Source organism: Somniosus microcephalus, chromosome 6, assembly GCF_052327205.1.
Source record: "Somniosus microcephalus isolate GS21.2 chromosome 6, FLI_Smic_1.0, whole genome shotgun sequence".
NCBI lineage: Eukaryota > Metazoa > Chordata > Chondrichthyes > Squaliformes > Somniosidae > Somniosus > Somniosus microcephalus.
In genome coordinates this window covers 191,863,137-192,147,635 of record NC_140992.1, presented here as the reverse complement: position 1 = coordinate 192,147,635, position 284,499 = coordinate 191,863,137, and the positions used below count along the sequence as shown (strand labels likewise).

At 46.8% G+C, this 284,499-nt stretch overlaps 2 protein-coding genes and 1 long non-coding RNA gene across 8 annotated transcripts; 1 reads left to right on the top strand and 2 right to left on the bottom strand.

Annotated features, from left to right (window-relative positions):
• Window positions 1–47,808: 47,808 nt before the first annotated feature.
• On the bottom strand, window positions 47,809–129,090 carry LOC147116288 (receptor-interacting serine/threonine-protein kinase 2). Of its 6 annotated transcripts, XM_085991117.1 has the most exons (12): window positions 128,955–129,090; window positions 120,428–120,595; window positions 115,811–115,964; window positions 109,497–109,652; window positions 109,202–109,350; window positions 107,441–107,490; window positions 95,334–95,495; window positions 91,372–91,457; window positions 77,662–77,733; window positions 75,509–75,677; window positions 53,070–53,234; window positions 47,809–48,450 (listed from the first exon to the last, which is right to left on the bottom strand). In XM_085991117.1, the coding sequence occupies exons 2-12, from the start codon at window positions 120,583–120,585 to the stop codon at window positions 48,137–48,139; spliced, it is 1,635 nt and encodes a 544-aa protein (XP_085847243.1). In that variant the 5' UTR covers window positions 120,586–120,595; window positions 128,955–129,090; the 3' UTR covers window positions 47,809–48,136. The 6 variants fall into 6 exon arrangements, 3 of the variants coding, with proteins under 3 accessions (XP_085847243.1, XP_085847244.1, XP_085847245.1); XM_085991118.1 differs by lacking the exon at window positions 53,070–53,234; XM_085991119.1 differs by lacking the exons at window positions 47,809–48,450; window positions 75,509–75,677 and having other exon boundaries at window positions 53,147–53,234.
• A 14,330-nt stretch (window positions 129,091–143,420) lies between these two features.
• On the top strand, window positions 143,421–243,605 carry LOC147116286 (matrix metalloproteinase-15-like). Its single transcript, XM_085991116.1, has 10 exons — window positions 143,421–143,620; window positions 212,113–212,261; window positions 215,727–215,849; window positions 216,111–216,418; window positions 220,434–220,595; window positions 221,550–221,785; window positions 222,500–222,638; window positions 236,736–236,886; window positions 238,039–238,154; window positions 238,666–243,605. Exons 1-10 carry the CDS (start codon window positions 143,516–143,518, stop codon window positions 239,094–239,096), a joined length of 1,920 nt encoding a protein of 639 aa, XP_085847242.1. The 5' UTR covers window positions 143,421–143,515; the 3' UTR covers window positions 239,097–243,605.
• On the bottom strand, window positions 219,637–233,147 carry LOC147116287 (uncharacterized). Its single transcript, XR_015078768.1, has 3 exons — window positions 232,561–233,147; window positions 231,912–232,039; window positions 219,637–221,354 (listed from the first exon to the last, which is right to left on the bottom strand). It is a non-coding gene; the product is annotated as an uncharacterized LOC147116287 (long non-coding RNA).
• Window positions 243,606–284,499: the final 40,894 nt, after the last annotated feature.

Below are 284,499 nucleotides of genomic sequence, written 5' to 3'. Positions count from 1 at the left end.
TGGCCTGCCCATCAGGGATGGATAGTCACCCTTGACCACGTAAACTGGCAGCATCACGGTTTGCCCATTAAGCTCCACCTTGACCTCCGTCTTACCCAGCATTGGGACTGTTTCCCCAGTCAATGTCTTTAAGATGAGCTTGGCCGGCGTCAGTGATAGGTGGTTCAGTTTTTCTTTGAATAGCTTCTCTGAAATCAAGGAGACAGCGGCCCCCGTATCCAGCTCCATTTTGACCAGTATTCCCTCTGGTAGTGGAGTGACTCCATAGCCTGATGAGCCTCCATTCACTGTTAACACATGGAGATTCAGCTCCCCATCAGAGTCTGTGTCACTGTCTTCCTGTTCTTGTTTCACCATGTGTAGGTTTTTCTTTTTAGAACGCCAGTTGGATGTGTTTCCTTGTTTGTTTTTGTGTGTCTCTGTGTAGGATTGTTTGCTTTGCCCTTTACACACACGTTCAATGTGCCCTTTCTTTTCACATTTCCGACAGGTCAGGTCTTTACACCAGCAGTCAGATGGCTGATGACCTGACCTTCCACATCTGTAACACTCTCTGGCGCCCTTGCATGCTTATCCGGTGTAGTTGCTACCCTGTGCACTCTTGTTGCAGCCCCCAACAGCTGTGCATCTTTAGCTGCTAACTCCATAGACACAGCGAGCTCCACTGCTGATTTAAGTGTCAGTTTGTCAGTCGTGAGCAAGCGCTTCTGTGTTGCTTCACAGCTTAATCCACACACAAACCTATCACAGACGTGTCATTTAGAGTTTCACCAAACTCACAATGCTCAGTTAGCTTCTTTAGCACTGCAACATATTCAGCTATGGACTCACCCTCCCCTTGGTTTCGTTTGTGAAACCTGAACCTCTCAGCAATCAGCAGCGGCTTGGGTGCAAAATGTGTTTCCAAAACTTCCACAATCTGATCATATGTCTTAGCGCCGGGCTTATCCAGGTACATCAAACTCCGTAACAAGCCAAATGTTTTTGCTCCGATCACACTGAGGAACGTCGCCACTTTCACATCATCTTTAATGCCATTTGCAGTCACGAAAAATCCGAAACGCTCTGTATAAGCACTCCATTACTCCGACGTTTCATCAAATGGTCCAAACGCTCCGGTTAGCGTAGCCATTTTGTTCTCTTTTTTCTTTACAGTCCTTTTCCTCCACTTTAAAAAAATTTTTTTACAGTCCTTTTCCTCCACTTCGTTTCACTGTATCGTTACTCTCCCCCTTCTTATTTGTGTAACACACGAACCGCCACCTTTACGAGGCGATTGCATCAGCACTAAACTGCGGGCGCGCCATTAAGAAAAACAGGAACTTCTTACTTTAAACATCGCCGATTCCAGTGCAAAGTGATGCGCAAGTCCGTCGTCCTCGTCGCCAGTTTTGTTGTGTCTCAAGGGGTTTTATACCCTTACCTATATAACAATTAAGGAGGACTCCGGGGTGGAGAGTTTAGTTAACGGCCATTTTATTTACAATGTGCTTCTTCACTCAATGCACTACATTTCCCATAGTGCATTGCAAATCACCACTACGGTATCCCATGTGGGACAATTCTAATACACATTCAAAATACACAACAAGCTTCAATCTCCCACATCGATTTATATTCGTGTGGATAACACGAAATGCGAATTTCACGACACCAACCCGCCCCTGAATTAAAATCCAGCCCAAAGTATTTGTTTAATTTCGCTGCCATTTCCTTATTCCCCATTATAATTTCTCCTATCTCAGCCTGTAAGGGACGCACATTTACTTTTGCTAATCTTTTCCTTTTTACATACCTATAGAAGCTTTTACAGTCTGTTTTTATGACTCTCGCTAGTTTACTCCCATATTTTATTTTCCCTTTGTTTATCAATTTCTTGGTCCTCCTTTGCTGAATTCTAAAATCCTTCCAATCTTACTTACTACTCGTTTTGGCAGCATTATAAGCTTCTTCCTTTGATCTAATGCTATCTTTAACTTCTCTTGTTAGCCACGGTTGGGCCACTTTTTCTGTGGGGTTTTTGTGCCTTAAAGGAATGTATATTTGTTGTAAATTATGTATTAATTCTTTAAATGCTAGCCATTGCTCGTCCACTGTCATACCTTTAAATGTAGTTTCCCAATATACCTTAGCCAACTCGCCCCTCATACCTACGTAGTTTGCTTTGTTTAAATTTAAGACCCTAGTTTCGGATTTAACTAAGTCACTTTCAAACTCAATATAAAATTCTATCATATTATGGTCACTCTTCCCTAAAGGCCCCTTTACTACAAGGTTACTAATTAACCCTTTCTCGTTGCATAATACTAGATCTAAAATAGCCTGTTCTCTAGTTCGTTCCTCAACATACTGATCTAGAAAACTATCTTGCATAAATTCCATGAATTCGTCCTCCACACTATTGCTAAAAATTTGGTTCCCCCGGTCTATATGTAGATTAAAGTCCCCCATGATTATTGTTTTACCCTTGTTACATGCGCATCTAATTTCCCAATTGATACTCTGCCCTACATTACAATTACTGTTTGGGGGCCTAGAAACAACTCTCACCAATGTTTTCTGCCCCTTGCTGTTTCTTAGCTCCACCTAAACTGATTCTACTTCTTGATTTTCGGAGCTACCAGATCCTTTCTCTCTACTGTCTTTATCTCATCCTTTATTATCAGGGCTATTATCAGACATCCCAGCTTTCTCCCCATAACTCTGCAAATTAGTCCTTTTCAAGTACATGTTCAATTGGCTTTTGAAATTTTCTATGGAATCTGATCCACCACCCTTTCAGGTAGTGCATTCTAGATCTTAACAACTCTGTGTGTGAAAAATTTCTCCTCATTTTACCTCGAGTTCTTTTGCCAATTATTTTAAATGTATGACTTTTTAAAAATTCGTTCCTGGGATGTAGATGTCGTTGGCAAGGCCAGTATTTATTGCCCATTCCTAATTACCCTTGAGAAGGTGGTGGTGAGCCGATTTCTTGAACCACTGCAGTCCGTGTGGTGAAGGTACTCCCACAGTGCTGGTAGGGAGGGAGTTCCAGGATTTTGACCCAGCGACTATGAAGGAACAGAGATATATTTCAAAGTCAGGATGGTGTGTGACTTGGAAGGGAACTTGGAGGTGATGGTGTTTCCTTGCTCCTGCTGTCCTTGTCCTAGGTGGTAGAGGTTGCGGGTTTAGGAGGTGCTGTCGAAGAAGCCTTGGCAAGTTGCAGCAGCGCATCTTGTAGATGGTACACATTGCAGCCACGGTGCGCCGGTGGTGGAGAGAGTGAATGCGTAAGGTGGTTGATGGGGTGCCAATCAGGCAGGCTGCTTTATCCTGGATGGTGTCGAGCTTCTTGAGTATTGTTGGAGCTGCACTCATCCAGGCAAGTGTGTCAGCTGTTGCTCACTGGGTAGCACACTTGTTTTTGAGTCAGAAGGTTGTGGGTTCAAGTCCCACTCCAGGGATTTGTGTGCATAAATCTAAGCTGACACTCCAATGCAGTGCTGAGGGAGTTCTGCAGTGTCAGAAGTGCAGTCTTTTGGATAAGACGTTAAACCGAGGCCCCGTCTGTTTTCTTAGGTGGGCGCAAAAGATCCCATGGCACTATTTAGAAGAAGAGCGGGGGAGTTATCCCCGGTGCCCTGGCCAATTTTCCCTCAATCAACATAACAAAAACTGGTTATCTGGTAATTATCACATTGCTGTTTGTGGTAGCTTGCTGTGCTCAAATTGGCAGCTGCGTTTCCCACATTATAACAGTCCAAAAGTACTTAATTGCTGTAAAGTGCTTTGAGACATCCGATGGTCGTGAAAGGCGCTATATAAAGGTAAGTCTTTTTCTTTGAAGTGGAGAGTATTCCATCACACTCCTGACTTGTGCCTTGTAGATGGTAGATAGGCTTTGGGGAGTCAGGAGGTTAGACACTCGCTGCAGAATACCCAGCCTCTGACCTGCTCTTGTAGCCACAGTATTTATGTGGCTGGTCCAGTTAATTTTCTGGTCAATGGTGACCCCCCAGGTTGTTAATGGTGGGAGATTCGGCGATGGTAATGCCGTTGAATGTCAAGGGGCAGTGGTTAGACTCTCTCTTGTTGGAGATAGTCATTGCCTGCCACTTGTGTGGTGCAAATGACTTGCCAGTTATCAGCCCAAGCCTCAATGCCATCCAGGTCTTACTGCATGCAAGCACAGACTGCTTTATTATCGAGGAGCTGTGAATGGAACTGAACACTGTGCAATCATCAGCGAACATCCCGACTTCCGACCTTTTATGATGGAGGGAAGGTCATTGATGAAACAGCTGAAGATGGTTGGGCCTAGGACACTGCCCCGAGGAACTTCTGTAGCGATGTCCTGGGGCTGAGATAATTGGCTTCCAGCAACCACAACCATTTTCCTTTGTGCTAGGTATGACTCCAGCCAGTGGAGAGTTTTCCCCCAATTCCCAATGAATTCAATTTTACTAAGGCTCCTTGATGCCACACTTGGTCAAATGCTACCTTAAGTCAAGGGCAGTCACTCTCACCACACCTCTGGAATTCAGCTTTTTTGTCCATGCCAATAAGTTGAGGGCACAGATAGACAGCTATTACTGAAACATAGCTGAAAGAAGGGCAGGAATGGCAGCTCAACATTTCTGGTTACAGGGTTTTCAGATGAGATAGGGGGATAAAAAGGGAAGGGTGGTCGCAATATTTGTTAAGGAAACAATTACAGCTGTGAGGAGGGACAATATGTTAGAAAGATCATCAAATGAGGCCATATGGGTTGAACGGAAGAACAAAAAGGGGCAATCACAATGCTGGGAGTGTACTATAGACCCCCAAACAGTCAGAGGGAGATAGAAGAACAAGTATGTAGGCAAATTTCTGAGAAGTGCAAAAACAATAGGGCAGTAATAGTAGGGGATTTCAACTACCCTAATATTAACTGGGATAGAATTAGAGTGCTAGGGCTGGATTTTGTCAGTGTGGGCGGGCTGGGGCGTGTCAGGTGGAAATCGTGTCAGGACCCCGACTCCTAAATGATGTGTTGAAAAAGAGTGATTTTCCCCTAATTGGGCAATTGATTTCCTGCGTTTGGGAACCACTGGCCCAATGAGTCTTTTCATACAGAAAGTCACCTCCGATGACGTCATCAATGCTGTTGGATTTAAGGCTTGCAAGCAGCCTTGATTCTTCTGGAGACTGCAAAGGCTCTACAATTTATATGAAGGAGTTGAATTGTGGAAAATGTCAACGATCAAGCAAAAGTGTGCTCCTCGGTTTGATGAGCCCTCTCTCCAGTGTCGGGAGGAGCAGAGAGCGGCGGTACAGTGAGTACTTAAACTCATTTTCGCAGGCTTTATTTTACAGAGGCCAGTGTCGGGAGGAGCAGAGAGCGGTGGTACAGTGAGTACTTAAACTCACTTTCGCGGGCTTTTTTTACATAGGCCAGTGTCGGGAGGAGCAGAGAGCGGCGGTACAGTGAGTACTGAAACTCACTTTCGCGGGCTTTTTTACAGAGGCCAGTGTCGGGAGGAGCAGAGAGCGGCGGTACAGTGAGTACTGAAACTCACTTTCGCGGGCTTTTTTACAGAGGCTTACCAATCTCACAGACTGGCGGCGGCGATCCGGAGCCACCTCACGATTGAAGAAGTGACGCGGACAAGAGGAAGCAGCTGATTGGGTGAGTACAGCCAGGTGAGTATTTATACTACTCTATAGTTTGACAGTTAAGATTAATAGTTTATAAAATTTAGAAGGTTTTAATTTTTGTGGTTATAGTTTCTAAGGTCTCTGTTGTGTATCGGGGAGTGCTAGTAACCAAGGGCCCTTGAGTATATCATTTAATTGTAGTGTAATTAGTGGTATTGATGTGATTTAATTTAATTTAAATTAATTAAAGGGTAAATCATGGCAGGACAGCTCGGCCCCGTGGCATGCTCCTCCTGCGCTATGTGGGAAATCAGGGACATTTCCTGTGTCCCTGACGACCTTGTGTGTGGGAAGTGTATCCAGCTGCAGCTACTGACAGACCACATTGCGGCGCTGGAGCTGCGAATGGATACATACTGGAGCATTCGCGATGCTGAGGACATCGTGGATAGCACGTTTAGGGAGTTGGTCACACCACAGGTAAAGGCTGCACAGGCAGGAAGGGAATAGGTGACCACCAGGCAGAGTAGTAGGCGCAGGCAAGAAGTGCAGGGGTCCCCTGTGGCCATCCCCCTCTCAAACAGATATACCACTTTGGATATTGTTGAGGGAGATGCCTTATCGGGGGAAGGCAGCAGCAGCCAACTTCCTGGCACCATGGGTGGATCTGCTGCATAGGACGGGAGGAAAAAGAGCGGGAGAGCTATAGTGATAGAGGATTCTATTGTAAGGGGAATAGATAGGCGTTTCTGCGGCCGTAAATGAGACTCCATGATGGTATGGTGCAAGGGTGAAGGATGTCTTGGGGCGGCTGCAGGGCATTCTGGAGGGGGAGGGTGAACAACCAGTTGTTGTGGTGCATATAGGTACCAACGATATAGGTAAAAAATGGGATGAGGTCCTAAAAGCTGAATATAGGGAGTTAGGAGGTAAATTAAAAATTAGGACCTCAAAGGTAGTAATCTCAGGATTGCTACCAGTGCCACGTGCTAGTCAGAGTAGAAAAAGAAGGATATTTCAGATGAATACGTGGCTAGAGGAATGGTGCAAGGGCGAGGGATTCAAATTCCTGGGACATTGGAACCGGTTCTGGGGGAGGTGGGACCAGTACAAACTGGACGGTTTGCACCTGGGCGAGACCGGGACCGATGTCCTAGGGGGAGTGTTTGCTAGTGCTGTTGGGGAGGGTTTAAACTAAAATGACAGGGGGTTGGGAACCTGTGTAGGGAGACAGAAGAAATGGAAGCAAGGATAGAAACAAAAGACAGGAAGGAGAAAAGCAAAAGGGGAATGCAGAGAAATCAAGAGTGTAAATCAAACAGGGCTACAGTAAATAATAATTCTAAAAGGACTAAGAGTGTTAAAAAATCAAGCCTGAAGGCTTTGTGTCTTAATGCGAGGAGCATTCATAATAAGGTGGATGAATTAGCTGCGCAAATAGATGTAAATGGATATGATGTAATTGGAATTACGGAGACATGGCTCCAGGGTGACCAAGGCTGGGAATTCAACATGCAGGGGTATTCAATATTCAAGAAGGACAGGTAAAAAGGAAAAGGAGGTGGGGTAGCATTGCTGGTTAAAGAGGAGATTAACACAATAGTAAGGAAGGATATTAGCTCTGATGATGTGGAATCTGTATGGGTAGAGCTGAGAAATACCAAGGGGCAGAAAACGTTAGTGGGAGTTGTATACAGATCCCCAAACAGTAATGCTGAGGTTGGGGATGGCATTAAACGGCAAATTAGAGACGCGTGCAATAAGGGCACAGCAGTTATCATGGGTATTTTTAATCTACATATAGATTGGGCTAACCAAATTAGTAACAATACTGTGGAGGAGGAATTCCTAGAGTGTATACGGGATGGTTTCCTGGACCAATATGTCGAGGAACCAACTAGAGATCAGGCCATCTTAGACTGGGTATTATGTAATGAGAAAGGATTAATTAGCAATGTTGTTGTGCGAGGCCCCTTGGGGAGGAGCGAGCATAATATGAAGGAATTCTTCATTAGGATGGAGAGTGAATTAGTTGACTCCGAGACTAGGGTCCTGAATTTAAATAAAGGAAACTATGATGGTATGAGGCGCGAGTTGGCTAGGATGGATTGGGGAACGTAACTTAAAGGGTTGGCAGTGGATAGGCAATGGCAAACATTTAAAGATCGCATGGATGAACTACAGAATTTGGTCATCCCTGTTTGGCATAAAAATAAAACAAAAAAGGTGACTCAACCGCGGCTAACAAGGGAAATTGGGATAGCATAAGATCCAAGGAGAGGACATATAAATTGGCCAGAAAAAGCAACAAACCTGAGGATTGGGAGCAGTTTAGGATTCAGCAAAGGAGGACAAAGGGATTAATTAAGAGGGGGAAAATAGAATATGAGAGTAAGCTTGCAGAGAACATAAAAACTGACTGTAAAAGCTTCGATAGATATGTGAAGAGAAAAAGATTGGTGAAGTAAAGCGTAGGTCCCTTGCAGTCAGAATTAGGGGAATTTATAATGGAGAACAAAGAAATGGCAGACCAATTAAATACATACTTTGGTTCTGTCTTCACAAAGGAGGACACAAATAACCTTCCAGAGATGTCGGGGAACATAGGGTCTAATGAGAGGGAGGAATTGAATGAAATCAGTATTTGTAGGGAAATGATGTTAGGGAAATTGATGGCATTGAAGGCCGATATATCCCCAGGGCCTGATAATCTACATCCTAGGGTACTTAAGGAAGTGGCCCTAGAAATAGTAGATGCATTGCTGGTCATCTTTCAAAATTCTATAGACTCTGGAATAGTTCCCATGGATTGGAGGGTAGCTAATGTAACCCCACTATTTAAAAAAGGTGGTAGGGAGAAAACAGGGAATTATAGACCGGTAAGCCTGACATTGGTAGTGGGGAAAATGCTAGAGTCCATTATAAAAGATGTAATAGCAGAGCACTTGAAAAACAGTGACAGGATCGGACAAAGTCAGCATGGATTTACAAAAGGTAAATCATGCTTGACTAATCTACTGGAATTTTTTGAGAATGTAACTGGTAGAATAGATAAGGGAGAACCACTGGATGTGGTGTATTTGGACTTTCAGAAGGCTTTCGATAAGGTCCCGCATAAGAGATTGGCGTGTAAAGTTAAAGCACATGGGATTGGGGGTAAGGTACTGACTTGGATAGAGAACTGGTTGACAGACAGGAAGCAATGAGTTGGAATAAACGGGTCTTTTTCCGAGTGGAAGGCAGTGACTAGTGGGGTACCGCAGGGATTGGTGCTAGGACCCCAGCTATTCACAATATATATTAAAGATCCAGACGAGGGAACTAGATGTAATATATCCAAGTTTGCAGATGACACAAAGCTGGGTGGGCGTGTGTGCTGTGAGGAGGATGCAGAGAAATTCCAGTATGATTTGGACAGGTTGGGTGATTGGGCAGATGCAGTATAATGTGGATAAATGCAAGGTTATCCACTTTGGTGGCAAAAACAGGAAGACAGATTATTATCTGAACGGCAATAGATTGGGAAAAGGGGAAGTGCAACGAGACCTGGGTGTCATTGTGCACCTGTCGCTGAAGTTAAGCATGCAGGTGCAGCAGGCGGTTAAGAAGGCAAATGGGATGTTGGCCTTCATAGCGAGAACATTCGAGTACAGGAGCAAGGATGTCTTGCTGCAGTTGTACAGGGCCTTGGAGAGACCACACCTTGAGTATTGTGTGCAGTTTTGGTCGCCTTATCTGAGGAAGGATGTACTTGCCATGGAGGGAGTGCAGTGAAGATTTACCAGACTGATACCTGGGATGGCAGGAATGACGTATGAAGAGAAATTGGGTCGATTAGGCTTATATTCGCTAGAGTTTAGAAGAATGAGAGGGGATCTCATTGAAACTTATAAAATTCTAACAGGACTAGACAGACTAGGTGCAGGAAGGATGTTCCTGATGGCAGGAGAGTCCAGAACCAGGGGTCACAGTCTAAGGATAAGGGGTAAGCCATTTAGGACTGAGATGAGGAGGAATTTCTTCACCCAGAGAGTGGTGAACCTGTGGAATTCTCTACCACAGAAGGCAGTTGAGGCCAACTTATTAAATATATTCAAGAAGGAGTTAGATATATTTCTTAAGGCTAAAGGGATCAAGGGATATGGGGAGAAAGCAGGGACAGGGTACTGAATTTGGATGATCACCCATGATCTCATTAAATGGCGGAACAGGCTCGAGGGGCCGAATGGCCTACTCCTGCTCCTATCTTCTATGTTTCTATGTTTCCAAGCTCTGCTGCACGGAGCCAGCTGTAATAAGGAGGTGCTGTTCCCTTCCTCGGAGAAAAAAACCACCCCAGGAGACAAAAGCAGTGTGGCTACAAGTGGCCGAGGAGGTCAACTCCATTTCGCTGAGCCGCAGAACCTGGCTGCAATGCAGGAAGAGGTTTCATGACCTTCTCCGCACAGGAAAAGTGAGTATGACTTTCCCATCACCCTCAATCTGATCCCCATTGCCTCTCCTCACCAGCACTCTGCTTTGCCAACCTCTTGCTCCACATGCCACTTGTCACTTACATCCCTGCACCCTGACCCATTCCCGGTCTCTCTATGGTCACATTCACTTAACTATTCTACCATGCAGCCCTCACACTCCCTATCACTGTGATGCCATGACAACAACAACTTTCAACACACAGGGAGGGTCGTTTGTATCTTTCTAAGCATCTATGCTATAGATTCTCTACACTCACTCCTTCATTCTCACTCAAACTCCACTTGTGTCACTCATTGCAGGAAAAGAGAGCCCACAATAAGAGGCAAAGAGCCATGACAGGAGGAGGGCCACTCTCAGTAGCCCAGCTCACCCCTTGGGATGAGGCAGCCTTGGAAATTGCTGGGATCGAGGAGGATATCCAAGTGGGGGCCGGACAGACAGCCGCATCACAGCAAGCTGGTGACAGAATAGTTTGGAATCTCTCTCATTGACATAGCATGAATCACTGATAATGATTCTGATGCTCTAATAGATTGACTTATGATCATCTGCAGTACTCAATGTGCATGTAACCTTGGCCTCACATCTGTAACTCTTTCCTTTACTCCCCCACAGGAGCATCAAACACCCCCATCCCCACTATCCAGGAGGAACAGACTGAGCCTCCAGACTCCTCAGAGGAAGCTGCAGCCTCTGAGGTGCAGCGTCAGCAGAATTCAGCGCACCCAGCACCAGCGCAGACATTCACACCTCGGTGGAACCTTCGCGAGATAGAGTAGTGTTATCACCTGGTGTATCACAGCTCACAAATGAGCATCAGCAGATGGTGGAGACAGGGACAGCAGTGGAGAGTCCTTGTCGGAGGGCGCAGGACTCTGCCAGCTCGGCTCCACTGCATGTCGACCCTGTGCCTCCGGGTCCATCCAGGAGAGCGGTGCTGGAACTCCAGGAACAGGTGCAGGAGTCTCTGGCAGGTTTTGTCTCCAGGGTTGCTGTGAGTGTGGAGCGAATGGAGGAGTCCATCGCGAACATGAACAGAGCCTTTGTGGAGGCATTGGCGCATGAACGCATCACCACAGAAAAGATGGCAACCTACATGGAAAGGATGGGTACCTCCATGGTAAGGCTGGCTACATCCATGGAGGAGCTTTGTCGCCAGGGTATTGAAAACATGGTCATTGTTCAGAATAGAATGACATCTCTTGAGGAGCAATGGTCAGCTATTGAGCAAACAAACCAGACCTTCATGCAAGTCCTCTGGAGTAGGACTTCCAGTGCAGAAACGGGCGCTCATGGCCCCCCTTCAGTGCAGCAAGGTGCTGTCAAGCCACTTGCTAGCACTGAAGTGGGGCTGACCCATGAGTGGGATGTTGGTGGCAGACAACAAGGAAGTGGGGGCTCCTCTCCAAGCGCTCACACGACCATGCCACAGCAAATCCCTCGGTCAGAGCCCCACCAGAGTCCTCACCCAACTGAGATGGGCGTCTCAGCCCCTGCACAGCCGCAGGAGCAGCAGACTGTTGATGAGCCCGCACAGGTTCGCCACCCCAGAGGACGCCCGCCAAAGGCGTCGAGACAGGAGCAGCAAGAGAGTGAGCAAGGGGCCTCCACATTTGCTGAAGCCACAGGGGAGGCACCACGTAGGAGCACGCGTAGGAGGAAGATAAAGCACAAATAGTCACTTGGGTGCTGTGCTGTTTTGTTTTTGGACCAGCCATCATTATGATTTATATTATAAAGTGTTTTGATGGCAAACTGCTGAAGTTGTGGCCTGTGTCATTTCGCAAATGGGACTTTCACATTGAGGGCTTAGGGCACCTTGTGATTGTCAGAATGATGGTCAGAGTGATAGGATTCCGCAGGTTCTTGTCCATTGTCGATGCTGTGGTAAGAAGGAGCGAGACTAAAGTGTTTGATTGTGCAGGCTAAGCAAATCTGGCCAGGGTGAGGGCGTCCCTTGCATCCCGGGCAGCAGTGTTGTCGTGCGCTGGCGCCTTCTGGCCTGTGCATCTTCAGGTGGGTGACTAGCAACTTGGCGCTCCTGTTGATGCTCCTGCTGTTGGTGCTGCTATTGCTCATGGTTCTGCTGCTGCCGTGGCTGGTCTGTGTCCGAGTCTGATGCTCAGGAGAAAAGGAATTAAATGGTTACCATGCTTCTGGTATATGCCTTAGTTGAGGAAGCGCTTAGTCAAGGTGGGGAGAGGGGTTTCCCAGGAGGTCACACTGGAGATGGGTGTCAGGCTCCTAGTATGCCTGCTAAAAGTTCCCCCAGACCTGAAACAACAAAGTTCTGCCACCTGCAAATAATCATTGGTGAAAACTCCTTTGTAATGGTGGAGCTGCAGCTGTGAGTAAGCAATCCACTTGCGAGGCTGTCAGTATTACCTGGCGTGTTCCAGAGGAGGCGTGCAGGAGGGTGGGGGGGATGTCTAAAAATCGGAAAGGCCTCTCAAAATGGTATTATAGAGGCAATTAAGTGGTTGTTAAGGGCCTTAAGGGCCTATACCGCCTCTTGGAGGCAGGTTGAAAAGGGGGCCAGAAAACAATCATTTGGGAAAATTGCTCGGAGGCGGGATGGGGGTGGGATCGGGCCCTCCTGCCATTTTTGGCGATTTTAACAACTCACACGCCTCCAATCCCGCCTCCTCGGGTCTGGCAAAATCGAGCCCAGAGTCATAACGGCACAGAAGGAGGCCATTCAACCCATTGAGTCCGTGTCGTCTCTCTGTAGAGCATTCCATTCAGTCCCATTCCCTGCTCTATCCCCGTAGCCCTGCAAGTTTATTTCCCTCAAGTGCCTATCCAGTCTATCCTTGAAAACATTGAGTGTCTCCGCTTCCACCACTTCCGTCGGCAGCGACTTCCAGGTTATCACCACTCGCTGCGTAAAAAAGTTTTCCCTCACTTCCCCCCTGTACCTCTTGCCCAAAACCTTCAATCTGTGTCCCTTAGTCCTTGTACCATCAACTAGTGGGAACAGCCTTTCCCCGTCCAGCCTATCCAAACCCATCATAATCTTGTACACCTCTATCAACCTCCTTTGCTCTAATGAAAACAAATCCAGCTTCTCCAACCTGTCCTTGTAGCTAAAATCCCCCATCCCCGGAACTATTCTGGTAAATCTCCTCTGCACTCTTTCAAGGGTCTTCACATCCTTCCTAAAGTGTGGTGACCAGAACTGGAGTAATACTCCAGTTGTGGCCTAACCAGCGCTTTATAACGGTTCAGCATAACTTCTCTACTTTTGTACTCAATTCCTCTATTTATGAAGCCCAAGATCCCATATGCTTTGCTAATCACTCTCTCAATATGTCCTGCCACCTTCAGGGACCTATGCACATTAACTCCCAGGTCCCTCTGTCCCTGCACACTCTTTAAAACTGTGCCATTAAGTGTATATTGCCTCTTCCTGTTCCTTCTGCCAAAATGCATCACCTCACACTTCTCTGTATTAAATTCCATCTGCCCGTGTCTGCCCATTCTGCTAGCCTTTCTATGTCCTGTTGCAGTCGATTGGTATCATCATCACTGTTTGCCACACCCCTAAGTTTGGTGTCATTGGCAAATTTAGAAATTCTACTCTGTATTCCAATATTCAGGTCATTTATATATATCAAAAAAGCAGTGGCACAGCACTGACTCTTGGGGAACGCCACTGTCTACCATCCTCCAGTCTGAATAACCACAACTCACTGTTTTCTGTTCTTAAGCCAATTCCTTATCGAAGCTGGCACTGACCCACCTATTCCATGAGCCTCAATTTTGTTAACCAGCCTTCTATGTCGTACTTTGTCAAACGCCTTCTGAAAATCCATGTAGACAACATCCATTGCATTCCCTTCTTCAATCCTCTCTGTTACTTCATCAAAAAATTCAGTTAGATTAGTCAAACATGATATGCCTTTTACATATCCGTGTTGGCTCTCCTTAATTAACTCTCCAAGTGCCCATTAATTTTTTCATTGATTATTGTTTCTAAAACTCTACCCATCATTGATGTTAAACTGACCGGTCTGTAGTTACTAAGATAGTCCTTACACCCTTACTTGAACAATGGTGTCACATTTGTCACTTTCCAATCCTCAGGCATCTCCCCCGCATCTAGGGAGGATTGGAAAATTATGGCAAGTCCTTCCGCTATCTCCTCCTCCAATTCCCTTAGCAACCTGGGATGCAAGCCATCTGGACCAGGCGACTTGTCCACTCTAAGCATACCCAGCCTTTCTAATACATTTTGTCTATCAATTTTCACCCCTTCCATTGCTTCTACCTTTTCCACTTCTACCGATATTTTGTCAGCATCCACCTCCTTAGTAAACACTGATATAAAGTACTCATTAAGTATTCTATCCTTGCCCTGCACCTCTAAGCAATTATCACCTTCTTTATCACCAATAGGCCCCACCCCACCTCTTACTACCTGCTTTACTGTTTACATGCCGGTAGAAGATTTTTGGGTTCCCTTTTATGTTAACTGCCATTCTACTCTCATATTCTCTCTTTACCAATCTTAATTTCAACTTCACATCCCCTCTCAACTTACTGTATTTGGTCTGGTTCTCCTGACATGCATCATACACCCTCTTCTTTTGTTTCATCATCTCTCTCTCCCTCGTCATCCAAGGAGCCCTTGCTTTGGTTCCCTTACCCTTCCCTCTTGTTGGAACGTACCTAGCCTGTACTTGGGACATCTCCTCCTTAAAGACCACCCATTGTTCAATTACAGTTTTTCCTCTCAGTCTTTGGTTCCATTTTACTCTGGCTAAATCCTTTTGTATCCCATTGAAGTTAGCCCTATTCCAGTTTAGAAGTTCCACTCTAGATTGTTCCTTGCTCCTCTCCATTGCTCATCTAAATCTTATGATGCGATGATCACTCATACCCAAGTGTTCTCCCACAGACACTTGGTCGACCTGGCCCACCTCATTCCCCAGCACCCGATCCAACAATGCCTCCTTCCTAGTTGGGCCAAGAACATATTAGTCAAGGAAATTCTCCTGAACACATTTCAGAAATTCCTCCCCCTCCTTTCCCTTTACCCAATCGATATTTGGGTAATTAAAGTCCCCCAATATCACCACTCTATAGCTCTTGCATATCTCTACGATTTGCCTGCAGATTTGCTCCTCTACCTCCCTCTCACTATTTGGAGGCCTATAGAATGCATATGTGATATCCGAGTGGTAAGGTCAGAAACTGAGAGAAGCGAGATATTAGGAACAAACCCAACTGTTTATTTACACGGTGTAGCAGAGAAACATATCTCTTGCAAGCTGGAGGCGAGGCACAATTCTTATTGCACGAGCACAAAATGGAGGATCAACCTCTGAGTCATACCCATAATGCAATGCCACATTACCATGTTAACTGGTGTACCAGGACATTGAATACATGACCCATTACCTTAAATACTGGTGAATGTGAACCCTTAATATTTGGCTCCATCTGGTGGATAACTTAAACATTACATCCCAGATTACTATATCCCTCCCCTCTTAAGTTGAACATTAATTTCTTAACAACATTCTTAAAAAGTCCCATAAGGAAACTCCTTTAACGATAGTCCATACTAAACGAATCTGGCAGGTCATTATCAATCTCTCTGGTGGCTTGTGAGCCCTTGGTGAATGTCTTACAGTCAAGTCCCTGCTTGGTTGTGGTAGAGCCACCTGCTGCTCCTGAGCAGTACTCAGAATATCTGACTCTGCTACGATGGTTTCCTCTTGACGAAGGGGTCCAGGTGGAACTGGCTCTGTTCGTGGTGGTGGTACCACCGATGCATTTGGATAACTGGGGGCCAACTTGTCCTCCGACATCTCCTCTGGAACCTCCATTTCGATTTCCCCTGGTCTGGTCAGTATCTGATCTACATGTCTGCGTACTACCTGACCAGTTCTCACCATGACCGTATATGATACTGGACCGGCCATTGAGTCTATGACGCCAGGAATCCATTTTGGACCATAACTGAAATTCCTGGTAAGGACCGCATCTCCTTCTCCAAAACTGCAGCTCTTTGTCCTTCTGTCATGGTTCTCCTTTTGTTTGATTTGTCGGTTTTCCACCTTCCTTTTTAGATCTGGGTGAACCAGGTCAAGAGTGGAGTGTAGTCGACGTCCTAACAACAGCTCAGCAGGAGAGAGTCCTGTGGTAGATTGAGGTGTTATTCTGTAGCTGAACAGAACTCGTGACACCTTGGCTGCCAAACTCCCTTCCGCACTTTTTTTCATCATCTCCTTAAATGTTTGTATGGCCCTCTCTGCAAGTCCATTTGAAGACGGATGATATGGAGCTGAGGTCACGTGCACTATGCCATTGTTTCTCATGAACTCTTTTGTTTCTGTACTCGCAAAACACGTGGCATTGTCACTTACTACGATCTCCGGTAGCCCTTGATTACTAAAACTCCTACGCAGGCAGTCTATAGTAACAGTAGCTGAAGCAGAATTTACAGGATAAACATCCATCCATTTGGAATGGGCATCCATGATTATGAGGAACATCTTTCCCATGAATGGACCTCTGGAAAATAGCTGAACTAGATGAGACACCGAATGGTAAGCGGTTATAGGTAAACAAACCCTTGTGTGTATTTATGGTTACATACTTCTTAGATTCCTCATCTAGTGTAATCTGCAAGTATGCATGACTCATATCCAGCTTCGTGAATTTCTTCCCTCCAGCCAGGTTTGCAAAGAGATCCTCTGCTTTGGGAATAGGATACTGTTCTAGTTTAGACACCCTATTTACTGTCAATTTATAATCTCCACAGAGTCTTACCGAATTGTCCGGTTTTAAAACAGGTACAATGGGAGCTGCCCATTCTGAACATTTCACGGGTTCCAGTATGTTCTCTCTCAAAAGACGATCAAGCTCAACCTCTACCTTTGGTTTCATGGCATACGGCACAGGTCGTTGTTTAAAAAACCTTGGCAGTGCCTCCTTGCCTACATAAATCTTAGCTGGGGGGCCATTAAATGTGCCAAGTTCTTCCTTGAACGCGTTCTCATGTTCAATCAACACTTCTTGCAAAGACAACTGTTTGCCTCCCTCTATTTGATTTATTGCTCCCCAATCTAATTTAAGTTCTTGTATCCAGCCCCGACCTAACAGGTTTGGTCCGGAACCCGATACTACAACTATAGGTAGCTGTTCCACTGTGTCCCTGTGTTGCACAGTTACAGTAGCTGTACCCAATGTCGCCACTCGTTCACCGGTATATGTTTTAAGCTGCATAGAGCAAGACTTTAACTCTGGAACTTTTGCACGGTTCCACAATTTTGAGTACTCCTCCCTGTTCATTATGGTTACACCGCATCCTGTATCCACTTCAAAGTTGACCTTAGAGTCATTTACTGTCAGTTGCAAAGTGATAGGATCCACTTTTGGAATGTTCTCTACCATACTATGCATTACGAACATATCGTCTTCTTTCTCAGCTTCCCCGCTGATGTGATGTGCTCCCTGTTTTTTCACTTCTCTTCCTAGGTTTTGCTTTCCTCCCCCTTTTGGTTTATATTCCTCCACGGATGCTTTTGCCCTGCATGCAGGTTTTATGTGTCCTTTTTTCCCACACTTGTGGCACCTTTCCTCCAGAAACCTGCATTTCCTCGCCAGGTGATCGCCATTGCATCTATAACATGCCTTTATATGCTCACGTTGTGGTTTCTGACGCATGTTTAACCTGTGCACAATAACCTGACCTGCAACTTGCTTTGTAGTAGCCCAGTCTGAACCTTGTATTTCTTTTACATCTCGGTTCGCTGTCTCTATGGCTTGAGCAAGATCCAACGCTTTTTCATACGTAAGCCCAGTCTCAGACAATAATCTCCGCTGCATTCGATCATCCATTATCCCGCAAACTAGCCTATCTCTCAGCATGTCTTTCAGGTTGTTGCCGTAATTGCAATCGTGTGCCAATTTCCGCAACACCGCTGCATAATCCAATACAGTCTCTCCCGGTTTTCTGTTCCATGAATTAAATTTGAAACGCTGTACAATCTCACTCGGTCTGGGATTGAAATGGTCCTTTAGCAAGGCCACTAAGTCAGCAAATGACCTGTCTCCAGGCTTTGCAGGACTGCATAAGTTTCTCATTAAACTATACGTCTGACTTCCCACGGAAGTGAGCAAAATAGCTCTCCTTTTTCCGACATCATTTATATCATTTGCTTCAAAGAAATGCATCAACACCTCACAGTATTCATCCCAGGTCTGCATCTGAACATCAAAAGCAGAGATCTTTCCTACCGTAGCGGCCATGATCCGTTATTCAGTGTTCCTTTTCTTTTTTTTTCTTCATCAAGATGTGATCTGTTTATACTCGTCGCCAATATGTGATATCCGAGTGGTAAGGTCAGAAACTGAGAGAAGCGAGATATTAGGAACAAACCCAACTGTTTATTTACACGGTGTAGCAGAGGAACATATCTCTTACAAGCTGGAGGCCAGGCACAATTCTTATTGCACGAGCACAAAATGGAGGATCAACCTCTGAGTCATACCCATAATGCAATGTCACATTACCGTGTTAACTGGTGTACCAGGACATTGAATACATGACCCATTACCTTAAATACTGGTGAATGTGAACCCTTAATATTTGGCTCCATCTGGTGGATAACTTAAACATTACATCCCAGATTACTATAACCCCCAATAGCGGGATCATACCCTATTTGCTCCTCAACTCTAACTAAATGGATTCTGTCCTTGTCCCCTCAAGAACACCTTCCCTTTCCAACAGTACAATGTCTTCCTTAATCAGCACAGCCACCCCACCTCCCTTTTTTGCTTCCCTATCTTTTCTGAACACCTTGTACCCTTGAATATTAAGTGCCCAGTTCTTATCGTTTTTAAGCCACATTTCCGTTATTGTCACAACATCATATTGCCACATGGCTAATTGTGCTTGTAGCTCAACACCCTTTTTCACCACACTTTGTGCGTTTATGTACATGCATTCTAAACCCATTTTTGAATTTTCCGTAGTCTTTCTTGGTCTGCTCCTATCTAATATGGTACTACTACTGCCTCTAGTACTATCTTCTCTAGTACTATCCAACACACTCACTCTTTTATGGACCTTATTCCTCTTTTCTTCTCCTATATGCTGGTGCCCACCCAACTGCCAAGCTAATTTAAACCCTCCCCAACAGCACTAACAAGCCTCCCTGCGAGAACATTGGTCCTGGCTCTGTTGAGGTGTAACCCGTCCGGCTTGTACAGGTCCCACCTTCCCCAGAAACAGTCCCAATGCCTCAGGAATCTAAAGTCCTCCCTCCTGCACCATCTCTCCAGCCACGCATTCATCTGTTCTATCTTCCTATTCCTGTACTCACTAGCAGGTGGCACTGGGAGTAATCCAGAGATTACTACCGTGATCTTCACCGCACGTTAATTACAAGAGAAATGCACGGAACAGCACCAACCGCTGGAAATGGCCTTCTTTGATCTGTCAACCATGAGGGATTATGGAGTGTCATCCTCAAATTCGACTGCCCTCAAAAATTTGTCACCATCCTCCGCCTGCTTCACGATGACATGCAAGCCGTGATCTTGACCAATGGTTCCACCAGAGACCCAATTTACGTACGGACCGAGGTCAAGCAAGACTGTTTCATTGCACCAACGCTCTTCTCATCTTCCTTGCTGCAATGCTCCATCTCACCCTCAGTTAGCTCCCAGCTGGAGTGGAGCTAATTTACAGAACAAATAGGAAACTGTTCAACCTCCGTCACCTCCAGTCCAAATCCAAGGTTGTCCCATCCTCTGTCGAATTACGGTATGCCGACGACGCTTGCGTCTGTGCTCACTCGGAGGTCGAACTCCAAACCATTGTCAACTCCTTCACCGAAGCATACGAGAGCATAGGCCTTACACTAAACATCCGTAAGACAAAGGTCCTTTACCAACCTGCCCCCACCACACAGTACTGCTCCCCGATTATCAACATCCATGACAAGGCCTTGGACAACGTGGACCACTTTCCATACCTCGGGAGCCTACTGTCAACAAGGGCAGATGTCGATGACGAAGTCCAACACCGCCTTCAGTGTGCCAGTGCAGCCTTCGGTCACCTGAGGAAGAGAGTGTTTGACGACCAGAACCTCAAACCCGGCATTAAGCTCATTGTGGTGTATGTGCCTTTAAGAGCAATTGTGGTGTATGTGCCTTTAAGAGCCCCAGGTGTGCGTAATGCCGGTAATTGCCACTTGGGCTATATAAGCCTATGTATTGTGTATATCCTTTAGAACCCCCCCCCAGACTTGCTTAGTAAATACCTATGAACCAACTCCTGTCTTCAGTGTCTTTATCTACACACGGACACTACAGTGGCGACGAAGTGGAAACGGACTTACCTGCAATTCGGCAGCACTTCAAGGACATCGATTCCTCCAGCGTCCAGAAGACTCAAGGAAGTAATAGAAACTGTGGTTTCACCAGCTGGCCAAGCTGGTGGCAGGTACTGCGCTAATCCTTCCTGGGCGTCAGGCTGGGGCTCCAGCGGCGGGCTCTACAGCTGAGACAGGCAGCGAAATCGGAGGCAAGCAATAACGGACTGGGAGGGTGCACTCGGGAGACGGCCGGCGCGGCAAGCAGGTCAGCGTTTAGACCTCCGTCGGGAACGAGTCTCCAACAGTGAATAAACGGAAACCACAGTAAAACAGCCTTGTTATCGGTAGCAGTGGCGGGAAAGCGCAGGAAGTGCCATATCGTTGCTACAGAGGAAAAGAAAAAAAAAAAGCGCGGGAAGCACCATATCTTTTTTTTGAAATGCCTAAGTCTGGCAATATTGATGCTTTTGATAACGAAACAGAACCTAACTTTGGCAATATTGATGTTTTTGATAACAAGATAGAGGATTGGACCACATATGTAGAAAGAGTGGAGGTGTTTTGCACCGCAAATGGAATAGAAGATGAAAAAAAAGCTTCAGTGCTTCTGGATCTAATGGGCGCAGAAACATACAAGCTGTTACGCAACTTAATCACTCCAGCCGAACCGATGGACAAGAATTTTGAGGAGATTGTTGATACCCTACACTGCCAATTCGAGGCAGGACTGGCAGATTCTCTGCAAGACAAATTCATCTGCGATCCCCTAAGTGTAGAAACACAGAAAAAGATATCTTCTGGAAAAGATTTAACACTGGACAAGGCTTTCAGTGCAATAGGAGCGGCAAAGATACAGCAAAGGCAACAGGACTTCGGCACCCATGAAATGACACGGGGTTTCGAGAGATGTTATCGCTGCGGCAGATCCAACCATGACCAGAGGGATTGCTGGTTCAAAGAAAAAGCATGCAGGCGATGCGGAAAGATGGGACACATTCCACGTGTATGCCGATCTGAAAATAAAAAATCCACTAACGGGAAAAGAATCAATAAGGAAAAGCACAGAAAGGTACAAATGATGACGGACAGTAGCTCCGAAGACCAGAAGAGCGATAGTGACTCCGGGAACAAGAGACTAAGCTCTCTCAAATTACATAATGTAATTGCCAATGAAGATTACCAGACCATTTGGGTTACCCTCATAATAGCAGGGTCCCCAGTTAAAATGGAGCTAGATACAGGATCAGCTCTAACCGTAATAAATCGACGAGATTACGAGAGGCTATTTTCGCATATACCTCTAAAAGACACATCCATTATCTTAAAAACATATACGGGGCAGAAAGTATACCCCAAAGGAAAAATAAAGGTGCCTGTGGTATACAACGGCAAAGAAATACAGAAGTTGTATTTATACATTCTACAAGATGGTGGTCCACCGTTGTTGGGACGTGAATGGATAAGGAAGATACGTTTAAACTGGCACTCCATTCAGGCACTGACGGTGACCAGTAAGGAAAAAAACAATGATGACATCATACCTGAACGATTAAAAGACATCTTGGCCAACGCCAAAGAAGTGTTTCAAGAGAAACTAGGAACCTTGAAAGGCATCACCGCCTCAATAAAAGTGGAAGAGGCAGCAATTCCAAAATTTTTTAAGGCAAGACCGGTGCCATACGCAATACGTCCGGCAGTCGAGGCAGAGCTGGAGAATTTGGAAAAGGCAGGCGTATTATCCAAAATAGATTGGAGTGAATGGGCAACACCCATCGTTCCAGTCATGAAAAAAGCATTGAAAAATAACTCTGAGGAACAGAGAAAAATTCGCATCTGTGGGGACTTTAAGGTGACTGTAAACCCGGTCCTTCACACGGTACAGTATCCTCTTCCGAGGACAGAAGATATTTTCGCCTCACTATCCGGAGGAAAACGTTTCACAAAAATTGACTTGGCACAGGCATATCTACAGATGGAGGTTGAGGAGACCTCTAAAAAGTATCTCACAATAAACACACACAAAGGCCTGTACCAGTACAATCGACTGGTTTTTGGAGTAGCATCAGCTCCAGCTATCTGGCAAAGAGCTATGGAGCAAGTCCTGCAAGGGATTCCGGGGACTCAGTGCTACCTAGACAACATCCTTATAACAGGAGAAAAAGACAACGAGCACCTTGCCAATTTGGAGCAGGTGCTCACTAGGCTGAAAGAACGGGGCCTACGAGCAAATCGCCCCAAGTGCGAATTTTTCCAAAATCAGGTATCATATTGTGGCCACATAATTAATAAGGAAGGGTTGCATAAGTCACCTGAAAAAATTGAAGCAGTTATAAAAGCCCCAGCACCTGAAAATGTTTCACAATTGAGGTCATTCCTGGGATTAATAAATTACTATCATAAATTTTTACCGAACTTATCAACTATTCTACACCCTCTTAATGATCTTCTACACACAGGAGTGATTTGGAAATGGAACGAAGACTGTAAACGTGCCTTCCATAAATGTAAAGACTTAATCACATCCGAGAAAGTTTGGCTCATTACAACCCATCACTACCAATCAGACTGGCGTGCGATGCATCCCCTTACGGCATAGGAGCGGTATTGTCGCATAGATTCCCTGATGGCTCGGAACGGCCGATAGCTTTTGCGTCACGCTCGTTGAACTCAGCTGAGCGTAACTATTCCCAGATAGACAGGGAAGCACTCAGCCTGGTATGGGGAGTGAAGAAATTCAACCATTACCTACACGGACAAAAATTTACCTTGCTGACTGACCATCAACCCCTCATCTCCATATTCAACCCTAAGAAAGGTGTCCCCATTATGATGGCACAAAACTACAGAGGTGGTCCCTTTTTCTAGGGGCGCACCAATACAACATTGAATACAAAGGGTCAAAACAGCATGGGAATGCTGATGGTTTATCGCGCCTGCCGTTGCCAATGATAGAAGAGGCACCTACAGTAGACCCAGTAGAGATATTCCACTCTACCATAGTGGAATGTCTACCGGTGACAAATTCTGCCATTGAAAGGGAGACAAGAAATGACCCTACTCTCTCACGGGTCTACGATTTAACAATGAAGGGATGGCCAGCACATGGCGAACCACTGTTGCCAGCATTCTCGCAAAGAAGAGAACAGCTGTCAGTGTGCCGAGGAACCTTGATGTGTGGATCCAGAGTGGTGATTCCACCCAAACTCCAGGATAAAGTGCTAAAGGAGCTTCACGAGGGGCATCTGGGTGGAGTGAAAATGAAGAACCTAGCTAGGGCGTTTGTATGGTGGCCAGGTATCGATGGAGACATCGAAGACATGACCAAGAGCTGCCTAGGATGCCAGAAGGTCCAAAATGCTCCGCCACAGGCCCCTCTACATCCATGGGAGTGGCCCTCATCTCCCTGGCAAAGGGTGCACATCGACTTTGCTGGTCCATTTATGGACTCAATGTTCTTAATCGCAGTTGATGCACACACCAAGTGGCCGGAGGTAATAAAGATGTCCTCCACCACCATGGAAAAAACCATCACAGTATTAAGGACCATATTTGCCAGGAATGGGCTGCCGGAACAGATATGTTCTGATAATGGACTGCAATTTGTGTCCGAAGAATTCAGAAAGTTCTTAAAGAACAATGGGGTAAAGCACTACACGTCCGCCCCATACCATCCCGCCACCAATGGATTGGCTGAAAGGTTTGTCCAGACCTTTAAGAAGGCCATAAAGGCCATGGGTAATGAAGACATAAAACTTCAGCACAAGGTGGATAACTTCTTATTTGCATATAGGAATGCAACACATATGGTTACAAACCAAACTCCCGCCATGATGTTCTACAATAGAAACCTAAGATGCCGGCTGGATTTGGTCAAGCCCAACATCCGAAGGGACGTGGAGAACCGGCAGTTTCAGGGCATGAATGAAAGGCCAACTAGGGCCTTCCAGATAGGCCAACCGGTTTTGGCCCGGGACTACCGTACCGAGAAATGGCAGCCTGGAACTATCTGCACACGACTAGGACCACTGATGTATACCGTGGACATCGGAGAAAGCATAATAAGGCGCCATGCTGACCAAATCATCAAGTCATCCGAAAAGGGACAACCTACACCACCACGCTATACATCTAACGATGAGGTAGAGATACCCATATCTACCTCCGATCCAGTGATACTGGAACTCGATGAACCCGACACTGGCCTTCAAGCCGAATCAGCCTTGCCAGAAGAACCTACTACACCACCAGAAACTACTACACCCCCGAGGCGTTATCCGGACCGAGTCAGGAAGCCTCCTGAGAGACTAACTTATAATTAATTAATACAGCAATGTATATTATTTTGCATATAACATGTAATTAATAATTACTTAAAATATGATGTACTAGTTAGCTAGAAGGGGAGGAATTGTGGTGTATGTGCCTCTAAGAGCAATTGTGGTGTATGTGCCTTTAAGAGCCCCAGGTGTGCGTAATGCCGGTAATTGCCACTTGGGCTATATAAGCCTGTGTATTGTGTATATCCTTTAGAACCCCCCCCAGACTTGCTTAGTAAATACCTATGAACCAACTCCTGTCTTCAGTGTCTTTATCTACACACGGACACTACACTCATGGTCTACAGAGCAGCAGTGATACCTGCCCTACTGTATGCCTCAGAGACATGGACCATGTACAGCATGCACCTCAAAGCACTGGAGAGGTACCACCAGCGCTGCCTCCCCAAGATCCTGCTAATCCATTGACAGGATAGGCGCACCAACGCCAGTGTTCTCGCTCAGGCCAACATCCCCAGCATCGAAGCCTTGACCATGTTCAATCAGCTCCGATGGATGGGTCACATCGTCTGCATGCCCGATACGAGACTCACAAAACAAGTGCTCTACTTGGAGCTCCGACACGGCAAGAGAGCCCCAGGTGGGCAGAGGAAACGCTTCAAGGACACCCTCAAAGCCTCCTTGAAAAAGTGCAGCATCCCCACCGACACCTGGGAATCCTTGGCCCAAGACCACACAAAGTGGAGGGGAAGCATCCGGGAAGGCGCTGAACACCTTGAGTCTCTTCGCCGGGAGCAAGCGCAAGGAGCGCATGTCAACCCAAGCACCCCACCCACCCGCTCCTTCAACCACCATCTGCCCCACCTGTGACAGAGACTGAAGGTCCCGCATTGGACTCATCAGTCACCTGAGAACTCATTTTTAATGTGGAAGCAAGTCATCCTCGGTTCCGAGGAACTGCCTAAGAAGACGGACTACCTTTGAGGTCCTGCTTTTTAATCTCTCTCCTAGCTCCCTAAACTTTGCCTGCAGGACCTCATCCCTCTTTCTGCCTATGTCGTTGTCCTACAGCCACTTGGTGACATCCCTGACTCTGGCACCAGGGACGCAACATACCATCCTGGAGTCACGTCTACATCCGCAGAAACGCCTGTCTGCCCCCCTAACTATCGAATCCCCTACCACTATTGCTCTTTCACTCTTCTTCCTCCCCCCCCTGTGCAAATGAGCTACCAGTGGTGCCATGGACTTGACCCTGGCTGCACTCACCAGAGGAACCATCGCTCTCACCAATACTCAGAACAGATGCACTCCGGGGACTCCTGCATTACCTGCCTAGTCCTCCTCTTCTGTCTGGCGGTCACCCATTCCCTCTCTGGCTGCATACTCTTAAGCTGTGGGGTGACCACGTAACTCTTATAAATATAAAAAAATACACTCACCAGCTACCCACCAATCAGCTTCCCTTGTGCTGACGTCACTTTTTTTACTCTGGTGTCACTTTTTCAAAAACTGCCTCTGTTGAGTTGCTGCCACTCCTTTTATCTGCTCCGCTCTCGCTTTGCTCCCTCCAGGTCCACTCCTGGTCTCAGACTCCTACTGCTCCTTTTATCTGCTCCGCTCTCGCTGTGCTCCCTCCAGGTCTGCTCCTTCCGGTACACATTAGTGTAAAATGAATAGGGGGTGCAGAATTCTTAAAATGCATTCAGGAGAACTTTTTTAGCCAGTACATAACATGTCCAATAAGAGAGGGGGCAGTTCTGGACTTAGTTTTAGGGAATGAAGCTGGGCAGGTGGAAGGGGTATCAGTGGTAGAGCATTTTGGTGGTAGTGATCATAATTCAGTTAGGTTTAGCATAGTTATGTAAAAGGACAAAGATAGCCCAGGTGTCAAAGTTCTAGCTTGGGGATAGGCCAATTTTATGAAGCTGAGATGTGATTTAGCAAAAGTGGACTGGAAACTGCTATTTGAAGGTAAATCAGTGTCGGAGCAGTGGGAGGCATTCAAGAAGGTGATAGTGAGGGTCCAGAGCAAATACGTTCCTACAAAAAAAAAGGGTGGGACTCCCACATCTCGATCCCCCTGGATATCAAGGAGCATACAGGGTAGAATAAGGAAAAAAAGGGAAGCTTTTGTCAGATACCGAGAGCTCAATACTACAGAAAGTCTAGAGGAGTATAGAAAGTGCAGGGGTGAAATTAAAAAGGAAATTAGGAAATCAAAGAGGGGGCATGAAAAAATATTGGCAAGTAAAATCAAGGAAAGCCCAAAGATATTTATAAATACATAAAGAGTAAGAGGATAACTAAGGAAAGAGTAGGACCTATTAGAGACCAGAAAGGTAACCTATGTGTTGAGGTGGAAGACGTGGGTATGGTTCTTAATGAATACTTGTCTGTCTTCACAGAAGAGAGGGACGATGCAGACATTGTAGTTGAGGAGGAGTGTGAACTATTAGATGGGATAAACATAGAGAGAGAGGAAGTATTAAGAATTTAGCACCTTTGAAAGTAGATAAATTGCCAGGCCTGGATGAAATGTATCCCAGGCTGTTAAGAGAGGAAATAGCGGAGGCTCTGACCATCATTTTTCAATCCTCTCTGGCTACAGGCGTAGTGCCAGAGGACTGGAGGACTGCTAACATTGTGCCATTGTTTAAAAAGGCAGAAAGGGATAGACTGAGTAATTACAGGCCAGTCAGCCTAACCTCGGTGGTGGGAGAATTATTGGAAAAGATTCTGAGGGACAGTATAAATCATCATTTAGAAAGTTACATATTAATCAAGGACAGTCAGCATGGATTTGTTAAGGGAAGGTCGTGTCTGACTATCTTGATTGAATTTTTTGAGGAGGTAACAAGGAAGGTCAATGAGGGTAGTGCATTTGATGTAGTCTACACAGATTTTAGCAAGGCCTTTGACAAGGTCCCACGTGGCAGGTTGGTCAAAAAGTGTAAATCCCATGGGATCCAAGGAAAAGTGGCAAGTTGGATCCAAAAATGGCTCAGTGGCAGGAAGCAAAGTGTAATAGTCGACAGTTTTTGTGATTGGAAGGCTATTTCCAGTGGGATTCCACAGGGCTCAGTACTAGGTCCCCTGCTTTTTGTGGGATATATCAGTGATTTAGACTTCAATTTAGGGGGCATGATTAAAAAGTTTGCAGATGATACAAAAATTGGCCATGTGGTTGCTAATGAGGAAGATAGCTGCAGACTGCAGGAAGATATCAATGGACTGGTCAGGTGGGCAGAATTGTGGTAAATGGAATACAATTTGGAGAAGTGTGAGGTAATGCATTTGGGGAGGGCTAACAAGGCGAGGGAATGGACAATAAATGGTAGGGTACTAAGAAATGTAGAGGAACAGAGGGACCTTGGAGTGCATGTCCACAGATCCCTGAAGGTAGCAGGACAGGTAGACAAGGTGGTTAAGAAGGCACACAGAATACTTTCCTTTATTAGCTGAGGAACAGAACATAAGAGCAGAGGTTATGCTAGAACTGTATAAAACACTAGTTAGGCCACAGCTAGAATACTGTTTACAGTTCTGGTCACCACATTACAGGAAAGATGTGATTGCACTAGAGAGGGTACAGAGGAGATTTACAAGGATGTTGCCAGTACTGGAGAATTTTAGCTATGAGGAATGATTGGATAGGCTGGGGTTGTTTTCTTTGGTACAGAGGAGGCTGAGGGGAGACTTAATTGAGGTGTATAAAATTATGAAGTGCCTAGATAGAGTGGATCGGAAGCACATTTTTCCCTTGGCAGTTGGGACTAACCAGGGGGCATAGATTTAAAGTAATTGGTAGAAGGATTAGCGGGGAGTTGGGGAGAAATCTTTTCATTCAGAGGGTGGTGGGGGTCTGGAACTCACTGCCTGAAAGGTTGGTAGAGGCAGAAACTCTCATCAAATTTTAAAAGTGTTTGGATATGCACTTGAAGTGCCGTAACCTGCAAGGCTACGGACCAAGAGCTGGAAAGTGGGATTAGGCTGCATAGCTTTTTTTCGACCGGCACGAACATGATGGGTTGAATGGCCTCCTTCTGTGCTGTAAATTTCTATGATTCTATCTTGGTAAACCTCCTCTGTATCATCTCCAAAGCCTTAACACCCTTCATAAAATGTGGTGCCCAGAATTGTACACAATACTCCAGCTGAAGCCTAACAAATGATTTGTAACAGTTTAGCATGACTTCCATGTTTTTGTATTCAATGCCTCTATTTACAAAGCCAAGTATCCCATACGCTTTCTTACCCGCCTTATCAACTTGCCCTGCCACCTTCAAAGATTTGTGAATATGCACCCCCAGGTCCCTTTGCTTTTGCAACCCCTCAACATAGTTCAATTTACATTATGCTGCCTCTCCATGTTGCATCACTTCACACTTATCCATATTAACTCGCATCTGCCATGTGTCTGCTCATTTCACCAGTCTCTCTGTCCTCCTGAAGTCTGCTATGATCCTCCTCACTATTTACTACATTGCCAAGTTTTGTATCATCCGCAAAATTGTACTCCCTATACCGAAGTCCAGGTCATTTATATATAACAAGAAAAGCAATGGTCCTAATACCGATCCCTGGGGGACCCCACTGCATTCTTGTCTCCAATCAGAAAAGCATCTGTTCACCACTGCCTCCTATCCCTTAGCCAAATACGTACCCAAGTTACCGTCATCCCTTTAATTCCATGTGCTTCTATTTTCTAAATAAAAAGAAAGTCTATATGTACAACATCTACTGCACTACCTTCATCAACCCTCTCTGTTACTTCATCAAAGAACTCAATCAGTTAGACACAATCACTTATTAACCCTTGCTTCTCCAAGTGAGAATTCATTTTATCCTTGATAATGGTGTCTAGTCGTTTTCCCACCACTGACATTAGACTGATTGGCCTGTAGTTACCAGGTTTATCTCTCTCCCCTTTTTTGAATAGGGGTGTAACATTTGTAATCCTCCAGTCCTCTGGCACCACTCCCATATCCAAGGAGGATTGAAAGATTATGGTTAGAGCTTCTGCTATCTCCATCCTTGGTTCGCGCAACAACCTAGGATGCATCCCATACAGACTGGGTGACTTGTTAACTTTGAGTGATGCCAACCTATTTAGTACCTCCTTTCCATCTATTTTTATCCTATCCAATATTTCTACTCCCTCCTCTTCTACTGCGACATTAATTTCACAAGAAGATTTCCTTCTTTATCCCTAATCGGCCCCACCATTCCTTTAACTATCCTCTTACATTTTTATGTTTATAAAAGAATTTTGGGTTCCCTTTTATGTTACCTTACCCGCTAATCTTTTCTCATATTCTCTATTTGCCTATCTTATATCCTTTTTCAATTTCTCCCTGCACTTTCTGTATTCTGCTTGGTTTCCTACTGTATTCTGTACCTGACATTTGTCATAAACCCTTTTCTGCTTTATTTTAATCTCTATTTCCTTTGTCATCCAGGGAGCTCTCGCGTTGGATGCCCTATCCCTTACAGTGTGAAGCCCTGATCTTGGCTGCACTGCCTCCCATGGTGGAATAGCCCTTACAGTGTGAAGCCCTGATCTTGGCTGCACTGCCTCCCATGGTCGAATAGCCCTTACAGTGTGTAAAGTGGTGAATGTGCATGTGAGTTTCATGAAAGGCCCATAGGTGTTGGATGAGGGCTGGGCATTGGGGCTTTCAGGACCTTTGGGCCATAAAGTGAGGAGCACATGCAGGGATGAAGAGGATACTGGAAAGGGTACTCACCCTGACAACCCGAGTGAGGTCGTTGAACTTCTTCCTGCATTGCACAGGGGTCCTAGGTATCATGCTGCTGGAGGTCACTCTGTGTGCCACCTCCCTACAAGCTTTTCGATATTCGTTGGGCAGCGGCCTCCTGCCACTGTTCGGAAACAGGATAGATCGCCTGCACTCCACTGCGCCAACCAGAACCTTCAGGGCCCCCTCACTGAACCGCTGCGCTCGCTCCCTGGCCCTCTCCATGGTTCTAGGCGTTACAATGTCACAGCAGGTCTGTCCAGGCCGAGAATCAGGGCTCCAATGTGCAGGGCATGGCTGCAAGCCAAATCGACCCTCCCCCTTTAAGAGGTGACCGGCGCCAGCGTGTCTGCCTGCAATCGCTAACTGGCCGCACCTGCGCTGTGCCCGCCCTCGGTGGTAGCACCTCGCCTCTCCGGCTTAGCGCCTTAGGATAGTCGTGCAGCGCCTGCTTTAGTGCACCAAGAACCTCTTGGGGCGAAGCAAGTCAATTTCGCTGAAGGTGGCGATAATTTGCACCGGGCGCTAAATTTAGCGCACGCTCGACTATAGCGCCCCAAACGTGGCGATACTGAATTTCTAGGCCTTAATGTTTAAGTATGCATTATATTTGTTCATATTGAAATCTATCTGCTATTGCTTAGCCTATCTCTTTGAATTTAATTATGTTTTGCTCATATTCATCACTTGGCCACATAGCATAGTGTTAACAACAAATTTTATGATTGTACAAGAAGTGATTCATGTGATTAATGAATAATATGTAAAACAAAGGGCCCAGAACAGACTTTTGCAGAACTCTACTAGTCAGTCCTAATATTGGCATCTAATTTCTATTGCCAAGCCTATTTTCAATACACCAATTAAGTCACCATTAATTTCGCAAGCCTTATCCTTATTTAAGCACCTCATATGTGGAACTATATGAACTGTTTCTGAAAATCGAAGTGGATTAAATTATTTCCATTGGCTACCCTTCATCCATTACTTCATTTATATCCTTCAAGTAATTAGGCATGATGTATTGCTTATAAATCCTTGCTAATACACTTTATGGCCTTTGTGCGCTTAGATAAACATTGATAGCATCTTGTGCATTTTCCCCACCATCAATGATAACCTGTTCTAAAATTCCCAGGTTCATGCCTTGAGTTTTTGTATAGGGATAAGATTACTATACTCCAGTCTTCCTGTGCATTTATGGACGGACCCTAGCATATTTACTGACTCATTTCCTTGAGGATTCTTAAATGTATTCCGTCAAGTTCATGTGCTTTGTAGATATTATGGAGAGAATATTACTGGCTTTAAGCACTTTAGACAGTTATTTTGTGGTAAGATTGAAAGATGATAAAAAAGACTAAAATTGTATTGACATTTGTCTGCTGTTATAGATAAAACATGACTTGTAACTTCAATAAAGTGTGTCATGTAACTATTTGGAATTTACAATTTTACTAACATTAATTTAATCTACCTTCATCTCCCCATAATAGTGTGTAATTATCAAAGATTTGCTGCCTGTTAAACTTATTTTAGAATTTACAAACTAATGTTAATACTGCCTAAATATAATTTAATGCTTCAAATACATTTTCTTCATGTGTGAGTTGGAATAAAAAGGACCAGCAGTTGAGAAATTACTCCTCCCCCTTAATTCTTCACAGCATATTCTTTTTCTGAACTTTACACATGTTATACATTGCTAAACCAAAATGATTGATTAGGAATTTGCCATAGTTTTCATTTTGAATATGAAGAATTCATTTAACCACACCTATCATTTCATAATCCTTCATAATATTTCTACTGCGCTTATTCATTGGATGACCTATTGGGTCTTTAACATGGCATCTACTATGCTATTTAGACTGACAGTTCAGTGCAGCACTGAGGGTGTGCTGAATTGTCAAAGCTGCTGCCTTTGGATGATATGTTAAACTGAGGCCTACACCCAGGACTCTGCCCCCCAACTCCCCAGTGCTTGTACGCAGCAACACATTCCTCCCCTCCTAACAGACCCTGGGGTTTTCAGTGATCTCAAACACTGTGTTTACTAAGGAGGTGAATGCTGACAAAATATCGGTAAAAGTGGAAAAGGTAGAAGCAATGGAAGGGGTGAAAATCGATAGACAGGATGTACTAGAAAGGCTGGGTATGCTTAGAGTGGACAAGTCGCCTGGTCCAGATGGCTTGTATCCTAGGTTGCTAATGGAATTGGGGGAGGAGATAGTGGAAGGGCTTGCCATAATTTTCCAATCTTCCCTAGCTGCGGGGGAGGTGCCTGACAATTGGAAAGTGGCAAATGTGAGGGTGTAAGGACAATCCTAGTAACTACAGGCCGGTCAGTTTAACATCAGTGGTGGGTAAAGCTTCAGAAACAATAATCAAGGAAAAAATTAACAGTCACTTGGAGAGGTTTAAGCTAATTAAGGCACAGATTTGTAAAAGGCAGATCATGTTTGACTAATCTAATTGAATTTTTTGATGAAGTAACAGGATTGAAGAAGGGAATGCAATGAATGTTGTCTACATGGATTTTTGGAAGGCGTTTGACAAAGTACCACATAGAAACATAGAAACATAGAAGATAGGAGCAGGAATAGGCCATTCGGCCCCTCGAGCCTGCTCCGCCATTCAATGCGATCATGGCTGATCATCCAAATTCAGTACCCGGTCCCTGCTTTCTCCCCATACCCCTTGATCCCTTTAGCTTTAAGAAATATATCCAACTCCTTCTTGAATATATTTAATGTATTGGCCTCTACTGCCTTCTGTGGTAGAGAATTCCACAGGTTCACCACTCTCTGGGTGAAGAAATTCCTCCTCATTTCTGTCCTAAATGGCCTACCCCTTATCTTTAGACTGTGACCCCTGGTTCTGGACTCCCCGACCATCGGGAACATCCTTCCAGCATCTAGTCTGTCCAGTCCTGTCAGAATTTTATAAGTTTCAATGAGATCCCTCTCATTCTTCTAAACTCCAGCGAGTACAAGCCCAATCGTCCCAATCTCTCCTCATACGTCATTCCTGCCATCCCAGGTATCAGCCTGGTGAATCTTCGCTGAACTCCTTCCATGGCAAGAACTGGTTAACAAAATTGAGGCTCATGGAATAGGTGGGTCAGTGGCAGCTTGGATAAGGAATTGGCTTAAGGACAGAAAACAGCGAGTTATGGTAAATGGCTGTTATTCAGACTGGAGGATGGTAGACAGTGGTGTTCCCCAAGGGTCAGTGCTGGGCCACTGCTTTTTTTGATAAAAATAAATGACCTGGATATTGGAATACAGAGTAGAATTTCTAAATTTGCCAATGACACCAAACTTGGGGGTGTGGCAAACAGTGAGGATGATACCAATTGACTGCAACAGGATGTACAATGGCTAGCAGAATGGGCAGACAAGTGGCAGATGGAATTTAATACAGAGAAGTGTGAGGTGATGCATTTTGGCAGAAGGAACAGGGAGAGGCAAAAAACGCTTAATGGTACAGTTTTAAAGTGTGCAGGGACAGAGGGACCTGGGAGTTATAGAGTCATAGAGTCATAGAGTAATACAGCACGGATAGAGGCCCTTCGGCCCATCGTGTCCACGCCGGCCATCAAGCCCTGTCTAATCTAATCCCATATTCCAACATTTGGCCCGTAGCCTTGTATGCTATGGCATTTCAAGTGCACATCCAAATGCTTCTTAAATGTTGTGAGGGTTTCTGCCTCCACAACCCTTTCAGGCAGTGAGTTCCAGACTCCAACCACCCTCTGGGTGAAAAAGTTCTTTCTCAAATCCCCTCTAAACCTCCCGCCCTTTACCTTGAATCTATGCCCCCTAGTTATTGACCCCTCTACTAAGGGAAAAAGCTCCTCAGCATCCATCCTATCTATGCCCCTCATAATTTTGTACACCTCAATCATGTCCCCCCTCAGCCTCCTCAGCTCCAAGGAAAACAAACCCAACCTGCCCAGTCTCTCTTCATAGCTGACGCGCTCCAGCCCTGGTAACATCCTGGTGAACCTCCTCTGCACCCTCTCTAACGCGATCACATCCTTCCTGTAGTGTGGCGACCAGAACTGCACACAATATTCCAGCTGTGGCCTAACCAGTGTTTTATACATATGTCCTTGAAGGTGGCAGGACATATTGAGAGAGTGGTTAGCAAAGCATATGGGATCTTGGGCTTCATAAATAGAGGCATTGAGTACAAAAGTAGAGAAGTTATGCTGAACCTTTATAAAGCGCTGGTTAGGCCACAACTGTAGTATTGCGTCCAGTTCTGGTCACCACACTTTAGGAAGGATGTGAAGGTCCTTGAGAGGGTGCAGAGGAGATTTACCAGAATGGTTCCGGGGATGGGAGATCTTAGCTACAAGGACAGGTTAGAGAAGCTGGATTTGTTTTCATTAGAGCAAAGGAGGTTGAGGGGTGATTTGATAGAGGTGTACAAGATTATGGTATGGATAGGCTAGACGGGAAAGGCTGTTCCCACTAGTTGATGTTACAAGGACTAGGGGACACCGATTTAAGGTATTGGGTGTAGGATTTTGCAATAATTTCGAAATTTCCTACAGTTCTGAAGATTAATTTTGATTAAAAAATACCTGGGTAATATACCTTTAAAAATCCAGGGGATCAAAATGGCCGCCAGACCGCATGGCAAAAGACAAAGGACTTGAAAAGGCAGCTTGTGTGTGTGTCTGTGAAAAAGGTGAAGATCAAAGATGGCTGACCAGACTGCCAATCAAAGGCAGTTCAGGGAGTTTCCCCTCCCTGCAGAGACAATCGATGTGTTTACAGAAACTGCTACACAAAGGATTAACCACTTGAGACTGGTTTCAGTCTGACCACAAGGACAATGACTTTCTGTTTACAATACCTTCAAGGCTATTTACTCAAGCAATCAAGGAAATGGACACATTTCAAACCACTGCAGCTTTATTCGAAAGCCCATCACAGACAATTGAAGACACATTTAAAACTGAAAAGGAACAGTTTAAACGAATGGGTAATTCATCCAAACCCATCCTAGACAATGGGGCAGCTTGGATCCCTTTTGTTTTAGCCCAGATACATCCGGATCTGGGCGGGAACATTTCGGCCCCAAATTGGGGTATAAAAGATAGCTTCTCAGAAGCCATCTCTCTCTCTGTGGCCTCGCCTCCGTGCTCTTTTGTTAGAACTGTGATTTTAGTCGATCTTCCCTCGTTGTGTCCATTCTCTCCCCTATTAAAGTAACTATTTAAGTACTATTTAAGTACACTGGCCAACGTCAGGTCACTAGAAAACAAAATGGATGAGATCAAACTTGATCTCTCCTCACAGAAAAGGACAAAGGAATGCTGCGCCATGATCTTCACAGAGACCTGGTTGAACAACGGCATCCCTGACACCACCATCCAACTAGAAGGATGCACGATCTTCCACGCCGACAGAACTGCAGACTCCGGTAAGAGCAAGGGAGGCAGTTTGTGCATTTACACTAACAATGCCTGGTGCACTAACACGGACATAATCGATAGATCCTGCTCGGCTGATTTGGAATTCCTCATGGTAAGGTGCAGACCCTTCTACCTGCCTCAGGAATTCACGGCTGTTATCATCACTGCGGTCTACATCCCACCACACGCTAATGCCAAACTAGCACTGAAGGACCTCTACAGGGCCATCAGCGAACAACAAACTGCGTACCCAGACGGAGCTTTTATCATCGCGGGGGACTTCAATCACATAAACCTAAAAACTGTACTACCGAAATTCCACCAGAATGTTTCCTGCCCCACAAGAGGGGAGAACACATTGGATCAAGTCTACACGAGCATTGTAGACGCTTATAAGGCCATTCCTTGCCCCCACCTTGGGAAGTCTGACCACCTCTCCCTGTTTCTAGCCCCGGCATACAAACCGCTCATCAAAAGAGGGAGAACATCAGTGAGAGCAGTGAAAGTATGGCCAGAGGGGGCAGTATCGGAGCTTCAGGATTGCTTCGAACGTACTGATTGGGGCATGTTTGCCCATAATGACATTGAGGAATACGCATCCACAGTGCTATTCTACATTAACAGCTGCGTCGAGGTCGTCACGACCCATAAAAATATCAGGACATACCCCAACCAGAAACCCTGGATGAACAGAGAGGTCCGCTCACTGTTGAAAGCACGCGACGCAGCATTTAAATCTGGCGACGCGGCGGCTTACAGTGCAGCTAGGACCAACCTAAAAAAGGGTATCAGGACTGCCAAAAGGAAACAGACACTGCAGATAGAGGATCATTTCCACAACAACTCGGACCCCTGGCGCATGTGGCAAGGCATCCAGTCCATCACTGACTACAAGGGCAAAAACACCAGCCCCTCGGTTAGCGTTGCCTCCCTTCCGGAGGAGCTTAACAACTCCTACACTCGCTTCGACAGGGACAACAGGGAGCCGGCTACCAAAGCCTTGCCACCCCCGGAAGACCAGGTGCTCACTCTGTCGACCTCCGACGTAAGGGGTGTTCTACGCGGAGTGAACACACGAAAGGCTGCTGGACCGGATAGCATCCCTGGACGGGTACTCAAGGAATGTGCTGATCAGCTGGCTGATGTCTTCACCGCCATCTTCAATCTGTCATTGGCCCAGGCAGTAGTCCCTACATGCTTCAAGACCGCTACCATTATTCCTGTGCCAAAACAAACGGCTGTGACGTGCCTGAACGACTATCGACCTGTCGCACTCACACCCATCATAATGAAGTGTTTCGAGAGACTGGTCCTGGCTCACATCAAAGCCAGTGTTCCCGCCTCTCTTGACCAACACCAGTTTGCCTATCGTGCAAACAGATCAACGGAGGATGCAATCACAACTGCTCTACACTCGGCACGGAATCACTTAGATGGTAAGGAGACCTACATCAGAATGCTGTTCATAGACTACAGCTCAGCATTCAACACTATCGTCCCCAACAAGCTGGCCACCAAACTCCAAACTCTTGGCCTGAACACTTCCCTCTGCAACTGGACCCTGGACTTCCTAACAAACAGACCCCAGTCTGTCAAATTAGGTAACCACACCTCCCCCCCCCGACCCTGAACACGGGGGCCCCACAAGGATGTGTGCTGAGCCCCCTCCTCTACTCCCTCTTCACCCACGACTGCGTGGCTGTTCATGGTTCCAACACCATCATCAAGTTTGCGGATGATACCACGGTAGTAGGCCAGATCACCAACAACGATGAGTCAGCCTACAGGGAGGAGGTCCAGCATCTCGTGAAGTGGTGCGCTGATAACAACCTGGCCCTTAACATCAAGAAAACCAAAGAAATCATTGTGGACTTCAGGAAGTCTAAAGGCGGAAGTCACCCCCCCCATCCACATCAATGGGGCTGTGGTGGAAAGGGTGGACAGCTTTAAGTTCCTCGGAGTCCACATCACGGAAGACCTCTCCTGGTCCCGCAATACCTCCTCTCTGGTGAAGAAGGCCCAGCAGCGCCTATATTTCCTAAGGAGGCTGAAGGGATGTAACCTGTCACCCCTGATCCTCTCTAACTTTTACCGCTGCACAATAGAGAGCATCCTGACAAACTGTATCACAGTATGGTATGGCAGCTGTAGCTACTATGACCGGAAAGCCCTGCAGCGGGTAGTCAAAACTGCCCAACGCATTACCGGCACCCGGCTACCGACCATAGAGCACATATACCAGAAACGCTGTTTACGGAGGTCACGGTCCATCATCAAAGACCCTACCCACCCCAGCCACAGTCTGTTCGCCCTCCTGCCATCTGGGAGACGCTACAGATGCATTTGCACCCGTACGACCAGATTTAGGAACAGCTTCTTTCCCAGGGCTGTCATCCTACTGAACTCCACAAATAAACTCTAAAGCCTGCACATCTGCCAATGCACTTTATTATGGTTATGTTTATGTTAATGTATTACAAGCCAAATGTATGTTGAATGTTTAAATGTCTTAATCTAAATGTACACTCTCGGGAGCCGCAAGCCTACATTTCGTTGTACTGCACTTGTGCACTAACAATGACAATAAAAGTTGATTTGATTTGATTTTAACTGTTGCACTAGCAGATAAGGCTGTAGTGAACACTGAGAGTAGCTGTACTAAAGTGCTGTTTTAAGTAAAAGCCACTAAGCAAAGGTGCTGTGGTGAGCAAGGTGCTTCAGTATTTAAAGGTGCTGTATATTTTAATAAAGGAGTGTTGCACTGAGCAGAGAAGTGCTTCAGTGGACACTGAGTGGCTGTATTTAAAAGTGCTGTATTTTAATAAAGGAGTGTCGCACTGAGTAGAGAAGTGCTCCAGTGGACACCGAGTGGCTGTATTTAAAAGTGCTGTATTTAAAAGGGAGTGTTGCACTGAGCAAAGAGCGCTCTAGTGGACACTAAGTGTACTGCGTTAAGCAAAAGTGCTGTACCAGGCATAGCTGTGCTGTATCGATTTTTAAGTTGTTTCTTTTTGTTTCAATAAATACTGATCTGTTTTGCACCCAAACCACGAGTCACATTTTTCCGTCCACATCGCTACCGAATAAGTCCGGCGGTCAGAACCAGGAATAGGGGAGCGCTTCGAAACCGCACGGGGGTCCCTGGAGCAGCTCAGAGGCTTCTGACTGGCCAGAGACAATAACCCCAACCCCGCTGTTAATTCCTACATGGGCAAGTGATACAGGGGGGATGTGAGGAAAAACTTTTTTACGCAGCGAGTGGTGATGACCTGGAATTCGCTGCCGACGGAAGTGGTGGAAGCGGACACACTCCATGTTTTCAAGGGGAGACTGGATAGGCACTTGAGGGAAATAAACTTGCCGGGCTACGGGGATAAAGTGGGGAAATGGGACTGATTGGATTGTTCTACAGAGAGCTGGCACGGACTCAATGGGCCAAATGGCCCCCTTCTGTGCCATATGACTCTGGGGGTGATTTTGCCAGTAGGAACGTGATGGAGGTAGTCCCACCTCCATCGATGTCCGGCCAACCCACACTATTTTTCCTTGACCTTGTTAAGCCCGCCCAGCGGGCTTAGCAGGCAAATTATGGGAAAGCCGGTTACATAGAAACATAGAAGATAGGAGCAGGAGTAGGCCATTCGGCCCCTCGAGCCTGCTCCGCCATTCAATGCGATCATGGCTAATCATCCAAATTCAGTACCCTGTCCCTGCTTTCTCCCCATATCCCTTGATCCCCTTAGCCTTAAGAAATATATCTAACTCCTTCTTAAATATATTTAATGAATTGGCCTCAACTGTCTTCTGTGGTAGAGAATTCCATAGGTTTACCACTGTCTGGGTGAAGAAATTCCTCCTCATCTCAGTCCTAAATGGCTTACCCCTTATCCTTAGACTGTGACCCCTGGTTCTGGACTCCCCCGCCATCAGGAACAGCCTTCCTGCATCTAGTCTGTCTAGTCCTGTTAGAATTTTATGGGGTCGATTTTAACTGAGCTGTGAGGCGGGCTTTGAGACGTGCGGGGGGTTAAAATCGCTAAAACTGATGGGCGGGACACCCCCGCCTGGTTCCCGACACCGAGCCATTTTAACCCAGGCGTGTCTGATGGTCCCGAATCAGTCCCGCCTCCAACAGGCGGGACTGGTCTTTAAGGCCCTCAATCAGCAATAATTGGCCTTTATAATGCCATTTTAACAGGCCCTTGCATTTTTAACCCTTTTCCCACATAAAACATGCCTGGTGGGGATCAGCTGCAGGTCAACCATTAAAGAGGAGATTTGATCAGTCATCATTTGCAGGTGGCAGGACTTTGTTGTTTCAGGCCTGGGGCAACTTTTACCAGGCTTAACCACACCTGTGGAAGGTTGGAGCCTCACACACATCTCCAGTGTGAACTCCTGGGAAACCCCTCTCGCCACCCTCACTCAGCGCTTCCTCAGCGGAGGCATATGCCAAAAGCATGGGAGCCATTTTTCTCCTTCCGTTCTTGGCATTAGAGGAGCTCGAGCACCAGGCGCGGCAGCAGCAGAACCAGGAACAACAGCAGCAGCAGCAGGAGCGACAGGCTGCTGCTCACCTACCTGAGGCAGCACAGGCCAGAAGGGGCCAGCGCATGGAAGCCCGTCGGCGCAGGAGATACCCCCCAAACAGGGTCTACAGACACAGGGTCAGCTACCTCAACATGACTGAGCAGCAGTGCCAAAGGCGGCTCCAACTTTCGCGACAGGTAGTGACTGACATCTGCGCAATGATACAGCAAGACCTGCTGCCCAGAGGACCAGGTGGACACTCCTTACCAGAGGCCATCAAAGTCACCACCGCACTCAACTTTTTTGCCTCATGCTCATTCCTGGGATCATCAGCAGACATCAGCGGCATCTCCCAGTCGGCCGCACACACTTGCATCATGCAGGTAACCGATGCCCTCTTTGCCCTCGCACACAATCACATCCATTTCACCAGGGATCGCTCAAATGTGACGGCGCGAACGGTTGGATTAGCTCATCTGGCAGACTTTCCAAGGGTGCAGGGCGTCATTGACTGCACACATGTGACCCTTAGGGCACCCCATCGCATTCCAGGTATTTTTGTCAACCGCAAGGGCTTCCACTCCCTTAAAGTTCAGCTGGTGTGTGGCCACAAGAAGGAGATTTTGCATGTTTGTGCCAAATACCCTGGCAGTTGCCCTGACTCCTTCATACTGTGCCAGTCTAGTTTGCCTCCGCTATTCAGGCCGCCAGACTAACTTACGGATGGCTACTTGGAGACAAGGGCTATCCCCCGAGGACGTGGCTAATGACGCCGTTGAGGAGGCCAGCCAACGAAGCTGAGGAGCGCTACAACTCCAGCCACATTTCCACCAGATCCATAATTGAGCAAACCATCGGCTTGCTGAAGATACACTTCAGATGCCTGGATAGATCAGGTGGAGCCCTGCAGTACTCAGCAGCCAGGGTCTCCAGAATCATCGTAGTTTGCTATGCACTCCACATGGCACAGCGTCATGGCTTGCAGATTCCTGAGGACCAAGTGGCTCCTCACATACCCTCCTCAGATGAGAAGGAGGGCAAAAACGAGCATCCTGCAGAGGCCCATCAACCAGCGGCAGCATTACGCGAGAACATTGCTGCCCGGGATGCAAGGAACGCACTCATCCTGGCCAGATTTGCTTAGCCTAGTAAATCAAACTCTTTTGCCTTGCAGCTTCTTACCTGAGCATCGACAATGGCCAAACCCTGTGGATTCCTAGCTATTTGACCAGCATCCTGACAACTGCAAGTAATCGTAAGCGCTCAATGTGAAATCCCCATTCGTGAAATGACACATGCCAGAACTGCAACAGTTGCCATCAGAATTTTTATGCACAAGAACCAACTGATGGCATTTTTACAATATACACAACATTTCACCCAAGTGACTACCCTTGTGACTACTTGTGCTTTATTTTCCTCTTACGCGTGCTCCTACGTAGTGGTTCCCCTGTGGCTTCAGCAGATGTGGAGGCCCCTTGCTCACTTTCCTGCTGCTCCTGTCTCGACACCTTTGGCGGGCATCCTCTGGGGTGGCGAGCCTGTGAGGGCTCGTCAGCAGTCTTCTGCTCCTGCGGCTGTGCAGGGGTTGAGACGTCTATCTCACTTGGGTGTGTACTCCGGCGGGGCTCTGACCGAGGGCTCTGCACTGGCATGGAAGTGTGAGCACTTGGAGAGGAACCCCCACTTCCTTAAGGCCTGCCACCAACCTCCCGCTCATGGGTCAGCTCCCCCTCCGCGCCTGCAAGTGGCTTGAGAGCACCTTGCTGCACATCAGGGGGGCCATAGGGACCCGTATCTGCAATGGCAGTCCTACTCAGAAGGACTTCCATGAAGGTCTGGTTTCTCTCTTTAATAGATGCCCATCGCTCCTCAAGAGATGTCATTCTATTCTGAATACTCACCATGTTTTCCATACCCTGGCGACTAACCTCCTCCATGGCCGTAGACCTCCTCTCCTCTACCGTAGCCAGCCTTACCACGGAGGCAGCAATCATTTCCACGTAGGTAGCCATCCTTTCCGTGTTGATGCGTTCATGCTCCACTGACTCCACAAAGGCTCTGCTCATATTTGCTATGGACTGCTCCATTCGCTCCACACTCACAGCGACCCTGGAGACAAAACCTGCCAGACACTCCTGCATCTGTGCATGGAGTTCCATCACCTCTGATCTTATGGATGGACCTAGAGGCAGAGGGTCGACATGCAGCTGAGCCGAGCTGCCAGAGTCCTGCGCCCTCCGACGAGGACTCTCCACTGCTGTCCGTCTCCACAATCTGCTGATGCTCACTTGTGAGCTGTGATACACCAGGTGACAACACTACTTTATGTCCCGAAGGTCCCCCCGAAGTGTGATTGTCTGCGCTGGTGCTGGGTGCGCTTTTTTCTGCTGACGCTGCGCCCTCAGAGGTTGCAGATTCCTCTGAGGAGTCTGGAATCTCAGGCTCTTCCTCCTGCACAGTGGGGACGGGGGCTCTCGATGTTCCTGTGGGGGAGTCAAGGAAAAAGTTAGAGATGTGATGCCAAGGTTACATGCACATTGCATTTTGCAGATGATCATAAGTCCATATGATGTAGCTTCAGAATCATTATCAGCGACTCATGCAATGTCAATGAGCGAGATGGGAAACGATTGTGTCACCAGCTTGCGGGGATGCACCTGTCTGTCCTTCCCCAACTTCCGCATCTGTATCAGCCCCGACAATCTCCAGGACGGCTTCCACCCAGGGGGTGAGCTGGGCTAATGAGGGTGGCCCTCCTCCTGTCCTGGCTCGCTCTCTCCCGTTGTGAGCTCTCTTCTCCTGCAATGAGGGAGACAAGTGGAGGTTGAGTGAGAATGAAGGAGTGAGTGTAGAGATTGCATAGCATAGATACTTAAAAGGAGACAAAGATGGAGTGAGGTTGCAAGACCAAGGGCCCTCCCTGTGTGTTGTCAGTTGTGTTCAAAGCATCAGAGTGAGAGGGAATGTGAGGGCTGCATGGTCGAATAGTTAGGTGAATGTGAGCATAGAGAGGGAATGGCTAAGGGTGCATGGATGTGAGTGTCAAGTGGGATGTGGAGGAAGAGATTGCTAAAGCTGAGTGCTGGTGAGGAAAGGCAATGGGGATCAGATTGAGGGTGATGGAAACTTCATACTTTTCCAGTGCGATGAAGGTCATGGAATCTTTTCCTGCACTGCATCCAGGTGCACCGTGTGAGCTCCAAGGAGTTGACTTCCCCAGCCACCTTTAGCCACACAGCCTTGGTCTGACTGGGAGGCCTCTTCCTCCCTGAACAAGGGAACAGGACCTCCCTGTGGGCCCTAGCCCCATCCAACAATGCCTGCAGTGATGCCTCATCAAATTTAGGCGCAGCTCTTGCCCTCCCACTGGCCTTTGTTCCTGCAGGCTCTTGTGCCATCATAAGGGGAAAGCTTGGAAGCCTGCAGAGGAAGCAAGGCTTGCTGTGGACCTTAAATGCAGCAGCAATGATGACATCATCGGAGGGGACTTGCAGTTATGAAAAACCCATTTGCAAAGGCTTCCCACATATTGGAAATCAATTGGCCAATTGAGTTAAAATTGCATCAATCTCATACATCCATTTAGATTCGTGTGGGAATCACGAAATTCAGGGAACCTGACAATTGCCCGCACCTGAGTTAAAATCGACCCCTATAAGTTTCAATGAGATCCCCTCTCATTCTTCTAAACTCTAGCGAATATAAGCCTAATCGACCCAATCTCTCTTCATACGTCATTCCTGCCATCCCAGGTATCAGTCTGGTGAATCTTCGCTGCACTCCCTCCATGGCAAAAACATCCTTCCTCAGATAAGGCGACCAAAGCTGCACACAATACTCAAGGTGTGGTCTCACCAAGGCCCTGTACAGGTGCAGCAAAACATCCTTGCTCCTGTACTCGAATCCTCTCGCTATGAAGGCCAACATACCATTTGCCTTCTTAACCGCCTGCTGCACCTGCATGCTTACCTTCAGCGACTGGTGCACAAGGACACCCAGGTCTCGTTGCACTTCCCCTTTTCCCAATCTATTGCCATTCAGATAATAATCTGCCTTCCTGTTTTTGCCACCAAAGTGGATAACCTCGCATTTATCCACATTATTGTTACTGGTGACATCAGCGAGTAACGTTTCATCTGTCAAGAGCTTTTGACATGAATTGTCATCGTTTGACAGCTCTGTGAAGCTGTCAAACACTGATAATCTGACTTCTAAGTTGATTCCTGGGACACAGGCTCCGTTAGAGATGTGTCATCAGCAGAAAGCAGAAGGCTGATGCATTTGAGAATGCAGCAGCCATTCTGCTTCCTCTGCCGGTGAGATGAGGGACTCCCGAGACCTTAAGGGATGAAGCCTGGAGGAAGAAGCAAAGGTAAGTAAAGCTTTTAAAACACTTTAGACTCACCTCACACACTCACCTCTGCACGCATGCACCCATCACTCACCTGCACACTGGACATCTTGGCCCCTCCGACCCCCACAGACCCATGGCTCACTTCGCTGACGGGAAGCCCACATTTTGGGCGGCAAAATAGGGATTACCGAAAAAAGTGCCTGTTAACTACCTGTTAACAGGCAGTTAATTAGGCACTAATCCCCTGCCGCCTCAAGGAGGTGGCTCCCTACGCGGGTCGGGTACCCGCCTCCTGGGAAGATGGCACGGAGGCAGGTTGGGGGTGGGATGGGCACCCGCCCCCAGATTCTGTCATTTTCCCGGCAGTCCCGCCTCCATACCCACCTCCCCAGGGCTGGGAAAATCACCCCCTGTGACTCTATGACTAAGACCGCTAGTACTCCCATATCCCACAACCCACTCCTGGTTCTCCTAGACCCTGGCAACCTATCCCTCAACGCTCCCTTATCCCAGGACCACCCTCACAGTGGTGCCAATAAACAGCTCTCCCCCCAACTCCCCAATACTCTTCCTGCAAGCTACCTTTTATCTACCCAAACATATTTGCTACAATCTTCGTCTGTATCCTGAGTCTGTAAAAGGTAAGAGGTAAAATTAAATAAAATACAGAGTTAAAAGAACATATAATGGTCATCAAAGCTACCGATTTACAGTTTCCAGGCAAATATACACATAATTATGGAATGCGAATCCAAAAATATCATTACCACTGCTATAATTCACTAATAAAATGCAATTTGATTTATTTAAATACCGTAACTCTAAGGCCCTGATTGTTATATGGGATAAAATAGCATATCATAACTCACCATGAGTGATACCATAGGGGACCTGCTAGTAATGTATTATCAGAATCAATTAGCCCAATAATAACCAGCTTTAAAACAAACAGTAATACAAAAGCAAAATACTGCTGATGCTGGAAATCTGAAATAAAAACAGAAAATGCTGGAAATACTCAGCAGGCCAGGCAGCATCTGTGGAGAGAGAAACAGAGTTAACGTTTCAGGTTGATGACCCTTCGTCAGAACTGGAAAAAACTGGAGATGGAACAGGTTTTTAAGCAAGTGCAGGGGCAGGGAAAGGGGGGAGGGGAGGAAAGAACAAAAGGGAAGGTCTGTGATAGGATGGAAGGCAGGAGAGATTAAGAGACATTAAGATATGGTACAAGGCAAAAGGAGAAGGTAATGGGACAAGTTAAGAAACAAAAGATGGCTCTAGATGAAGTGTAAATGGCACTGGCAGAATGAAAGACAGCTGCCATGTGGGAGAGAGAAAAAAAATAAATGGAAAAAAAGGATAGGGGCAGAGGTTATGGTCTGAATTTATGAACTCTATGTTGAGTCCAGAAGGCTGTAAAGTGTCTAATCGAAAGATGAGGTGCTGTTCCTCGAGCTTACGTTGAGCTTCATTGGAACAGTGTAAAAGGCTGAGGACGGTGAGGTCTGAGTGGGAGCGGAGCGGAGAAATAAAGTGACAGGCGACCTGAAGATCGGGGTCACCCTTGCGGACTGAACGGAGTGTTCCGCAAAGCGGTCACCCAATCTGCGTTTGGTCTCCCCAATATAGAGGAGACCACATCGTGAGCAGCGAATACAGTATACTAGATTGCAAGAAGTACAAGTAAATCGCTGTTTCACCTGGAAGGAGTGTTTGGGGCCCTGGACAGTGGGAAGGGTGGAGGTAAAAGGGTATGTATCCTCTACATTGGGGAGACCAAATGCAGATTGGGTGACCGCTTTGCGGAACGCCTCCGTTCAGTCCGTAAGGGTGACCCTGAGCTTCCGGTCGCCTGTCACTTTAATTCTCCGCTCCACTCCCACTCAGACCTCACCGTCCTCGGCCTGTTACACTGTTCCAATGAAGCTCAACGTAAGCTCAAGGAACAGCACCTCATCTTTCAATTAGGCACTTTACAGCCTTCTAGACTCAACATAGAGTTCAACAATTTCAAACCATAACCTCTGCCCCTGTCCTTTTTTTCCCATTTTTTTTCTCTCTCCCACATGGCAGCTGTCTTTCATTCTGCCAGTGCCATTTACACTTCATCTAGAGCCATCTTTTGTTTCTTAACTTGTCCCATTACCATCTACTTTTGCCTTGCACCATCTCTTAATGTCTCTTAATCTCTCCTGCCTTCCATCCTATCACAGACCTTCCCTTTTGTTCTTTCCTCCCCTCCCCCTGCCCCTACACTTGCTTAAAAACCTGTTCCATCTCCAGTTTTTTCCAGTTCTAACGAAGGGTCATCGACCTGAAACATTAACTCTGTTTCTCTCTCCACAGATGCTGCCTGACCTGAGTATTTCCAGCATTTTCTGTTTTTATTATAAAACAAACAGTATTTGTTTCTTATTAAGAAAAATATTGCAACAGTTAAGTTCACATGCTGTTTTTAATTTGCTTCTATTTTTTTAACAGTACACAGGGAAAATGTACAAAATCACGCTGAAGTGAAGAAAGCGAGAGAAGTGATTAGTTAAAAAAAGAACTTTAACATTTTACCCCATATATTGCCAAAAGTGACAGGAGACAGAGGAGTGCTAATAACTGCTTCTTTGTCTCCCTTCACTTCAGTAAACTCTAGCATTTATCCAAGAACCAATGGCCAGTGACAGTCAACAGCTGTTTGTGCCTGTGTTGATGTTGAGTTGCCGATATCAATGATACCTGAACTACAGGCAAATAGTTTACAGGCGCGTGGGAACATTTTGTAGAGATAGGAGCCCTAAGACATTGAGCCTTCCTGGTAAGAAGTGATAAAATTAACAAATGTGCAATTGTTTTGATGCAAAAACTTTGGAAATAAGAGTTTCCTAATGTTCCGTAGACATTGGGCAATGCTTCTACTTTTGAAAAATTCCGCAGTATTTAACCATTGTGTTACTGGCTAAATTTCAGCAGTAGCCACTTTTCTACTGATGGAGTCAAAATATGAAAGACAGACAACTATCAATACAAAGAAAAATATTTAATAATAGAAGAGTGTCCAGATGCGCCCACATTTAAGCACATGAACAGGAGTGTAGATATATGAATTATGGCATTTATTTGCCATATATTATATTCAAATAAATAACAATTAATCTAGATGGTAGTTTACAATGTTATTTACAGTCTGGATAGTTCAGACAAGATAGATTCATAATCATACTTTCACTGATCTCAAAGATACTGTCCAGTTCAACTGGCCTCATCCATTTACACAAGACCAGTTCATACCAGATCTACAGTTCCAGGATTTCTTCAGACTGGTACCAGTCTCTGACCGCAGTAGGGTTATTCTAGCTTTGAGTCACGTAGCATTGTGGAGTGCTTCTACTTCTTGTTAATTTAACCTTTTTGCCTCCTGCTAACAGGCTCACCACAATCTTGGCTGCTCCTTCCCCAAGGCAGAGGCAAGTGTCCAAAAGAGTCCTTGTCCGGCCACTCCTTGTGATTGATGCAGTGATGGTTTCATAATCGGATTTTGTCAACAGCTGTTGGGATCGGAGCACATCAAGGATGTGGTTCAGGCGTCCCTCTGTCATACATTTAATAAGGCACTCCTGACACTCTTTCAAAATTTGAGTGCACGAAGTTTCCGCCAATTGGAGATCTACAATAGGACAAAATCAGATGCCAATCAATGTTGGGAAATAATAACACGATGTACAATGCAGTCAGTGCACTCATTGCAATCTGTGGATGTTGTTTTTTTTATATTATGAAAGAGAAATCAAAGGCTGTATTTCTAAACAAGAACACTTTATTTACTATGGTTTTACCTCAGTTCTCACAGCGAGCAATGTAAAGGTTCAAGTAATTGCTGCGCATATACAGCAGATACGGTTGTCTTAGAAATTGTATCTAAGCTAGCTGTTAGTTGCTTCAACTTACATTATGCCCCAGTATTAATATTATACAAGATTCCCTTACTGTATCACTAAGATTTCTAATTTCCACATTTTCATATTATTTGATATTTCTGAATAACATTCCTATCAATTACTGTGGCATTTTTGTGCTGTGAACTCTCAGCTACAAGGAACTGGATTCTGAATGTTTATGCTTATCTCACTATTTGCTTTTGGATAGATATAATCTTCATTTCTGGTGTCTGGCTGGATTGAAGTCTGCAGAGATGCAAAGTTCGACCATATAGTGACACTCAAGTGAGCGAATGGACATCAAAAAGTAATTATATTTCAAAAACATATTTCTTTAAATTTTAAATGCTTTTTTATAAATAATTATTTCTCCATTTCCCTTCACTTTGGCAAACAATGGTAAATGGTCCCAAACCTGTAGTATATTAATGACAATCAGTGTAAGCATCTGAACATAAGAACATAAGAAATAGGAGCAGGAGTAAGCCATTCGGGCCATTCAGTAAGATCATGGCAGATCTTCTACCTCAACTCCACTTTCCCGCCCTATCCCCATATCCCTTGATTCCCATAGTAATCCAAAAATCTATCGATCTGTCTTGAATATACTCAACGACTGAGCATCCACAGCCCTCTGGGGTAGAGAATTCCAAAGATTCACCACCCTTTGAGTGAAGAAATTTTAGCTCATCTCAGTTCTAAATGGCCTACCCCTTATTCTGAGACTGACTCCTAGTTCTAGACTCCCTAGACAAGGGAAACATCCATCTAGCATCTACCCTGTCATGCCCCTTAAAAATTTTATATGTATCAATGAGATCACCTCTCATTCTTCTCAACTCTAGGACAATCCCCTCATCCCAGGAATCAGTCTAGTGAACCATTGTTGCACTCCCTCTAAAGCAAGTATATCCTTCCTTAAGTAAGGAGACCAAACTGTACACAGTACTCCAGGTGTGGTCTCACCAAGACCCTATATAATTACAGTACGACTTCTTGACTCTTATACTCCAATACCTTTTTAATAAAGGCTAACATACCATTTGCTTTCCTAATTGCTTGCTGTACCTGCATGTTAACTTTCTGTGATTCATGTACAAGGACACCCAGGTCCCTCTGAATACCAGTATTTCCCAGTCTCTCACCATTTAAAAATATTCTGCTTTTCTATTTTTCCTACTGAAGTGATAACTCCACATTTCTCCACGTTGTATTCCATCTGCCATGATCTTGGCCACTCACTTAACCTGTCTATATCCCTTTGCAGCCTCTTTGCGTCCTCACAGCTTACGTTCCCACCTAGCTTTGTATCGTCAGCAAATTTGGGTACATTACACTCGGTCCCCTCATCTAAGTCATTGATACAGATTGGAAATAGCTACCGTTGTTATTAATGAGAATGATTTGGCCTTGAGACAGTGGTGGTGAGCTGCCTTCTTGAACCGCTACAGTCCATGTGGTGAAGGTACACCCACAGTGCTATTAGGTAGGGAGTTCTAGGATTTTGACCCAGCGACAATGAAGGAACGGCAATGTATGTTCCAGTCAGGATGATGTGCAACTTGGAGGGGAACTTGCAGGTGATGGTGTTCCCATGCGCTAGCTGCCCTTGTCCTTCTAGGGGTAGAGGTCGCGGGTTTGGGAGATGCTGCCGAAGAAGCCTTGCCAAGTTGCTGCATTCCATCTTGTAAATGGTACACACTGCAGCCACGCTGCTCTGATGGTGGAGGGAGTGAATGTTTAAGGTGGGGGATGGGGTACCGATCAAATGGACTGCTTTGTCCTGGATGGTGTTGAGCTTCTTGAGTGTTGTTGGAGCTGCCCTCATCCAGAAAAGTGGAGAGTATTCCATCACACTCCTGATTTGTGCCTTGTAGATGGTGGAAAGGCTTTGGGGAGTCAGGAGATGAGACACTCGCCACAGAATACCTAGCCTCTGACCTGCTGTTGTAGCCACAATATTTATGTGGCTGGTCGAGATAGGTTTCTGATCAATGTTGACCCCCAGGATGTTGATGGTGGTGGATTCGACGATGGTAATGCCATTGAATGTCAAGGGGAGGTGGTTAGACTCCCCCTTGTTGGAAATAGATATTGCCTGGCACTTGCATGGCGCAAATGTTACTTGCCACTTATCAGCCCAAGCCTGGATCTGAGGAATTGTGAATGGAACTGAACACTGTGCAATCATCAGCGAGCATCCCCACTTCTGACCTTATGATGGAGGGAAGGTAATTGATAAAGCAGCTGAAGATGGTTGGGCCTAGGACACTACCTTGAGGAACTCCTGCAGCGATGTCCTGGGGCTGAGATGATTGGCCTCCAACAATCACAACCATCTTCCTTTGTGCTAGGTATGACTCTAGCCAGTGAAGTGCTTTCCCCCTGATCCCCTTTAACTTCAGTTTTACTAGTGGTCCTTGATGTCACATTGGACAAATGCTGCCTTGGTGTCAAGGGCAGTCACTCTCACCTCACCTCTGGAATTCAGCTCTTTTGTCCATGTTTGGATCAAGGCTGTAATGAGGTCTGGAGCCGAGTGGTCCTGGCGGAACCCAAAGTGAACATTGGTGAGCAGGTTATTAGTGAGTAAGTGCCGCTTGATAGCAGTATTAACAGCACCTTCCATCACTTTGCTGATGATTGAGAGTAGGCTGATGGATTGGCTGGATTGGATTTGCCCTGCTTTTTGTGGACAGGACATACCTGGGCAATTTTTAACTTTGTCGTGTAGGTGCCAGCTTTGTAGCTGTACTAACAGGTTGGCTAGAGGCGCGGCTAGTTCTGGAGCACAGATCTTCAGCACTATAACCAGGATGTTGTCGGGGCCCATAGCCTTTGCTGTATCCAGTGTGCTCAGCCGTTTCTTGATATTGTGTGGGGTGAATCGAATCTGCTTGAAGACTGACATCTGTGAGGAGGAGGCCGAGATGGATCATCCACTCAGCACTTCTGGCTAAAGATGGTCATCTACTGGCAACAGTTTTATTGTCAATATGTATGTACCACTAATACTGGAATGGCACACAACGGCCGATCCAAACGGTATAAACCAATAAGTAGTTGGGCTAAACCAACATAGGAAGTGCAGGTCTGTCTTAGAGTAGGATTTTGTAATCACCCCCTAGCCCCAGCCACCCTAGAAGAGCCGAACACCAACACAACTGCTAGGCATTAAGAATCTACCTTTTCCCCAACACTCTTTATTTGTGCTCACAGCAACAAGGTAGATTCTGTAGGCAGACACAAAATTTAGTGCTAATCTTGCATCCTGTTTTATCCTGACTTGAAAAATGGTGTTCCAAAGTCTTTTTAGAATCTTTCAACTGAGTCTTTAAATAGTTACGTGGAGCAGGCTTCTGTCTCGAAAGAGTTTAGTCTCACAGCTGTAATGTGAAAACAGATGGTTGAAATAAGTGAACTCAAGATTAGTAGCTATTGCAGGACCTATGTGGCTAAAAGAGGCCTTTCAACAACAACAACTTGCATTTATATATTACCTTTAATGTAGAAAACTTTCATGTCGCATGCGTTAATTTTGACACTATAACTATCTTCCTCTCAGGATATTTCCCTGATGAATCTGCTATTACAGATAACAACTGTCTCTCTTCTTGCAGCGGCAAATTTGCATATGTACATCTTGCAGCCAGAAGATGCCCTAATGCAAATTATATGTTAATGACCCATATCTGGAAGCTGGGCAATCAGGCCCGATATCACTAACTGTTCCTTTTCAGTACTGTATATTCACTCTTTAGACCCCAAGAGAAAGAAGATCCTTTCAGAGTGCAGCTAATAGACATACATTAAAACACACAGAACATTTGCCTAGCTTTAGAATTTCATATGAATAAGACATATGACAGAAATATTTTATGATACTCTGCAAGGCAGAGTTTCATGTGCATTACACACGGGTAACCACATGCCACCATTGTTGTATGTAGCTTATCGGATTCATATAAAAACAAAGTTGCTAAAAGTGCCACTGTGTGCAGAAACTATCTCCTGTACCAAGACATACTGGGGTAAATTTTCAACTTCCATTGAATTCAATGGAAATGAAAATTGGGCAGTTTCTATAACGTCAGCCGTTTCACAATGCCAGTTTTACGCCGGGGCGGCAAGTTGAAAATCTACCCCATTGTGTATGTAAAATTGTTGCCAAATAACAAATGAAAAGATGGAACCAGTTAGTAATAGAGTCGGGGGGTTGCTAACATTATTGAAAACCTGCACTCAGTGCTACCAAGGTAGCAGTGGCACAGCTTCAGGTAAACTGATGTCCATAGTTTGTATCTGCTTTTATAATTTTAATGTTCCCTCATTAGACAAATTTTCTTACTTGATATAGTGTGTTCTGATTGGCCCGTGTTGATGCTGACATTTCGTTGAATGAGTGGTCCAACCTCTTTTTTAACCCCATTAGGTCGCACAGATGGAGCTGCAGAAGGATGGATTGAAGTATGGGTGAGATGAGCTGGGAAGAGCTGAACAGCAGATGCTATGCCTAGGAAACAGACAAGAGGTAAAATCTTAATAGTGATTATCGTTTTAAATAATGATTATACAATGTATAAAATAGAGAAAGAATAAAAAGAGTAAAGTGAACTATCAAGCTTGGGGGAGGTAAAGGAGGGGTAAGGATAAGCAGGGGAAAAGGAGGGGAGGATGAGGGGTAAAGGAGTATGTGAGGCCTTGCATGATCTAGTTTCTTTGTGTATCGAAGGTCTTTTTGCATGCGGGGAATCTAGCTTTTTGCATATCAAGAGGGGTCTCACTTTTTTAATGTATGGACCTTTCATTTGTATGTAGGTGGGTCGCATTTTTACATAAACATATGTAACCAATTCACAGGCTTTGATATGTGTAAACAATCCCCAGCTCCAAAAGGCTGGAGATGCCTGGAATAATGGATACCTGAGAGTGAGCTATAGGATTCAGAAGGTTTAGTTACAGAATTACATGGTTAGGACTGCATTTTGACCTAGATATTTAAGGAGCACATGAGGGAGAATGTGTAACAAATTAGAGATAATTGAGCAAGTTAAGGTTAGGAAACATCTTGGAAGTAGTGATCATAACATAATTGAGTTTGGCATTAGACTCACCATGGATTAGAAAAATACAACAAAGATTCTTCATTTTAGGAAGGTGGAATTTGAGGAAATGACAAAGCAGTACATGGAGCTGGACTGAAATAAATTGTTAGAGGGACAAAACTTCACGGAGAGGTAGTATACCTTTAAATGCACAATTACAAAGTCAGCCTTGGCACAGTGGTAGCACTCTCAGATGTGCGTCAGAAGGTTATGGATTCAAGCCCCATTCTAGAGATATTTGATCACATAATGTAGGCTGACACTTCAGTGCAGTTCTGAGGGAGTACTGCATCGTCAAAGGTGCTGTCTTTTGGATGAGATGTTAAACCAGATGGACGTAGAAAGTGTTATGGCACTATTTCGAAGAAGAGCAAGGGAGTTCTTCCTGTGTCCTGATCAACATTTACCCCTCAACAAACACCAATAAAAACAGATTATCTGGTCATTTATTTTATTGCTGTTTGTGGGACCTTGCTGTGATCAAATTGGTTGCTGTGTTTGTCTACAAACCAACAAAATGGTCATGTTACTGGACTAGTAATCCAGAGGTCTGGGCTAATAATCCCGACAATCTGAGTTCAATTCCTGCCATGGCAGTTTGAGAATTTGATTTCAGTTGTTATCAGTTTAAATGACCATGAAGCTGTCAGATTGTTACAAAAACCCAACTTGTTCGCTAATGTCCTTTAGGGAAGGAAACCTGCCTCCCTTACCCGGTCTGACCTAAATGTAACTCCAGTTCTATACCAAAGACTCTTAATTGTTCTCTGAGTCTGTATAAGACCAACTAGGGATGGGCAATAAATGCCTGCGATGCCCATATCCTGAGAATGAAAACTGTAATGATCAGTAACATGTCATTCTAGAATGGTACACTAGGTGGAGCTGTATGTTTAAGTAAGGGACTACCCACGATGCACTAGGCTACCCACAAGGCAGTAGTCAAGGTGGATGCTGTACAAGTCCACATGGCTGAATAAAGTGACTAGCTCAAGCTAGCTGTTCATAATGAAAATGTCTAGTTATTTATGAACATAACATGGTACCAGGAGTGGTAAAATCTGCTGAATATTGTGAAATGCGACATGGAGAATTTTAAGCCACCAGAGGGTTTGAAACTCACGGGGAATGTCGACTGCAATTGGCGGACTTTCAAACAACAATTCGAACTCTACATTGCCGCCATCGGGTTCGGTACGAAGCCAGACGCAAGGAAAGTAGCGTTGCTGCTTACGGTTGCAGGCCCACAGGCGATAGAGGTATTTAATATGTTTGTCTTTGATCAAGAGGAGGACAGAGAAAAAATGGACGATGTGCTAAAGAAGTTTGATACACATTGTTCTCCCAAAATGAACGAGACCTATGAGAGGTACGTGTTCCGTTCACGGACACAGCAGCAAAATGAGATTTTTGATAACTTTGTGACCGATCTGAAACTGAAAGCACAGACATGATTCGTGACCAGATTGTGTTTGGTATTCATGCTAAAAAGGTCAGGGAACATTTGTTGAGAGAAACCGAACTAACATTGGAGAATGCTGTGAAAATATGCCACGCCAGTGAGCTAGCTCAAAAGCACGCGAAGACTTTCAGTGAAATTAATAATAATGCGATTGTAGTAAGTGATAGTGCTGCTATCGGTGCTGTGTCCTACAAAGGGAAGAAACATGGGCAGAACAGAAATGAAAAGCAATCGGAGGATGGAATTTTTAATTGTAAACGCTGTGGTTACAAACACCAGTCACGACAATGCCCAGCGTTTGGGAAAATGTGCACAAAATGTAATGGAAAGAATCACTTTGCCAAACAATGCTTTTCAAAAGTAAAAACAAAGAAAGGGCAACAAGTCAATGTGATTCAGGACACTGATTTAAGTGAGACATTTTTTGTAGGAATGGTGTCATGTGACAATATAGAAAAGGATACAGAAAATGTGCAGCCCTCAGGAATGGACAATGCTGAACATAAAGTTAATGCAGTAAAAGAGGACAAATGGATAATGTCACTGCAGGTAAATGGAGCATTAGTTGCTAGACACTGGGGCAAAAGCAAACTTAATCAGTATGAGTGACATTAAAAATATGAAAGAAAAGCCCAAAATACAGAAAAAGTCAGTACTACTGAAGAACTATAATGGACAGAAAATAGATAGCTTAGGTGTATGCAGACTTAAAGTGAGTCAAAGACAAAGTGCATCATCTCATGTTTTCTGTTGTGGCTGAAGGACTTGATTCACTACTAGGTGACAAAGCTTGTGAGGACTTAGAACTGGTCAAGAGAGTCTACCGTATAAACTGTGCCATAAGCAGACCAGATGACTCGGTGGATTCTGTAGTGAGTAATTTCCAGGATGTGTTCAAAGGATTTGGAGTTCTACCATTCACTTACAAGATCCAGCTAAAGGAGGATGCTCAGCCAGTGGTACATGCTCCACGGAGAGTTCCAGTACCCCTGCGTGACCGGCTCAAGAAAAAACTGGACAGAATGACCACACTAGGAGTCATCAGGAAAGTCGAAGACCAACAGACTGGGTTAACTCCATGGTATGTGTAAAGAAAAAGAACAATGATCTAAGAATATGCATGGATCCTGTTGTATCCGTGTGTTAATGGAGACACGGCATGCAGGAGTTGGTTTCACAGGTGTTTACTGAACAAAGTCTGGAGGTGAACTAACAGATACAAGACACTATACAGGCTTATATAGCCCGAGTGGCCATTACCGGCATTACAGTACACAGGGGGCTCTTAAAGGCACATACACCACAATTCCTCCCCTTTTAGACAACCAGCACATAACATTTTAAGTAATCATTAATTAACATGTTACAAGAACAATAATCTACACATTTGCTGCAGTTAATCAATTATAAGTCAGTCTCTCTGGAGGCTGCCTGACTCGGTCCGGATAACGCCTCGGTGGTGTAGTAGTTTTTGGTGGTGTAGTAGGTTCTTTTGGCAAGGTCGATTCGGCTTGAATGCCAGTGTCGGGTTCATCTGGTTCCAGTATCACCGGATCGGAGGTAGATACTATGGGTATCTCTGCTTCATTAGGCGTATAGAGTTGTGGTGTAGGTTGTCCTTTTTCGGATGACTCTATGATCTGGTCAGCATGGCGCCTTATTATGCTTTCTCCAATGTCCACGGTATACATCAGCGGTCCTAGTCGTGTGCAAATAGTTCCAGGCTGCCATTTCTCGGTACGGTAGTCCCGGGCCAAAACTTGTTGACCTATCTGGAAGGTTCTAGTTGGCCTTTCATTCATGCCTTGAAATTGCCGGTTCTCCACGTCCCTTCTGATGTTTGGCTTGATCAAATCCAGCCGGCATCTTAGGCTTCTATTGAAGAACATCATGGCGGGAGTTTGGTTTGTAACCACGTGTTGCATTCCTGTATGCAAACAAGAAGTTATCTACCTTATGCTGTAGATTTATGTCTTCATTACCCATGGCCTTTATGGCCTTCTTGAAGGTCTGGACAAACCTTTCAGCCAATCCATTGGTGGCGGGATGGTATGGGGCGGATGTGTAGTGCTTAACCCCATTGTTTTTTAAGAACTTCCTGAATTCTTCGGACACAAATTGCGGTCCATTATCAGAACAGATCTGTTCAGGCAGCCCACTCCTGGCAAATATGGTCCTTAATACTGTGATGGTTCTTTCCGTGGTGGTGGAGGACATCTTTATTACCTCCGGCCACTTGGAGTGTGCATCAACCGCGATTAAGAACATTGAGTCCATAAATGGACCAGCAAAGTCGATGTGTACCCTTTGCCATGGAGATGAGGGCCACTCCCATGGATGTAGAGGGGCTTGTGGTGGGGCGTTTTGGACCTTCTGGCATCCTAGGCAGCTCTTGGTCATTTCTTCGATGTCTCCATCGATACCTGGCCACCACACAAACGCTCTGGCTAGGTTCTTCATTTTCACTCCACCCAGATGCCCCTCGTGAAGCTCCTTTAGCACTTTATCCTGGAGTTTGGGTGGAATCACCACTCTGGATCCACACATCAAGGTTCCTCGGCACACTGACAGCTGTTCTCTTCTTTGCGAGAATGCCGGCAACAGTGGTTCGCCATGTGCTGGCCATCCCTTCACCGTTAAATCGTAGACTCGTGAGAGAGTCGGGTCATTTCTCGTTTCCTTTTCAATGGCAGAATTTGTTACTGGTAGACATTCCACTATGGTTGAGTGGAACATCTCCACTGGGTCCACTGTAGGTGCCTCTTCTACCGTTGGCAACGGTAGGCGCGATAAACCGTCAGCATTCCCATGCTGTTTTGATCCTTTGTATTCGTATTCTATGTCATATTGGTGTGCCCCTAAAAAGGGACCACCTCTGTAGCCTTTGCGCTGTCATAATGGGAACACCCTTTTTCGGGTTGAATATGGAGACGAGGGGTTGATGGTCAGTCAACAAGGTAAATTTTTGTCCGTGTAGGTAATGGTTGAATTTCTTCACTCCCCATACCAGGCTGAGTGCTTCCCTGTCGATCTGGGCATAGTTACGCTCAGCTGAGTTCAATGAGCGTGACGCAAAAGCTATCGGCCGCTCCGAGCCATCAGGGAATCTATGCGATAATACCACTCCTACGCCGTAAGGGGATGCATCGCACGCCAGTCTGATTGGCAGTGATGGGCTGTAATGAGCCAAAACTTCCTTGGACGTGATCAAGACTTTGCATTTATGGAAGGCACGTTTACAGTCTTCGCTCCATTTCCAAATTACTCCCGTTTGTAGCAGTTCGTTAAGAGGGTGCAGAAGAGTTGACAAGTTCGGTAAAAATTTATGATAGTCATTTATCAATCCCAGGAACGACCTTAATTGTGAGACATTTTCAGGTGCTGGGGCTTTTATGACCGCTTCAATTTTTTCAGGTGACTTATGCAACCCTTCCTCGTTAATTATGTGGCCACAATATGATATTTGTTTCTGGAAAAATTCGCACTTGGGGCGATTTGCTCGTAGGCCCCGTTCTCTCAGCCTAGTGAGCACCTGCTCCAAATTGGCAAAGTGCTCGTTGTCGTTTTCTCCTGTTACAAGGATGTCGTCTAGGTAGCATTGAGTCCCCGGGATCCCTTGGAGGACTTGCTCCATAGCTCTTTGCCAGATAGCTGGAGCTGATGCTACTCCGAAAACCAGTTGATTGTACTGGTACAGGCCTTTGTGTGTATTTATCGTGAGATACTTTTTAGAGGCCTCTTCAACCTCCATCTGTAGATATGCCTGTGCCAAGTCAATTTTGGTGAAACGTTTCCCTCCGGATAGTGAGGCGAAAATATCTTCTATCCTCGTGAAGGACCGGGTTTACAGTCACCTTGAAGTCCCCACAGATGCGAATTTTTCTCTGTTCTTCAGATTTATCATTATTCAACGTTTTCTTCATGACTGGGACGATGGGTGTTGCCCACTCGCTCCAATCTATCTTGGATAATACGCCTGCCTTTTCCAAATTCTCCAGCTCTGCCTCGACTGCTGGACGAATTGCGTATGGCACCGGCCTTGCCTTAAAAAACTTGGGAATTGCCGCATCTTCCACTTTTATTGAGGCGGTAACGCCTTTCAAGGTTCCTAGTTCCTGTTGAAACACTTCCTTGGCGTTGGCCAAGATGTCTTTTAATCGTTCAGGTATGACATCATCATCATTCTTTTTCTTACTGGTCACCATCAGTGCCTGAATGGAGTGCCAGTCTAAACGTATCTTCCTGATCCATTCACGTCCCAACAGTGGTGGACCACCATCTTGCAGAACGTATAAATACAACTTCTGTATTTCCTTGCCGTTGTATACAACAGGCACCCTTATTTTCCCTTTGGGGTATGCTTTCTGCCCCGTATATGTTTTCAAGATAATGGATGTGTCTTTCAAAGGTATATGCGGAAATAGCCGCTCGTAATCCCGTCGACTTATGACGGTCAGAGCTGATCCTGTATCTAACTCCATTTTAACTGGGGACCCCGCTATCATGAGGGTAACCCAAATGGTCTGGTAATCTTCTTTGGCAATTACATTATGTAATTTGAGACAGCTTAGTCTCTTGTTTCCGGAGTCGCTATCGCTCTTCTGGTCTTTGGAGCTACTGTCCGTCATCATTTGTACCTTTCTGTACTTTTCCTTATTGATTTTTTTCCTGTCCGTGGATTTTTTGTTTCCAGATCGGCATACACGTGCAATGTGTCCAATCTTTCCGCATTGCCTGCATGCTTTGTCCTTGAACCAGCAGTCCCTCTGGTCATGGGTGGATCATTCCCGCAGCGATAACATCTCTCGAAACCCTGTGTCATTTCATGGGTGCCGAAGTCCTGTGGCTTTTGCTGTATCTCTGCAGCTCCTCTTGCGGCTGCTTCGTATGATACAGCCACACTGAAAGCCTTGTCCAGTGTCAAATCTTTCTCAGAAAGTAGCCTTTTCTGTGTTCCTTCACTTAGGAGACTGCAGACGAATTTGTCTCGAAGAGAATCTGCCAGTCCTGCCCCGAATTGGCAGTGCTTTGACAGCTTCCTTAATTCGGTGAGGTAATCAGCATTACTTTCATTCTTGTGCTGATTCCTCCTGAAGAATTTGAATCGTTCCGCTATCAGCAGCGGTGTTGGGTTTAAGTGCTCCTGTAGGGTATCAACAATCTCCTTAAAATTCTTGTCCTTCGGTTTGGCTGGAGTGATTAAGTTTCGTAACAGCCCGTATGTCCTTGCGCCCATTAGATTTAGAAGTACTGATGCCTTTTTATCATCCTCTATTTCATTTGCTGTGCAATATACCTCCACTCTTTCCACATATGTGGTCCAATCCTCTATATCGCTATCGAAAGCAGTAATATTGCCAGTCTTAGGCATCCCATCCTTGTCGCCACTGTTGTATCCGTGTGTTAATGGAGACACGGAATGCAGGAGTTCGTTTCACAGGTGTTTACTGAACAAAGTCTGGAGGTGAACTAACAGATACAAGACACTATACAGGCTTATATAGCCCGAGTGGCCATTACCAGCATTACAGTACACAGGGGGCTCTTAAAGGCACATACACCACAATTCCAAAGGACTTAAATGCAAACATAAAACGTGAACACTACCAGATTCCCAAGCGAGAAGAAATCACCAGTGAAATGTCAGGTGCCAGATACTTCACAAAGCTCGATGCCTCACAAGGATTTTGGCAACTAAAACTGGATGAAGAGAGCACCAAATATTGTACCTTCAACACACCATTTGGCAGGTATTGTTTCCTCAGAATGCCTTTCGGGATAATATCTGCATCTGAAATCTTTCATAGAGTGATGGAACTCATAATTGAAGGTCTGGAAGGAGTTCGGGTCTATGTTGATGACATCATCATCTGGGGCTCCACACTGAAAGAACACAATGAGAGACTGACTAAAGTGCTACAGAGCATACGCCGGAATGGACTGAAGCTCAACAAAGCCAAGTGTCAGTTTGGCGTCCAGGAAGTCACTTTCCTAGGAGATAATCTATCTGGTAAAGGAATAGAGTCAGATATGGAAAAAGTAAACGCCATACTCAACATGCCCCGACCCATTGACAAAAAAGGAGTGCTACGCATCATGGGGATGATAAACTTCATTGGAAAGTTCATTCCTAACTTGTCAGCAAAGACAGCCTGTCTGCGAGACCTGCTACATAAAACAAATGAGTTTGCATGGACAGAAAGACATGAACAAGAGTGGATGAACCTTAAAACAGTGCTGACAACCACACCTGTACTCACCTTCTTTGACCCAACAAAGAGAATCAAAGTGTCAACGGATGCATCAAAAGATGGCCTAGGCGCGGTCTTGCTACAAGCAGAGGGTGAAGATTGGAAGCCTGTTGCCTATGCCTCCAGGTCTATGACTGATTCTGAGTGTCGATACGCCCAGATTGAAAAGGAATGTCTAGGCTTGGTAGTTGGACTAGAAAAGTTCCATGGCTACATATATGGACTTCCCACCTTCACAGTTGAGACAGACCACAGCCCACTGGTTGCCATCATAAAAAAGAACCTGAATGAGATGTCTCCAAGGATTCAACGACTCATGATGAAGCTGCAAAGATATGACTTTGAACTGATCTACACACCAGGCAAACACATAGTGTTAGCAGATGCACTATCCCGAGCACCCACAATGAGTCATGTGAGCTCTACTGAGGAAGACGTGGATGTTCATGTGAGTATGGTCACTGCTGCGCTGCCCGTGTCAGACACAAAATCAAAGCAAATAGCAGAAGAAACAGTAAAAGATAAAGGCCTAGAAATTGGGTTTTGGCGCAGCGACGGCTTTAGCGCCGGAAGTTAGTGCCGGAGCTAAGTCGCGCTGGGCGGGCCAAAAATTCACTACTTCTGCGCCCAAACGGCTGCCGGCGCTGCTGAAAGCTGTTAGCGCCTGAAAACTGGCGCTATGCGCTGAATTTCGGCGCTATTCCGGCGCTGCGGCGCCCGCTGCGGTGCGGCAGGTTCGGGAAGTGCAGGCCTCCTCCTTCCCTTAAGGAGGAGCTGCCTGCACCCGGCCGCGGCCCGCGATAATCTTTTTAAAAATGAGCCCGGCACCTCGGACAAGTGCCGGGCTTGCTTCTGTTCCGGGGGGGGGGGGAAGTCCGGGGAGGGAGCTGCGGCCAGGCGGGCGGCGGGAAAGCGGCCGGCCGCCGCGGGGCCTTTAATGCGCCGGCGCAACGTTCTGTAAGGCACCTCTGCCAGAACGTTGCTTGCGGCTGCCACGGGCGAGGCGGCCGCAACTCAATTTCCGAGTTCGGGCGGGTTACCATGGCAACCGGGACGCTGCGCACACCGATGACGTCATCGGTGCCGGCGCAGCGCTACCGGCCTAACGCCGATTTAGGGCCCCTGTCAATTTCAAAACTGGCCATAACTTCGCCGCTAGGCCCTCTAGCGCCTCAAAAGTGGCGCTAAGGCCAGTGAATTTCTAGGCCAAAGTGTTACAAACAGTAATAGAGAACATTCATCATGGTTGGCCAAAAGGTTCCTGTCCAAAGTACTATCACATAAGGTCAGAGTTGAGTGTCGCAAGTGGACTATTACTAAAACAGAACAGAATAGTCATTCCACAGGCTCTACGTCAAGACATGCTCAAAAGGATTCATGAGGGACACCTCGGAATTGAAAAATGCAAAAGGAGAGCAAGAGACACTGTTTATTGGCCTGGCATAAATAAGGACATTGAGAACATGATAGGCATATGTGAGACATGTCAGAAACACCAAAACAAACAAGCAAAGGAACCAATGATAGTAACTGACATACCAACAGCACCATGGCAAAAGGTTGGTATGGACCTCTTTCATTTGAATGGTAAAGGCTATCTAATAGTGATTGACTACTATTCTAACTATCCTGAGATGGCGCTGCTCTCAAGCGCATCAGCAAGCAGTGTCATAATGCATGTTAAATCCATCTTCGCCAGACATGGAATTCCCAGGATTGCCGTTAGCGACAATGGTCTGTGCTTCAACTGTAAGGAGTGGCAACAGTTTGCAGCACATTATGACTTTCAGCACATCACATCCAGTCCTCTGTATGCTCAGTCGAATGGTAAGGCAGAGAAAGGTGTTCAAGTTCTCAAACAGCTACTGAGGAAAGCAACAGAAAGCAAGTCTGATCCTTATCTCGCCCTGCTGAGCTACCGAGCCTCCCCTTTAGACTCTGGTTCCTCACCTGCTGAACTCCTAATGGGTCGCAAGTTGCGCACCACGCTACCCTGCTGTGCAAAAGAAAAGCAGAGTAAAGAACTGAGACAGAGACTTCAACTGGTGAAGCTGAAACAGAAATCATACTATGACAAGTCATCCAAAACTCTGAAACCATTGACAAGGGATGATGTTGTCAGGATTGAGGATCCAGATGCATGGAACAGGAAAGCTACAGTTCTTGAGGAAGTAGGACCAAGGTCATACACTTTTAGAACTGAGGAAGGACAGATTCTCAGGAGGAACCGCTGTTCCCTCCTGAAAACACAAGAAACTATCCAAGAGCAAATCGATGACAATGCCGCAACTGAATCTTGTCACTCACCACCAGAACAATCTAACACAAACACACATACAGGCTCTCATGAAAACACATCAGACTTACCTGTGCTGAGAAGATCCACACGTGAAGTAAAAAAGCCTGACAGACTTAATCTTTGAGTACAAAAAAACTATATTGAAAATGTGTTGACTGTTGTGAAGATGTTTATGTCGTTATGATTGTTTGATATTGATTGATATTGATTTTGTTTAACCTCAAAGGGGGATGTAATGATCAGTAACATGGCATTCTAGAATGGTACACAAGGTGGAGCTGTATGTTTAAGTAAGGGACTACCCACGATGCACTAGGCTACCCACAAGGCAGTAGTCAAGATGGATACTGTACAAGTCCACATGGCTGAATAAAGTGACTAGCTCAAGCTAGCTGTTCATAATGAAAATGTCTAGTTATTTATGAACATAACAAAAACTACATTGGTTATGAAGCACTTTGGGATTTCCTGTGGATGTGAAAGGTGATATATGAAACAAGTCATTTCTTTCTATTTTGCAAAGTCAATTTATATCACTAGCTAAGAAACACAGTAGGAATAAAAGGAAACCTAAGTGGGCAACAAAGGAGATGATGTAAGGAATACGGGCAAAAATGTATATATCAAAAATATATATCTTCAGTGGTAGACGGACAGGAGTATAAGATAGGGTTAAAATCTTGGTAGGCAGGCAAAAACAGACAACGAGACTAGGATTACAGGCAACATAAAGAACAATATAAAGGCTGCTGTAAGTACTCCCAGAGTAAATCTAAAGTTAAGGAAGTAGTAGGGCCTTTGAAAGGCGCAGATGGGGATGTGGTATCAGCAAGCAGGAAAAGGCAGATATCCCAAACAATTTCTTTGCAACTGTGTACACAGAAGAAACTGCTGACTTCTAGAAGTGAGGGTTGACTATCTGGGAAATGAGGACTAAATTTTAAAGATAATTGTAATGACAGATAAAGAAGTGATGGAAACTTTGAAACAACTGACAGGATAAAACGCCAGCGCTGGATGGCCTGTGTAAAAGGGTACTTGGGGATTTTCAGGGAACCATTAGAAATGGGAGTTGTATCAAAGGACTGGGGAGAAGGGAACATAAGAGTTATCTTTTTTGAAAAAAAGGACTGTCCTGGAAGTTACAAGCCTGGCATCTGTGATGAATAAAGCTATCCTTGGAGGGTATCATGAAACACCTAAGCAACATGACTTTTGGGAGAGGGAGGAGAGTTCATGCTTGACAAACCTGTTAGAATTTTCTGGGGAGGTAATAGAGCTTGTGGATAAAGGGAACTTTATGGACATTGTTTACCTGGACTGCAGCAAAGCCTTTGATACAATACTACTTAAGAAGTTAAACAATCAAAATTATAGCTCAGTGCTATATCGATCCTGTATTGCGGGGACAGTGTGAACAACAACAATAACAACAACTTGCATTTATATAGCACCTTAACGCAGTAAAACGTCCCTAGGCACTTCACAGGAGCGTTATCAAACAAAATTTGACACCGAGCCACATAAGTACAGATCAAAGATGTATGTTTTAAAGAGCGTCTTAAAGGAGTAGCGAGAGACAGAGAGGTGGAGAGGTTAAGGGAGGGAATTCCAGAGCTTAGGGCCTAGGCAGCTGAAAGCACGGCCGCCAATGATGGAATGATTAAAATAGGGGATGGGCAAGAGGCCAGAATTGGAGGAGCACAGAGATCTTCGGAGGGTTGTAGGGCTGAAGGAGGTTACATAGATAGGGAGGGGGCGAGGCCATGGATGGATTTGAAAACAAGGATGAGAATTTTAAAATTGAGGTGTTGTTGGACTGGGAGCCAATATAGGTCAGTGAGCACAGGGATGATGGGTGAACGGGACTTGGTGCGAGTTAGGAGAAGGGCAGCAGAGTTTTGGATGAGCTCAAGTTTTTGGAGGGTGGAAGATGGGAGGCCGGCCAGGAAAGCTTTGGAATAGTCAACTCTAGAAGTAACAAGGGCATGGATGAGGGTTTCAGCAGCAGATGAGCTGAGGCAGGGTCAGTGTTGCGCGATTTTACGGTGGTGGAAGTAGGCGGTCTTGGTGATGGCACGGATATGTGGTTGGAAGCTCATCTCGGGGTCAAATACGACACCAAGGTTGCGAGCGGTCTGGTTCCGCCTCAAACAGTGGCCAGGGAGAGGGATGGAGTCAGTGGCTAGGGAACTGAGTTTGTGGCGGGGACCGAAGACAATGGCTTCGTTCTTCCCAATATTTATTTGGAGGAAATTTCTGCTTATCCAGTACTGGATGTCGGAAAAGCAGTCTGACAATTTAGAGACAGTGAAGGGATCAAGAGAGGTGGTGGTGAGGTAGAGCTGGGTGTCGTCAGCGTACATGTGGAACCTGATGTGTTTTTGGATGATGTGGAGCGAGAGTCCGCGGGAATCGTCGAGCACAGCGGCGGCGGCTGTGTAAAAGGCTCCAAGAGACCAGGTAGGCCTCAGTGCGGAGCGAGAGTCGGCGGGAATCGCGGAGCAGAGCGGCGGCGGCTGTATAAAAGGCTCCAAGAGACCAGGTAGGCCTCAGTGCTGAGCGAGAGTCGGCGGGAATCGCGGAGCAGAGCGGCGGCGGCTGTATAAAAGGCTCCAAGAGACCAGGTAGGCCTCAGTGCAGAGCGAGAGTTGGCAGGAATCGCGGAGCAGAGCGGCGACGGCTGTATAAAAGGCTCCAAGAGACCAGGTAGGCTTCAGTGCGGAGCGAGAGTCGGCAGGAATCGCGGAGCAGAGCGGTGGCGGCTGTATAAAAGGCTCCAAGAGACCAGGTAGGCCTCAGTGCGGAGCGAGAGTCGGCGGGAATCGCGGAGCAGAGCGGCAGCGGCTGTATAAAAGGCTCCAAGAGACTATGTAGGCCTCTGTGCGGAGCGAGAGTCGGTGGGAATCGCGGAGCAGAGCGGCGGCGGCTGTATAAAAGGCTCCAAGAGACTAGGTAGGCCTCAGTGCGGAGCGAGAGTCGGCGGGAATCGTGGAGCAGAGCGGCGGCGGCTGTATAAAAGGCTCCAAGACACCAGGCGGTTTAAAAAAGGGTGCCAGAGTTCAGGTGAGGCGTTCCAGTCTCCAGTCTCCGAGCTCAGAGGGAGGGAGAGAAGTAAAAAGTAACTGAAATGTGACATCACCAGAAAGCAGGTAAGTGATTGGTTGGTGAGTATTTCTCTCTTTTAAACTAAACTCTGTGGTTTATAGTTACTAAGGTCTCTCTGGTGTAGTGGGGACTGTTGGTAAACCATTTAACTGTAGTGTAATTAGTGGGATTGATTGATTTAATTTAATTTCAATTAATTAAAGGGTAACTCATGGCAGGACAGCCCGGCCATGTGGTATGCTCCTCCTGCGATTATGTGGGAACTCAGGGACACTTCCTGTGTCCCTGACAACTACGTGTGCAGCAAGTGCATCCAGCTGCAGCTACTGACAGACCGCATTGCGGCACTGGAGCTGTGATTGGATGCATACTGGAGCACTCACGATGCTCGGGACGTCGTGAATAGCACGTTTATGGAGTTGGACACACCGCAGGTAGAGGTTGGACAGACAGAAAGGGAATGGGTGACCAACAGGCAGAGTACTAGGCGCAGGCAGGTAGTGCAGGGGTTCCCTGTGGACATCCCCCTCTCAAACAGATACACCACTTTGAGTGCTGTTGGGGGGGATGGCTTATCAGAGGAAAGCAGCAGCAGCCAACTTCCTGGCACCAGGGGTGGCTCTGCTGCACAGGACGGGAGGAAAAAGAGGGGTAGAGCTATAGTAATAGGGGATTCTATTGTAAGGGGATTAGATAGGCGTTTCTGCGGCCGCAAACGAGACTCCAGGATGGTGTGTTGCCTCCCTGGTGCAAGGGTCAAGGATGTCTCAGAGCGGGTGCAGAACATCTTGGAAGGGGAGGGTGAACAGCCAGTTGTCGTGGTGCATATAGGTACCAACGATATAGGTAAAAAATGGGATGAGGTCCTAACAGCTGAATATAGGGAGTTAGGAGGTAAATTAAAAAATAGGACCTCAAAGGTAGTAATCTCAGGATTGCTACCAGTGCCAAGTGCTAGTTAGAGTAGAAATAGAAGGATATTTCAGATGAATACGTGGCTAGAGGAATGGTGCAACGGGGAGGGATTCAAGTTCCTGGGACATTGGAACTGGTTCTGGGGGAGGTGGGACCAGTTCAAACTGGACGGTTTGCACCTGGGCAGGGCTGGAACCGATGTCCTAGGGGGAGTGTTTGCTAGTGCTCTGGGGGAGGGTTTAAACTGAAATGGAAGGGGGTTGGGAACCTGAGCGGGGAGACAGAGGAAAGGGAAACAAGGATAAAAGCAAAAGATAGGAAGGAGAAAAACAAAAGTGGCAGTCAGAGAAATCAACAGTTTAAATCAAACGTGGCCACAGTAAATAATAATTCTAATAGGTCTAAGAGTGTTAAAAAAACAAGCCTGAAGGCTTTGAGTCTTAATGCGAGGAGCATTCGTAATAAGGTGGATGAATTGGCTGTGCAAATAGAGGTAAACGAACATGATTTGGTTGGGATTACGGAAACGTGGCTCAAGGATGGCCAAGGCTGGGAACTCAACATCCAGGGGTATTCGATATTCAGGAAAGATAGGCAAAAAGGAAAGGGAGGTGGGGTAGCATTACTGGTTAAAGAAGGGATTAACACAATTGTAAGGAAGGATATTAGCTCTGATGATGTGGAATCTGTATGGTAGAATTGAGAAATACCAAGGGGCAAAAAACGTTAGTGGGAGTGGTATATAGACGTCCAAACAGAAAGGCGGAGGTTGGGGATGGCATTAAAAGGGAAATTAAAGAAGCGTGCAATAAGGGCACAGCAGTCATCATGGGTGACTTTAATCTACATATAGATTGGGCTAACCAAATTATTAACAATACTGTGGAGGAGGAATTCCTGGAGTGTTTACGGGATGGTTTCCTGGACCAATATGTCGAGGAACCAACCAGAGATCAGGCCATCTTAGGCTGGGTATTATGTAACGAGAAAGGATTAATTAGCAATCTTGTTGTACGAGGCCCCTTGGGTCGGAGCGATCATAATATGATCGAATTCTTCATTAAGATGGAGAATGAAGTAGTTGACTCAGAGACTAGGGTCCTAAATTTAAATAAAGGAAACTACGATGGTCTGAGGCGCGAGTTGGGTAGGATTGATTGGGGAATGTCACTCAAAGGGTTGACGGTAGATAGGCAATGGCAAACATTCAAAGACTGCAATGGATGAACTACAGAATTTGTTCATCCCAGTTTGGCATAAAAATAAAACAAAAAAGGTGACTCAACCGTGGCTAACAAGGGAAATTAGGGATAGCATAAGATCCAAGGAGAGAACATATAAATTGGCCAGAAAAAGCAATAATCCTGAGGATTGGGAGCAGTTTAGGATTCAACAAAGGAGGACAAAGGGATTAATTAAGAGGGGGAAAATAGAATATGAGAGTAAGCTTGCAGGGAACATAAAAACTGACTGTAAAAGGTTTTATAGATATGTGAAGAGAAAAAGATTGGTGAAGTCAAGCGTAGGTCCCTTGCAGTCAGAATCAGGGGAATTTATAATGGGGAACAAAGAAATGGCAGACCAACTAAATACATATTTTGGTTCTGTCTTCACAAAGGAGGACACAAATAACCTCCCAGAGATGCTGGGGAACATAGGGTCTGATGAAAGGGTGGAACTGAAAGAAATCAGTATTTGTAGGGAAATGGTGTTAGGGAAATTGATGGGACTGAAGGCCGATAAATCCCCAGGGCCTGATAATCTACATCCTAGGGTACTTAAGGAAGTGGCCCTAGAAATAGTAGATGCATTGATCATCTTCCAACATTCGATGGAATCTGGAACAGTACCCATGGATTGGAGGGTAGCTAATGTTACCCCACTATTCAAAAAAGGTGGTAGAGAGAAAATGGGGAATTACAGACCGGTAAGCCTGACATCAGTAGTGGGGAAAATGCTAGAGTCCATTATAAAAGATGTAATAGCAGAGCACTTGGAAAACAGTGACAGGATCGGACAAAGTCAACATGGATTCACAAACGGTAAATCGTGCTTGACTAATCTACTGGAATTTTTTGAGGATATAACTGGTAAAATAGATAAGGGAGAACCAGTGGATGTGGTGTATCTGGACTTTTAGAAGGCCTTCGATAAGGTCCCGCATAAGAGATTAGCGTGTAAAGTTAAGGCACACAGGATAGGGGGCAAGGCATTGACTTGGATAGAGAACTGGTTGGCAGACAGAAAGCAAAGAGTTGGAATAAACGGGCCTTTTTCCGAGTGGCAGGCAGTGACTAGTAGGGTACCGCAGGGATCGGTCCTTGGACCCCAGCTATTCACAATATATATAAATGATCTGGACAAGGGAACTAGATGTAATAGCTCCAAATTTGCAGACGACACAAAGCTGGGTGGACGTGTGTGCTGTGAGGCGGATGTCGAGAAACTCCAGGATGATTTGGACATGTTGGGTGATTGGGCAGAAACATGGCAGATGCAATATAACGTGGATAAATGTGAGGTTATCCACTTTGGTGGCAAAAACAGGAAGGCAGATTATTATCTAAATGGCAATAGATTGGGAGAAGGTGAAGTGCAATGAGACCTGGGTGTCCTTGTGCAGCAGTCGCTGAAGGTAAGCATGCAGGTGCAGCAGGTGGTTAAGAAGGCAAATGGTATGTTGGCCTTCGTAGCGAGAGGGTTTGAGTACAGGAACAAGGATGTCTTGCTGCAGTTGTACAGGGCCTTGGTGAGACCACATCTGGAGTATTGTCGGCAGTTTTGGTCGCCTTATCTGAGGAAGGATGTTCTTGCCATGGAAGGAGTTCAACAAAGATTCACGAGGCTGATACCTGGGATGGCAGGAATGACGTATGAGGAGAGATTGGGTCGATTGGACTTGTACTCGCTGGAGTTTAGAAGAATGAGAGGTGATCTCATTGAAACTTATAAAATTCTGACAGGACTGGACAGACTAGATGCAGGAAGGATGTTCCCGATGGTCAGGGAGTCCAGAACCAGGGGACACAGTCTAAGGATAAAGGGTAGGCCATTTAGGACAGAAATGAGGAGGAATTTCTTCACCCAGAGAGTGGTGAACCTGTGGAACTCTCTACCACAGAAGGCGGTGGAGGCCAGTTCATTAAATATATTCAAGAAGGAGTTGGATATATTTCTTAAGGCTAAAGGGATCAAGGGGTATGGAGAGAAAGCAGGGACCGGGTACTGAATTTGAATGATCAGCCATGATCGCATTGAATGGCGGAGCAGGCTCGAGGGGCCGAATGGCCTACTCCTGTTCCTATCTTCTATGTTTCTATGTCGCTGAGGGGCAGCATGTAGATGAGAAAGAGGAGGGGGCCAAGTATAGATCCTTGGGAGACTCCAGAGGTAACCGTGTGGGAGCTGGAAGAGAAGCCGTTGCAGGTGATTCTCTGGCTACGACTGGATAGATAAGAGTGGAACCAGGTGAGTGCAGTCTCACCCAGCTAGATGATGGAAGAGAGGCTTTGGAGGAGGATGGTGTGGTCAACTTGTGTCTGAGGCTTTAGACAGGTTGAGAAGGATGAGGAGGGATAGTTTACCATGGTCACAGTCACATAGGATGTCATTTTTGTCTTTGATAAGGGCCGTTTCAGTACTGTGGCAGGGGCAGAAACCTGATTGGAGAGATTCAAATACGGAGTTCCGGAAAGATGGGCACGAATTTGGGAGGTGACAATTTAGAGACAGTGGAGGCTGCTGAAACCCTCATCCATGCCTTTGTTACTTCTAGAGTTGACTATTCCAGGGACTTGAGAGGAAAGGGAGGTTGGAAATGGGGCAGTAGTTTGCAAGGACAGAGGGGTCAAGAGTGGGTTTTTTGAGGAGAGCGGTGAAGACGGCAGACTTGAAGGGAAGGGGTCTGTACCTGAGAAGAGAGAACCATTAACAATATCAGCTATCATGGGGGCCAGTAAGAGAAGTTGGGTGGTCGGTAGTTTGGTGGGAATAGGTTTACGGGAGTAGGAGGTGGGTCTCATGGACAAGATGAAGTCGGACAGGGCATGAGGGGAGATAGGAGAGAGAAAGGTGCGAGTTCAGGGCTAGGGCAGGGGGGAACCTTAGAGGAAGTTTGACCCGGTGGGCTAGAGGAAGGGAGGGACGCGGCAGAGGCAGCTGAACGAATGGTCTCAATCTCAGTGACAAAGAAGTCCATGAGCTCCTTGCACTTGTTGCTGGAGTTGGGGGTGAAGGAGGCAGGGGAGAGGGGTTTAAGAAGACATTTTGTAGTGGAGAGGAGAAGAGGCTGGGGGTTATCTTTGCATCCCAGGATGTTCCTGTAATAATGAACAGTTTTGGCAGAGGAGTGCAAGACCCGATAGTGCTGTGTGTGATGAATTGCTAAACCAGTTATTCGCCATAAACAACAACAACAGCTTGTATTTATATAGCGCTTTTAACATAGTAAAACGTCCCAAGGCACCGCACAGGAGTATTTTAAGACAAAAAATTTGACACCGATCCACATAAGGATAAATTAGGGCAGGTGACCAAAAGCTTGGTCAAAGAGGTAGGTTTTAAGGAGCATCTTAAAGGAGAAAGGAGAGGTAGCGAGGCGGAGAGGTTGAGGCAGGGAATTCCAGAACTTAGAGCCTAGGCAACAGAAGGCACGGCCACCAAAGGTTGAGCGATTATAATCAGGGATGCTCAAGAGGGCAGAATTAGAGGAGCGCAGATATCTCGGTGGGGTTGTGGGGCTGAAGGAGATAACAGAGATAGGAAGGGGCGAGGCCATGGAGGGATGTGAAAACAAGGATGAGAATTTTGAAATCGAGGTGCTGCTTAACTGGGAACCAATGTCAGTCAGCGAGCACAGAGTGATGGGCGAATGGGACTTGGTGCGAGTTAGGGCATGGGCAGCTGAATTTTGGATGACCTCAAGTTTACATAAGGTGGAATGTGGGAGGCCAGCCAGGAGTGCGTTGGAATAGTCAAGTCTAGAGGTAACAAAGGCATGGATGAGGGTTTCAGCAGCGGACGAGCTAAGGCAAGGGTGGAGACAGGCGATGTTACAGAAGTGGAAGTAGGCAGTCTTTGTTATGCTGCAGATATGTGGTCGGAAGCTCATTTCAGGGTCAAATATGACATCAAGGTTGCGAATAGTGTGGTTCAGCCTCAGACAGATGTTAGAGAGAGGGATGGAGTCTGTGGCTAAGGAACGGAGTTTGTGGCGGGGACCAAAAACAATTCACAGAATCACAGAAACCCCACAGTGCAGATAGAGGCCATTTCGGCCCATCGAGCCTGCACCGACACATATCCCACCCGATCCCCGTAACCCCTACACCAACACATATCCCACCCTATCCTCGTAACCCCACGTATTTAATCCCCCTAACACTAAGGGTCAATTTATCATAGCCAATCAACCTAACCCGCACATCTTTGGACTGTGGGAAGAAACCGGAGCACCCGGAGGAAACCCACGCAAACACGGGGAGAATGTGCAAACTCCACACAGACAGTCGCCCGAGGCCGGATTCGAACCCGGGTCCCTGGCGCTGTGAGGCAACAGTGCTAACCACTATGCCACCGTGCTGCTTTGGTCTTCCCAATATTTAATTGGAGAAAATTTTTGCTCATCTAGAACTGTATGTCGGACAAGCAGTCTGACAATTTAGACACTGTGGAGGGGTCGAGAGAAGAGGTAGTGAGGTAGAGCTGGGTGTCGTCAGCGTATATGTGGAAACTGACGCTGTGTTTTTGGATGATGTCACCAAAGGGCAATATGTAGATGAGAAATAGGAGGGGGCCAAGGATAGATCCTTGGGGAACACCAGAGGTAACGATGCGGGAGCAGGAAGAGAAACTGTTGCAGGTGATTCTCTGGTTACGATTAGGTAGATATGAATGGAACCAGGCGAGTGCAGTCCCACCCAGCTGGACTATGGTGCAGAGACATTGACGAAGGATGGAGTGGTCAACCGTGTCAAATTCTGCAAACAAGTCAAGAAGGACGAGGAGGGATAGTTAACCTTTGTCAGTCACAAAGGATGTCATTTGTGACTTTGATGAGAGCCGTTTCAGTACTGTGGCAAGGGCGGAAACCTGATTGGAAGGATTCAAACATGGAATTGCGGGAAAGATGGGCACGGATTTGGGAGGCAACAACACATTCAAGGACTTTGGAGAGGAAAGGGAGGCTGGAGATGGGGTGGTAGTTTGCAAGGACAGAGGGATCCAGGTTTGGTTTTTTGAGGCGAGGGGTGATGACGGCAGATTTTAGGGAGAGGGGGACAGTACCTGAGGAGAGAGAACCTTAACATTATCAGCTAACATGGGAGCCAGAAAAGGAAGTTGGGTGGTCAGCAGTTTGGTGGGAATAGGGTCAAGGGAGCAGGAGCTGCGTCTCACAGACAAGATGAGCGCAGAGAAGTCATGAGGGGAGATCGGAGAGAAACTGGAGAAAGAAGTGAGTTCAGGGCTAAGGCAGGGGAGAACCTTAGAGGAAGTTTGGCCCAGTGGGGAAGGAAGGGAAGTGGCAGAGGCAGCTGAGCGGATGGTTTCAATATTAGAGACAAAGAAGTCCATGAGCTCCTCACACTTGTTATCGGAGGAGACAGGAGAGAGGGGTTTAAGAAGACGGTTGGCAGTAGAGAATAGGAGCTGGGGTTTATCTTTGCATTTCAGAATGATTCTGGAATAGTGAGCAATTTTGGCAGACGAGAGCAGGACCCGATAGTGCTTTATGTGGTCCAGCCAGATCTGGCAGTGAATGGCTAAACCAGTTGTCCACCATATCCGTTCGAGTCTGTGTCCCTTGGATTTAAGGAAGCAAAGATGAGAGCCATACCAGGGTGAACGGCCAGGGTGAGAGAGGGTAATTGTTTTAGTAGGGACTAGGGCATCAAAGATAGTGGTGAGGGTGTGGTTGAGCAGATCGGTAACTGCAGAAATGTCATGGTGAATGGAGGGCCAGAGGCTGGACAGTTCAAACGTTCAAGTCAGCGTCCCTTGGACTTAAGGGAGTGATGAGGGCCGTACAGGGGGAATGATCAGGGTGAGAGAGAGTAATGGTTTTACTGGGAACAAGGGCATCAAAGGTGGTGGTGAGGGTGCGATTGTGCAGATCGGTAGCTGCAGAAATGTCGTGGTGAATGGAGGGCCAAAGGCTAGACAGTTGGGAATTTGAAAGTGCAGTTGTAAGTGAATTGGGTGAGAGTTTTTTTCCAGGGGCTGACATAGAAGGAAGTGGGGTTGGGAAGGGGAAGGGGGATGTGGGTAGAGAGCAATACAAGGAAGTGATTAGAGATGGCCTTATCTGTGATTGACACAATGGGAGTAGCGAGGTCACGTGATGGTAAGGTGAAGGGGTGGCCGTCAATATGGGTAGGGGAGTTTTTATGGAGGGAGAAATTAGGGGAAGATAGGAGGGCAGTGAACTCAGGAGAGAAAGCATGATGAGTTGAGATGGAAGTTGAAATCACCGAGGATGAGAAGTCGCTTGGTGCAGAGGCTGAGGGAGGAAAGCCACGAAGATAACTCGGTGAGAAATTTGGCATGGTACTTGGGTGAACTCTGCTATACTGTATCTTCTGTCACACTCTGTGTTACCTGGTACATAAACTCAGTAATACACCAGTCCCTTCTAATGTATTGTTTTACCTTTCTGTTGTGTTGTGTGTGATGGGAACCTTTGGTGGTCTGAGATATTTAAAAGTATTGGGGAACATTTGCTCTCCAAGTTCCCATGGATTGGATTTCCATCAGACTTGAGAGTCTCTGTCCCCAGATAAATCTTCTTATTGAGAGGTAGTTTGTGATCACAGCGCACCTGAGAACAATCCAGAGTGACATCAGTCTAAGACAATGAAACCTCTTGAAGATTTTATTCATATTAAACAATTACAAACTCTATTCACAGTACTCTACATGAATGCTAACCCGGTGCACTGCATCAAATGTTAATCTGTACCAGGACTATACAATGGCCCAGAAATTCGGGTCCCAACGCGTGAGTACGGATGGAGTACCCACGCGTGGACCCGATGGAAGTGCCGGTTTCTTGCATGCACTACGCATGCGCGGGAAACCGGCATTTCCGATCCTCTGAACGAAGGGGTTCAGGAGTCTGCGCGTGCGCGTTGAACTTCCTCTTTTTTTACAGGTTTGCCCGTGCATGAAGGCCTCTACTTTTTGCACATTTAAAAACCAGATGTAAGGACTTCATTTTAAAAGGTAAGTGGTCAATTAATTAAAATTAGAACTTTTTTCCACAGGTTTATTATTTTTAAATACTTTACAGTAAGGTAAGTGTATTTTTAGCCCCGATTTTTTATAAAATTATTTTTTTCAAAAATTTAAATTATTGTTTAAAATAGTTATTTAATGTTATTTATAGTTGATTTAAATAGTGTGATTTTTTTTCAAATTTATTTTAAGGTTAAGTACTGTTTTGGGCGCCCGGAGTTTTCATGAGTTCTTTCTGTCAAACTCATGAATGGACTTTCCCCTCCCCCGATTGGTTGCCCAGTGCTCACGTGATCCCAGCCGACGCATCGCACTAACTACGCCGCTGGATCACGCAAGCACAGCGCGCCGGGAGCTGGACCGGGCCACAGACAGGAAATGCACGCAGGCCCAGGCCTCAACGGCCGGCGCGCTAGGTAAGTGCAGGTCGGGGGCTTGCACCGCGGGAAGCCCCCGACACGAATTTCTGGGCCATAGATAACTTTATGCAATAAATATTATTGAACAACTATATATAGTACTACACATTTAGCTTAACAAGTTAAAACAGTTTAGTGGTATAGACATATTGGGGGTAATTTTAACCCCCAAAAATGGGTGGGTTTGGATCAGGTGGAAGGTTAAAATGTTAAAAATCTGAAACAGGAACCCAACATGCCTCGAATCTGCCCACTTCCAGTTTTATCGGAAACGGGATGAGTGGCGGACGACCAGTCTGCTCTCAGGAGGTGGGTCGGTCATTGAAACCTTTTATGGAGGCTGAGTAATTCCATTTTTACAGGGTTTCTATTTTTAACCCATGTCAGAAACCTGGTGAGAAGGGCTGGATCCATCAGGTAAGTGCCTTTACAGCACTGCTTGTTTCCTCCTGGCCCAACAAGCTAACCTGCAGACAACCCTCCCACCTCCACGATCTCTCCCCAAGACCCCCCTATCACCGGCACCACCGATCTCTCCTGCGATTTCCCCAGACTGCCCCATCTCTCTCCCCGATCTCTGACCCCGCTCCGATCTCGCGCGACCCCCCGATCTCCAACTCTACCCCCGACTGCCCCCCATCTCTCCCCCGATTTCTGATCCCTCTCCCATCTCTCTCCAACCCCCCGAGCTCTGCTCCCATCCGATCTCCCCGCACCGCACCCCCCCCGCGACCTCTGCCCCCAACAACCATTAAATTTACCTGATCCTGGGCTGCGGCCTTTTCTGGAGCATTCCCCACCCAACACAAAGCCAAGCCTGTCAATCAGGCTGGCTTTCAATCGGGGAATCTGTTAAAAAAAACACGCATGCCACGGCGTTCGGGGAAATCCGCACTTCCGTATTTCCCGACCATAACACCCCTCACCCCACCCCCGTCACGGAAACCCTGCCACAGTAAATATCCGGGCCATTAGTTCAACTAGCTATGTAGGACTAATTCAGAGATTTCCATTTTATTTTCTATTTGAGCGTATACCTGTCCCCTTGCTTACACCGCGCAAAGTGTATGCATTTATCCTTTTTACACACTTGCTCACCATGTGAGTATAAAGTTTGTAAATATAAATGAGTCTTTTGCATTTTCTTACCTCAAGGTTCTTAACATCAATACAAGATAGTTGTGTGGGACAAACATCCTTATTGCTCTCCAATATTCTCTGCTAAAATAAAGTAATTTGAAAGATTGGCAGTTTTAAACTTATTGTAAGGATATATTTATAGTACAACATTTGCAGAGGATTTGTACAGCATTTGTTTTATAAAACATTTACATTCTTGTGGACCGACAGTTGCCTATCAATCCTACAAAACATTTTCAGCATTGATTGTCAAGTGGAACCAAAGGCTGATCATTGTAAATTCTGAGACCTGAAACTAGGCTGTAGGATATTAGCATATGGATGCTTAAAGTGTTTGCTTGAAATTGTTCTCTTTGCTATTTTATTTTAAAATAGATTAACTCTGCTAAAACAGTGGAGAGGGGAATTTCAGGTGCATGAAGGGCACCATGGCCAGCGCAGCGCTCTGTATTTGCCAATGTAATAGTCAATTATAGGGAGGATGGAATTGATTGTAGTTTGGGTCTGAGTCAACCAATCCAAACCTACCTATGAGAAAGCTAAGCCGAGAACTATGAAAACTTTCCTGTTGCTATTTAGTAAAAATATATGTAATGTTGTGGCAGAACCACTGAATGACTCTGGCTAACTGTATATAATTCTCTTTAACGAAGTTCTAACACCAGCCTAAACCTGTACCATTGTGTTAGGCATTACTGTGTTTTGTATATAGAGTTTGCATGTACGGGGCGTGGCCCCTTTAAGAGCGTGGGAAAACGCGGGCAAACGCGATGACGTCACGTCGCAAACCACGGGGCAGTCCTCGTGGCATCTCCGTTGATTGTTCTCTTGTGTCGATCTCCGTTATTCGTTGGAATTCGTTAATTCCAACATTGGTGACCCCATTTTTGTGAACGTTTTCACAAAAGAAGAGCACAGCATGGAAGCAAACGCCGTTTCGCTAAAGCTACCGCAGTTCTGGGAGCAGCAAGCGCCCTCGTGGTTTATTCAGGTCGAGGCCCAGTTCGCCCTGAGGAACATCGATGCGGATCAGACCAAGTATCTTTACGTGGTCTCCGCACTCAACAGCTCTACCGCCTCTCGGATCGTCAGCCTCCTCGAAAACCCCCCAACGGAGCGCAAGTATGAAACCCTCAAAGTGCGGTTACTGCAGGTTTTCGGGCTCACAAAATCAGAGCGCGCCCGTCGATTACTCGCTATGCCCAGGCTCGGGGACTCCAAGCCTTCAGAGTTGATGAGCCAAATGCTCACACTCCTGGGCTCAGAACGGGAATGTTTCCTATTCCGCGAGATTTTCCTCAGCCAACTGCCTGAACAGGTACAAGCTGCCTTGGCCAGATCTGAAACTGAAGACTGCGAAACACTCGCTGCGGAGGCTGACAAAATTTTCGCTGTAACCCGGCAGGACGCCGCCCCAGCTCGTCGGCCTGCTGGGCTGTGTTTCTACCACGTGCAGTTCGGCGTGAAGGCAAAGCGTTGCCGCCCTCCCTGCAATTTTCCCCCCAAAAAACAACAACTAACACTGCGACCACCGAGGAACGGGTCTAACGGGCACCCCGCGGCCATGATGGCGATCGGCAACGCGGGAAAATTGCTGTTCATCACTGATGCTCTCTCCAGTCGTCATTTTCTGTGCGACACCGGAGCGCAGTGCAGCATTTTACCCGCGTCCGCCCTCGATGTGCAGACAGGGAATCACGGCCCCGCCCTTGAAGCGGCCAATGGCGGAACAATTCGGACCTTCGGCAGACGGCGAGTGGAGTTGTGCCTCGGGGGGCAACGTTTTCACTGGGAGTTTGTTATGGCCAAAGATTCCCAGCCCCTCCTCGACGCGGATTTCCTGTGCGCCAACAGCCTCCTGGTCGACGTTAGGAACCGGCGGCTGATCAACGCAGCAACTTTTAATTCTCTTCCGTGTTACCGCAGTAACACTACATCACGCACCGTCTCCTGTGTGTTCCCGACTCCTGAAGAGTTCGCTCGCCTGCTCGGCGAATTCCCCGACCTAACAAGACCCACGTTCTCCTCCACAGCCACGAAACATGGTGTGGAACACCACATCACCACCAACGGCCCCCCGGTCTATGCGCGGGCCCGGCGCCTGGAACCTGGCAAGCTGGCGGTCACAAAGGCGGAGTTCGCAACCATGGAACGGTTAGGGATTATTCGCCGGTCGAATAGTCCCTGGTCTTCACCCCTCCATATCATCCCGAAACCCGGCGGCCATGCGGCGACTATCGACGCCACCACTCCTGATCGGTACCCGATACCCCATATCCAGGATTTCTTTGCCCATTTGGCAGGGAACACTGTGTTTTCAAAAGTCGACCTCGTCCGGGGCTACCACCAGGTCCCAGTTCATCCACAAGACGTCCAGAAGACCACAGTCATCACCCCGTTCGGCCTCTTCAAGTTTTTACGAATGCCGTTTGGGTTAAAGAACGCCGCCCAGGCTTTCCAACGCCTGATGGACTCTGTGCTGCGAGACCTCAAGTTCCTCTTCGTCTATCTGGATGACATTCTATTTGCCAGTCCTACTAAGGAAGAACATACCTGTCACCTATGTACCCTTTTTCGACGCCTCAGCCAACACGACTTGATTATCAACCCGGCTAAGTGTCAGTTTGGCCTGCACCAAATTGACTTCCTGGGGCATCGCATCACCTCAGAGGGAGCGGTTCCTTTACCTTCGAAGGTAGAGGCGGTAACATCCTTTCCACGTCTGCAGAACATAAAGGCCCTGCAGGAATTCCTAGGCATGGTAAACGTTTACCACCATTTCGTGCCTAAGGCGCACTACTCATGCAGCCCCTGTACGAGGCCCTCAAGGGCAAGACTGGCAAGAACCCGGTAGACTGGACGGATGACATGGCCCGAGCGTTCACCGACACCAAAAGCGACTTAGCCAACGCGACTATGCTGATGCACCCGCTGCCAGGAGCCACCATCGCCCTCACCACCGACGCGTCGGACTACGCAGTCGGTGCCGTGCAACAGCAGTGGGTGAACGGGACGTGGCAGCCATTGGCATTCTTCAGCCGTCAACTACGGCAGAACGAGAGAGCATACAGCACGTTCGACCGGGAGTTGCTCGCCCTTTTTCTGGCCATCCGCCATTTTCGGTTTCTTCTGGAAGGACGTCCTTTCACCGCCTTTGTGGACCATAAGCCGCTAACCTTTGCAATGGCCAAGACCGCCGAACCGTGGTCAGCCCGACAGCAGCGTCAACTGACCTACATATCCGAATTCACCACGGATATACAGCACGTGGCCGGTAAGGACAACCTGGTGGCAGACTGCCTCTCCCGCACAATCGTCAATACGGTTGATTTGGGCATCGACTACGCCCTCATGGCAGCGGACCAAGCCTCAGACCCGGACGTCCAAACTTACAGAACGGTCATCACTGGCCTCCAGTTGGCCGACGTCAACTTCCATTCGGCAGGTACCACGCTGTTGTGTGACGTCTCCGTACAGGATCCTCGCCCTGTCGTGCCGGTCGTCTGGCGCCGCAAAGTGTTCGACGCCATACATGGGTTGTCACACCCCGGAATGAAGGCCTCTCAGAAACTGATGTCAGCGAAGTTTGTATGGCATGGCATGCTAAAAGATGTCCGCGACTGGGCCAACACCTGCGTGGTCTGCCAAATGGCCAAGGTACAGCGCCACATCAAAGCTCCGTTGGCCACCTTCACAGTTCCGGAGCGCCGTTTTGACCATGTCAACGTGGACCTGGTAGGACCACTCCCACCCTCCCATGGTTTTTCACACATCCTGACCATGGTTGACTGCACCACCAGATGGCCGGAGGCGGTTCCCCTGTCATCCACTACTTCGGCGGACGTGGCCAGGGCGTTCATTTCCTCCTGGATCGCCCGTTTCGGAGTGCCCGCAGATATTTCGTCAGACAGGGGACCGCAGTTTTCCTCCGAACTCTGCAGTGCAGTGGCCCAAGGGCTCGGTGTCAAATTACACCGCACCACAGCCTACCACCCACAGGCGAATGGCCTCTGCGAACGCTTCCACCGGTCAATGAAAGCTGCCCTAAGGGCCAGCCTCCAGGACGCTGGATGGGCAGACAAGCTACCGTGGGTCCTGTTGGGCCTTCGCACAGCCCCCAAAGAAGACCTTCACTCTTCATCAGCGGAGCTTGTGTATGGTCAGCCGCTGCGAGTCCCAGGGGACTTCCTACCTGTTAAGTCTGTGTGTTATAATGAGAATTACTACACAGACCACAAGAGTAAATTTTAACAGGTCTTTACTAGTCGAAGGTCAGGGCGGAACTGCCCAATAAATCGTTACACAGCACTTATATACCGGTGTGGTCACCACCGGTATTACAGTATACAGCAGCCAAGATAAAGTAGTGCAACCCTTAAAACAGTTCTCTTAAAGGTGGAACGGTTACATACTCTACAATCCTCCCTTTTTAGCTTAACCGTATATATTCCCCATTAAACATAACATATATACAACTTCATGTAAAAACAGTTCACAGATTCAGTCTCTCTGGAGGCTTCCTGACTCGGTCTGGATAACGCCTCGGTGGTGTAGTAGTTTTCGGTGGTGTAGTAGGTTCTCGTTGCTGGGGTGACTCATCTAATAGTCCTTCACTGGACTTAACAGCTTGAACTTTCGTAACTTCAGAACCAGCATTGCTGACTTCTAAAGGCTCGAGTACCTTGGGAAGTTTTTCTACTTCCAGACTGATTTGGCTCAGTTCGGAGGGACCACGTGCGTGACCTGGTAGGGGTGATAATGGTTCAGATGAGTCATCATCTTCTGCTTCTTCTCTATTGTCTTCTATTTCCTCCATCACTTCAGCTTTTGCCTCTGCCACCAATTCCCTGAGTGGCTTATTACTGCTGACACTGCTCACAAAAGGGTGCTCTTTCTTCTTAGCTTTCAACTGATCGATGAATTTGACATATTCCCTTTCTTGCTCAGCTTTGATTCGTTTGGCCTCATCGTGCAGACGGTTTGTGTGTTCCTGTTCCATTTTCTCAATCAGCTGCTTCTGCTGTCTTTCCAGATTCTCCCACTCTGTGTCAAAGAACTTTTTCTTTGCATTCATCTCTTGCTCAAAACGGCGAATCATTTGTTCTAATTGCTGTTGTAGTTTGAGATTGAGTTGAGTTCGAGCCCGGTGTTCCTCAGAAATGCGCATGTCTGTAGACTGGACAGACTCAGAATTCTCTGTCAAACTATGTTGTTGTTCAGTGGAATTCTGTTCTGATACTTTGTTCTCTTCTGAAGCATTTATGCACTCCTTCGTTTTTCCATCATTAGTCTGCAAGTCCATTTTAGACTTGTCTTTTGCACATGGGCTGGTCTTACCATCATCAGTTCCAGAGTCTGAGCTGATTGTCTTCACCGAGTTCTCACTCTCTGCTTTGTCACTGTCACTGCTGCATATGCCCTCATCCAATATTCTGGACAATCGTGCAGGTTTGACATCTTTGTTTTTCCCGGAATCTACCGTTATTGCTTTTAGGGAGTGCCAGTCCATATTTATTTTCCTGATCCACTCCCGTCCCAGAAGTGGTGGACCTCCCTCAGGTAATACATATATGTCCATTCCTTGGTGTTCTTTGCCCTTGTGTACCACCTTGACTTTTATCTTTCCGATGGGGTATACTCTTTGCCCCGTGTATGTCTTTAATACTATCTCCGTATCCCGTAGGGGAATATGTGTGAATAACCTTTTGTAATCTTGCTTATTCATGACCGTCAACGCCGATCCGGTGTCCAATTCCATCTTCACTTGGACTCCTGCTATCTGCAGTGTGGCCCAGATAGTTTGTCGGTCAGCTTCCTTACTCACATTGTGAATTCTCAGACTACCCAGTTCCTTGCTGTTGGAGTCTGAATCCGAATTCTGTTCATCCGAACTCTTCTCAGCCACCTTATGTACCTTTCTGCACCTTTCCTGCGGTGACTTTTTGTTGCTGGTCTTCTTTCCTGACCGGCATACTTTAGCTATGTGACCAAGCTTGCCACATTTTCTACATTCCTGGTCTTTAAACCAGCATTGGTTCTGATCGTGTGTTGTCTTTCCACAACGATAACATTTCGTTGTACCCAAAGCCATTTGATCTACGCTGAGTACCGCTGCCTTCAGCTGCATTTCCGCAGTGCCTCTCGCTGCGGCTTCGTGCGATGCTGCAATAGTGACAGCCTTATCAAGTGTAAGATCATTCTCTTCAAGCAACCGCTTTTGTGTTCCTTCTTTCGACAAACCACACACGAATTTGTCTCTCAGTGCCTCTGTCAGTCTTTCCCCAAACTGACAGTATTTCGCTAGCTTACGCAGTTCAATTAAATACTCCGCGTTGCTTTCCTCTTTCAGTTGCGTTCTCGCATAAAATTTAAATCGTTCCGCTAACATCAGCGGTGTGGGGTTCAAATGATTTCTCAGGACAGCAACAATATTAGCGAAAGTGTGATCCGCCGGTTTAGCTGGTGATAGAAGATGCTTCAATAGCCCGTATGTCTTCGCACCCGTTGAGTTTAGTAAGGTTAGTGCTTTATCGTTATTTGATATTTTATTTGCCTTACGATAAATCTCTATGCGTTCTACATACGTGGCCCAATCTTCAACATCGGGATCGAAATCGTTGATGTTACCACGCTTAGGCATCCTCGCAATCTTCTTGAGAAACAAAAAGAATTTTTTTTTTCCTTTTACAAAATGGCAGTTTCCCGCGCTCGTCTTCTTCCCCCGCCTACGAAAATGGCGGCTTCCCGCGTTTGCCTTTCTCCCCCGCTGGCTGTAATGGCGATTGCCGTATTGCTGCGTTCGCCCTCCCCAGCGGTTCTCAAATCGTGCCTCCCAGCCCCTCTTGCAGTCCGGTCCTTTCCCCCGGCTGCGGCTGAGTTCTCCGCGTTTTTTTAAATTTTCTCCCGCGCCTTACGCTGTCCCGGTCGCTGCGCCTCGCGGCCTCGGTAGCTGCCCGGCCTTTTTCACCGGTCGCGGTCGAGCTCTCTCTCGACGCTGTTGCGTCTCCCAGCCCACTTGCAGCCCGGTCTTTCGCACCGGCTGCGTTTGCATTCACCGCGGCTCCCGTGCCTTACGCTGCCCCAGTCTCAGCGCCTCTGGCCCCGACTTCTGTCCGGCTCTTTTCCCCGGCCGTGGTCGAGTTCTCCGCCCTTATATCCTCCGTTTTTCCCTCCCCTACTTCACAGCCAACGTGGCCGACTTGCTGCTCGTCGCTGATCGGCTTACCCACCACCGTGATAGAAGGGATGATCACTGCCTGTTGCTGATGGAAGGCTTCGTGTCAGAATTCTTCCTTTGCTCTGCAGACCCGAGTCTTTTCTCAGCAGAATGATGAGGGCGGATGCTTCTTCTCGACGCCCGTTAAACTGCCTTGGATGTATCTCTGCCGCAGGGTAAGATCGTACTCATCGCCACTGTTAAGTCTGTGTGTTATAATGAGAATTACTACACAGACCACAAGAGTAAATTTTAACAGGTCTTTACTAGTCGAAGGTCAGGGCGGAACTGCCCAATAAATCGTTACACAGCACTTATATACCGGTGTGGTCACCACCGGTATTACAGTATACAGCAGCCAAGATAAAGTAGTGCAACCCTTAAAATAGTTCTCTTAAAGGTGGAACGGTTACATACACTACACTACCAACATCGACGGAGCCATGGTCCGCGTCTGCCCAGCTTGCTAGTCACCAAGAGGCGGCCAGATGTTTCGCACCGGTGCCCACTTCGCACCACGGGCTGCAGAGGACACACGTTCCCACGGAGCTTCACAGGGCTGAATACGTTTTTATTCGCCCTGACGCACATAGGGATCCGCTCAAGGCCCCATATACCGGCCCCTTCCGCGTGTTGGAAGCAGGGGACAAAACCTCCACGGTCGATGTCGGTGGTAAACCGGACCACATTTCGGTCGACCGCTTAAAGCCAGCACATTTGGACCTCGACCGCCCCGTCGAGACAGCACAACCACCGAGACGGGGTCGGCCACCCATCGTCGTTACGGCAGACCAAGTTCGACCACCCACCAGACCGCCAGCCGCCAAGCAGCCTCCGCTCGAGAGTACAGGAGTCGTTCTGACAGGCTCGTCAGACCCCCTCACCGTTTGACTTTGTCCGTTAAAGCGAATTCTGGGGGGGGCGCATGTGGCAGAACCACTGAATGACTCTGGCTAACTGTATATAATTCTCTTTAATGATGTTCTAACACCAGCCTAAACCTGTACCATTGTGTTAGGCATTACTGTGTTTTGTATATAGAGTTTGCATGTACGGGGCGTGGCCCCTTTAAGAGCGCGGGCAAACGCGATGACGTCACGTCGCAAACCATGGGGCTGCTCAGGCAGTCCTCGTGGCATCTCCGTTGAGTAAAGACCTGTTTAATTGTTCTCTTGTGTCGATCTCCGTTATTCGTTGGAATTCGTTAATTCTAACAATGTGACATTTAACATTCTAGCAGGAAATCAAGTAATAACTTGACAAACCTTTTTCTCTCTCTCACTTGATATTCCTGCATCTGTTTTCAGGTTGTCCACCTTATAACTGCTAAAAGGAATAGGCTGGACTATTGGTTTCTCTTTTATAGAGTATCTCTTCACCAGGTCTATCCTGTTTCTCTCCCTTGACACTGAAATTTCAGCCATAGAGTTGGAAGAACATAAAATGGAGGATTGTAACACCCCTCAGGTCTTTCAATGAAGTCTTAAATTCTTCTCCCCATATTTTTTGTTACACAAGAAATAAAGGCCCTGAAACTTCAGAGTTGTCCTGGCTTCCTTCCATAACTTTGCCATTCTTTAGAGATCCTGCCATCTCCTGCTGAAGTTGTGGGGGACCAGTGATAACTCCATAGAATTTCAGGGTCAGAGACTCTGGTAACTGAGATACTGGCCGGAATTTTGTTTACCCTGGCGGGGCGGGTCAGGTGTGGGCGATCGGCGTGGCGGATTGGGACCCAGTTCCCCATTTCATGCCGCTCCTCAGAGCGACTTTCCCATAATGACGCCTATTAAGGCAGCCCTGCGCGTTACCTGGCCTTATTAAATGGTGCGGGTCTGATGATGTCATCGATGACTCATTTTCAGCTGGGATATTTAAAGGGGCCACATTGCATTTGAAGGTTCATCTAGGATTGTGCAGGCACTGTATTGGAGCATTTGTGTGTTGCTAAGCCTTGGAAACATGACTGCATAGAGGCAGAGAGCTGTACCCAGGTTCTCAGATGACTCCCTCCATATGCTTGTGAAGGAGTGAGAGCACGCAGGGAGGTCCTCTTCCCTTCTGGTGGGTGGAAGAGACTTCCCCAGGAGACAAAATGAGCCTGGCTGGAGATAGCAGAGGAGGTGAACAGCAGGGATGTTGTCAGGAGGATCTGGGTGCAGTGCCGGAAACGCTTCAATTATTTCATTAGATCAGGAAAGGTGAGTGCAAAGCCACACTCAACTTCATACTGCTGTGCCTCTCATCACATCCCCATCACTCTGCCTTCCCAAGCCTACTCCTGCACATCATTCCTCACACCAACATACCTTGCATGTCCACCCATCCCTCTCTATGTACATACTCACATCCCCATCTGACTAACCACCCCTCACACTCACCCTCATCCTAATGCAGTCATAGCAAGTAACACCACAAAAGGAGGCCAGTTGGCATTGGCACCCCACTCCTTCATAGTCACCTTCTAAAGATGTAACCCATCCATTCCTTACACTCATTCCATCACTCTCACTTGAATGTCTCTTCTTTCCCTCCTTGCAGGAGAAGAGAGCCCATAATAAGAGTGAGGGGGAGAGAACCGGAGGCCCTCTATCATTGGCGACATTAACTGCAGCAGAGGAGGTCACCCTGGAAGTACCAGGAGTCGCAGAGCAGCTGGAGGTGGGAGATGGAGAGAGGGGGACATCTCAGCAACCTGGTGACAGAATTACATCTCATACAGCCACAAGGCATACAGCAGTCACTCATATGGTGACTGATGTCAGCAGCCAGTGAATGTTCATCATGTGTATAATGGTCTTGTTACCCATTCTTGATATGACATTTCTAAATCATCTCTTTACTCTCCCACAGGTCCATCAAGAGCCCCACCACTGTCCAGGAGGAAGAGGAAGACGATTCCTCAGAGGAGCCTCCAGCCTCTGAGGGTGCACCCAACACCAGCGCAGATACGCACACCTCGGTGGGTCCCATGCGAGATAGAGTAGTGTTGTCACCTGGTGTGTCATAAGTCACAAGTGAGCAAGAGGAGATGGTGGAGATAGAGACAGCAGTGGAGACTCCTCGCCAGAGGGTACAGGACGCTCCTAGCTCTGCTCAGCTGCATGCAGACGCTGAGCCTTGGGGGCCATCCAGAAAGAAGGCGTTCCTGGAGGTGCAGGAAGAAGTGCAGGAGGCTTTGACAGGATTTGCAATGCGATGTCAGCAAATGTGCAGAGAATGGAGGAGTTCATCTCCAACATGAGCAGCACAATGTTGCAGGCGATGGCGACTGTAGACTCTTCCATGGAAAGGATGGCCACCTGCATGGAGCAGCTAATGCGCCACTCACATGAGCACGTGCTATCTATGGAGAATTCATGACAGACGTTGATAGACCTCCTCTCTAGGAGGGATATAAATGTAGACTTGGGTCCTCATGGTCCCACTGCTGTGCAGCAAGGTGCTCTCCAGGGAAGTGCAGGTGGCCCATCAGAGGGATGATGGTGAGAGGGGACCTGGAAGTGGGGGCTCCTCTCAAAGCACTTACACTTCTCCACCGGTTGCATCCCTCTCAGTCAGAGCCCCACATGCCTCCTGGGATCGCAATGGCTGAGTCTGCCCCTCCACAGTTGCAGGAGGAGCAGACTTTGGTGGGGCCATCACAGGCTTCAAGACCCAGAGGACGTCTGTCAAAAGTGTCTATGCAGTCACAGCAGGGAAGTGAGCAGGCTGCCTCTACCTCTGCTGAAGCCACAGGGGTTGCACCTCATAGAAGCACGCATAAGAGAAAGATGACACACAAGTAGATGCATATGGGTAACTGTTTGTGTTAAGCTTCCGTTACTCTGATGTCACAGATAAAAAGATTTATTTTCACCACTTTCCGGTCATGGCCAATTTTGTCTGCAACTTTGGAAGTGGTTTAGTGAGTTGGAGTGAATGGTGAGACATAACGTTACCTCCAGCAATGGTGGTCAGTGTGAAAGGAATAACTTGGTCATTGTAGGGATGCTTTATGGTGTTGCTGTGGGGTGGTGAGAACCTGGCGCAGCAAGTGGCAGCCATATGGGTGTAATGCCTGATGTTAAGTAAATCTGGCCATGATGAGCCCATCCCTGGCCTCCCGGGCAGCAATGTGCTTGGGTGCTGGTGGGATCTGGACCGCAGGTTCCTCCTGCTCCTCCTCCTCATCTTCCAACTGATGCTCCTCCTCTGAAGAGACTGTGCGCTCAGTGCCTTGCTCCTCATGCAGCGCTAATCCTCGCTGCTGCGCTGTGTTGTACAGGGCGCAGCAGGCCACGATGATTCTGTAGACCCTGGCTGGTGCGTACTGAAGGGCTCCAGATCTGTCAAGGCATCTGAAGTGCATTTTCTGCATACCTATTGTCTGCTGTATGTGGCTTTCATTATGGCCCAGTAATTCCGGGCACAACGCGTGAATACGGACGGGGTACTCACGCGTGTGCCCGGAGGAATTGCCGGTTTTCAGCATGCACAGCGCATGCGCTGAAAACCGGCATTTCCTGTCCTCTGACCCAAGGGGTTAAGAGGCAGAATGCGCGCGACTGCACAGGCAGCGCGTGCGCAGTGAAATTCCTTTCTTTTTTCAGAGTAGCGCGTGTGTAAAGGCCTCCGGTCTTTACGCATTGAAAAACCACACGTAAGTACTTCGTTTTTCAGGTAAGTGGGCTTTTAGTACAATTGAGAATTTTTTTTCCACAGGTTTGTTATTTTTAAAGAATTTACAGTAAGGTAAGTTTAGTTTTAGCCCCGATTTTTTATATAATTTTTTTTTTCAAATTTTAAAATTATTGTTTAAAATAGTTTTTCAGAATTCTTTATTGTTCAATTAAGTAGTGCAATGTTTTTTTTAATTTTCTTTCAGGTTTAAGTAGTGTTTTGGGGCCAGGAGTTTTCATGAGTTTGACAGCTCTTACTGTCAAACTCATGAATGAGTTTCCCCTCCCCTGATTGGCTGCACAGTGCTCACCTGATCCCAGCCGGCACATCGCACTAACTACGCCGCTGGATCAGGTAAGCACATCGCGCCGACATCTGAACCGGGCCAGTGACAGGAAATGCAAGCAGGCCCGGGCTTCAGATGTCGGCGCGCAGGGTGAGTGCACATCGGGGGCTTGCACGCGCGGCAAGCTCCCGATCCTAATTTCAGGGCCATTATCTTTCCTGGGCCTCAGTACTTGGCCTCCTCAGGGGTGTCACGAGCCACGCCTTCAGTGACTAGCCCTTGACTCCAAGCAGCCAGCCGGAAAGTATGTTTGGAGTTGGGAAGAGCTGAGGGAGGGTGGACTGGCGCAGGACAAAAGAATCATGGCAGCTGCCTGGGAATTTGGCACATGATGATCTTCCTATGGTTGCAGACCAGCTGCACATTGAGGGAGTGGAAGCCTTTGTGGTTGACAAACACTCCTGGGTGATGATGGGGTGCCCTGATGGCCACATGTGTGCAGTTGATGACGCCCAGCACCCATGGGAAGCCAGCCAGATCGGCAAAGCCCAGCGTGCAGTTGGGAATCGGCAATGGAGAATCAGGGATCGCGGGAGGGGTGTCGGAAATTGGCCATGGAGGATCGGGGATTGCTGGGGGGGTGGAGGCTGGAAATTGGTGGGGGAGGGTCGGGAATCGGCAATGGAGGATTGGAGATTGTGGGGGTCGGGGGGGTTGACGGGGGGGGGGGTTGGAGTTGGAGGATGGGCGGGGGGGTATCGGCCGAGGATCGGGGAGGTCGGGGATCGGCGGGGGTGGGGGGGAGAGAGGAATGGGGCTGGCTACCAGAGGATGGTGGCCAGCCTTAGCATCATCTGTGGGGGTGCCAGAGGGGGAGGCCTCATGCTTGGGATCGGAGGCCTGGGATGGTGATCAGAGGCCTCGTGAGTTGGGTCTCCGACCGCGGGCGGTGGGTTAGGTAGGGATCCAGGAGGTAGATGTAAAGCCACTTACCACCTGGATGCAACAGTCCCCGCCTCGGCTTAACTGCCTGGTTTCACGAATTGTGTGAAACCCATCCACATCGAATTAAATTCGAAATGGAGGTGAAAAAAATAGGCTTCCAGCCTCATTACAATATTTAAATTGACATACCGCCCCCTGGGAGCGGGCTGGTCACCCGCCTCCTGTCCCGCCTTCGTTAAACCCAGAAGTGGGTGGGTTGGAGGCGGGATCAGGTCGGGATCCCATTTTTAACAATTTAACTGTCCCATGCTCCAAACCCACCCGTTTTTTTAGGGGAAAATTTTGCCTCTTGTCTCTAATTGAATTATTTTACATTTAACCACATTAAATTGCATCTGCCAATTGTCTATCCATTTCCCTAAATAAGCTCTAGCTACTCATAACCTCCTCCATATCATCATTTATAAAAATGTTGAAGGATACCAGCACCAAGTCCTGTGGTACTCCACTCACCTCTCCATCCAGAATATTTTGAATTCATGCAGACCCTATCACCCAGCCAGTTTTCAATCCAGTTTAGTACACTCCCACCAATACCATGTCATTTTACCTGTGTTACTGTCACACTGTTAACTGCTTTCAACATTACTTTGGAGTCGAAAGTATCAAATACGTTTCTCAGGATAGTTACGCAATCTGGAAAAAATAAATATGTGTTTATACTGTAGTGAAATTAGGAGCCAACTTTCGAGGCAACTGTGATTTAATTTAACATTTCTGATTTCTGATTTATTCATCAGTTTCTAAAGATAAAACTCCTCACAGCAGAGCCCATGCAATGCAGAGACCTTCTGGCTGGTATGCACACCGCCCCTAGATGCCTATTCATGGGATTCCTCATGTCAATTTAGAAATCTGCAGTTTAGTCCAAAGGGAGCTATGAAGTGGATTGGAGTACAGGTGGAACATGACACTATAATTTGAAATATCTCCTACAAGATAAAACTAAAATTAATTTCATAATATTATATGGATGGGGAGGGAGTTCTTGACACTGTGGAAAGAATGGACTAAATGGCCTTTTCCATTTCATGCTGACAGTTGCTGGAAGATGTTACCTGGAGGCAAGGTAGAAAACATGTATTCATACTTCCAGCATTGTAAAGAACAAGCAATTACTGCTGAAACTCTGCACCTCCAACTGCTGGAACTGTTGATGGGATGTTATGTTTCCATGCTGTGGTCAGGACGATGGTGGCAATGCATTTGCACGAATAATGGAAAGTTGTGCTGCTCACCATGCCGCTCTTGAAGAGTTCATGATACCTGCTGCTTGCCCAGCAAGGGCTTAAACATGTACGTGTCAGGGACTGTCTCCATTTGGCAAATAAATGGAGTCCATTTTTGATCAAGGTGGGTCCAAGATGATAAACCTGGTGATGGAAGATTGGAACCAAGTCAACCGTCCGCAGCAGGCTTGGTAATTTAAAAACTGAGCCAGGCAGACCTGTAGCAATCAGGGGTGAATGAACAGCCAGCTTGGCTCATTAATGGGACCTAGAGGGATTAGCCATGTCACTGGGGCCTGGGATTCTTCCCATTTTACAAAGCCAATGTGGTAAAGGGTAGGCTGGTTGGACAAGCAGTGGGAAGTTAAGCAGTGCTCTGTGTTGGCAAGCTACACAGTTTAATTCCAGCAGTACCTCTCCACATACTGAAGGTTCCTAAATCATGGCTGTTACTAATGTGTGCCTAAACTCGGGACTTAGATAAGTGGGGTGTGTCCCTGTGGGGAAGAGTGTGCACTCCATGCAAAGAGAAGCTCTACTTTTGTGGATTTCTCAGTTGCTTGGTTGGAGAGTCTTGAGTCTGGTAATGTGTTTTCATACATATCAGACCCCCAGCTTAGCAGAAATAAAGTTCCATGCTGTTACAATTTTTGGTTTTAATAAAACCTTTGACATTACTATTCACTGTGCCCTTCAGCATGAGAATGCTATATTCAATACTCTCAACATCGCAGCCAGCTATTTTGTCGCAAGTTCTATTTAGCCATACCAAAGTTCTGAACATACTTTGAAACCTGTACCATGCAAATACTGTTAGGATCTTTGTAATTGCTACACAACAGTGCCACATCCTTTCTCACTTGATGAGTGTACTATTTATTTTTGCAATAGCTTGCAGTGCAGATAAATGTCAGTTGTTTTTCATTTTGGTCATTTGCCTGACTTAGCATAGATCTGTGTGGCTGACAGGATCTGTGCACAGAGTCACCTTCAGCCATTTCAAAGCACTAAAAATGGTTTGCAACCAGACCCACCTGATTTCAAGTTGTTTTGGGTGAAGCCCATAAATTGTGTGGTTGATTGGCTATGATTGGGAATTAAGTTCCAATTGATAACCGGGTGATATAAGAAAAGATCATGTTTCAGGGTGGGGCCTTTCTAAGGCGGCATTCAAATTTATCTGATCAGGTTTCCATTTCCTCTTCTTGAACATGGTGACCCAGGTACAGCACCTCTGCAATATGATATCTTTTGGCTTTAACTGTCAACTCTGCCCTTTCTAACCTGATCATTACCTCTGTGATGTAGATGGGGTAGTTGTCCCATGTCTGATTAAGAATGACAATGTCATCTGTTTTCGCCACTGCACGATCCCCAGCCCTCATCAGGACAGAATCCACCCACTGCTGGAGTGTGCCAAGTGAACTTTACATCCCAAAGGTCAAGATGACAAACTCAAATATCCCTGTCGGTTTAGTAAATGTGCAAAGCCTTTGGACATTGCACTTAACAGGATCTGCCGGTATTCTTCAATCTGGCCAAAGGTGAATAGCGGCCTCTAGCACCATGAGAAGCAAAACATTTATTGCACATCAAAGGAAACGGGCTGCTAATTATTCAAGGAAACTAACCAACTTGGGAGCATATTTTTCACCATTATCTAATTTTAGTGAAAATGTTGACATTAATATAAAGCAAATTTCCACACTTTATGTTGCATCTATCTTTTCACTAAAGTTAGCAAATGTTGGAAAATATGTACCTTGATCTTTTGGACAGAAGACACATTAAGTGAAACAAGCAAATGAAATTTTGATAATACATATACTTTCCTATGCTCTTATATACTGATATTTCTCTCCCCAAAATGCAATCATTCACCTTCAAAGGAAGGTAATAAAAGCAGGCATTTGGAATAAATTACTTGTTGCCGTGCAGACTGGTCTAAGGGATATTATATGTGATCCCTGCACAAAAGGGAAGGCCATGCTTGACCAACCTTACTGAATTCTATGAAGAAGTAATAGAAAGAGTAGATAAGGTTAATGTAGTAGATGTAATATATTTGGATTTTCAAAAGGTCTTTGATAAGGTACTGCATAGCAGACTCATGACTAAGGTCAGAGCATGTGGAGTCAGGAGACAGGTAGCAGAATGGATAGCAAGCTGGCTACAAAACAGAAAACAGAGAGTAGGGGGTTAATGGTAGCTACCCAAACTGACAAAAGGTGGGAAGTGGTGTTCCACAGGGATCGGTGCTGGGACCACTGTTGTTCACCATTTACATAAATGATTTGGACTCAGGAATTGGAAGTACAACTTCAAAATTTGCAGACTACACCAAATTGGGAGGTGTAGTTAATACAAAGGAAGAATGTGACAAATAAGGAAGACAGTAATAAGCTTACCAAATGGGTGTGTAATTGGCAAATTAATTTTAATATAAATAAGTGTGACGTGGTGCATTTTGATAGGAAGAATATGTAGACCACATACTGCTTGCATAATAGGAGTCTTAATTGCATAGAGGAGCAAAGGGATTGAGGGGTACAGATACACAAATTGCTAAAAGTAGCGACACAGGTTAATAAGGCCATAAAAAGAGCAAACCAAGCACTGGGGTTCATTTCTAGAGGGATAGAACTGAAAAGCAGAGAAGTTATGATAAGCTTGTATAGAACTTTGGTTAGACCACACTTGGAGTACTGTGCATAGTTCTGGTCTCCATTTTATAAAGATGATATAGAGGCATTGGAGAATGTGAATCTTTTTTGCACCATGATGATACCAGAACTGAGAGGATGTGCTTATTAGGAAAGACTGTACAGGCTGGAACTCTTTTCTCTAGAAAAGAGAAGTCTGAGGGCTGACCTGATAGAGTTCTTTAAGATAATGAAAGGGTTTGATAGGGTAGACTAAAGAAAATGTTTCCACTTGTGGGTGTATCCAAAACTAGAGGTCATAAATGTAAGATAGTCACTAATAAATCCAATGGGGAACTCAGGAGAAATTTCTTTACCCAGAGTGGTAAAAATGTGAAACGCACTGCCACAAGGAGTAGTTGAGGCAAATAGCATAGATGCATTTAAGGGAAAGCTAGATAAGCACTTGAGGGAGAAAGGAATAGAATGATGTGCTGTTAGGGTTAGATGAAGAGGGGGTGGGAGGAGGATTGTGTGGAGCATAGACCTGTTGGGCCGAATGGTTTGTTTCTGTGCTGTACACTCAATGTAACTTGTGTATATCTGTGTGCTATTTTCTTGGAACAGAATGAAAGGTGTACCTTTGAACTGTGGTCTATCCTGTGGCTCCTGAGCCCAGCAGTTGGTGATGAGCTGTATTAGAGTGTCTCGATGAGGAAGGCTGGCTGGAAGAACCTCAGCTGTTATGTTAGGTCTTGCTCCATCACTGATTGCTGGGACTAAATCCTGCAGGTTACATTTATCTGGGGAAACGAGGGGAGTATATTGACATTAGTGTGATTTATTCTGATAAAGAAAAACATACTGAGTATAATGTGCTTATTTTACATAATTACACAATACTGGCACGGAAAAGGTGTTTTTATTGAAACTCTTGTGAACTTTCAAATGCCTAAGCTGCTGCCAGTTAAATATAAATTCAGGTAAGAGTCACAAAGAAGTTTATGAATGGCATGGACAGCAGCAAGACATTGATTAAGCTCTATCTACAAGAAGAACCCAACGCAGAGCAGCAATTAACAAAACGAATAGGACATTGAACTACTTAGCCAAAATAGTAGAATGTAAATCAGTGGAGGTAATGATAACAACAACAACTTGCATTTATATAGCGACTTTAACATAGTAAAATGTCCCAAGGCACTTCACAGTGCCAATGGTGGAGCGATTAAAATAGGGAATGGGCAAGATGCCAGAATTGGAGGAGCGCAAAGATCTTGGAGGGTGTAAGGCTGGAGGAGGTTGCAGAGATAAGGTGGCGTGAGGCCATGGAGAGATTTGAAAACAAGGATGCGAATTATAAAATTGACGCGTTGCCGGACCAGGAGCTAATGTATGTCAGCGAGCACAGGGGTGATGGGTGAACGGGCTTGGTGTGAATTAGGATACGGGCATCAAAGCTTTGGATTAGCTCAAGCTTATGGAGGGTGGAAGCTGGGATGGCGCCCAGGAGAGCATTGGAATAGTCAAGAGGTAACAAAGACATGGATGAGGGTTTTAGCAGCAGATGAGCTGAGGCAGGGGCGGAGTCGCGCAATGTTACGGAGATGAAGTAGGTGGTCTTGGTGATGGCGCGGATATGTCAAACTTTATAGTGCTCTAGTCAGACTTCACCTTGAATGCTGCATCCAATTCTGGTCGCCAAGAAATAAGAAAGACATTCAACTGCAGAGAAAGGCATGAGGGTCGTTCCGTGTGTCAGAGTTATGAGTTCTGAGAAAAGACTGGAGAAACTTGGGCTTTTCAGTTTGAAAATCTCAGAGCGGTGAAATTAAAGAGGTAAGTAAGATTATTAAAGGTATAGGAAAAGTTAACCCAGAATATTACTTTAAATTAAACCACAGGAGTAGAACTAGGGGACACAGGTTCAAACTAGAGAAGGGTACTTTTAGGACAGATATCATGGAATTCTTCTTCACATAGATTGTTCAACATTTTTAATAAACTTCCATATAGAGCAGTGGAGACAAAAGCCCTGGAATTTTACAAGAAATGATTTGATGCTACAATGGGTGTGGTGTGGGGGGGAGGGGGAGTGGAGGTTGTCATTAGGATATCTCCAGTACCCATGGATTGGAGGGTAGCTAATGTTACCCCACTATTCAAAAAAGGTAGTAGAGAGAAAACGGGGAATTACAGACCAGTAAGCCTGACATCGGTAGTAGGGAAAATGCTAGAGTCCATTATAAAAGATGTAATAGCAGAACACTTGGAAAACAGTGACAGGATCGGACAAAGTCAACATGGATTTACAAAAGGTAAATTGTGCTTGACTAATCTACTGGAATTTTTTGAGGATGTAACTGGTAAAATAGATAAGGGAGAACCAGTGGATGTGGTGTATTTGGACTTTCAATAGGCTTTCGATAAGGTCCCGCGTAAGAGATTAGCGTATAAAGTTAAGGCACATGGGATTGGGGGCAAGGTATTGACTTGGATAGAGAACTGGTTGGCAGACAGAAAGCAAAGAGTTGGAATAAACGGCTCTTTTTCCGAGTGGCAGGCAGTGACTAGTGGGGTACCGCAGGGATCAGTCCTTGGACCCCAACTATTCACAATATATATTAATGATCTAGACAAGGGAACTAGATGTAATATCTCCAAGTTTGCAGACGACACAAAGCTGGGTGGGCATGTGTGCTGTGAGGAGGATGCCGAGAAACTCCAGGATGATTTGGACAGGTTGGGTGATTGAGCAGAAGCATGGCAGATGCAATATAACGTGGATAAATGCGAGGTTATCACTTTGGTGTCAAAAACAGGAAGGCAGATTATTATTTGAATGGCAATAGATTGGGAGAAGGGGAAGTGCAATGAGACCTGGGTGTCCTTGTGCACCAGTCGCTAAGGTAAGCATGCAGGTGCAGCAGGCGGTTAAGAAGGCAAATGGTATGTTGGCCTTCGTAGCGAGAAGGTTTGAGTACAGGAACAAGGATGTCTTGCTGCAGTTGTACAGGGCCTTGGTGAGACCACATCTTGAGTATTGTCTGCAGTTTTGGTCACCTTATCTGTGGAAGGATGTTCTTGCCATGGAGGGAGTTCAGCGAAGATTCACCAGGCTGATACCTAGGATGGCAGGAATGATGTATGAGGAGCAATTGGGTTGATTGGGCTTATACTCGCTGGAGTTTAGAAGAATGAGAGGGGATCTCATTGAAACTTATAAAATTCTGAGAGGACTGGACAGACTAGATGCAGGAAGGATGTTTTTTTTAAATTCATTGATGGGATGTGGGCGTCGCTGGCTAGGCCTGCATTTAGTGCCCATCCCTAATTGCCCTTGAGAAGTTGGTGGTGAGCCGCCTTCTTGAACCTCTGCAGTCCATATGGTGTAGGTACACCCACAATGCTGTTAGGAAGGGAGTTCCAGGATTTTGGCCCAGCGACAGTGAAGGAACGGCGATACAGGTCCAAGTCAGGATGGTGTGTGTCTTGGAGGGGAACTTGTAGGTGGTGATGTTCCCATGCGTCTGCTGCCCTTGTCCTTCTAAGTGGTAGAGGTCGCGGGTTTGGAAGGTGCTGTTGAAGGAGCTTTGGTGAGTTGCTGCAGTGCATCTTGTAGATGGTACACACTGCAGCCACAGTGCGCCGGTGGTGGAGGGAGTGAATGTTGAAGGTGGTGGATGGAGTGCCAATCAAGCGGGCTGCTTTATCCTGTATGGTGTCGAGCTTCTTGAGTGTTGTTGGAGCTGCACTCATCCAGGCAAGTGGAGAGTATTCCATCACACTCCTGACTTGTGCCTTGTAGATGGTGGAAAGGCTTTGGGGAGTCAGGAGGTGAGACACTCGCCGCAGAATTCCCAGCCTCTGGCCTGCTCTTGTAGCCACAGTATTTATATGGCTGGTCCAGTTCAGTTTCTGATCAATGGTAACCCCCAGGATGTTGATAGTGGGGGATTCAGCGATGGTAATGCCATTGAATGTCAAGGGGAGATGGTTAGAGTCTCGCTTGTTGGAGATGGTCATTGCCTGGCACTTGTGTAGTGCGAATGTTACTTGCCACTTGTCAGCCCTAGTCTGAATGTTGTCCAGGTCTTGCTGCATATGGACACGGACTGCGTCAGTATCTGACGAGTCTCGAATAGTGCTGAACAGTGTGCAATCATCAGCGAACATCCCCACTTCTGACCTTATGATGGAGGGAAGGTCATTGATGAAACAGCCGAAGATGGTTGGGCCTAGGACACTGCCCTGAGGAACTCCTGCAGTGATGTCATGTGATTGAGATGAATGACCTCCAACAACCACAGCCAACTTCCTTTGTGCTAGGTATGATTCCAACCAATGGAGAGTTTTCCCCTTGATTCCCATTGACTTCAGTTTTGCTAGGGCTCCTTGATGCCACACTCGATCAAATGCTGCCTTGATGTCAAGGGCAGTCTCTCTCACCTCATCTCTTGAGTTCAGCCCTTTTGTCCATGTTTGGACCAAGGCTGTAATGAGGTCAGGAGCTGAGTGGCCCTGGCGGAACCCAAACTGGGCGTCAGTTAGCAGGTTATTGCTGAGTAAGTGCCACTTGATAGCACTGTCGACGACACCTTCCATCACTTTGCTGATGATTGAGAGTAGACTGATGGGACGGTAATTGGCTGGGTCGGATTTGTCCTGCTTTTTGTAGACAGGACATACTTGGGCAATTTTCCACATTGCCGGGTAGATGCCAGTGTTGTAGCTGTACTGGAACAGCTTGGCTAGGGGCACAGCTAGTTCTGGAGCACAAGTCTTCAGTACTATTGCCGGAATGTTGTCAGGGCCCATAGCCTTAGCAGTATCCAGTGTCTTCAGCTGTTTCTTGATATCATGTGGAGTGAATTGAATGGGCTGAAGACTGGCATCTGTGATGCTGGGGACCTCAGGAGGAGGCCGAGATGGATCATCCACTCGGCACTTCTGGCTGAAGATAGTTGCAAATGCTTCAGCCTTGTCTTTTGCACTCACGTGCTGGGCTCCACCATCATTGAGGATGGGGATATTTTTGGAGCCTCCTCCTCCTGTTAACTGTTTAATTGTCCACCACCACTCACCATGTTCCCAATGGTTGGGGAGTCCAGAACCAGGGGTCACAGTCTAAGGATAAGGGGTAAGCCATTTAGGACAGAGATGAGGAGGAATTTCTTCACCCAGAGAGTGGTGAACCTGTGGAATTCTCTACCAAAGAAGGCAGTAGAGGCCAATTCATTAAATATATTCAAGAAGGAGTTGGATATATTTCTTAAGGCTAAAGGGATCAAGAGATATGGGGAGAAAGCAGGGACAGGGTACTGAATTTGGATGATCAGCCATGATCGCATTGAATGGCGGAGCAGGCTCGAGGGGCCGAATGGCCTACTCCTGCTCCTATCTTCTATGTTTCTAGATGGAAGAATCAAATGGGCCGAATGTCCTTCCTCATCCATAATTATCCTGGAGTGTATATGGGATGGTTTCCTGGACCAATATGTCGAGGAACCAACTAGAGATCAGGCCATCTTAGACTGGGTATTATGTAATGAGAAAGGATTAATTAGCAATCTTGTTGTGCGAGGCCCCTTGGGTCAGAGCGATCATAAGATGATAGAATTCTTCATTAAGATGGAGAGTGAAGTAGTTGACTCAGAGACTAGGGTCCTGAATTTAAATAAAGGAAACTATAATGGTATGAGGCGCGAGTTGGGTAGGATTGATTGGGGAATGTCACTCAAAGGGTTGACGGTGGATAGGCAATGGTAAACATTCAAAGATCGCACGGATGAACTACAGAATTTGTTCATCCCAGTTTGGCATAAAAATAAAACAAAAAGGGTGACTCAACCGTGGTTAACAAGGGAAATTAGGGATAGCATAAGATCCAAGGAGTGGACATATAAATTGGCCAGAAAAAGCAGTAAACCTGAGGATTGGGAGCAGTTTTGGATTCAACAAAGGAGGACAAAGGGATTAATTAAGAGGGGGAAAATAGAGTATGAGAGTAAGCTTGCATGGAACATAAAAACTGATTGGAAAAGCTTCTATAGATATGTGAAGACAAAAAGATTGGTGAAGTCAAGCGTAGGTCCCTTGCAGTCAGAATCAGGGGAATTTATAATGGGGAACAAAGAAATGGCAGACCAATTAAATACATATTTTGGTTCTGTCTTCACAAAGGAGGACACAAATAACCTCCCAGAGATGTTGGGGAACATAGGATCTAATGAAAGGGAGGAACTGATAGAAATTAGTATTTGTAGGGAAATGGTGTTAGGGAAATTGACGGGATTGAAGGCCGATAAATCCCCAGGGCCTGATAATCTACATCCTAGGGTACTTAAGGAAGTGGCCCTAGAAATAGTAGATGCATTGCTGGTCATCTTCCAAAATTCGATAGACTCTGGAACAGTACCCATGGATTGGCGGGTAGCTAATGTTACCCCAGTGTTCAAAAAAGATGGTAGAGAGAAAACAGGTAATTACAGACCGGTAAGCCTGACATCGGTAGTGGGAAAAATGCTAGAGTCCATTATAAAAGATGTAATAGCAGAGCACTTGGAAAACAGTGACCGGATTGGACCAAGTCAACATGGATATACAAAAGGTAAATCGTGCTTGACTAATCTACTGGAATTTTTTGAGGATGTAACTGGTAAAATAGATAAGGGAGAAACAGTGGATGTGGTGTATTTGGACTTTCAAAAGGCTTTTGATCAGGTCCCGCATAAGAGATTAGCGTGTAAAGTTAAGACACATGGGATTGGGGGCGAGGTATTGACTTGGATAGAGAACTGGTTGGCAGACAGAAAGCAAAGAGTTGGAATAAACAGCTCTTTTTCCGAGTGTCAGGCAGTGACTAGTGGGGTACCGCAGGGATCGGTCCTTGGACCCCAACTATTCACAATATATATTAATGATCTGGACGAGGGAACTAGATGTAACATCTCCAAGTTTGCAGACGACACAAAGCTGGGTGGGCGTGTGTGCTGTGACGAGGATGCCGAGAAACTCCAGTATGATTTGGACAGGTTGGGTGATTGGGCAGAAGCATGGCAGATGCAATATAACGTGGATAAATGCGAGGTTATCCACTTTGGTGTCAAAAACAGGAAGGCAGATTATTATCTGAATGGCAATAGATTGGGAGAAGGGGAAGTGCAACGAGACCTGGGTGTCCTTGTGCACCAGTCGCTGAAGGTAAGCAGGCGGTTAAGAAGGCAAATGGTATGTTGGCCTTCGTAGCGAGAGGGTTTGAGTACAGGAACAAGGATGTCTTGCTGCAGTTGTACAGGGCCTTGGTGAGACCACATCTGGAGTATTGTGTGCAGTTTTGGTCGCCTTATCTGAGGAAGGATGTTCTTGCCATGGAAGGAGTTCAGCGGAGATTCACCAGGCTGATACCTGGGATGGCAAGAATGACGTATGAGGAGAGATTGGGTCGATTGGGCTTGTACTCGCTGGAGTTTAGAAGAATGAGAGGGGATCTCATTGAAACGTATAAAATTCTAACAGGACTAGATGCTGGAAGGATGTTCCCGATGGTCGGGGAGTCCAGAACCAGGGGTCACAGTCTAAGGATAAGGGGTAAGCCATTTAGGACAGAGATGAGGAGGAATTTCTTCACCAAGAGAGTGGTGAACCTGTGGAATTCTCTACCAAAGAAGGGAGTAGAGGCCAATTCATTAAATATATTCAAGACGGAGTTAGATTAATTTCTTAAGGCTAAAGGGATCAAGGGATATGGAGAGAAGGCAGGAACTGGGTACTGAATTTGGATGATCAGCCATGATCTCATTGAATGGCGGAGCAGGCTCGAGGGGCTGAATGGCCTACTCCTTCTCCTATCTTCTATGTTTCTATGTTTATCATGATCTTTTGAATATGTGAAGCAAGGAGCAGGAGCTGTACAATGGGGAGGGGAGGGGAGGGGAGGGGAATAAGGAGGATACTGTAGTAGACGTTGTATTGATTTCTTTGTGGGTTCAATGACGAGACATTTATGAAAGAGAATGTCTTAATCTAAAGTCTGTTCAACTCTTAACAGCATTTACAGGAGACATCATGCTAGTGATGCATCTAGAACGAAACTGAAACTAAACCAAACTGCTTGTCTCTGTCACATGACCTCTGCTGGTCAGGCATAAGTAATCAATCAGGCAACTATGCTGGTAAGACATGATAATCAAACAGGCAAATAACATCACTATTTGCTGATATTACATCTCCTTTTCTTAAAACAAAAGTATTTTACTTTTAACTAACAACATGTTTTCTTTGTATTAATCTGCATTTTAACTGTAACACTTAATGAACTTACATTATCATTATCATGATCAAGGTTTTTTAACCTTGCTTTGTGTGTTCACATGAAATATGTAAATACACTAGAACTTGAAGAAAGAATAAGATAACATTACTTCCTTCTATAACAATAGTCCTTAAATTTGCTCAATGAGTCTCTCAGGAGGCTTCACGTGTCTTGAGGATTTTCTGATTGATTGTCCTTGAATCTGAGTTGTTGCCTCCGATGATGTGTTCTCAGCTGTGTTATCCGGTTGTCCAACAGTATCAGTCTTTTGACTTGCTGTGGCTGGTCCCATGAGAAGATCTCGATGATTTCTTCTCAGAACAGCACCCTCATCTGTCTGAATGGTGTATGATCTTGGTTGAACTTCACTCAGGACAGTTCCTTTCTGAGTCCATGTGTTTGTTTTGTCTTTCAACCTTACTTGGTCACCAGTGTGGAGTTCAGGTAGGTTTTGTGTTCCTCTGTCATAGTAGTACTTTTGCTTTTCTTTCTGTTGTTCTTTGAACTTCCTCACTTTCTCCCCCTCTTTTGTTTTCAGGAGGTTCTCCGGGACGGGTAGGTTTGACCTTAGCCGATGTCCCATCAGGAGTTGGGCTGGTGACTTACCACACTCGAGCGGCGTTGTGCGGTATACAAGCATGCTTTGGTAGAAGTCAGTTCCACTGTCTTTTGCCTTGTACATCAGTCTTTTCACTGTCTGGACCGATTTTTCCACTAGTCCATTGGACTGTGGATAGTGAGGACTTGACGTTGTGTGGACAAAGTCCCACTCTTTGGCAAAGTGTCGGAAACTTGCATTGTAAAACTGGGGTCCGTTGTCTGTGAAGACCTCGCTTGCCACGCCATGTCTGGAGAATATGGCTTTCATACATGTTATCATAGCATCTGCAGTGGTGGTGTACAGTCTACAAACCTCTGGATACAGGGAGTAATAGTCTGTGACTACAAGATAGTCCTTCCCTTGACATACGAATAGGTCAGCGCCTACCTTCTGCTAAGGTCTGTCTGGCGCTGGGTGTGGCTTTAGTGGTTCTACCGGATTGCTTGCTCGATATTTCAGGCATATTGTGCAGTTTGACACCTCATTTGTCACATCTTGGTTGATTCGTGGCCAGTACATCACCTCTCGTGCTCTTTTCTTACACTTTTCGATTCCCAGATGTCCTCCATGGATCTTTTTTAACATCTCTTTTCTCAGACTCTTTGGGATAACTATTTTACTTCCTTTGTAGATGATGTCTTCGACCACTGATAGCAGAGTACTGGAACTGCAGGGCGGAACTATGTCAGGTGAGCAGTCTTGCTTCATGTTGGGCCATCCATCCAAGATGCTTTTCCTCAGTCGTCTCATTGTTTCATCTTTGTTTGTCTCAGTCTTTATGAGCTCCATTTTTGCATCTGCTATGGGCAGTGCACTTGTGATCATGTCCACGTAGGCGTTCACTTTTTCATCCATTGTGGTGTTTGCGGGCTCACTTGGGTCAACAGCTCTGGACAACGTGTCTGCTGTATACATCAGTACCCGGTGTGTACGCAACATTCAGTGTATAGCGTTGCAGCCTGATCATCATTCTTTGTATTCTAAGCGGACAGCTATTTAGTGGCTTTTGGAACAATGCAATCAAGGGCTTATGGTCAGTCTCTACACTGATTGCTTGTCCTGCCACAAACTGGTGAAATCTTTCACAGGCGTATGTGATGCTGAGCAGCTCCTTTTCTATTTGAGCATATCGCGTCTCCGCGTCTGTCATTGAGCGCGATGCATATGCAATAGGTTGCCAGTAGTCATATTTTTGCAGAAGAACGGCACCGAGCCCACTCTGTGATGCATCTGATGATATCTTGATGGGTCTCGCTGGGTCATAAGACCTCAGAACTGGTTCCTTTGTGAACAGTTTCTTTAGATCGCTCCATGACTTCTCATGCTCATGATTCCATTCCCATTCTATGTTCTTTTCAGTTAGTCTTCTCAGTGGCGCCATCTTTTCTGAGAGGTTGGATATGAATTTACCCATGTAGTTGATCATTCCATTAAACCTCTGCACGTCCTTTTTGCATTGTGGCTTTGGCATATTCTCAATGGCGGACACCTTTCTGGGATCTGGTCTGATGCCCTCACTGCTGAGGATATCTCCCACGAATGTCAGTTCTGTCACCCCGAGCTGGCATTTCTCTCTATTCAGCTTCAGGTTTGTTTTCCTTGTTGCTTCCAGCACTTTTTTCAGTCTCTCGTCATGCTCAGTTCTCGTGGTTCCCCATACGATGATGTCATCCATTGATGTATCAACTCCCTCCAGGTGCTCATAGATCATATGGATAGTTTTGTGATACACTTCAGGAGCTGAGGCAATGCCAAATGGTAACCTTAGGAATCTGTATCTGCCAAATGGACTGTTGAACGTGCACAGTCTTGAACTTGCTTCGTCCAATTTCATCTGCCAAAATCCTGATGATGCATCTAACTTGCTGAAATACTTTGCATTTGCAAACTGTGCCATGATTTCCTCACGTGTAGGAAGCTTGAAGTGCTCTCTCTTTATTGCTCTGTTTAGATCTCTTGGATCCAGGCAAATTCTGAGCTTTCCATTCTTTTTGTCCACAGCGATGAGGGAACTCACCCACTCAGTTGGCTCATCTATCTTCTGATTCACGTTCAGGCTTTCCATCCTGTCCAACTCTGCCTTCAGTTGCTTTTGAAGAGCAAACGGAACTTTTCTGCATGGATGTATGACCGGTGTCATACTTTTATCTACTCTGATCGTGTGTTCTCCTGGAATGCAGCCTAGACCCTTAAATAGGTCTTTGTACTCTTTCATGAGTTCATCATAGACTGTCTCTCCTTCGCTTTCCACAACGAGGACTCTCTTTACCAGGTTCAGTCTCTCACAGGCTTTTAAACCTAGTATGGCTTGCACATCCTTTGGCACCACGATTAATGCTAGCGTGTGCTCTCTGTCCTTGTGTGTTACTTTGACAATGCATCTTCCTTTCACTGGTATATCAGTACCTGAGTATCCTGTCACTTTCACTTTGATTCCATGTATCTTTGGTCTGGGTCTAATTTTCTTAAAATCAGTCTCTGATATCACATTAACTTGTGCTCCAGTATCCAATTTAAATGGAATGTGTATGTCATTCACTTTTAGTGTCAACATCCAGTCTCTTTCTTCTTTTTTGTTTTCAGACACAACATCTACATAGAACTCTTCTATCTCGCTTTCATCTACTGTATGGACCTTGCTTTGTTGCGCTTGGTTCTTACAGCAACGGGCATAATGGTTGTTCTTGTTGCAACTATTGCATGTTTTACCATATGCTGGACACTTTCTTGGTGTATGCTGTGTACCGCATCGACTACATGACTTTCGATTGTCCCTTTCATTTTCGTTCGCTGGCCACGCCTCTTTTTTCACATTGGCGCTCTTTTTGTTAAACGGTTTGTATCCGTTCTTTCTCACTGCATCCACGTTGCAGCTATTGTCACTGAACAGCTCCTTTGCCTGCAACTTCACAGTCTCTGTAGCCCTACACAGTGCTATGGCTTTTCCCAGGTCTAGAACTTGCTCTCTTAGCCGTCTTTCCCTTAGACCATTATCCGGAATACCACACACCAGTCTGTCTTTTATCAGCGAGTCTGTCAGTCCCCCAAATTCACACGATTTGCTTCTGTTTCTCAGTTCAGTCACATACTGATCAATAGTCTCACCCGTTTTCTGTACACATGTGAAAAATCTGTGCCTCTCAAACATCACGTTACATTTAGGTATGCAGTAGGCCTCAAACCGTTCCATTATTTTATCTAGTTTCATTTTGTCTCCATCAACAGCGAATGTCAAGTTATTATACACCTCCAGCGCTTCATCACCCACGACATGTAAGAACAGTGACGATTTCCTTTTATTACTTTTCTCGTCAGCTCTGATTGCTGATAAATACAACCCCACACGTTGTTTGAACCTTCTCCAATTTTCAGCCACATTACCTGTCAACTGAAGCGTCGGGAGTAAACCTTCCATTTTTCACTTCGTTAGCTATTCTCTAATGGTAAGTAACGATGTTCTCTTTTGGCTTGCTAATCTGTGGAGAGCTGATTTAACTTCAGATTTTTCCTCTTCATCTCTTTCAATCACTTCTGACACCATGTATTGATTTCTTTGTGGGTTCAATGACGAGACATTTATGAAAGAGAATGTCTTTTAATCTAAAGTCTGTTCAACTCTTTTAACAGCATTTACAGGAGACATCATGCTAGTGATGCATCTAGAACGAAACTGAAACTAAACCAAACTGCTTGTCTCTGTCACATGACCTCTGCTGGTCAGGCATAAGTAATCAATCAGGCAACTATGCTGGTAAGACATGATAATCAAACAGGCAAATAACATCACTATTTGCTGATATCATTACAGACGTGAGGTCTGTTTCATAACCCACCTTCATAAGCCCTCCTTCTTGTCAGCACCTCAAATGCCAGCATGCCATAACTGGGAGTTAAAAAAAGACGTAATAAGTTAATCCTTTGCCTGTGTAATAAACAGGTTAACATATCAGAGAGGTAGGCTGAACCACAAGCATTCATAGATTTTCATTCATAGCTTAAAAACATAATGCCTATTTTGAGGCCTTCTAACCTGAGGAACATTTTATGATGGTGAAGATATAGCTAAGTGCCAAAGGTGTAACCAAATTGGCTTGGGATTGAGGGGCTGTGTAGCCACCAAAGAGCTTTGTAGATGTTGCGAGCACTTCATTTACTCTGTCAGACAAAAGTGTTTTTAAGCAGAACATGGAACTAAACATGTGGGGAACTTCAACTTTTTATTTCTCTACTGAGTCCGACAGATGGATTTTAATGTTTAGAAATATAAGGTAATGCATATTGGAACCAGAAATATTAAATATACACAATGAGGAGGTTCTTTTTAGGAAAAGTAGTTGTGGACACACCTGGAATTGAACTGCTGACCTCTGGCTTTTTCAAAGTCAAGTGCACACAAACCCAACACTTATTCACTGAGACTTGAGAGAACACATATGGTACAAGAATTCCATTTTGGAGTTGGCCAATGGACATGAAAGGGTCCTAATTTCTAATGGACCCCACCAAAAGTGCTTCCCCTTAAAAGGGAGAGACACCACTAAAATTTCAGGGAGGGGTGGCCCATCCAGAGATTTCTAAACAAAAAATGAACAGAAAATAACAATATCAAGTCCAAATGGTGAAATCAGGAAAATTAAAGTATCGTGTGTGGTTCTCACCAATCACAGAAGACCAGTCACAGAAGAAATCCAGTGAGTCAGTGTACACTGCATATTGGTACTCAGGGGTCAACTGGACTCAAAACAAGCAGTCAGAGGAATTCTAACCAGAAATGTTATGCATCATAGACCAATAATAATTATAAGGTAAGAATTATTGGGATCGGAATTCTTTAGACCTGCTCCACCATCGTAAATACAGCAGAGTGGGAATCACAATGCACTCATGACCTTTGCCCATGACCCAGTTGAACTATCGGGGGCCAGCTGCTATAACTGTCATGTGATCAAATGTCATGTGAAGAAAAGTCACGTGATTAAATGTCCAGGAATAGGTCTAATCATAGACTCCTGTAAGACTAGTTATTGGATAATAATGCTGAGTAGCATGTTTCAGAAGGAGTGACACAAATTGGGCCTCTGCAGTCCCTGTTTTCAGGATGAATGAGGGAAGCAGGCCCCTGCAGTCCCTGTTGTCGGGGTGAGGAAAGCATTTCCTGGTCTAACTACTGTTTAATTTCTGAGGAAGAGGCATTGAATTATCAATAATCAAGTTTAATTGCTATTCTGAAACCACAAAACGTGATAGTCAGTGAACTTTACCCTTTAAAGTTGGAGGTGTTTCTCTTCCCATCAGCAGGTACACGCATGTGACTGCAGAACAAGATGAGGAATTCAATATAAAAAGAGTGTAGAAAGCTGTGAGATCCAATCAGACACCTTGCTGAGTGACACAGAGCCAAGAACCCTTCTGTGCAATACCATCAGACACTCCATTAGAGAGGCCGGTTACTCCAGATCTACATATTGACGTGGTCTCTCTAAATTTCATCTGTTATAGGGTGTGGTGTGGTGTGACTGAGAACGAGCATTCTGCTTAGAGTTCATGCTACCTATAAGTACTGATATCAATCTGACATGCTCAAAGATACTCACCTGTATATATCCCCCATTGTGGATGGTGGCTTTCCTTGAAGCCGTTCTGGTGACATATATACAACATCTTCAGTACAGGGTACAACACAAGACAGTGGGGCTGATGCTTTAACCAATTTCTTCCAATTACACATATTGTAATCTGACACCTGTGACAAACAAGTTATTCAATTGATCATCCAGTAGGTGTAACATTTCTATCCCGAAACAGTACTTGTTCTTGTTTGACATTCATACAGTATGCACCAATTCAGTCCTGTCAGTTTCCCCTGTCAATATTGGTGCAATTACTTACCTTGGCTCTGTAATCTTTGTCCAGTAGTACGTTGCTAGACTTCAATGTCTGGTGAAGAACAGGAGGTTCCATCCCATGGAGGCAGCTCATCCCCTCAGCAACATCCAATAGAATTCTCACTCTAAGAGGGACTGGTACATTAGAGTAGAGGTCATCCTGCAAGTAATTACTAATAACATTTACTTTACTGTATAAGTAAAATTATAAAAATTAATTAGTTCTAGAAAAACACTGGAGATGTAGATTTGAGATGTAAACCCCAATTTTCTGAGCTCCACCAGTAGTACAGAGTCTCGCTGGTGGCAGGTGTGAGTTGGAAGATTGCAACATACCCAATATTCCAAAAGGAAATATGGGGCTAAAAGATGAGTGTGTGCTATTGGCATGCACGGGCTTCATTTAAATATTTTAATGATCAAAATCAGGCCCAATGCTGTGTCAGCTGTGGCTCAGTTGGTAGCACCATCGCCTCTTGAGTCAGAAGGTTGTGGGTTCAAGTCCTACTCAGGAACTTAAACACAAAAATCTAGGCTGACACTCCAGTGCAGTACTGAGGGAGTGCTGCACTGTCGGAGGTGCCGTCTTTCGAATGAGACGTTAAACTGAGGCCCCGTCTGCACTCTCAGGTGGACGTAAAAGATCCCATGGCACTGTTTCGAAGAAGAGCAGGGGAGTTATCCCCGGTGTCCTAGCCAATATTTATCCCTCAGTCAACATCACTTAAACAGATTGGCCTAGAAATTCAGTATAGCCACTTTTGGGGCGCTACAGCCGGGCGGCCGCTAAAGTTTGCGCCCGGCGCAACTTAGCGCCACCTTCGCCGATATTCAGTTGCATCGCCCCAAGAGGTTGCTGCTGCGCTAAAACAGGCGATGCACGACTATCATTAGGCGCTAAGCCGGCGGCCCGGGGCGATACCCCCGAGGGCGGGCGCAGCGCAGGTGCGGCGAGTTGCTGATTGAAGGCAGACACTCTGGCGCCGGTGAGCTCTTAAAAGGGGAGGGTGGATTTGTTTGGCTGCCACGCCCTGCACACTGCAGCCCTGAAGCAAGGCCTGACCACTGCTGCTTGATCTGTACAACGCCCAGGACAATGGAGAAGGCCAGGGAGAGAGCGCAGCGCTTCAGCGACGGTGACCTGAGGGTGCTGGTTGGCGCAGTGGAACGCAGGCGCCATGTTCTGTTCCCTGAAGGTGGCAGGAGGCCGCTGCCCAGTGCCTATCGGAAAGCCTGGAGGGAGGTGTCAAACAGGGTGACCTCCAACAGCATGGTTGCCAGGACTCCTGTGCAATGCCGGAAAAAGTTCAACGACCTCACTCGGGTTGTCAGGGTGAGTACCCTTTCCAGTGTCCTCCTCATCCCTGCATGTGCACCTCAGTTTATGGGCAAAGGGACCTGAAAGCCCTAATGCCCAGCCCTCATCCAGCAGCTATGGGACTGTCATGAAAATCACTTGCACATTCAGGACTTTACACACTGTCAGGGCTATTCCACCATGGGAAGCAGTGCAGACAAGATCAGGGCTTCACACTGTCAGGGCTATTCCACCATGGGAGGCAGTGCAGACAAGATCAGGGCTTCACACTGTCAGGGCTATTCCACCATGGGAGGCAGTGCAGACAAGATCAGGGCTTCACACTGTACTTAGAGGCCGTCCTTTCTCTTGCAGGGCAAGGTGGCGCACAACCGAAGGCAGCAGCGTGAGACCGGGGGAGGCCATCCTGACCTCAAACAGCTCTCCGACCTGGAGCAGCGTGTGGAGCGCATTATGTCAGGCCGGCTGATTGGTCCCGTCGCCAGTGGAGATGCCGACCCTGTTGTGGGCCCCAATGGTAAGGGCATCACCTTTTTGACCTCTCTCTTTCCACTTGCGCCTCAGAACAGCATCCTTTGCCACTGTCGGACCAATGCAGTGCATAGCAGCACTCATGCCTCCCTCGCTGCCGCCCTGTCCTCACTCTAAAGCAACTCTTGTGCCTCCCTGCTTTCAGATGGTGAATCGCCAGGTGAGGAGGCGGGCCCTCAAGCTGGCACTGTGAGTGAATTGGAGGGCGAGGAGGAGGAAGAGGAAGAGGAAGCCAGACCATCAGTGCCACCCTCAGCCGAGGCAGCCCATGGTGATGATGGGGACACGTCTTCCCTGGGGGGGAGCAGGGGGGAAGGGTCGGAGGAGAGTGAAGCTCCGGGGCCCAGCGGGCTGCAGCAACGCGGGAGGGGTGGGGAAGCTCGGCGGCCTTCTCCCCGGAGGGTGAGTGCGGCCTCCAGTCCTGCTACGGTGAGCGCAGAGGAGGTGCGGCTCCTAGCGGAAATGGCCGCCCAGGCTGAGCGCAGGCACACTGAGCTCATGGCTGCAGTGGCAAGGATGCCTGACTCCATAGAGTCACTGGCAAGGAGTATGCAGGAATTCGGGGCAGCACAGGCCAGGAGTCTGCAACAATTCAGTGCAGCACAGGACAGGAGTCTGCAGGACTTCGTGGCAGCACAGGCGGCTTCTAGCCAAGTGCTCGGTTGTGCCGTGCATTCACTGGCTGGTGTCATGCGGACACAGACCAGGGCCACACGGGCACTAACTGCTGCCACCCTCGCTGGATCGGCCAGGCATTGCCAGGGCACTCGCCGCGCCGCAGCAGCCCAGCAGTCTGTGCTTCAGCAGATTGCTGCGCATGCTGCAGTGCTGGCCCGTGCAAGTGCCAATGTCTCAGGCGACCAGGGAGTACCTGTGATCTGTCAGGTTGGCAGCATTCCTGCAGCCGAAACTGCCACTCCTCCATTGCAGCTGCCACCAGCCGCTGGACAGACTGCTGCCGCCCAAGCAGAGTTGGAGCAGTCAGCAGCCGGCCCCTCCAGGCCCAGAGCTGGTCCAGGCTGACCCCAAGGGCATCTGCCGTCTCGCCATCTGACCCTCAGCAGCCTTCCCCCAGCCTTGCTGCAGCCACTGGGGTCCCATTGAGGAGGAGCTGCAGGGTGGGCAGGGGCCAGTCACGGATGCGAAACGCATCACCCTCGCAGGGGAAAAAGTAGAAGGTGTGGCCAAATGTTTTGTTTCACTTGTAAAGGCCGATTCTGGTGTATTTGTTTTTTTGGAAAGGCCGATACTGGTGTATTTGTGTTTCTGTAAAGGCCGAGACTGGTCTATTTGTGTTTTTGCGGGGGGCTTCTCTCCATTAGTTTGTTATGTGGGAAGGGCACAGAGGTATCAAAGTAATAAATGTTCTTAAATCGCACTGTCCATGCTTTCTTTTGGAAGTCCTGGTTGCCCTGCTCGGCTGAGGGCTTGTGGAGCGGCTACATTCATCTTGTTCCATTGGCACAAGCCATTCCGAGAGGGGGCCTAGAACCGACGTGCAATAAGCCGCCGACGGGCGGCACTTGCACTTTCTGCCTCCCTCCTGTGCTGGTCCTCCTCCTCCTCCTCTGGTGGTCCTCCAATGTCTGGTGGCAGTGGCTGAGTCCTGCGGATAGCCAGGTTGTGCAGCATGCAGCACACGACAACGAAATGGGAGACTCGCTCAGGCGAGTGCTGTAGGGCTCCTCCAGAACGATCCAGACAGCGGAACCGTTGCTTCAGGACGCCGATTGTTTGCTCAATGATGTTCCTGGTTGCTTGATGGCTGTCATTGTATCCCTCTTCAGCAGGGGTGCTGGGCGCACGGAGCGGGGTCATCAGCCAGGTGCACAAAGGATAGCCTTTGTCCCCGAGAAGCCATCCTTGTGGGTGAGGCTGGGCCTGGAACATGTCTGCCACAGAAGTCTGGCGCAGGATGAAGGCATCGTGGCTGCTGCCTGGAAAGCGGGCATTGACAGCTAGGATGAGCTGCCTGTGGTCACACACCAGCTGGACGTTGAGCGAATGGTAGCCCTTCCGGTTGCGGTAAGCCTCGGCATTCTCTAGAGGTGCCCGCAAAGCCACATGCGTGCAGTCAATGGCGCCCTGCACCATGGGGAAGCCCGCTAATGCTGCAAAGCCCATTGCACGCTGTTGCTGCTTGTCAACGGCCATGGAGAAGGAGATGAACTGACGTCTCCTTCTGAAAAGGGCATTGGTCACCTGGCGGATGCAGCAATGTACCGCAAACTGGGAGATGTTGGAAATGTCCCCAGTAGCGGATTGGAAGGAGCCGGTGGCATAGAAGTTGAGAGACACCGTCACCTTCACTGCCACCGACAGAGACGTCCTGCTCCTCAGCTGCGGCTGCAGATCTCCGCGAAGCAGGTGGCAGATCTCAGTGACCACCGCCCTTCGGAATCGCAGCCTCCGAACACACTGCTCGTCAGACATGTTCAGATATGAGAACTGCTGGCGGTATACCCTGGGTGGGTAAGGCCTCCTTTGCCGACGCCTGTTGCCCCTTCTCCATCTGGCCATGACTGGCACTCTCTCACGGCGTCTCTGAGCCCTTTGAATGCAATGGAGAAGCCCAACGTTTCCACCCATTGCAGCCCCCATTATATGTTTCCAATCAATGCTATGGCTCTGAAGTTAAAGACAAGTGCAAAGCTGTGGCCTGAAGCCACAAGTACCTGTGCGAGTGTTGAGCCAAACCAGAAAGCTCTCTACCTTTGTCTCTCTCCAAAGATCCGTCTCTCTCGAAGAAGGAGTGTTGCAAAATGGCTGCCATTTCTACTGCAGGAGGAGTGCCTTTTAATTTGCGCCCCCCGCACCCCGCAGCGACTGGGAACCGTTGCCCTCTACCAGTCGCTAGGGGTGCCAGGTGCCCAATAGGCCGATGCCACTGAATTTCCGGTTTGGGGCGCACAAAGGGCGTTGCACGATGAAATGACGTCAGGATCTGCGCGCGCAAAGGCTTTGCGCCGCCGCGAAATCTTAACTGAAGTTGGCGAGATGCGCAGATCGCGCTGCGCCCGGGCGCTAGCCGCTTAGCGCCCCACATCTCCTCCTCCTAAGGCGCTAGCGGCTGGCGCAAACAACTGAATTTCTAGGCCATTATCTGGTCATTATCACATTGCTGTTTGTGGGACCTTGTTGTGCACAAATTGGCTGCCGTGTTTCCTACATTGCAACAGTGACTACACTTCAAAGAAATACTTCATTGGCTGTAAAGTGCTTTGGGACATCTGGTGGTCGTGAAAGGTGTGCTATAAATGCAAGTCTTTTTCTTTCTTCCAAATTTGAAAATGGCTCAATCCACAGCTTGCATCTCACCCATATAACCAGGCCACATAGGAGTCACAGACTGCCTGCTCTAGTAGGTTTCATAGAAGAAGATTACAGTTTCAGTTCCTAATAAAAAAATGTATTGGTTTTTAACATTTTCAGCTACATTTTGCTGCATATATTAATTAGTTTTGTTTGATAATCTACCATTTTGGTGTTTTTTTCCTGCCGATGCTTTCCTTTATTGTTCTTGATTGCCACTGGCATTTAAGTCATAGCATACTAAGTGGTGAGGATGGGTATTGCTTTGGGAGTTCCAAACATGCTGCATGATTTATGTGAGGAAGAGCGATTCATGAGAGCTCCACAAATATAGGTGCACACCTGAAGAATTTGGTCTGCACCCAACACTACCCAGGATCCATATTTATGCCTCCTTCAGACCAATCTGGACATGTCAGAGGAGACCTGGCATCGCTTCACAAGAGTGTCTGTGACAAAGTTGCACTATCTGGTGCAGCATAACCTGCAACCAACATTTGGGTCAGGGACAGTTCTTCTCATAGAAGGGAAGGCTACATTCTTCCAATCCACCACAGAGGACATGCCACAATAGGCAGCCTTCACCATACACCTATATCAACCATGTCACAAGTACTATGTCTGCAAGGGCGAACACTTTTCATCACTTTTCCTGTGGAAAAATTGCATCAGGTGGACAGGGCACAATGCTTTCACTGGTTGGTTGAGTACCCTTGAGTGCAAGATGTTTAAATGAAACCCATGTGGGCATCCATACTTTTCATATTAACCCCATAACCTACATGAACAATCACTGTTCAGGTGGTAGCTGACTATAGAAACATCATTATGCCTGTCGGTAGCCATTATCCAGAAAGCAGCCATGATGTCCTCATTTTGCAGCAGTCTTTGGAACCAACATTATTTGAAGGATTAGATTACACTGGATGGATGGCACTTAGCAAAACAAGACCTTTGTCTGCATCCATGGCTACTGACCCCACTAAGATAGTCCTTGTGCAGAGGAATACCTCAGCTTGCAAGTGAAAAATGTTCCATTCCCAGCACTAACATCCATAAGAAACATTTACCCCAAAAGATAGTATTCATAAAAAACTACAAAAAGCTGTGAAGCATTGGATTCTTGATGAAGAACCAGCAAAACATGTTGTACCAACCTCATGTATCAGAGACCACAGTGATCCATTATACATCCACTCAGTAACGACCCCAAGGAATTGAGGACAGGAATATACTCCCATTAGTGGAAGGACTCGTTTAGACCGGATATATCCTGTACTTGCAACATCCCTCAGAAGCTCTGTGAAATTTCTATGCAGAGTAAAAAAAAGTCAGCCCATTCCCAATCCACTGCAACTTGTTACAACAAATTATTCAACTCAGTCCAAAAGCTGCTATTCCAAAGTCATTGACTCACACCCTACTATGGAGGTCCTGGTGAGGTCACGCCATATTAGTGCTAGACAGTACGTACTTGGGCAAATTTCAAATCTTCAGCGGAACTGGGGGTGGGTAGTAGCAGGAAATTAGTTGGGGATGTGCTCTCACATGTCTCCGTCCATTTTTACATCCTTCCAGTTTCTTGAGGGAAAGGACGGCTGGCAATATATATATAGGCGGGCATATAATAATCAGATGCAACTGATGGAAATATGTCACCCAGTGTATTTTATGTAATTTGCAGCATAGTAATGTTAGATGCTCTTGGCATGTCCTGTTATTGTGTAGCCGTTAAGCAAAGTAGATGCTCGTTCCTGGCATTTAACATTGCTATGGCGTAGAGGGGAGAATTTAAATTCTAAAAATAGGAACACCTGCGTAATCGAATGCAGAGACTATAGTGTGAAATTCAAAAAAAAATTTCCAGCTTTATTGGCAGCTTAGAGGCAACAGGCTGTTTTGCTGTCTCAAAGGCCCATCAGAGTAGATCTCCATCCTTACTACTGACAGACTCCTTGCTGATGCCTGGGGAGTTTGCTAACAATATCTAAATAACTTCGAGGCCAGAGATTAGCTGGATCAGGAATGCATCTTTGTGGCAGGTGGAAATGCTGCCATGCTGGAGATGCGCTCCAAATCTGCCATGTCAAAAATCTAGGCCATTGTGTTTAAATTCCAACTTCCACAACTGCAGGTGAAGGACATTTCCATTTGCCTCTCTATCATCGAAGCCTTTCCAGCTGGGACTGCTGACTCTGGCTCTGGGCAGAGTGAAAATACATTGATAAGTTATACTACATTTTCTCTCTTTTTGCCTATTTATGGATCTTTTTGCACCATGTATTAACTCTAGGTCAATCAGATAACCTTCTACTGGACTTTTGTCAATGTTATTCTGTAACCAGGTGCTAGAAGTGCATGGGATTGTGTCAGGTTGATGTTATTCTAATTTTCAGTGTCGGTCTGACTGGCATTTTTGCATTGATTACAGAGCTGCACTGTAAATCCTTTATAAAAGCTGTGAATCCACTGTGTGTCTACCATTGGGAGAGAGAATAAGAACATAAGAACATAAGAAATAGGAGCAGGAGTAGGCCAATCGGCCCCTCGAGCCTGCTCCACCATTCAATAAGATCATGGCTGATCTGATCCTAACCTCAAATCTTCTATCACTCTGCATCCACCCGAACCCATGTGATCTCCCGGGAGAGGCGAAAAACCAGATAAAGACCCAATGGCCAATTTGGGAGAAAAAAATCTGGGAAATTCCTCTCCGACCCATCTAGGCGATCGAAATTCTTCCAGGAGATCACTCTGTCCCTATATTTTCTACAGTACTTACCTTCTGTAAAGGCGATCTCCACCCCAGCCAGGAACAGGAATAAAACCATCTCCTGAAATCTAACAGAATTAGAACACAGTAGGAGCAGAACAAGGCTACACGGCCCCTGGGCCCGCTCCACTACCCACAGGGCCATGACCATTCCGAACCCAGACTCATGTCCAATTTCCTGCCCGCTCCCCGTAACCCTTTATTCCCTTTACTTCTAGGAAACTATCTATTTCTGTTTTAAATTTATTTAATGATGTAGCTTCCACAGCTTTCTGGGGCAGCAAATTCCACAAACCTACCACCCTCTGAGTGAAGAAGTTTCTCCTCATCTCAGTTTTGAATGAGCAGCCCCTTATTTTAAGATTATGCCCCCTAGTTCTAGTTTCACCCATCATTGGGAACATCCTCACCGCATCCACCCGATCAAGCCCCTTCACAATCTTATATGTTTCAATAAGATCGCCTCTCATTCTTCTGAACTCCAATGAGTAGAGTCCCAATCTACTCAACCTCTCCTCATATGACCACCCCCTCATCCCCGTGATTAACCGAGTGAACCTTCTTTGTACTGACTCGAGAGCAAGTATGTCTTTTCTTAAGTATGGACACCAAAACTGTATGCAGTATTCCAGGTGCGGCCTCACCAATACCTTGTACAACTGCAGCAATACCTCCCTGTTTTTATATTCCAACCCCCTAGCAATAAAAGCCAACATTCCATTGGCCTTCTTGATCACTTGCTGCACCTGCATACTAACTTTTTGAGTTTCGTGCACCAGGACCCCCAGATCCCTTTGTACTACAGTACTTTCCAGTTTCTTGCCATTAAGATAATAACTTGCTCTATGATTTTTCCTGCCAAAGTGCATAACTTCACACTTTCCAGTATTGTATTCCATCTGCCAAATCTCTGCCCACTTACTTAGCCTGTCTATGTCCCTTTGCAGGTTTTTTATGTCCTCCTCACTCACTACTTTCCGTCCCATCTTTGTATCATCTGCAAACTTTGATATGTTACACTCGGTCCCCTCCTCCAAATCGTTAATATAGATTGTAAAGAGTTGGGGACCCAGCACTGACCCCTGCGGAACACCACTAGTTACTGGTTGCCAATCTGAGAACGAACCATTTATCCCAACTCTCTGCCTTCTGTTAGATAGCCAATCCTCCACCCATGCCAGAATATTACCCCCAATCCCGTGATTTTTTATCTTGAGCAATAATCTTTTGTGTGGCACCTTGTCAAATGCCTTTTGGAAGTCTAAATACACTACGTCCACTGGTTCCCCTTTATCCACCCTGTATGTTACTTCCTCAAAAAACTCAAGCAAATTTGTTAAACATGACTTCCCCTTCATGAAACCATGCTGAGTTTGCCCTATTAAATTGTGTTTATCCAAATGTCCCGTTACTGTCTCCTTAATAATGGACTCTAACATTTTACCAACCACAGATGTTAGGCTAACAGGTCTATAGTTTCCAGCCTTCTGCCTACTACCCTTTTTAAATAATGGTGTTACATTAGCAGTTTTCCAATCTGCCGGGACCTTTGCTGAGTCCAGTGAGTTTTGGAAAATTATTACCAATGCATCCACAATCCCTACCGCTACTTCCCTCAAGACCCTGGGATGCAAGCCATCAGGTCCAGGGGATTTATCCGCCTTGAGTCCCATTATTTTACCAAGTACCACTTCCTTAGTGATTTTAATTGTATTTAGTTCCTCCCCCCCTCGAGCCCCCTGTTTGTCCAGTGTTGGGATATTCTTAGTGTCCTCTACTGTAAAGACTGATACAAAATAATTGTTCAGTGTTTTTGCCATCTCCATGTTTCCCACCATTAATTTCCCGGTCTCATCCTCTAAGGGACCAACATTTACTTTAGCCACCCTTTTTCTTTTTATATAACTATAGAAACTTTTACTGTCTGTTTTTATATTTTTTGCTAATTTACTTTCATAATCTATCTTCCCTTTCTTAATCAATCTTTTTGTTATTTTTTGCTGTCTTTTAAAGACTTCCCAATCTTCCATCCTCCCACTAGATTTGGCTACCTTATATGCCCTTGTTTTTAGTCGGATACTATCCTTAATTACTTTACTTAGCCACGGATGGCTATCTTTTCTTTTACACCCTTTTTTCCTCAGTGGAATATATTTTTCTTGGAAGTTGTAAAATAACTCCTTAAATGTACACCACTGGTCATGTACCGTCTTACCCTTTAATCTATTTTCCCAGTCCACTCTCATTAATTCCGCTCTCATACCTTCATAGTCTCCTTTATTCAAGCTCAGCACGCTTGTTTGAGATCCAACCTTCTCACCCTCTAATTGAATATGGAACTCAACCATGTTATGGTCACTCATTCCAAGGGGATCCTTTACTAGGACATTTTTAATTAATCCTGTCTCATTACACAGGACCAAATCTAAGGTTGCTTGCCCCCTGGTCGGTTCAGTTACATACTGCTCAAGAATGAGGGTGGAGCATATGAATTTGTGTCTCTCATATTGTGTGGAAATTGAGCTATGTGTTGTATGCAGTAAGGTATTTCTATGGTATTGATTTATGGGGTTGGTAGGGATCATACATTTGTGCGGCTGTGTAGGGGTGGTGTGAATGTGGATTTTTGCTGTGATGTGCAACCTTAGTATGATACCAGACGTGACGCTACTTCTCGAGTTTTGAACTGTACAACTGGCTATGCGCATATTCTAGTGGTATCCTGAAACTGTACTGAGACTAGAATTTTGTTCCCTCTGAAGATGTTCATCAGTCTACCGATGGCCAGTCCTTTCAGTAGAAGCAAGGACTGAGGTTTTCCACTTCATCGCTCAAAGTGAATGGGCAGAAAATTGCGGATTGGCAAGAACAGTGCCACAAAACCCGAGCCTTACTGTTTGGTAAACCCACAGGAGCAACCCCACTATAGGAATGGGACCAATTATTTGATAACCAGCAATCTCCAAAATATTCCCCCACAAAACATTGCAGTAATAGTTACCTGTCTTGTAGACTCTGGTTGGTCAGGATATTGACAGACACATCAATGTTTTTATGTCTGTGCCGTGCCTTTATCGTAAGTCCAGCTCTTGTCTGAAGCAGGGCAAAATCCTCTAAATCTCCTTGTGAGATAATGGGTACGGAGTGTGGAGCCGACATTGGAAAAGACCTAAAGTCAAATAGTGAGAGTGACTTAGACTGTCAGAAACTGTATAATGGGGAGAGAGAGAGAGAAAGAGAGACTGCCTCTTGGAGTGTTTGATCATCTCTCTTTATCATTCTTATAATCATTTATTTCAACAACAACAACAACTTGCATTTATATTGCTCCTTTAACGTAGTAAAACATCTCAATTTTCGTCCCTCCTAACCTGAAGTTGTTGGCATACTTTCTCACTTAGTGTTGGAATTGAGCACTTCCAGGCCAGGTACAGACAGATTAGATGCTAAGTTACAGTTCCATGGGGGCCAGCAGTCCTCTTGTACCTCACACAAGTGGTCAGTCTTCATGTGTGAGCCTGGACAGTGGGTGTCAGCAGGCTATCTGAGAGTGGAGGGTACCTCAACTAAGCTCAAGTCTACCCTCAACTTTCATGCATGTACATGTAATTTCCAGCAGTGGTCACTGATAGTGATCAGAAATGGAACTTGGCGGAATTTCCTCTCCCTAATTCCGGGCACGGGTGTGAATTGTAGTGCCGTACTGTCAACACATCTGAGATCAGCTAACTGGGACCTTCTGGCCTGACCTACTGAGTAATTGGGGGAAATCACAACCCTATTTTAGCTAGATATTCATCCAACTACTTTTCAAGGGAAGTAATCAACAGAGCATTAACTAGTTTTCAGTGGGTCTCTATTCCACACATTTACTATGTTGTAGGGAAAAATATTGGCCTTTCACAAACATTCTGCTGTCGCCACTCATGATGTTGGGAGGCACTTTACGATGACAGGCTGGAAAGTTTTATGCAAAACGTTTGTTTTCTAAGCTATGTCTAGCTAGCATAAGATGGCACAGTTTTGGGAATAGTTTCCATCGAGTTCTGTTGCAGCAAATACGAAGGCCGGAATTTTCTCGCTGCCATGTGTGCGGGTTTGGAGGCGGGTCGGCAGTAAAAGTTGCAGAAAATGTGAGCACGTTGGGAACCTGCCATCATCCCGCCTCCTCGTTCCTTTAACATCGGCGCGTTTGCCAGCGCACCACAGACCCAAACAGCAGAGGCGGGTGACCTAATTAAGCTAATTAAATCCTTGTTGTGAAACCCTTAACAGGGATTTTAACCAGACCTTTTGATTTTCACTGGATGACCACAGGAATCACACAGCACGGAAACCACGTCTGCCAACCTGAGGCAGAAACTCTGGCCATTGAGCGAGGTCATTAATGCAGAGCATGGAAATCCAAATAAATACTCCCACATGACACCTTATTACTTAACTATGGGAAAGGCTCTTGCTGACTCCATTTTGAGCACAGATTTAGGTGTCTACAGTTTACAAGTCTTTTCTGCAACCTCGGAAGCCACTCTTACCATATTGCTAGTAACTATCACAACATTGACAGATTGGTTCTCTGATCTCTACTTGACCTGCACCTATTACATCAGCATGGGTGCCACTTGTACTGTCTCACTTTGGTCTGCACAATTGGACCAGGATGAGCCCCAGCACCAGCAGCAGCAGGTACACCAGCAGCAACAGCAACAACACCACCAACCTTCTCCTCAATGACCTGATGCTCCAAAGGACAGAGGACATCAGCGCAGGGCTGCAGAGCGCCGGGGGCGATACCCTCAACACGGTATACAGGCAGAGGTTGAGCTTCCTCAACATGACTGAGCAGCAGTGCCAAAGGAGGCTCAGGCTATCGTGCCAGGTCGTCGCAGACATTTGCAGCTTACTGGAGCAAGACCTGCAGCCCAGAGAACCAGGTGGACACGCCTTACTAGAGGCTGTCAAAGTCACCAGCGCCCTGAACTTCTTCACCTCAGGCTCCTTCCAGGGACCTGCAGCAGACATTTGTGGCATAGAATCCATAGAGATTTACAGCACAGAAGGAGGCCATTCGGCCCATCTTGTCTGTGCCGGTCGACAAAGAGCTATCCACCCTAATCCCACTTTCCAGCACTTGGTCCATAGCCTTGTAGGTTATGGCACTTGAAGTGCATCTCCAAGTACTTTTTAAATGTGATGAGGGTCTCTGCCTCTACCACCCTTTCAGGCAGTGAGTTCCAGACCCCCACCACCCTCTGAGTGACAAAAATTCTCCTCAAATCCCCTCTAAACATCCAAACAATTATTTTAAATCTATGCTCCCTGGTTATTGACCCTTCTGCTAAGGGAAATAGGTCCTTCCTATCCACTCTATCAAGGCCCCACATAATTTTATACACATCAATTAGGTCTCCCCTCAGCCTCCTCTGTTCCAAAGAAAACAACCCCAGCCTATCCAATCTTTCCTCATAGCTAAAATTCCCCAGCCCAGGCAACATCCTCATAAATCTCCTCTGCACCCACTTCCTGTAATGTGGTGACCAGAACTGTTTGCAGTATTCTAGCTGCGGCCTAACTAGTGTTTTATACAGTTCAAGCATAACCTCCCTGCTCTTATATTCTATGCCTTGGCTAATAAAGGCAAGTATCCCGTATGCCTTCTTAATCACCTTGTCTACCTGTCCTGCTACCTTCAGGGATCTGTGAACATGCACTCCAAGGTCTCTCTGATCTTCTGTACTTCTCAGTGTCCTACCATTTATAATATATTCCCTTGTCTTGTTAGCCCTCCCTAAATGCATTACCTCACACTTCTCCAGACTGAATTCCATTTGCCACTGTTCTGCCCACCTGACCAGTCCATTGATATCTTCCTGCAGTCTGCAGCTTTCTTCTTCATTATCAACCACACGGACAATTTTTGTATCATCTGCAAACTTCTTAATCATACTTCATCTCGCAGGTGACCGCCCATGGATGCATCACACAGGTCACCGATGCCATGTTTAACAAGTCAGCCAATTATGTGAACTTTGCCACTGATGAAGCCAGTGTTACTGAATGTGCGCTCAGCTTTGCCGCTCTAGCTGGCTTCCCACAGGTGCAAGGCATCATCAACTGCACACATGTGGCCATCAGGGCACACCCACATCACCCAGGAGTGTTTATGTACCACAAGGGCTTCCACTCCCTGAATGTGCACCTCACCTGCAACCGTAGGAAGATCATCATGTATTTGTGCGCCAAATTCCCTGGCGGCTGTCATGACTCTTTCGTCCTGCGCCTGTCCACGCTCCCTCAGCTTTTTGCACTGCCAAACACACTTACCAGCTGGCTGCTTGGAGACAAGGACTAGCCACTGAAGACGTGGCTCATGACACCCTTGAGGAGGCCAAGCAATGAGGCTGAGGAGCATTATAATGAAAGCCACATGTCCACCAGATGTGTCATTGAGCAAACAATTGTCATGCTCAAGATGAGCTTCAGATGCCTTGACAGATCTGGAGGAGCTCTTCAGTACGCACCAGCCAGGGTTTCCAGAATTGTTGTTTGCTGCGCAGCAAGGAGGATTAGAGCTGCATGAGGAGCAAGGCGCAGAACACACAGCCTCTTCAGAGGAGGAGGAGGAGAAGCATCAGCTGGAAGACGAGGAGGAGGAGCAGGAGGAACCTGAGGTCTAGATGGCACCAGCACTGGAGCACATTGCTGCCTGGGAGGTCAGGGATGACCTCATCATGGTCAAATTAACTTAACTTCCTGCATTACACCCATTTGGCTGCCACATGCTGTGCCAAGATCTGCCCCTCCCCCGCCTCAACAACACCATAAAGCATCCCTACGTTGAACAAGCCATTCCTTTCACACTGACCCCCATTGCTGGAGGTAACGATATGTCTCGCCATTCACTCCAACTCACAAAGCCACTTCAAAGTAGCAGACAAAAATGGGCATGACCAGAAAGTGGTGAAAATAAATACTTTTATATGTGTCATAACAGTAACGGAACCTTAACAATAACACTTCTTGTGCTAACCATGTGCTTACCCTTGTGCATCTACTTCTGTTCCATTTTTCTTTTACGCGTACTTCTACGAGGTGCAACCCCTGTGGCTTCAGCAGAGGTAGAGGCAGGCTGCTCACTTCCCTGCTGTGACTGTGTAGACACCTTTGGCGGACGTCCTCTGGGATTTGGAGCCTGTGAGGGCCCCGCCAAAGTCTGCTCCTCCTGCAACTATGCAGGGGCAGAATCGGCCCTCAAGATCTGAGGCAGCATCTGGGGCTCTGACTGAGTGGGGGGCAACGGGGGAGAAGTGTGAGCGCTTTGAGAGGAGCCCCCACTTCCATGTCCCCTCTAAACATCATCCCTCGCTGCACAGCAGTGAGGCCATGAGGACACAAGTCTATGTTTACATCCCTCCTAGAGAGGAGGTCTATGAGCTTCTGCCATCTGTTGTCCATAGCTAGCATGTGCTTATGTGAGTGGAGCATTAGCTGCTCCTTGCAGGTGGCCATCTTTCGCATGGAAGAGCCTACAGTCGCCATCGCCTGCGACATGGTGGTGCTTATATTGGAGATGGATTCCTCCATTCTCTGCACAATTGCAAACATCGCGGCTGCAAAATCTGCCAGAGCCTCCTGCATTTCTTGCTGCCCCTCTAGGATCACCCTCTTTCTTGATGGCCCCCAAGGCTCAACGGCTTCATGCAGCTGAGCAGAGCTTGGAGCATCCTGTGCTTTCCCGCGAGGAGTCTCCACTGCTGTTCCTGTCAACCCCATCTGTTCTTGCTCACGTGTGAAATGTGAGACACCAAGTGACAACACTATATCTCGCATAGGACCCACCGAGGTGTGTGTATCTGCGCTGGTGCTGGGTGCGCTTGGGTCTGCTGACGGTGCACCCTCAGAGACTGGAGGATCCTCTGAGGAGCAATAGGGTGGGAGTTGGTGGGGCCCTTGATGGACCTGTGGGAGAGTAAAGAGAAGATTTAGAAATTTTATATCAAGAATGGCTAATGATACCATTATACACATGATAAACATTCACTGGCTGCTGACATCATCGTCACCAGATGAGTGACTGCTGTTTGCCATGTGGCTGTATGAGATGTAATTCTGTCACCAGGTTGCTGAGAGGCCCCCCTCTCTCCGTCTCCCACTGCCAGCTGCTCTGCAACTCTTGAGACCTCCAGGGCCATCTCTTCTGCTGCAGTTAAAGTGCTGAAAGATGGAGGGCCACCTCCGGTTCTCTCCCTCTCCCTGTTGTGTGCTCTCTTCTCATGCAAGGAAGGAAAGAAGAGAAGTTTGAGTGAGAGTGATGGCATGAGTGTAAGGATTGTGTGGGCTACATCTGTAGAGGGTGACTATGAGGGAGTGGGGTGCCAATGCCAAATGGCCTCTTTCTGTGATGTTACTTGGTATGATTACATTAGGATGAGGGTGAGTGTGAGGGGTGGTTATTATGATTACATTAGGATGAGGGTGAGTGTGAGGGGTGGTTAGTCAGATGGGGATGTGAGTATGTACATAGAGAGAGGGATGGGTGGACGTGCAAGGTATGTTGGTGTGAGGAATGATGTGCAGGAGTAAGCTTGGGAAGGCAGAGTGATGGGGATGTGGTGACAGGCACAGCAGGATGAAGGTGAATGTGACTTTGTACTCACCTTTCCTGATCTCATCAGATCATTGAAGCACTTCCGGCACTGCGCCCAGGTCTGCCTTACCACATCCCTGCTGTTGACCTCCTCAGCAATTTGGAGCCAGGCTCTTTTTGTCTCTTGGGGAGCTCTCTTCTGCCCATCAGCAGGGAAGAGGACCCCCCTGCGTGTTCTGACTCCCTCCACAAGAATATGTAGGGAGTCATCGGAAAAGCGGGGTGCAGCCCTCTGTCTTTGGGAAGTAATTTTTCTGTTTCTGCACAACAAGACACCCCTCTCCAATCCTCCCTCCACACTTCTACATGAACCTTCAAATGCGGTGTGGCCAAGGCTGCTTTAAATATCCCCGCTGGAAATGAGTCATCGATGTTGTCATCAGACCCGCACCACTTAATAGGGCTAGGAAACGCGCATGTCTGCCTTAATGGGGCCATTACGCTAAAGTCGCTCTGAGGAGCGGGCTGATCAATCCATCGTGGCACCGACCTGCTATGTGGCCCGCACGCACTCGACCTGACCCGACTCGGTGGGGAAAATTCTGGCTGTAAACATGTTTATCAAGAATGCATTAATGATTATGCTATAGCTATAGAACAGAAAAAATTGTCACCCAAGGGATGACCATTAGAATATTTAGGATAAAATGGCAGTTCAATGAATATATTTCCTTTTTAATTAGCCTTTAATTAGTATTTTCAGTGATTGATAATCGCACCCAAATCTTTTTCCACTTTTGCTAATAGACATCATCATTCATTATGTACATGCTTCCTGCACAAATGTACATTATCCTGAATTTATTCCAGTAAAAAAATCCACTTGCCACTCCTTAGCCAATGCCTTTAATTCCTTTAAATGCAAGCAACCTCTTGAAAACTGGTTATCTGGCCGAATACATAGGGAGGAATTTTAACCCACAGGACGGGCAGTGGGCAGGGAGGGGTTAAAATATAAAAAATGGGAAACCCAACCCCAGCCTGCCACGAACGCGTTTACTTTCGATTTAACCAGGCTCGGTTGGGTGGCGGGCAAGTTATCTGCTCTCAAGAGGCGGGTCAGTAATGTTAATATGTTAATGAGGCTGCATGCCTCAGATTTTAGCAGCCATGTGGATTTAACGGCTGCAGGCCAGGTTTCCCAGGGCTCAGGAAACCTGGCAGCTGAAGGGAGGCGCGAACTGCTGGCTGCAGCAGGTAAGTGCCTTTCCAGCGCTGCTTGTGGGCCTGGAGGATGAGGAGTGCTTCTGCCTGGACCCCAAGCTACCCAGCCGCAATCTTCCTCCCACCCCACGATCTGATGTCAACCCTCCCGCGATCTGATGCCGACCCGCAGTCTCCCCCACAATCTCTTCCGCCTGCGATCTCCACCCTGCAATCTCCTACTGCCCTCATGATTTCTTCTCTCCCCCCGCAATCTCTCCCTCCCTCCTCTCTGGTCCCCGGCTGCAGCTTTTACCACAGGCCTTCCTGCCCAACAACCAGTCAGCCACCTAATCTGGCCAGCTGCCGGGTGGGAAACGGAGAAAAGAAAATTCAAATGAGGTAATGCCGTTAAATTCAGCAGGACCTCTGCGTTCCCTGTATTTCCGTATTTCCCAGCCACTAAAAGTCGCCCCCGCTCCCTCCCCATAAATATCGGGGCCTGCGTCTCTTCCTGCTTATATATCGTTTCGAAATTACTGAAGGGAATACAGCACAGCCCTGGAGAGCTCCATCAATCACTATGCCTCTCTCGCTCCATCAAAACATAACCGTGTTAGCAGCTAGAAGGAGCGACACCTTGAAACAAAGCAGCTGGATATTTATATTTGCTTGTATTTCTATTTTTATTTGTTCCTGCTAATTTAGTAATGGAGATGAAAGCAGGGCAGTGAACCTTTGTTTTAAGTATTTATTTTTTGTGCTCATCAATATGCACGATGCAGTGCTGGGCATCGAAATACTTTGCCACTGAGGGGGTAATTTTAATTTAACCCACCTGGTGGGAAACTGACGGGATTGAATTGGCCTCCCAATTTAACTTTCCATTGGAAAAGGTGTAGAACGGGCAGCCAATCCAATTCTGTCAGTTTCCTGCCAGACGGGTTTGGTTAAATTAACCTCCTCAGTGTAGCCATCAAGTACTCGGTACAGTGCAGATTAGATGCTGGTTAAAGCTCTCACGATGCTGCACTGTTAAGCAATTCCAGGTCATGCATAACATGAGTTAGATACAGAATAAAGAAGATTACCTATTATTGCATTTCCATTTCTCACACTGCCTTCCCTAAGTGAGCTTATTAACTTTAGTAGTAATTCTGCAATCCAGCGGTGTTGAGCTACGCCTGCAGGGAACACAGTCGGAGAGCCGCTACTATAATACTGCAGTCCTGTCTCCAACCCATGCTCTTTGTGAGTGTAGTTGCCCTGCGGTGAGCATGAAATTGTGGAAATTACCCCATTAGTGCCATTTAATCCCAAATTATTAATAATTTTGTACTGTGGAATTATACCTTCTGGCAAACTCATTTTACTTAGAACTCTTACTCCTGCCTGGTACAGCTGAATTCTAATCAGTACTCCAAAGCGAAAGACAGTTAAATCCATAGCATCATCTGTGTCTATAGACTGCACTTAATGTGTACATATGCATAGGGAGTATATACATGCACATGCGCTGCGATCAAAGGCTGAATTCATAGTTAGTATCAATAAGTTGAAATCACTCATTCTTGTAGTTTGCTGCTGACTGTTTACATTGCATAGAATAGCAATATGCCTTTTATTCCTACTAACTATTCTACCCATGGCCTGTTTTACAAGAACAAAAAGCCATTGCTCACCGGCACTCATTTAGAAAGAGCTGGTTTAGGATTCCTCCCCCTGACTTTTCACATACCTGGTACTTCAGTGGAAGCAGACTCAGATTAGAGAATGTAATCTTCACAAAGTCCTTCTCCCCCAGCCCTCGTCTGCTGGTTAAACCGAAATAAGTTGAAATTTTTAACTACGGGACTACGTGGGGCTGTGTGGTTGCTGACTGTGAGTCAGACGATATGGCTGTGATTGGCTGTTGGCTGTTGCTTGAATTCCCCTTAGTATGGTACAAGTGGATTCTGTCAGGAAATTCTTTGCAAACTGGAACTGGGCCAAGCTGTAAATCTGTCGCCATAGCTACTGAGCACCAAAGACAATGACTGTTGACAGCTCTTAGGTTTTCAGGAACTTTGAAAAATATGAGGGGAATTTCAATGTAGACATGTCTGCACAAGTTCCTCATTAATTACCTAACTGTCTCTCACTGTAGGAGAGAAGCATCAGAAAGTAAATTCACATTGGAACCTGAGAGACCCAACTAAGCATACCTCTGATTCTTTAAAAGCCAGCATTTAGCTAAAGAAAAGATAGTTTTTCTAACATTGCTCCCACCCCCATAATAGACAGTGGAAGACAAACAAATAGGTAAATAGAAATAAGTTAGCGAAAAATGGATATCTCGCTCAAAGTAGAAATAAAGTTACATGAAAGTGGAAGGGAGAGTATAGGGAAAATAGGAATGATAGAATAAGCAGAAATAAACTGTATTTTTTTTTACTTCTATTTAAAATGTTATTTTTAGTAGTTTAAAGTTAATATAGTACACTCAAAAATTGAGCCCAGATGTCTCAGTAGCTTTAGTACCATTCTTTTAGTATTTACCATATTATTAATCTTATTCCCAGCATTACAATGTGTGTGCTAGAAGAAAAAGAAAATAGTTTACTCCAGGAAGACAGGGCTTTCCTCAGAACTGCCAGCTATCTAATGGTTAATTTATTAAATAATTAATTGATGATAGGGGGAATTGGTGATTTGAAATTTGATTTAATTCGCTATACCGAATTAAATGTTAGGAATGCAGTTAGCTGAGTCGTTTATTGAAAGAACGTGACCAAGAGGCTTTAGGGTGGAGTAGGCTTAGCAGAGTGAACATTATTTATGGAGATAGTTTCATTCGGTTAACTTATTGAATGTAAATCTCAGGGGATTTATCAGGGAACAACTATTTTAAGGTATATATGAGAGAGCAAAATAAAGGTAAAATGTATTTATGGGGACTAATTTGTTGAAGTCAATTCATTGAAGGGTATTAATATTACAGAATTTTGATATTTATGAGGGGGGCAGGTGTGGTTATTTTGGAACACCAAGTGCAGCATAGGCCAGTGAGTCTTGAGGTAACAAATCACTTCCAGATACTCCCAATATGGGCTGGTGAATCCTGAGGCAATAAAACATTACTAGACTCCTAATGGACCAAATTCTGAGGTAACAGAACATTATCAGACCCTCCCAGCAAGGGCCATTGAGCCCTGAGATTTTGGAGCATTACCAGGCTCTTCTATGACTTATCAGCAGGTTTCAAGGCAAAGTGCCAGACAGGTACAGTTCCATGCAGTGTCCAGGCAAGTTCCAATATAAAACTGTCAATCAGGCATGATCAGAGACCATATGAATCTTGATAGCATTAAGAAGTTACTAAGTATTAGTTCTGCTCAAAAGATTTATTATTTATATTTTTTAAAATATATACATTCATGGTGAGTGAAGGGCAGGGGGGGAAACTGGATGGTGCAGTGGTTTAGACACTGGGCTTTCACTGTTTTTAAAATTCGTTCCTGGGATGTGGGCGTCACTGGCAAGGTCAGCATTTATTGCTCATCCCTAATTGCCTTTGAGCAGGTGGTGGTGAGCCACCTTCGTGAACCGCTGCAGTCCATGTGGTGAAGGTACTCCCATAGTGCTGTTAGGGAGGGAGTTCCAGGATTTTGTCTCAGCGACGATGAAGGAATGGTGATATATTTCCAAGTCAGGATGGTGTTTGACTTGGAAGTGAACTTGGAGGTGATGGTGTTCGCATGTGCCTGCTGCCCTTGTCCTTCTAGGTGGCAGAGGTCACGGGTTTGGGAGGAGCTGTCGAAGAATCCCTAGCAAGTTGCTGCAGTGCATCTTGTAAATGGTACACACTACTGCCACGATGCACTGGTGATCGAGGGAGTGAATATTTAAGGTGGTGGATGGGGTGTGAATCAAGCAGGCTGCTTTGTTCTGGATGGTGTTGAGCTTCTTGAGACTGCATTCATCCAGAGTATTCTATCACACTCCATACTTGTGCCTTGTAGATGGTGGAAGGGCTTTGAGGAGTCAGGAGGTGAGACACTCGCCGCAGAATACCCAGCCTCTGACCTGCTCTTGTTGCCACAGTATTTATGTGGCTGGTCCAGTTAAATTTCTGGTCAATGGTGAACCACAGGATGTTGATGGTGGGGGATTCGGCAATGGTAATGCCGTTGAATGTCAAGGGGCGGTGGTTAGACTCTCGCTTGTTGGAGATAGTCATTGCCTGGCACGAATGTTACTTGCCACTTATCAGCCCAAGTCTGAATGTCGTCCCAGTCTTGCTGCATTCGGGCATGGACTGCTTCATTATCTGAGGAGTTACGAATGGAACTGAACACTGTGCAATCATCCCCCGGTGGGACAGGATATACCCAGGGATGGCGATGGAGGAGTCTGGGACATTGGCTGAAAGGTATGATTCGGTGAGTATGACTGTCAGGCTGTTGCTTGATTAGTCTGTGGGACAGCTCTCCCAATTTTGGCACAAGTCCCCAGATGTTAGTGAGGAGGACTTTGCTGGTTTGACCGTTGTCATTTCCGAAGCCGGTGTCTAGGTCAATGCCGGGTGGTCCGTTGTTGTTATTCTTACTGTTTTTTGTAGAGGTTTGTTACAACTGAGTAGCTTGCTGGGCCATTTCAGAGGGCAGTTAAGAGTCAACCACATTGCTGTGAGTCTGGAGTCACATATAGGCCAGACCAAGTAAGGATGGCAGATTTCCTTCCCTAAAGGGCATTAGTGAACCAGATGGGTTTTTACGATAGTTTCATGGTCATGGTCACCATTACTGATACTAGCTTTTTATTCCAGGTTTATTTAATTTAAATTCCCCGGATGCAGTGGTGGGATTTGGACCCACGTCTGTTGGATTATTAGTCCAAGGTCACTGGATTACTAGTCCAGTAGCATAACCACTATGTTACCTTTGAGAGCTGGGTTGAAATCTAACCCAGACTAACAAGATGATTTCTGGGTGTAAGGGTCCTAATATAAATTAATTTGGGCAGTCTTAGTCCTGTTCCTACTACCTAGAGCATAATACTGTCCTTAATTCAGCACAGATTGGCAATTTCACTCAGACAGGCCTGAGGATGGTTGGTGTGGGAACTGGAAACAATACCACACTTGTGAGTAAGGGATGCTCTTCTTAGGATGGGGGTGGGGTATATTGTTGGTGCTGGGGGTGGATTAATGCAGGGGCCGATGGGGCCTGTTCTCAGGGATCCCAGCCAAATATGGGGCACTTGTTAAAATTTACCATAACACAGAAAAACTGCATACAGCCAGTGGATCAGTTTAATTTAAGCGTAGTATATTGTAATATGCTTTGCTTTATTATTAACTAGCTGAAGTGCCCGGCGGTGCCGAGGGATTTTTGAGGGCACGTTGTTGTTGGAAGAGAGAGAGAGAGAGAGCGACTGGGGGGAAAGAGAGAGCGCGACTGGGGGGAAGAGAGAGCGTGACTGGGGGGAAGAGAGGGAGTGACTGGGGGGAAGAGAGCGCGCGACTGGGGGGAAGGGGGGGCGAAGGTGGGGGGGAAAGGGGAGGGGAGGGGGAAAGGAGGGGAGGGGGGAAAGGGGAGGGGAGGGGGAGGGGAGGGGGGGAGGGGAGGGGGAAAGGGGAGGGGGAGGGGAGAAAGGGGAGGGGGAGGGGATGGGGGAAAGGGGAGGGGAGAGGGGAAGGGGAGGGGGAGGGGGGAAGGGGGGGAAAGGGGAGGGGAGGGGGAGGGGGGAGGGAAGCGGGGGGGGAGGGGAGGGTGTGGGAGGTAAGGGGGGAGGGGGGAGGGAAGGGGGGAGGGGAGAGGGGAGGGAAGGGGGGGAGGGGGGAGGGAGAGGGGAGGGAAGGGGGGAGGGGGAGGGAGAGGGGAGGGAAGGGGGGAGGGGGGAAGGGGGGAGGGAAGGGGGGAGGGGGGAAGGAAGGTGGGGGGAGGGGGGAAAGGGGGGAGGGGGGAAAGGGGGGGAGGAGGGAAAGGGGGAAGGGGGAGGGGGGGAAGGGGGAGGGGAAAGGGGAGAAGGGAAGGGGAGGAAAGGGGAGGGGGAGGGCGGGAGGGGAGAGGGAGGGGAAAGGGGAGGGGGAGGAAAGGGGAGGGGGAGGAGGGAGGGGGGGAGGGGGAGGAGGGAGGGGGGAGGGGGGAGGAAGGGAGGAGGGGGGAAGGGAAGGGGAGAGGGGGGGAGAGGGAGGGGGAGAGGAGGGGAGGGGTGGGGGAAGGAGGGGGGAGAAAGGGAGGGGGGAGCCAGCAGACCCTCTCCCCTCTGCCGGTGATGGCTCCGCTGAGCTCCGTGCTGCCCCACGCACTGACACGCCGAGCGCAGCGCCCCGGTCAGCCCAAGCCCCGCCCTCCCGAGGCCGGGCCTGAGGCGGCTTGAGATGGCCGATTGCGGCTGGCCGGGCCCGGTTGCCTTGGTAACCCTCCTCCCCTCTTCGCCTCCTGATCTCCGGGGACCGGGCCTGGGCCTGAGCGGCTTGAGACGGCCGATTGCGGCTGGCGAGCCCGGTTGCCGGGGTAACCCTCTCCGCTCCCGAGCCCCGCCCCCCCCGCTAACTTGCTCGCTTCCCTCTGGCCACGCTCTGTGTGGAGGTGCGCGTGCGCTGTGCAGCGCAAGCGTGAGGAGCTTGCAGTGAGCCCAGCCAGCCTTTACCAAGATGGCTGGCCGCTGGTTTGGAATCGGGCCCAGCGGGGGGGGTGGGGGGTGAGGTGTGGGAGGAGCGTGCCACAAAACAATTGCCTAGGGTCCAGCATGGCTGGCAACAGACGCCCAGGCTTCGAGGCCTACCTGCAAAAACGGGGAAAGGTAGGAAAATTAATGAGATTAGATAAAAGATTTAGAAAGTAATTAACTTTTTTTAAAAACAATATGTGTTTTAAAAACAACTTTTTTTTTTAAGACGCAGGAAGCGGGAAAAAGAAATGAAAAGTTTGGAATCAAGATGGCGGCGACTCACCTCGGTTCAGAACGATAAGGCCCGCCCACACACGCACCGATTGGTCGACCGTCAGGTCATCGAAGCGTAGGATTGGTCAATCGTCCCGTCACTCGACTCTAGGAGGGCCCGCCCGCACGCGCCAGGAACCCGCCCCCGCCACGCAGCGATTGGTCGACTGTCGGGTCGCTCGACCATACGATTGGTCGACCTCGACGTCACTCAATGCTAATGAGCAGATAATGAGCGGAATTTTGAACGGTTTTTGGATACCGCGTGCACAATTTTTGTCTCACCGAAACGTAAATACGCTTACAACCGTTCTGGAATCGTAAGCTTTCTTTTGATGTAACACACGTGTAGGTACGCTCTATAACTTTTGATTGTATAGCCGGACAGAGAGACAGAAAGACAGACAGAGACATATAGGCCTAGAAATTGAGTGCCCTTAGCGCCGATTTTGCGGCGCTAGAGGGCCTAGCGCTGCATTTGGCGCCGGCGCCGAAATTGCCTGGGGCCCTTACGCCGCGGTAGACCGGTAGCGCTGCGCCGGCACCGATGACGTCATCGGTGTGCGCAGCGTCCCGGTTGCCATGCCGACGGGCCCCAGCGCCGAAATTCAGTTGCGGCCGCCTCGCCCGTGACAGCCGCAACTAAGACTCTGGCAACAGAGTCTTACGAGTCTTTGCGCCGGTGCATTAAAGGCCCCGCGGCGGCCGGCCGCTTTCCCGCCGGCCGCCTGGCCGCAGCTCCCTCCCCGGACTTCCCCCCCCCCCCCCGGAACAGAAGCAAGCCCGGCACTTGTCCGAGGTGCCGGGCTCATTTTTTAAAAGATTTTCGCGGGCCGCGATCGGGTGCAGGCAGCTCCTCCTTAAGGGAAGGAGGAGGCCTGCACTTCCCGAGCCTGCCGCACCGCATCGGGTGCCGCAGCGCCGGAATTGCGGCGCGAAACGGCAGTTAGCGCCGATTTACCGCCGCAAAGACCCTTCAGTAGCGTCGGCAGCCGTTTGGGCGCGGCCCTGCTGAATTTTTGGCGCGCGCAGGGGGACTTAGCGCCGGCACTAACTTCCGGCGCTAAAGCCCTGGCTAAGCCAAAACTCAATTTCTAGGCCATACTGTTTTATATATATAGAAGATGTAGTGTGCATTTTACTACACGTTTGTGTTTTATTGGATTGGGGCTGGGAGTTGTGTGAGGGGTGCAATGGGCACTGATGTTCTTGGTTCCCAAGGACCCAAGAATTCTTAATCTTGCTCTGGCTGGGACAGATTAGAGAGAGCATTACTTTACATTCAATTGTGCTATACCTGACTTGGGAGTGCTTGATGTTGAGACATGGGTTCCTGAAATTGAAAGTGCTCCATTCCCTAACACTAATTGCCCTCAAGTTGATGAATGCAAAATGTCTTGGGAGCAGCATCGTGCAGTTTTATTACAAATATTGACCGTACACTTTTGGTACAAAGGTCTATGTCCATCATATTATTTTGGGATTGGTCTCCATTTGCAGCCAGTTTAAAATGTGTATGGGCAGTGTCAACCCAATTCCTTAAATCAAAGGACATTTTAGTCACAATGAGATCATATGGTTTAATTTGAATATGTAACAACCTTCTCACTTCAGCAGCAACCACAGATAAAATTACTCAAGTACTGTGCAATAGCTCAGTCTTTCCACTCAACTTTTAACCCAGATTCATGACTCAGTGCATATATCTGTGCATGTGCATATGCATGTACGTGAGCATGCTCACAAACTTATTCACACATCTATGTAACAACAACTTGTATTTATATAGCGCCTTTAACGTAGTAAAACGTACCAAGGCGCTTCACAGGAGCATTATAAAACAAAATTTGACATTGAGCCACATAAAGAGATACAGGAAACTTTCTGATATCCGGCACTGATGGGACCGAGCTGGTGCCGTAACATCATAAGTGCCGGACATACCAGAGTTAATGTTTAAACATACGGAACTGAGAAGCTCCGTGTGAATCAACAAACCCTGTTGCTTAGCAACAGCTTCAAAACAGTCGGCTGCAGCTGCAAGCGTCTGTAGCTGAAGCTGTTGCTATAGCTACAGACCTTGCAGTGCTTGACTGGGGGAAAAAAAAGCAACGAGAACTAAAAAAACATATAGAAAACGGCTCCTGATTTTTGCCGTTAGATCGAGTATTCCAGACATATAACCTCCGGATAAACCAAAGTTTCCTGTATTAGGGCAGATGAGAGGTAGGTTTCAAGGAGCGTCTTAAAGGAGGAAAGAGAGGTAGAGAGGCGGAGAGGTTTAGGGATGGAATTCCAGAGCTTAGGGCCTTGGCAGCTGAAGGCATGGCCACCAATGGTGGAGTGATTAAAATAGGGGATGCTCAAGGGGCTGGAATTAGAGGAACACAGATATCTTGGAGGGTTGTGGGACTGGAGGAGATTATAGAGATAGGGAGGGGTGAGGCCATGGAGGGATTTGAAAACAAGATGAGAATTTTAAAATCGAGGCGTTGCTTAACCAGGAGCCATTGTAGGTCAGCGAGCACAGGGGTGATGGGCGAACGGGACTTGGTGCGAGTTAGGACACGGGCAGCTGAGTTTTGAATGACCTCACATTTACAGAGGGTAGAACGTGGGAGGCCGGCCAGGAGTTTGTTGGAATAGTCAAGTCTAGAGGTAACAAAGGCATGGATAAGGGTTTCAGAAGCAGATGAGCTGAGTCAGGTGCGGATTCGAGTGATGTTTGGAGATGGAAATAGTGATGGTGCGGAGATGTGGTCAGAAGCTTATCTCAGGGTCAAATATGACACTAAGGTTGCGAACAGTCTGGTTCAGTCTCAGGCAGTTGCCAGGGAGAGGGATGGAGTTGGTGACTAGGGAACAGAGTTTGTGGCAGGGACCAAAGACAATGGTGTCAGTCTTCCCAATACTTAGTTGGAGGAAATTTCTGTTCATCCAGTACTGGATGTCGGACAAGTAGTCTGACAATTTAGAGACAGTGGAGGGGTCGAGAGACGTGGTGGTGAGGTAGAGCAGGTGCACATCCACACTTATATTGCAGATGCAACAAACTCTAGAAAACGTTTAAAATTTTAATAGAAAATCTTCCTTCATATCTCTATCCCCCTTTTCACATTTTTACCTCACCATCTTTCTCCACACTCTTCCTTTGCATATTATAATGGTAATTTCCAACTTTGTGCTTCTGGTGGAGAGTCTCACCTGCTACGAGCATAAATTAGAAATTTCGGGGCACGCTGTGCATTACTTTCTGCCCATTTAAATACATTTTTTAGAAACTGCTTGAATTTCTAATATACATTTGCGGTATGAAAGTAGTGTCAGAAAAACACTTTCTGTCTGCCTGTGTCTCTCTTTTCCTGTCCTTTCCCACTTTTTCTATATGTCTGACATAAAGTCATGGATGAGCCAAAACTTTTTCCAATGCAACATTGAGAAAATCAAAGCTGGTTTATTCATCCTCGCCAGAAACTATACCCTAGCACTAAACCCAGCACACACTAGTTCACAGGGATATTTTGAATTTGCAGATATCCCCAGTCCTCACTTCCATCCTGCAGATCTTGGATCATATGTCATTTTCTTCAGAAATAGATTAAAAAACATTAATAACAGAAAGTGAAGCTCTAGGGCACCCCACTCACTACCTCCCCCACCCCAACATCACTCCTCTAATGAGTACTCATTGTTTTCTACCCTTCAGCCAATTTATTTTCTATTCTCAGGGTTCACCCTAGATCCCTACAGTTTTGAATTTAACTGATAGCCTTTTGTGTGGAACTTTGTCAGAAGCCTTTTGGAAGTCGAGGTACACCAGGCCACAGGGCTTTCCACCGTCCATTTGGGTTGTCACTTCCGCAAAGAATTCAAGGAGGTTGGTCAGGCAGGATCTTCCCTTTCTGATTCCGTGCTGACTGTTGTTTATTAGGTTGCTATTGTAGAGATGATTCTCAAGGTTACTTTTGATAATCGATTGCATTATTTTACACGGAATGAAAATAGGGTTAATGAGATTGTAATTGCCTGAGTCTGTTTTGCTCCACCCACATTTCTAAACTCTAGCCTATTCCTAAACTCTAGTACTGTGGCAGAACCACTGAATGACTCTGGCTAACTGTATATAATTCTTTTTAACGATGTTCTAACACCAGCCTAAACCTGTACCATTGTGTTAGACATTACTGTGTTTTGTATATAGAGTTTGCATGTACGGGGCGTGGCCCCTTTAAGAGCGCGGGAAAACACGGGAAAACGTGATGACGTCACGTCGCAAACCACGGGGCTGCCCAGGCAGTCCTCGTGGCATCTCCGTTGAGTAAAGACCTGTTTAATTGTTCTCTTGCGTTGATCTCCGTTATTCGTAGGAATTCGTTAATTCCTACAGTACCTCCCTAGTGTCCAATGATTCCCTCATAATGATTGTCAATGATTCATAAACCTCTAGTGTTTGACTTTGTAAGAATTAATCCTGAATTAATTGCTGTCCTGTCCACGTTTTGTTGATCTCATTCTTATAGGGATGTGTGTGTGAGTCTTGTGATAGCTCAGCACTGTGTGAAATTAGGCTGATGAAAGACTGACTTGAGGCTGAAGTCCTGGACTTCCCCCTTTCTTCACCATTTCTATATATAGTGCTGACAAGCAACAGCACTTTAGCAACAGTTACACTTCCTGCTTTCATCATTATGGAGTGGGGCAGGGCAGAGCTATGTGTGTGCACAAATACTTGGATGGCGCACAGTGTGATGGCTTCAGGACTCATGTTCTATTGAGTCAGAAAATAATGAAAGGTCACATGCTGCACTTTGAAATTTTAAAAACTGTTTCAAAAAGGAAGTTTAAAAGTAGTAATTGCACTGGTGGCAATTAAGCTGCCACTAATGTGAAAAGAAAGAACTTGCCTTTATATAGCGTCTTTCATAACCTCAGAACGTCCCAAAGCACTTTACTGCCAATTAAATACTTTTGAAGTGTAGTCATTATTGTAATGTAGGAAACACGGCAGCCAATTTGCACACAGAAAGCGTCCACAAACAGCATTGAGGTAATGACCAGATAATCTGTTTTAGTGACGTCGTTTGAGCGATAAATATTGGCCAGGACACCGGGGAGAATTCCCCTGCTCTTCTTCGAAATAATGCCATGGGATCTTTCACATCCACCTGAGAGAGTTTAATGTCTCATCTGAAAGACAGCGTGAAGCAAAATGGACCCAATATTGGTCCACCTTAGCAATTTTGTACTGGTCTTTGGCACTGCTATTCCAAAATTGTAGACATGCACCAGTGTTCATGATGCAACGTAAAGACAAGACACACAAATTGGCTTCATGCCAAGCAAAACAGGTATGTGTTTGTAGCACACCTGCTATCTTGCTCACAGCTTGATAAAGTGATTGGCAGCATTTGTTTTGGATCTGCTTTTAAGAAACACTTGCTCTTTGATTCAACTAGGAAATGATCAAAATGGCATTAATGTCAGTATCAGGCTTACAATCCAGAGGTCTTGTCTGAGGCTATGCAGATAGCTAGATGCAGATACCCCATCAATGCAAAATTGCATATATTAGTGATGGGGAACATTATATATAAAACAATAATTATAATATATTCAAAAGCTATGCTAAGTATTTCTTTGGGGCTTCTCCTTCTCCACCGCCGTAACATTGGCGGAAACCAGAATCATGGGCTACTGCTGGCCATCGATTGCTGCTTTGACACCTCTGCCGGTTGCCCCCCACCCTCTCCCGGTCACCACCCAGTCTCCCGGTCGCCGCCCCCCCCCCCATCCTGATAGGCCTCCTCACCCGATCAACCCCTTCCCGATTGTCCACTCTTCCGATCGCCTTCCCCTTTAAGCACTTACCTGAGGCCACTGCTGGCGATGCAGCAGCCTGAAATTGCAATCCTCTTCGCTGGCCTAATTTAATGAGGCATGCGCCCCAATATCAGATGCGCCTCGTGCCTACTCGTTCAGGCGCAGGGATCATTGCCTGTCCCCAGTTTGTACCAGCCTGCAAATCAAATTTCTAGGCCACTGTTGTTGTTGACAATTAGAAAAGGTTAAATACCAGTTGTTTACATCTGTGGACGTGAAAGATCCTTTGATATCGTTTGAAGAAGAGCAGGAAATTTTCCTGATGTCCTGGGCAACATTGATCCCTCAAACAAAACCACCAAAAATTGATTGGTTAATTAATCATTCATCTCATTGCTATTTGTAGGATCTTGTTGTGCACAAAATGGCTGCCACATTTTCCTATATAACAGTTGCTGCAGTGCTGCCCAAGTGGCTAATATTCATGTGTGAGCCTTGGCAAGCTATTCCACCACAGTCAAACCTTTTTCTTTCTTCATCTTATATCCATAGATGTGCAGTTCCAGAAGGGTTGATAGGAAATGGAACCCTGGCTAATTTGCTTCTCCCTATCCCAGGAGATGCTGAGGCCAATTGTAGCGTCCTTTCTACCGCATTAGCTGAGATACGTGCAGACTAGAAATTGAAACGGGAACCATCCTAGTTTGAGCATCCAGGTAGCATTCGTAGTTTTAGTAGAGAGCCATGATCTAACTGAATGGCAGAACAGGCTCAAGGGGCTGAATAGCCTACTCCTGTTCCTAGAGCATTCACTGTTGCTGTAAATAGTTAGATAGCCCTGTCCCTATAGCTGTATTTTGCTTTATCTTGATCTGTAATGAGAGAAGGCAAGAAAACAGCACAAATACCACAGTCAGTATAAAGGGAAAGAGGGGAGTAAAAAGAGAAAGAGGGGAGTTTTTTTAAATTTGTTCCTGGGATGTGTGTGTCACTGGCAAGGCCAGCATTTATTGCCCATCCCTAATTGCCCTTGAGAAAGGTGGTGGTGAGCCACCTTCTTGAACTGCTGCAGTCCATGTGGTGAAGGTACTCCCACAGTGCTGTTAAGTAGGGAGTGCCAGGATTTTGACCCAGCGATGATGAAGGATCGGCGATATACCTCTAAGTCAGGATGGTGTGTGTGACTTGGATGGGAACTTGGAGGTGGTGGTGTTCCCATGCACCTGCTGCCCTTGTCCTTCTAGGTGGTAGAGGTCACGGGTTTGGGAGGTGTTGCTGAAGAAGCCTTGATGAGTTGCGTACAATACGCTAATGTCATTTGGCTGTGTTTGTGGTCTTTGTGAAAGATGCAGCTTAGTGCTTTCAACCATATTTATGTTTTAGCATGAGAGGATACCTCAGGTATACAGCTCGCGACTGCAAATCGGAAAGCTAGGATTTGTCCAATGTTGACTGCTCTGCTTGTTAGTTGTACATTCTGTGGATCGCAGATACTGTGCAGCTGCTGTGAGTCACTGGTTCTCCTGCAAGTGGCGCTGCAGGATATCCTAATAGGGAGCGGTTGGAAGCTTCACCCCTGTTTGCTCTGCCAAGTGCTCTTCTTATTTATTAACCATTAGTAATATTGAACATCTGCAGGCTCCTGGGAACTTCACACTGCTGGATCCAGCATGGCAGCTGCACATTCTTTAACATCATCGTTAGTAATTCTGTCTTAGTTTGTGTGTATATGCTCCAGCTGACCAACTTCTCCACATTTGGTGGGACACTTGAGGGTGAGATTGTGATCTCGCCCCACTTCCACCTCAAGATTAGTAATCTTGGGTGTGCAGGGACTGTGCCAGGAATTTCTGGTACTTTTATTTTTATTTCACTGGAAAAGAAGAAAAACTCAGAGGATGCTATGGATATGGGTTATCCCAGCATTCATAGTTGTAGTGAAAGTCTTCTATTAAAATTTTAGATCTTATCAATGCTGCAAGAGGAAACACTCCAAAAACCCACAGCCAGGCAAGCCAACTAGTAAAGAGACTTAAAAAAGGAAAGAGAAACAGAGTTAATGTTTCATTCTGATGAAAGGTTATCGACCTGAAATGTTAACTCTGTTTCTCTCTCCACAGATGCTGCCTGACCTGCTGAGTATTTCCAGCATTTTCTGTTGTTATACCACTTTAACCATGTTTATCTTTTTGTTGTGAGGTGATACTTTCTGATATATGGTTGGCGATCACAAATCACCCCCAGGATTCTTTCCATGTTGACAGTTCTGCGTACATGTCACCATGTGTCTTTGTGACTGTATATGTGTAGGTGTATATGTGTGTGTATGTAATACTGTAGATGAGTCTTTTCATGCATATGAATACTGTACGAAATACTGCAATGTGTTTATATATGTATCTGTGTATATGTGTGTGTGTTTGTGTATGAATGTGTATAGGTATCAATATGATTTTATGTATGTGTTACAAAAATTGTAGCATACTGGGAAATATTATGGAAAAATTTTGATTGTGATTTCAGAGTATTCAAGAGACTTAGGGGGAAAAATTGGGTTGCTTTGCGCCTCCCGTTAGTGCCCGGGCACAAAGCCCTGAGTGCCCTGGCGTGGCACTGCTAACGCCTCCCACGAAATTCAGCAGGAGGTTAGCGACGGCGGCAGCTGGCAGTGCCCCGTGGTGCTGCGCCGCCGGCGATGATGTCATCACCGTGCGCAGCATCCCACTCACACCCTGGCCACAACCTTGGGCTGCACCCCCTGACCTATCGCCAGATGATATGCCCGACAGGGTCAGGGTGGCGTTTTTGCAGCCGTGGTGGCGCTACTTAAAGGGCAGGTGTTGGGCGGCCATTTTTCTTTGGCCGACTGCCAACACCTGCCTCCTTTCCCTTTTATCTTCGGGGTGGCGGCGCAATCGCCGGGCTGTTTTCCCGGCACCCTGCTCCCCAGTGGTCCAACAGGGCCCTGGTGCACGCAGCGCTAGGACCCTCCCCTTTAATCAGGGGAAGAAGGCCTGCAATTACTTGGTGCTGTTGCATGTAGAGCCGCAAAATTCACTGGTAGCGCCCCAAGAAGGAGGGGGAGCACTTCCAGTAGCGCCCCGCCTCCAGCTTGGGGCGCTACTACTGAATTTAGTAGGGGCGCTAGCCGCGACGTTAGTGCCCCAAAGGGGGTGCCACCGAATTTTTCCCCCTTAGAAAAAAAATGAAGGAAAGCAAAAAGGAGGGTAGGAGTTGCTCTTTTTAATACTGTGGGAATGAAGAACGCAGGTGGAGGCCGAGTATAGACATAGCATAGCGGCCTACTTTAATTGCAAATGGGAGAGGAAGTGGGGCGATGAAGACTGATAATTAGACTACGGGCAAGAGACAAATTTGAAACAGTCCCCTCGGCTGCAAGCAATTATGGTCTCGTTGGTGTCAGACTGTAGAGGGCGCTGATTTTCTCGGTCAGTTCAGTTTGATCATAGAACGGGGGGGAGAGAGAGAGAGAGGAGAAAAAGGGATCACCCGGGCTCGGGCGGCAGAGCCAAAGCACATCGCTAGGAAATGGCCGGGAAGGTGCACTGGACCCGGGGCTGGACAGTGCCCATTCTCATTCTCGGGCTTTGCGCCATTCTTAGCTGGGCTGAGCAGGACAACTTTAGCGCAGAGGTAAAGAAGACATCCAGACTCCGGTTGGAGTCAATCTGCAAGTCGCGTCGATGCATGTACAGCTGCTACAGTACTCATACAGACAGATGCACCTTCGTATGAGCTGTTGCTGATCTCACTGTACAGTGTTAACAGGCACCGGGAAAGACAGTATTGATACACACTGACATTTCTATATAGTATTAATATGCATGGTTGGACTAATTGGCCAGTATTAAACCATGCTAATAAATTGTACACCATTAATATGCATGTTTTAGTCGTTGTTCAGTGTTAATATTAATGGCTTGACTAATTGTACAGCGTTAATATCCATGCATAGGCTTATTGTCCAGTATTAGTGTGGTAAGTAACTCTGTACAGTATTAATATGGATGGTTTACTCACTGTCCAGTGTGAATATGAATGGTTTGACTCATTGTACAGAATATACATATCTAGACTCATTGTTGAATATTAAAATATGCTAATAAACTGTAATGTATTAATATGCATGGATTTACTCATTCTACAACACTGATATGTATGAATAGATTCATTGACTGGTACTAATATGAATGATAGTCTCACTGTACTTCATCATTAATATACATGCATAGTCTCATTATTCAATATTAAAGTGTCCTAATAAATTTATAGTATTAAGTTGCATGGATGTACTGTCCGGTAATAAAGTGAGCAAATACATTTATAACATTAAGATGCATGCATAGACTCATTGTCCAGTACTAAAGTGCACTGATTAATTTGCAGTATTAGGTTGCATGGGTGTACTCACTGTCCAGTAATAAAGTTTGCAAATAAACTTACAGTGTTAAAATGCATGGATGTACTCGTTGTCCAGTATTAATATGCATGGATTGACTTCATATCAATATGCATGGATGGACCCAAGCATGAGAATATAAAGCTTTGGAAGAGAAAAGGCTATTTAACTTATTGAGTCCATTCATTTACGGTCAATGATACTCTACATTATTAGTATGCACAAGTGTTACCAAGCATAGTTAGACTGCACCTTATTATGCACCGAGGTTCACTGTATGCTACTTATACACTTGTCTTAACTGAACAGTAGTACTGACATCCATTGACATTGCACTGTTTAATGCATTGAGACTGACTGTAGGGTGTGATTATTGTGCAGTGATAGGCTCTGTAAAGTATTATACACTGTTAGTCTTTATACAATATTATCATTAACTGATAGACTCTCTCTATACTGTTGATATACAGGGAACCACTATACAACATTAATAAACACTGATTGGTCAATAGTTATATGCAGGAAGACTCATTATTCAGTATAAATATTCAGGGAGCAGTAAACTCCAAGAAAGAATGTGCATTAAAGAATTTACTGGAGCTGTTGAGTACGATGGTTATAACTCCAGGTAACACAGTCATTGTCATCAGATTACTTCCTATGTCTGATATGGTTTGAAAAATATTGCTGGCATTGGACTTTAATGCTGTGCATGAAGCTTGTGGTATAGAAAACCGAGAGTAAAGGTTAAAGGTAGTTACTCAGGTTGGCAAAAGGTGGGAAGTGATATTCAGCAACAACAACAACTTGTATTTATTTAGCGCCTTTAACGTAGTAAAATGTCCCAAGACGCTTCACAGGGGCGTTATAAAACAAAATTTGACAATGAGCTACATAAGGAGATATTAGGGCAGATTAGTCAAGGAAGTAGGTTTTAAGGAGCATCTTAAAGGAGTAGAGAGGCAGAGGGGTTTAGGGAGGGAATTCCAGAGCTTAGTGCCTAGGCAGCTGAAGGCACGGCCACCAATGATGGAGCAATTAAAATCGGGGATGCTCAAGAGGCCAGAATTAGAGGAGCGCAGATATCTCGGAGGGTTGTGGGGCTGGAGGAGATTACAGAGATAGGGAGGAGCGATGCCATGGAGGGATTTGAAAACAAAGATGCGAATTTTAAAATTGAAGTGTTGCTTAACCGGGAGCCAATGTAGGTCACCGAGCACAGGGGTGATGGGTGAATGGGACTTGGTGTGAATTAGGACATGGACAGCAGAGTTTTGGATGACCTCACATTTACGGAGAGTAGAACGTGGGAGGCTGGCCAGGAGTGTGTTGGAATAGTCAAGTGTAGAGGTAACAAAGGCATGGATGAGGGTTTAAGCAGCAGATGAGCTGAGCCAGGGGTGGAGTCGGGCAATGTTCCGGAGGTGGAAATAGACGGTCTTAGCGATGGTGCGGATATGTGGTTGGAAGCTCATCGGATATGTGGTCGGAAGGTTGCGATCAGTCTGGTTCAGCCTAAGACAGTTGGCAGGGAGAGGAATAGATCGTTAGCTGGAGAATAGAGTTTGTGGAGGGGACCGAAGACAATGGCTTCGGTCTTCCCAATACTTAGTTGGAGGAAATTTCTGCTCATCTAGTACTGGGTGTCGGACAAACACTCTGACAATTTAGATCCAGTGGAGGGGTCGAGAGATGTGGTGGTGAAGGTGGTGGGTGTCGTTGGCGTACATGTGGAAACTGAAGCTGTGTTTTCGGTCGATGTCGCCAAGGGGCAGCATGTAGATATGAAATAGGAGGGGGCCAAGGATAGATCCTTGGGGGACACCAGAGGTAACGGTGCGGGAGCGGGAAGAGAAGCCATTGCTGCAGGCAGGTCGAGAAGGACGAAGAGGTATAGTTTACCTTTGTCACCGTCACATAGGATGTCATTTGGGACTTTAATAGGAGCTGTTTCGGTACTGTGGCAGGGCGGAAATCTAATTGGAGGGATTCAAACATGGAGTTCCGCGATAGATGGGCACGGATTTGGGAGGCGACAACAAGTTCAAGGACTTTAGAGAGAAAAGGGAGGTTGGAGATGGGGCGGTAGTTTTCAAGGGCGGAGGGGTCAAGGGTTTTTTTGAGGAGGGGGTGATGACGTCAGATTTGAAGGAGAGGGGACAGTACCTGAGAGAGAACACTGTTAACAATATCAGCTATCATGGGAGCCAAGAAGAGAAGTTGGGTGGTCAATAGTTTAATGGGAATAGGGTCGAGGGAGTATGAAGTGGGTCTCATTGACAAGATGAGCTCAGAGAGGGCATGAGGGGAGATAGGAGAGCAACTAGAGAAAGATGTGAGTTCAGGGCTAGGGCAGGGGGGAACCTTAGAGGAAGTTTAGCCCGATGGGCTAGGGGAAGGGAGGGAAGTGGCAGAGGCAGCTGATCAGATGATTTCAATCTTAGTGACAAAGAAGTCCATGAGCTCCTTTCACTTGTACCACAAGGATCCCTGCTGGGACTACTGTTGTTCACCATTTACATAAAATGATTTAAATTTGGGAATCGGAAGTACAATTTCAAAATTTGCGGATGACACCAAATTGGGGGGCATAGTTAATACTGAGGAAGACTGTGACAAAATACAAGAAGGCGTTAATAAACTTGCAGAATGGGCATATAATTGGCAAATTAATTTCAATATAGGTAAGTATGAGGCATAGCATTTTGGATAGGAAGAATAAGGAGGCCACTTACTCCTTGGAAAATAAGATCTAAATGGGGTAAGAGGAGCAAAGGGATCTAGGGGTACAGATATACAAATCACTAAAAGTAGCAATGCAGGTTCATAAAACCATAAAAAAAGCAAACAAAGCACTGGGGTTTATTTCTAGAGGGATAGAATTGAAAAACAGAGAAGTTATGTTAAACTTGTATAGAACCTTGGTTAGACCACACTTGGAGTACTGTGTACAATTCTGGTATCCATATTATAAAAAAGGATATAGAGGCACTGGAGAAGGTGCAAAAAAGATTTACAAGGATGATACCAGAACTGAGGAAAGATTGAAGAGGCTGGGGCTCTTCCCTCTAGAAAACAGAAGGCTGAGGGATGACCTGATAGAGGTATTTGAATGGGTTTGATAGGGTAGATGCAGAGAAGATGTTTCCACTTGTGGAGGAGACCAAAACTAAGGGCCATAAATATAAATACAAAAGCAAAATACTCCGGATGCTAGAGATCTGTACTAAAAACAGAAAATGCTGGAAATATTCAGCAGGTCAGGCAGCTTCTGTGGCGAGAGAAACAGAGTTAACGTTTCAGGTCGATAGCCTTTCATCAGAACTGGAAAAAGTCAGAGATGAACCAGATTTTAAGCAAGTGCAGGGGCAGGGAAAGGGGGGAGGGGAGGAAAGAACAAAAGGGAAGGTCTGTGATAGGAGGCCATAAATATAAGATAGTCACTGATAAATCCAATAGGGAATTCAGGAGAAACTATTTTATTCAAAGAATGTGGAACTCGCTACCACAAGGAGTAGTTGAGGCGAATAGCATAAATGCATTTAACGGGCAGCTAGATAAACACATGAGGGAGAATGGAACAGAAGGTTATGCTGTTAGGATTAGATGAAGAGGGGTGGGAGGAGGCTCATGTGGAGCATAAACACCAGCATAGACCAGTTGAGCCAAATGGACTGTTTCTATGTTGTACATTATATGTATATTTCTATGTATACATTCAAGCTAATTATGGGCAAGAATTGCTTTGCTTGATATGTAGTGCCACCATACTTACAGTCAAACCAAACATATTTATAATGTCAGTAATTCTTCCATCAAGGGGTTTTACCAATCTAGCAATGTTTGGTTATGAGGAACTCCAAGTGGTAAAGAATATGTATAACAAAATACAGGGATGATACATTACAAATATACGCAAAGCTATCTTGCTGTGAGTATACACAGAAATATGTTGTGTAGAATACTGAGGGTTTTGCTGTAGAGTGCTTTTTTAATTAACTGAATGACTTGCGATACAGCATCACCGTACAGTGTATATATTTTAGTGAATTTTGTGCTGGATATTAATGCTGGGACACATCAGCTTTCAGGCACTCAGTATTAGGATGAAGCACTCACATAGAAACATAGAAGATAGGAGCAGGAGTAGGCCATTCGGCCCCTCGAGCCTGCTCCGCCATTCAATGCGATCATGGCTGATCATCCAAATACAGTACCCGGTCCCTGCTTTCTCCCCATACCCCTTGATCCCTTTAGCCTTAAGAAATATATCCAACTCCTTCTTGAATATATTTAATGAATTGACCTCAACTGCCTTCTGTGGTAGAGAATTCCACAGGTTCACCACTCTCTGGGTGAAGAAATTCCTCCTCATTTCTGTCCTAAATGGCCTACCCCTTATCCTTAGACTGTGACCCCTGGTTCTGGACTCCCCGACCATCTGGAACATCCTTCCTGCATCTAGTCTGTCCAGTCCTGTCAGAATTTTATAAGTTTCAATGAGATCCCCTCTCATTCTTCTAAACTCCAGCGAGTACAAGCCCAATCGACCCAATCTCTCCTCATATGTCATTCCTGCCATCCCAGGTATCAGCCTGGTGAATCTTCGCTGCACTCCTTCCATGGCAAGAAAATCCTTCCTCAGATAAGGCGACCAAAACTGCACACAATACTCAAGATGTAGTCTCACCAAGGCCCTGTACAACTGCAGCAAGACATCCTTGTTCCTGTACTCAAACCCTCTCGCTATGAAGGCCAACCTACCATTTGCCTTCTTAACCGCCTGCTGCACCTGCAGCTTACCTTCAGCAACTGGTGCACAAGGACGCCCAGGTCTCGTTGCACTTCCCCTTCTCCCAATCTATTGCCATTCAGATAATAATCTGCCTTCCTGTTTTTGCCACCAAAGTGGATAACCTCACATTTATCCACGTTATATTGCATCTGCCATGCTTCTAGGTTACGGTTAGGATGTTAATACTGGTCTAGTACCAACTTCAGAAGGCCACTCTCTACCACATCAATGTAATGTTTTTCCATTTCTGATATCAATCATCCTGTAACGTGTCTGAGTGAGATTGCCAATTTAGTGGCCATTAGTGGCAAGTTAGGGGCAGAACTGCCCCTGACATGTCACATAATACACTTACAGCTAGCAGACATGGCAGATGTTCATCCGATCAGACTGGGCATCATTTAAACTCAGGTCCCAGAGGTGGAAGGTGAACTTGCCACCCAGTCCCATGCATCTTCAAATTTTCTCCCGCTGTGGAGTTTACCTCCCCCACCACGGCAGTGGGAGAGCCAGCAGAAATGGGAGAAATAGAAATAGCTACAAAAGTAAATTTCTTCGTTAATACAGAAATCTCTTTGGGCAGTTGCAACAACATGAGACTATTGTATTAACTAAGTTTACTGTAAATATTGATTGTACCTCGCCCCTCGAGACTTACCGACAGCGGCAGTAGAGAGAGCGGCCCTGGGAGGAGCCTGAGCAAGGACAGCGAGGAGTATAAGGAGCGAGAGAGAGAGAGCGAGGCCCAGACTCACCGGTAGCGGCATCAGCGAGGGAAAAAAAAACACAAGGAGTGACGTCACAGGATAGCTGGTAACTGATTGGTTGGTAAAGGTCGCATCGTTTTTCTTTGCTAGTCAGATTCGCGGTCGGTGAGTATCACTGTTTTTTTTTCTCTGTTGTCTTTTGGTCTTTAACTAAGGGCAGAGGGGTATGCTAAAAACTTTAGTTAATTAATCTAATAACTAGAGGCATGGCAGGGCATCTCAGTCCCGTGGACTGCACACCCTGTGCCATGTAGGAAGTCCTGGACTCTTCACATAGCCTGGACGACCGCATGTGCAGGAAGTGTCGCCAGCTGCAGCAACTCGAGCTCCGGGTTTTGGAGCTTGAGCGGCAGCTGGAGTCACTGCGATGAAACCGCGAGTCTCAGAACTTTGTGATAGCACGTTTCTAGAGGTGGCCACCCTGCAGCTTAAGAGTGTGCGGGCAGAGAGGGAATGGGTGACCGCCAAACAGAAGGGGAAGACCAGGCAGGTAGTGCAGGAGTCCCCAGAGTGCATCTTGCCCTCCAACCAGTATTCTGTTCTGAGTACTGGTGGGGGCGATGGTTCCTCTGGGGAGTGCAGCCAGAGCCAGGTCCAAGGCACCACGGGTGGCTCAGCTGCACAGGTGGGGAGGAAGAAGAATGGAAGAGCAATAGTGGTAGGGGATTCGATAGTTAGGGGAGCAGACAGGCGTTTCTGCGGCTGTAGACGTGACTCCAGGATGGTATGTTGCCTCCCTGATGCCAGGGTCAAGGATGTCACTGAGCGGCTGCGGGACATTCTCGGAGGAGAGTGTGAACAGACAGATGTCGTGGTCCATATCGGTACCAACTACATAGGCAGAAAGAGGGATGAGGTCCTGCAGGCAGACTATCTGGAGCTAGGAAAAAGATTAAAAAGCAGGACCTCAAAGATAGTAATCTCCGGATTACGCCTGGTGCCACGTACTAGTGAGTACAGAAATAGGAGGATAGAACAGTTGAATGCGTGGCTGGAGAGATGGTGCAGGAGGGAGGGCTTTAGATTCCTGAAGCATTGGGACCATTTCTGGGGAAGGTGGGACCTGTACAAGCCGGACGGGTTACACCTCAACAGAGCTGGGACTAATATTCTCACGGGGATTTTGTTAGTGCTGTTGGGGAGGGTTTAAACTAGCTTGGCAGGGCGATGGGCACCAGCATATAGGAGTAGAAAAGAGGAATAAGGTGCATAAAAGAGTGAGTGCGTTGAATAGTACTAGAGAAGAAAGTAGTACTAGAGGCGGAAGTAGTACCATATTAGATAGGAGCAGACTAAGAAAGACTACGAAAAATTCAAAAATGGGTTTAGAATGCATGTACGTAAACGCACAAAGTGTGGTGAATAAGGTTGGTGAGCTCCAAGCACAATTAGCCTTGTGGCAATAATGGAAACGTGGCTTAAAAAAGGTGAGGAATGGGCACTTAATATTCAAGGGTACAAGGTGTTCAGAAAAGATAGGGAAGAAAAAAAGGGAGGTGGGGTGGCAGTGCTGATTAAGGAAGACATTGTAGTGTTGGAAAGGGAGGACAGAATCCATTTGGTAAAAATGCTATGATCACGCTATTGTGGGTATTTTACAGGCCTCCAAATAGTGAGAGGGAGGTAGAGGAGCAAATCTGCAGGGAAATCGCAGAGATATGCAAGAGCGATAGAGTGGTGATATTGGGGGACTTTAATTACCCAAATATCAATTGGGGTAATGCTAGGGTAAAGGGAAAGGAGGGGGAGGAATTTCTGAAATGTGTTCAGAAGAATTTTCTTGACCAGTATGTTCTTGGCCCAACGAGGAAGGAGGCATTGCTGGATCTGGTGCTGGGGAATGAGGTGGGCCAGGTCGACCAAGTGTCTGTGGGAGAACACTTGGGTATGAGTGATCATCGTATCATAAAATTTAGATTAGCAATGGAGAGGAGCAAGGAACAATCTAGAGTGGAACTTCTAAACTGGAATAGGGCTAACTTCAATGGGATGCAAAAGGATCAAGCTAGGGTAAAATGGAACCAAAGACTGACAAGAAAAACTGTGACAGAACAATGGGTGATCTTTAAGGAGGAGATGTTCCAAGTACAGGCTAGGTACATTCCAACAAGAGGGAAGGGTAAGGGAACCAAACCAAGGGCTCCTTGAATGACGAGGGAGATAGAGAACATGATGAAACAAAAAAAGAGGGTGTATGATGCATGTCAGGTGAAGTCGTCAAGGGAGAACCAGACCAAATACAATAAGTTGAGAAGGGAATTGAAGATGAAAATAAGATTGGCAAAGAGAATATGAGAGTAGAATGGTGGCTAACATAAAAGGGAACTCAAAAATCTTCTGCCGGCATGTAAACAGTAAGTGGGTAGTAAGAGGCGGGGTGGGGCCTATTAGGGACAAAGAAGGTGATATATGCTTAGAGGCGCAGGGCAAGGCTAGAATACTCAATGAGTACTTTGTATCGGTGTTTACTAAGGAGGTGGATGCTGACAAAATATCGGTAGAAGTGGAAAAGGTAGAAGCAATGGAAGGGGTGAAAATTGATAGCATGTACTAGAAAGGCTGGGTATGCTTAGAGTGGATAAGTCGCCTGGTCCAGATGGCTTGCATCCCAGGTTGCTAAGGGAATTGGGGGAAGAGATAGCGGAAGGGCTTGCCATAATTTTCCAATCTTCCCTAGATGCGGGGGTGGTGCCTAAGGATTGGAAAGTGGCAAATGTGACACCGTTGTTCAAGAAAAGGTGTAAGGACAATCCTAGTAACTAGAGGCCGCTCAGTTTAACATAGTGGTGGGTAAAGTTTTAGAAACAATAATCAAGGAAAAAATTAATGGGCACTTGGAGAGGTTTAAGCTAATTAAGGAGAGCCAACATAGATTTGTAAAAGGCAGACCATGTTTGACTAATCTGATTGAATTTTTTGATGAAGTAACAAAGAGGATTGATGAAGGGAATGCAATGGATGCTGTCTACATGGATTTTCGGAAGGCGTTTGATAAAGTATCACATTAACTGGTTAACAAAATTGAGGCTTATGGAATAAATGGGTCAGTGGCAGCTTGGATAAGGACTTGGCTTAAGGACAGAAAACAGCGAGTTGTGGTAAATGGTTGTTTTTCAGACTGGAGGATGGTAGACAGTGGTGTTCCCCAAGGGTCAGTGCTGGGGCCACTGCTTTTTTTGATATATATAAATGACCTGGATATTGGAATACAGAGTAGAATTTTTAAATTTGCCGGTGACACCAAACTTGAGGGTGTGGCAAACAGTGAGGATGATACCAATCGACTGCAACGGGACATAGAAAGGTTAGTAGAATGGGCAGACAAGTGGCAGATGGAATTTAATACAAAGTGTGAGGTGATGCATTTTGGTAGAAGGAACAGGGAGAGGCAATATACACTTAATGGCACAGTTTTAAAGAATGTGCAGGGACAGAAGGACCTGGGAGTTAATGTGCATAGGTCCCTGAAATGGCAGGTCATATTGAGGGAGTGGTTAGCAAAGCCTATGGGATCTTGGGCTTCATAAATAGAGGTATTGAGTACAAAAGTAGAAAAGTTATGCTGAACCTTTATAAAGCACTGGTTAGACCACAACTGGAGTATTGCGTCCAGTTCTGGTCACCACATTTTAGGAAGGATGTGAAGGCCCTTGAAAGGGTGCAGAGGAGATTTACCAGGATGGTTCCGGGGATGGGGGATCTTAGTTACAAGGACAGTTTGGAGAAGCTGGATTTGTTTTCATTAGAGCAAAGGAGGTTGAGGAGTGATCTGATAGATGTGTACAAGATTATGATGGGTTTGGATAGGCTAGACAGGGAAAGGCTGTTCCCACTAGTTGATGGTACAAGGAGTAGGGGACACAGATTTAAGGTTTTTTGCAAGAGATATGGGGGGATGTGAGGAAAAACCTTTTTACGCAGCGAGTACCTGGACCTCGTTGCCGATGGAAGTGGTGGAAGCGGAGACTGGATAGGCACTTGAGAGAAATAAACTTGCAGGGCTATGGGGATAGAGCGGGGGAACGGACTGACTGGATTGCTCTACAGAGAGACGACACGGACTCGATGGGCCTATGGCCTCCTTCTGTACCGTTATGACTCTGACTCTTCTGATTCTCGCACCTCTCCAGCTTTCTAATTTTGCTGCTGCTGATCCCACTGATGCTTCTGGCTTGGATAATGTTCCTACTGCTCCTGCTCCCATAGCCTGGGGCCTCAAACCCTCCTCTTTCTGCTGGTGGCTGGATGCTTCAAGTCTCTATTCCATGTTTTGTTACTGGTTGACCCAGGTCTTTGCTCTGGTCTGCTGCTCTGCTCTACTGCCCTCTCCTTCCCAGCGAGTATCAAGAAATTTATACTTCAGCAGCCTCCCTTTAAACTTGTGCTGTTTATATTCTAAAAATTGATGCTGTTATATTTTAATTAAGGCATAAATATGTGTGAACCACTTAGTAATTGCTACAGAAACCGGATAGACCTGGTGCAAAATTTACATTCTATTGCCTACAGAATTTTGTTGAGCTTGCTTCTGAAATTGGGCTTGGGTGCCGCATAATTTTAGGGTCCCTGAGTGACTTGAAAAATTTAGTTTATTTATGTAAACTACAGACCTACAGCAGCACATGCTCTGGGAAGTTGTATTGTTCCCATGCCTGAGTCTTGGATATTAATTGTCTGTAAGTACTTGAGAATGTTATAGATGATTAGTGTACACTGTATGTTGCAGAAAATGTTTAGTTTGTAACTTTTCTCTGTAAGCAAACTTACACAGCTAGCCGTGTCAGCATCAGTACCTGCTCACGAGAGGTATTGCTACAAGCAGAACCACCAGCACTGTTAGCACTGTTGCCTCACAGCGCCAGGGACCCGGGTTCGAATCCGGCCTCGGGCGACTGTCTGTGTGGAGTTTGCACATTCTCCCCGTGTTTGCGTGGGTTTCCTTCGGGTGCTCCGGTTTCCTCCCACAGTCCAAAGATGTGCGGGTTAGGTTGATTAGCTATGATAAATTGACCCTTAGTGTTAGGGGGATTAAATACGTGGGGTTACGGGGATAGGGTGGGATATGTGTTGGTGTAGGGGTTACGGGGATCGGGTGGGATATGTGTCGGTGCAGGCTCGATGGGCCGAAATGGCCTCTATCTGCACTGTGGGGTTTCTGTGATTTCTGTGATCTGTGATGTTAGAAAGAAAGATTCACATTTATATGAGCGCATTTCGTGATCTCAGGACGTCCCAAAGTTCTTTACTGCCAATGAATTACTTTTGAAGTGTAGTCGCTGTTATAACGTAGGAAAATGCGGCAGCCAATTTGCGCACAGCAAGGTCCCACAAACTGCAAAGTGATAAATGACCAGATAATCTGTTGTAGTAATGTTTTTGGGGTAAATGTTGGCCAGGACACCAAGGGGGAAAAATTTGGTTTATTTTGCACCTCCTGTTAGCGCCCTAGGAGGGCGCTAACGGGGCGCAAAGCAACTAGCGCCCGGGTACGGCGCCGCTAACGCCTCCCACGAAATTCAGCTGGAGGTTAGTGGCGACGGTAACTGCTAGCGTCCCGCGGCGCTGCGCCTCCGATGATGACTTAATCGCCGTATGCAGCACCCCACTCGCGCCCCGGCCGCGATCTTCAGTAGCACCCCCTGACTTACCGCCGGACACTATGTCCGACAGGGTCAGGGGGGCGTACGTGTGGCCGGATGTCACAAATTAAAGGGGAGGTGCCGGGCAGCCATTTTTGTTGCTGGCCGTCTGTAAGCACCTGCCCCCATTGCTGTCCTTGGCCTCCTCTGAAGCCCCCCCGCGGGGTGCTGGCTGTGCTCCATGAGCCCGGCACTCCTCTTGAGTGCCGGGCTCTTTTGCCAGTACTCCCGATCCCTGGTGGGCCAGCTGGGCCCCAGGTCGCGCTGCGCTAGGCCCCTCCCCTTTAATAAGGCAGGAAGGCCTGCAGTACTGCGGCACGTCACATTGTGATATTCACTTGCAGTGCCCCAAGAGGGAGGCAGGGCGCTTCCAGTAGCGCCCTGCCTCCCTCTTGGGCACTACCAGTGAATTTTGGGCATGAGGGCGCTAACTAAACATAGTGCCCTGGCGAAGTTAGAGCACCAAAGGGGGCGCAACCCAATTTTGCCCCCCAAGAGATTTCTGCTAATGCGTTGTTTTATGAGGAGAGGAGTCTTAAAGCATGTAATAGAGAATGCATTATTTTGCTAAAGCAGAGCCATGATTCTTTAAGTCCACAAAATCTAATCGTTGTTTAATAAAACAAGACCAGCGCTGTTCAGAGTTTAGCTGTTGTTTGGTCAGAGAACTTTGAATTGGGAATGTGTTTTGAAATGTGCTAGTCATTTTCAGCCTGTAGCTCAGAAGGACCCAGTATTTTAAGATTGTTTGTTCTTGAGGCTGTACGTCAGAACCCAGGATCCATTATCTGGGTTTCTTTGTCTTGTTTTAAGTGTTTTTGCTAAAATTATATTTGACCCTTTTGTTAATAAATATTTTATGTTTGTGAGGAAAATCATCGATATGCATTACAAATAGCTAACTTTATTCCTCTTTTTTGTAACATTTGTTAGCAGAAATGAGCTGCAATAAATTTGCTGAAATTTGCTTTTACCTAATTGTGACACAGGAAGTGTGATGCCTGCAATGTGATGAACAGGAAATGCGTGGACACATAGGCCTAGAAATTCGGTGGTGCCCCGTTTGGGGCACCAGTCTCGCCTGGGCGCCGGAAGTACCGCCCCGGAAGGAGCCGCGAGCGCCAGCCGGAAATTCAGTTTCAGCGCCCCAAACGGAAGTGGGACGCTGCTCGAGGCGCCCCGCATCCCTCTTGGGGCGCTGCAACTGAAAATCGCAGCGGCACGGCGCGCTGCGGTACTGCAGGCCTTCCTCCCCTTCTTAAAGGGGAGGGGCCTGCTGCAGCGCGATCGGAGATCGCGAGTGCCGGCAAAAGAGCCCGGCACCGAGGAGAAGTGCCGGGCTCTTGGGACACAGCCGGCACAAACCGGGGGGGGGCTCAGGAGGCCGGGGACGGCGGCGTGAAGAGGTGCTGGCAGGCGGCCAGCAAAAAAAATGGCCGCCCCGCACCTCTCCTTTAATTAGCGCCTCTACCGCCGCAGGTAGGCCCCCCTGAATCGGTCGCAAATTGCGACCGGCGTTACAGCGGGGGGCGCTACCAAATTTTGCGATCGGGGCGGTGGCAGGGCGCTGCGCACACCGATGACTTCATCGGTGGCGGCGCAGCGCTACAGGCTAATGCCGCCATTAGCACCCTGCTAAATTTCGCAGGAGGCGTGGCCAGTGGCGCTAAACCCACTAAGTGCCCTCTTTGGGCGCTAACTGGTGGCGCAGCCCACCGAATTTCTAGGCCATGCTGTTTTATTATATTACTAGTAAATCCTCCATGGTGTTGGTCAAGGTAAATTGGAGGAGGTGCTGTTTTATAACAGTAGGTGTGTTATGCCATGTAATGCACACATGTATTATCAAGGCCATTGATTTACAATGACTGAATAAATAAAATTTAGTTTTTATTACATAATGTTCTGGAAATGTTACCAGTGTTTTGGATCAAATTTAGCAACTTGGGCTGTTTCGCCAATATCCTCCTTAGCGATCTCATAAGAACATAAGAAATAGGAGCAGGAGTAGGCCATACGGCCCCTCGGGCCTGCTCCGCCATTCAATAGGATCATGGCTGATCTGAATCTAGACTCACGTCCACTTCCCTGCCCTCTCCCCGTAACCCCTAATTCCCTTATCTGCTAGGAAAATGTCTATCTCCATTTTAAATTTATTTAATGTTGCAGCTTCCACAGCTCTCTGGGGTAGCAAATTCCATAGATTTACTACCCTCTGAGTGAAGAAGTTTCTCCTCATCTCAGTTTTGAAAGGGCAGCCCCTTATTCTAAGATTATGCCCCCTAGTTCTAGTCTCACCCATCAGTGGAAACATCCTCACCGCATCCACCCGATCAAGCCCCCTCACAATCTTATATGTTTCGATAAGATCGCCTCTCGTTCTTCTGAACTCCAATGAGTAGAGTCCCAACCTACTCAACCTTTCCTCATACGTCAACCCCCTCATCTCCGGAATCAACCGAGTGAACCTTCTCTGAACCGCCTCGAGAGCAAGTATATTTTTTCTTAAATATGGAAACCAAAACTGCACGCAGTATTCCAGGTGTGGCCTCACCAATACCCTGTATAGCCCATCCTCTACCTCCATAAACTCCAACATATCCAAAACTCAACCACCATATCCTGTGTTAAGTCCCACGTGCCCAACACCTGTGTCCTACACTGGTTCCCTGTTCCACAGTGCATCGAATTTAAAATGACCATCCCCATATTCAAATTCCTCCACATCTTTGGCCTATCCCTACCTCTGCAATCTCTTCCAGCCATGCATCCCCTCCTGCAACTTTTGCTTCTTCTACTCGGGTCTACTGTGCACCCGTCCGCCCTCATCACCCCACTATTGGTGGAAGAGTCTTCAGTTGCCCCTATCATATTCCTAAACCCACTGTCTCTCAACTCCTCTCTCCACCTTTCAAAGACCTTCTTAATACCCATATTTTGACAAACCTTTCAGTCACCTGCCTTAACTCTCCCACATGGATCAGGGTCCATTCCCTTTATTTTTATTTCTGCCCTGTAAAGTGCCTTGCGATGTTTTCTATGTTAAAGGTGCTATATAAGTGCAAGTTGCTATTGTATAAACTGTAAATGAATGGCCTTGATTATTGTTATATGTTCCTTTACCTATTTTAATTTATTTGGTTATCAACCTTTTTTAAAGCCCAGGATACACATGAAGTCTGTCGGTAAACGTGTAGGAAATTCTGATGAAAGGTCATCGACCTGAAATGTTAACTCTGTTTCTCACTCCACAGATGCTGCCTGACCTGCTGAGTATTTCCAGCATTTTCTGTTTCTATGCAGGAAATTTCAGATAGGTAGCAGGGTTTAGCAGTAGTGGGGATGGGATGGTTACGGAAATGCCTGTGGGGTGATTCCTGTGGTCTGGCAGCAATGTGGAGTGGTCCTAAGATATGGGAGCATTCATACATATGTGACCTGTATCCCCACAGTCCATGCACACATGACGGAGCAATTGATACTAGAAGGAAAACAATGAACAACAACAACTTGTATTTATATAGCGCCTTTAACGTAGTAAAACGTCCCAAGGCACTGCACAGGAGAACTACAAGACAAAAAATTTGACACCGAGCCACATGAGGAGAAATTAGGGCAGATGTAGGTTTTAAGGAGCATCTTAAAGGAGGAAAGAGAGGTAGCGAGGCAGAGAGGTTTAGGTAGGGAATTCCAGAGCTTAGGGCCTAGGCAACAGAAGGCACAGCCACCAATGGTTGAGCGATTATAATCAGGGATCCTCAAGAGGGCAGAATTAAAGGAGCGCAGATATCTCGGGAGGTTGTGGGGCTGAAGGAGATTACAGAGATAGGGAGGGGCGAGGCCACAGAGGGATTTGGAAACAAGGATGAGAATTTTGAAATCGAGGCACTGCTTAACTGGGAGCCTGTGGCGGAGCCACTTAATGAGTCTGGGCAACTGTACATAATTCCCTTTAACGATGTTCTAACACCAGCCTAAGCCTGTACCATGGTGTTAGACATTACTTAGTTTTGTATATAGTGTTTGTATGCATGGGACGTGGCCCCTTTAAGAGCGCGGGAAAACGCGGGCAAACGCGATGATGTCATGTCGCAAACCACGTGACTGCCCAGGCAGTTCTCGTGGAAGCTCCATCTTGTTAAGACCTGTTTCGTGGTTCTCCTGTATCGATCTCATCAAACTGTTTGAACTCGTTTAGTTTTACATTAAAGACCTGTTTGATTTGGTCTCCTGAGTCGACCTCAGTTATTAGTTAGGAATTCATCAATTCCTACAAGCCAATGTAAGTCAGTGAGCACAGGGGTGATGGGTGAACGGGACTTGGTGCGAGTTAGGACACAGGCAGCCGATTTTTGGATGACCTCAAGTTTACATAGGGTAGAATGTGGGATGCCAGCCAGGAGGTCTAGAGGTAACAAAGGCAAGGATGAGGGTTTCAGCAGCAGATGAGCTGAGGCAAGGGCGGAGATGGGCAATGTTACGGAGGTGGAAATAGGCGGTCTTTGTTGTGCTGCGGATATGTGGTCGGAAGCTCATTTCAGGGTCAAATGTGACACCAAGGTTGGGAACAGTGTGGTTCAGCCTCAGACAGATGCTGGGGAGAGGGATGGAATCAGTGGCTAGGGAATGGAGTTTGTGGCGGGGACTGAAAACAATGGCTTTAGTCTTCCCAATATTTAATTGGAGAAAATTTTTGCTCATCCAGAACTGTATGTCGGACAAGCAGTCTGACAATTTAGAGACTGTGGAGGGGTCTAGAGAAGAGGTAGTGAGGTAGAGCTGGGCGTCGTCAGTGTACATGTGGAAATTGACACTGTGTTTTCGGATGATGTCACCAAGGGGCAACATGTAGATGAGAAATTGGAGGGGGCCAAGGATAGATCCTTGGGAGACACCAGAGCTCACGATGCGGGAGTGGGAAGAGAAGCCATTGGAGGTGATTCTCTGGCTACGATTAGATAGATAAGAATGGAACCAGGCGAGAGCAGTCCCACCCAGCTGGATGACGGTGGAGAGGTGTTGGAGAAGGATGGAGTGGTCAACCGTGTCAAAGGCGGCAGACAAGTCAAGAAGGATGAGGAGGGATAGTTTACCTTTGTCACAGTCACAAAGGATGTCATTTGTGACTTGTACAGGTTCAATTGTGCATTTTTAAAAATTTGTTCACGGGATATGGGCATCACTGGCAAAGCCAGCATTTATTGCCCATCACTAATTGCCCTTGAGAAGGTGGTGGTGAGCCGCCTTCTTGACCCACTGCAGCCTGTGTGGTGAAGGTACTCCCACAGTCCTGTTAGGGAGGGAGTTACAGGATTTTAACCCAGCGACGATGAAGGAATGGCAATATATTTCCAAGTCAGGATGGTGTGTGACTTGGAAGTGAACTTGGAGGTGATGGTGTTCACATGCGCCTGCTGCCCATGTCCTTCTCGGTGGTAGAGGTTACAGATTTGGGAGGTGCTGTCAAAGAAGCCTTGATGAGTTGCTGCAGTGCATCTTGTAGATGGTACGCACTGCTGCCACGGTGCACTGGTGATCGAGGGAGTGAATGTTTAAGGTGGTGGATGGAGTGCCAATCAAGCTGGGTTTTTCGTTCTGGATGGTGTTGAGCTTCTTGAGTGTTGTTGGAGCTGCACTCATCCAGGCAAGTGGAGAGTATTCTATCACACTCCTGACTTGTGCCTTGTAGATAGTGGAAAGGCTTTGGGGAGTCAGGAAGTGAGACACTCGCCACAGAATACCCATCCTATGACCTGCTCTTGTAGCCACAGTATTTATGTGGCTGGCCCAGTTAAGTTTCTGGTCAATGGTGACCCCCCAGGATGTTGATGTTGGGGGATTCGGCGATGGTAATTGTAAAGTCTGTGGGTTGTGCAGTTAATAAATACACAGACTTCAGAAGTAACAAACAAACAGGTCTTTACTATTCGAAGGTCCGGGCAAATCTGCCCCAGAAATCCTGCTACAACACTTATATACTGGCGTGGTCACTATCGGTATTACAGTATACAGAAGCCAAACAAATAGTGCCACACCGAAAGTAGTTCCCTTAAAGGTGAACGGTTGCATTCAATAGTTCCCTTAAAGGTAGGCGGGTACATACACTACAATCCTCCCTTTTTAGCTTATTACTTACAGAGTCTCCGTTAAACATACATATCTTCAACTTCCTATAAACAAATTACAGATATAATCTCGGTGGAGTCAATGTCATATAAAACAATTTACAGATATAATCTCGGTGGGAACAGTTCACAGGTTCAGTCTCTGCGGAAACAGTTCATAGATTCAGTCTCTGATCTTGACTCGTTTCGAACAACATTTCTTTGGTGTAGCCGGTTCACCTGGCTAGCGTGACTCCTCCATAGCCTTTTTCTTGACGTAACAGCTTGAACTTTCGTCCTGTTGAACCAGCAGTGCGGACTTTTACAACCAACTGGCTGTCTTGACATTTTCCAGTTTTTCAACTAATTTAGCTCCTTTCGTAGTGCCCCGCCTGAGATGGTAGAAGTGCTAATATTTTAGACAGTTATTATCTTCTGCTTCTTCTTTTTCTTTTCTGCCTTTTTGAAACTCTCGGAGCTCCTTTCTCGGCTGCCAGCTGTAGCGCCACCAACTCTCTATGTTCCTTAGACCTTAAGTGCTTCCTCCGGATTTCAGCACTTTGGGAGTTTTCATCACAAGCTGGGCAGACCACATCCTCGTAATATTCAGTGTCACTCAACAGGTCATGGTAATATTCGGGTTCGTCCTGAGTTAGGCCAGCGAGAGAGCCTTCTTCTTCCTCCTCACCCGTCTGGACGTTAGCTGACGGTGGTTCCTTCCCTAGACATCTTTCTTGAAAAGACTTCTTCATGCATTCATATTCATCCCGCTCTTCCTGGGTTGTCTGCCATTCCTTCACTACTGACCTCATTTGTGAGTTCAATACCTTCCCTTCCACCGGGGATTGCGGTATCAGGCTATTTAATCCTTCTACTGAAGCAGCTGTTTCAACATTCTTCTGTTCACATTGACGTGATTCAACGAACTCTTCATAGAGTAAACTGTAACACAAAATCTGTGTTGCCACCTCAGTTATTTCCGTAACTTTTGGGAGCTCCGAATTCCTTCCCTTTGCAGATTGAAGCTCGTGTTCCCATTGTGGAGTCTTGTCTCTCAGCATGTGAAGGAGTTGGCTGACCGTTAACTCTTCCACGGGGACTCTGTGGATCAGAGTCTTCACCATTTCATCCACCTTTCCCTCCAATGCTTTCACCTTCCTTTCCTCTTGTACTTTGGTTTCAAGCGCTCGAAGAAGTTGCGCCTTGATGCTCCCAAGCTCATGTTCAGAGCCCATTCTTACAGTCTCTGTGTTTCTTACAGTTTCCTTCCCTTCCACTGAAAGGATTCCCAGTTGACTCTGCTCTTCAAGTCGTTGAACCTCGGTCATTGCCGCCTCATATTTGTCTTGGGTTTCCTTCAATATTTTTATGAGTTCTTGGACATCTTGTCTTTCATGTTCTGCCATGTCTTTCACCTCTAAATTCTCCTCTATGGATGGAACTTCTACCGATGAGTTTGTCTTGGCCTTGAGCTCATCAAGAATTTCCTGCAGCCTTTGGACTTCTTGCTCATGTTCAACCTTTAGTTGTTCATATGCTTCTACTGAAACTAGCTTTTCGGAGGTTGCCGAGTTAATCCCCTCCAGAATTGTAGCCTGGGCCTGTTCATACTGTTCTTTCAACTTCTCACACTCTGCTTGTAAGGAGTCGTAGAGAAGAACTGGAATAAAATCCCGGCTTCCTGAAGATTCCTCTTCATTTGCTTCTTTCGCAATTTCCTGTTGGAGTTCAGCCAAGGCTGCTATGCTATCTGCCTCTTGAAGTCTCACTGCCATCGAATCTTCTTTATTCTTGCAGTCTATCTCAGTCATTTTCCGTTTATTTTCATTTAACTGAGTGATAAGCTCCTCTTGCAACATGGCCACATTATTCACATCAGGTAAAGAAGCGTTTCTCTTTTCCATGTCCAAGATTTTTTTTCTGCATCTCTTTAAGTGCACACTGCGATTCAGCTTCTCTTAACCTTGCCTGCACTAGCTCCGTCTCCAATTGCAGAACAAAATCCTCACTGTAGCGTGGTTTGCCTTTATGCTGTATCTCTAGATCATGCAAATATTCTAACTCCTGAACATCATAAGGGAGGTGTGATCGGTAATTGGTCACGATGGCTCTATGGTCGCTCTCTGCTTGAGCCAGCAGGTTCTGTTGTCTTTCCAGACTCTCCCATTCGGTGTCATAGAACTTTTTCATTGTTTTCATCTCTTGTACGAGACGGTAACTTAATTGTTCGAATTGTTGTCGTACTTTGAAATAACGTTGAGTTCGAGCTCGGTGTTCCTCCGTAATGCATATGTCTGTGACTTGAACAGACTCAGAATTCTCTGTCTTTATGCACGCCATCGTTTTTCCAACCTTAGTCAGTGAGTTCATGTTAACCTTGTTTTTCATACGTGGGCTGGACTTATCGTCTTCCGGCTCAGAGTCTGAGCTGCTTGTCTGCACCGAGTCCTCACTCGTCATTGCTTGCAGGTAGTGCCATTCCATGTCTATTTTCTTGATCCACTCCCGTCCTAGAAGTGGTGGTCCTCCCTCATGTAGTACATACAAGTTCATTCTTGGGTGTTCTTTACCCCTATCTCTCACCTTGACTCTTATTTTTCCCATGGGGTATACTTTATGCCCCGTGTATGTCTGCAATACGAACTTGGTATCTCTTAAGGGTATGTGTGAGAATAGCCGGTGGTAATCCCCTCGATTTATGACTGATACAGCTGATCCAGTGTCCAACTCCATTTTCACTTGGACTCCAGCTATTTTTAGCATGACCCAGATAGTTTGTAGGTCAGCTTCCTTACTCACATGGTGGATACTCAGACTACCCAGCTCCTGGCCGTTTGGATCTGAGTCTGGATTCTGTTCGTCTGAACTCTTCTCAGCCCCCTTGTATACCTTGTTGTACTTTTCTTGTGATGGCTTCCTTTGGTTGTTGGTCTTCTTCCCTGACCGGCATACCTTAGCGATGTGACCCAGTTTGCCACATTTCCTACATTCTTGGTTCTTAAACCAGCATTGATTCTGGTCATGTGTTGTCTTCCCACAACGATAGCATTTTGTTGTACTCGAGGTAATTTGGTCCACCCCGAGCGCCGCCGCCTTTAGTTGCATTTCCGCCGTTCCTTTCGCTGCGGCTTCGTGTGATGCGGCTATAAGGACAGCCCTGTCAAGTGTAAGGTCGTTCTCTTCGAGTAGGCGCTTTTGCGTCCCTTCCTTGGACAATCCACCTACGAACTTGTCTCGCAGTGCCTCTGTCAGATTCCCTCCGAACTGGCAGTATTTCGCTAGCCTACGCAGTTCGACCAAGTATTCTGCGTTGTTTTCGTCTTCCCGTTGCGTTCTTGCATAGAATTTGAATCGTTCAGCCAACATCAACGGTGTGGGGTTCAAGTGGTCCTTCAGAACAACCACAATCTCTTCGAAAGACTGATCCGCCGGTTTAGCTGGTGCTAGTAAATCCTTCAAGAGCCTGTATGTCTTTGCGCCCATCGAGTTTAACAATGTTATCGCCTTGTCGTCTTCCTCTATTTTGTTGGCTTCACAATAGATCTCGATGCGTTCCACGTACGTGGCCCAGTCTTCTATCTCAGAATTAAAATCATTAATATTCCCTCGCTTAGGCATCTTTCTTCCCTTGGGAGCAGCACCAGTATTTCTTTAAGTATTCTTATTTTTTTAAATTTTTTTTTTGTTTGTTTCTAAGATGGCGGTTTTCCCGCGAAATCGGCGGTTTCCCGCTCTTTCCTTCTCTCCCCGCCCACTTCAATGGCGGTATGTCAATCAAGATGGCGGTTTTCCCGCTTCTGGCGTCTTCTCCGCCTAATGGCGGCTTCCCGCGTTTCTTCCCGGTGGAAGGGGTACGCTTCCCCCACAGCGGACAGGTTCAGCCGCTGGCTGGCTACCGCACAGCTCCCCTTACTCGGCTATGTCTTTTCCTCCCGCCCGCACGGCTCTACCGGCGCTGGGTACACCCCGTTAACGGAGGACAGTTCAGCCGCTGGACTGGCTCTCGCACAGTCTCTCTCTCCGTACCCGGCTCTGTCGCTCTCTCACCCGCACGTTCGGTGCTACCGGCCCTGGGTACCCCGTTGGTGGAGAACAGCTCAGCCGCTGGACTGGCTCTCGCGCAGTCTCTCACCCCGTTTTCGGCTGTGTCTCTCACCCACTCCCGCACGTTCGGTTTTTCCGGCTCTGAGTACCCCGTTGGTGGAGAACAGCTCAGCCGCTGGACTGGCTCCTCGCAGTCTCTCTCTCCGCACCCGGCTCTCACCCGCACGGTTCCCGTTCGCCTCCCCAGCCCTCTCGCAGACCGGTGTTTCCCTCCCCGGCTGCGGCTGGGTTTCTCTTCCCGCGCCTACTCGCAGGCTCAGCGCTTCGTGGCTGCGGTCGCTGCCCGGAGTTTTCCCGCCGATCGCGGTCCGGCTGTCACCCGACGCCGTTGGACCCGACTTTTGGCCGGCACAGCTCCCCCTCGACCGAGGTCGAGTGCTCTGCCCTTATCCTCCGGATACTTCTACACCTTCCCCTACTCACAGTCTCTTCGGCCGCCTTGTTTCTTGCTGGTCGGCTCACTCCGCACCGTGGCAGAAGGGTAGTCAGTGCCTGTTGCTGATACAGCTTTTGTTGTTAGTCTTCCTGCTTTTCTCCTGCTGCAGCCTCGTGTTTTCTTCCGGCAGCACGGCGAGGGCGGTTGCCTCTCTTCGACGCTCTTCTTGCTTTGGTAATCTTGCCGCAGGGTACGATTGGACTCGTCGCCACTGTAAAGTCTGTGGGTTGTGCAGTTAATAAATACACAGACTTCAGAAGTAACAAACAAACAGGTCTTTACTATTCGAAGGTCCGGGCGAATCTGCCCCAGAAACCCTGCTACAACACTTATATACTGGTGTGGTCACTATCGGTATTACAGTATACAGAAGCCAAACAAATAGTGCCACACCTAAAGTAGTTCCCTTAAAGGTGAACGGTTACATTCAATAGTTCCCTTAAAGGTAGGCGGGTACATACACTACAGTAATTACGTTGAATGTCAAGGGATGGTGGTTAGACTCTCACTTGTTGGAGATAGTCATTGCCTGGCACTTATGTAGCGCAAATGTTACTTGCCACTTATCAGCCCAAGTCTGAATGTCGTCCAAGCCTTGCTGCATGCGGGCATGGACTGCTTCATTATCTGAGGGGTTGCAAATGGAACTGAACACTGCAATCATCAGCGATCATCTCCACCAGTGGGACAGGATATACCCAGGGATGGTGATGGAGGAGCCTGGGACATTGGCTGAAAGGTACAATTCTGTGAGTATGACTATGTCAGGCAGTTGCTTGACTAGTTTGTGGGACAGCTCTCCCAATTTTTGCACAAGTCCCCAGATGTTAATGAGAGGACTTTGCAGGTTCGACTGGGCGTGCCGTTGTCGTGTCCGAAGCCGGTGCCTAGGTCGAAGCTGGGTGGTCCGTCCGATTTTATTCTTACTGTTTTTCGTAGGGATTTGTTACAACTGAGTAGCTTGCTAGGCCATTTCAGAGGGCAGTTAAGAGTCAACCACATTGCTGTGAGTCTGGAGTAAGGAAGGCAGATTTCCTTCCCTAAAGGTCATTAGTGAACCAGATGGGTTTTTACGATAGTTTTATGGTCATGGTCACCATTACTGATACTAGATTTTTATTCCAGATTTATTTAATTAACTGAAATATAACTACCAATTTTCTCCACCAACCAAATATACTGGAGTGTGCTCAATGTATTTCCCAGTCTCCTCCTTTTAATCTCAATTTCTTTTCCAACTTTCCGTATCTTGTCCGGATGCAGTGGTGGGATTTGAACCCACATCTATTGGATTATTAGTTCAAGGTCTCTGGATTATTAGTCCAATAACATAACCACAAGCCTGAATGTCATCCAGGTCTTGCTGCATGCGGGCATAGACTGCTTCATTATCTGAGGAGTTGCGAATGGAACTGAACATTGTGCAATTATCAGCGAACATCCCCACTTCTGACCTTATGATGGAGGTAAGGTCATTGATGAAGCAGCTGAAGATGGCTGGCCCTAGGACACTGCCCTAAAGATATGTGAAGAGAAAAAGATTGGTGAAGTCAAGCGTAGGTCCCTTGCAGTCAGAATCAGAGGAATTTATAATGGGAAACACAGAAATGGCAGACCAATTAAATACATACTTTGGTTCTGTCTTCACAAAGGAGGACACAAATAACCTCCCAGAGATGTCGGGGAACATAGGGTCTAATGAGAGGGAGAAACTGAATGAAATCAGTATTTGTAGGGAAATGGTGTTAGGGAAATTGACGGGATTGAAGGCCGATAAATCACCAGGGCCTGATAATCTACATCCTAGGGTACTTAAGGAAGTGGCCCTAGAAATAGTAGATGCATTGCTGGTCATCTTCTAAAATTCTATAGACTCTGGAACAGTTCCCATGGATTGGAGGGTAGCTAATGTTACCCCACTATTCAAAAAAGGTGGTAGAGAGAAAACAGGGAATTATAGACTGGTAAGCCTGACATCGGTAGTGGGGAAAATGCTAGAGTCCATTATAAAAGATGTAGTAGCAGAGCACTTGGAAAACAGTGACAGGATCGGACAAAGTCAACATGGATTTACAAAAGGTAAATCGTGCTTGACTAATCTACTGGAATTTTTTGAGGATGTAACTGGTAGAATAGATAAGGGAGAACCAGTGGATGTGGTGTATTTGGACTTTCAGAAGGCTTTTGATAAGGCCCCGCATAAGAGATTAGCGTGTAAAGTTAAAGCACAAGGGATTGGCGGCAAGGCACTGACTTGGATAGAGAACTGGTTGACAGACAGGAAGCAAAGAGTTGGAATAAACGGGTATTTTTCCGAATGGCAGGCACTGACTAGTGGGGTACCGCAGGGATCGGTGCTAGGACCCTGTGGTAAACCACTGTTTGTATTCCACTGTGTACATGCCTGGACATGCCTCGGCTGACTCCTCCCACAAGTCCTAGTATAAAGGTGACTGCTCCCCAGCCCTTTGTATTTCTGGACCGGTCGACCACTCGAGGCAGACCTTCATTCTTTTGTTAATAAAAGCCTTTAGTTACTCTCTTAACTCTCAGTCTTTTATGAGTAATTGATAGCGCATCAATTTTATTAACAAAATTTTTATAATGGGGAAGATCCTCACACCAGCATGCCTGGACTTAGATCATCGGGAGGCGGACTCATCCACCAAGTTTACTCACTGGCTTAAGTGTTTCGAAAAATTCCTGACCGCCTCCGCAGCAATCAAATCGGACGAGGACAAACTGGATGTCCTGACCTCCAAAGTGAACCACACTCGGTCATCCAAGACGCGACCTCGTACGCGGACGCTATCAAGCTCCTCAAGGACTAGTACACGCGCCCAGTGAACGAAGTGTACGCCAGGCACCTTCTGGGGAGTCGTAAACAACAACCTGGGGAATCGACCGTGGAATACCTTCAGGCACTGTCTGTGCTTGGCCGGGCCTGTGGTTGTAAGGATGTAAAGGCCGCCGTGTACACAGAGGAACGTATCCGGGACGCTTTTGTAGCGGGCCACAGATCCAATTACACCCGACAGCGACTGTTGGAGCAGAGTGACCTCGACCTCAACAAGGCCTCTGAACTCGCACTATCATTGGATGCAGCCTACCGGGGCATGGATGCCTACTCCTCTGCACCGTGGACGCCGCGGGGAATGACAGCCTGGGACACGGTAGGACTGCCTCATAGCGCCGTGCCACCCCAGCCACACCCCAGCAATGGCCCAACTACCGCAGCAGTGTCCCAAGGCCAGACAGCAGTGCCCCAAGGTCAGAAATGCTACTTCTGTGGCCAGGCAAAACACCCCAGAGCGCGCTGCCCGGCGAAAAACGCGATCTGCTCGGGCTGCGGGAAGAAGGGACACTACGCTAATGTCTGCAGGGCCAAAGCCACCCCGAACCCCAGCAGCGCCGTGTGTGGGCCATGCGGACCGCCATCTTGGGCCTCCCCGGCCATGTGCGAACCACCGGTACAGCAGCCATTTTGGACGCCTCCAGCCACATGGGGATCATGGACGCCGCCATCTTGGACGGCAGCAGGCCCCCAACACCGCCTCATCTGATACCCGCAGCGACACACCGACCCCTACGCTGGCATCCGTTACACTGGACCAAGCGAGACCGCACCAGCTGGCCAGTTCCACAATGGACATTAAGGTAAATGGCCACGATACAATCTGCCTTTTTGACTCTGGGAGCACGGAGAGCTTCATCCACCCCGACACGGTGCGGCGTTGCTCTCTCCCAGTCCTGCCTGCGCACCAGCGGATTTCTATGGCCTCCGAGTCCCAGTCGGCGGACATCGGCGGCTACTGCGTAGTGACACTCGTAGTAGACGGGACCGTGTACGATCATTTTAAACTTCTGGTCCTGCCCGACCTCTGCGCTGCCGTCCTGCTGGGGTTAGATTTTCAGTGCCACCTTAAAAGTGTTACGATGGCGTACGGTGGACCCCTACCCCCACTCACAGTCCGCAGCCAGCAGCTCCCAAATTGCCCGCCGCGCACCAGGTGCAACCTCTCCACACTCAGAGTCACCCCCCCCCCCACTGTTTGCTAACCTCACCCCCGACTGTAAGCCCATCGCCACAAAGAGCAGGCGATACAGTGCCGGGGACAGGGTTTTCATTAAAACCGAAGTGGAGCGGCTCCTGAAGGAAGGGATTATTGAGGGCAGCACCAGCCCCTGGTGAGCCCAGGTTGTGGTCGTTAAGACCGGCGAGAAGCAGCGCCTGGTCATCGACTACAGCCAGACAATAAATCGCTACACCCTGCTGGACGCCTACCCACTCCCCCGCATAGCTGATATGGTCAACCAGATCGCGCAGTACCGCGTCTTCTCGACCATTGACCTGAAATCAGCGTACCACCAGCTCCCTATCCGCCCTGAGGACCGCCAGTATACTGCCTTTGAGGCAAACGGCCGCCTCTACCACTTCCTTAGGGTTCCCTTTGGCGTCACCAACGGGGTCTCCGTCTTCCAAAGGGAGATGGACCGGATGGTAGATCAAAATGCATTGCAGGCCGCTTTCCCATATCTGGACAATGTGACCATCTGCGGCCGTGACTTGCAGGACCATGACGCAAACCTTGAAAAATTCCTCCGCACCGCCCAACTCCTGAACCTGACATATAACAAGGAGAAGTGCATATTCCGCACAAACCGCCTCGCCATCCTTGGCTGTGTTGTGGAACACGGAGTCATCGGCCCCGACCCCGACCGGATGCGTCCCCTTATGGAACTCCCACTGCCCCAAGGCCCTGAAGAGGTGCCTAGAGTTTTTCTCCTATTATGCCCAGTGGGTCCCCTACTATGCGGACAAGGCCCATCCGCTGATCAAGTCCACCTCTTTTCCCTTGACGGCAGAGGCCCGCTTAGCCTTCCACCGTATCAAGGAAGACATTGCCAAAGCCACCATGCACGCAGTGGACGAATCCATCCCCTTCCAGGTGGAAAGCGACGCGTCCGACTTTGCCCTGGCCGCTACCCTCAATCAGGCGGGGAGACCCGTGGCCTTCTTTTCACGAACCCTCCAAGGCCCGGAGACCAGACACTCCGCTGTTGAGAAGGAGGCCCAGGCGATTGTGGAGGCTGTGCATCATTGGAGGCACTACCTGGCCGGAAAACGATTTACCCTGCTCACTGACCAACGTTCAGTTGCTTTCATGTTTAACAACAAGCAGAGGGGCAAAATCAAAAATGACAAGATCTTGAGGTGGAGAATCGAACTTTCCACCTACAATTACGAGATCTTGTACCGGCCCGGGAAGCTCAATGAACCCCCGGATGCGCTATCGCGTGGCACCTGCGCCAGCGCGCAGATCGATAGACTGCAGGCCCTCCACAATGACCTCTGCCACCCGGGGGTCACCAGGTTCTTCCACTTCATCAAGGCCCGCAACCTGCCTTACTCTATTGAGGAGGTCAGGACCATGACCAGGAACTGCCAAGTCTGCGCTGAGTGCAAACCGCACTTTTATAGACCAGACAGGGCCCACCTGATAAAAGCCACTCGCCCCTTCGAGCGCCTGAGCGTTGATTTTAAAGGGCCTCTCCCCTCCTCCGACCGCAATGTGTACTTCCTCAATATTATTGATGAGTACTCCCGTTTCCCGTTCGCCATCCCCTGCCCGGACATGACCAGTGCCACGGTCATTAAATGTCTGAACGACCTCTTCACCCTGTTCGGTTTCCCCAGCTATATCCATAGCGACCGGGGCTCATCGTTTATGAGCGACGAACTCCGTCAGTACCTGCTAACTAGGGGTATTGCCACAAGCAGGACCACCAGTTACAACCCCCGGGGGAACGGACAGGTGGAAAGAGAAAATGCGACAGTTTGGAAGGCCGCCCTGCTAGCCTTAAAGTCTAGGGGCCTTCCAACCTCCCGCTGGCAGGATGTGCTCCCCGATGCGCTCCACTCTATTCGGTCACTGCTCTGCACTGCCACTAACGCCACCCCTCATGAGAAAATGTTTGTCTTCCCAAGGAAGTCCACATCGGGGACATCGCTACCGCCATGGCTGACGTCCCCAGGGCCGGTCCTACTGAGAAGGCACGTGAGGACCCATAAAACGGACCCCCTGGTCGAGAGGGTCGACCTCCTCCATGCCAACCCCCAGTATGCTTACATTGCATACCCGGACGGGCGGGAGGACACAGTCTCCATAAGAGACCTTGCACCCTCGGGGGCCGCAGTAACCCACTACTCACTACCACCCCCCCCACGATCCGATATCCAGCCCCAGCAGATGGCAGGCCTGGGCCCCGCGACCCGCTCGACATCTACGAGGACGACACGCCTGTGCCACAGCCCACGCAGGACTCGACGCCGGAAGCTCCACTACCCCTGCCGTCGCCACGCCGATCACAGCGGCAGACAAGACCTCTGGAGAGACTCCAATACACTAACTTTTAATACACTTCACCCCGCCGGACTCAATTTTAAACAAGGGGTGAATGTGGTAAACCACTGTTTGTATTCCACTGTGTACATGCCTGGACATGCCTCGGCTGACTCCTCCCACAAGTCCTAGTATAAAGGTGACTGCTCCCCAGCCCTTTGTATTTCTGGACCGGTCGACCACTCGAGGCAGACCTTCATTCTTTTGTTAATAAAAGCCTTTAGTTACTCTCTTAACTCTCAGTCTTTTATGAGTAATTGATAGCACATCATTCAGAAGGCTTTTGATAAGGCCCCGCATAAGAGATTAGCATGTAAAGTTAAAGCACAAGGGATTGGCGGCAAGGCACTGACTTGGATAGAGAACTGGTTGACAGACAGGAAGCAAAGAGTTGGAATAAACGGGTATTTTTCCGAATGGCAGGCACTGACTAGTGGGGTACCGCAGGGATCGGTGCTAGGACCCCAGCTATTCACAATATATATTAATGATCTAGACGAGGGAACTAGGTGTAATATCTCCAAGTTTGCAGATGACACAAAGCTGGATGGGCGTGTGTGCTGTGAGGAGGATGCAGAGAAACTCCAGTATGATTTGGACAGGTTGGGTGATTGGGCAGATGCATGGCAGATGCAGTATAATGTGGATAAATGCGAGGTTATCCACTTTGGTGGCAAAAACAGGAAGGCAGATTATTATCTGAATGGCAATAGATTGGGAGAAGGGGAAGTGCAACGAGACCTGGGTGTCCTTGTGCACCAGTCGTTGAAGGTAAGCATGCAGGTGCAGCAGGCGGTTAAGAAGGCAAATGATATGTTGGCCTTCGTAGCGAGAGGATTCGAGTACAGGAACAAGGATGTCTTGCTGCAGTTGTACAGGACCTTGGTGAGACCACACCTTGAGTATTGTGTGCAGTTTTGGTCGCCTTATCTGAGGAAGGATGTTGTTGCCATGGAAGGAGTGCAGCGAAGATTCACCAGACTGATACCTGGGATGGCAGGAATGACATATGAGGAGAGATTGGGTTTACTGGGCTTATATTCGCTGGAGTTTAGAAGAATGAGAAGGGATCTCATTGAAACTTACAAAATTCTAACAGGACTAGACAGACTAGATGCAGGAAGGATGTTCCTGATGACGGGGGAGTCCAGAACCAGGGGTCACAATCTAAAGATAAGGGGTAAGCCATTTAGGACAGAGATAAGGAGGAATTTCTTCACCCAGAGAGTTGTGAACCTGTGGAATTCTCTACCACAGAAGGCAGTTGAGGCCAATTCATTAAATATATTCAAGAAGGAGTTAGATATATTTCTTAAGGCTAAAGGTATCAAGGGATATGGGGAGAAGGCAGGGACAGGGTACTGAGTTTGGATGATTAGCCATGATCTCATTGAATGGCGGAGCAGGCTCGAGGGGCCGAATGGCTTACTCCTGTTCCTATCTTCTATGTTTCTATGTTTCTATGAACTCCTGCAGCGATGTCCTTTGGCTGAGATGATTGGCCTCGAACAACCACAACCATCTTCCTTTGAGCTAGGCATGACTCCAGCCAGTGGAGAGTTTTCTCCCTGATTCCCAGGGCTCCCTGATTACTAGGGCTCCTTGATGCCACACTCGGTCAAATGCAGCCTTGATGTCAAGGGCAGTCACTCTCACCTCACCTCTGGAATTCAACTCTTTTGTCCATGTTTGGACAAAGGCTGGAGTGAAGTCTGGAGCCGAGTGGTCCTGGCAGAACCCAAACTGGGCATCGGTATAGAACATTCGGGTGTAGGTCACACATGCAAGATGGAAGTGAACAGGCTGTTAGAGGCTGCACACGTGTGAGCATAAGGTAGAAGTAATGTGCATGCATTATTGAAGGGTAGAGGTCACAGACATCTGACTACATGTTCAACAGTTGCTGATATGTGGGCCGGAATTTTCCATACCTGGGCAGGTTGGGTGTGGGCGGGCGCCGTGGCGGGTTACAACCCCGTTCCTGATTCCATGCCGCTCCTCAGAGCGACTTTGCGTTAATGGGGCTTATTAAAGCCGCCCTGTGCATTACCCGGCCCAATTAAATGGCGCGGGTCTGATGACGTCAGCGATGACGCATTTTCAGCTGGGATATTTAAAGGAGCCATGGCCACATTGCATTTGAAGGTTCATCTAGGAGTGCGCAGGCAGCGCACTGCACAATTGGACTGCTGGAAAGAGTGCCAAATATGACTGTACTGAGACAGAGGGCTGCACCCAGGTTCTCCGATGACTCCCTCCACATGCTTGTGAAGGGAGTCAGAACATGCAGGGAGGTCCTCTTCCCTTCTAATGGGCGGAAGAGACCTATCCAGGAGACCAAAAGAGGCTGGCTCCAGTCGCTGAAGGTAAACATGCAGGTGCAGCAGGCGGTTAAGAAGGCGAATGGTATGTTGGCCTTCGTAACAAGAGGGTTCCAGTACAGGAACAAGGATGTCTTGCTACAGTTGCACAGGGCCTTGGTGAGACCACACCTTGAGTATTGTGTGCAGTTTTGGTCGCCTTACCTGAGGAAGGACGTTCTTGCCATGGAAGGAGTGCAGCGAAGATTCACCAGGCTGATACCTGGGATGGCAGGAATGACGCATGAGGAGAGATTGTGTCGATTGGGCTTATACTCACTGGAGTTTATAAGATTGAGAGGGGATCTCATCGAAACCTATAAAATTCTGTCAGGCCTGGACAGGCTAGATGCAGGAAGGATGTTTCTGATGGCCGGGGAGTCCAGAACCAGGGGTCATAGTCTAAGGATAAGGGGCAAGCCATTTAGGACTGAAATGAGGAGGAATTTCTTCACCCAGAGAGTGGTGAACCTGTGGAATTCTCTGCCACAGAGGGCAGTGGAGGCCAGTTCATTAAATATATTCAAGAAAGAGTTGGATATATTTCTTAAGGCTAACGGGATCAAGGGATATGGGGAGAAGGCAGGGACAGGGTACTGAATTTGGATGATCAGCCATGATCTCATTGAATGGTGGAGCAGGCTCAAAGGGCCGAATGGCCTACTCCTGCTCCTATTTTCTATGTTTCTATAGCAGAGAAGTTAAACAGCAGGGATGTGGTCAGGAGGACCTGAGTGCGGTGCCGGAAACGTTTCAATGATCTCATTAGATCAGGAAAGGTGAGCACAAAGCCACACTCAACTTCATCCTGCTGTGCCTCTCATCACATCCCCATCACTCTGCCTTCCCAACCCTGCTGCTGCCCACCCTTACTCACACCAACTTACCTGGCACGTCCACCTATCTCTCTCTATCTACATTATCACATCCCCATCTGAATAGTCACCCCTCACACTCACCCTCATCCTAATGCAATCATACAAACTAACAACATACAAGGAGGCCACTTGGCTTGGGCACCCCACTCCATCATAGTCTCCCTCTGAAGATGTAACCCATCCATTCCTTACACGTCATTCCATCACTCTCACTGAACCTTCTCTTCTTTCCTTCTCAGGAAAAGAGAGCCCACAATAAGAGGGAGAGAACCGGAGGTGGAACGCCACCATTGGTGACGCTAACTTCAGCAGAGGATGCTGCCTTGGAAGTTTATGGAGTCGCTGAGCAGCTGGAGGTGGGACACGGAGAGAGTGGGAGACGGAGAGAGGGGGCATCTCGGCAACCTGTCAGAATTACATATCATACAGTTACATGGCATATGTATGCGGACTGATGTCAGCAGCCACTGAATGGTCATCTTGTGCATAACGATATCTGTACCCATTCTTCATATGACATATCTAACTCTTTTTACTCTCCCACAGGTCCATTAAGAGTCCCCCCGCCACCGTCCAGAAGGAAGAGGAAGACGACTCTGCAGAAGAGCCTCCAGCCTCTGAGGGCAAACCGTCACCAGACATAAACGCACCAGCACCAGCACAGATACGCACAACTCGGTGGATCCCACACGAGATGGAATAGTGTTGTCACCTGGTGTCTCACAACTCACAAGTGCGCAAGAGCAGATGGTGGAGACAGGGACAGCAGTGGAGACTCCTTGCCGGAGGGTGCAGGACACTCCCAGCTCTGCTCAGCTGCATGCAGACGCTGAGCCTCAGGAGCCATCCAGAAAGAGGGTGTTCCTAGAGGTGAAGCAAAAAGTGCAGTCGGCTTTGACAGGTTTTGCGAGCGTGATGTCTGCAAATGTGCAGAGAATGGAGGAGTCCATCACCAACATGAACACCACCATGTCACAGGCAATGGTGACTGAAGGCTCTTCCATGGATAGGATGGCCACTTGCATGGAGCAGCTAATGCGCCACTCACAGGAGCACATGGTCTCTATGGAGAATAGATGGTGGACGCTCATAGACCTCCTGTCTAGGAGGGATGTCAAGGTAGACGTGGGTCCTCATAGCCCCACTGCTGTGCAGCAAGGTGTTCTCCAACTCCTTGCTAGCAGGCAAGTGCGGGGGGCCCATGAGAGGGATGATGGTGAGAGGGGACATGGAAGTGGGGGCTCCTCTCAAAGCGTTCACACTTTTCCCCTGTTGCCACCTCCTCAGTCAGAGCCCCAGATGCCTCCTGGGACAGCGATGGCCGAGTCTGCCCCTGCACAGTCACAGGAGGAGCAGACTTTGGTGGGTCCATCAGAGGCTCCAAAACCCAGAGGATGTCCGCCAAAAGCGTCTAAGCAGTCGCAACAGGGAAGTGAGCAGGTGCCTCTACCTCTGCTGAAGCCACGGGTAGAACCTCGTAGAAGCACGCGTAAGAAAAAGATGAAACACAAGTAGATTCACAAGGGTAGCCGCTTGGGTGTTTTGTTAAATGATTGTGTAAAGTTTCCATTACTGTAAAGTCACACATATAAATCTTTATTTTCACCACTTTCCAGTTATGGACAAATTTGTGTGCACCTTTGAAAGTGGTTTACTGAGTTGAAGTGAATGGTGAGACATAATGTTACCTCCAGCAATGGTGGTCAGTGTGAAAGGAATGTCTTGGTCATTGTAGGGATCCTTTATCATGTTGCTGTGGGGTGGTGCGCACCTGGTACAGCAAGTGGCAGCCATATGGGTGTAATGCGTAAAGTTCTTGCCATGAAGAGCCCATCCCTGGCCTCCCAGGCAGCAATGTGCTCGGCTGCTGGTGGGATCTGGACCGCAGCTTCCTCCTGCTCCTCCTCCTCCTCCTCCCCTGAAGAGGCTGTGCACTCAGTGCCTTGCTCCTCATGCAGCGCTAATCCTCATTGCTGTGCTATGTTGTGCAGGACGCAGCAGACAACGACGATTCTGGAGACCCTGGCTGGTGCGAACTGAAGGACTCCTCCAGATCTGTCAAGGCATCTGAATCGCATCTTCAGCATGCCTATTGTTTGCTCTATGACACATCTGGTGGGAATGTGGCTTTCATTATATCTCTCCTGAGCCTCAGTACTTGGCCTCCTCAAGGGTGGCATGAGCCACGTCTTCAGTGGCTAGCCCTTGTCTCCAAGCAGCCAGCCGGAAAGTCTGTTTGGAGGAGCGAAGAGCTGAGGGAGGGTGGACAGGCGCCGGACGAAGGAGTCATGGCAGCTGCATGGGAATTTGGTGCATACATGGATGAATTCGTTGTGGAAATAGAGGTAAACAAGTATGATTTGATTGGGATTACAGAAACGTGGCTGCAGGGTGGGCAAGGCTGGGAACTTAACATCCAGGGATATACAATATTTAGGAAGGATCGGCAAAAAGGTAGGGGAGGTGGGGTAGCATTGCTGGTAAAGGAGGGGATTAATGCAATGGAAAGGAAGGATATTAACTCGGATGAAACGGAATCTGTATGGGTAGAAATGAGAAATAGCAAGGGGAGGAAAACGTTAGTGGGTGTGATATATAGGCCTCCAAATAGTAATATGGAGGTGAGGGAAGGCATAAAAAGGGAAATTAGAGAAGCGTGCGATAAGAGCACAGCTGTCATCATGGGTGACTTTAATTTACATATTGATTGGACTACCCAAATTAGTAAAAATTCTGAGGAGGAGGAATTCCTGGAATGTTTTCGGGACGGTTATCTGGACCAATATGTCGAGGAGCCGACTCGAGATCAGGCCATTTTAGACTGGGTATTGTGCAATGAGAAGGGACTTATCAACAATCTTCTTGTACGAGGCCCCTTGGGTCAGAGCGATCATAATATGATCGAGCTCTCAGTCGAGATGGAGAGTGAGGAAATTGAATCAGAGACTAAGGTCCAGAACTTAAATAAAGGGAATTACGAGGGTATGAGACGGGAATTGGGTAAGATTGATTGGGTGGTGTTTCTGGGGGGATTGACAGTGGATAGACAATGGCAAGCATTCAAAGATAGAATGGAAGAATTCCAGAACATGTTTATACCGGTTTGGCATAAAAATAAACCTAAAAAGGTGGCTCAACCGTGGATAACGAGGGAAATTAGGGACAGCATAAAATCAAAAAAAAGGGCATATCAACTGGCAAAAAAAAGCACCAGACCGGAAGATTGGGGGCAGTACAGGATACAGCAAAAGAGGACAAAGGGATTAATCAGGAAGGGGAAAATAGAATACGAAAGTAAACTTGCAGCAAACATAAAGACAGACTGCAAAAGCTTTTATCGGTATATCAGGAGGAAAAGACTGGTAAAATCCCAAGTCGGTCCCTTGCAGTCCGATTCGGGAGAATATATAATGGAGAATAAGGAAATGGCAGACCAATTAAACTCATACTTTGGTTCTGTATTCACAAAGGAGGACACAAATAACCTCCCAGGAATATCGGCAAACATAGGGACTAATGAGAGGGAGGAGCTGACAGAAATTAGTATCTCTAGGGATATGGTGTTGGGTAAGTTGAGGGGACTGAAGGCCGACAAATCCCCGGGGCCTGATAAACTATATCCTAGGGTACTTAAGGAGGTGGCCCTGGAGATAGCAGATGCTCTAAGGATCATCTTCCGGAACTCCATTGACTCGGGAACAGTACCCGTGGATTGGAGGGTAGCTAATGTTACCCCAATATTTAAAAAGGGGGGTAGAGAGAAAGCAGGGAATTATAGACCAGTAAGCCTTACATCGGTTGTGGGCAAAATGCTAGAGTCCATTATTAAGGATAAAATAGCGGAGCACTTGACAAATGGGGAAAGGATCGGACAGAGTCAACATGGATTTACAAAGGGTAAATCGTGTTTGACTAATCTGCTGGAATTTTTTGAGGAAGTAACTGGTAAAATAGATGGGGGAGAGCCAGTGGATGTGGTGTACCTTGACTTCCAGAAAGCCTTCGATAAGGTTCCACACAAAAGATTATCATGCAAAATTAAGGCTCATGGGATTGGGGGCAAAGTATTAACGTGGATAGAGAACTGGCTGGCGGATAGAAAACAGAGAGTTGGAATAAACGGCTCGTTTTCGGAGTGGCAGGCAGTGACCAGCGGGGTGCCGCAAGGATCTGTCCTGGGACCCCAGCTGTTCACAATATATATAAATGATCTGGATCAGGGAATTGGATGCAATATTTCCAAATTCGCTGACGACACTAAACTAGGAGGAGGGGTGGGCTCTGATGAGGATGTCAGGAGGCTACAGTGCGATTTGGACAGGTTGGGGGAATGGGCGGATACGTGGCAGATGCACTATAATGTGGATAAATGCGAGGTTATCCACTTTGGGGGTAAAAACAGGAGGGTAGATTATTATCTAAATGGCAATAGATTGGGAGATGGGGAAGTGCAGAGGGACCTGGGTGTTCTTGTGCACCAGTCACTGAAGGAGAGCATGCAGGTGATTAAGAAGGCAAATGGTATGTTGGCCTTCATATCAAGGGGGTTCGAGTATAGGAATAGGGATACCTTACTACAGCTGTACAAGGTGCTGGTGAGACCGCATCTGGAGTATTGTGTACAGTTTTGGTCGCCCCATCTGCGGAAGGATGTTCTTGCCATGGAAAGAGTGCAGCGGCGATTCACCAGGCTGATACCTGGAATGGCGGGAATGACCTACGAGGAGAGATTGAATAGTTTGGGCTTGTACTCACTGGAGTTTAGAAGATTGAGAGGGGATCTCATCGAAACATATAAAATTATGGCAGGCCTGGACAGGCTGAATTCAGAGAGAATGTTTCCAATGGCAGGGGAGCACAGAACCAGGGGCCACAGTCTAAAAATAGCAGGCAAATCATTTAAAACAGAGATGAGGAAGAATTTCTTCACTCAAAGAGTGGTGAGCCTGTGGAATTCCCTGCCACAGAGGGCTGTGAAGGCTAATTCAATAAATATTTTCAAGAGAGAATTGGATATATTTCTGAAGGCTAAGGGGATTAAGGGTTACGGAGAAAAGGCGGGGACGGGGTACTGAACTGGTAAGATCAGCTAAGATCTCAGATGAAGATCAGCCATGATCTCATTGAATGGCGGAGCAGGCTCGAAGGGCCGAATGGCCTACTCCTGTTCCTATCTCTATGTTTCCTATGGTTGCAGACGAGCTGCACGTTGAGGGAGTGGAAGCCCTTGCAGTTGACAAACTCTCCTGGGGTGCCCTGATGGCCACACGTGTGCAGTCGATGATGCTTTGCAACTGTGGGAAGCCAGCCAGAGTGGCAAAGCTGAGCCCCTGCTCAGTAACACTGGCTTCATCAGTGGCAAAGTTGATATAATTGGCTGACTTGTGAGAGAGGACATTGGTGACCTGTGTGATGCATCTGTGGGCAGCCGACTGCAAGATGCCGCAAATACCTGCTGCAGATTCCTGGAAGGAGCCTGAAGCAAAGAAGTTGAGGCTGGTGACTTTGACAGCCACTGGTAAGGCATGACCACCCGCACCTCTGGGTTGCAGATCTCGCTCCAGCAATGTCTGCGACGACCTGGTGCGATAGCCTGAGCCTCCTTTGGCACTGCTGCTCAGTCATGTTGAGGAAGCTCATCCTCTTCCTGTATACCCTGTGTTGGGTGTATTGCCTCCGGCGCTGTGTAGCCCTGCACTGATGCCCTCTGCCCTGTGCAGCATCAGATAGATGCCTAGTGCTGCTGGTGTTGGGGCTCATCGTGGTGTGATCCTGAGGACCAAGGTGAGATGGTATAGACAGCAGCCATGCTGATGGAGTAGATGGCAGGTCAAGTAGAGATGAGAGAAGCAATCTTTCAATAAGTTGATAGGTTCTAACAATGAGGTGACACTGGATGGATCACGACTTTGCTGGAAACACTTGCAGCCTGTAGAAAGCTAAATCTATGCTTGCAATACAGTCAGCAATGCTTCTGCCTGAGGAAAATGAGCAGCTGTGAGGTGGGATTTTTATTGTACTTTTCATGCTGTGCACTAATCAGCTGGATCAATGGCCACTCAACTTCTGCCTCAGTTTGACAGACGTAGTTCCCGAGCTGTATGATTCCTGTGGTCATCCAGTGAAATTTGAAAAGTAGGGTTAAAAAGACTCTTAAGGGTCTGACAAGTACATAATAATGATTTAATTTAGCTCGCCCGCCTCTGTCGTTCAGGTCGCTGCCGCGCCAGCAAATGCGCCCAAAGGAAAGGCGCGTGGGGGCGGGATGACATCGGGTTCCTGACCCGCTGCAAGATTTTTCAAATTTCCCACCTGACCCGCCTCCAATCGCGCCCGCACGGACCCCAGAAAATTCCGGCCGTGGATCTCATTGTTTGTGCTCAAGGCAATTTCAAATTTGTGCAATATACAAAACGGGAAAATGGGCAAAAGCATCCACTAAAAAGAGTAGTAAAAGCGGATTGAGCCTCATACTATAGTTTCAAGCTTCTGGGAAATGTTGAGGCCTCCCAGGAAAAAATGTGCATTAAGAGATTCAACAGCAGAAAATAGAATTCAAAAGGTTTTATTAGTGATAGTTTTCTGATGTACATGTTTTGTACGTTTATTGTGTCACAAAGTTGATTTTGAAGCCTATGCATTTAAGGTACTGTGCAGAAATGGCCGCTGAAAGGATTTTGATAAAACATATTTGAAGTGATTTGCTTGGTTGTGCTTTTCCTTTCTTTTATTGGTAAGATGCAGATTGGAGATTGGTGATTGTTCATCTGTTATTGCGTGAAATTCCTAATTGGTTAATTTGCAAAGTGCGATGGCTAAGAAGTGTGAACATATGCACAGTTTATAATAAACATGAATCTCCAATTATGTTATGTTGTAGCGGTACCACCGAGTGTCCCTTACTTATTATACATAATTCCCTTTAACTTAACGATGTATATATATACTAGCTGGGGGGAGCCCGGCTTTGCCAGGGCTGTTTTGGGCCGGGCGGTTTAAATCGAGTGCGAGGCTTTGGGGCCTTTCTGTGTCCCTCTGTGAATCTGCTGCCGGACAACATTTTAAATCGAGTCCCAGGCTTTTGGGCCCTGTCTGTGTCCCTCTCTCAATCTGCTGCCGGGCAACATTTCTACCTTTTAATACCTTGAAAGATGAAAGTGAAAGTACTTATAAAACGTTTTTGGTAAATCTTATGTTATTTTTAAAAGAGATACTAACTTTTTCAAAGCTGGATAAGGAGAGTAGTTTGAGCTGCAAGCAGTGAAACAATGGCTGGTACATCCCTGAGATGAAAACGATTAGTCCCGCCCACACACACACACCGATTGGCCAACCATCAGGGGACTGTACTGTAGGATTGGTCAATCATGACGGCACAGGATTGGTGGAACCTTGACGTCAGTCAATCAATGCTAAGTAGCAGATAATGAGTTTAATTTTGAAGGTTTTTTGCATAAGGCGCGAACAATTTTCGTGCGACCGAAAAGTAAATACGCTTACGACCGTCCCGGAAGCGTAAGCTTTCTTCGGAGGTAACGCTCTATAACTTTCGAGCGCATAGCCGGACAGACGCACACCCGAGGACAGAAGGACAGACAGACAGATCGACTCGTTTATATATATAAAAGATAGTTTACCTGTACGGGGCGTTGCCCCTTTAAGAACATGACCTAATGCAATGACGTCACGTCGCGCATCACGTGACTCACCCAAACGCGGGCTAACGCGATGGCGTCACGTCGCGCATCACGTGACTCACCTAAACGCAAGCCGGCCCAGCTCGGCCTCCCGCGACAATCGCCGGCCTAGCTCGGCCTCCCGCTCCCGCGACAATCGCCGGCCTAGCTCGGCCTCCCGCTCCTGCGGCAATCGCTGGCTCAGCTCGGCCTCCCACTCCCGCGACTTCGGCCGCAACGGCCAGCTGCAGTGCCGGGAGAACGCGATGACGTCATCGCGCCATTCATGTGACTGCCCAAGCGCGGGAAAACGCGATGACGTCATCACGCAATCCACGGGACTGCCAAGTCAGTCCTCGTGGCGTCCCCGCTGAGGAAAGACCTGTTCCAGGACTCTCCTGCATCGATCTACGTTGTTTGCTGTATTTCATCTAATCCAACATTAAAATCCTGTTTGTTGTTCTTCCGAGTCAAGCTCCGTTATTTGTTAGGAATACGCCAATTCCTACATTGGTGACCCAACGACGTGAGGACGGGAATTCATCAAAACCTACATTGGTGACCCCGTCTCCATGAACGTTTTTCACGGGCGACGCGCACAGCCTGAACCCCGTCTCTGTGAACGGTTTCACAGAAGAAGAGACCGACAAACAACAACCGACGAACACCAATTCCTGCATTGGCGACCCCGTCTTTGCGAACGTATTCGCAAAGGAAGTGCAGCCTGGAGGTGATCCTGTTTTTCACGAAAGAAACGCAGCCGGACCCCGATTTTTGAGAACGATTTTCACAAAAGAAGCACGCATGGAAGCATCAGCCGTTTCGCTGTCGCTACCGCAATTCAGGGAGCAGCAACTGCCCTCGTGCTTTCTTCAGGTAGAAGCCCCGTTCGCCAAGAACAGCGATGCAGCGCAGACCAACGTGGTCTCCGTATTCATCAGCTCTACCGCTTTACGGATCGTCCGCCTCCACGGCATCTCCCAACGCAACAGCAAGTATCCATCCCTCCAAGCACGGGTTCCACAGGTTTTCGGGCCCACAAGATCGGAGCGTGCCCCCGCGGAGATGCCACGAGGACTCGCTCCTCAGGAACCACGAGGACGCACTCCTCGCGACCCACGAGGACCCATCCCTCACGAACCGCGAGGACTCGCTCCTCACAAACCACGAGGACCCATCCCTCGCAAACCACGAGGACCCATCCCTCGTGAAACACGAAGACTCATTCCCCGCCGACGACGCACCAGCCCGTCAGCGTGCTGGTTGTGTTTTCTACCACACTTTTCGGCGCGAAAGCGAAGCGTTGCCACCCTCCAGGCAGTTTTCCCCCTAAATCAACAATAACTAGAAGCGTTGCCGCCCTCCCGGCAGTTTTCCCCCTAAATCAACAACAACTCGAAGTGTTGCCGCCCTCTCTACAGTGTTCCCCTCAACAAGCGCGAACCTCTACTGACGCTGCAAACATCGACGACGGGTCCAACGGGCATCCCGCGGCTGCGATCGGCCACGCGAAAGTTGCTGTCATCACCGATCACTGATCAACGCAGCAACGGTTCACTCTCTTTTGTGTTACCGTCGTAGCACTATGGCATGCACCGTTCCGTGCGTTCCAGACTGCCGAAGAGTTCGCTCACCTGTCGACGAGTTCACCGACCTCGCCCGCCAAGTCCTCCTGGATCGCCCGTTTGGCGTTCCTGCAGATTCCGTCAGACTGGGGACGTTTTCCAACAACAACAGAGCCATGGTCCACGTCTGCCCAACTTTCCCGCCACTATGACGCGGCCTGCTGTTTTGCCCCAGCGCCTGTTTCGAACCATGGGCTGCAGAGGTCACGCGTCTCCACGGTCCTTCGCATGGCTGAATACGTTTTATTCGCCATGACGCCGCGGTCCTTCGCACGGCTGGATACGTATTATTCGCCACGACGCACGCAAGGATCCGCTCACGACCAGCACCTTTCGACCTCGCCTGCCAAGTCCAGACAGCACGACCGCCGAGACCACTGACCACCCATCGTCATTGCAGCACACCAGTTATGATCGTCCGCCTGACCACCAGCCACCCAACAGTCTCCGTCTCGAGACTGCAGGAGTCGTTCGGACAGGCTCGTCAGACTACCTCACCTTTTGTCGTTCATTAAAGCGAATTCTGGGGGGGCGCCTGTAGCGGTACCACCGAGTGTCCCTTACTTATTATACATAATTCCCTTTAACTTAACGATGTATATATATATAGTTTACCTGTACAGGGCGTTGCCCCTTTAAGAACGCGACCTAACGCAATGATGTCACGTCGCGCATCATGTGACTCACCCAAACGCGGGCTAACGTGATGATGTCACGTCGCGCATCACGTGACTCACCTAAACGTGAGCCGGCCCAGCTCGGCCTCCCGCTCCCGCGACAATCGCCGGCCTAGCTCGGCCTCCTGCTCCCGCGGCAATCGCCGGCCTAGCTCGGCCTCCCGCTCCTGCGGCAATCGCTGGCTCAGCTCGGCCTCCCGCTCCCGCGATTTCGGCCGCAACGGCCAGCTGCAGTGCCGGGTGCCAGGAGAACGCGATGACGTCATCGCGCCATTCACGTGACTGCCCAAGCGTGGGAAAACGCGATGACGTCATCACGCAATCCACGGGACTGCCGAGTCAGTCCTCGTGGCGTCCCCGCTGAGGAAAGACCTGTTCCAGGACTCTCCTGCATCAATCTACGTTGTTTGCTGTATTTCATCTAATCCAACATTAAAATCCTGTTTGTTGTTCTTCCGAGTCAAGCTCCGTTATTTGTTAGGAATACGCCAATTCCTGCAGTGTCATAGAATGTGCTGCTTTATGGGGATAGGAATATATCATGTAAAATTCACAATTGCCTAGACTTCCTTATGGGGGCCGCATCTCCAGTGGGGATTTCTGCCCGCCCACAGAAGCCCTATGATCCAAGTCATATTGCCAGCCCATATTTGCATGCAGGAGGCAGTCTCCCGATTTCTGCCAGAGAGTTTTGCCAGATTGGCTCATGTTGGCCCTGCTGCAGTGTGAGCAAGCGGCAGCCTCCAAACTCCACTGATGAGGCCTGTGCATGCCCATAATATAAGAGTGCTTGCACAGGCATTGCTCCAAAGAACACCCGACGCCCCCTCCATTGACTTACCACTCTGGGCGCCAGGGCCTGAGAGATGGCCCCAGTTTAATCGGGACAAACACCAGAGGCCCTATTTCCCCCATTTTAATTTAATTTGCATGTGCCTGCACATGTATAGACAGGCACAATTTAGATCTTGGGGTCTGCCCACTGGGAGGTAGCGAGTGGGAGGGATGCGGCAGAATGCATCTTCGTGCATCTTTGTGGCGTGACTGTTTCAGATCTGCTAAAAATCATTGGGGTGGGTAGGAAATTTAGACTAGTGCTTTATACTTCGGCTAAAGTGTATGTATGTGTTCCTTTAAAGATACAAAATCTAATACAGGAAACTTTGTGTTATCCGGAGGCGAACCGTCCGGCTAGCTCGAGCCACCGGCAAAAATCAGGAGCCGTTTTTTATTCTTTTCGTTTCTTTTCTTTGCTTTTTTTGAACAGTCAAGCTCTACAACGCCTGTAGCTAAGCAACAGCTTCAGCTAGAGACGCTACAGAGACACTTGCTGACTGTTTAGAGGCTGTTGCTAAGCAACAGGGTTTGTTGATTCATATGGAGATGAAAATCTCCGTATGTTTCAACATTAGCTCTGGAGTGTACGGCAGTTTTGAGGGAACGGCAGCAGCTCGGTCCCGTCGGTGCTGGATAGCACAAAGTTTCCTGTAAATGTTAAACAAACACTAGGTCAGTTCATTCAAAGGGCAATTGATGTTCAAGCAGGAAATTACAAACCTGGCTTTGTTTGTGGGAAGGTCAATTAAGAGGTGAAGATATTGTGGTTTCAATGGCCTGGAATTTGCTGCAACGGCAATGTTAGTGTTGAACGCCATAGGTTAAACCGTTGTGCTTCCGATCTCCAGTGGTGAATTTCCGGTAAAATTTGCTGGACACTGATTAGAATATGCCGCAGCGAGCATAGTGACGAGTCCGAAACTGGGAAGCCAATGTCCAATACGCATCTAAGCTGCCGGGGCCTGATACAGAACAGAACAGGTTATTTAACGCTTTCATAAAAGTAAAACTATTAAGGCAGGCTTCCCATTTTTATATGTTCCAATTCTTTACCTTTACCTGAGTTGACTATAAATAGAGTTAGGCTTTTCTTATTTTGGAATTAATTCTCGTTGCTTATAATTGGCACGGTGCAAAAACAAGGGCTGCTCATTATTGTTACACATTTTTAAAAAAATTCTCAGGATGTGGGCTTCGCTGGCAAGGCTGGCATTTATTTCCCACCCCAGTTGCCCTTGAACCGCTGCAGTTCGTGTGGTGATGGTACTCCCACAATGCTGTTAGGTATGGATATATGTCCAACTCGGGATGGCGTGTGGTTAATTTCACTTCTGACTGGATGTCTTGTCAGTAAATGAACCTGGCTGAGATCAAATCTATTTTCCACGTTCAGAACCCATTCTCGTAATTCCAATTCCAGTGAATTAGTTCAATGAAAGTGACAATCAGTCTTCCTTTTCCAGTACCCGCTTTCCTTCCGTTTACTTTTAAGAACTATTATTGGCCTATAATTTGTCGGTAATTGTAATTAGATGAATGTCATTGCTGCTGATGCACAGTGTGATGTAATTATTCTCGGAATCCAATCCTGAGGATACGTGGCTGACCCTGGATTTTGCGAAACTGACCAAAAGGCCAGAATTTTCCAGCAGGTCAGCAGGTGGGATTGGTGGCAGGTCAGGTGGGAAAGTCAGAAAGGAAAAGTAAATTAAAAAAAATGTTTTTTAAATTTTGCATTTTTAAAATCTCCAATAACAATTAAAACCTGAAGGAATGAGACTCCACACTTGTAATCGTAAATTTTCAGTGCCAGAGAGGTTGATTGGCAGTAATTAACACTTATCACATTGTTAAAAGGGTACTTAGACTTGAAATGACTTAATTTTCTTTGGGGAGTTTATTTCGTATCTCCTGCGCAAATACACCAACTTCACACCATTCAATGTATTTGCATGGTGAGGCAAGCAGCAAGATGCCATTTTCGTGAAGCTAACGGTAGAGCAGTGCAACACGGACAGAAAGTTTTGGATATCTGTGGTTAATCATGCATCTCCCCCTCGCCTGAAGTTGCTCTACCATTTGCAAATAAATAACAGTGAGTGCCATTATTATTTTGTTATTTTGACAGCAAAATTTGGTCCTATGTTTTAACTGTTCCTGCAAGGGTCTCGGCAGAGCGGCGCAAAAGTCCCAGGAAATTATGGCGTGACGTAAGTAATTGCATAAGTCACTCACACCATAATTTCCTAGACTTAGTGCAGTGTGTCATCGGAAGTATGACAGACAGAACGCGCATGCTAGAATGACCATTTTTATAAGATATCGGATCTATTGTGGCATTACGCACTGTGAGTCAGACATTACGCTGTTTTATGAGTTATTATCAGAGCCATTGACTTATAGTGACTGATGAAGAAGTCAAATTATGTTTATGTTAGATATTATTCTGGGAATTACGGTGATTTGGGGGACATGTTCGTTTTGCCATCTCTGTGACTACATAAACAATCTCCCTGTGGTGTACTTTGTAGCACCATTTGCAGCGACATGTAAGATGAGGATAAAAAAAATAAAAGCATCTTTAAAGTTACTGAAATAACGAGAGGGGCTATTAGATTGCTAAGGCACTTAAGGAGTTAATACTATATATTTCTATAGTGTTATCACTTTAAGCTCTTGTAAAGGATTCAACTGATAAAAGTTTCAGTTAGTCAGCACAAAGATCGGATGCTTGGAAGAAAGCTCCGAGGGGGAAGAATGGATATGAGTAAATCTGGGGGTGGGTGAAGTGGTCAAGATGCGAGGTCATGCATGACTGAAGGGTCGGGTCGGGGATGGGGCAAGTTTTGAGATGATAGGATTGAGAGCCGACCACTACTAACAAGAATATGAAATGGTGTCCCCAACGCCAGTCTGGTGGGAGCAAACGGGTTGGGTGGCTAAGTCCAAGTAGTAGGTTTGAAGCCAGGCTACATAGAGCAGGCGCAAAGCAGGTAGGCTGCCACCCAAGGCCTATTTTTGAACAGCTACAAATGGATCGGGTGGTGGAGGGGGTTCTGGTACCCAGAAAATCTGATGAAAAGGTTGAAAATCCAGTGTAAAACATGCAAAAACAGTTTTAAAAGCACCCCAAAACTGGGGGGATGGAAGAAGAGTGGAAGAGCAATAGTGATAGGGGATTCATTAGTTAGGAGAACAGATAGGCGTTTCTGTGACCGCAGACTTGACTCCAGGATGGTATGTTGCTTCCCTGGTGCCAGGGTCAAGGATGTCACTGAGTGGCTGCAAGACTCCCTGAGGGGGGAGGGTGAACAGCCAGAGGTCATTGTCCATATCGGTACCAATGACATAGGCAGAAAGAGGGATGAGGTCCTGCAGGCAGACTATCAGGAGCTAGGAAAGAGATGAAAAAGCAGGACCTCAAAGATGGTAATCTCCAGATTACTCCCGGTGCCATGCGCTAGTGAGTACAGGAATAGGAGGATAGAACAGATGAATGCGTGGCTGGAGAGATGGTGCAGGAGGGAGGGCTTTAGATTCCTGAGGCATTGGGACTGTTTCTGGGGAAGGTGGGACCTGTACAAGCCGGACGGGTTACACCTCAACAGAGCCGGGACCAATATTCTCACGGAGAGGTTTGCTAGTGCTGTTGGGGAGGGTTTAAACTAGCTTGGCAGGGGGATGGGCACCAGCATTTAGGAGTAGAAAAGAGGAATAAGGTGCATAAAAGAGTGAGTTTGTTGGATAGTACTAGAGAAGTAAGTAGTACTAGAGGCAGAAGTAGTACCATATTAGATAGGAGCAGACTAAGAAAGACTACGAAAAATTCAAAAATGGGTTTAGAATGCATGTATGTAAACACACAAAGTGTGGTGAATAAGGTTGGTGAGCTACAAGCACAATTAGCCGTGTGGCAATATGATGTTGTGGCAATAACGGAAAGGTGGCTTAAAAACAGTGAGGACTGAGCACTTAATATTCAAGGGTACTAAGTGTTCAGAAAAGAAAGGAAGGAAAAAAGAGAGGTGGGGTGGCAGTGCTAATTAAGGAAGGCATTGTAGTGTTGGAAAGGGAGGATGTTCTTGAGGGGACAGGGATAGAATCCATTTGGTTAGAGTTGAGAAGCAAAAAGGGTATGCTCACGCTATTGGGGGTATTCTATAGGCCTCCAAATAGTGAGAGGGAGGTAGAGGAGCAAATCTGCAGGGAAATCGCAGAGATATGCAAGAGCTATAGAGTGGTGATATTGGGGAACTTTAATTACCCAAATATCGATTGGGATAATGCTAGGGTAAAGGGAAAGGATGGGGAGTAATTTCTGAAATGCGTTCAGGAGAATTTCCTTGACCAGTATGTTCTTGGCCCAACTAGGAAGGAGGCATTGTTGGATCGGGTGCTGGGGAATGAGGTGGGCCAGGTCGACCAAGTGTCCGTGGGAGAACACATGGGTATGAGTGATCATCGTATCATAAGATTTAGATTAGCAATGGAGAGGAGCAAGGAACAACCTAGAGTGGAACTTCTAAACTGGAATAGGGCTAACTTCAATGGGATGCAAAAGGATCTAGCCAGGGTAAAATGGAACCAAAGACTGAAGGAAAAACTGTAACAGAACAATGGGTGATCTTTAAGGAGGAGATGTTCCAAGTACAGGCTAGGTACATTCCAACAAGATGGAAGGGTAAGGGAACCAAAGCAAGGGCTCCTTGGATGACGAGGGAGATAGAGAAGATGATGAAACAAAAAAAGAGGGTGCATGATGCATGTCAGGTGAATTCTTCAAGGGAGAACCAGACCAAATACAATAAGTTGAGAGGGGAAATGAAGATGAAAATAAGATTGGCAAAGAGAGAATATGAGAGTAGAATGGCGGTTAACATTAAAAGGGAACCCCAAAATTTTCTACCGGCATGTAACCTGTAAGTGGGTAGTAAGAGGCAGGGTGGGGCCTAGTAGGGACAAAGAAGGTGATATATGCTTAGAGGCGCAGGGCAAGGCTGGAATACTCAATGAGTACTTTGTATCGGTGGATGCTGACAAAATATCGGTAGCAGTGGAAAAGGTAGAAGCAATGGAAGGGGTGAAAATTGATAGACAGGATGTACTAGAAAGGCTGGGTATGCTTAGTCGCCTGGTGCAGTTGGCTTGCATCCCAGGTTGCTAAGGAAATTGGGGGAGGAGATAGCGGAAGGGCTTGCCATAATTTTCCAATCTTCCCTAGATGCGGGGGAGGTGCCTGAGGATTGGAAAGTGGCAAATGTGACACCGTTGTTCAAGAAAGGGTGTAAGGACAATTCTAGTAACTGCAGGCCACTCAGTTTAACATCAGTGGTGGGTAAAGTTTTAGAAACAACAATCAAGGAAAAAATTAACGGGCACCTGGAGAGGGTTAAGCTAATTAAGGATTTGTAAAAGGCAGATCGTGTTTGACTAATCTAATTGAATTTTTTGATAAAGTAACGGAGGATTGATGAAGGGAATGCAATGGATGTTGTCTACATGGATTTTCAGAAGGCGTTTGACAAAGTACCACATAGAAGGCTGGTTAACAAAATTGAGGCTCATGGAATAGGTGGGTCAGTGGCAGCTTGGATAAGGAATTGGCTTAAGGACAGAAAACAGCGAGTTGTGGTAAATGGCTGTTTTTCAGACTGGAGGATGGTAGCCAGTGGTGTTCCCCAAGGGTCAGTGCTGGGGCCACTGCTTTTTTTGATATATATAAATGACCTGGATATTGGAATACAGAGTAGAATTTCTAAATTTGCCGATGACACCAAACTTGGGGGTGCGGCAAACAGTGAGGATGATACCAATCGATTGCAGTAGGAAATAGAAAGGCTAGCAGAATGGGCAGAGAAGTGGCAGATGGAATTTAATACAGAGAATTGTGAGGTGATGCATTTTGGCAGAAGGGACAGGGAGAGGCAATATACACTTAATGGCACAGTTTTAAAGAGTGTGCAGGGACAGAGGGACCTGGGAGTTAATGTGCATAGGTCCCTGAAGGTGGCAGAACATACTGAGAGAGTGGTTAGCAAAGCATATGGGATCTTGGGCTTCATAAATAGAGGTATTGAGTACAAAAGCAGAGAGGTTATGCTGAACCTTTATAAAGTGCTGGTTAGGCCACAACTGGAGTATTGCGTCCAGTTCAGGTCACCACATTTTAGGAAGGATGTAAAGACCCTTGAGAGGATGCAGAGGAGATTTACCAGGATGGTTCCGGGGATGGGGGATCTTAGCTACAAGGACAGGTTGGAGAAGCTGGATTTGTTTTCATTAGCGCAAAGGAGGTTGAGGGGTGATTTGATAGAGGTGTACAAGATTATGACGGATTTGGATAGGCTAGACGGGGAAAGGCTGTTCCCACTAGGTGATTGTACAAGAACTAAGGGACACAGATTTAAGGTTTAGGGCAAGAGATACAGGGGGGATGTGAGAAATAACCTTTTTACGCAGCGAGTGGTGAGGACCTGGAACTCGCTGCCGACGGAAGTGGTGGAAGCGGAGACAATCAATGTTTTCAAGGGGAGACTGGATAGGCACTTGAGGGAAATAAACTTGCTGGGCTACAGGGATAGAGCGGGGGAATGGGACTGACTGGATTACTCTACAGAGAGCCAGCATGGACTCGATGGGCCAAATGGCCTCCTTTTGTGCCGTTATGACTATGACCTTGTGCCACAGTACCACTTCATGTCCAGAGCCCTGCGACTAAAGCGTCACGGCATAAGCGGCACCTAGTGTCCAAAGGCTGGCAACTGCAGCATGACAGCAAATGTAAACATACGATTTTACCGGTATAAAATGTTGATATAAGGTTTTGCCATTATAAATATTGACATAGGAAGCACAACTCAAAAATTGTGATAAAGGAAGTGAGCTTCACGTGGACAGGAAATGTGTGCCATATGCAAGACGTTTAATATATTATAGATAGCATCATATAAATCACAGCATAGAAGGAGGCCGTTCAGCCCATTGTGCCTGTGCTGATGTTATGTCTTCATCAGAGGCTATTTACTCTTTATTATTTCATTAACCTTTACTCATATCCTTTTATATTGTTGTGTCTGACTTGATAGCCACTTGTAGTAAAGTATTCCATGTGCTAATGACCCCGTGTGAAAAAAAATCTTCTAACTTCTGTTTTATTCTTCTAATGATAATCCCGAGTCTGTGACACTTGCTACCAATTCGCAAACCAGTGAAAACATCTTTAACTGCTTACTCTCTAAAGACCTTTCATAATTTTGGAAACCTCTATTAGATTCTCCTATATAATTCTCTGTTCTAATGCGAAAAGCTCCAATTTTAAAGCCTTTTGTAAACCTATAATTTTTCATTCCTGGTATCATTCTAGTGAATCTTTGCTGTAGCCTTTCCATGGTTCAAATATCCTCTCTATAATGTGATGCACAGATCTGCATGCAGTACTTCAACTATTGCCATACAATGTCTTGTACAAATTCAACATAATTTCCTTTCTTTAATGTTCCATGCTCTTTTGTGTAAAACTCAAACCCATTTGCCTCTTTTATAGTGCTTTACAGCTATACTCCGCCTTTAAAGATTCTTCACCTCTAGACCTCTGTTCCTCCCTCTATTAAGAATCTTAACTATTTCACTGTTCTTATTCCAAAATGTACTGCGTCATATTTCTCTATGTTAAACTGCATCTGTCACCAATCTGCCCTGTTAGCTAACCTGTCTGTGCCCTCCCACAGTCTTCTGCATTCTTCACAGTTTGTCATGTCCCCTAATTCAGTAAACTTTGATATCATCCTTCTTGTGCCTATGTTCCAATCATTTATATAAATGAAAAACAAATAGGTCCCAGCGCAAATCCCGGGAGCACATCACACCAATCCGAAAACATCCATTTACCCATAGTCTTAGCTTTGTGACCCGAGCCACCTCTCTGTCCATACAGTCCTTGTGCCTTAGTTTTTGTAACAGGCCTCTTCTGCAGTACCTTTTAAAGCACAGATAGACATGGATATATATTTTCAGATGTCCTGCGGTGTTTCTCAGTGATTTAGAGGTTATGATATTGTGGGAGGGGGGAGTAGATTACTTGGGTATAGAAGTGGGAGATCCACATCTCCAATGAGAACATTTGAAAAAGTTTAGAAAAGGTGGCCTCCCTAGGGAGAGCGAAGTGTTTTTCAATTGGTTCCTAGACATTTGCTCCAAACTTACCCAAGAGCTCCGTCAGACTCCTGCCATAGTTCCAGCAGAATTCTTTTGACAATGACAGGGACCCAATTATGCCACGTGGCCGCTGACCGAGGGAGTTCCCAGTTGGCCTTGTAAAAGGTAGAACCTCTGCGTGCCCCATTACAATGCAATGACGCCAAGGGGTTGGGGATTCCCTACACCGGGAGTTCCCGTTTACTTCGCTCAGAAGGGACCCAGCATATTAATTGAGCCGATACACAGAGAGAGATGAGGCGCAGGTGGGCCCCAGCATAGGGGTTCCAGGTGAGGGGGGTTGCCTGAACCTCCCTAGAAAAATAAACATTTAAAAAGAAATCTGTGTCGGTCTCTTTACACAGGGGACCAAAGGGGAGGTGGATGGTGTCTTGGGAGAGGGAGGAGATTGGGTACCACCCAATGTTCCCTCTAATTAGCGGTCTAAGTGTACGGTCCCTTTAAAGATGGATGGGTCAGTGCTGGAGGGCACTGGCAGACATGATTACGCTGGGATTGCAGCCTATTGATTTTTGGTGCTATAATGTTTTCTGTACACATTGCCAGTAGATAAACAAATACCATAGTTACTGTTCAGGGTGTGGCTTTTATAGTGATTGCCAAGAAATAAACTTTAGTGTAATCTTTTTTTATATTTGCATCTTTATTTCTGCAACAGTTCTTAGTACTGTATATGTAAGCAGAACATTTTGGTAAAATATGTGAAATTCAGAACTTTAGTTCAGAATTTCCCCTCAAAGTCAACTCGTGGTACAGTCCCTTATGTTTATATGAACATGTATTGTTTTCAAGTCCAGCTGCTGTAACCATTTAGAATACATAACAAAATGTAAAAATTGCACTTCAAAATTTGGCATTGTTTAAAGTTATATTTGTCACATATATGTAACATATTGTAGACAATCCTTAAACATAGTAACCTAAATGTTTTTTTCAAGAAAATTACTTCAGATAAGTTGAAAATTTCATGCTTTACTTTGTCTCGGATGTTTTATACAATAACTTGCATTTCCATAGTACCTTTAACGCAGGGAGTTTCACATAGATGTAAGGAAATTAGACACGGAGCCAAAGAAGAAGAAATTAGAAAGGCTTGGTCAAAGAAGTGGGCTTTAAGAAGGACCTTAAAGGAGAAGTGGGAGATTGAGAAGCGGAGAGACTTAGGGAGAGGATTGCAGAGCGTGGGACTAAGCAGTAGAAATATGAGGAAAAACAGATTGCGAGCCAAAGAAGAGATTAGGAATGGTGATCAATAGCTTGGTCAAAGAAATGGGTTTTAAGGAAGGTCTTAAAGCAAGGGAGGGGGTTTAGAGAGAGAATTCTAGAGATTGAAATCTAGGTAGCTAAAAGCATGGCTGCCAGTGGTAGGGTGAAGGGATAGGAGATACATTACAGATGAGTCAGATGAACGAGAGTTCCAGGGTGGGGAGTGGGGTGGGTGTGGCCGTAGGACTGGAGGTGGTTACAGGGAGGGGTGAGGCTATGGAGGGATTTAAACACAGGATGAAAATTTTAATTTTGTGTTGTTGGGGGAGCAGAAGCCAGTTTAGGTTAGTGAGGACAGGGTGATGGGCAAGCATGACTTGGTGGAGGAGAAGATACGGGCACCATAGTTTTGGGTACGTTGAAGTTTATGGAGGATGAGAGGCAGGTCAGGAGACCATTGGAGTAATTGACGTAAAGTCAGAAAATGCTGGAAATATTCAGCAGGTCAGGCAGCATCTGTGGAGAGAGAAACAGAGTTAATGTTTCATTCTGATGAAAGGTTATCGACCTGAAACGTTAACTCTGTTTCTCTCTCCACAGATGCTGCCTGACCTGAATATTTCTAGCATTTTCTGTTTTTATTGGAGTAATTGAGTCTGGAGGTGCCAAAGGCACATGGATGAGAGTTTCAGTAGCAGATGGGCTGAAGTAAAGGGAGTGGTGGAAATAGGTGGTCTTTGTGATGGATAAGATATGGGGTTGGAAGCTTAGCTTGGGATCACACCAGATGACAAGATTACAAGGTCTGGTTCAGTCTGAAACAGTAGCCAAGGAGGAGGATGGAGTCAGTGGAGTTTGTGATGGTGGCTGAAGATATTGGCTTTGGTCTTCCCACTGTTCAGCTGGAGGAAGTTACAGCTCATCAGAGATTTGATTTTGGAGAAGTAGTCTGATGGCCCTTGTATGAAAATGATATTTGAGCCAATCAGCTGCTGTGACACAAGTGTGACATGATGGACAAACCGCATGCTGGATGTATTGTTTTTATACTCTTTTTACAGTGTGTATATTTGCTGAGTAACCCCTATACTATTATAACAGTGACTCCACTTCAAAAGTACTTCATTGGCTGTAAAGCGCTTTGAGACATCCAGTGGTCGTGAAATGCGCTATATAAATGCAAGTCTTTCTTTTATAAACTTTGAGTCTTGGACAGATTTGTGTGCACCTTTAGAAGTAGCTTAGTGAGTTGCAGTGAATGGTGTGACATAATGGTACCCCCCGCAATGGTGATGAGTGTGAAAGGAATGGCTTGGGCATTGTAGGGATGCTTTATGGTGTTGGTGTGGGGGTGGTGCCAACCTGGAACATCATGTGGCAGCCAGGGTGTGCAGCGTCAAGCGAAGTAAATGTGGCCATGGTGAGGCCATCCCTGGTATCCCGGGCAGCAATGTGGTCGGGTGCTGATGTCCTCTGTCCTGTGCAGCATCAGTTGATTGCAGAGAAGGTTGTTGTTGATGTTGGTGCTGCTGGTGTGCCCAGTGATGCTGGTGTTGGGGCTGATCGTGGTGGGAATCTGAGGATCAAGGTGAGATTTTTTCAAGGGCACCGATGCTGATGGAATAGATGGCAGGTGAGGTTGAGATGACAGAAGCAATCTGTCAATGGTGAGAGAGGTTGTTCCAATGAGGTGACACTGGATAGAGAGTTTACTCCAAACACTTGCAAGCTGCATAAAGCTCAATCTGTCTTCCAAATGCAGTAAGCAACAGCTTCTAACCTCCTTGGAAGGTGAAGACCTGTGAAATGGACGCTTTTATAGACCATTAGCAGCTGTCAAGTTAGTAAATCATTACACGCTGACACAACACCCGACCTCCTTACCTCACGTAATCCCCGAGCAGTGGGGAAGCCATTGGCGAACTCTAAAAATCTAAAGGTAAGCTTAAAGTAGTACTTAATTGCCTCTTAACAATCCAGCTAATGATCTAAATTACCTCCCCCGCTGCTTGGTGTCGGGTCTGTTCTGCGCTGACAGACCCGACACCTGGGAGATTAGCGTGGTGGCGGGTTGACAGCGGGGTTCCGACCCGCTGTCAATCATTTCAAATTTCACAGCTGACCCACCTCCGATCCCGTTCTCTCAGTGCTGGTAAGATTCCGGCCTAAGAGTCTCTGCAGAATGCCAGTGTGGAAGCTGAAATCCAGGTTTCTATTTTGGGCTGTGGACAGATAAGCAGACTGTTCTGACAAGATCAGAAAGAAGGTTTGGACGAAGAAGGACGTTCAGCCCATTTGATCTCATCCTTGTATAAAACCAACTCTCTTTTTCCCACTACAGCAATTAGGTGTTTCTTAAATAGCTCTGGTGTCCTGGCCTCAACCGTTTTTCCTGGCAACCCATTCAAGCTGTTAGTCATCCTCTATATAAAGAAATACTTTGTGCTGTGTGCTCTTAACTTGCTCTCTTGTACTGCTAGCTTGGCACATCTGAAAGTATTGTTCCAGGTTTATCCTTTCTATTTCATTAATTATATCTTATATACCTCTATAAGGGCTTTTCTGAGAAACTTAACAGTCATAGCTTTGCAAGTCATTTCGCAAGGTTCTTTGCTCTGGCACCGGTGATCAGCTTGTTGCTGTTCTCTGCATTGCCTTTAAGCCCTGCGTGGTTCTTTTATGTTGAGATGACCAGATTTGTACATAGAATTATAGAATTGTTTAGCACAGAACAAGGCTGTTTAGCATATTTTGTCTGTGCCAGGTCTATGAAAGATCTATTAGCTTAGTCCCATTCTCCCTTCCTTTCCCCATACCCTTTTAAGTAGTTCAGGCGTGGCCTGACCAGAATACTGTACAGCTTTAGTGTGATTTCTGGAGATTTGAACTCAGTTAGTTTGGCAATACAGCCCAGTATCCTGTTCACTTTATTTATTGGTTTCTCAGTGTTTGGACACAATGAATGACGAGTTGACGAACACCCCCGGTCCCATTCAGCTTCCGCTTTGACAGGTTCTATCCCACGCATGAAATAGGCGTGCCCCTGTTTTTACTTCCAGTATGCAGTACCTTGCATTTTTGTAAATGAACTTAATTTGCCACTGATCAGCTCAGGCCAATATCCTGTTGAGGGTTTTTTTATAAGATCTTGGCTGCCTCCTTTGACTCCACACTCCTCTCTGGCTCCAAATTTTAGTACCTTTCACTGAGATTGTGAATCCAGGTCATTTATGTATACTAGGAACAGAAGGTGCTCCAGCATGGACCCCTGTGGCATACCACTTAATATCTCTCAATCTAGCTTCACTTACGACTTCCCTCTGCTTCCTTCCCTCTAGCTAGTTACTAATCCATGTCTGGGACTTAACTTGAAATATACTGACTTTAGTTTTTTAAAGTCTCTACCCTGTAGTACATTATCAAAGGCCTTTTGGTAGTCAAGGTACACAATGCCATTTGGCTTCCCCTGGGCTTGTCATCATCTCAAGAAAGTGTATGATGTTGGACTGGCAGACCTTCTGCTGCAGTTAAGCCTCTCACTCACTTACTAGGTGAGCCTGATGACCTAATATAATCTTTGGTTTCGCTCACTCAGTGAGTCTCATGTCCCGGTGGAATCTGTCTGGAGCATATCCAGTCGTCTGACATGAAAAGCCATCTAGATGGAAAGAGATAGCAGAAAGGGTAACAATAACATGAGGGTCCCAAATTATGATGTACACTAAGGTGTAGCCCTTCTGATTGGGTTGTCCAATAGTCCGGAAACTGATGAAGGGCTCCTTGTACAAGTCTAGTATTATGATGGGTTTATATATTGCAGTGGTGTGTATGAACTTTATTAAGTCAGTATCCATGTCCCTATTCCATATGCAATTTCGAATACTTTGGCTGAGATTTTCCTCTTCAGTGCCTGTGCAAGTAGGAGATTCTCTTCTGACATTGGAATTCAGGAACAGTGGTGGACAGAATAGAGGGAGCTTTACTCAGCATCTAACCCATGCTGCACCTGAGCTGGGAGAGTTCAATGCTGACACTAGATCATTGACGTGGAAAAATATTCCTTTCTTTAAGCCTGACATCCTCATCTTGATGAGCACGAAAATGCACCAAAAGTATCAGCAGTACCTCTGTTTTCGTAAGGCTGAGCCTCTGGAAACAAATGGCAGACTGATCTGGTCTCAACACTTAAAGTACAGAGAGATTAGTCTGGACACTGAAGTCTAGATTTCGTGATCAGTGTTACTTTAATGCCAGCGTTTACCCACTTTAAATAAATGGGTTAACATTGATGAGCAAATAACACTGATCAGAAAATCTAGGGTTAATAGTGTGTATGTTTAGCAGATTATTAACCGGTATTTGTGTTTATCACTATATTGCATTGCAGAAATGAGGTGTCTGTATTTCTGTTTCTTAATGTGTCTGGGTAGTGGTGGATGCAGTGTAGCTCTGTTCTGTATATTTGCATGAGAAGACACAAGGAGAATATTAACTTAGAACGGTTGAACATAAAAACACAAGAAATAGGAGCAGGAGTAGGCCATACGGCCCCTCGAGCCTGTTCCACCATTCAACAAGATCATGGCTGATGTTTGACCTCAACTCCACTTTCCCGCCCGATCTCCATAGCCCTTGATTCCCCTAGAGTCCAAAAATCTATCGATCTCAGCCTTGAATATACTCAACAACTGGGCATTCACAGCCCTCTGGGGTAGAGAATTCCAAAGATTCACAACCCTCTGAGTTAAGACATTTTTCCTCATCTCAGTCCTAAATGGCCGACCCCTTATTCTGAAATTGTGACCCCTCGTTCTAGACTCTCCAGCCAGGGGAAACAGCCTCTTAGCATTTACCCTGTCAAGCCCTCTCAGAATCTTGTATATTTCAATGAGATCACCTCTCATTCTTCTAACACCAGAGAGTACAGGCCCATTCTACTTGATCTCTCATCCCAGGAATCAATCTAGTGAACCTTGGTTGCACTGCCTTTAAAGCAAACTATGGTCTGCATTGTTCAGATGAATTTGCAGTGATGCATTGTGAGTGAGAGTTTACTGACAAAGCTCAATGCTTCACTTCCTGTGAAGTAGCTTATCTTTGCTAGTCTTTGCAGCTCTTTGTGAAGGTTCTGTACAGTGAACATCTTTGAAGTGGAAATCCTATGGCAAGCTGCCACCCAGCAAGCTGGCTGCTAGTTCCAGGTCCACAGCCAGTTTCTACACAAGAGGTGTCTGTGGAAAGACCTTAGCATTGTGAGTCCTTGCAAAATAATGGAATTCTGGATTTTACACAAGACGTTGACATCCACAATGGGGGAATAAATTTCAAATCTGGAAAGGTATTCTGGGGAACAAGCAGAAATGGTGGCAGTATCATATGCTTGATTAGCAAGTGACCTGAACAATAGGGTAGCTTTTAGTGTGGATCAGTATGTGCCCGTTGAGTGCAATTTTTTTCTCCTGGGTTGGCTACTCTGATGCTGGAGGTGGGCAGTTATAAATCCTGATTCCAGGCTTTGGTGAGAATGTGGATGACAAAAGGTTCTGTATGTATACAACATCAGTGTTGTGATGGCGGATGGCGAACACCCTCAGCATAAAGTGTTGCTGATTAGAAAAGCTGCTGTTGTTTAAAGATTTCTTTATGCTTCCGTATAACCCTGTCAGCAGCTGAGACACTGCACAGACTGGTTTGACAGGAAAAGCAAAAAGTGAGTGAAACAATAGCACGGAGGAAATTCAGTCAGAGAGGTTATATTTAATCAGCTGTACACAGAGCCACTGTATTAGAAGACCTTTAGCTGCTCATGTCCAAGTGGAGGATTCAAGTTAGCTAATCAGGTTATGTCATCAAGAGAAACAAAACAGAGAATGCTGGAAACACTCAATAGGTCAGCCAGTCGTGGAGAGAGTGGACAAGACATTTTGCATATGTAGAGTCCCATTTTGAATCTGCAGGCTGTTGCATCTGTGATGAAAGAATCCAGCCCAAAATGGTTTGACATTCAATTGCCTGAATCCCTGTATGTTTGCAGCCAGATGTACCACTGCATGGAATTTCATCATGCAGATGAAATGATGATTATCATCAGACTTGGGTACAGACTGGCCTCATTCTTTCTTTCCTACAATCTACACGCTTTTAAAACTCAAGCTTTACATCATCTAATTACTACTTTGTGGCGGAGCCACTGAATGACTCTGGGCAACTGTATATAATTCCCTTTAACGATGTTCTAACACCAGCCTAAGCCTGTACCATTGTGTTAGACATTACTGTGTTTTGTATATAGTGTTTGTATGTACGGGGCGTGGCCCCTTTAAGAGCACAGGAAAATGTGGGCAAACACGATGACGTCACGTCGCAAACCACATGATTGTCCAGGCAGTCCTCGTGGAATCTCCATCTTGTTAAGACCTGTTTTTGTGGTTCTCCTGTATCGATCTCAACAAACTGTTTGAACTCGTTTAGTCTAACATTAAAGACCTGTTTGATTGATCTCCTGAGTCGGCCTCAGTTATTGGTTAGGAATTCGTCAATTCCTACATTGGTGACCCCGTTTTTTGTGAACATTTTTCGCAAAAAGAACACAGCATGGAGGCCAACGCCGTTTCGCTGAAGCTACCGCAGTTCTGGGAGCAGCAAGCGACCTCGTGGTTCATTCAGGTCGAAGCACAGTTCGCCCTGAGGGACATCGTTGCGGATCAGACCAAATATCTCTATGTGGTCTCTGCACTCGACAGCTCTACCGCCTCGCGGATCGCCAGCCTCCTCGAGAACCCTCCAACGGAGCGCAAGTATGAAACCCTCAAGGCGCAGTTGCTGCAAGTTTTCGGTCTCACTAAATCGGAGCGCGCCCGTTGATTGCTCGCTATGCCCGGCCTCGGGGACTCCAAGCCTGTGGAGTTGATGAGCCAAATGCTCACACTCCTGGGCTCAGAACCGGAATGCTTCCTATTCCGTGAACTATTCCTCAGCCAGCTGCCTGAGCAGGTGCAAGCTGCCCTGGCCAGATCCGAGGTGGAAGACTTCGCGGCAGAAGCGGACAAAATTTTCGCGGTAACGCAGCAGTACTGCATCGCCACGAGGCACCCATCCCCCACAGACGCTGCCCCAGCTCGTCAGCCTGCTGGGCTGTGTTTCTACCACGCACAGTTCGGCGCGAAGGCGCGACGTTGCCGCCCTCCCTGCAGCTTTCCCCAAAAAACAAAACAACTGCGACTACTGAGGAACGGGCCTAATGGGCGCCCCGCAGCCACCATGGCGATCGGCAACACGGGCAAGTTGCTTTTCATCACCGATACGCTCTCCGGTTGTCGTTTTCTGTGCGACACCGGAGCGCAGTGCAGCATTTTGCCCGCGTCCGCCTTCGATGTGCAGGCAGGGAATCACGGCCTCGCCCTTGAAGCGGCCAATGGCGGAGCAATTCGGACCTTCGGCAGACGGCGAGTGGAAGTGTGCTTCGGGGGGCAACGTTTTCACTGGGAGTTTGTGACGGCCAAGGTTTCTCAACCCATTCTCGGCGTGGATTTCCTGTGCGCCAACAGCCTCCTGGTCGACGTGAAGAACCGGCGGTTGATCAACACGGCAACTTTCAATTCTATCCTTTGTTACCGCAGTAACACTACATCGCGCACCGTCGCCTGCGCTTTCCCGACTCCTGACAAGTTCGCTCGTCTGCTTGCCGAATTTCCCGACCTCACAAGACCCACGTTCTCCTCCACAGCCACGAAACATGGTGTGGAACACCACATCACCACCAACGACCCCCCAGTCTACGCGCGGGCCTGGAACCTGGCAAGCTGCCGGTCGCAAAGGCGGAGTTCTCGACCATGGAATGGTTAGGGATTATTCACCAGTCGAATAGTCCCTGGCCTTCACCCCTCCATATTGTCCCGAAGCCTGGCAGCGGATGGTGACCATGCGGCGACTATCGACGCCTAAACGACGCCACCACCCTGATCGGTACCCGATCCCCCACATCCAGGATTTCTCTGCCCATTTGGCAGGGAGCACCGTCTTCTCGAAAGTCGACTTCGTACGGGGCTACCACCAGGTCCCAGTGCACCCACAGGACGTCCAGAGGACCGCAGTCATCACCCCATTTGGCCTCTTCGAGTTTCTGCGAATGCCGTTTGGGTTAAAGAACGCCGCCCAGGCTTTCCAACGCCTGATGGACTCCGTGCTGCGGGACCTCAAGTTCCTCTTCGTCTATCTGCACGATATCCTAATCGCCAGTCCCACTAAAGAAGAACATATCTGTCACCTACGCACCCTTTTTCGACGCCTCAGCCAACACGGCCTGATTATCAACCCGGCCAAGTGTCAGTTTGGCCTGCGCCAAATTGATTTCCTGGGACATCGCATCACCGCAGAGGGAGCGGTTCCTTTACAAGCGAAGATAGAGGCGGTGATATCTTTCCCACGCCCGCAAAGCATTAAGGCCCTGCAGGAATTCCTAGGCATGGTAAACTTTTACCACCGTTTCGTGCCTAAGGCAGCACTACTCATGCAGCCCCTGTACGAGGCCCTCAAGGGCAAGACTGGCAAGAACCCAGTAGACTGGACAGACGACATGGCCCGAGCGTTCGATGACACCAAAAGCGCCTTAGCAAACGCAACCATGCTGGCGCACCCGCTGCCAGGAGCCACCATCGCCCTCACCACTGACGCGTCAGACTACGCCATCGGCGCCGTGCAAGAGCAGTGGGTGAACGGGACGTGGCAGCCGTTGGCATTCTTCAGCCATCAACTGCGGCGGAATGAGAGAGCGTATAGCACGTTCAACCGGGAGTTGCTCGCCCTTTTTCTGGCCATCCGCCATTTTCGCTTCCTCCTGGAAGGACGTCCTTTCACCGCCTTTGTAGACCATAAGCCACTAACTTTTGCCATGGCCAAGACCGCTGAACCATGGTCATCCCGACAGCAACGTCAACTGACCTACATATCCGAATTCACCACGGATATACAGTACGTAGCTGGTAAGGACAACCTGGTGGCAGACTGCCTCTCCCACGCGACCGTCAATACGGTTCATTTGGGCATCGATTACGCCCTTATGGCAGCGGACCAAGCCTCAGACCCAGAAGTCCAAACCTGCAGAACGACCGTCACTGGCCTCCGGTTGGCCAACGTCAAGTTCCATTCGGCAGGTACCACGCTGTAGTGTGACATCTCCGTACAGGACCCTCGCCCGGTCGTCTGGCGCTGTAAAGTGTTCGACGCCATACATGGGTTGTCACACCCAGGAATGAAGGCTTCTCACAAGCTGATGTCAGCGAAATTCGTATGGCATGGCATGCATAAAGATGTCCACGACTGGGCCAACACCTGCGTAGTCTGCCAAAAGGCCAAAGTACAGCGTCACGTCAAAGCTCCATTGGCCACCTTCACAGTTCCGGAGCGACGGTTTGACCATGTCAATGTGGACCTGGTAGGACCACTCCCATCCTCCCATGGTTTTTCACACATCCTGACCATGGTTGACCGCACCACCAGATGGCCGGAGGCGGTTCCCCTGTCATCCACTACTTCAGCGAACGTGGCCAGGGCGTTCATTTCCACCTGGGTCGCCCGGTTCGGAGTGCCCGCAGATATTTCTCCTGACAGAGGACCGCAGTTTTCCTCCGAACTCTGGAATGCAGTGGCCCAAGGACTCGGTGTCAAATTACATCGCACCACAGCCTACCACCCACAGGTGAATGGCCTCTGTGAACGTTTCCACCGATCACTGAAAGCCGCCCTGAGGGCCAGCCTCCAGGACGCTGGATGGGCAGACAAGCTACCGTGGGTCCTGTTGGGCCTTCGCACGGCCCCCAAAGAAGTCCTTCACTCTTCATCAGCGGAGCTGGTGTACGGTCAGCCACTGCGAGTCCCGGGGGATTTCCTGCCAGCTTCGACGAAGCCATGGTCTGCGTCTGACCAGCTTACTAGTCACCAGGAGGCGGCCAGATGCTTCGCACCGGTGCCCACTTCGCACCACGGGCTGCAGAGTTCGCACATTCCCCTGGAGCTTCACAAGGCTGAGTACGTCTTTATTCACCATGATGCTCATAGGGATCCACTCAAGACCCCATATACTGGTCCCTTCCGCGTGTTGGAGGCAGAGGACAAAACCTTCATGGTGGATGTCGGTGGTAAACCGGACCACATTTCGGTCGATTGCTTAAAGCCAGCACATCTGGACCTCGACCGCCCCGTCGAGACAGCACAACCGCCGAGACGAGGTCGGCCACCCATCGCCGTTACAGCAGACCAAGTGCAACCGCCCGCCAGACCACCAGCCGCCCAATAGCCTCCACCTCAGGAGTACAGGAGTCGTTCTGACAGGCTCATCAGACCCCCTCACCGTTTGACTTTGTCCGTTGAAGCAAATTCTGGGAGGGCGCATGTGGCGGAGCCACTGAATGACTCTGGGCAACTGTATATAATTCCCTTTAACGATGTTCTAACACCAGCCTAAGCCTGTACCATTGTGTTAGACATTACTGTGTTTTGTATATAGTGTTTGTATGTACGGGGCGTGGCCCCTTTAAGAGCACGGGAAAACGCGGGCAAACGCGATGACGTCACGTCGCAAACCACATGACTGTCCGGGCAGTCCTCGTGGAATCTCCATCTTGTTAAGACCTGTTTTCGTGGTTCTCCTGTATCAATCTCAACAAACTGTTTGAACTCGTTTAGTCTAACATTAAAGACCTGTTTGATTGATCTCCTGAGTCGACCTCAGTTATTGGTTAGGAATTCGTCAATTCCTACAACTTCCTGATTTATCACACCTTTGGTTCTTTTTTCAACCTTGGTGGTGTTCTGCGTTGTAGGTCTTAGTCCTTATCTTAGCTTTCTCAATATAAAAGCGTCTGGATGGATCACCATTTCACCAGAGTCTTTTCAGGTCCACTAAAAAGTGAGATATGGCAATGCAGTGCTCAAGGCTGAGAGTACTGCCTTTGTTTCTTATTTTATGTGTCAGCTGTGGCTCAGTGGGTAGCCCACTTGCCTCTGAGTCAGAAGGTTGTGGGTTCAAGTCCCACTCCAGGGACTTACATGCATAAAGCTAGGCTGACACTCCAGTGCAGTGCTGAGGGAGTGCTGCACTGTCAGAGGTGCCGTCTTTCAGATGAGACATTAAACCGAGGCCCTGTCTGTTCTCTCAGGTGGACGTAAAAGATCCCATGGCAATATTTCGAAGAAGAGTAGGGGAGTTATCCCCAGTGTCTTGGCTAATATTTCTCCCTCAACCAACATAACAAAAACAGATTATCTGGTCATTTTCACATTGCTGTTTGTGGGAGCTTGCTGTGTGCAAATTGGCTGCTGTGTTTCCTACATTACAACAGTGAGTTCATTTCAAAAGTAGCTGTAAAGCGCTTTCAGATGTCTGGTGGTTGTGAAAGGCGCTATATAAATGCAAGACTTTCTTTCTTTATGATCAAGGAAACATTACAGAAATAGTAGCAAAACAAGATTTAGAGACAGATTAAGATTTAGAGACAGATTGGCCTTGGTTCCCAGAACCCTCCACCAATCATTGCCTTCAATGCTCCTCTCCACTTTAGGCTGAGCATAGAAAGATCAAGGCTGATTCTGCAATCTCGCACTCCCAGTGAATAGCTATGCACACAAGGGGCTAGATCTTGACTTTGTGCAATAGTATAAAATAGATGATAGTGGGTCGGCAGCACTTCACGCAAAATAAAAATTGGGAGAGATATAAAACGGGCTGCTGATTCACTATCACCCATTTTACACTATTGCACAAAGTCAAGATCTATACCAAGGATCGTGATTTGGAAAATTGTAGTTGCAATGTTGTAGCCCTATCTCTGACCCACACTTCAGGCTGGGAGTGCAGAATACAGCCTATCACGTTTCAGGGCCCAGCCTTGGAAATGCTATGAAGATGATGACCTGCTCAGGAGATCAGCAAGAGAGTGTTTAATTTCTTTTAATACTTAAATTAGATACCCTCTGTCTTATATACTTCCCATGAACATTCAGAAAAAGGTAATTGGAGGGATCTAGGAGTATTCCTCTAAAATGACAAGACCCTAGAATTTTCATTCCCTCTTATGAGTTTTGTATGGAATTGAACTGTGTGTTACCAGATCTTATACCAATTAGGATTATTTCATTTGAATTACTTTTCCTTTGTCCATGCTTGAAACATTCTCTCCATACTAAACCCACATCCCCAAACCATTCAGTCATCAGTCCATGGTGTACTCAAACTGAACCACAAAGGAATAGAACAAACTATTAAACCTTCTCTATTACCTCTTTACTTCATTAGTGTTTTAACTTCTGGTACAAACATGATGTTGAATGAAGATCTGTGGGTTATAACTCACAGCTCACTTGTAGTGCTGACCATAACTCATTTATGATTTTATTTGAGTTATCAAATGAACCCATTCACAGTATATAACTCATATCTAACAGCTCCTCTCCTATATCTTTCACTTGCTATCATTATAGAACAGGTAAATACTATTTTGGTAAAGTCTTCTTTTAGCTGTTTACTTCAGTCTTGGATATTCTAGAAGTGTTCGCCAGTAGAAATTGCCAACTAGCCACTACAATGACATTGTTTTAGCCACATGCACTAATTTTAGTAGAAAACACCTACAGATAAGTGTACTTCATTTGTGTATATTTATTTAACAAACATCTACCACTATTCAGTATCCCAGGAAGTAAAGCACTCACAATGATCATAAAACACTCGCACACTCTGCTTTTCATCTTACCATTTTACCATCAAACTCACAAAAAAGGTTAAAGCACATATGCATACGCCATATGAATATGAGTGTTGAGATCACATGCCCAATGGCAGCGTCTATTACTCCTTTTTTATTTGCTAATCGGAAATGCATTTAGCCACATCTGGATTCCCAATTAACCACATATGGCTAATGGCTAACATATTGAACATGAATTCATATAGAAGGTATTTCTAGGACTTGAGGCCCATTACATTCAGATTCTAAATAACTTGGCAGTTCCCAAATTATATTAGGCTGGTTAAAGTTCCTCATTAGTATGACCTTTCTGTTTGCACATACTTTGCTTATCTTTATATAAAAAGAAAGACTTGCATTTATATAGCGCCTTTCACAACCACCGGACGTCTCAAAGTGCTTTACAGCCAAATGAAGTACATTTGGAGTGGAGTCACTGTTGTAATGTGGGATACGCGGCAAAAAATTTGCGCACTGCAAGCTCCCACAAACAGCAATGTGATAATGACCAGATAATCTGTTTTAGTGATGTTGATTGAGGGATAAATATTGGCCAGGACACCGAGGATAACTCCCCTGCTCTTCTTCGAAATAGTGCCATAGGATCTTTTACGTCCACCTGAGAGAGCAGACGGGACCTCGATTTAACGTCTCATCCGAAAGACGGCACCTCCGACAGTGCAGCACTCCCTCAGCACTGCACTGGAGTGTCAGCCTAGATTTATGTACTCAAGTCCCTGGAGTGGGACTTGAACCCACAACCTTCTGACTTAACTTGCCCATTTTTATTTTGACCTGATGGTCTATAGAAAACGCCAAAATTACCTTTGCATCCTTCGCAGTACATACTATCTCACTGGAAAACCTATCCTGCAAGATGGATCTACTTCCTTTGCTTCCCAGGTGTACCTGACATATAGACCTACTCCAACTCCTTTCCTGTCTAGTCTGCCCATTCTGAACACTCTAAACCCTTGTTTGTTATACTCCTCCCCATCACTAGGGGTTTAACCCATCTTTCTGAGATCCCTATTACACCACAGTTCCCAATTGTCACACCAGCTTCATGTTCAGTCATCTTGTTGCAAATGCTTTTAGCATTCATAATTAAACACTTTAATAGGCTCTTCTCTTGTAGTAATTAGCGATCTCTCTTCTCTCCCTTCTTAATAACTGCTGAATGCATCATTCATGGTGACTGCTGACCCATCTCTGCTCTCTCTCCTTGTGATTACTGACCACCCTCCTCTGCTCTGTTCCCCTGATGCTGACTGCTGCAATTATTTTTTGCAAAATGGGAAATGGAAGTAGATAATGGAGAGGTTGGCATCTATTACATCTGTCCCCAGCTGATACAAACCATTTGAGAATTCACCATTCTACTGTAATCAACTGGAATAGCTGTAAAAAGGCACCAAATAAAAAGTATGAGTTTTTCTAATATACACATTTTGCTAATTTTTTTTTACAGAGAAAAATCTCAGTTCAGTCGTTACAAGTTCTCAGATTTGTGGGGGAAAGCAAGCAAGTTGACTTAATTAACTTTTTTTGATGCAGCATTCTCGTGCTCCTCAATATTGTGGTTGTAGACAGTTATGTGTGGGTTTTCAATCCATGCTTCATTATTTTGGCAAGGAATAATGGCCAAGTGCCAGTCTTTCAATAAGTTAGTGTGAGAAGGATTTGATCTCTTTGATGAGCTGTATTTGGAGTTGGGGTGGGGTGGGGGTGGTGGGGTTGTTGAAGGTTGTGAATGATCTCAGAATTTGGCTGAGATTTCCTGGGGACTAAAATTTTAATCTGCAACAATAATAAATTCTGAGCTAGTTGTAGACCATAGGGAAAAAATAATCCAACAGGCACCAACCCCTCCACAAGGAGCACAGCTGGCTGTCTCCACGGCACAGTAAATGTAATGGATCTCAGAAATTTTGTGAAAGGAATAAAAAATTATTTATGCAAAATAACATCAAAAGAAAACAAATAAATACTTATTTGAAAAAGTCCAGACTTCAGATACTGCCAATAAATCTTATTTCCAACATCCCTGATGTTTGAAAATGTTTCTGCTCTGAAGACCAGAATAGATTTGTTGATGCCTAATACTTTACTCTCCAGATTTAAATTCACCCAGAAAGCCCTTGTTTTACATTTACCACTTTAAAATGAATTTCTTAAAGTATTTTTACCAAGCAAATCCATTATATTACTCCCTCAAATTCCAGTGAGTTTGCTATTTTAATTAAGATATTTTAATGGTCCTTCTGGACCAAGGTTTTCTGGGGGAACTATTAGTGATACAGGTGGGGAGATGTGACAACAAATAAATTCTGACGCTGGACTATATAAAGTGGTGCGGTTCATCCCAGTAGAGTGGCAGAGTAGGTTCCTGGATGTTTTGAGGATGTGATTACCTTAGCCTTCAATTTGCAGTAGTCTTTACAGATGTGTAAGTTTTCCTGTCATTTCAACTTTTCCCCCACATGTAGGTGATCTACAGGAAAGTAGCTCACATTTGTAGCTCTGACCCCAGGATTGCTGTCTCCGTTAAGAGCTACTTGCACCAAAATGTGGGCTCAATCCAAATAGAAAACAGGCTGTGAAATATGGGCAAAGACCCTGTCAGGAGCAGTCATTGTTTCTCAAGTGCTACAATGGCAGATAATGAATCTGAGTGTTTTCAGCTCAAAGAGATAATCAGACCTACACGTCAAAGTTGCCAACCTTGCTGAAGGATCTTCTCCCTCTCAAAGTATGTTGGTTGGCAACCGCTGTTGTGCCCAAATGACCCATTTTCTCCTCCCTTCCCCTCCCACACACTTGGTAGTTCTCAGTTGAGATCAGATTTGTTTTTTCTGCAATGCTGCTTTAATGTTATTTTGCTCTTTCCAGGATATTATGATTTGACTCTGAAATTTTTTTTGTGGAGGTTTGCAGATATGATCTGTGATCTGTGACTGCACAGTGAACATGAGAGAAACAGGCAGACCTGAACTATGGCATCAGCAGCTGGACTTAGTTTTGTGAGACATGATTGACACTGATCATGACGGTATTGGTGGAGACACTGCTGTAAGGCTCACGGTTGGCACTGCTATTGTGTTGATCATAATGAGCATCTTTAGAGATGATAGTAGGGCTCATTTGTGATCAATTCACCAGCCTAACTTGACAAACTGATTTTTATTGCTAGTTGTGTTACAAATACATACATAACTGAATAATTGGATGGCGCTCTCTTGGTCTTTGTTTATGTTTCAGTCCTGGCTTCAGTCGTATGGATACATCCCCCAAGGTGGCTTACGAATGTCCACGATGAGATCAGCGCAGACACTCTCCAATGCCATCGCTAACATGCAGAGGTTCTATGGAATTCAAGTAACTGGGGAACTTGATGAAAACACAAAAGTGTAAGAGCTTGTTTAAAAATGATTCAGTCTCAGAGCAGTCTCCACACAACACTCAGATGCCCACCAGCCTCAACAAAACATGACAGCACAAGAGATTTGATCAGTGATAAAGATTTGACGAGTACCTCAGCACAGCACCCTCACCATACTATGCTTTCACTGTATGGCACGCTTGGCATTCTCCAGCACCACATAACATCAGTAAGATAAGAACATAAGAAAGAATGGCATAAGAAAATGCCATTTGACCCTTCAAGCCAACCCTTTCAACAGGCTATGTCCAATTTACCCTAACATGGACTCTACACCACCCATTCAATCTCCTCAAAAAAAATTCTGGATAAATACTTCCTAATCCTCAAAGTCAATCAAGCAACATTTCAGGGCACAAAATTCCTGGGACTGGAGAGATTATGTCACAGTTACATAGGAGCAGAAGGGAGGGCAGAATGTGGGCCTGATCCCGGAACTGCCTGGGTTCTGCCCCTTCTGGACCAGACCTTTAAATCCTACTCTGGGATCAGGCCGTGGGCAGATCTTACACATGTCTCCCTATGTCAAGAGGATAGATTGTATGGAGGACTTCCTAGGAAATTCCTCCCTTTATGCCCTTGAAATGTCTCAGTGGAACTGCAGCCAGTTGAAACCTCGCATGAGACCCTTTGAGGCCTTCTAAAAGCCCAAAACTTTCACTAGTATAAGTCAATTGATCCCAGAGATGATCAATTACTTTCTCTAGTTGGAGTTGCTCCATTGGGAGCTGAGGAGTTTAAAAAAAACAAAAAACGCAGGGAATTTTGCCTTGGAAGGACAGATCAGCTTGTGCTGGGGCAGCCGTTGTTGATGCATCCTGGAATTTAGAACTGGAGCTGTGGGCGGGGGTCCTGCAACACTGCACTTACGGTGAGTGAACCGAACCCAAGGAATTTTCCAGGCCCAAATGTTCATCTACTTTCATGTTTCCACTATTCAAACCTAGTCTTCTGTTTTACGGGCAACATTGCATCCAGTTGCCCCATCATCACAGGAACACTGTGTCCCACTAAGTATTTGATCATCGCAGTCTATAGCTTTCCCTATAACTTCCAGTCCCATTATCTAACAGATATTTTTCCAGCTTTGTTTTAAATTAATTAATTGTCATAGCCTCAATTTCCTGTTGTATATATCCACTATACTGTGGGGGGAAAAGTTTCTTCCAATCTTACTTAAACTTTGGTCATTTTAAACTTGTGTCCTCTATTTCTGTCCTTACAGCCCAAGTCAAATAGCCTGTTTATACCTCCATTATTCCTGCCTCTCAGCAGTTTAACAACTTAGATTGTACCCCCCTCAATGTTTTCTCAGTGATAAAGTTAGAGCCTTATGTCCTGGAATCATCCTTGCCACTCTTTAGACCCTCTCCAATGCATCAATGACCTTTTGAAGCAGGATTCACTGAGTGTTTACCATCCTCGCTGTATTCAGCATTTTCTGCCCCTTCTGAACACTAGTATGACAAAATCAATGTCCTCTGCCTTTGCTACCTTACTGTAGGATATTGCTGCTGTTATTATCAGATTGGGTGTTATAGTTCTCTTATTGAAGATGTTCCCTGATCCGACAGTGACTAAATGAGATGAAGTGGGATGAGATTGCTGAACAGCCTTATAGCTATTTTGCTCAGATTGTATGGGCTACATTTACTGCAGACAAACCATGGTGGATGGGGACTGTTGCCATGATACAATGTGTTGCTGTGGTAACACAGAGCACTCATCTGAAATGTCATCACAAAGACCTAATTGCTACACAGGCAAAGACAGATTGGGAGGTGCTTCTGGACATTGTTTTGGTGATTGAAACACAAACTAACTTTGGTAGAATTCTTGACATCTTCCAGTACTCCTGTTCCCCAAGCATGCTCTGAATTAATTTGGTTGCTAACCTTTACTTGCTGTGCATCGACATGTCACAAGTGTTTTGTCAGAACAATTTAGTGTTGAAATGTCTGCTTTGACCTTGTATATTTAGCATGAAAGACTGCTGACAGTGCAATTATTTGTTGCAATATTGTGAGTAATGGAGACCTTGCTGATCCTTATTCTGTTCCTATCAGTGGTTTAGTCTACATCTAGTTAGTTTTTATTTTAAACTTTACATTTTAGGTGAATTTATGAGCTGATCAAGACAAGAAATGTTAACACTGAGGAATGAGACACTATCCAATATCATGTATCCAACATTAGCATCAAGCACTCCCAGGTCAAAGCATAACAAGGCTTGGATGCAGTGTAAAGTGCTTTCTGTTCCCAGCCTCGGAAGATCACCCCTACTGAACCAGTGTGGGTTTTTTCTTTTCCTCTGATAAATGTCGTTATGCCCTGTTTGAGTGTGATTGCCAATTCATGTTGAATTTGAGGAAGTTTTGTGCTGTGTCAACAGCACTCACACGCACTAGAAACTGCCTGGATTCAGTTCGCAGAGGACATTTGCCACCAGCAGACAGAGGATACTTTCATCTCATCAGTCCAGCTCATACAAAACCAGGCCCTTGAGATGCAAGGATAGTGTGCTAACCACTATATCACCCTGTTCCCTCAGTCAATAATTTAAACGTTTCTTTTGAGAGGAGCCAGCCTACTCTGTGCAGGTTGTGGGATAAATTTTCCAACAAAATCATGCACTACCATTGCAAAAAAATTAGGTATGCCAGGCAGGAATGCTTATCACCGCATCCCCACTTCTGTTAGCACTGACATGGATTTTCCTCCACTTACCCCACCGCAGGGATCTTGGCTGCCCAATTCTTGCCTGCTTCACCATATTTAGATGCCAGTGGGAGGACGGGCCCTGGGGCATCAGCAGCCAGCCTGCTCTGCAGAATATTGGAGGGAGAGAGCTTAGTATTGCAATTATCTTCTTCTATTCAGGTCCCCTTAACTCTTGCCAAAGGTCCCTTGGTGCATGGACAATCTGCCTTGAAAGTGAAAAAAGATTTCTCGGGGCTCTTCTGCTCCCTTTAAGGCCCCTCCTCCTCCTAGTGCTGCAGCAGGTCTCCCGTGCAGTATCACCAACTTTTGCACCCATGCAACTGCAGGCTCCCTCTTTGTGGTAGGTATCTGCCAGAACACCACTCTGCATGCTTTATGAGCCCCAACCCAGACAAATGGGTCAGGTCATCGGCAGGACATCGCTTCCCGACCTTCTCCAGTGGTGAATCCAGTCCATCGGAGGTCTCAGCGGTGAATCCAGCCCAGTGGGAAATCCAATCTGCTGTGTTTAAGCACCAACTGGCAGAAGATCCAGTTGCTGTCAGTTTTTCTAGAAAGCTTTAATCTTATCAGTGTGAGTAAACCCAGACCAGTCTCTGCAGTGAGGAAAGGAAGAAATGTTCAGGGTGACCTGAGCAAACAAGCAGCATCTTGAATAGTGAGAGCAGGATGGAGGTTTCACTTCAGCTTTTTGCTTGTTAACCTCTGCCAGGTGGATGAAGAAACCCCGCTGTGGTGTTCCTGACAATTTTGGTACAGAAATCAAGACAAATCTGCGTCGTAAGCGGTATGCCCTCACAGGACAAAAGTGGAATCGGGAACGTATCACATACAGGTAAGGAACTCAGACCAAACTTTTAAACCTCATTCAAATGTTATAATCCTCTGTATCCTTGTATATTGCTGTCTCTCTTATGTATGTGTGTGTGTGTGTGTGTGTGTGTGCTCACCCTTTCCCTGTCTAAAATCTTGTGTGCTTTCTCTGAATAGGAAGCATCGCAGTATAAAGTTTGACGAATGAGTACAATAACCATCTCCAAAATTTATGCTAAGATCTGAGGTCCTTGATTAATGCCGTTACTATAACTTCTTGCAGCATCCAGAACTATACACCCAAAGTGGGGGAATACAGGTCACTCCAGGCCATCCGTAAGGCTTTTGCAGTCTGGCAGAAAGCTACACCGTTAATCTTTGAGGAGATTCCTTATTACGATATTCGATATGGCCGCAGGAAGAACGCAGACATCATGGTCTTCTTTGCCTCGGGTTTCCATGGAGACAGTTCCCCATTTGATGGCGAAGGTGGCTTCCTGGCTCATGCCTACTTCCCTGGCCCTGGAATGGGTGGAGACACGCATTTTGATTTAGATGAGCCATGGACACTGGAAAACATTGACCTTCAGGGTAAGAATTTTTTTTGTTTCTCTCTGGGATGTGAAAGAAAAGAGTGAGCAGTAAACCTGCTCGGGTTTATATCATCCTTTCTTCCCTCAGCCTCTGCACTGAGCGACTCCTTATCCTTGGTGATTGCAATCGCTATTTTAGCTCTCCTCGCCCTCGCTCCTCTGAATTAACACCCCTCTTGTCCTCCCTAAATCTCTCCTTCCGTATAAACTCTCCTACCCGTATTCATGGCCAGGTCATCGACCTTGCAATCTCCCACAGCCGCTCTGCTCCCATGATCTCGATCACTGACAAGGCCATCTCCAACCACTTCATTGTATCCCTTACCACCCTCTACTCATTTACAACCTGTGGTTGCCAACTCTGGTTTGACGTACTGCCACGAGATGTATGGGTCCACTTGGTAAATTAAAAAAAAATCAGCCCCCATTCTAGGAGGGCAGGATCCACTTACTCTGGCAGGGTCAGTGCTGGAGAGCATTGGCAGCTACAATCCCGGTATAACTGCTGGGATCGTTGCTCGTAGAAACATGGAAGATAGGAGCAGGAGTAGGCCATTCGGCCCCTCGAGCCTGCTCCACCATTTAATGAGATCATGGTTGATCATCCAAATTCAGTACCCTGTCCGCTTTCTCCCCATATCCCTTGCTCACTTTAGCCTTAAGAAATATATCTAACTCCTTCTTGAATATATTTAATGAATTGGCCTCAACGGCCTTCTGTGGTAGAGAATTCCACAGGTTCACCACACTCTGGGTGAAGAAATTCCTCCTCATCTCAGTCCTAAATGGCTTACCCCTTATCCTTAGACTGTGACCTCTGGTTCTGGACTCCCCCGCCATCGGGAACATCCTTCCTGCATCTAGTCTGTCTAGTCCTGTTAGAATTTTATAAGTTTCAATGTGATCCCCTCTCATTCTTTTAAACTCTAGCGAATACAAGCCCAGTCGACCCAATCTCTCTTCATACGTCATTCCTGCCATCCCAGGTATCAGTCTGGTGAATCTTTGCTGCACTCCCTCCATGGCAAGAACATCCTTCCTCAGATAAGGCGACCAAAACTGCACACAATACTCAAGGTGTGGTCTCACCAAGGCCCTGCACAACTGCAGCAAGACATCCTTGTTCCTGTACTCGAATCCTCTCGCTACGAAGGCCAACATACCATTTACCTTCTTAACTGCCTGCTGCACCTGCATGCTTACCTTCAGCGACTAGTGCACAAGGACACCCAGGTCTCGTTGCACTTCCCCTTTTCCCAATCTATTGCCGTTCAGATAATAATCTGCCTTCCTGTTTTTGCCACCAAAGTGGATAACCTCGCATTTATCCACATTATACTGCATCTGCCATGCATCTGCCCAATCACCCAACCTGTCCAAATCATACTGGAGTTTCTCTGCATCCTCCTCACAGCACACATGCCCACCCAGCTTTGTGTCGTCTGCAAACTTGGAGATATTACATCTAGTTCCCTCGTCTAGATCATTAATATATATTGTGAATAACTGGGGTCCTAGCACCGATACCTGCGGTACCCCACTAATCACTGCCTGCCACTCGGAAAAAGACCCGTTTATTCCAACTTTTTGCTTCCTGTCTGCCAACCAGTTCTCTATCCAAGACAGTACTTTACCCCCAATCCCATGTGCTTTAACTTTGCATGCTAATCTCTTATGTGGGACATTATCGAAAGCCTTCTGAAAGTCCAAATACACCACATCCACTGGTTTTCCCTTATCTATTCTACCAGTTACATCCTCAAAAAGTTCCAGTAGATTAGTCAAGCATTATTTACCTTTTGTAAATCCATGTTGACTTTGTCCGATCCTGTCACTGTTTTCCAAGTGCTCTGCTATTACATCTTTTATAATGGACTCTAGCATTTTCCCCACTACCGATGTCAGGTTTCCCGATCTATAATTCCCCGTTTTCTCTCTACCACCTTTTTTAAATAGTGGGGTTACATTAGCTACCCTCCAATTCCCCTGATTCTGACTGCAAGGGACCTACACTTGACTTCACTAATCTTTTTCTCTTCACATATCTATAGAAGCTTTTACAGTCAGTTTTTATGTTCCCTGCAAGCTTACTCTCATGCTCTATTTTACCCCTCTTAATTAATCCCTTTGTCCTCCTTTGCTGAATCTTAAACTGCTCCCAGTCCTCAGGTTTGCTGCTTTTTCTGGCCAATTTATATGTCCTCTCCTTGGATATTATGCTATCCCTAATTTCCCTTGTTAGCCACGGTTGAGTCACCTTTTTTGTTTTATTTTTATGCCAAACAGGGATGAACAAATTCTGTAGTTCATCCATGCAATTTTTAAATGTTTGCCACTGCCTATCCACCGTCAACCCTTTAAGTAACATTCCCCAATCCATCCTAGCCAACTCGTGCCTCATACCATCGTAGTTTCCTTTATTTAAATTTAGGACCCTTGTCTCTGAGTCAAATACTTCACTCTCCATCTTAATGAAGAATTCTATCATATTATGATCGCTCTGCCCCAAGGGGCCTCGCACAAGAAGATTGCTAATTAATTCTTTCTCATTACATAATACCCAGTCCAAGATGGCCTGATCTCTAGTTGGTTCCTCGACATATTGGTCCAGGAAACCATCCCGTATACACTCTAGGAATTCCTCCTCCACAGTATTGTTACTAATTTGGTTAGCCCAATCTATATGTAGATTAAAGTCACCCATGATAACTGCTGTGCCCTTATTGCATGCATCTCTAATTTCCCGTTTAATGCCATCTCCAACCTCAGCATTACTGTTTGGGGGTCTGTATGCAACTCCCACTAACGTTTTCTGCCCCATGGTATTTCTTAGCTCTACCCATACAGATTCCACATCATCAGAGCTAATATCCTTCCTTACTATTGTGTTAATCTCCAGCAATGCTACCACACCTCCTTTTCCTTTTTGCCTGTCTTTTCTTGTGCACATTAAGGGCTTTGATATCCGACTTAAAGACACTTTAATTATTCTAGTGAATAGCCCATGCCTGAAAATGTACAGGTTTCGCAGGTAGTTCAGGAGCATCTGCTCAAATGTCTCCCAGTGCAGCTGAGAATAGGAATTCACCATGTGGAGGATCATGGGTCCAAACCCACATCTCATCTCCCCATAGCAGAGCAAACTTGACTCCCAAAATGCGCCACCTCCATTGCTTGTGACAGGATTGGAGACACCTAATTTTAAAATACTGGAGCTCTAGCAGAAAGATGATATTTTATTTTTATGTCTTTTAGCTTGCCTTTCGCTGTGGCTTGCTGAGGTGACATGTTCATCCTTGAGAGTAAATACAACTAAATCATAAGTAAATTTGCATGTTCTGTGTTAATTGATGAAGCATTAACATCCATTTTTGCATTAGAAATATATATCAATATATATATAGAAGATAAATTACCTTAACACAAAATGAGCCCATGCACTAGCTCTAACAGACAGAGAAATGAAATCTTGTGTTGCCAGACATTAACTTAATATGCAACCACTTTCATTCAGATGACAGTCACTGTCTGCTTTGATCTCATTCCTTCAAAGGAGAGTGATTTTATCAGAGAGCATTGTACAGTACGTGCAGAATTGATCTGATTCATTTTAAGAAGTTCATGAGTGAGAGATAAATTAATTATCTTTGACAAATGGCTACTTCTTGAGTGTATATAATGTTGCCCCAATTCTCCTGCTGCAGACTGGCAATTTTCTGAATTATCAGTCCTATGTTTATTTTGTTGCACATTTATAGGAGGCCAGTAATATCAGTGCATTGCTCTAACTGTGCCTTTGAAGTACAAATTATGCTGATCCCAATGCAACCATTGGTACTGTGCTGCTTGGTATAACACCATGTTATTCTTTGGTTTCCCCAGTGTCTTCTATTCTTCAGCCTGACATGTATCTGACATGAAGTGAAAGGCTTATTTTACTCTGGTTTTAGGAATTACTATAGTAGGTTACCGTTTAACTAGTTTTGGTTACGATCTATTGTTTTGGTCCAAAGGGAATGACCTGTTCCTGGTGGCAGTACATGAGCTGGGACACGCTCTGGGCCTAGAACATTCCAACAATCCAAACGCCATCATGGCACCCTTTTACCAGTGGATGGATACAGAGAAGTTTGAGCTTCCGGAAGATGACCTAAGGGGGGTCCAGCAGATTTATGGTGAGCCAGCTTGAGGGATATCACTTTATTTATTCTGTATATTTATATTTTGAAGGGAGGTTCATTTGTAATTCCAAGCTCTGTTCATGTACTGTTTCCATGGGAGATACAAATAACCCTAATGTCCAATTGTAATATATTGTAGGCCAACAGGAGTTGTTGCAGACATAGGACACATTCCTAATTCAGTAGACAGCAAGGACGAATACAGGGCATAAAACTAGAAACAGTTCTAGTTTGTGCTTGGTTTATGCTTTCATTGAGATATGACATTGAATGACATTTGATTCAGTCAGAGGTGCCACTCACTTTCCTGAAAGATTGCCTCATGCTGGAGTGTGGTTCCATGGTTGCTGACAGCCTCATGGATTCTTCCAAATGACTGCTCTCCATATGTGGTGGTCATCAGTGCCATCCCTGACCCTCTCCTGACATTTATACCATGGAATTTTCCACCAGGAACCTATGGCTAGCAATCAGAAGCAGGCACCTTGGTTATTTTCTATTTTTTTCCCTCTTCCAGCTTGGAAGCACAGAGGCCAATTGTAGTGCTCTCAGCAGAGAGCAGTGATTGAACCTGGGACTTTGCTGGTCTTCATGGCTGAGTACCACAGCATAATATCTATTTAACCATTGAGCCATCAAGTGACCCCCATGAGATCTGGTACAAATAATAGATCAAAAGCAAAGTACTGCAGATGCTGGAAATCTGAACTAAAAACAGAAAATGCTGGAAACACTCAGCAGGCCAGGCAGCATCTGTGGAGAGAGAAACAGAGTTATTGTTTCAGGTCGATTACCTTTCATACAAATAATAGACATATGCCTCACCCCCAGTGTGTGAGTTTGAGTACTCCCTCAGGGTAAGTGTCCCTCCCTCCCTCCCTTCTTCCCTCCGAGTGTGTAATGTGCTGACTGCTGCTTTTTTCTGATTGTTCCTGGCTTTGTCTCTAGGTCCACCAGACAGCAAACCCAAACCCACAAATTCACTGCCAACTGTGACACCACGGAGACCAAAGAAACCAGAACATGTGCCCCCCAAAACACCTACCGAGAGAAAACCAGCTCCCAGGGACCCTGATCCAGACAATCCCAGGACTACAGATGGACCCACCCAATATGGTCCTAAGATATGTGATGGCAATTTCGATTGTATGGCTATGTTGCGGGGAGAAATGTTTGTGTTTAAGGTAAAGATGGATTGCAAGTTGAGTTACTGGGTTCTGTTATTTAATTATCAGTCAAGTATGCCTCAGTAGGTCGGTGTAGCAATATTGTGAAGAACTTAAGTTTAAACGTGTGGTAGAGAATGTCAAGTAACCTGAAGCCTTCTTAGCAATGGAGAGTTTGACACTACCCTTATTGCAGTAGGTAGCAGCAAAATCATGAATTGTGTTCCACAGGATCTGTCTGTCACTGTTTCCTATAAGTGACGCGAAGACAGAGCGGAGTAATTATTTACAAAGCTTTTTTCCTTAACAATGCACCAGAGAGGCGGTAACTGCAGCAGCAGCAGGGATGGGGGTTGCGTTTTTCTACCCAAACCCACTGTGCCCTGTAATAGCACCAGCAACTGGAACAGCAATAAGGGCATTGCCAGCCAGCTCTGTGCCCACAACGCCTTGCAACAATAACAGTGATCCAGCAGTATGGATATTACTAACCCAAAGTGTACTGATCCGTAGGATTACAGTAATACCATCGCACACTGATCTATTGTAGTACATAAACTGCACTATAACTTTTAGGCTTGTTTGTTCCTTACAACCAGGGATAGTTTTGATAATCAGACTAGATCAAAAAGAACAATCTAAAAATTATATATTGATGAGAGATTTTGAGCTTGTGCAGATCCAAAATTCTCTGTGTCTGTGTGTTCTGAACTTGATCTCCTGTCCAAATAGGGACTCTGGTTCTGGAGGGTTCGAAATAACCGAGTACTGGACAACTACCCAATGCCTATTGGCCATTTCTGGAGAGGACTGCCAGCCAATATTGATGCAGCATATGAACGGCATGATGGAAAGTTTGTGTTTTTTAAAGGTAAGGGCAGGATCCGCTTATCAATTCAGATGGACTATTTCTGCTGGGGTAGGAGGAATCCTCTGGCCGACACATTAGGTGTATAATTCTATGTGGGATCACCATCGCTTGAAGTGCAGACTAATATCCTATTTATATTAGGAGGTTACTGCTTCCAGTTGTGCAGCCATCAGTGTTGAACCAGTGTAAGTACAAGGTGCTGTTATTGTTGGAGGTGGTGCACCCCATAAAAGCAGGTGGTTTTGTTGCACCTCCAATGATGGTACTAGTTTAGTCTCCAGCGTAAACAACAAGTGATGGAACATCAGCCACAGAAGTGGCCAAAAATCTTCACCAGCTGAGTAACTGAAGCACTCTTGCCCACCTCCGTATTGACAATGATTTTGCTACAACAGTCTGTACTAACTTCCATCTACCATTGAAGGAGGTACTGGTACTAAAGGGCACAACAGCAACAACAGATGGGCGGGGAGTGCACTCTGCCCACCGACCCCCGTTTTGCAACAAATTTTTTAATCGGCCCCGGTGTTTATTCCTCTGAATAGAGTGTGGCAGGAAGGGTTTATTACTCTGCAGATCTGACAGGCTGGGTTTACTTCTGTGGTGGTGTGGTAGCAAGTGTTTAATACTTCAGAGTTATGTCAGTGTAGATTTATTACTCGGGAGATGTTGGCACAGGTTGATGACTGTGGCAGGGTAGGTTTATTGCTTTTGAGGTATATCAGGCTGGATTTATTGCTCTGGAGGTGTTGCAAAGTGATTTTATTTCTCTGGAGGTATGGCAGTATGGTTTTGATAATCTGTAGGTGTGACAGCATTTATTTATTCCTCAAGCTGTGGCGGTTTAGGGTTATTTCAAGGTGTGACAGGGTGGTTTGAATTCTGGAAATGAGAAAGGGTGATATTGATACTCAAAAGTGTGGCAGGGTGGGTTAATTACTTTGGAAGTGTGGCAGTGTTGTATTGATGCTCTGGGTGTGTAGAGGGATGTGTTTATATCTGGAAGTGTGGCAGGCTGCGCTTCTTAGCTTAGCGGTATGGCAGGGTTTGTTTATTGTTCTGGAGGTGCATTAAGGTAGCTTCATTACTCTGGATTTGTGACAGTGTGAGTGTGATACTTTGGAAGTATAACGTGATGGGCTTATTACTCTGAAGGAGTTTCAGATGAGCTTATTACTCTGGAAATGCAGCATTGAAGGTTTATTGCTCTGGTGGTGTGACAGAGTGGGTTTGTTACGCTGGAGCTGCAGCAGGGTGGTCTTGATCACTGATACGTCTATATCCCACCACTTTCTTGTCTCCCTCACCACCCACATTCCCTGCCCTTAATTGCACTTCTTTTAGCATTCATCCATGAAGAAACTTGCCCCTAAGTCTCTCACAAATGCACTTTCAAACTACCAACTGCCTTGCCTTTGGCCCTCCATTTGTCAGGGTGGGGAATGTTAACCCCCTCCACCCACCGCCCCCCCCCCAAGAACGAGTGTGTTCGGAGCGGGTGGTGGGGTAAAAATTAGACTTTTAAAGCGGGAGCACAACCCGGCTCCAACGTGCCCACTTCCAGGTTTAACGGAGCCCGTTTGAATGCTGGTGAGAAACCTACTCGCTGAAGTCAGGATTTCCTAATTGGATGCAGGCGGGTACTTATTGGCGCAATTAACGTCCTTAGGAGATATTAATGAGGTATTTTAAAATTGTTTTTAACTTGGCTCCAAATTTTTCTTGAGCAGGATGGGTTTCCCGGGGCTCTGGAAACAGGCAAGGGAAATGTAATGTATATACCTTTAAGGGGGGAACTATCTTTTACAGCTCATGTATACTGCAGTACCGGCAGTGACCACACCTGTATATAGCCCTGAGTAGTAATCTGTACAGATCAGTTCCAGTGTGAGCCACGTTGAGTAAACACCTGTTGTACCGTTCTCCTGCAGTCTGTGTCTTATTATACACAGACACAACATTGGCGACAAGGCAAGTTCGAACCTACCTGCAACTCTGCATCACCTCCCGGGGATTCGTTCCTGAAGATCAGTGGATTGGAGGTCAAGGCCAGAGACTCGGGCGTCGACCACGGGCAACCGCCCAGTCATCCAGCAGAGACTCGAGAATTGCGGGGGAGGCTGTCGAGAGCCAGGTTTGGCTTTCCAGTCGAGGTGGTCCAGCGAAACGGGCTGGCAACAGGTAGTGCGCAGACCCTTCCCGGACAACGGCGGGCTAGAGCCTGACCAAGTGGCACAGCAAAGGGCCGAGCAGCCGTCGACGGGGGAGAGAGAGAGAGGGCAGAGCGCAGAGGGTGCAGCCGGTGTTCAGGGGCCGAGCAGCGTCGAAGAGAGGGAGAAAGAGACGCGCAGAAACCCGCGAGGCGCCGCCATTGCCACGAGGACCGCCGAGAGCGGCATTGGCAGCAGCGCAGGAGAAGCACGCGAAACCTACAGGGCGCCGCCATTGCCACGAGAACCGCCGGGAGCAGCGTTGGCAGCAGCGGGGGAGGAAGGAAAGCGCGGGAGACGCCATTTTAAGCCATTGGGAGACGCCATTTTAAACCACACCCAAAATGCCGAAGAGTGGAAGTATCACCGCATTTGACAATGAAGTCGAAGATTGGACTACATATGTCGAACGAATAGAGGTGTACTGCAAGGCAAATGAGGTGTCAGATGACAAGAAAGCATCGGTATTGTTAAATTTAATGGGTGCAAAGACGTATGGTTTATTACGAAATCTAGTAACCCCAACGAAGCCAATGGAAAAGAGTTTTGAAGACATAGTAACGATACTACAGGAACATTTAAACCCCACACCGCTGCTGATGGCAGAAAGATTCAAGTTTCACAAACGGAACCAGCATAAGGATGAAAGCAATGCTGATTATTTAACAGAACTGCGCAAACTATCGAAACACTGCCAGTTTGGAGCGGGACTGGCAGATACCTTAAGGGACAAGTTTGTGTGTGGGCTTCAAAGTGAAGGAACCCAGAAACGGCTTTTATCTGAAAAGGACCTTACGCTGGAAAAGGCTTTCAGCATTGCGGTATCATATGAAGCAGCAGCACGGGGCGCTGCAGAGATACAACAGAGACCGCAAGAATATGGCACAAATGAAATGTCATATGGAACAGAGAAGTGCTATCGCTGCGGCAGAACAACACACGACCAGAATGATTGCTGGTTCAAAGACAAAGTGTGCAGACAGTGTGGAAAAGTAGGACACATAGCACGAGTCTGCAGGTCAGGAAAGAAAACCAGCATTAAGAAACCTACCAAAGAAAAGTACAAGAAGGTACATAAGATGACGGAGAATAGTTCAGACGAACAAAAGAGTGATAACGACTCCGAAAGCAGGGAACTGAGTTGTCTGAAACTATATAATGTGATCACAACGGAGGATCACCGAACCATTTGGGTCACTCTCAAGATAGCAGGAGTCCAGGTAAAGATGGAACTGGACACAGGATCAGCCCTAACAGTCATAAACCGACGGGACTACGAGCGGCTATTCTCACACATACCCTTGAGAGACACAAAAATTATTTTGAAGACGTACACGGGGCAAAAAGTCTACCCCAAAGGAAAAATAAGGGTGACCGTTATATATAACGGTAAGGAAACACCAAAACTAGACCTGTATGTATTGCAAGATGGAGGACCACCATTACTGGGACGTGAATGGATCCGGAAAATACAACTGGATTGGCATTCCATACAGGCACTGACTGTGGCTGACAAAAAGGATGATGATGTCACACCTGGGCGACTGTCAAAGATCCTAACTGACATGAAAGAAGTGTTCCAGCAAGGACTCGGAACACTAAAAGGCATGACAGCGACGATTAAAATTGAAGAAAACGCAAGCCCAAAATTTTTTTAAGGCCGACCGGTACCTTATGCGATCCGCCCAGCTGTCGAAGCAGAGCTGGAGAGTCTGGAACGTTCAGGTGTACTGTCCAAGGTAGACTGGAGCGATTGGGCTACACCCATCGTCCCTGTGATAAAAAAGTCATTGAGCAGCACGCCTGGGGAACCAAGGAAGGTTCGCATCTGTGGGGACTTTAAGGTAACAGTGAACCCGGTCCTTCACACCGTACAATATCCACTTCCGCGGATTGAAGATATTTTCGCCTCGCTATCTGGAGGGAAACGCTTCACTAAGATTGATCTGGCCCAGGCGTATCTGCAAATGGAGGTAGAAGAAGCATCAAAAAAATACCTCACAATCAACACCCATAAAGGTCTCTACCAATACAACCGGCTGGTATTCGGGGTAGCATCAGCTCCGGCTATTTGGCAGAGGGCAATGGAACAAGTCCTGCAAGGGATCCCAGGGACCCAGTGTTATTTGGACGACATCCTGGTCACGGGCGAAAATGACAGTGATCACCTTGCCAACCTGGAGCAGGTGCTCACTAGATTGCAGGAATATGGGCTCCGAGCTAACCGCCCCAAATGCGAGTTTTTTAGAAAACAGATCTCGTATTGTGGCCACGTTATCGATAAAGAGGGGTTACATAAGTCCCCAGAGAAGATTGAGGCAGTAGACAAGGCTCCAGCACCGGAAAATGTGTCACAACTGAGGTCGTTCCTCGGGCTGGTAAACTACTACCATAAGTTCTTGCCAAATTTGTCTACAATACTACACCCACTGAACACCCTACTGCAAACTGGGGTGCCATGGAAGTGGAGTGACGACTGTAGATGAGCTTTCCAGAAGAGCAAAACACTAATCACATCGAAAGAGGTATTGGCCCATTACAACCCAGCATTACCAATTCGGTTGGCATGTGATGCGTCACCCTACGGCATTGGAGCAGTGCTGTCGCACAAATTCTCGGACGGCTCAGAGAGGCCAATAGCCTTTGCGTCACGATCACTAACCTCAGCCGAGTGTAACTACGCCCAGATTGACAGGGAGGCCCTCAGCCTAGTGTGGGGAGTGAAAAAGTTCAATCACTATCTGCACGGACAGACTGATCACCAGCCTCTTGTCTCCATTTTTAATCCGAAGAAGGGCGTTCCGGTGATGACTGCGCAACGACTACAAAGATGGTCACTTTTTCTAGGGGCGCACCACTATGAGATTGAATATAAGGGCACGAAACAGCATGGAAATGCTGATGGGCTATCACGCCTGCCAGTGCCTACTGCGGAGGAAGCACCAGCAGTGGATCCTGTCGAAATATTCCATTCGACTATAGTTGAATACATACCGGTAACTAACGCTTGTATCGAAAAGGAAACCCGGAATGACCCGACACTGTCTCGGGTATATGATTTGACGGTGAAGGGATGGCCAGCACATGGCGACTCACTGTTGCCAGCATTCTCGACAAGGAGAGAACAGCTGTCAGTGTGCCGGGGGACCTTGATGTGTGGATCCCGAGTGGTAATTCCACCCAAGTTAAGGGATAGAGTGCTCAATGAGCTTCATGAGGGTCATCTGGGAGGGGTAAAAATGAAAAGCCTAGCCAGGGCTTATGTGTGGTGGCCGGGAATCGATAAACAAATCGAGGACCTGACCAAGAGCTGCTCAGGATGCCAGAAAGTCCAAAATGCACCACCACAGGCCCCTCTACACCCATGGGAGTGGCCCTCATCTCCATGGCAACGGGTGCATATTGATTTTGCTGGTCCATTCATGGACTCAATGTTTTTAATAGCCGTGGATGCGCACTCGAAATGGCCTGAGGTGATCAAAATGTCCTCCACCACCACGGAGAACACTATTGCAGTCCTACGGACCATTTTTGCCAGGAATGGCTTGCCAGAACAGATTTGCTCCGACAACGGACCTCAGTTTGTGTCCAAAAAGTTCCGGAGGTTCTTGAAAAAGAATGGGGTAAGGCATTACACATCCGCCCCATATCATCCAGCCACAAATGGATTGGCTGAGAGGTTCGTACAAACCTTTAAGAAGGCAATAAAGGCTATGTACAATGACAACATTCCGCTGCAGCACAAGGTGGACAATTTCCTGTTCGCCTACCGGAATGCGACACATGCAGTCACCAACCAGGCCCCAGCCATGATGTTCTTTAACCGAAGGTTAAGATCTCGCCTGGATTTGCTCAGACCAAACGTACGAAGAGATGTTGAGAGTAAGCAATTCCAGCACATCCATGAGAAGCCAACAAGGAGCTTCAATGTAGGGCAACCAGTCTTGGCCCGCGACTACCGAACAGAAAAATGGCAGCCAGGAACGATATGCACACGGCAGGGCCCACTAATGTACACAGTGGACGTTGGGGAGAGCATCGTGAGATGCCATGCTGACCAGAGCCTAGAGTCACAGGAACAAGTCAACCCCATGCCTCGCCCATACGTACCTGGTGATGAACCCGACGTACAGGTCGCATCTACCCCAGAAACAGTAGCATCGGAAGCTGATGAACCAACCGACGACAGGGGGCCAGAATCGCCTCCGCACCAAGAGCAAGACACTCGGGAAAGGCGCTATCCAGAAAGGATCAGGAAGCCTCCCCAAAGACTGAATATATAAATAGACTATTTTCAGCTAATGTTGCATGTTAAAAGTGTTAATTATAATTAGTTTGATATTTAATTGTTAAATGAGTGTTATGGTACTGTTAATCTAAAAGGGGAGGAATTGTAATGTATATACCTTTAAGGGGGGAACTATGTTTTACAGCTCATGTATACTGCAGTACCGGCAGTGACCACACCTGTATATAGCCCTGAGTAGTAATCTGTACAGATCAGTTCCAGTGTGAGCCACGTTGAGTAAACACCTGTTGTACTGTTCTCCTGCAGTCTGTGTCTTATTATACACAGGCACAACAGGAAACAGGGAAGTTTGAACAGCAGTTCAGGTGCTTTTTAAACTTGCCATTGTCCCATCTGAATACAGCCTCACTTATTGTAGCTGCTGTCTCAGTTCCCTCTAGCAAATGTCTGGCAGGGAGTGCTGGTGTGGATACAGCTTTTTTCAACCTTGGAGGATTTCACATTGACAATATCAGGATGGAAGGCGCCTTGAATGTGTTTGACAGCGCATCAGAAGAGGAAGACCATCACCGTCCACGGCAGCGACACATGCTGTGGTGGGATCAGCATGTGCACAGGAAAAAGGTCCACAGGAGGGAGGAGTGGAGGAGGACAAAGAGGCACATCACATCTTTGGATGAGAAGAACATAGAGGAGGAGGAGCAGGAGGAATAAGATGGGGCACCCATCGCCAGACAAGCCGCTTACATTCCTGCCAGGGATGCCCTAATATCGCGAAGGTTCATCTAGTGTGAAACATAAAAATTAGAAAATGAAATCCCGCAGTCTGCTCCCAGCACCAGGACCAACCCCACCCCCACCCCCACCCCCAGCCCTCCCTTTGCATTAAACAATCTTTCAACCACTCATCCATCCATTGCACATTCGGCCCATCGAGCCCGTGCCGACGCTCAGCTAGTCCCACTCCCCTGCCATTTCCACGTAGCCCTGCAAATATTTTTCCTTCAGACACTTATCCAACTCCCTTTTGAAAGATAAGATTAAGTCTGCCTCCCCCACCCATTCAGGCAGTGCATTCCAGATCCTAACCACTCGCTGAGTAAAAAAGTTTTTCCTTACATCGCCTTTGGTTCTTTTGCCAATCACCTTAAATCTGTGTCCTCTGGTTCTCGACCCTTCCACCAATGGGAACAGTTTCTCTCTATCTACTCTGTCCAGACCCCTCATGATTTTGAACACCTCTGTCAAATCTCCTCTCAATCTTCTCTGTTCCAAGGAGCACAACCCCAGCTTCTGCAGTCTATCCATGTAACTGAAGTCCCTCATCCCTGGAATCATTCTCGTAAATCTTTTCTGCACCCTCTCCAAGGCCTTCACATCCTTCCTAAAGTGTGATGCCCAGAATTGGACACAGTACGCCAGTTGGGGCCGAACCAGTGTTTTATACAGGTTCGTCATAATTTCCACACTTTTGTACTCTATACCTCTATTTATGAAGCCCAGGATCCCATAAATCTTTTAAGCTGCTTTCTCAACCTGCCCTGCCATCTTCAGCGATTTGTGCACTTATACCCCCAGGTCTCTATGTTCATGGAACAAGTGAAAGGCGAGTTGGCCCTTGGGATGCAATAATGGTCAAGATGTGAAAGTGGTGCAAATCACTCAATTTTATGTGGCATTAGAAAGAAAAAGGAAACTTAACAACATAACATTTTGTCAAACACCCATGTGCATACCCTTGGTGAATTACAATTTCTTCACCTTATGTTTCCCACCACTTCTATGTGGTGCACCCCGTGTGGCCTCAGCTGAGGTAGAGGCAGGCTGCTCAGATCCCTGCCCTGACTGCTGAGATGCTTTTGGCCTACGACCTCTGGGTTTTGGCGCCTCTGATGGCCCCACCAAAGATTGCTCCACCTTCACCTGTGCAGCGGCGGACTCAGCCATCGGGAGATGAGGCAGCATGTCGGGTACTGACTGGGGGGTGGGATGGGGACGGTGTAACAGGTGAGAAGTGGGAGTGCTTTGAGTGGAGTTCCCACTTCCATGCCCCCTTTCGCCATCATCCCTCTCCTGGGCCAGCGCCACATCACTCCTACCACTCTGCTGCAGACCAGATTGGTGAAGATCAGACATGTTGTAAGCCCACGGATTTAAGGTGATTAGCAAAAGAACCAGAGGCGACATGAGGAAAAACTTTTTTAACCAACGCGTGGTTAGGATTTGGGATTCACTGCCTGATGGGGTGGTGGATACGAATTCAATAGTAGCCTTCAAAAGGGAATTGGATAAATACTTGAAGGAGAAAAAATGCAGGGATATGGGGAAAGAGCGGGGGAGTGGGAATAACTGGATTGCTCTTTGAAAGAGCCAGCGTGCACTCGATGGGCCGAATGGCCTCCTTCTGTGCTGTACTATTCTGTACATGGTCATGGCCTGCGTGGACTCATTTGAGAGCATTGCTTGATGCTCCATGGAGGCGGACTCTCTCCATGCCAGACATTCTCGCAATTCCCTGTGCCACCGATCCACTAGTGACCGAGTTAGACTCCTCCATCCTCTCCGCTATTGTAGAGAGTGCACGTGGCATGTCTGTCAGTACCTGGTGAAGATGCTGATGCACCTCTAACATTCTCCTTCTCACGATAGCCCCTGAGGTTCAGCATCTGTGTCCAGCTGAGTATAGCTTGGAGAGGATTACACCCCCCGACGCTGACTCTCCACAGCTGTCCCTGCCACCAGTGTCTACTCGTGCTCGCTTATGAGGTGTGAGTCACCAGGTGAAAACCCAACTAACTCTCTACGTGTACCCACCAGAGTGTGAGTACCTGTGTTGGTGCATGGCTGTAGATCCTGTAACGGTGCACCCTCAGAAGGAATGAGGTCCTCTGAGGAATCATCCTCATGCATGTCCCGTGACACTTGCTGTACGCGTGAAGGCCCTGGAAGACAAAAGAAAGGGCTATGATTTAGTTGTGCCAAATCACAATCTTGGCAATCACCATACTCAGTCTTCTCATAGTTCAATCATTGATGAAATGAAATCAGCATATGTGTGTCAGAGATATTTGTAATTCTGTCACCAGCTGTCTGTGAGCTCCCTGTCTCTCCATCTCTGACTGAGAGTGATGCAAATGTGCCACTTATCTCCAGGGTGTCCTCCTCTGTGAGCGGGACTATTTGTGACGACCCACCTCCAGTCCTGTCCCACTCCCTTGCGTTTTGTGCTCTCTTCTCTTACAAGGAGCGAAAAAACAGACCTGTGAGTGAGTGAAGGTGAGGTATCAATGGTGGATGGATAAATGGGGAGGTGATGAAATGCATAGGCTGGATGCTGCTGAAAGTTCATTGGGTGTGAGGAGTGATGTGATGGAGAACACTTAGCAAGACAGAGTGAAAGCAGGGGAGGGTGCTTAAAGTACAGCATATAGTTGAATCAGCAAATGTTCTCACTTTTCCTCACCTGGCTAGATCATTAAACCGCATTCTACATTGCATTCATGACCTGGGCACACGCTCCTGCTCACCTCCTCAGTTACCTCCAACCACGCCTTCTTGGTGAGAGCAGCAGGTTTCTTCCTCCCATTGCTGGGGAAAAGTATGTCCCTCCTCCTTCTGACTGCCCCAGCAGTAATTCCAGCAAGGCGCCATTAAATCTGGGTGCTGCCCTTGCTCTGTGTCCACCATCCATCTGAATGCCTGCAATTTCCATTTGTAGACTGTCCCTTTAAATATAGCTGAGATTGGGTCATGTGGGTGCGCATCATGCCCATTGCGCAGCTTAGAGACGCGAAACCCAGAAGTCAAAATTAATTGGTTCCGTTGAATTGAGATCGCAGATTCCGACCCGATCAGTTGACTGTTGGGTTTCCACCTTGCAATTCAACGCCCCCGCATGAGATTAACATCGGGGCCAATATTTCTGCAGCTATTGATTAGCTCAACACTGCTTCAGCTCCATTTTCCATGCCCTCATCCCCAGAAAAGCCTTCATAAGCACAAAGCAGCTGTGGGTGATGCAGCCTCTGCATCACATGAGCACTCCCAGAAGGCTGTTTACAGATTCCATTTCCTTACAAGCACACATACTGTGAGTGAAACTACACAGCATATGGATAGGGTTGTTGCCCTTTGCCAAATCCAAAATTGGACAGAGGCAAGCTGTAGAAATGGAGCAGGGCTTAGCAGTTTCAGAAGTAATCTTTTAGCACAGTCTCTATGACTGAAAATGATCAACAGTAAATGTTTTCATTCAAAGAATAGCAATAGTGAGATATTATTTTGAAATTGTATATAAGCCCAGCAAACAATACTGTGCCTCTTAGTTTGGGAAAGTCATAAGCAACATAGTGACTGGATGGGATTCAATTTCTTTTCACGCCATTTAAAGAGTTCAGACTGCATATGTGGAAGACTCTGCCTGTGCAGCAAAAGTATTTTGCCTGTATATCTGTTTCCATTCTCCACAACCAAATTTTTAATATTCAATTTTAAAATTAATTTTTTCGGCCCGAAATTACTGGTGTCCTGCTCTAGTGACAGAGGTTCAGCAGAGCAGAACTTCCAGCTGCCAGTCTGCCCTGGTCCTGACCCCATCTCAAATCATTCAGCCACTTCGTGTCACCCACCTGACAGGGGACAGGAGTTATACTGTCACCTGCATTCGATCTTTGTGATAGTTCATCCTGTGCTCTAACAACAAAATGGACATTTAGCCATGACCAGTGCACTGCATCCCCAATCCATCTGTCTGATATGGTTTGTGTGGGTGCAAAGTGCTTGGAAGGGGACAGGCTTACATACTCATAAATGACAGCAGTTGTGGTATCATTACTTGGAATGGTATTCACTATAGAGAGAGCCATAACAGTAAGTTTTCAGCAGAAAATAGCTATCTTGTTTGACGTACATGGATGACTCATTCCATATGTGAAATGGCTTACTTAAATGAAGTTTGAGTAGTAGCGTCAACATGGGTGGCTTTTAACAAAGCAGTGTTCCAGCAGGAAACCGTCAGAGGCAGCAGGTGGCCACAGCGATTTTAATCAGCAGGTCTCATTTAAATCTTGCCAGTCCACTTCCTGTCTGGAATGGGTTGAAAGAAGGTGCAGAGCGGCTGCCAGTGGGGGTAGTCCTTGGTCGCCCATCAGCTTTCTGGTAACTGGCAGGGAGGGGGTTTCGGAAGGGTACACCTACTTCTCCTGGCCCCACAAAGGACATTTTTTGACTTACCTGGAGGGCTTCTTCGTCCTGTCTACCATCTGTCGATATACTTAAGCCTGGTGGGGAAATCCCTACCCTGGTCCCGATTAAACAGCCATTGGGTTCCTACTGATGTAATAGGACCCTGATTTGCATAAATTCACAAGGCCTGCTTTAGGCAAGGGCCTCATTTGCCTGCAGAACCCGGCAGGTTAATGTCTGGGACGGCGGGAAAGATTTGAGTTCCAAGTGGGTTAGAAACCTGCTTATTTTTAACTGTTTACCTGCTGATTTCTGCTGGGCGGGCGGGGTTAAAATCGACCACAATGCATTTCACTGGAAAATTACAGATTTGTCTCTGGGCACAATGATGCTTGGCTTTACCTTCACATTCGCCCTTTGCACAGGGGACACTGGAACCAGTGCTTGTAGTGTAGCGGTATAAGGATATTCTTGATGTTGACAGTGTGTGTATGTGATAGGAGACAAAGAATGAAATGCATCTCAGAAGTGGCTTTTTGCTTATGGGGGGACTGATTTGGAATGGTTCCGCCCCATAGCAAATGGGGTAAAACTGTAACGATTGAGTTTCTTTAGGATGCGATCTACAGGAAGGTAACACTTCTGATTAGATGCTGTAAAAAAACAGATCCCCACAAATGTTACCAGGTAGGTGAAGAACTGACTGTAGATATGGTTCTTGCCATTTTGGCAAGTGCAGCCAATCAGGCATTTCTGGCTGATGATCACCTTGGCATGCCTTCATTTGTGCAGTATCCTGAAAGCATGGCATGCTTCTGAAGCAGAATGGTTATTCGGGCCTTCACATGTATTTGTGCCATCAGGCCTGCTGTCACAACCTAACTGGAGAATTAGAATCGCCCCAGGCTCAATTAATCTGCTATGCAAGACGCTTTCACCTCTGTGTACAGATACAAATGTGCAGGTGTCACCAGATGGACATAGAGCACCTTTCATGCAGCCTGACTTGCCTGGCACACTTCTCGTCTTCTCCCAAACACTTCAGAAAGGAGTTGTTTTGGGCAGCCAGTTGGCTTCAGTAATGATGTTAGGGGAAAAAATAAACTATTTACACAAAAGTTCATGAAAACCGAAGTGCCAGAAGAAACAAATGGGCCACAAATTGCTTCGGAATTGTTGCATTTTTGCCCCATACATGTACTCCTCAGTGCCTTGAAAGCCATTTACATGAACGTCCTTTTGGAAGCGGGGAAGACTTGTGCAGGGAATTTCTTCAGGGTTTCTCCTGCTCTGTCGGAATTGCTGTCAAAGTTATGATTGCGGAGCGGGAAAAGCCCCAAGGAAATTCCCCACGCTTGGGTTTTGGGCAGAAGCTCACACTGTTTACCTCACCAGAAGTGTGCATCTTGCACAAAAGGGGTGGAAACCCAGCATACAGGATATTCAGGACACAAAGACCTGGATTTTCTCAATGGAGACGAGTTGGAGGCGGGACTGCTGCTTGTTGTGTCAATGTCCCGCCTCCATCCTCATCTGACCAACCAGAGGGATTTTCCCCTGATTGAGCTTGTTAGGCCCGCCCTGCAGGCTCAGCAGGCCAATTAGGGAGGAAGTCACTGACAGAGCACTTCAACATCAGACGTGCTATCTGTCAAGACTTCTTGGAAGAAGAAATGTCAGCGTTTGACAGCTCTGTGAAGCTGTCAAACACTGACAGTCTCTGTAGTTTGTTGAGTCCTTTTCTTCAGGACTCATCAAACCTTTCAACATTGCCGATTTCAGATAGCTGTTGGTTCGGAGGATCCAACAGCCAGTCTGTGAAATCGACAATGAGGATGTCAGATCTCCCGATTCAGAGAGGATGAAGGCTGTAGGAAGAAAACAAGGTAAGTGAACATTTTTTTACACTTATCACTCACCTTATATACTCACCACGCCACACTTGCACCCATCACTCACCTCTACATCTTACTTCCAGGTGCCTCAGGCCGCTGCAGACCTCCTTCACATTTCCTCCAACCCGGCGGGGGGTCTCCGAAGTTGAGAAGCCTTCACCTGTGAAGGTAAAATGGCACTAGTCCTTTTTTCTGCCTGTTAACTACCTGTTAACAGGCAGTTAAAACTATTTAAATCCTTCCCGCCTCCAGGAGACAGGACCTGAAGCAGCACATCTTCCCGCCTCCTGGCAAAAGGGCACAGAGTTGGGATGGGGGTAGGTTTGCCATCCGCCCCCACTTTCTGCTACTTTACCAGCAGTCCCGGCTCCATGCCTGCCTCCTCGGGGCTTGGAAAATCCAGCCCAAAGTCTCCCCCAATGCAATTGATTTTCTGAATTTGAAAATAAATTCTTTGTGGCAGTAGCAAAAGAAGCAAAAAGCAATATCTTCAGGTTTCAAAGGTCACTAGAATTTGATTTGGGTTCAAAGGTGAATAGAATTCTTTCTTCATTTCCAGGCGATAAATTCTGGCTGTTCCATGAAGCGATGTTGGAGCCAGGGTACCCTCGTCACCTGATGGCGCTTGGTGCTGGAATGCCTCATGACAGGATTGATGCAGCCATCTGGTGGGAAATCACTGGCCAGACATACTTCTTCAGAGGGGACAGGTCTGCTTTGAGTTATGTTGCCATCTTTACTTTGAGTATTGTGGAAAAGCTTAGGTTTTAGTTTCTTACTGATTTAGAATCTGTGTACCAGAGGGAAAACCTGGACCCTTCCTGATCTGTAAGGCTCAGTACTGGACCAGAGGGCATCTTTACCCTTGAAAACCTGCAGCCAGTGTAAGATGAATCTCTGTATCTGATGGACATTGCTAAATGGAATTCTCAACAGATGATACATACTCAAGTTAGATACTACAGAAAGATCCATGGTATCCAGCCTAGACAGCCTGTCATGCAATAAAACAAGGGGGAGCCTGCCAGTGTGTGGGTGGAAAATTCCAATGGTCCTACAGTGGAGACACTAGTGCAGCACCAGAAGAGGTAGCGAAGGACCATTGGAGGAACCTGGGACCTTTACCGCTGCTTCCTGGGGCCGAAGGTAGCAGCCTGGGAAGGGATGATAAGTGTGGTGGACAGAGGGAAATCTTCCGGAGATCCGGGACCTTCCCTTCATCATCATTTGCATGCGACAGGCAATGAAGAAGCAGCCAACGACAGCGCCAGCAGGGGCTGGGGTGGGGGTGGGACAAGGAATTCCTGGTAAGGGTGGTGAGTATGGCAGTATGACTCACCACCTGAATTTTCTATCATTCTCTGCCGCGATCCTGTGATAGTTCAGGTGGGATCGTGGAGGAGAGACTTGGCCTCAGAATCAGAAATGCATGACTACAACGACCTTCAGTTCTCTGTGACTACTCTGCAGGAACTTTTACTTTTAAAGTACTAGCTGAAACCGTGCTTAAGCTGTAACTGTGATCTGAACTGAGGGCAACCTCACAGAACACAAATAGAGAGTCTGCCCTATGCATCTTATGCACTGAGAGGTATTCAGTTACCTGCCCCTGTCCAATGCACTTCAAGTAGTGCTTTGTATAGATTTATCTACTCTTATTTCATTTGGCTTGTTTGCTGCTGGTTTGTATTGATTTATTTGACCTGGCTCCATTCCCCTTGAGTGGTGTTTGGTATAGATTTACCTACCCTGACTTGATTCCCCTTGTGTAGAGAATAGTGTGAGGTTGGGTGGGCTGGCTTGCAAAGCACTTAGGTGCTGCAATAACACTGAGTACTGAACAGACTTTCTGATGATTTCAGCTATTGGCGCTTCAGTGAGGAGAGGAGAGCAGTAGATAGTGGCTATCCAAAGCCTATCAGCGTTTGGAAAGGAATACCACCCTCACCGAAGGGGGCCTTCCTCACTGACGATGGAGGTAAGCAAGGAGTCACACAGAGAATTAGGACAAAATAGTGAGCCAGGTTTGGCAGAAACTGATGAGCACGTGTTGTTGAATGCAGGAACCTGCTTCTGTTTGTTAAATGAAAAGAAACTGAATTTAACTTCAGGTAATTGAGATATCATTGTATGATGTAAGCATGAAGGCGTCATATTTTAAAACCGAGATTGAGGCGGTGTTGCAGTTCAACAATAGCATGACATGCAGTGGTGTTACTACAGTAAAAATTGTCACATAGTTACTGCTTTACAGTAACAGTTATGTTTTAAATCCATGCCCAATACAGACAGGGCTCCTCTGTTGCGGTGAACATAGTATGTTTCAGGGACCAGCTGATTCCCAGTTTCACCTATAGGTCAATGTACAAAATAATTCTGTCCAATAAAAATGTTGAAGGAATTAATTGTACAGCATTTCTGACTACTATTGTCTAACATTCAGATCTGTCAAGATGCCATCGCTAAACCAATTCTATTTTGATTGGCAGCTTACACACATTTTTACAAAGGTACCAAATACTGGAAGTTTAACAACCAGTTGCTGAGAACAGAGCCTGGTTATCCAAAATCCATCCTCCGCGACTGGATGGGATGCCGTCTGGATATTGAACCTGATTTTGCTGAGAAGGAGCCTAATTTGGATATTGACGATTTTGATGATTCTAATGATATTGATGATGATGATGAAGAAGGTGGGACAAAGGAAAAGAAGGAAAAGGAGAGGAAAGAAGAGGTGGACATCCATATTAACATCCCTGTGGATGACTATACTAGAGCCATGAATATAGTAATTGTCATAGTCCCACTAATTCTGCTGCTCTGCATTCTGGGATTGATCTACGCCATCCTCCAACTACAGAAGAAAGGAACACCAAGACTCCTGCTGTACTGTAAACGCTCCATGCAGGAATGGGTTTGACATCCACGTTGGTGCTGTCCCTAGGTGACTCACCATTGGGTCACAGACATTGAGTCCAGGTGACAGTGCTTCTCAATTTTGTTTGTTTTGCTTTATATGGTCCTGCTCAATGATGTTAAGTGAGGCATTGACCGTAAGAAACATAGAGAATTTTGGGTTTTTTGAGTTGGTCCCAGTGTAATCGGGCTGAAAGAATTTGTGATGTGGTTCCAAGGAATGCTTCTGTGCCTCTTTACCTCCCTCCCCTTAACTGTGCTGAGTGGGATAGTACAAAGTGAAGCCTGGCCTGAGGAATGATTCCTACTGGGCTTCCAAAAGGAGTTTTATGGGCTAGAGATGATGAACCACAATGAAAAACACTTGAAATCATTAATGTTGTTTGAGCACATCATTCATTGGGATTTATTCATAAATAATTTCTATCCAACTGCACTGCCTTTAGTCCACTGAAAGATTTCCACTCCCGAGCTGAAGATTTTCTGAATATTGGTTAGGACCAGCATGTAATGGAGTCAGAACAACTGCTGACAGTTACAATAAGTCATAGAAGAATTGGACATTCATTGGAGCAGCCACAAAAGATAACCTTATTTCTCTATAACTTAGAATTATTGCAGTTACACCAATTACACCCAACGAGCTTTAATAAAATCACTGTATCATTGGGAGATAGCTGCTATCCTATTGTATCACTGAGAGATAATTACTGTAACTTACTACAAACACTGGGAGATTGTTATTTGCTCTCCTGTAACTCTGGGAGTTAGCTGACTCTGAGATGTCCTTATCAACATTATGATTCTGTTGCGGTTAGACCTGTTCTACTGAAATCATTCCGTTTCACCAGATTTTAGTACAGGACCAAAGAACTTTGTTCACTGATTGTTGATTTCTTTCTTAAAGCTTTGCACTCGTGCCTTTCCTACAGATTGGGTTGTTGCTGCCATAAAGCATCACAACAATAGTTTAACAGGAGTCCTGGTTTACTTCCTCAGGCTGAAAGCAGGGACTCCTTGACTGTAGCCTAACTCTGGGCTGCATGCTGGAGGCTGATGCCTGCTGATTGCAGACTTGTCTCTCCAGGCTGAAGTCTAAAGCCTGCAGACTGCAGGTCTCTCTCATCAAGCTAGAGGCAGAGTTCTAACTGGATAGAGGTAACTGTTAAAGGAGGGATTCCCTTTGTGGATAGTTTACATTCTGATTGCTTTTTCCTCAGAAGAATATATTGTATATAAATAGTGGAGATGTCCTTGTTCGTACGGTGACTCTGTTAACATCATAGACCTGCCTCCATATTGGAAGCAGAAATCTAACTGAATGGAGATAATGGATTTCTCATGGGGATATTCTGTAGTCTGATGGTTATGACTTTGAAAGAATATTAGATATAAAAAAGTACAGTGGCTGCAGCAAGAATAGGGTTGCCACTTTTTGCCAAGTTCAAAACTTGACTTTGACAGAATTCGCATTTGCAGCCTTTCTTTCAACACATGCTTCAAAAAGGTCAAGGCTGCCATAAAATTCAGCAAAGATCAACCTCCATCTTGAATTTTTTATGAACGGTAGAAAGTCTTATGATGTGTTGTATCTTCATCATTTATACACAATCCCCTCAATGATATTATGCAGAAGCATAGGGGTCAGGTTTCACATGTACACCAACAACATTGAACTCTACCTCTTCGTCTCCTCCAAAAGCTATTGATACACTTCCCAATTGCCTTTCAACAAAACTGAAAACTTCCTCTTCAGCGGCTGCCAGCATCTACGTGCCTCCATCAGCTTCTCTGGTTGTACTTCAGGCTAAATCAGGCTACGTAGAATGTTGGCGTATTCCTCAACGCCCAATTGAACAACTTCTCCCACTTCTGTTCCATTACTAAGACCACCTCCACATCTGCAACATTGCCCACCTCTACCTCACCTCTCCCAAAGCCCTAGTCCATGACTTTATCACCTGCAATACTCTTCTATCCAGCATCCTTGCTTCCACCTTCTACAAAGTACAACTCATTCAGAACTCTATGGCTTGCATTCTCCCCCATACAAGAGTTCTGCATTCCCATCACCCCAGTCTTTTCTAAGCTCCAGTGGCTTGCCATGCCCCAAGGAAATTGACTTCAAGATTCTAATCCTTGGTTTCAAATTCATAGCCTCATCCTACATTTCCTCCATCCATTCATTCCCAAGCACACTCCTCACTTTCCTGTCACTGGGCTACTCCTTGTTCCCTGGGCGTTCTAGTACATTATTGGTGGCCGCACTTTCAGCCACTAAACTCCCTCCTTGCTTTCTTGCCACATCCCTCCTTGCCTTCCAAAAGCTTCTAACACTCTTCTCTTTGAGCATGTAATTTCCCCCCAATACTTATTGTTTTTTCTTCTTCTTGCCATTCATCGTTTTTATTTCCAATATTACTTTGGGACATCTTCCTGTTCATTGGGAGTGTTATAGAAATGTAAACAATAGTTGTTGTGTACTTAGATTTCCAGAAAGCCTTTGACAAAATGCTGCACAAAAAACTGCTACAAACGGGTGTAAATTCAATGTAAAACCTGGAAATAGTTAAGACATTTGTCGATGGGTAGGAAGCAGTGGGCACTGTTAGGGGATTGGTGTTGGGTGCAGGGTTGGGGGAAGAATTACTGTGTGGTATGGCCACATAGGATCAGTATTGGAATCCCTTCTGTTTCTAGTACACCACAGCATCTTGGTTCAAAATCAAAATGCTAATTCATCAAATTTGTAAAAAATGTTAAATCGGGCAATGCAATGAAGTCTGTTGAGGCAGCCAAGAAACTACAAAATGAGCTAGATAAAATTTGTAAGTGGCTAGGACAGTCATAGGTGAAACTCTATGCAGACAAGTGTAAAGTATTGCACGTCGGACGGAAAAATGGGTGATACACTATAAGTAGTGTTGAAAAACCCAAGGGTGAATTTGGAAGAGACCTAGGGTTGTTCGTAGACTTGGCACATAACAAGTCCAATCATTGCAAAGCAAATAAAATGCTGAGCTACATAGTCCAAATAGTAGTGTATAAGTCAGAAAAAGTAATATTTAAACTGTACAATACTGTACTCTGGTCAACCTCCATTGTTGGTCAAGGAGACGTTCAAACCCCACAGGTGGTGCAGAGAAGAGCCATGAGCCTGATCCCTAATGCCAGAGAACGGAGTTATAAGGAAAACTTCGAGAAACTTAACTTCTTCAGCCTTGACTCAGAGGTGAGCTTGTGGAGAATATAAAATGATAAAGAGAATAAAAAGGCCAACTTTAGCACCTCACTTCAAGTTAAACTGACAATACGAAAAGGGAACACAAATTCAATCTGGTGAAAGGTAAATTTAGGACTAATGTCTGGAAGTTCTTCTTTAGAATAATCGATACTTGGAATGGACTTCCAGGCAAGGCAAGCAAAACTTTGGAATCATTAGATACTGTGATTGGGGACTGTAGGTTTTTGTAGATGGATGAGCTAATTATAGCAAATGGCCTTCTCATAAAAGCTCACAACATTTCAATCCTGGGGCAGTCAGTCAAATGTTGCACCACCATAGGGATGTAGGGAGATCAAAAGGAGCTTCACTATCTCCTGGATGATAACCAGATGCCATGATAGTCCCCAGGATTACAGATCCCACAGTTCTCCAAAAGAAGATAAAAAGGCAGGTTTAAATTTAAGTAACAGCCTTTTTCATATCCAGTTAACATTTTAGAATTGCCCAGACAGTCCACTCAAAAACTGGATTGTCTGATCCAAAACAGAATGGGTGGTAATTCTGATCAGGAATCCCCACTAGTCTCTCAGAGAGGACACTGGGTCCATATCTTACACTGCATGTGCCTTTATATTAAGTATTTATCAAAACTGGGAGCATCTAACAGCCTTTCTTAGTAATGCTCTTCATTCTAACCTAACTGTTACAGGGTGCAGAAGCTGCCCCAAAATTCATAACATTCAGAATTGCAATTCCGCGATGCTCAATTAGAATTATTTCACTGTAGCATAGCTCTGTCATCAGTTCATGATGATGTGGTGATTTCAAGGTACCTTTTGAATTTGGTGCTAACTTGTATTAAGAGGAAGGTATCCAACTGTGACTTCACCAGGGTATTACAGTGTGATCTGGGCAGCTAACAGTCTGTATTGTACATTGCACAGCCAGGAGATCACACATGTTAGATTTGTGTTGCGGGTATTTACAAAACAAATTCAAATAACTAAATCTGGGAGCATTACCTCTGAGCTCTTTTGCTGTCTGATACTGGTTCCTGTACCTCTTGTTTAAATCACCCACCACATTAATGGTATCCAAATATTGCTAAGCTGTGTTAATCATTGTCACTCAACGTTCCTAGAAATCATGCAATTTGGAAACAAATGTTAGAAGTATGGTTTTATTTTTAAAATAACTTTTTTTGTGTATTTAGATTTTCCAATGTTCTTTTTTAAATTGGTTCATGCTGGGCGTGTGTTACAATTAAATACCACAAATGAAACTTTTTTTCTGCAAATTGCTGTTTCTGCAATGACTCGTCAGTGGCTTCTTTCATGCTATGTGAGGATGCACATTGGCACAACATGTGTCTGCACATTCCTGACACCAGAATGAGCAATCATTCTTATCTATAATGCAATGTGGGATGAATAATACATTGCAATTGTGGTTCACAGCAAATAACAGTATCCATAAGCAGGACCATATCTCCTTAAAATCTTATGCATGTCATAGGATAGTGTGCCACAGGACAAACTATTATCATTTTACCAAGGTGTTAAACACTTGAGACTCACATGGGTTGCCCATCATACACTCCCGCCTGCTCTGAAAGACAGAAGATACCATACTCACACTATATTGTTCAGGTTAATACTAGTACAAGATATATAACAACAGAAGCAAAACAATACGGTAAATAAATAACAATACAATGCTCAGCTTGCACAATATGTTAAACTGTCCCAAAAATAATGGCCAGAATTTTTACCTGGAGACCCACTGGGAGCAGGGAGCAGGGGGTGGGGGGGGGAGGGTGGGGGGGGGGCAGGGGTGGGGGGTGCGGTAGAGCACGGGAAACCCAGATTTCCCCGCATACTGGAGTTTTAACTCCACAGTATGCATGTGACGTCACGGGCAGGTTCCCCGCCCGGAATTCAGCCTGATTGAGAGGGTGGCTTTCAGTCAGGTGGGGAACGCTGGAAAAGAGGCCGCAACCCCAGGTAGGTGCGAGCCCCGACCCTTTGGGGGGGGGGGGGTGGGAGGGGTGGGTTCCGTGTAAAAGTCGGATAGCCAGTTCTGAAGGATGGAAGACTAGAGCCTCGTCTTTAGTTGCTTACAAGCCTTTATTCACAGAGACACACATTACAAACTTTGCACCCCCAAGATAAGCTTGCAACCCTTCCCCAGCCTGCTCTTCTTCTTAGGCAGTTCCTCGGAACCGAGGATGACTTGCTTCCACACTAAAAATTAGTTCTCAGGTGACTGATGAGTCCAATGCGGGACCTACAGTCTCTGTCGCTGTTGGGGTTGTCCATGAGGGTCCTGATGTTCCAGGTCCCGAACTTCATTTTAAAGGGTGGAAGATGCCTGTGCGTGAATTCTTTTAACGTGGGGTGGCCGTTGCACACCAGCTACCACAAGGCCTTGACAGAGCAAGGTCTTGGTCCAATGGCAAGGGGATCCAAAACGATTGGAAACCAGACTCTGCTACATTGGCCTAGCACACACACACAAACATACTCCTACTGTCTTTCTCCCTCCTTCCCGCAGGTCCTCTCTGCCTGGGTTTCATAGGCTGCAGTGTGGTCTGCCCGACTCTGCTGCTGGTCCACGCTGCGCCACTCCTGGGCCTCGACTTATCAACTTACATAGTAACAGTGTAACAGTTTTAGACAGGAGAAAACCATCCGTCCATCTAGCCCTCCTAACCACAGTATTCTTTTGGTAGATATCTAAAAGCCCTGTATCACATTTATTGACAAGGTTCTGACTAGTTTCTCTTGAACCCATTAAGGTTTCTTGTTCCACCATCCGTGTCGATAATTTGCCTCACATACTTACCACTTTTCTGCCATGTACAGAATTTAAGCACAAGGGGTCATATTAATAAATGAAAGAAAACAGAAAATAGGAAATGCAGGAGTAATTTTTTTTACCAAAAGTGTGGTCCCATATATATGGGAGCAAGGCCGGAATTTTTACCTTGGAGTTGGGTCGGGTGCATGCAGGCCGTGTAGCGGGTCGGGAACGTGATGTTCTGCTCAGCGCGTTCTTCAAGGTGACTTTAACTTAATGGCGCCACTTAAAGCAGTCATGCGCGTTTCCCGGCCCAATTAAATTGAGCAGGTCTGATGACGTCATCGATGACTCATTTCCAGCACCGATATTTAAAGCAGCCATGCACACAATTCATTTGAAGGTTGTTAGAGGAGTGTGGAAGGTGAAATAGAAAGGTCTGAGTAGTGTTCCAAACTTTAAATGATGGATACTCAAAAGCAGAGGGCTGCATCCCGATTTTCTGATGCATCCCTGCATATTCTGGTCAAGGCAATGAGTGCACGCAGGGAGGTCCTGTTCCCTGCAGATAGGCGCAAGAGACCCCCCAAAGAGCCTGGTTTGAGATAGCAGAGGAAGTCAACAGCAGGAATGTGGTCAGGAGGAGCTGGATCCAGTGCAGGAAATGATTCAATGATCTCATAAGGTCAGGAAAGGTGAGTGCAAAGTCATACTCACCTTCATCCTGATGTGTCTGTTACCACATCCCCACCACTCTGCCTTCCCAAGCCTACTCCTTCACATTATTCCTCACACCAATATACCTTGCAGGTCTACCCATCCATCCCTAGGTACATACTCACATCCCCCCTCTGACTAACCACCCCTGACACTCGCCCTCATCCTAATGCAGTCATACCAAGTAACACCACAGAAGGAGGCCATTTGGCATTGTCAACCCACTCCCTCATAGTCACCCTCTACAGATGTAACTCATCCATTCCTTACACTCATTCCATCACTCTCACTCAAAGTTCTCTTTCCCTCTTTGCAGGAGAAAAGAGCCCAGAAAACACGGGAGAGGCAGAGAACCGGAGGTGGCCCTCCAGTATTCACGCAACTGACTCCAGCAGAGGAAGGGGCCCTGGAGATATCAGGAGTTGCAGAGCTGCTGGCGGTGGGAGATCGAGAGAGGGGGACATCCCAGCAACCTGGTGACAGAATTACATCTCATACAGCCACATGGTGTACAGCAGTCACTCATATGGTGATTGATGTATGCAGCCAGTGAAATGTCATCATGTGCATAATGATAATATTACTCATTCTTATTATAGCACTTCTAATTCATCTCTTTACTCTCCCACAGGTCCATCAAGTGCCCCCCCCCCCACCCCACGGTCCAGCCAGAGGAGGAAGACGACTCCTCAGAGGAACCTCCAGCCTCTGAGGGTGCACTATCATCAGACCCAAGCACACCCAGCACCAGCGCAGATACGTACACCTCGGTGGGTCCTGAGCGAGATAGAATAGTGTTGGCACCTGGTGTCTCACACTTCACAAGTGAGCAAGAGCAGATGGTGTTGACAGGGACAGCAGTGGAGACTCCTTGCCAGAAAGCACAGGATGCTCCAAGCTCTGCTGAGCTGCATGCAGATGCTGAGCCTCAGGGGCCATCGAGAAAGAGAGTGATCTTGGAGGGGCAGCAACAATTGCATGAGGCTCTGGCAGCTTTTGCAGCCGCAATGTCTGCAAATGTGCAGAGAAGGGAGGAGTCCATCTCCAACATGAGCACCACCATGTCGCAGGTGATGGCGACGGTGTGCTGTTCCATGAAAAGGATGGCCACCTGCATTGAGCAGCAAATGCACCAGTCACATGAGTGTGTGCTAGTTGTGGCAGTTACAAAAGACTAAAGACAGAAGAAGCCCTAGAGGAGTATAAAAAGTGCAGGGGCATACTTAAAAAAGAAATTAGGAGGGCGAGGAGGGGCCATGAAATAACACTGGCGAGCAAAATAAAGGAAAATCCTAAGATGTTTTATAAGTATATTAAGGGCAAGAGGATAACCAGGGAAAGGGTAGGGCCCATTAGGGACCAAAGTGGCAATCTGTGTGTTGAGCCAGAGGATGTAGGCGGGGTTTTAAATGAATTTTTTGCATCTGTGTTCACTATGGAGAAAGACGATGCAGACATAGAAATCGGGCAAGGGGACTGTGACATACTTGAACATATTAGCATCGAGAGGGAGGAGGTGCTAGCGGTTTTAGCGGGCCAAAAAGTGGATAAATCCCCAGGCCCGGACGAGATGTATCCCAGGCTGCTGTGGGAGGCAAGGGAGGAGATTGCAGGGGCTCTGACACTAATTTTCAGAACCTCTCTGGCCACAGGGGATGTACCAGAGGACTGGAGAACAGCTAACGTAGTACCATTATTCAAGAAGGGTAGCAGGGATAAACCAGGGAATTACAGGCCAGTGAGTCTAACATCTGTGGTGGGGAAATTATTGGAAAAAATTCTGAGGGACAAAATTAATCTCCACTTGGAGAGGCAAGGATTAATCGGGGATAGTCAGCATGGCTTTGTCAAGGGTAAATCATGTCTAACAAATCTGATCGAATTTTTCGAGGGGGTGACTAGTGGGGTGGATGAGGGAAATGCTGTGGATGTGGTGTACATGGACTTCAGTAAAGCTTTTGACAAAGTCCCGCATAGGAGACTGGTCAAGAAGGTAAGAGCCCATGGGATCCAGGGTGCCTTGGCGCGTTGGATCCTAAACTGGCTGAGTGGCAGGAGGCAGAGGGTGATGGTCGAAGGTTGCTTTTGTGACTGGAAGCCTGTGTCCAGTGGGGTACCTCAGGGATCGGTGCTGGGTCCCTTATTGTTTGTGATCTACATAAATGATTTGGATGAAAATGTAAAAGGTATGATCAGTAAGTTCGCAGATGACACGAAAATTGGTGGGGTGGTAAATTGCGAGGAGGAAAGCCTCCGGCTACAGGACGATATAAACGGGTTGGTCAGATGGGCGGAAAAGTGGCAAATGGAATTTAACCCTGAAAAGTGCGAGGTGATGCATTTTGGATGGACAAATAAGGCAAGGGAATACACAATGAGTGGTAGGACCCTAGGAAGTACAGAGGGTCAGAGGGACCTTGGTGTACATGTACATAGATCCCTGAAGGCAGCGGAGCAGGTAGATAAGGTGGTTAAAAAGGCATATGGGATACTTGCCTTCATTAGCCGAGGCATAGAATATAAGAGCAGGGAGGTTATGATGGAGCTATACAAAACGCTGGTGAGGCCACAGCTGGAGTACTGTGTGCAGTTCTGGTCGCCTCACTATAGGAAGGATGTGATTGCTTTGGAGAGGGTGCAGAGAAGATTCACCAGGATGTTACCTGGGATGGAGCGCCTCAGCTATGAAGAGAGGCTGGACAGGCTGGAGTTGTTTTCCTTGGAGCAGAGAAGGCTGAGGGGGGACCTGATTGAGGTGTACAAAATAATGAGGGGCATAGATAGGGTAGATAAAGAGGAACTTTTCCCCTTAGTGGGGGGGTCAATAACAAGGGGGCATAGATTCAGGGTTAGGGGCAGGAGATTTAGAGGGGATTTGAGGAGGAACTTTTTCACCCAGAGGGTGGTTGGAATGTGGAACTCAATGCCTGAAAGGGTGGTGGAGGCAGGAACCCTCACAACATTCAAGAAGCATTTGGATGAGCACTTGAAATGCCATTGCATACAAGGCTATGGACCAAATGCTGGAAAATGGGATTAGACTGGACAGGGATGGATGGGCGGCGCAGACACGATGGGCCGAAGGGCCTCTTTCTGTGCTGTAAAACTCTATGACTCTATGACTCTAACAGATGGAAGATCTCTAGGAGGGATATAAATGTAGACTTGGGCATTCATCGCCCCACTGCTGTGCAGCAAGGTGTTCTCCAGCTCCTTGCTAGCAGGGAAGTGCGGGTGGCCCATGAGAGGGATGATGGTGAGAGGGGACATGGAAGTGGGGGCTCTTCTCAAAGCGCTCCCACTTCTCTCCCATTGCCTCCCCCTCAGTCAGAGCCCCACATGCTTCCTCGGATCCCGATGGATGAGTCTGCCCCTGCACAGTTGCAGGAGGAGCAGACTTTGGCGGGGCCATCACAGGCTCCAAAACCCAGAGGACGTCCGCCAAAAGTGTCTAACCAGTCACAGCAGGGAAGTGAGCAGCCTGCCTCTACCTCTGCTGAAGCCACCCGGGTTTCACCTCGTAGAAGCACTCAGAAAAGAAAAAAGACCCAAAAGTAGATGCACATGGGTGTATGAAAAAATGTGAGTGTTAAGTTTCAGATATTTTGATGACACAGATAAATGTATTTATTGCACCACTTTCCGGTCTTGTCCATTTTTGCCTGCTACCTGGGAAGTGGCTTTGTCACTTGGAGTGAATGGTGAGACATTACTTAACCTTGAGCACTGGGGGTTAGGATATGAGCTACGTCTTCAGTGGATAGCCGTTGTCTCCAAGCAGCCAGCCAGTAAGTCTGTTTGGAGCTGAGGGAGGGTGGACTGGCACAGCACGAAAGAGTAATGATAGCTGCCAGGGAATCTGGCACACACATGCATGATTATCTTTTTATGGTTGCAGACAAGCTGCACATTGAGGGAGTGGAAGCCCTTGTGGTTCACAAACACTTCTGGGTGATCTGGGGGTGCCTTCATGGCTACATGTGTGCAGTCAATGACGCCCTGCACCTGTGGGAAGTCAGCCAGAGCCGCAAAGCCGAGCACCCGCTCAGTAACACTGGCCTCATCAGTGGCAAAGTTGACAAAATTGGCTGACTTGTGAAACATAGCATCGGTCACCTGTGTGATGCATCTGTGGGCGGCCAACTGCAAGATCCCGCAAATGTCTGCTGCAGATCCCTGGAAGGAGCCTAAGGCGAAGAAGTTGAGGACGGTGGTGACTTTGACAGCCACTGGTAAGGAGTGTCCACCAGGACCTCTGGGCAGCAGGTCTTGTTCCAGCAAGCTACAAATATCTGCAACGACCTGGCGCGATAGCCTGAGCCTCCTTTGGCACTGCTGCGCAGTCATGTTGAGGAAGCTCATCCTCTGCCTGTATATCCTGTGTTCGGATTATCTCCTCCGGCGCGCTTCAGCCCTGTGGTTCCCCCTTCTCTCCCGTGATGCATGAGGTTGTTCAGGAGAAGGTTGCTGTTGTGGTTGCTGCTGCTGCTGTGGCTGCTGGTGATGGGCTCATCTTTGCATAGGATTACATAGGATATATGGCAAAGAAACAGGCCATTCGACCCAATCAGTCCATGCTGGCGTTTATGCTCCACTCAAGCCTCCTCCCGCCTTTCCTCATCTAAATCTATCAGCATAACCCTCTATTCCCTTCTCCCACATATGCTTATCTAGCCTCCCTTTAAATGCATCTATACTATTCGCTTCAACCACTCCCTGTGGTAGCGAGTTCTACATTCTCACCACTCTTTGGGTAAAGTAGTTTCTTCTGAATTCCCTATTGGATTTCTTGGTGACTATCTTAAATTGATGGCCTCTAGTTATGCTCTTCCCCACAAGTGGAAACACACTCTCTGTATCTACTTTATCAAAACCTTTCATGATTTTAAAGACCTCTATTAGGTCACCCCTCTGCCTTTCTTCAAGCAAAAAGAGACCCAGCCTATTCATCCTTTCCTGATAGGTATACCCTCGCATTTCTGGTATCATCCTTGTAAATCACATGTGGAAACAAACCCATCGATTATTCGCTCTTCTTCAGCTCCAGAGTGAGAGTGAGAAAGCAACATAAAAGTTTACCAAAAACACACTCACCCAATGTGGAGCTCGAACCCACGACCGTGAGATTAAGGCCGTGATTTTTCCTATCGATGCGGCTTGGGGGCGGGACAGCTGCCTTCCGGGTTCCAGTCCCGCCCCCATGACATCAGACGTACAGACGCGATTTTGCGTCAATTGGCCTTGTTAAGCCCGCCCTGCGGGCTTGCTGGCCAATTAAGAGGAAGCCGATGTCAGATGATGTCAGTTGATGATGCGTCATCTGCCGGTTTTCTTAAAAGGGCCACGCACAATTTTTTTTGACAGCTGATTTTTCAGTGTTTGACAGCATTGAGGTGCTGCAAACACTGACAGTCACTGTACAAAGGTCAGCCCTTGCACCCAGGCTCTCCAGTGACTCCCTCCTTAGGCTAGAACAGATGGCAGCTGCAGGTGAGGTTACAGAAGTGATCTGTCACTGGTGAGAGAGGTTCTCCCAATGAGGTGGGACTACACACACAATCCAAAACTTGTCACCTACAGAAAAGTGTAAATGCATTAAAAATGATTTTCCCAACATTTTCTTACCTCTGAAACTCACCAGTGTACCATTGGATTCTTCACACCACTTCTCCAGCTGTCATGAATGCAGAAACATTACAGTAGACCCACAGCACGCCACACTTACCTGGCGTGGTGTCAGGACGTCGGGAAGCCCGCAGTAGACCTGTCAAAATTGCAAAAAGCCTCTTAACTGCCTGTTAACAACCTGTTAACGAGCAGTTAATTGGCTATAATCCTCTTCCCACCGCTAGGTGTCGGGTCCATGCGCAAATCGGGGACCCAACACTTGGGAAGATTGATTGGAGGCGGGTTGACAGCGGGCTTCCGACCCGCTGTCAATCTTTGCGATTTTGCTGGATGTCCCGCCTCCAAACCCGTTCCCTGAGCGCCGGCAAAATTCCAGCCTAAGAGTTTCATGCTCTACCGACTGAGCTAGCCAGGGCTGCTTATATAACACGTCCTTGTCGCTGATTGCAGCCAGGCACCCGTTGGCTTCGTCCCAGGGGTTTAACTTGTTCGGCAAGCCATGAACCAGGCTCTCCTGACTTCCAAGGTGTGTAAGGAAATCAACCATCAAAAGCCCTTTCATTAACCACAAGGGCTCAGGCAATCTTCTGAAAGCAAGGCATGTTTAGTCCATGTCTCTTTCCTGGTGTTTCCTGATTCTGTCTGTCTCTCTGGCTCTGTTTAATCTGTGTGTGGCCATCTGCAGGTTGATTTTGAAAGAATACCTGTGTTTGTGCTTGCACTGGTAATAAAAGGGCTTTAAAATCTGTGCCTTCGAGCAGCATTCAACAAGCACCTGGACTGAAACTTTCTAACTGCGGAAGTGATGAGTTGTAAAGGTAACATTTAACAGTCAGGATGTCCGAGCGGTCTAAGGCGCTGCATTCGGGTCACAGTCTTCTCTGGAGGTGTGGCTTCGAACCCCACTTCTGACATTTCTTATTTTTCACTGCAAAGTGGAACTCACTATTTATGTGTCACTGACTGCAGATGATTATTCCTCCCAGTTGATTTACTCCTACCAGAAAGATCAACTATTTTTTCCGCGTGATTTATGCAGTTTCCAACGGTCGGGTACAAAAAAATAACTTGATCGCGTTAATACCAACTTGATCAAGTTTTTTGCTGAGGTAACTGAGTGGATTGATGAGGGTAATGTGGTTGACATAGTGTACATGGATTTCCAAAAGGCGTTCAACAAAGTGCCACTTGGTCCGATTCTGAGGACCAAGGTGAGACATAAGTGGCACACATCCTGATGTAGTAGATGGTAGGTAAAGTGGAGATCAGAGGGCCAATCCCTCAATGTTTTAATACTGAGTAGTAATGTGGTGAGAGTGGCTTACGAGGTTTCAGAAATGACCTGCAAACTGCTGACACCTAAATCTGTGGACAAAATGTAGATAGCAAGAGCCTTTCCATGAGGCAAGTAATGAGGTGTAATGTTGGAGTATTTATGTGCTTTTCCCAGCTCTCAGTGAATGGACTCGCCAATGGCCCCTGAGCTTCCACCTCCCCTTCACAGGCGAGGTACCTGAGCTGCATGAATCACGTGCTCCTGCAGTAAAAGTCGAAAGCTGATGTTAAAAAACCTCTTAAGGATCTCTCAACAAGCAGTAATGACTTGAATGAGGTTGCCTGCCTCTGCGGATCGGGTCCGTGTCGTGCCTTCAAAGCCGCCTGAGTTAAATGTGTGAGGGGGCGGGATGACGGCGGGTTCCCAACGCGCTTATAATTTCCGGGATTTTTACTGCCGACCCGCCCCCAAACCTGCACGCTCAGCAATGGGAAAATTCCGGCCCTGGCCGCGATTTTGCCGGCGCTCAGAGGGCGGGTTTGGAGGCGGGTCCGGAGTTAAGATCTAAATGATTGACGGCGGGTTGCGAACCCGCTGCCATCCCGCCTCCACGCAATTTTACAGAGTGTCAGGCCTGCGAGTTCCGATCAGATCCGACACCAAGTGGCGGGAGAGCCACTTAAGGCAGATAACAGCTTGTTAACTGCCTGGATAATCCTATTTTGAGAGGCTTTTTCCATTTTGCAACATTTTCAGCGTGTTTCACATCGTGCGACAAACACATCAGCTGATTGTGCTGGGTTCAGCTACTCACTGAATACCTGACAGCTGCTCCTGCAGCATAAAAACTGACCTGCAACATGAGTTCACTTTCAGATGCCAGAACTTTCTGTTTTGAGGTTTTGAAACACATTTTGCAGGTGTATTGAGGTTGTAAGTTTTTAATCTGAGATCCATATGCACTGTGACCTCCTTGGAAAACCCTCTCCCCACATTGACTGAGCGCTTATAACATCTATTCCTCAACTGACATACCTACCAGCAGAATGGGAACCATTTATACCCTCTCATCCTGGTCCTCAGAATCGAAGGAAGAGCAGCCGCGACAGCAGCAGAACCAGGCACAACAGCAGCAGCAACAATAGGAGCACCAACCTCTTCCTCACCCACTTGATGCTACACAGGGCAGAGGGTGTCAGCGCAGGGCTGCACACGTGCCGCAGGAGATACCCCCAACACAGGGTTTACAGGCCGAGGATGAGCTTCCTCAACATGAGTGAGCAGCAGTGCCAAAGAAGGCTGAGACTTTCGTGAGAGGTAGTCGCTGACATCTGCACAATGCTGCACCAACACCTGCAGCCCAGAGGAGCGGGTGGACACTCCTTACCAGTGGCTGTCAAAGTCACCACCGCACTCAACTTCTTTCCTTCAGGTTCCTTCCAGGGATCAGCAGCAGACATCAGAGGCATTTCCCAGTCGGCCGCACACAGTTGCATCACGCAGGTTACCGATGCCCTCTTTGCCATGTCGCACAATTACATCCACTTCTCCACGGATGAAGCAAGTGTTACCACGCATGTGGTTGGCTTTGCAAATATGGCAGGCTTCCCAAGGGTGCAGGGTATCATAGACTGCAAACATGTGGCCATTAGGGCACCCCATCACAACCCAGCTGTATTTGTGAACCGCAAGGGCTTCCACTCCCTTAACGTCCAGCTGGTGTGTAACCACAGGAAGAACATTATGCATGTTTGCGCCAAGTTCCCAGGCAGTTGCCATGACTCGTTCATCCTGTGGCAGTCCACTGTGCCTCAGCTGTTCAATCTGCTGGCACATGGAAATGAGTGTTTGCACGATCTTCATTACACACCATACAGCATCTGTACAATAAACTGTGCATTCCTATCACTCTCCCCACCATCATTACAGATGAAAGGCGCCCTGACCCCTCACTGTGCAACTTCCATTTCTGAGCACACCTAGGCCAACTGTTTGAATCTTTGACATCGCATTTCTTTAATACAATTGAAATAACGATGAGAAGCATAACTGTATTACATCAAAACATCCAAGTGACTACCCTTGTGACTATTTGTGTGTTAACTTTCTCTTACGCGTGTTTCTATGTAGTGCTTCCCCTGTGGCTTCAGCAGATGTAGAGGCAGCTTGCTCACTTCTCTGCTGTGCCTGCTTAGACGCCTTTTTGCGGGAGTCCTCTGGGTTTGGGAGCCTGGGAGGGCTCCGCACCAGTCTGCTCCTCCTGCGGCTGAGCCGGCCATCTCAGTTGGGTCAGGAACCTGGGGCTCTGACCAAGGGCTCCGCAGTGGCATGGGAGTGTGAGCGCTTGGAGAGGAGCCCACACTTCCTTGTTGTCGACCACCAACATCCCTCTCATTGTTCACCCGCACTTCACTGCTAGCAAGTAGCTGGAGAGCACCTTGCTGCACATTAGTGGTGCCATGAGGACCCATTTCTGTGCTGACATTCCTCATAACAAGGACGTCAATGCACCTCTGGTTTCTCTCCTCAATAGATGCCCATCTATCCTCCATAGCAGATCATCTATTTAGAAGTGTTACCATGTTCTGCTGTGTCTGGCGATTTATGTCCTCCATGGAGGTTGCTATCCTTTCCATGGCAGCACCTACATTCGCCATTGGGTGCACCATGGCATTGCTCATGTTTGAGATGGACTCCTCCATTCTCTGCACACTCTTAGTTACCATGGTTGCAAACCCAGTCAGAGCCTCCTGCACTTGTTCCTGAAGCTGCAGCACCGCTCTCTTTCTGGATGGCCCCAGAGGCACAGCATCCACATGCAGCTGAGCAGAGGTAGGAACGTCCAGTGTCCTCCGACGAGGGCTCTCTTCTGCTGTCCCCATCTCCACCATCTGCTAATGCTCACTTGTGAGCTGTGATACACCAGGTGACAACACTAGCCTATTTCGCAAAGGACCCACCGAGGTGTGTGTCTCTGCGCTGGTGCTGAGTGCGCTGAATTCTGCTGACACTGCTCCCTCAGACTGTAGCTTCCTCTGAGGAATCGTCCGGCTCTTCCTCCTGGACAGTGGGGAGGGGGGCTCTCGATGGTCCTGTGGGGGAGTAATGGCATTAGTTAGACATGTGATATTAACGTAGCAGACACATCCCATTGTGCAAATGAACATCAGATGCCATATCAGTCAGTCATGAAATCTAATTGTGAGGTTTGCAAATCTATTCTGTCACCAGCTTGCTCTACTGTGCCCATCTCTCCGTCCCCCACTTCCAGCTCCTCTGCACCTCCGATGATCTCGATAGCAGCCTCCTCAGCATTACTTAAATGCACCATGGAAGGTGGGCCTCCTCCTGTCCTCCCCCTCACCCTCTTATTGTGGGCTCTCTTTTCCTGCAATGAGGGACACAAGTGGAGTTTGAGTGAGAATGTTGGAGTGAGTGTGGAGAATCCATAGCATAGATGCTTAGAGGGAGAAAAAGATGGAGTGAGGTGCCAATACCAAGGGTCCTCCCTGTGCGTTGTTAGTTGTTGTCATTGCATAAGTGATAGCGAGTGTGAGGGGTGCAGAGTAGAATGGTGGAGTGAGTCTGTAAATAGAGAGACAGGGATGGTTAAGGGTGCAAGGGATGTAAGGGTAAGTTGGGATATGCAGGCGTAGGTTGACAATGCAGAGTGCTGGTGATGAGAAGAGATGGGGAGCAGATTGAAGGTAAGTGTGATGTTATACTCACTTTTGTTGAGCGTAGCAGGTCATTGAACCTTTTCCGGCACTGAACCCAGGTGCGACCACACAAAGACCTGGCGCTAACCTCCTCAGCAATTTACAGCCAGGCTGCCTTGGTTTGCTGAGGAGGCTTCCTCCGTCCATTGGAGGGGAACAGTACCTCTTGGCACCCTCTCACTCCCTCCACAAGAGCATGGAGGGAGTTATCACCAAAGCGGGGAGATGCCTTGGTTTTTGCAGCAGTCATCTTGCAAATAATACCACTGAGGAACATCAGAAAGTTAATAAAACCCAAAGGCTGCATCGAAGATGTCAGCAGAGGCGAGCAGCAGACCCGAACCCACTGATTGGGCCGGGTAACGCCCAGTTAAATGAAAATCCTTGTCTCGGTGCGGCTGAAACCGGCCGCGGGACCGGAACCTGCCGACCAGCGAACCCGCCTCCGCTGGGAAAATCCAGCCCAATGTTTCAGTTCGATGACCTTTCACCAGAACCAAAACAATTAGCTGGGTTTCTATCGCATTTGGCACCTGACTAGCATATCAATTATAGCTTGACTTCAGGAGCAACCCCTGGGTATCTGACAAGTGTTTGCAAGGTTTGTTTGCATTTAATATTTCAAAGACATGAAGGATTTTTGTTTATTATTATTTGTTCTTGGGATGTGAGCATTGTTGCCAAGGCTGGCATTTATTTACCCTCCATAGTTGCCCTGAGAAAGTGGCGGTGGGGCCTCTTCTTGAACCGCTGATAGTGGTTTTCTACAACTGAGTGGCTTCAGAGAGCAGTCAAGAATCAACCACTTTGGTGTGGGACTGGAATCACATATAGGCCAGAACGGGTAAGGATGCGAGATTTCCTTCAATTAAGGACATAGTGAACCGCTTGGGTTTTTATCACAATCCGACAGCTTTTACTGATAGCCGCATTTTGTAAATATTTCTTTTTTTAAACTAAATTCAAATTCTCAAACCGCCAAGGTGGAATTTGCACTCACCTTCTCTCGATTATTAGTCAAGGCCTCTGGATTACTAGGCCAGCAACAATAACTTATACATACATGCAACAACTAGTCCCTGGGAAGCTGGTTGGTACAGATAGGCTCTCATAGAAATCTAAATATTTTATTTCTGTCCATCTAAAGCTTCACATGAAAATGTTTGCTAGTGCTGTTGGGGAGGGTTTAAACTAAAGTTGCAGGGGGCTGGGAACCTGTGCAGGGAGACAGAGGAAAGGGAAGCAAGGATAGAAACAAAAGACAGGAAAGAGAAAAGCAAAAGTGGAAGGCAGAGAAATCAAGGGTGTAAATCAAACGGCCACAGTAAATAATAATTCTAAAAGGACTAAGGCCTAGAAATTCAGTATAGCCACTTTTGGGGCGCTAAAGTCGGGCGGCCGCTAAAGTTTGCACCCGGCGCAAAGTCGCGCCACCTTCACCGATATTCAGTCGCATCGCCCCAAGAGGTTGCTGCTGCGCTAAAACAGGCGATGCACGACTATCTTTAGGCGCTAAGCCGGCGGTGCTGAGCGATACCCCCGAGGCCGGGCGCAGCGCTGGTGCGGCGAGTTGTTGATTGATGGCAGACACTCTGGCGCCGGTCAGCTCTTAAAGGGGGAGGGTGGATTTGTTTGCCTGCCACGCCCTGCACACTGCAGCCCTCAACCTAGGCCTGACCACTTCAGCTTCATCTGCACAACGCCCAGGGCTATGGAGAAGGCCAGGGAGAGAGCGCAGCGCTTCAGCGACGGTGACCTGAGGGTGCTGGTTGGCGGAGTGGAGCGCAGGCGCCATGTTCTGTTCTCAGAAGGTGGCACGAGGCCACTGCCCAGCGCCTACCGGAAAGCCTGGAGGGAGGTCTCAAACAGGGTGTCTTCCAACAGCGTGGTTGCCAGGACTCCTGTGCAATGCTGGAAAAAGTTCAACGACTTCACTCGGGTTGTCAGGGTGAGTACCCTTTCCAGTGTCCTCCTCATCCCTGCATGTGCACCTCACTTTATGGGCAAAGGGACCTGAAAGCCCTAATGGCGAGCCCTCATCCAGCAGCTATGGGACTGTCATGAAAATCACTTGCACATTCAGCACTTTACACACTGTACAAGCTATTCGACCACGGGAGGCATTGCAGACAAGATCAGGGCTTCACACTGTACAAGCTATTCGACCATGGGAGGCAGTGCAGACAAGATCAGGGCTTCACACTGTACTTAGAGGCCGTCCTTTCTCTTGCAGGCCAAGGTGGCGCACAACCGGCGGAAACGAAGTGAGACCGGGGGAGGCCGTCCTGACGTCAAAGAGCTCTCCGACCTCGACCAGTGTGTGGAGCGCATTATGGCAGGCCGGCTGATTGGCCCCGTCACCAGTGGAGATGCCGACCCTGTTCTGGGCACCAATGGTAAGGCATCACCTTTTTGACCTCTCTCGTTCCACTTGCGCCTCAGATCAGCATCCTTTGCCACTGTCCGACCAATGCAGTGAATGGCAGCACTCATGCCTCCCTCGCTGCCGCCCTGTCCTCACTGTAAAGCTACTCTTGTGCCTTCCTGCTTTCAGATGGTGAATCGCCAGGTGAGGAGGCGGGCCCTCAAGCTGCCACTGTCAGCGCTTCCGAATTAGAGGAGGAGGAAGAGGAAGCCGGCCCATCAGTGCCACCCTCAGCCGCGCCAGCCCATGGCGATGAAGGGGACACGTCTTCCCTGGAGGGGAGCCGGGGGGAAGGGTCGGAGGAGAGTGAAGCTCCGGGGCCCAGCGGGCTGCAGCAACGCGGGAGGGGTGGGGAAGCTCGGCGGACTTCTCCCCAGAGGGTGAGTGCGGCCTCCAGTCCTGCGACGGTGAGCGCAGAGGAGGTGCGGCTCCTGGAGGAAATGGCCGTCCAGGCTGAGCGCAGGCACAATGAGCTCATGGCTGCAGTGGCAAGGATGCCTGACTCCATTGAGTCTTTGTCAAGGAGTGTGCAGCAATTTGGAGCAGCACAGGCCAGGAGTCTGGATCAATTCAGTGCAGCACAGGCCAGGAGTCTGCAGGACTTCGCGGCAGCACAGGCGGCTTCGAGCCAAGTGCTCAGTCGTGCCGTCCATTCACTGGCTGTTGTCATGCGGACACAGACCAGGGCCACACGGGCACTAACTGCTGCCACCCTCGCTGGATCAGCCAGGCATCGCCAGGGCACTCGCCGCGCAGCAGCAGCCCAGCAGTCTGTTCTTCAGCTGTTTGCTGCGCATGCTGCAGTGCTGGCCCGTGCGAGTGCCAATGTATCAGGCGACCAGGGAGCACCTGCGATCTGTCAGGTTGGCACCATTCCTGCAGCCGACACTGCCACTCCGCCATTGCAGCTGCCACGAACCGCTGGACAGACTGCTGCCGCCCAAGCAGAGTTGGAGCAGTCAGCAGCCGGCCCCTCCAGGGCCAGAGCTGGTGCAGGCCGACCCCCAAGGGCATCTGCCGTCTCGCCATCTGACCCTCAGCAGCCTTCCCCCAGCCTTGCTACAGCCACTGGGCTCCCATTGAGGAGGAGCTGCAGGGCGGGCAGGGGCCAGGCAAGGATGCGAAAGGCATCGCCCTCGCAGGGCAAAAAGTAGAAGGTCTGCACAAATGCTTTGTGGTTGTTGAAAGGCCGAGACTGGTGTAGTTGTGTTTTTGTAAGGCCGAGACTGGTGTCTTTCTTTGTTTTTGTAAGGCCGAGACTGTTAGTTTTGTGTTTTTGGAGGGGGCTTCTCCACATGAGGTTGTAATGTGGGAAGGGCAGAGGTTTGCAATAAATTAATGTTCTTAAATTGCACTGTGCATGGTTTTTTTGTCAAGTCCTGGTTGCCCTGCTTGGCTGAGGGCTTGTGGAGCGGCTACATTCATCTGCTGACATTGGCACAAGGCATTCCCTGAGAGGGGGCCTAGAACCGACGTTCAATAAGCCGGCGACGGGCGGCCCTTGCACTTTCTGCCTCCCTCCTGTGCTGGTCCTCCTCCTCCTCCTCCTCCTCCTCCTCCTCAGGTGGTCCTCCAATCTCTGGTGGCAGTGGCTGAGTCCTGCGGATAGCCAGGTTGTGCAGCATGCAGCAAACGACCACGAAATGGGAGACTCGCTCCGGCGAATATTGTAGGGCTCCATCGGAACGATCCAGACAGCGGAACCGTTGCTTCAGGACACCGATTGTTTGCTCAACGATGTTCCTGGTCGCTTGATGGCTATCGTTGTATCCCTCTTCAGCAGGGGTGCTGGGCGCACGGAGCGGGGTCATCAGCCAGGTACACAAAGGATAGCCTTTGTCCCCGAGAAGCCATCCTCGTGGGTGAGGCTGGGCCTGAAACATGTCTGCCACCGAAGTCTGGCGCAGGATGAAGGCATCGTGGCTGCTGCCTGGAAAGCGGGCATTGACAGCTAGGATGAGCTGCCTGTGGTCACACACCAGCTGGACGTTGAGCGAATGGTAGCCCTTCCGGTTGCGGTAATCCTCGGAATTCTCCAGAGGTGCCCGCAAAGCCACATGCGTGCAGTCAATGGCGCCCTGCACCATGGGGAAGCCCGCGAATGCTGCAAAGCCCATTGCACGCTGTTGCTGCTTGGCAAGGGCCATGGAGAAGGAGATGAACTGACGTCTCCTTTTGAAAAGGGCATTGGTCACCTGGCGGATGCAGCAATGCACGGCGAACTGGGAGATGTTGGAAATGTCCCCAGTAGCGGATTGGAAGGAGCCGGTGGCATAGAAGTTGAGAGCCACCGTCACCTTCACTGCCACCAACAGAGACGTCCTGCTCCTCAGATGTGGCTGCAGATCACCGCCAAGCAGGTGGCAGATCTCTGTGACCACCTCCGTTCGGAATCGCAGCCTCCGAACACACTGCTCGTCAGACATGTTGAGATAGGAGAACTGCTGGCGGTATACCCTGGGTGGGTAAGGCCTCCGTTCCCGACGCCTGTTGCCCCCTCTCCGTCTAGCCAGGACTGCCACTCTCTCACGGCGTCTGTGAGCCCTTTGGATGCAATGGAGAAGGCCAGCGTTTGCACCCATTGCAGCCCCCATAATATGTTAGCAAACAATGATATGTCAATGAAGGCAAAGACAAGTGGAAAGCTGTGGCCTGAAGCCACAAGTACCTGTCCGAGTGTTGAGCCAAAGCAGAAAGCTCTCTACCTTGGTCTCTCTGCAAAGATCTGTCTCTCAAGAAGGAGTGCTGTGAAATGGCAGCCTTTTATAGTGCAGGAGGAGTGCCCTTTAATTTGCGCCCCCCGCGCCCCGCATCGACTGAGCACCGTTCCACTCTACCAGTCGCTAGGGGCGCCAGGCACACAATGGGGCGTCGCGACTGAATTTCCGGTTTGGGGCACACAAAGGGCGTTGCACGAGGAAATTACGTCACGATCTGCGCGCGCAGCTGAGCGCACGCAAAGACTTTGCGCCGCCGCTAAATCGTGAGTGAAGTTGGGGAGAGGCGCAGATCGCGCTGCGCCCGGCCGCTAGCCGCCTAGCGCCCAACATCTCCTCCTCCTAAGGCGCTACCGGCTGGCGCAACCAACTGAATTTCTAGGCCTAAGAGTGTTAAAAAATCAAGCCTGAAGGCTTTGTGTGTTAATGCGAAGAGCATTCGTAATAAGGTGGATGAATTAGTTGCGCAAATAGATGTAAATTGATATGATATAATTGGGATTATGGAGACATGGCTCCAGGATGACCAAGTCTGGGAATTCAACATCCAGGGGTATTCAATATTCAGGAAGGACAGGAAAAAAGGAAAAGGAGGTGGGGTAGCATTGCTGGTTAAAGAGGAGATTAACACAATAATAAGGAAGGATATTAGCTCTGATGATGTGGAATCTGTATGGGCAGAGCTGAGAAATACCTAGGGGCAGAAAATGTTAGTGGGAGTTGTATACAAACCCCCAAACAGCAAAGCTGAGGTTGGGGATGGCATTAAACAGGAAATTAGAGACGTGTGCAATAAGGGCACAGCAGTTATCATGGGTGACTTTAATCTACATATAGATTGGGCTAACCAAATTAGTAACAATACCGTGGAGGAGGAATTCCTAGAGTGTATACGGGATGGTTTCCTGGACCAATATGTCGAGGAACCAACTAGAGATCAGGCCATCTTGGATTGGGTATTATGTAATGAGAAAGGATTAATTCGCAATACGATGGTATGAGGCACGAGTTGGCTAGGTTGGATTGGGGAATGTTACTTAAAGGGTTGATGGTGGATAGGCAATGGCAAACATTTAAAGATCGCATGGATGAACTACAGAATTTGTTCATCCCTGTTTGGCATAAAAATAAAACAAAAAAGGTGACTCAACCGTGGCTAACAAGGGAAATTAGGGACAGCATAAGATCCAAGGAGAGGACATATAAATTGGCCAGAAAAAGCAGCAAACCTGAGGATTGGGAACAGCTTAGGATCCAGCAAAGGAGGACAAAGGGATTAATTAAGAGGAGGGAAATAGATTATGAGAGTAAGCTTGTAGGGAACATAAAAACTGACTGTAAAAGCTTCTATAGATATGTGAAGAGAAAAAGATTGGTGAAGTCAAGCGTAAGTCCCTTGCAGTCAGAATCAGGGGAATTTATAATGGGGAACAAAGAAATGGCATACCAATTAAATACATACTTTGGTTCTGTCTTCACAAAGGAGGACACAAATAACCTCCCAGAGTTGTCGGGGAACATAGGGTCTAATGAGAGGGAGGAATTGAATGAAATCAGTATTTGTAGGGAAATGGTGTTAGGGAAATTGACGGGATTGAAGGCCGATAGATCTCCAGGGCCTGATAATCTACATCCTAGGGTACTTAAGGAAGTGGCCCTAGAAATAGTAGATGCATTGCTGGTCATCTTCCAAAAATCTATAGACTCTGGAACAGTTCCCATGGATTGGAGGATAGCTAATGTAACCTCACTATTTAAAAAAGGTGGTAGAGAGAAAATGGGGAATTATAGACCGGTAAGTCTGACATCGGTAGTGGGGAAAATGCTAGAGTCCATTATAAAAGATGTAATAGCAGAGCACTTGGAAAACAGTGACAGGATTGGACAAAGTCAACATGGATTTACAAAAGGTAAATCATGCTTGACTAATCGACTGGAATTTTTTGAGGATGTAGCTGGTAGAATAGATAAGGGAGAACCAGTGGATGTGGTCTATTTGGACTTTCAGAAGGCTTTCGATAAGGTCCCGCATAAGAGATTAGCATGCAAAGTTAAAGCACACGGGATTGGGGGTGAGGTACTGTCTTGGATAGAGAACTGGTTGGCAGACAGGAAGCAAAGAGTTGGAATAAACGGGTCTTTTTCCGAGTGGCAGGCAGTGACTAGTGGGGTACCGCAGGGATCGGTGCTAGGACACCAGCTATTCACAATATATATAAATGATCTAGACGAGGGAACTAGATGTACTATCTCCAAGTTTGCAGACGACACAAAGCTGGGTGGGCGTGTGTGCTGTGAGTAGGATGCAGAGAAACTCCAGTACGATTTGGACAGTTTGGGTGATTGGGCAGATGCATGGCAGATGCAGTATAATGTGGATAAATGTGAGGTTATCCACTTCGGTGGCAAAAACAGGAAGGCAGATTATTAGCTGAACGGCAATAGATTGGGAAAGGGGAAGTGCAACGAGACCTGGGTGTCCTTGTGCACCAGTCGCTGAAGGTAAACATGCAGGTGCAGCAGGCGGATAAGAAGGCAAATGGTGTGTTGGCCTTCATAGCGAGAGGATTCGAGTACAGGAGCAAGGATGTCTTGCTGTAGTTGTACAGGGCCTTGGTGAGACCACACCTTGAGTATTGTGTGCAGTTTTGGTCACCTTATCTGAGGAAGGATGTTCTTGCCATGGAGAGAGTGCAGCGAAGATTCACCAGACTGATACCTGGTGTAATGTATGTACCTTTAAGGGGGGAACTACTTTCTACAGCTCATGTATACTGTAGTACCGGCAGTGACCACACCTGTATATAACGCTGAGTAGTAATCTGTTGTTTCAGTTGCAGTTTGAACCATGTTGAGTAAACACCTGTTGTACCGTTCTCTGCAGTCCTTTTCTTATTATTACACGGACGTAACAGTGGCGACGAGCAAGTTCGAACCTACCTGCAACTCTGCATCACCTCCCAGGGATTCGCTCCTGGAGAACAGTGGAAGAAGGTCGAGTCCAGAAGCACGGGTGTCGACCACGGGCAACCGCCCAGTCATCCAGCAGAGATTTGAGCATCGCAGGGGAGGCTGTCGAGAGCCAGGCTTGGCTTTCTAGTCACGGTGGTCCAGCGAAACGGGCTGGCAACAGGTACTGCACAGACCCTTCCCGGACAGCGACGGGCTAGAGCCCGACCGAGCGGCACAGGAAAAGGCCGAGCGGCGTCGACGGGGGAGAGAGAGATGGCAGAGCGCACAGGGTGCAGCCGGTGTTCAGGACCGAGCGGCGTCAACGGGGGAGAGAGGCGAGAGAGAGCAGAGCGCAGCCGGTGTTCAAGGGCCGAGCAGCGTCAACGGGGGAGAGAGGCGTGCAGGAAAACGAGGCGCTGCCATTGCCACGAGGACCGCAGAGACCGGCATTGGCAGCAGCGCAGGAGCAGCGCACGAAACCCACAGGGCGTCGCCATTTGCCACGAGGACCGCCGAGAGCGGCGTTGGCAGCAGCGCGGGAGACGCCATTTTAAGCCGCAGCGGGGAAGAAAGGAAAGTGCGGGAGACGCCATTTTAAGCCAGTCTAACCACACCCAAAAATGCCGAAGAGTGGCAGTATCACAGCGTTCGACAATGCAGTCGAAGATTGGATGACATATGTCGAACGCATAGAAGTATACTGCAAGGCGAATGAAGTGCCAGATGACAAGAAAGTGCTGGTATTGTTGAATTCAATGGGTGCAAAAATGTATGGCTTACTACGAATCCTAGTAACCCCAGAGAAGCCAGTAGAAAAGGATTTTGAAAGCATAGTGTCAATCCTACAGGACCACTTAAACCCCACACCACTGCTGATAGCAGAAAGATTCAAGTTTCACAAATGGAACCAGCATAAGGGTGAAAGCATTGCTGATTATTTAACAGAACTGCGCAAACTATCGAAACACTGCCAGTTTGGAGCGGGACTGGCAGATACCTTAAGGGACAAGTTTGTGTGTGGACTTCAAAGTGAAGGAACCCAGAAACGGCTTTTATCTGAAAAGGACCTTACGCTGGAAAAGGCTTTCAGCATTGCGGTATCATATGAAGCAGCAGCACGGGCCACTGCAGAGATACAACAGAGACCGCAAGAATATGGCACAAACGAAATGTCATATGGAACAGAGAAGTGCTATCGCTGCGGCAGAACAACACACGACCAGAATGATTGCTGGTTCAAAGACAAAGTGTGCAGACAGTGTGGAAAAGTAGGACACATAGCACGAGTCTGCAGATCGGGAAAGAAAACCAGCAATAAGAAACCGACCAAAGGGAATCATAATCATAATCATAATCAACTTTATTGTCATTGTTAGTGCACAAGTGCAGTACAACGAAATGTAGGCTTGCAGCTCCCGAGAGTGTACAAGAAGGTACATAAGATAACGGAGAATAGTTCAGACAAACAAAAGAGTGATAATGACTCCGAAAGCAGGGAACTGAGTTGTCTGAAACTACATAATGTGATCACAACGGAGGATCACCGAACCATTTGGGTCACTCTCAAGATAGCAGGAGTCCAGGTAAAGATGGAATTGGACACAGGATCAGCTCTAACAGTCATAAACCGACGGGACTATGAGCGGCTATTCTCACACATACCCTTGAGAGACACAAAAATTATTTTGAAGACGTACACGGGGCAAAAAGTCTACCCCAAAGGAAAAATAAGGGTGACCGTTATATATAACGGTAAGGAAACACCAAAACTAGACCTGTATGTATTGCAAGATGGAGGATCACCATTACTGGGACGTGAATGGATCCGGAAAATACAACTGGATTGGCATTCCATACAGGCACTGGCTGTGGTTGACAAAAAGGATGACGACGTCACACCTGGGTGACTGTCAAAGATCCTAACTGACGCGAAAGAAGTGTTCCAGCAAGGACTCGGAACACTAAAAGGCATGACAGCGACGATTAAAATTGAAGAAAACGCAAGCCCAAAATTTTTTAAGGCCAGACCGGTACCTTATGCGATCCGCCCAGCCGTCGAAGCAGTGCTGGAGAGTCTGGAACGTTCAGGTGTACTGTCCAAGGTAGACTGGAGCGAGTGGGCTACACCCATCGTCCCTGTGATGAAAAAGTCGTTGAGCAGCACGCCTGGGGAACCAAGGGAGGTTCGCATCTGTGGGGACTTTAAGGTAACAGTGAACCCGATCCTTCACACCGTACAATATCCACTTCCGCGGATTGAAGATATTTTCGCCTCGCTATCTGGAGGGAAACGCTTCACTAAGATTGATCTGGCCCAGGCGTATCTGCAAATGGAGGTAGAAGAAGCATCAAAAAAATACCTCACAATCAACACCCATAAAGGTCTCTACCAATACAACTGGCTGGTATTCGGGGTAGCATCAGCTCCGGCTATTTGGCAGAGGGCAATGGAACAAGTCCTGCAAGGGATCCCAGGGACCCAGTGTTATTTGGACGACATCCTGGTCACGGGTGAAAATGACAGTGATCACCTTGTCAACCTGGAGCAGGTGCTCACTAGATTGCAGGAATATGGGCTCCGAGCTAACCGCCCCAAATGCAAGTTTTTTAGAAAACAGATCTCGTATTGTGGCCACGTTATCGATAAAGAGGGGTTACATAAGTCCCCAGAGAAGATTGAGGCAGTAGCCAAGGCTCCAGCACCGGAAAATGTGTCACAACTGAGGTCGTTCCTCGGGCTGGTAAACTACTACCATAAGTTCTTGCCAAATTTGTCTACAATACTACACCCACTGAACACCTTACTGCAAACTGGGGTGCCATGGAAGTGGAGTGACGAATGTGTATGAGCTTTCCAGAAGAGCAAAACACTAATCACATCGAAAGAGGTATTGGCCCATTACAACCCAGCATTACCAATTCGGTTGGCATGTGATGCGTCGCCCTACGGCATTGGAGCGGTGCTGTCGCACAAACTCTCGGACGGCTCAGAGAGGCCAATAGCCTTCGCGTCACGATCACTAACCTCAGCCGAGCGTAACTATGCCCAGATTGACAGGGAGGCCCTCAGCCTAATGTGGGGAGTGAAAAAGTTCAATCACTATCTGCACGGGCATAAATTCACCTTCCTGACTGATCACCAGCCTCTTGTCTGCATTTTTAATCTGAAGAAGGGCGTTCCGGTGATGACTGCGCAACGACTACAAAGATGGTCACTTTTTCTAGGGGCGCACCACTATGAGATTGAATATAAGGGCACGAAACAACATGGAAATGCTGATGGGCTATCATGCCTGCCACTGCCTACTGCGGAGGAAGCACCAGCAGTGGATCCTGTCGAAATATTCCATTCGACTATAGTTGAATACCTACCGGTAACTAACGCTTGTATCGAAAAGGAAACCCGAAATGACCCGACACTGCCTCGGGTATATGATTTGACGGTGAAGGGATGGCCAGCACATGGCGACTCACTGTTGCCAGCATTCTCGACAAGGAGAGAACAGCTGTCAGTGTGCCGGGGGACCTTGATGTGTGGATCTCGAGTTGTAATTCCACCCAAGTTAAGGGATAGAGTGCTCAATGAGCTTCATGAGGGTCATCTGGGAGGGGTAAAAATGAAAAGCCTAGCCAGGGCTTATGTGTGGTGGCCGGGAATCGATAAACAAATCGAGGACCTGACCAAGAGCTGCTCAGGATGCCAGAAAGTCCAAAATGCACCACCACAGGCCCCTCTACACCCATGGGAGGGGCCCTCATCTCCATGGCAACGGGTGCATATTGATTTTGCTGGTCCATTCATGGACTCAATGTTTTTAGTAGCCGTGGATGCGCACTCGAAATGGCCTGAGGTCATCAAAATGTCCTCCACCACCACGGAGAAAACTATTGCAGTCCTACGGACCATTTTTGCCAGGAATGGCTTGCCAGAACAGATTTGCTCCGACAACGGGCCACAGTTTGTGTCCGAAGAGTTCCGGAGGTTCTTGAAAAAGAATGGGGTAAGGCATTACACATCCGCCCCGTGTCATCCAGCCACAAATGGATTGGCTGAGAGGTTCGTACAAACCTTTAAGGAGGCAATAAAGGCTATGTACAATGACAACATTCCGCTGCAGCACAAGGTGGACAATTTCCTGTTCGCCTACCGGAATGCGACACATGCAGTCACCAACCAGGCCCCAGCCATGATGTTCTTTAACCGAAGGTTAAGATCTCACCTGGATTTGCTCAGACCAAACGTACGAAGAGATGTTGAGAGTAAGCAATTCCAGCACATCCATGAGAAGCCAACAAGGAGCTTCAATGTAGGGCAACCAGTCTTGGCCCGCGACTACCGAACAGAAAAATGGCAGCCAGGAACGATATGCACACGGCAGGGCCCACTAATGTACACAGTGGACGTTGGGGAGAGCACCGTGAGACACCATGCTGACCAGATCCTAGAGTCACAGGAACAAGTCAACCCCATGCCTCGCCCATACGTACCTTGTGATGAACCCAACGTACAGGTAGCATCTACCCCAGAAACAGTAGCATCGGAAGCTGATGAACCAACCGACGACAGGGGGCCAGAATCGCCTCCGCACCAAGAGCAAGACACTCGGGAAAGGCGCTATCCAGAAAGGATCAGGAAGCCTCCCCAAAGACTGAATTCATTAATAGACTATTTTCAGCTAATGTTGCATGTTAAAAGTGTTAATTGTAATTAGTTTGATATTTAATTGTTAAATGAGTGTTATGGTACTGTTAATCTAAAAGGGGAGGAATTGTAATGTATGTACCTTTAAGGGGGGAACTACTTTCTACAGCTCATGTATACTGTAGTACCGGCAGTGACCACACCTGTATATAACGCTGAGTAGTAATCTGTTGTTTCAGTTGCAGTTTGAACCACGTTGAGTAAACACCTGTTGTACCGTTCTCTGCAGTCCTTTTCTTATTATTACACGGATGTAACACCTGGGATGGCAGGAATGACGTATGGGGAGAGTTTGGGTCAATTCGGATTATATTCGCTGGAGTTTAGAAGAATGAGAGGGGATCTAATTGAAACTTATAAAATTCTAACAGGACTAGACAGACTAGATGCAGGAAGGATGTTCCCGATGGCGGGGAGTCCAGAACCAGGGGTCACAGTCTAAGGATAAGGGGTAAGCCATTTAGGACTGAGATGAGGAGGAATTTCTTCACCCAGAGAGTGGTGAACCTGTGGAATTCTCTACCACAAAAGGCAGTTGAGACCAATTCATTAAGTATATTAAGAAGGTGTTAGATATATCTCTTAAGGCTAACGGGATCAAGGGATATGGGGAGAAAGCAGGAACAGTGTACTGAATTTGGATGATCAGCCATGATCTCATTAAATGGCGGAACAGGTTCGAGGGGCCGAATGGCCTACTCCTACTCCTATCTTCTATGTTTCTATATTTGTAGTCGTTTACACTATTTCGCTGCAGTTTCCGCTGGTCTCCCACTGAAGTTATGATGGGAGATCGCTGGTAGTCCTGCAGAGTTTGAGAGCCATATATAATAACTTGGCGGAGCTCTGACACCACCCGCCCTCCCCCCCCACCCCCCGCCAAACCTTCCATCTGCACAGGAAGACTTTACTCACTTGAAACCACTTACACGGTACTTGCTCAAGTGAACTGCCCAGTGAGACGTTAACATGGCCATGGTGGAGGGTGGCGTGAAAGATTGATGCTGTCAGGCTGGGGTGTTGGTGAGAGAGTGACACTGTTAAATTGGGGGTGGTGGTGGTGGGGGCGGGGGGTGGCGGGGGAGGCGGGGGTGGGGGGTGGCGGGGGAGGCGGGGGTGTGATTCAACCAGGTGAGGGACAAGGATGGGAGCGGGAGGAATAACTGTTCTCTACTTATTATAGAACAAAAAGATCTCCTCCTTTAAAATAAAATAAATAAACAAATGCTGGGAATCTGAAATAAAAACAGAAAATGTTAGAAATATACAGCAGCTTTTTTGGTTACTGTTTCAGTTGTGAACTGACACCAGTAGGTGAAGAGTCCACACCCGAAATGTTGATCTGTTTTTTCTCTTTACAGCTGCTGATGGAGTTACTGCGTATTTTGATAATTCTATTTAGACTTTGCTGTAGATCTGTGTGTGTGTGTAAGGAGTGATTATGAAGAGCATAATGTAATTTTATTGAATCGGAGCAATACACAAATCAATGACTTCCTAACACATGATGGGAAAGCAATCAGACTGAACACAGCCTTGCCGAGCTGTGGACAAGGAGACTACTTATATGGAGAGGGGCTGAATCAGGAAGTGTCTTGACTTCCTGAATGTATTACCTATCTTTAGCATTTGAAGGGGGAAGGGAGGACTGAACAGCCTGAATGGGGACGTGCTTGTTAACATTGCCCCAGGAAGTGTCTGCTACCGTATTTCCAGTCCTTTAGAGCAAGGAAGTAAGACTGAGTTCCCAGTTACATTTCTAATATTTAAATCAGTGAAGCAAATATAAGAATTATAAATTCAGAGATTTGCCTGCAACATCCTCCAGACATTGGAAACTGATGAAGATAACAGACTCTCCACCCCACATACTGGAGTCTAAAGAGAGGGCAGATCAGTAAATTACAAAATAACAACAGAAAATGCTGGAAAAACTCAGCAGGCCAAGCAACATCCGTGGAGAGAGAAATAGAGTCAACATTTCAGGTCGAAACCCTTTGTCAAGACTAACAGGTGTTGATAAACCCGCCACTTCACCTATAGGGTCTTAAGGGGAAGGTAGGTTTGGTCAGTTAAACGTTATTAACAGACTCTCTTACTCAGCAACAGGGTGTAAGAAAGAAGGCAAACAGTGCGTTTCGATCATTGGTTAATAATTATTTTAAAAACATTGATGATTATTTGATTTTTACAAATTGCAGTACATTTACCACAGCAAGACGATTTATGACTCACTCTTCATTTGCCTTTCAAATAATTTATTCTGGAGTCTTACTTTCTTGGTAGAGCTCCAAGATAATTCTTCTTCCTTTCTATTTGACTTTGAATTGCACACACAAAGGAACGCTTAATTTCATTCTTCTATCTCAGATTTGTCCTTCATCGCAGTACATATTTAACACAGCAAGTAAACATGTCACAGTCAGAAGGTAATGCATCGGAGAAGTTGCATTTACAATTATCAGATGTATTAGTTGCATTTTCCTTAACCCTTGGTCGTCCTTCAGATCAGGACCTGCATGGATTTGTCTGCAATGTCATTTACTACTTGAGTATCAGCCTATTGTGGCCCAGAGCCTCCTTTGATTTGCCTGTTTACCTAATCCTTTCTTGTGCTCTCATGATTCTTTACCACATCGGTTACAAACATTGTTTTCAACTGCCTTAATCCTGTCTGAATTCTAGTGCTTATCAAGCCTTGGCTCCTAGAGTTGACTTGGTTCCATACACCTTGGTGCAATCCTCCTAGTCACCCTCCCTTCCCTACCTAGGGCTATTAAACATAGACATAGAAACATAGAAGATAGGAGCAGGAGTAGGCCATTCGGCCCTTCGAGCCTGCTCCGCCATTCAATGTGATCATGGCTGATCATCCAAATTCAGTACCCTGTCCCTGCCTTTTCCCCATATCCCTTGATCCCTTTAGCCTCAAAAAATATATCCAACTCTTTCTTGAATATATTTAATGAACTAGCCTCCACCGCCCTCTGTGGTAGAGAATTCCACAGGTTCACCACTCTCTGGGTGAAGAAATTCCTCCTCATTTCAGTCCTAAATGGCTTACCCCTTATCCTTAGACTATGACCCCTGGTTCTGGACTCCCCGGCCATCAGAAACATCCTTCCTGCATCTAGTCTGTCCAGAACTGACAGAATTTTATAGGTTTCGATGAGATCCCCTCTCAATCTTCTAAACTCCAGTGAGTATAAGCCCAATCGACACAATCTCTCCTCATGCGTCATTCCTGCCATCCCAGGTATCAGCCTGGTGAATCTTCGCTGCACTCCCTCCATGGCAAGAACGTCCTTCCTCAGGTAAGGTGACCAAAACTGCACACAATACTCAAGGTGCGGTCTCACCAAGGCCCTGTACAACTGTAGCAAGACATCCTTGTTCCTGTACTCGAACCCTCTTGCTACGAAGGCCAACATACCATTTGCCTTCTTAACCGCCTGCTGCACCTGCATGCTTACCTTCAGCGACTGGTGCACAAGGACACCCAGGTCTCTTTGCACTTCCCCTTCTCCCAATCTATTGCCATTCAAATAATAATCTGCCTTCCTGTTTTTGCCACCAAAGCGGATAACCTCACATTTATCCACATTATAGTGCATTTGCCATGTTTCTGCCCAATCACCCAACCTGTCCAAATCGTACTGGAGTTTCCTGACATCCTCCTCGCAGCTTACCCTCCCGCCCAGCTTTGTGTCATCTGCAAATTTGAAGATATTACATCCAATTCCCTCGTCCAGATCATTAATATATATTGTGAACAGCAGGGGTCCTAGGACCGATCCTTGCGGTACCCCACTAGTCACTGCCTGCCACTCGGAAAACGACCCGTTTATTCCAACTCTTTGCTTTCTGTCCGCCAACCAGTTCTCTATCCAAGTCAATACCTTGCCCCCAATCCCATGTGCCTTAATTTTGCACGCTAATCTCTTGTGTGGGACCTTATCGAAAGCCTTCTGAAAGTCCAAATACACCACATCCACTGGTTCTCCCTTATCTATTTTACCAGTTACATCCTCAAAAAATTCCAGTAGATTAGTCAAGCATGATTTACCTTTTGTAAATCCATGTTGACTTTGTCCGATCCTGTCACTGCTTTCCAAGTGCTCTGCTATTACATCTTTTATAATAGACTCTAGCATTTTCCCCACTACCGATGTCAGGCTTACTGGTCTATAATTCTCCGCTTTTTCTCTATCATCTTTTTTGAATAGTGGGGTAACATTAGCTACCCTCCAATCCATGGGTACCGTTCCAGAGTCTATCGAGTTCTGGAAGATGACCAGTAATGCATCTACTATCTCTAGGGCCACTTCCTTAAGTACCCTGGGATGTAGGCCATCAGGCCCTGGGGATTTATCGGCCTTCAGTCCCATCAATTTTCCTAACACCATTTTCCTACAAATACTGATTTCTTTCAGTTCCTCTCTTTCATCAGACCCTATGTTCCCCGGCATCTCTGGGAGGTTATTTGTGTCCTCCTTTGTGAAGACAGAACCAAAGTATGTATTTAGTTGGTCTGCCATTTCCTTGTTTCCCATTATAAATTCCCCTGATTCTGACTGTAAGGGACCTACGCTTGACTTCACTAATCTTTTTCTCTTCACCTCAGGGTTACCTCAGGGGTTGTGATACCCATGTGACCTGTAATGCCTTGGGACTCAGCAATGCTTGATTTAAATGTTTAACCTGGGCCTAACACTCTAACTTAGTCTGGATAAAAGGTGTAATGAAATCTGTTTGTCTTGATCCTGTATTCGTTTTGCACTCATGTATATTACCCTCCCCCACTGTGTATAGTTTCACTTCCTCTTTCCCGACTAACCTGGGAGGTTCCAGGTCTTGGCTCTTGGCTCCGCCCCTGACTTCTCTTACATAAAGATCCCAGGATCTATATGACTCATTCCTGTGAACCAGTCGGCGTGTTGAGATGTTAGCTCTGATCTTAGTGATTAAAAGCCAACTTGTTTAAGTCTATAACTTCTAGTTTTGTGGTTATTGAAGGCCCATCAAAAGGGATCTGAAATTCTGCAGGGTTTCACCCAGACTCAGCAACAGTGCAAAGGGATATAAATAGGTTAAGTGAGTGGGCAAAAATTTGGCAGATGGAGTACAATGTGGGAAAATGTGAGGTTATCCCCTTTAAAAGGAAGAATGAAAAAGCAAATTATTATTTAAATGGAGTGAGACTACAAAATGCTGCGGTACAAAGGGATCTAGGGGTCCTAGTACATGAAACGCAAAAACTTAGCATGCAGGTACAGCAAGTAATTAGGAAGGCTAATAGAATGTTGGCCTTTATTGCAAGGGGTATGGAGAATAAAAGTAGGGAAGTTTTGATGCAACTTTACAGGGCGTTGGTGAGTCCGCACCTGGAATACTGTGTACAGTTGTGGTCTCCATATTTAAGGAAGGATATACTTGCATTGGAGGCAGTACAGAGAAGGTTCACTAGGTTGATTCCTGGAATGAAGGTGTTGACGTATGATGAAAGGTTGAGCAGGTTGGGCCTATACTCATTGGAGTTTAGAAGAATGAGAGGTGATCTTATTGAAACATATAAGATTCTGAGGGGGATTGACAGGGTGGATGCTGAGAGGATGTTTCCCCTAGTGGGGGTATCTAGAACTAGGGGGCATAGTTTCAGAAGAAGGGGTCGCCCATTTAAGACGGAGATGAGAAAGAATTTCTTCTCTCAGAGGGTCGTGAACCTTTGGAATTCTCTACCCCGGAGAGCTGTGGAGGCGGAGTCACTAAATATATTCAAGGCGGAGATTGACAGACATTTGAACTACAAGGGAGTCAAGGGGTATGGGGCGAGAGCAGGAAAGTGGTGTTGAGGACAAGATTGGATCAGCCATGATCTTATTGAATGGCGGAGCAGGCTCGAGGGGCCGATTGGCCTACTCCTGCTCCTGTTTCTTATGTTCTTATGTTCTTATGACTCCTGCCATAACTCTAGTGGGAGGCCAGCAGAACAACCAGAGATAAGGCATAAATGACTGAAAATTACCATTTATCTCAGACTTCTGCTGGAAGATTGGGAGAAACCCTGGGGAATTTCAGGGCCAATCAGTCTAAAAGCAGCTGCTTATCAAACATGAAGAGTTATGTCCCTCAATGCAAACTTCAACCCAATTTAAGAGTCCTTTCGCGAATGTTTTTGGTTAGTAAACCAATTTTACGCAGTCTATATTCTCAGGGGCCTCCTATTAGGACAAATGACCTTGTTTCCCTTCCTAATCCAGCATTCTTTTACCTTGGACTTTACTGTCTGTATCTGCCTGATACACACAGTAAAAAAAAAAGAATTTGTAATGAATTTCTGCATTCTTCTTATAGACTTCAATAAATCACAGTAATTTATTTTCCCTGGGCCACACCATGACCTTCAATAATTACAATGACGAGTTTGCCGTATTGGGCCAGAGGTGATTCAATCAATTTTGTAAATAACTTGTTCAATAAGTCGTGCACAATCTCATCTCCTTCAGGCCTTCTGACATCATTTGATACACTAATATATTACTTAGTTGTCTTCAATTCTCCCTGAGGCTTCACTTGTGCGTCAGTTATACTCTGTACATCTGTTCTGGAGTACACCAAGCTACTTAAGACCATGACTGCTGCCTCCTAATAATCTTGCTATTTTTCATACTTTTATTCAGTCTCTGAATGCCCCCTCCTTTCTATGATCTGTGCATGGACTGATAGCAATCCCAGTATTTGTACTTTCTGCGGCATTGCCCATTCTACTATTGTCCTAATCGACACACCTGCTGACTACCTCCTACTTATGGTTTATGTCACCCTGCCCGTGTATATGACATGTACTTCCATCATTTCCCACAAGAGCCACACTGATCAGTGTTACTGCCTCATTCCAATGGGTTTGCTTTCAGAATGCCTATCTTGGGTAGCTCCCTTCTTGAGCTTCAGTTTTTGTACTGTTATCAACTTTTCTCTGCTTCTCTTGGTTTTATTGGATCTACTCACGTTGGTATTATTTATATATTATAGAATCGTACAGCACAGAAGGAGGCCATTCAGCAAATCATGCCTGTGCTGGCTCTTTGGAATAGCTAACCAATTAGTCCCACACCCCTGCTCTTTCCCCATAACCCTGCTATTGAATCTGCTTCCACCATCCTTTCAAGCAGTGCATTCCAGATCATAACAACTTGCCACATTAAAAAAAATTCTCCTCATCTCCCCTTTGGTTCTTTTGCCAATTACCTTAAATTTGTCTTCTGGTTACTGACCCTCCTGCCAGTGGAAACAGTTTCTCTCTGTGTACTCTATCAAAACCCCTCATAACTTTGAACACCTTTATTAAATCTCCCCTTAACCTTCTCTACTCTAAGCTTCTTCAGTCTCTCCACGTTAACTGAAGTCTCTCATGCCTGGTACCATTCTAGTAAATCTCCTCTGCACCCTCTCCAAGGCCTTGATATCCTTCCTAAAGTGTGGTACCCAGAATTGGACACAGTACTCTAGCTAAGGTATAATTAGGGATTTATAAAGGTTTAGCATAACTTCCTTGTTTTTGTTCTCTATTTATAAAGCCACGGATCCCGTGTGCTTTTTTTAACAGCCATCTCAACTTGTCCTGCCACCTTCAAATATTTGTGTACGTAAACCCCCAGGTCTCTCGGTTCCTGCACCCCCTTTAAAATTGTACCATTTTGGTTATATTGCCTCTCCTCATTCTTCCTTCCAAAATACATCACTTCACACTTCTCTGCATTAAATTTCATCTGCCATGTGTTTACCCATTTCACCAGTCTACGTCTAGTGGATCTCCCATGGCATTGTGCAAGTTAAGTCAGAGGATACACAGTTTTATGAAGACAGGTGCATTGTACCATGTGAAGCACAATGGATTATTCTGCTGAGGTGGAGCTGTGTGAATGGGCACATCCCTTGCAATGCACAAGGCCTAACTGTTGTGTAGATAAATCCTGCAATCAATTATAGGCTAACTATTCTTAGTCATATCCAGAGGTCAATTAAAGGGCATTTTCTGTTCCTGGGGATGTTTTGCTGGAGGTGATTGTAAATCCATGGCTCCTCCGTTAGCTCAGAAGAAAACAACAACAACAACTTGTATTTATATAGCACCTTTAACATAGTAAAACATCCCAAGACTTTTCACAGGAGCGTTATCAAATAAAATTTGACACTAATCCACATAAGTAGATATTAGGGCAGTAAAGAGGTAGGTTTTAAGGAGCGTCTGAAAGGAGGAAAGAGAGGCGGAGAGGTTTAGGGAGGGCATTCCAGAGCTTCAGGCCTTGGCAGCTGAAGGCACGGCCGCCAATGGTGGAGCGATTAAAATTGAGGATGCTCAACATGCCAGAATTGGAGGAGCACAGACACCTCGGAGGGTTGTAGGGCTGGAAGGGGTTACAGAGATAGGGAAGGGTTTGAAAACAAGGATGTGAATTTTAAAATCGAATCGTTGCTTAACCGGGAGCCAGTGTAGGTCAGCGAGCACAGGGGTGATGGGTGAACGGAACTTGGTGCAAGTTAGGACACGGGCAGCAGAGTTTTGGATGACCTCACGTTTACGGAGGGTAGAACGTGGGAGGCCGGCCAGGAGTGCGTTGGAATAATCAAGTTTAGAGGTAACAAAGGCATGGATGAGGGTTTTGTTAGATCCGTGGTTCAGTGGATAAATAATTACACGGATGCTGTACAGAAACAAATAACAGGTCTTTACTGGAGGAGGGTAATCTCTAGACTGGGGTACAGAGGCATGCGCACAGCTTATATACCGGTGTGGTCACTGCCGGTACTACAGTATACAGGAGCTGTAAAAAGTAGTTCTGACTTAAAGCACATACACTACAATTCCTCCCTTTTTAGATGAATAATACCCCCTTAATATTCAAATAACAATTACATTTTTACATGTACATTCAATAACAAAAGTCCATTTATAGATTCAGTCTTTGGGGCGGCTTCCTGACCCTTTCAGGATAGCGCCTTTCCGGAGGTTCTTGTTCTTGGTGCAGAGGCGATTCTGACCCCCTTTCATCGGGTAGTTCATCGGGTTCCACTGCTACTGGGTCTGAAGTAGATACTACCGGTATGTCGGGTTCATCCCCAGGTACTCAAGACATGGGGTTGACGCATTCCTGTGATGCTAAAATCTGATCGACGTGGCGTCTCACAATGTTCTCCCCGACATCCACTGTGTACATTAATGGCCCCTGCTTTGTACATATCGTTCCGGGTTGCCACTTCTCTGTTCGATAGTCCCGGGCCAAGACTGGTTGCCCTACATTGAAGCTCCTTGTCGGCTTCTCGTTGATGTGCTGGAATTGTTTGTCCTCAACATTTCTTCGCACATTTGGTCTGAGCAAGTCCAGATGAGATCTCAACCTTTGGTTAAAGAACATCATGGCCGGGGTCTGGTTGGTAACTGCATGTGTCGCGTTTCGGTAGGCTAATAAGAAATTGTCCATCTTATGCTGTAGTGGAATTTCCTCGTCGCACATGGCCCTTATCGCCTTCTTAAAGGTTTGTACGAACCTCTCAGCCAATCCATTGGTGGCTGGATGATACGGGGCGGATGTGTAATGCCTTACCCCATTCCTTTTCATGAATTTTTGGAACTCGTCGGACACAAACTGTGGTCCATTATCAGAGCAGATCTGCTCTGGCAACCTGTTTCTGGCAAATATGGTCCGTAGGACTGCAATCGTTTTCTCTGTAGTGGTTGAAGACATCTTTATCACCTCAGGCCACTTTGAATGAGCATCCACTGCTATTAAGAACATTGAGTCCATGAATGGACCAGCGAAATCAATGTGCACCCGTTGCCATGGAGAGGAAGGCCACTCCCATGGGTGTGGAGGGGCATGTGGTGGTGCATTTTGGACCTTCTGGCATCCTAAGCAGCTCTTAGTTAGGTCTTCGATTTGTTGATCGATTCCCGACCACCACACATAAGCCCTAGCTAGGCTTTTCATTTTCACTCCCCCCAGATGACCTTCATGTAGCTCATTTAGCACTCTCTCCCTTAACTTGGGTGGAATCATCACTCTGGATCCACACATCACTGTCCCCTGGCATACTGACAGCTGTTCTCTTCTGGATGAGAATGCTGGCAACAGTGAGTCGCCATGTGTTGGCCATCCCCTCACCGTCAATTCATATACCCGTGACAGCGTCGGATCATTGCGGGTCTCCTTCTCTATATCCGCGTTTGTTACTGGCAATCGTTCAATTATTGACGAATAAAATATCTCGATAGGGTCCACTGCTGGTGCTTCCTCCACAGTAGGCACTGGCAGGCGCGATAGCCCATCAGCGTTCCCATGCTGTCTCGTGCCTTTATATTCTATTTCATATTGATTCGCCCCTAGAAACAGGGACCATCTTTGTAGCCGCTGTGCAGTCATTACTGGCACGCCCTTCTTAGGATTAAAGATGGAGACAAGTGGTTGGTGGTTAGTCAGCAAGGTGAACTTCTGTCCATGCAGATAGTGGTTGAATTTTTTTACTCCCCATACTAGGCTGAGGGCCTCCCTGTCAATCTGGGTGTAGTTGCGCTCGGCTGAGGTTAGTGACCGAGACGCAAAGGCTACTGGCCTCTCCAACCCGTCTGGGAATTTGTGCGACAGCACCGCTCCAATGCCATAGGGTGATGCATCACATGCCAAACGAATTGGTAGTGCTGGGTTGAAATGGGCCAACACCTCTTTTGATGTGATCAATTCTTTACACTTCTGGAAAGCTCGTCTACGTTCGGCATCCCACTTCCATTGTACCCCTGTTTGCAGTAGGGTGTTCAGCGGGTGTAATACCGTAGACAAATTTGGTAAGAACTTGTGGTAATAGTTTACCAGCCCGAGGAACGACCTCAGTTGTGACACATTTTCCGGTGCTGGAGCCTTGACTACTGCCTCTATCTTGTCAGGGGACTTATGTAACCCCTCTTCATCGATGACGTGGCCGCAATATGAGATCTGTTTCTGGAAAAACTCGCACTTGTGGCGATTAGCTCGTAGCCCATATTCCTTTAATCTGGCGAGCACCTTCTCCAAGTTAGCGAGGTGATCACCGTCATTTTCGCCCGTGACCAAGATGTCGTCCAAATAACACTGGGTCCCTGGAATCCCTTGCAGGACCTGATCCATCGCCCTTTGCCAGATAGCCGGAGCTGAGGCTACTCCAAACACCAGCCGGTTGTATTGATAGAGACCTTTATGGGTGTTGATCGTAAGGTAATGTTTCGAAGCTTCTTCTACCTCCATTTGCAAGTACGCCTGGGCTAGATCAATTTTGGTGAAGCGTTTACCACCAGATAGCGAGGCGAAAATATCCTCAATTTGTGGAAGCAGATATTGCACCGTGTGAAGGACTGGGTTCACTGTCACCTTAAAATCCCCACAGATGCGGACCTTCTTTGGTTCCCCAGGCATATTACTCTTCATTACAGGAACGATGGGTGTAGCCCACTCGCTCCAGTCCACTTTGGACAGTACTCCTGAACGTTCCAACCCTTCCAGCTCTGCTTCAACCGCTGGTCTGATCACATAAGGCACTGGTCTGGCCTTCAGAAACTTTGGGCTTGCATTATCCTCTATTTTAATTGTTGCTGTTATTCCTTTTAGTGTTCCTAGTCCCTCGTGGAACACTTCTTTTGCGTCAGTTAGCATTTTTGACAGTCGTCCAGGTGTGACGTCGTCATCCTTTTTGGCCTCCACCTTCAGTGCCTGTATGGAATGCCAATCTAAATGTATCTTCCGGATCCATTCACGTCCTAGCAGTGGTGGTCCTCCATTTGGCAATACATATATATCCATTTTAGGTATTTCCTGACCTTTATATGTCACTTTCACCCTTATTTTTCCTTTGGGGTAGACTTTTTGCCCCGTATACGTCTTCAAGACAATCTCTGTAGCTTTCAAGGGTATGTGTGAAAATAGCCGCTTGTAGTCTCTTTGATTTATGACTGTTAGAGCTGACCCTGTGTCCAATTCCATTTCCACTTGGACTCCGTCTATCTTGAGTGTAACCCAGATGGTCTGGTGATCCTCCATTTCGGTTACATTATGTAGTTTCAGACAACCCAGCTCCTTGCTTCCGGAGTCTGTGTCACTTTTCTGTTCATCTGAACCACTGTCCATCACCTGGTGTACCTTTTTGTACTTCTCCTGTGGAGATTTCTTACTGTTGGTTTTCTTCCCAGACCTGCAGACTCTTGCTATGTGTCCTGCTTTCCCACACTGTCTGCACACTTGGTCCTTGAACCAACAATCTTTCTGGTCATGTGTTGTTCTGCCGCAGCGATAGCAGTTCCCTGTTCCATAGGTCATTTCGTTGGTGCCATATTCTTGCGGTCTCCGTTGTATCTCTGCAGCGCCCCTTGCGGCTGCTTCATGTGATACTGCCATACTGAAAGCTTTGTCCAGCGTAAGGTCCTTTTCTGATAGAAGCCGTTTCTGGGTTCCTTCACTTTGTAGCCCACACACAAACTTGTCCCTTAACGTGTCTGCTAGTCCTGCTCCAAACTGGCAGTATTTCAATAGCTTGCGCAGTTCCGTTAGGTACTCAGCATTGCTTTCGTCTTTGTGTTGGTTCCTTTTATGGAACTTAAATCGTTCTGCTATCAGCAGCGGTGTGGCGTTTAAGTGGTCCTGTAGGATTTCTACTATGCTTTCAAAATTCTTGTTTACCGGCTTCTCTGGGGTTATTAGATTTCGCAGTAACCCATAAGTTTTTGCACCCATGGAATTTAACAGAACCAGTGCTTTATTAGCATCTGGCACTTCATTCGCCCTGCAGTACACCTCAATACGTTCCACATATGTCGCCCAATCTTCGACTTCATTGTCGAACGTAGAGATACTGCCACTCTTCGGCATCCTTGGTTGTGCGTTAACTATCACCAATGGCGCCTCCCGCGCTTCCCCTTCTTCTCCGCTGGCACAAAATGGCGTCTCCCGTGCTTTCCTTCCTTCCCGCGCTCGCCCATCTTCTCCGCTGCGGCTTCGCAAAATGGCGTCTCCCGCGCTCTTCCTTCTTCTCCGCGGCTCAATGGCGCCTCCCGCGCTCTCCCTGCTTCTCCGTGGCTCAATGGCGTCTCCCGCGCTCTCCCTGCTTCTCCGCGGCTCAATGGCGCCTCCCCTTGCTTCGCCCCGCGGACCCTGATCAGCCCGTGATCCCTGGCTGTGCTCTGCGCGTTCTTCCCTTGATATTTGTCGACGCCGCTCAGTCTAGAACCCGGCTGTTTCTTACCCTCTCTCTCTCCGGTTTGCAGTATTTTTCCTCGACGCCGCTCGGTGATCAACCCCCGGCTGCGCCCTGCTCTCTTCACCCTCTTTCTTACCCTGTCGACGCTGCCCGGCTCTCTCTCTCTGCCGTCGGTCGGCTCCAACCGCCGCTGCTCGGGAAGGGTCTGCTCTGGACCTGTCGTCGGTCTCTTACTGCTCGTTGTGGCTGGGGAACCAAGCCCGGCTCTCCACAGCCTCCCCAGCGAAGTTGGATCTCTGCCTGACTGCTGGGCGGTTGCTCGTGGTCGACGCCCGTGTTCCTGGACTCGACTATTTTTTTTATTTTTTTATGTTTCAGGTAGATTCGCATCAACACTCGTTGCCACTGTTAGATCCGTGGTTCAGTGGATAAATAATTACACGGATGCTGTACATAAACAAATAACAGGTCTTTACTGGAGGAGGGTAATCTCTAGACTGGGGTACAGAGACATGCGCACAGCTTATATACCGGTGTGGTCACTGCCGGTACTACAGTATACAAGAGCTGTAAAAAGTAGTTCTGACTTAAAGCACATACACTACAGGTTTCAGCTGAGGCAGGGGTGGAGTCGGGCGACATTACGGAGGTGGAAATAGGCGGTCTTAGTTATGCCGTGGATATGTGGTTGGAAATGACTGGTTATCTTTTTAAAAAAAACATTTGTGAGTACAATGGTACATCAGTTACTGTGGCACTCATGCGGCCCCTAAAATTACATAGGGTTACATAGGATATCCAGCACAGAAACAGGACATTCAGCCCAACCAGTCCATGCCGGCGTTTATGCTCCACTTGAGCCTCCTCCTGCCTTTCCTCATCTAACTCTATCAGTATAACCCTCTATTCCCTTCTCCCACATATGCTTATCTAACCGCCCCTTAAATGCATCTATTCTATTCGCTTCAACCGCTCCCTGTGGTAGCGAGTTCCACATTCTCACCACTCTTTGGGTAAAGAAGTTTCTTCTGAATTCCCTATTGGATTTCTTAGTGACTATCTTATATTGATGGCCACTAGTTTTGTTCTTTCCTGCAAGTGGAAACACCCTCTGTATCCACTCTATCAAAACCTTTCATGATTTTAAAGACCTCTATTAGCTCACCCCTCAGACTTCTCTTTTCAAGAGAAAAGAGACTCAGCCTGTTCATCCTTTCCTGATAGGTATACCCTCACATTTCTGGTTTCATCCTTATAAATCTTCTCTGCACCCTCTCCAGTGCCTCTATATCCTTTTTATAATATGGTGACCAGAATTGCACACAGTATTGCAAGTGTGGTCTGACCAAAGTTCGACACAAGTTTAGCATAACTTCACTACTTTTCAAATCTATCCCTCTAGAAATAAACCCTAGTGCTTGGTTTGCTTTTTTTATGGCCTTGTTAACCTGTATTGATACTTTTAGTGAATTGTGTATTTGTACTCCTAGATCCCTTTGCTCCTCTACCCCATTTAGATTCTTATTTTCCAAGTAATATGTGACCTCCCTATTTTTCTTACCAAAATGTAATACCTCACATTTATCTGTGTTGAATTTCATTTGCTAATTATATGCCCATTCTACAAATTTATTAATGTTTTCTTGTAATTTGTTGCAGTCCTCCTCAGTATTGGCTATGCCCCCTAATTTGGTGTCATCCGCAAATTTAGAAATTGTATTTTTGATTCCAAAGTCTAAATCGTTAATATAAATTGTGAACAACAGTGGTTCCAGCACTTGTCCCCTGACTCCGCATTCTCTGACCTTATTCATTAGTCTATTATGTGGTACTTTATCGAAGGCCTTTTGAAAATCTAGATAAATTACATCTACTGCATTACCCTTGTCTACTCTCTCTGTTACCTCATCAAAAAATTCAATTAGGTTGATCAAGCAAGACTTTCCCTTTTGAAATTCATGCTGACTGTTATATTTTTCATTTCTAGATGTTCTTCTATTTTCTCCTTTAGTAGGGATTCCATTATTT

Excerpts from the sequence above, each read along its gene's own strand:
- LOC147116286 (XM_085991116.1), top strand. The coding sequence starts at position 143,516 with ATGGCCGGGAAGGTGCACTGGACCCGGGGCTGGACAGTGCCCATTCTC. Across the intron at positions 236,887-238,038 it reads TACTTCTTCAGAGGGGACAG|CTATTGGCGCTTCAGTGAGG; the intron begins GTCTGCTTTGAG and ends TGATGATTTCAG. Across the intron at positions 238,155-238,665 it reads CTTCCTCACTGACGATGGAG|CTTACACACATTTTTACAAA; the intron begins GTAAGCAAGGAG and ends TTTGATTGGCAG.
- LOC147116288 (XM_085991117.1), bottom strand. The coding sequence starts at position 120,585 with ATGTCGGCTCCACACTCCGTACCCATTATCTCACAAGGAGATTTAGAG. Across the intron at positions 109,653-115,810 it reads TGTGGTCTCTGATACATGAG|GATGACCTCTACTCTAATGT; the intron begins GTTGGTACAACA and ends AATTACTTGCAG. Across the intron at positions 91,458-95,333 it reads GGATAGACCACAGTTCAAAG|ATTGCGTAACTATCCTGAGA; the intron begins GTACACCTTTCA and ends TATTTTTTCCAG.